Below are 260,503 nucleotides of genomic sequence, written 5' to 3' on the forward strand. Positions count from 1 at the left end.
CTCCAGACATGGGTCCCACGCCTGTTGTTCCAAAAAGACTAGACTATTCTCTCACATGTTGTTCCAAAAATATCATACAGCCAAAAAATCAATTTTTAATACAAAGGACATTTATATCATTTAATAAATATTTATATTTCATTTTCTTCTCACTTTCACTCATACCAAACAACTAAAATATCATTTCACTTTTCACTTACTTTCAACTCACATTCTTTCCTTTCATATTATTTCCTTTCACTTTCTTTTCTCATCCAAACAAACCATTAAAGATGACTACTCCAATAATTTAACTAGATTTCAACAATATTGATTTAAATTTTAAAGAAAATCTAATCTATTGAATAAACAAAAGATTGCATATATGCCTGGAGATTGATAAATTGTCAGCACCATAAAATTAAATATTTTTTAATACTATGATCTATTTATTTACAGAGGGCATACTGTCATAACATAACATGAGTATATGTAATAAAGCGTTTATGAAGATCAGTCATAAGCATCTTTGTATGAAAAAGTGGACCCTATATTATTTGTCACGAAGGTTTTACTAGGATCGGTGATGAGAGACTGAACTGTTATACTAAAGTCATTGCGTGTTGAGGAAAAGAAGGAGAAAGTAAAGAAATCAGACTAAAATGCCTACAGGCCAACTCGGCCACCAGCCAAAAACCTAGGCTTGGCCCACCAAAAGTGTCGGTTTAAACGGTTTGGTTCGACAGGCCTGATCCATTTGTCACCCCTAAATACGACCAAGTGCTTACCACTACACCAAAAACAATTGATTTTAAGGGACTAACATCATTGAATCTTAATGCTGACGCTCTGATTAAATTTGAACATTTTCACACAAAATGTGAACCTTGTGACCTGTTTGGATTTCAATTTCATTTTTAAGCAAAATAACAATAAATTGTAAAAGTATCACTATGCATTGTTGATATTTCAATTTTCAACTATATATTGGTATCCATGAAATGCAACACAACAATCATACTTTTTGAAATTTTTATTGTCAAAAAATAAAATCATATTTTTTGAAAGTACAACAATCATCTGCAGTACTATAAATGTACTATTATTAAAGAATGATGATAAAAAGTATAAACATAACAAAAAAAGTAAAGGACGTTATAAACCAAAGTACCAAACCGTAGTAAAATTCACATGTCTAAAAAATCATCTAAAATAGTATAGTAAAAGGAGGAATCAAATTCCACCAGACAAAATCCTGGATAGAAATGCCATAATTAGTTAAATTGTCAGCACATTCCTTAAAGATGGTGTAGTATAGTAGTATAAGAAACGTACAATATGTTTTGAGTGGGTTCAATGCAGTCCAGGTTCATGTGTATGACAATCCAGAAATTTAAACTATATAATGATGGCTTCCATATAAATATTTTCCATAATTTATAACATCCCAATCTTCCTCTAGAAAAATAGTACTCCATTGGTATCAATTTTTTTTTTTTTAGAGTTTTGCAAATACACATCTGTCCTTAATTATAAGACCATGTTTGACCACTGCACGTACGTCAATGCACAATTTTGATCACTAATATCTTTAGTTATCTATTAGTAAAAATTATAAAAATTTAATATTTTGAAAATACTCATCAAGCATTTACATACACACATATACATAATATATCATATAAGTGTTGAATTATTAAAAATATAATCTTTTAATTAACAAAAAATTAGTTGGTTCAAGTGGTAAGAGTTTTCAGTCTCTTAAGTAAGTGGTCAAAAGTTTGATATTTGACTCTTGCGTATGAACAAAATCCGATTGAGGGGAAGAATTCATTTTTTGTGCTCCGCATATTTCTCGGAGACGATTAGTCATCATGTCACCATTAAACAAGAACTTCGTAAATATAGCACGATAACAAAAAAAAAAATTACATGGACAGTGCAACAGAAAAATCTACATTCATTTTTATTATTTTACTATTTTTCGACCTTCGGTGTGATAAACTTCTGGATCCGTCCCTGATGAGAGGTAAAAAAAAAAGTCTAAACATAAATATATAAAGTACAAAAGGAACAAATTAATGGAAAAAACTATAACGAGTGTGAGAGAGCTACCACAAATTAATTATTGTTTCAAACTTAGTTTGAATCGTGTTACTCAAGGAAAATGACTTAGATGTGATGCCGATAACATAAAAGAGGCTACAGACGACCATGCAGACATGACACGGCTGCGACCAACACAGTGGTGGTTCTGAAGCACAAATTGTTTTGATTAAATGTTCAAATGTCTCTGGAGATGACAAATGAAGTGAATGCTCACATACCATACATGACAAGATGTGCCGCTATATGGTGATGGTGGTATCTCCGGATGGGCATGAGTTATTATATATAAGGAATAAATTTATGCATGGTGTATAAATAAATCTCCACCATTAAATTGAATATAACAAATCTCCAAACACACTATTTCAGAAAGTTGTAATCCAAAACTATTTCACTGTGAAATGATTTTGTGTATTATTTATGCATGGTGCATAAGGAATTTGCTTATACACCATAACCGCTTCCCTCCGGATGCATTTGAGATCGGTGTTGATGTTGTTGGCCACAAGATAGTCAGAATCGAGATCCTATGCATGATCGGGGAGGTGTCACAAGATCGTAAATAGGAGTATATATAGTAGCATAAATGTGACCCATCTTTCAATGATTTACCAAGAGACTACAACAACAAACAATTAAAGATTGCTACACCTAATTTAACTAGATTTCAACAATATTTATTTAAATTTAAAAGAAATCCAATCTATGGAATAAACCAAAAAAAATACAACCAAATTTGTTCAATGCCAAGCTAATTCCAAATTTCATCTAAATTGCATACATTGAACCAAAGCTTAAAAAAATTTCCAAATATCAATTCCACAGAATATTTTGTGCTAGATCATCAGGTGGAGTTATACTAAACGCCGGAGATGGAAATCTCCAAAGATCAAAAGGATCTCTTTCATAACCTTTTGGAATTGAAGTAGAGTCATCTTCAACAATACTTTTTCCTTTATTGAGAGAACTTGGTTCATCAAGTGGCACCCCAATTGATGGATTAGTGGGTTTGAGCACAACAGCCACAAATTTATTTGAGGCTAGTAGTGGGTCAGGCACATGTTCTCCGGGTGAAGGCGGCATCTCAAAGTCTGAACATTCGGAAAGATATTCATCATCTATTTGATATTCTGCCAATTCTGGAGGACTTTCATTTAAGTCAATACCAATACATGTTTTTTTATTTCTTGTGTTTTGGTAAAGACCATTCAGATTATCGACCCCTTCAACTTGTGTAAATATTTCAGGAGAGAAGTAAGCTTTCCCTTGCAAACCAAGATCATTTCCTACTTTTATTGTGAGAAAGTATCCTCCAGGAAATGCTCCGTTAAGAACACCGGTGAATTTCATTCCAGGATACAATACATTGTCTGGTCTTGGGTGTTTATTTCGACGATCACCCAAATTCGTTTTACATGAACCTTTCATCTTTCTTACTTCATCACCTTTTGGAATTGAAGTAGAGTCATCTTCAACAATACTTTTTCCTTTATTGAGAGAACTTGGTTCATCAAGTGGCACCCCAATTGATGGATTAGTGGGTTTAAGCACAACGGCCACAAATTTATTTGAGGCTAGTAATGGGTCAGACACATGTTCTCCGGGTGAAGGCGGCATCTCAAAGTCTGAACAATCGAAAAGATATTCATCATCTATTTGATATTCTGGAGGACTTTCATTTAAGTCAATACCAATACACGGTTTTTTATTTCTCATGTTTTGGTAAAGACCATTCAGATTATCGACCCCTTCAACTTGTGCAAATGTTTCAGGAGAGAAGTAAGCTTTTCCTTGCAAACCAAGATCATTTCCTACTTTTATTGTGAGAAAGTATCCTCCGGGAAATGTTCCATTAAGAACACCGGTAAATTTCATTCCAGGACACAATACATTGTCTGATCTTGGGTGTTTATTTTGACGATCACCCAAATTTGTCTTACTACCCTTTGAAGATGAACCTTTCATCTTTCTTATTTCATCACCTAATTTGTCTTTGCTCATGGTTACTTTACTATCTGCAATAAGATAAAATTGAACGTAAAACAATTATATTATTTATTTATCAAATAATCATAGCATATAAAAGATCATTAAGTATGCATATTGAGGAAATAAGCACAAAATACATATAATTTTTTAATAGAGAAATTGCTAATGTAATGAAAAATTGTTAGTAGCAGAGATCTAGCACTGGATTTTTATTACATATTAATACTCATTAGGTGTCTTAAATCTATAACATAGGAGAAGCATTAATTTATGCAACATGATCCAGCTAATTAGATACTAAGAATATATAATTTTCAATCCTAAAGACACAAAATGCAAGAGAGAATTCAAATCCATGGCAAAGGTAGGAATTTACCCCTCAAACAAATTCAAGAATTTTGTAAAAATTAAACATTTAACTAGCATTTTTGTGTTATTTAATCATACATCAAGAAACATTTAACAAACATTCAAACTCGAGAGACTACTCCTCTCTTAACTCTCTTTGTCTATGCATTTAGAGGTCCACGAATAAATTGATCCAATGTTTGAGAGATCGAAACCCTAATCAATGGATATATATGAATTCCAATTAAAATGAAAAATTATACTTTTTTTTTACTCAATGAAAGATTCTGCTAGACTAATAGGATAATGTGATTTACAAAAAAAAAAAAAATCATAAACACGCAGAGATACGAAATACACAATACATATAATTCATCACATATGTAGTTGACAAAACAAATTGCAATGGAAAATACCATAGATAAATTATCTTCCAACCCCATGATTCTTTTTCACCCATTGGATTTCCATTTTTTCCCTTCGATAAAAAAATCAGTTTTTGTTTACCAAATTTTTTTGTCTTGAAAAAAAAATCGGGTTATGTTTACGAAATTTTCTCGGGATTTGCAGTCGAAAAAAATCGACTTCTGAGTACCGAATTTTTCTGCAAGAACAAAATTAGAATATTATGGGTGAAAAAGAATCATGGAAAGTTGGAAGATAATTTTTCAATATCATACTTAGCACGATTTTCTGCTTCGGTGCAACAACGTTACCAACAATGATCTTTGGGATACATGAGAAAAATAAAAAATAAAAAATACATAAATTACAAGAACACTAGATCTACATGCCAATCAATACAAATATCGTACATAAATTATTCAAACATTGCACCAATAAAAATTAATACTTTTATAAAGTGAACAATAGAGATTAAAAGATGAACGACATACCGATTAGAGTGGTGGGGGGTAAGGAAGGAACTGAAAACAAAAACAAGAAAATAATGTATATGATTTGAGCAATTGAGACAGTATGAGATAGAAGAAGAGATATATTTCTTACCCATCTCTATTTATTTATAGAGAGGTCATACTGTCACAATATGAGTATGTAATAGAGCGTTTTTGAAGAATTATAAGCATCTTCGTATGCAAAAGTGGACCCCACTGTCTGTCACGAAGGTTTTACTAGGGTCGGTGATAAGAGACTAACTGTTATACTGAAGTCATTGCGTGTTGAGGAAAAAAAGGAGAAAGTAAAGAAATAAGACAAACATGCATTTATCATCTCTTTTTCACAAATAAAACACATACTACTGTATATTTTAACTTTTTCAAAGATGATTTTTAGTTTTTTTTTTTAAAAAAAAAAAACTTGTCAAATAACCATTTTCTTTAAATTGTTAATGCAAAGATGTTTTATATTTCTTTTTACAAACAAAAATGAGTATATAATATAATTCATTTACCTTTCTTGTTGGTCAAAAGAATTCACTTTTACATTCATTGAATAGGATGAAAAATATTTTTATGATAATGATTGTATAAAAATTAAAATATTTATTTATGGAAATAATAACAACTCTTTTATTTTTTGAAAAAAAAAATTCTAGTAAATATTAAACTCTTGTTATTTTTTATTCGGTCAACATGGCAAAAAAAGTAATTAATTATAATTGCATTAGAAGAAAGTAATAAATTATTATTTTTTTGAAGGAAATTATAATTAATATATTGACCAAGAAAAAACTATATAACTGTTATATATATATATATATATATATATATATATATATATATATATATATATATATTACTATCGTATTTCACTATTTCTGCAAAAAGAATTAAATTATAATTATCGTATTATATGTGTTTATATGATTATGAAATGATTGTTCGATTCAAAAAAAAAATTATGAAATGATTAACTAATTGTATATTCTTTTTTTAAATAAAAATTAAGTAATTAAGTAATATGTATATTCATTTTGACATAATTAATATATTTATATGATTAAATTATACTTTTGGCCATTTATTTTTTTACATATTTACGATTTTGGTCCTTTAACTTTTAAAATAATATTTTTGACACCCTAATTTTCACAAAATTACAATTTTGACTTCATAGCCAAGTCAATGCATACGTGACAAGTGACACATTTGTCATGTAAACATGTCGTGCCATGTGGCAATGACTCACATGCCACATCAACATATGGGGCACTTCATGTTTTGTGTTTGGTGGTCTCTATCCTCTTGGTTAGTTTATGATATTTCTTTATTAATTAATAAATTTTTTATAAACACCAACTTTATCCAACAAAAAAAAAGTTTTATAGACATTAGACACCAACTTTTTCATACACGCACAATAATTGATTAATCAATAATGTTATATCTCTCGAAAGAAAGTACAACGAACTCGTCACAAATAAGAATTAGCCAATCATAAAACATGGCAGAGAATACATGGACGTGTGTCAGAAAACAAGATAATAAATAATCGATTGATCACTGTTTCGAGAAACATTTGCGAACTAATATTTCGCTAGAAATAGCATTTTCATTGATTAATTACGTGTAAAAATATAGTTAATTTAATCAATTAGAAGATTAGTTCAATTTATCATGGTTAATTATGTACTTTAAATAACCATAATTTTTTTTTGGGTACAAAAATAACCATAATTTTAATGATAAATTGAATTAACTACTCAACTGAATTAATATTTTTTTAAACATGATTAATAGATGTCATACAAGTATTAAAAAAATGTCATTCTTGTTTTTTTATTTGTGTTGGGCTAGGCCATTTTCATTCATTAAAAAACACAACGATGTACCCCCAAGAGCAAAAACGGAAATTCAGGGGGTAGAAAAGAAATAAGGGGGTCGGGAGAGAAACCATCATATAATTATAATTCAGCTCTAACATGGTGTGAGTGGTAGGTACTTGCATCACTTAAATATTTAGTTAGATTTCTTTTATTTTTTTATTATAATACTTTCTCTCCGTTCTAAATCTTTAATCTTTTTAGAGTTTTGCACGGAGATTAAGAAATGATAAAAATTTATAAGATAAGTCATTTTTTTTTATAATAAGATAAGTCATTTTTACCATTACTTCATTAAGAAAGAGAAAATATATTTAATTAATGTTTTAGTTTTAATAAGGGTACAAATGGTAAATGATCACTAATTATGCATCGATTTCTTAAAAAAATAAAGATTTGGGACAAAACTATAAAGCTAAAAGGACTAAAAATTTGGGATGGATGGAGTAATATTTTGTTAGAAGGTTGATTTATAGCCGATACATAAAAAACTATATATATGTTAAAAGAAATCGATAATTCTTGATAACTGCGATTGGATCCTCTCCTTCACTCTCCTCTCCATCTCTCTCAATCCTCTCTATTTCTTTCTTAATTTTAATCTCTCTCTTCAATAAAAAAATTTAAAATAATAATGAGAGAGAGTGATATTCAGAGAGAGATAGAGAGGATTGAGAGAGATGGAGATGAGAGTGAAGGAGAGGATTCAAATCCCTCGAATACTAGTAAAGTGAGAGTTAAGAAAGTCCCCAAAAGTCCGAGTTAAGAAAGTTCCCAATAATAGTAAATTTACAAAAGGACTTATATCTAGGTAGAAACAAACGTTGTGTCAAAAAAAAAGTAGAAACAAACGTTGAAATTAATAAATATATTAAAAAATTTACAAAGGAATTTATAATTAGTAACCGTGTAAATAGTAGTTTTACATATTTGATCCACATAAATTGATTATTTAAGGTGGTGTGAAGTTTGTCGGGAGACAAATAAACTAAATTGTGCATAATTTAGTTAAAGCAGTTTGTTAATTGTTCAGGTGGGTTGCGAGCTCGCCGTTCATTTTTGCAACTTGTGTGATTATGTTGTGTTTTGGTTTTATGGCACGAGCGAGACAATAGAGTTTTTAAGGCAACAAACATAACAATTCAGCAAATGTTAGATAATATTAAATTATACACGTTTTGGTGGCTGAAGGCAAATAATGTTCATCTTGGCACAAACAACCACATGTGGTGGTCGAGCCTGTTTGTATGTTTGGGCATCGACTAAGCTTTCATTTCAATGTACTTCTGAGAACCGTAAAACTTTGTGATTTTGTCTTGCAGATCTTGTGCTAGGCAAGACTCTCTTTGATAGTTAATATATTCCATTTTTGCTCGTTAAAAAAAAATTTGATTGAAATATTTTAGTGTATTGTCCGGATTTTTATTAATGAAATAGTATAAACACGTTTTACTCAAAAAATTGATTATTTAAAAAAAATTGGCCAATAATAACACTGTAACGCGTCAAAAAAAAAAAAAAATGACACTGTGTAACTTACATGGTATGACATGTTTGTGATTGTGGGTTGAGCGAGTGAAGTGGCTATTTTGTCTCTCTGCCATGACAACGTAACCATGCATTGCACTCTCACTTCAACCTTTCTTCATCTTTCTCTTGTTAACCACATCAGGTATCTTCTCGTTCTCTCTTCTTTTTCATTTTTTTTATTGCCTCTAGAACATTTTTTTTTCTACTTTCTAGTTTTTCTTACATATATCATTTCATTACACATTTCATGAAAATGAAGAAAAAAATCAATCACAAAATGGGTTTATCTTAAATTATTGGCTTATTATCCAAGAACGTTTAGATGAGAAGACACATGTCTCTTCTAGCTTAATCAAGGTCCTGGTTCGATCCCTGGTTTGGCCATGCAGCAGCGTTAAAACTCTTAGGGAGAGTTTGCCGCCTATATGGGTCCGACAAGGCTCGAGAGATTAGTCTCTACAGTTGCGCGCAGAGGATACTCGATTTACACCAAATTATTGGTTTATTTATTTAGTTATAATTTTATTTGTGATATTAATGGCAAGTTTTCATTTTGATTTGTTTGTTTCCAACTTTTATGTCTCTTAATAGCTAGGGATGAAGCTTATGATTTTGGGCCAGCTTTGTTGTAGAATTTTGTGAAGGTTTGGAATTTAGGGTTGTTGGTCAAGTATATGTAGAAAGGGGAAATTGGTTTGGTAAAAGGATATAGTGAGTTGAAATGAGTGTAGTAGGGTTTGATATTGGAAATGAGAATTGTGTAATTGCTGCAGTGAAGCAAGGTGGGGTTGATGTTTTGTTGAATGGTGAATCAAACCGTGAAACCCCTGCAATCGTTTGCTTTGGAGAGAAGCAACGGTTTTTTGGGTCTGCTGGGGCTGCTTCTGCAATGATGCACCCGAAATCGACAGTATCTCAAGTCAAGAGACTAATAGGACGGAGATTTGATGACCCTAATGTTCAAAATGACCTAAAAAAGCTCCCTGTTGAAACTTCCGAAGGTCCAGAAGGGGGAATTTTGATCCACTTGGAATACTTAAAGGAGGATCATAAGTTTATGCCAGTTCAAATATTAACAATGCTCTTTGCTCATTTGAAGACTATAGCTGAAAATGATCTGGGGACCTCTGTTTCAGATTGTGTTATCGGAGTTCCATTATACTTCACTGACTTGCAGAGACGAGAATATCTCGATGCGGCAACAATTGTTGGGTTGAATCCTTTGAAGTTGATTCATGATTGCACTGCAATAGGTCTTGGTTATGGTGTTTACAAAACAGATTTTCCTGATGGAGATCCTATTTATGTTGCCTTTATTGACATTGGCCACTGTGATACTCAGGTCGCTATTGCAGAATTTCAAGCCACAAAAATGAAGATTCTTTCACATACTTTCGATAGTAGCTTAGGGGGTAGAGACTTTGATGAGGTTCTATTTAGACATTTCGCAGAAACATTTAAGGAACAGTACGACATTGATGTGTATTCTAACGACAGAGCTTGTAATAGGCTGCTTGCGGCGTGTGAGAAGTTGAAGAAAGTTTTGAGTGCAAATTTAGAGGCACCTCTTAACATCGAGTGTTTGATGGATGAAAAAGATGTTAGTGGATTTATCAAGAGGGAAGAATTCGAGAATTTGGCTTCAGGGTTATTGGAGAGAATTTCTATTCCTTGCAATAGAGCATTGGCTGACGCGGGCTTGAGCGTTGATAAGATTGATTCTGTCGAGTTAGTTGGTTCAGGTTCAAGAATTCCAGCTATAACTAGATTATTAACCTCTCTATTTGAGAAAGAACTCAGCCGAACGCTGAATGCAAGCGAATGTGTAGCTCGCGGTTGTGCTCTTCAATGTGCAATGCTCAATCCTGTTTCCCGTTTCAAAGAATACGAGGTTTGAACTTTGATGCTGAAACAAAGCACTGATCTTATCCTATCTATAATCCATATGTTGGTTTGTATTGTTATACATAAAATTAATGTAATTTCTCTTATTTATTCAGGTCGAGGATTCGACTCCTTTTTCTATTGGACTTTCCTCGGACGAAGGTCCAATTTGTGAAAAATCAAATGGTATACTTTTCCCAAAAGGTGAACCAATTCCAAGTTCTAAAACTATTACGTTACAGGGCAGTAATTTGCTTCGTTTGGAAGCTTTCTATCCTATTCTACATGAATTACCAATGGGGATATCTCCTAAAATTAGTTCCTACACGGTAGGTGTTCTTTAGAACTTGTGAAAGGCATGCAGTGTCGCCTCTGAGTTTTTTTGTCGTCTTAAACTTCACTTTTTAGTACTCAAAGACTCCTATATGATTATGCATTTGTTTGCCACTTCTATTCAGATTGGTCCTATACATGAATCCGATGGAAGTAAGGCAGGAGTTGAAGTTATATTTCAACTAAATCTGAACGGCATTGTCAATATCGAATCATCTACAGTAAGTAAGAAGCCTAATTTTAATCTCTCAATATTACATTATCAGTTTTCTAAGATATCTAGTGATGTACATGAACCTTTAATTTATCTTCAGTTGATCGAGGATCATGTGGAAGATTCTGTTACAACGCGTGATAATCATTCAAATTCTGACGCAATGGATGTTGAGCCCATTTCCGAGACAGATCAAAATGTCAATGAACATAGTATCAATCAGAAGAGTGAACCTCCACATAGTTCTGTAAGTACTTTGTTGATGAACACCTATCTTTAACGCAACATAACGGAATATATCGAATGTTAGAGATTTCTTGCAAATCATCCTTCAAAATGAAAAATCATATAGCTAAACTTTATCTGATCATTTTTAATGTTGAATCTTATGACATGTCTCTCGGTCTATCACGATTGATTTTAAATATCTGTGATAATCGTATATGTATATTTTTATCTTGTTGAGATTGTTTTGATTGCAGATATGATTCATGTTGGTGATTTGAGTAAATAAAGTGTTATGTTACTATCATGCCTTTTTACAGTCTGATGGTACAGGAAAAGATAAAGCTAACAGAAGGCTTAATTTACCAGTGAGTGAGACCATCTTCGGTGGAATGACCGGTGCTGAACTCGTGGAAGCACGAGAAAAAGAACGTCAGTTAATCCAGCAGGATGTAGCAATGGAGTTAACCAAAAACAAGAGGAACACTTTGGAGTCATTCGTCTATGACACGAGGAATAAGGTATAGGGTTCATCAGCTTAATAAGATGCAGACATGGTTTTATCACACACTTCATATCTAGCTTTATGTGTGTATGTTCTATCTTTACCGACTGACCGGCGTTTAATAATTTGTGCATTTGTGAATAGCTCTTAAACGAATACCGTAATTTTGCAAGTGAACAAGAGAAGGATGAAATATCCAGGAACCTCGAAGAGACTGAGAAATGGCTTTATAATGAAGGAAATGAAGAAACATTACATACTTATTTTGAAAAACTCGAAGATCTAAAACAGGTTATATTTTCTTCTCTCATCTTCATGTTTCCTACCCTATACTTCTTGTTAACATTCTCTGCCTTATATAGCTGGTGGATCCAGTCGACAACCGGTACAAAGACGAAGAAGCAAGAGTGCAATCTACAAGAGAATTATTAGGTAGCATCGTTGAGCATCGCATGTTTTTTCCAGATGAGATTCCACCTGAAACTAAAGAGAAGGTACAATAACAAATAGGTGAAATAAAGCTCTTAATATCAGTTTTCAATTAACAACTTTCATGTTTTAGATCATCGAAGAGTGTAACAAAGCAGAAAAATGGCTAAGAGACAAGAGGCAACATCAAGATGCTTTGCCTAAGTGCGCTGATCCAGTATTTTGGTCAAGGGACATCGATAGCAGGACACGAGAATTAAACTTGTATGATTTTACCTTCTTTTTTTCCCCTTTGTCATAAGTGCATAATTGTGAGGTGTTATGATGATAATTCACTTGGTTCTGAAGCAGTGTTCATCTGATGCAATTAGTGTTGTCAAATAGAGGCTATCACGGCGCTATAGCATAGCGCAATTTGAACAAATTGTTGTCAAATAGCCGTGTTATAGCACTGTAACGGACCTGGACTCTATGCAGTCACAAATCAATGGTTGTATGCAGTCAGCAACTTTAGGATCATCTGATCAAGATTAAACAATCGTGATTTGATAATGAAAATATAATATTAAACAAAAAATTAAAAACTGTTTAAATAGGAATCGTCCAATATTAATCGGACAGTCCATCACATGACTGCAGCCGACTGCACGAAGCTGTGACCGCACCGCACTGAATCCAAATCGCACTGTAACGTAGCAGACTTTGAACAAATTGTTATTTTCCACAATCTGTGATTGACAACACTGATTTAATGAACACTTTAATCATTATATCCATGGACTTTATCTCTAGGGCAAGTCTAATGAATGTGTTCTATTTTATTGGTGTTAGAGCATGCCAAAAGATATTGGGAACAAAGGGTTCTACAGTTCCAGCTCCAGCTCCAACTCCAGCTCCAGCTCCAGCTCCAGCTCCAGTTCCAGTTCCAGTTCCAGTTCCAGCTCCAGCTCCAGATCCAGCTCCAGCTCCAGCTCCAGCTCCAGCTCCAGATCCAGCTCCAGCTCCAGTTCCAGAAGACAAAGAGTAAGACAAGCAGAATACTTCTAAGCATCGATGAAGACAATGATGATGTGATGTCATGTGAACTGAACTTTTCATTAGCTGTTAACTTCAGACAAATGTATATTTTCGTTCTTTTGACACTTTTACCCTGTTTGTGGAGTTGAGAAAGATAAATCTTAACATTTTCGTGATCAATATCATTTTCTTGTACATTCTCATCATTACTTATCGAATGAATGTTAATAGAAGCATTGTGATTTTTATCAGAGACAATTGTGTCAACAAAAATTATACAAAGTTTATATCTCAATCGCGTCACCTCCAACTTTTTCATTCTTAATTTCCATGTGATAATACTGTCTTTAAAAATGCAATATACATACAATAGCAACAAATTAGATTAGAAGAATCGAGCAAACAAAATCAAGAATCAGTGAATAATTTTTTCAGAATAAGAAATCAATGTAGAAGAAGAACAAATTCATTTTTAACAACATAGAAGATTAAAAACTTAGTACCAGACAGGAAATCATTAAGTTTGCAATTGCTTGTGCTGCAAGTTTTCTTGCACTATTTGCTTTAGCCTCAAGCATGTTGATAAGTACCAAGTTGTTTTACTGATTGATGTAAATTTTGATACAAAAATGAATCATCTAAAAATTTTGAGGCAGACTGAGAACTTGAAGGGAGATATAATGAGTCACTCCCGTGTGCTAATACATGTTATCCCACTATGGGTATGCTGCCGGTAGATCTATATCAGGAGCATCTTGAACGTTTATTGGTAGACGGTATATGGTTCAACTGCTAAATGACCACCGCGAGACAAATCTATTAGAGGATGTATGTTGGTACTCTAGATGGTCCGATGGATCAAATGGGGTTCTCGGATCATGGTCTCACACATACTAGATTGTGTGCTTTGACAGTTTGATTATGTGCAGACTATCCGCAAGGATCCAACCATATCAACTCCTCCTCTATTGTCTCAGGATGAGGTAGATCTAACTTATACATAGTATCTGAAGCTCTTGTGTGGTTACCACATTGTACACTAGAAGGAAATTCTCCTAGACCAGCTCATGTAGAAGTACAAGGGAGAGGAGGAAGTTGAGGCCAAACTGCAGTTGTTGGAAACATGGTCATGGCGATGATTTTAAGGAGGGATTTATATAGATGTCCATTTTATAAGTTTTCAGATGTGCATTTTAATATTTTATTAGTTTTACAACAAATGGATTGGTCACATCTGAAAAACTTAATAGCATCGGATTTTCTTTTTGAGAATCTTACATAGTCGTAAGTTGTAATTGATATGACCGACTCAACACTAAACAAGGCCTAAACTAATGAGTTTATGGCGTATGAAGGACTTTTTTTTAGTAATAATTTTTAATTTTATCTTTTAGAGTTCTAAATTAAGCTCTTGCTTGAGTTGCCTTACCCTTGAACCGGTCCGGTAACTAATTGAGAAATGCTAATGAATAGACCCAAGACACTTCTTGAAGATCTAGTAAATTTTATTAAAATGTGTGAAATTGAAATTAAAATTTATAATTTTTTAAATAAATAATTTTTGTCTAAATTGTACTTTTAACTCCTAACTTTAACAAACTTACGTTATTTTGTTCCCTAACTTTTATAATTGCACTTTTGGCTCTAACTTTAGCACATTTTGCAAAATGGTGATCCCACTGATTTTGACCTAGCCAACACACACATGAACAATGACTTATATGTTACGTCAATGTGTCTTTGCCACATGTATTTATTAAAACAAAAATTAATTTTTTTAATACTTGCGTGCGTGGAAAGATACATTAACGTGACATATTAATCATTGTTCATATGTGCGTTGACTCGGTAATGGAGACTGTCTTTTTTCAAAAGGGTTTAAAGTAAAAGTTAAGAGGTGAAAATTTGAGGTTTCTAAAAATTAAAGGGGTGTATTGAATTAAGATTTCAAAGGATTTTAAAAGATTTTTTTATGTTAAAAAAGTTTAGTGGTATTTAATCAATACTTTTATAAAAGTCAAATAAATCTTTTGGTATTCAATTAAGACAATCAAGATTTTTTTTTAGGGCAACAAAATCTGTTGGTATTCAATTAAGATTTCTTACCACTTTTAAAATGTCTATTGGTATTCAAAAGTCTATGGATTTTGATAGATTTTTTCATGTAATGGATTTTGATAACTTTTTATTTAAAAATACACGTAAAACATTCATCCAACAATCTCACTCAAATCATTGAGACTTTTTATAATCTTTCAAGACTTTTTTTTCTTCTGCCAGCAAGACTACTATCATGTTCTTTCTCCAAATTATTTTACGGCAATTCTGTCTCTAAATTTTTTGATCATTGTTCATCTATATGCCCAGATTAAAACAAAAGTATCACATAAACGGTAACAAATATTTCATTATAGGACATGATTCGTTAAGAATCATTCATAAGATTGAAATTAAAAAATTGTATGCAACATCTTACTGCAAAAAGAGTTTGTAAACTGATCGATTCATTGTATAAGAGAAATACCGAATTGACATATATTGTTAATGGGTATTTTTCTGTTTATTTATATCACCGGATGATTATGCCTAATTAGGTGATTTTTGTTATGGGTCATGCTAACCGGTGCCCCCGGGGCACTGGTTAAGGAAACCAAAAAAAGAAATTTTAAAATTAAAAATAACATTGTTTACACTTTCGAGACGTTGACTGCACAAACTCCAATGTAGTATTACTATATTTGGTTCCTTAAAGAGTGCCCGGGGGCACTATTTAGCATTTTCCTTTTGTTATTAGGTGATTTTTGTATTGTTTTTTGGTCGAACTATGGTTGTATGTTGGTTTTGGGTTTGTCACTTTTCAACTAATAATTTTCTTTTGGGTGTTAACTTTTGCAATTTTCTTTTGATGTAATGATCTTCTTGTTCTACTTCTTTTTCCAGCATGCTTCCTTATTCTAGCCAATGAATCAAATTTTGTTTTTTTTTACGTTTTTTTATATTCATTCTTTTTTTACCTATAGAAAAAAGTTTATTTTTAGAAACTTTATAAATCTTAGAAATCCTTAAAGTTTTTTGAAATCTTAAAAATTTGTGCAATAAATCCATCAAAATTTAAATTGAAAAATCTAGATTGTAAAAAGTCTTTCAAAAAAGTCTTAAAAGTAATTACAATCCCATAAAATCTTTTAAAATCTTCAAGATTTTTTTATTAAAAAAGTCTTACAAAATCTCAATCCAATATACCCCCTAAAAGTTGATTTTTTTTTTTTTTAATTTAAACCCCGGAAGAGAAAAAGGTCTCTCAAGTCTCCACTCATATTTTTGACCTGACGGTTTCGTTTCGTCTCACGTGATCACGTTTGGCTTCTCGCGGCTCTTATGTGAGTTTCTTTTGGTTCAGCAATTTCTGGTTTTCTGAATTTAACATGAATCAATGCATACTATTTACGTTTTGTATATTTCCGTTTTACCACGAGCACTGTTTTGTTATGCAAAACCTAACATATTGTCACACAATTATTAGCGTGTATACGGTGACCGATCAGAAATTTTTTAACGACATTAAATACCTAAATTTGTAGCATAAAATATATACTGTCAATTTATATTTTTATAGATGGATCCAATTTTATAATTTCATATTCATCAAGTGCTTAAGAATTAGAAGTGAGAGTTTTGTGAATTTTACTTTCTTTTGAGGAAAAAATCTGATCAATTACTTATTATTAGATTTTTTTGATCAACTTAAAAATATGTTCAAATCATACACGTGCACTATATATATATATATAGATCTCGCATCATATGCAATAATCTCAATTAAACACTATCAAATATTCTACAATGGTTCCTCACTCTTTCAAACTTTATTGATATTTGTCTTTTAAAGAGTATGTTATACATAGACTAAATGGATAGTAAATAGATTTTTTCAAATATTAAAGAGTATGTTATAGACTAAATTTAAACTATTTTCAATTAGTAATAGATGAATGTGGAACTAATTAATTAATATATCAACAATCAAAATATACTAATATTAGTATTAAAAAAAATTCTCCAAAGGTTGTGCAGGCCATGTGCCCACACAACCTTGTCCTCCGTCCCTGCGTGTATACCAGAAACAAACAATTTCGTTATTTTCATTCATTCATTCATGGTATGCGATTTCTGGTCTTCATGCACCAAATTTCTCGTTCAATTTGTTTAAAATAATATATCAATCATGATTAGTTCAACCGGTTAAGCTAGTAGAGTTAAGGGTTAAGGAGTTGGAGATCCAAGGTAAGTCCTAGTAAGGAGAAAAACTAACATAACATTGTAATATAGTAACAATTTGCCATTCAAAAAAATAATAAAAATCATGGTATGGTTAGTGATTTGTTCGAATTCTGACAGGCTACCCATTTTGCACGGACACTGTGTTTCGCAGTGTACGAAACTCTAATGACACTCGTACGACACGTGTCGGATAACTCATATAGGTGTCCCCATAGTAGTTAATCCCGAATCCCGGAGCGGAGCGGCCAGCCCCAAAACTGGGATAGCGGCATCCCGGGGAGCGGGATGGCCGGGATGCCGCTATTATTTTTTATTTATTTATAAATTACATAAATAATACTATAAACATATAATTAATGTAAAATTAAACAAACATCTCAAAATCCATAAAACATTCATAAATTAAAAATTAAAAACACAAATCTCAAGTCTACAACACCTTCTTCATCTTTGTCAAAAAAAAAAAAAAACACCTTCTTCATCATAAAGTAACTAAAAATTACCAACAAAAGTCAAGCAAAATAAATAAGCAAAAGTCAAGTCTCCAACACTTAGATTAATAAAGTAACTAAAAATTAAAACTCGAGTTCATCATCAAAGTCTAAGTCTAATCATCCGAGGTTGAAGAAGAAACAACAGATGAAGGTTGAAGAAGAAACAGCAGATGAAGGTTGAAGAAGTTTGGGTCTTGAGAGTGAGAGAAGATAGTACGATAGCGTGAGAGAAAGAATGAATTGCGGCTAGGGTTTAGTTAGGAGTAAGTAACAGTTTTAGAGGTAAAAAACCAATTTTACCCTTACTAAAATGAGTGAGATTTCAAAAATGGCCTTTAAAACCCATGAAAACAAAATCTCAATCCTAACCCGGGATGGCAACCCGGGACCCGCTCTGCTCCGGTCCACCGGGAACCTGCTGGGATCCCACCGAGAAGCTTAGCTGCGCCGCTCCATCCCATCCCGTCCCGGCAGAGCTCCGCTCCGCTCTGCTCCACCGGGATCCCACTGGGATCGCCCGGGATTGACTACCATGTGTCCCAAAAAAATTCCCTTACTCTGACACTCCTGCATGGGTGTCTGTAAGTGTAAGACACTCGTACGACACATATGTCTTTGCTTCTACTTTTCTTAGACATATATGTGGTTCTAAATGTTTTGGACTTAGATCAAATAATCCTGAAATGAATTCATGCCTATAGTCAAATTTATATGTTGATGGCACCATTTAATTTCAGATGCTTCTTTTATGTCAATATCTCAATTGCAGTTGGTTTAAAAGACTATGGACCGCCTCAAATCTAGGATACCTAGGATACCATATGACCAGATGTTCCCTTACTTGATTTACAATCGCCCAGACAAAGCCAGTGAACTTCAAGCATTATTCGACAAATATAAGGTATGTTACCCCCAAACCGGTTTCACTCTCATTTCTTTTTTCCTCTCTTTTGTGTTAAAAACTATTTAAGTTTGTGGTGCAAGGCTTTGCCATATTACCAACTTTTTTGTGTCATTTGTTCTAGAGAGATGAAATACCAGAGTGTGATTTTTTAAGGCTTTTGCTAGAGATTGTGGGGGATAATCAACTAGTTTTATCAGCAGCAATACAGATGAAAAAGGTAGAGTAGATGGTTTATGCAGTGTTGCTTATGATTTTTCTATAAGGCAGTTGAATATTCATTTAATGTTTATTTTAAGAACCGCTTTTTTCCCTTGTAGAAAAGAATTCTACCTGTCACAGTCAATGATCAGTCTAGAACCCAACTCAATTTTACGATGCCTGTGGTGTCATATGACCAGATGTTCCTTTTCTTGTTTCCCAAAATTCACAAAGACAAAGCCGATGAAATTCAAGCTTTATTCAACAAATATAAGGTCTGTTACACCCAAACCGGTTTCACTATCATTTCTTTTCCCTCTCTTCTTTGTTAAAAATTATTTAAGTTTGTGGTGCAAGGCTTTGCCATATTACTAACTTTTTTGTCTCATTTGTTCTAGAGAGGTGAAATACCCGAGTTTGATTTTGTATCGCTTATGAAAGGCATTGCGGGAGAGGAGAAGCTTAGATCAGCAGAAGCAAAACTGAAACAATGGGTAGGTCGAGTAGATGGTTTATTCAGTGTTGCTAATGATTTTTCTATAAGACAGTTGAATATTCATTTCATGTTTATGTTATGAACAACTTTTTTCCCTTGCAGAAAAGATATCTACCAGTCACAGTCAATGAACAGCCTAGAACCCAAATCAATTTTACAATGCCTGTGGTGCCATATGACCAGATGTTCCCTTTCTTGTTTCACGAAATTGACCAAGACAAAGCCGGTGAACTTAAAGATTTATTTGACAAATATAAGGTCTGTTACCCCCAAACCGGTTTCACTATAATGTTTTTTCCCATCTCTTCTGTGTTAAAAATTATTTAAGTTTGCGGTGTAAGGTTTTTCCATATTACTAACTCTTTTGTGTCATTTGTTCTAGAGAAATGAAATACCCAGAAATACTTTTTACTCGCTTATGAAAGACATTGTGGGGGAGGAGCTGCTTTTATCAGCATCAGAAAAACTGCAACAGGTCAATGAACTGTTTAGAACCCAAATCAGTTTTAGTTTGCCTGTGGTGCCATATGACCAGATGTTCCCTTTCTTGTTTCCCGAAATTCACAAAGACGAAGCCAATGAAATTCAAGCTTCATTCGACAAATATAAGGTCTGTTAACTCCAAACTGGTTTTACTATCATTTCCTTTTCCCTCTCTTCTGTGTTAAAAATTATTTAGTGCAAGGCTTTGCCATATTACTAACTCTTTTGTGCCATTTGTTCTAGAGAGGTGAAATACCCAAGTATGATTTTGTATCGCTTATGAAAGGCATTGCAGGAGAGGAGAAGTTTAGATCAGCAGAAGCAAAACTGAAACAACAGGTAGGTCGAGTAGATGGTTTAAGCAGTGTTACCGATGATTTTTCTATAAGGCAATTCAATATTGTTGATAGTGAAGAATTGAAGGATTAGGAAAGTTGCTTGTGCAGCAAGCCAACTGTCAAATTGTGTTAGTTAGTTTCTCAAGTTGTTAGAGGTAGTTACAACTTGTTAGAGTTGGTTAGTAGTTTAACATGCTTGTATATAAACATATCCATAGCCATTGTTGCACAATTTGAGAAACTAACTAACACAATTTGACAGTTGGCTTGTTGCACAAGCAACTGTCCCAATCCTTCAATTCTTCACTATCAACATTAAGAACTATATTTTTCCCTTGTAGAACAGAAATCTGCTGGTCCCAGTCAACGAACAGCCTGAAACCCAAATCAATTCCAGTGAACAGGTGTTGCCATTTGACCAGCTGTTTTGTTTCTTGATTTCCCATATTAACCCAGACAAAGCCATTGGACTTCAAACTTTATTTGATAATTATAAGGTATGCTACCCCCAAACCGGTTTTACCATCATTTCTTTTTCCATCTCTTCTGTGTTAAAAATTATTTAAGTTTGTGGGGCAAGCGTGCAAGGCTTCGCCATAATACTAACTTTTTGTGTCATTTGTTCTAGAGAGGTGAAATAGGCGAGCATACTTTTGTTCCTTTAATGAAAGGCATTTTGGGGGACCAGATGCTTAGATCAGTAACAGCAAAAGTGAAACAAAAGGTAGGTAAATTAGATGATTTATGCGGCGTTGCTGATGATTTTTCTATAAGGCAATTCAATATAGATTTCAAGGTTATGTTAAGAACTATAATTTTTCCCTTGTAGAAAAGAAATCTGCTGGTCCCAGTCAACAAACAGCCTAGAACCGAAATCAATTCCGATGAACTGGTGTTGCCATTTTACCAGCTGTTCCCTTTGTTGATTTCCCATATTGACCCAGACAAAGCCATTGAACTTGAAGCTTTTTTTGACAAATATAAGGTCAGTTACCCCCCCCCCCCAAAAAAAACTAGTTTTACTGTCATTTCTTTTTCCCTCTCTTATGTGCTACAAACTATTTAATTTTGTGGTGCAAGGCTTTGCCATATTACTAACTTTTGTATGTCCTTTGTTCCAGAGAGGTGAAATAGCTGAGCATACTTTTGAAGCGCTTATGAAAGGCATTTTGGGGGAGCAGATGCTTATATTAGCAACAGCAAAACTGAAACAACAGGTAGGTAGAGTAGATGGTTTATGCATTGTTGCTGATGATTTTTCTATACGGCCATTGAATAGTGATTTCAAGGTTATGCTAAGAACTATTATTTTTTTTTCCCCTGTAGAAAATAACCAACGCAGGTTCTTCTGGCACATCTCTCTTAAGTACGAATGCTGCTATAAACCATTCTCATAATACTTGTGTTTGAGCAGGGTGTGTAGGTGTTATTTATTCCACATTAACCTTATTAAAGTGTTGTTGGTATGTGTGTGATTTTAAGATAGCAAGTTGTGAGTTGGCTAAATGTTGATGGATTTTGTCAGCTTCATTTTACCTTGTTCTTTGCTCCTACTTATTATGTGAAAATGTGATTTAGTCATGCAATTTATTAGAATGGATTTCAAAGTTCATGAACCTGATTGGTTTATCTGTCATGAGTTTGTGAACCTGATATTGAAGTTCATGAACCATATATATGTAGTATTCAAATAATCTTTACATAATTGAATTCTAGATCATGCATCCATGTTTACCAGATTCATTAATGTTAAGCATTTGAGTTACTTGTCACAGAGTCAGCAAGAGGACCTTACTAGAATCAATAAATGTTGTAGAAATTCAAAATGGACTATCTATAAACAATAAATCTTTTTGTGATCTTCTTCCTAGCGTATCAAGAATTTCAAAAAGCAACTTTATGTTATGTATTTCTTCTTTTCTTGGACATTAACTTCTCAAAACCTTCATTGCACTTAGAAGGAACAACAACAACAACCTCAACCTCGTGATTCTTTGAATCAAGGATACTTCTATTTTTTCTTGGTTATATTCTTTGAATCATTGTTGCATTCTGAAACAGCAGCATACTCCTGGTTATTTGAACCATCAACTTTGAATTGATTAGCTAAAGACTCAATTAGTAATAACTTTTCAACCATCAAACCATCATAACCATCACGTCCGTTAATATTCTAGACTAGAAACAAAATGGCCATGTGTTTTTTTTGAATTTAATGGTAGTTAGTTTTATTATATTTTGGTTTAATTTAGCAAGTTATTATATTTTGGTTTAATTTAGTAAGTTGTTAGTGTAAAATATTGTGAAAAAGTGTTAAAAAATAAACAAGTTATATAATAAGAGAGAGATATATAATAAGAAGAAAACAATAAACAAGTTGGTTTCACATAGTTGTCCAAGATAGTAGAAGTAGTACAAGCCACAAGTGGAAATTGTAGGAGCAATAGTCCAAGAATCATTGGCTGCATGGCTACAACAACATTACCCTTAGTCACTGAAGAAGTATGATTTCTATTCTCTCTTCGACAGTTAAACACTTATCTCAAAAACTTTATCACTTTTGTAATGTATCTCAGTAGAAGTATGATTTCAATAATATCACTTTCAGCGAATTGCATGCAGACATAGCAGAGACACAAAAGTCACAAACTATGAAGACGGACACTCTTTGGATTATGCGTGTCTCAGTGTCAGACACATGTCTGTATCGGACACTAACACTTATAATTACATCGAATACCATTTTCCCAAATTATTATCGATATCAACATGTCAGTATCCGTGTCGTGTCTGATGTCCGTGTCGTGTTTGTGCTTCATTGTTCACAAACCATGAAACCCCTGCAATCGTTTGCTTCGGAGAGAAGCAACGGTTTTTTGGGTCTGCAGTCTGCTGGTGCTGCTTCTGCTATGATGCACCCGAAATCGACGGTATCTCAAGTCAAGAGACTAATAGGATGGAGATTTGATGACCCTGATGTTCAATATGACCTAAAAATGCTCTCTGTAGAAACTTCCGAAGGTCCAGCTGGCGGCATTTTGATCCACTTGGAATACTTAAAGGAGGATCATAAGTTTATACCGGTTCAAATATTAATAATGCTCTTTGCTCATTTGAAGGCTATAGCTGAAAATGATCTGGGGACCACTGTTTCGGGTTGTGTTATCGGAGTTCCATTATACTTTACTGACTTGCAGAGACGGGAATATCTCGACGCGGCAACAATTGTTGGGTTGAATCTTTTGAAGTTGATTCATGATTGCACTGCAATAGGTCTAGGTTATGGAGTTTACAAAACAGATTTTCCTAATGGAGATCCTATTTATGTTTCCTTTATTGACATAGGCCACTGCGATACTCAGGTCGCTATTGCAGAATTTCAGGCCGTGAAAATGAAGATTCTTTCACATACTTTCGATAGTAGCTTAGGGGGTAGAGACTTTGATGAGGTTCTATTTAGACATTTCGCAGAAACATTTAAGGAACAGTACGACATTGATGTGTATTCTAATGACAGAGCTTGTAATAGACTGCTTGCGGCGTGTGAGAAGTTGAAGAAAGTTTTGAGTGCAAATTTAGAGGCACCTCTTAACATCGAGTGTTTGATAGATGAAAAAGATGCTAGTGGGTTTATCAAGAGGGAAGAATTAGAGAATTTGGCTTTAAGGTTATTGGAGAGAATTTCTATTGCTTGCAATAGAGCATTGGCTGATGCGGGCTTGAGCGTTGATAAGATTGATTCTGTCGATTTAGTTGGCTCAGGTTCAAAAATTCCAGCTATAACTATATTATTAACCTCTCTATTTGAGAAAGAACTCATCCGAACACTGAATTCAAGCGAATGTGTAGCTCGCGGTTGTGCTCTTCAATGTGCAATGCTCAGTCTTGTTTCCCGTTTCAAAGAATACGAGGTTTGAACTTTGATAATGAAACAAAGCACTGATCTTATCCTATCTATAGTCCATATTTTGGTTTGTATTGTTATACATAAAATTAATGTAATTTATCTTATTTATTCAGGTCAAGGATTCGACTTCTTTTTCTATTGGACTTTCCTCGGACGAAGGTCCAATTTGTGAAAAATCAAATGGTATACTTTTCCCAAAAGGTGAACCGATTCCAGGTTCTAAAACTCTTACGTTACATGAATTACCAAAGGGGATATCTCCTAAAATTAGTTGCTTCACGGTAAGTGTTCAGTGTTGCCTCTGAGTTTTTTTGTTGTCTTAAACTACACCTTTTAGTACTCAAAGACTCGTATATATGATTTTACATTTGTTTGCCACTTCTATTAAGATTGGTCATTTACATGAATCCGATGGAAGTAAGGCAGGAGATGAAGTTATATTTCAACTAAATCTGCATGGCATTGTTAATATTGAATCATCTACGATAAGTAAGAAGCCTAATTTTAATCTCTCAATATTACATTATCGGTTTTCTAAGATATCTAGTGATGTACATGAACCTTTAATTTGTCTTCAGTTGATCGAGGATCATGTGGAAGATTTTGTTACAACGCGTGATAATCATTCAAATTCTAACGCAATGGGTGTTGAGCCCATTTCCGAGACAGATCAAAATGTCAATGAACATAGTATCAATCAGAAGAGTGAACCTCCGCATAGTTCTGTAAGTACCTTGTTGATGAACACCTATCTTTAACGCAACATAACGGAATATATCAAATGTTAGAGATTTCTTGCAAATCATCCTTCAAAATGAAAAATCATATAGCTAAACTTTATCTGATCCTTTTTAATGTTGAATCTTATGACATGTCTCTCGGTCTATCACGATTGATTTTAAATATCTGTGATAATCGTTTATGTATATTTTTATCTTGTTGAGATTGTTTTGATTGCAGATATGATTAATATTGGTGATTTCAGTAAATAAAGTGTTATGTTACTATCATGCCTTTTTACAGTCTGATGGTACAGGAAAAGATAAAGCTAACAGAAGGCTTAATTTACCAGTGAGTGAGACCATCTTCGGTGGAATGACCGGTGCTGAACTCGTGGAAGCACGAGAAAAAGAACGTCAGTTAATCCAGCAGGATGTAGCAATGGAGTTAACCAAAAACAAGAGGAACACTTTGGAGTCATTCGTCTATGACACGAGGAATAAGGTATAGGGTTCATTAGCTTAATAAGATGCAGACATGGTTTTATCACACATTTCATATCTAGCTTTATGTGTGTATGTTCTATCTTCCACTAAGCGAGTACTAGCAACATTAGTACAACTTCCACTATCAATAATTAAGGAACATACCTTCCCTTGAACTAGACATCTTGTGTGGAAAAGGTTTTCTCTTTGAGTAGTGTCTTCCTCTTTGACTAAGTTCCCCAACATTCTTTTCACCATGATCAACTCTCCACTCGGCATAACTTTGAAGAATCACAAGCTTCATATTTTGTATTTTTTTTTTCGATTTTTTTTTTGAGTTTTTTTTTTCTAATTCAAACAACACTATGAAAAAAATAAAATTGAAATTTGTGCTAAGAAATGATCCTATACGAACCTTGTTCTGAATACCAAATGATGAAGAATTTTTTGTTATAATTATATCATTATACCTTGTGCATCATGAAAAACATATAAACTATCAATATAATTCGTATTGGTTATAATTATATCTTTATACCTTGTGCATCATGAAAAACATAATCTACTAGTTCATATTAGCCAAAGCCATATATAGTATCCATGGTATTAAAATAATCTTACATAATTGAATTCTAAATCAATGCAACCATGTTTACCAGATTCATTTATTTATGTTAAGCATGTAAGTTACATATCACCGGAGCCGTCTTGCACACATGTGCGAGGTGTGCGATGGCATCGGTAGGGTTGGGAATAGGCCAGGCGGCCTACAGGGGCCTTTGCCCTGGCCTGTATAAGCCTGGCCTGGCCTGGTTATTAAAAATACCAGGCTTAGGCTTTGAAAACGGCCTGTTTACATAAATAGGCCAGGCTTAGACTTCTAAAAAGGCCTACGAAGCCTGATAGGCCGGCCTGTTTATAATAATTATTATTTATATAATATTATTATTTATATCTTATAAAAAAATATTATTTATATAAATATTATTAGCTTTTAATTATTGCGACTTTTCGTAATCGTATTTGTTATTTTATTAGTTTTTAATTATTGTGTTAATCATATTATTAGTTTTTTCTTAATGTTGTAGAAATTATAAAAAATTAAATGTGAACTTTTTAAGGCCTGTTTAGCCTATTTAAAAAAATTATATAGAGAAGTTTTAATGTAACACAGGCTTTTAAACAGGCTACAAGGCCAGACCAGACTTTTAAAAGGCTTAGGCTAGGCCAAAAAAAATAACATTTGATAGGCCACAGGCCAGGCTCAGGCCTGAAAAAAAATCGTAGGCCAGGCTCAGGCCTGTCAAGGCCTGGCCTGGCCTGGCCTGTTCCCAACCCTAGGCATCGGACCTCAAAATTTTGAGGGTCTCAATTCAAAATTTTGAGGTCCTATAATATTACTTATATATTATCTATACCTATAAAATATCAGATGTATATTACTAGATTAATTTTTAGACCCTAAAATAATAGTTATATATTGTTAATGTTCTTAAAATATCATATGAGTATCAATAGATTAGTTATCTATACTCGTAAATATATTTCTAGTCCATTTTAATCTTTTCATACAATTTAATCTTAGATTAGGATGTTCCTTTTTGTGACGTTATATACAAAGATAATTATTTTATATTTCTTGTTCCATTTAATTTAATGCAATTGATTTAATATTGATAATTTATATGTTTACAATAATGATTTGCAATTTAAATCGACAATTTTTTTAAAAAAAAATTATATGGGGTCACTTTTATATTTTGCACAGAGTCTCCTAAAACTCGGAGACGCCCCTGCATATCACACATGCAATAAGAGGACATTACTAGAATCAAATAAATGTTGTAGAAATTCAAAATATTTCTATAATCAATAATCAATAATCAATAAATCTTCAGTGTTCTTTTTTTCTTGGTTGTTATAGTTTTTGAATCATTGTTGCATTCTGAAACAGCTGCATACTCCGGGTTATTGAAACCATCAACTTTGAATTGATTAGCTAAAGACTCAGATTGGAAATATAGTAATAATTTTTCATCCATTAAACAGTCATAACCACCATGTCCCATTAATGTTTTAGACTAGAAACAAAAACACTTTCCTCCATTTCATTAGTTGCAGACATAAAATTGTATGTGGAGGTGTGTTGGGAGGGTGGTGTGAAGAGGAAATTGAGAGATTGAAGAAATTTGGGTTTTATGTTAGGATTATTCAAGGAATGATAAAAAGGGGATTTAAGGAAGATAAAGAAGTTGATGCAGTTAAAACTTTATTGAATATTTAATTAAATCTCAAGATTATATAGGAGTATTATTCATGTCAAGGTGTGTAATGTAAAGGCATTATTATGTGCATATAGTATCTGAAGAAATATTTAGTTCTCAACAAGAAATGACCTGCACATGCATAAGACATTCAGATTCCTCACATGGATATATTCGGTGGTATGTTCGGATGTCACACTAGAAGGAAATTCTCCTGTAGAAGGGCAAGGGAGAGGAGGAAGTTGAGGCCAAAATGTAGTTGGAAACATGGTCATGGCGATGATTGTGAGGAGGGAATGTGCATTTTATTAGTTTTACAACAAATGGATTGGTCACATCTTTGAGAAACTTAGTAGGTTTTAATAGCATCGGATTTTCTTTTTGAAATATTCATAAAATTATATACTTAATTGATAATCTTATATAGTCGGTGAGTTGTAACTACTATCTAATTGAGAAATGCTAATGAGTAGACCCAAGACATTTCTTGAAGACTGCTTTTCTTAAAATGTAGTAATTGATAATCTTATATAGTCGGTGAGTAGTAATTTTTATTAAAATGTATGAAATTTTTTAAATAAATAATTTTTAACTAAATTGCACTTTTAGAGCATAACTTTCACAAATTTGCGATTTTTGTTCCCCTAACTTTTATAATTGCACTTTTGCTCTAACTTCAAAACATTTTGCAAAATGGTGGTTCCCACTGATTTTGACCAAGTTAACACACATGGACATTGACTTATATTCAGATTGGTCCTTTACATGAATCCGATGGAAGTAAGGCAGGCGTTGAAGTTATATTTCAACTAAATCTGCATGACATTGTCAATATTGAATCATCTACAGTAAGTAAGTAAGAAGCCTAATTTTAATCTCTCAATATTACATTATCGGTTTTCTAAGATATCTAGTGATGTACATGAACCTTTAATTTGTCTTCAGTTGATCGAGGATCATGTGGAAGATTTTGTTACAACGCGTGATAATCATTCAAATTCTAACGCAATGGGTGTTGAGCCCATTTCCGAGACAGATCAAAATGTCAATGAACATAGTATCAATCAGAAGAGTGAACCTCCACATAGTTCTGTAAGTACCTTGTTGATGAACACCTTGTTTCCTACACCAAAAGTCAGTCCAAGTCCAAAATTAGGCAATCCATTACTTGCGCGCCCCCCATATACTACCTCTTTACTTGCGCGCCCCCCTTTTGCTTAGCGCACCCCCCAGTTTTTTTTCTTTTTCTCCTAGATTTCTTGTGAGCCCCCCAAAATTTTTTTCCTCCCCTAAATTTCTAGCGCGCCCCCAATTTTTTTCCTCCTCCAAACTTCTAGCGCACCCCCCCCAAATTTCTAGCGCGCCCCTGGTTTCCAATTAAATAATAACTTTTGTTCCTTTGAAGCCCAACATAATAACGAATGGTTCATGTATATATAAAGCATACTTGTCAAACATATAATTTAATTTTAAGTTTTATCAATCATAATCACAATATAAATAAAATCTCATACATTAATTACATATATATATATATATATATATATATATATATATATATATATATATAGAGGATGTATACTATGAGAATGGTAAAGATATGAGAATATGAGAATGAATGACAACCATTAGATTTATGTGTTTAAAATTGATATGAGGGATGCTGTAAAAAAAATTGATGAGGGATGCTTGTTAATATTCCAATAATTATGCAGAGTTTGTTGTTATGATAACTCAATAATCTGTTAAAAAAACAAATTTTAAGTATATTCTATTTCATGAGAGACCTTGCAAGTTGAATGAGATTCATATTGTTAGTAGATTGAACCAGCATCGATTGTTTAGTTTGTTATTGGATAAATCAGATTTGGGTGGAAATTGCAGATGAGAATAAATCGAAGAAGATGAAATGCATTTAAGAGAAATAATTGACTAGTGTTGAGGCGTGTGTGTTGCTTTTAATCTTGACCTTTGAATTTTAATCAAAGGGTTAATAATTATTCTCACCATTCTCATATAACTTTGTCATTCTCATGTGATACATCCTCTATATATGTATATATATATATATATATATATATATATATATATATATATATATATATATCGATTTTTCTTTACAATAAAAAAATGATCGAATCCAATATCTCATGCATACTATCCAATTTTTTTTCAACTAAACTAACTCTAATTGCTTTATATGATTTTTTGCTTTATGTATCATGGTTTTGTAAAATGTTTATGTGATGTTTTACTTAATAACAATGGTTTCAGTGTATAACATCTTGGCACTAATGCCCATATGAAACCATTTAACTAAAATAATGGTTTCAGTGTATAACGCTATGAAACCATTTAACTAGACTAATAGTTTCAGTGTATAACATCTTGAAACCAAATAACAAGACTAATGATTTCAGTGTATAACGCTATGAAACCATTTAACTAGAATAATGGTTTCAGTGTATAACAGTATGAAACCATTTAACTAGATAAATTGTTTCAGTGTATAACATCTTGAAACCAATTAAAAGGACTAATGGTTTCAGTGTATAACATCTTGGCACTACTGCTCATATAAAACCATTTAACTATAATAATGGTTTCGGTGTATAACAGTATCAAACCATTTAACTAGACAAATAGTTTCAGTGTATAACATCTTGAAACCAATTAACAAGACTAATGGTTTCAGTGTATAACATCTTGACACTAATGCTCATATAAAACCATTTAACTATAATAATGGTTTCGGTGTATAACGCCATGAAACCATTTAACTAGACTAATGGTTTCAGTGTATAACGGTATGAAACCATTTTTGCTGTGGAATAGTTTCAAAGAGTTGTTCTCCAAAAACATATTTAACCCTTAATAAAAATTGTGAAATAAATTTAAATTTTTAAGACGATATAAAACCGGAGAGAGTGAGGTATCCCCAACCGTTCCAAATAATATCTGATATTTATAAAATCATATTTACCTCATTTAATTAACTAAAAATAGTTCCAGGTCTCATAAAAATACCTAACTGGTCCCAAAATTCCCAGAAAATTATTTACTATTTTTCTGTAAAAGCAATAAAAAAAATTGGAGTCTCCTTGGCACCGCACGCGCCCCCACGCGCCGCCAGTGAGAGTGGGCGTGGAGGCGCGTCACTGTTCATCATCTTCCTCACCCATTTTCTGCAGAAACGGGTCGCGATGACCCGGTTCGTCGACCCGGTTTGTTCTCCCTCAATAATCAACGAAACTCGACGTTCTTTATACCGTTTTGATCTTCGTTCGATTTTATGAATGTTTCCGGTATTAGTTTTCAAAATCGGTGATCGAATCGCATATAAAATGTGGCCGAAATTGAGCAAGCAAAAATAGAAAGTTCTTCAGTTATGATTATTACACGTGTAAAATCATCTGATGGCTGTGAATGACTTATGCACCATACATAAGAAAAGGCTTATGCATATTAACTATTGCCCACGTTATTATAATTTAACACAAGAGACTAAAACTGCATATATAATAATTTTGAAGAATCAAAATATACCATTTTTTATAGGTAACAAACAAAATTTGATAATTTAATAGTGCTACAAATTTTTTTCCCGAGTAATTTAGTGGTTAAAAAGTCCAGTGAATAAATGAAGTGTCTGAAGTTCCAGACGTGCTAAAAACTAGGGGTGAGCAAACATATTGCAACCGACCGAACTACTCATCCTAACCGATATTAAGTTAGTGTGGTAATAACGGGTAAAAACGGTTAAACATGGTTGGGTGCAGTTTTGAAAATTTAAATATATCGTTAATCGAACGAGGTTGTAAAATCACGAGTCTTTTCTTTTCTTTTTTTTTTAGTGAAGGAGGGCTAACGCCCAAGAAAGAAAAGAACTATAGAGTTACATGAATATTTATAAGCATGCAAATCCCAAAAATGTCATAAAAATAAGACTCGAAACATCAAGTCTTCATAACATGAATGTTAAAAGAATTTGAAGAAAAGTTGAAATTAGCCGGCCAATCAACACTTCTATTTCCTTCTCGTCATGTATGATTAAACTGCACTTGCCAGTTCAACTTTAAAAGCTCTTGTATACGATACCCAAGGTAGACGGATTACCATTTGGATTTAAGTTTCCCCATGATCATGTAAACCAGACTTTTTGAGTCACTCTCCACTTGAAGATGGTAGAAACCTTGTCTTCAAGCAAGTACATTCCCCACATTTTAGCGAAGAGGGCGTCACAAGTTCCTATTTTGCGCGAGTATCCTTTAATCCATCTGTCATCTGATTTTCGAAAGAGTCCACCACAACCAACTAGACCCAAAGAATCCTAAAAAATTAAATATTTTATTCTTAATTCTAAAAAAAGATTAACTTTTTTTTATTTATAGAATAATATTTTCTTTTTTTGATAATATAGAATAATTTTCTAATTTAATATAATGATAAACTTAAATATCGAATAAAAATCAATTGATTCGTGTCTAAACTAATTAATTATTAATAAGATAAGTCAAATGGTGCAATGACTCCCGCCCCCATTTGTTTCGCTAATATAGAATTGCAGTTTTGGTCCCCACGTTTTCTAATTGTGCGATTTTAGTCCCCCTAGTTTCAAACGTGCGATTTTAGTCCCCCTAGTTTCAAACGTGCGATTTTAGTCCATCAGGTTTGCCTCGTTTTGCATTTCTTGGTCTCTTTGACTATTTTGACAAAAAACTGTTTACATGAAATTGCTTTGACACATGTCTTAATGCAAAATGGGGCAAACGTGGGGACTAAAATCGCAAAATTATGAAATGTGAGGGACAAAACTGCAATTTAGTATTGAATTTATTGATTCACCACCACGACACGAGAAGACATGAAGATTGGGCGCACAACAAATAAGAAAATAATTTGAAAATATAAAAGGGATATTAAAAAATTGAATTTGAAATGAAACCCTATGTCGTCGTCGTCTTATTCTTCTTCTAACTGTTTCACTCTATTTCTCTAACTTTCTCTAACATGTGGACTTTCGATGATGACATGCGGTGTTTAGCGTCGATTATTCAACATTTACACTTGCCTGACGCTGAAAGGATGGCTGCTGTAGTACATGATCTACGTGACAGAAGTGCTCCGATTGTTAGGGTTGAATACGATAGACTTATTCGTGTCATTTGGCCACTCTATGCCGACGACCAACCGCCGCCGCCGCCACCGCCACCAGAGCCTCTGTTTAACCCCTTTGAACCGATGTTGGTCATAGTTCTTGGTAACGACGTTGTTGGTCATGATGACTTGGATGCTGGTAATGATTTTTTTGAACCCTTCGCTGCTGATGATTTAGATTTAGTTCTTCATGAGGAGGATTTAGTTGTTGATAATGTTGATTTTGATGTTGACAACATTGTTCATGAGGAGGAGGAGGATATAGTTGTTGATAACATTGACTATGAATCTATCGCTGATAACCTTGATTTAGCTTTTGATAACGTTGATGATGATGTTGTTGAAGGTTCTAACCAAATTAACCCTGTGTTTGTTGATCATGATTTCTATTTTGCTGAACTTGTTGAGGAACTTGATGCTGAAATTGGTAACGTTGATGATGATGTTGTTGAAGGTGCTAACCAAATTAACCCTGTGTTTGTTGATCATGATTTCTATTTTGATGAACTTGTTGAGGAACTTGTTGCTGAAATTGGTAACGTTGATGATGATGTTGTTGAAGGTTCTAACCAAATTAACCCTGTGTTTGTTGATCATGATTTCTATTTTGATGAACTTGTTGAGGAACTTGTTGAGGAACTTGATGCTGAAATTGGTAACGTTGATGATGTTGTTGAAGGTTCTAACCAAATTAACCCTGTGTTTGTTGATCATGATTTCTATTTTGATGAACTTGTTGAGGAACTTGATGCTGAAATTGGTAACGTTGATCCGGTATTAATGATGCAACCATCATCTTTTGAAGACCAGCTAGATTTGTTTGTTTCTCCCGTTACGCCACAGACTCAGGGAGGTGATGCCCTTGACATTGATGAGTTTATTGCAGAAACTGGAGGTACCTTTGTTGCTGAGTTACGCGATCCGGAAAAAGCAGAGGAAGGTATGCCACCGACACCAATGGAACAACCAAAAACATCTGTCGACCCTGAACTTGGTGAAAGCACTCAAGAAGGTATGCCACCGACACCAATGGAACAACAAAAAACATATGCCGACCCTGAACTTGGTGAAAGCACTCAAGAAGGTATCCCACTCGTCATCGCTTTTATTGTTATGTTTTGATTAAAAAAATTGTGTGTTGATATTTAGTGTTGCATGGTTAGTTTTGTGTGGCTGTGTTAGGGGAATGTTAGCTTGAAATAGTAATGTTAGGCCTGTTTCCACACGGTGCCTATGTTTCCTCTCAACAAGTCCATTTTGATGATGAGTATGGGGGCAGGTGACTCTATGTATAACACCAAGTGTTGTGACAAATTTAGTGAAGGGTCTAAATTCACCACCACCATCAGTTTGGACAGTTTTGATTTTACAATTAAATTGTAATTCCACCATATTTTAAAATCAGTAAACTTGGATAAGGTTTCAGATTTTCATTTTAAAGGATAAACCCACACAAACCTAGAGTATGCATCAACACAATTGAGAACGTATGTGAAACCAAAGGAAGATTTGACAGGGGCAGGTCCCCAAAGGTCACAAACCACTAATTCAAAAGGTGTATTATAGGTTGTATTAGACAAAGGAGCATGAAGTCTATGGCTCTTGCCTAAACAACAAGCAGAACATACATCAATTTGTGGTTTAGATGGTATATTGATGTTACATAACTGAAGAGCTAATCTAAGAGTCATGATGGGAATGGCCTAATCTAGCATTCCATAAATTGTAATTAGCATGAGAAATAGGTGTGGAAACAGTATTATTGACATTTATTCCATATTGAGAAGTATTTACAATAGGAGCAGAATTAGCTAAACAATTTGAAACACTGGAGTTTGTACAAGCAGAATCATATTCTCTAGATGACTTATTCATAGAACTAGATTTCAAACAAGTAGAATTACACTTTTTAGGTGTTTTGTTCAAAACAGAAATAGAGTCTAAAGGTGAAGCAAACTTATAGAGTCCATCAGCTCCAACCACGCCATGCAAAAGGACTTCAGAAGAAGCCTGTGATTTGACAAGGCAAAAAGGTTGGGTGAAACTCAAAGAAAACATTATTATCTTGAGCAGATTTAGAGATACTAATAAGATTTTTGGTTATAGATAGAACTAACAGCAAGATTTTAAGAGTAAGTGGAATCTTAGTGTTGAGTTTGGATGGAAAACTCATTGAACCTACAGAGCTAATACACAAACCTGTGATGAGCAATTCCGATCGCCTTTGCTTAGGGTTCGCAATTCTGATCGAAGTTGCCTTGCTTTGGTGATGAGCAAGGTCTGAAAGTGACGATGAATCTCGTCCCAAACCTGTGATGAGTACGTGAAATCGACTACCTTTGCAAGAAGAGATTCTGACATGGTAGAGAGAAGCCATGTGCAGACCAATGCGTCTTGATTCTCCCATGCTTGATAGAGAGGATTCACCATTCCTGCAGTGCGATCTGCATCTGTGAGAAACCGATTTGGAATTTCTGGTTCAGTGATGAATTTCTGAAGTTTGTAGCCACGAATTACACCGGAAACTTGTTGTTTCCATTGCTTGTAGTTTTTCTCATCTAACACTGAAAAAAGAATGAAATCGATAATTACTTGAATCTATTTTGACTAGGGAATTGCTTGCAATATGACATATTGGCTTGAAAATTCCTGTTCTTATATTGTGCATTCTTCCTAAATGTTTTGTATGCAATGTTTGTTTCTTATAGATTCTTCATTGTATATGAGTTTTCATTCTTTGTGGCATGTAGAAATATAACATTTTTCACATATATATCTGATTCTTGTGTTAATTTGCATAATAAATTGATGCAGTTTTATCTTTTATACGTATTTTTTAGGTTTGCTTTGATGTAGTATGTAATATTTATGCTCTTCTGTTTATTTTGCAGATTAGGTGTACAGATTGGGTAAATACTATAGATAGAAAGACTATTCAAATTCCGCCATGAAAGTTGAAATTCACGAAACGATAATGAGAATGGGGCAAGGTGGCAGGGTATCTGCATTACAAGACTATAATGCTTAAGTGAGTAAGTAGATGACAATAGAGAGTAGAACTGATCTTTGTGTCTATGCAGTTGTAGTCTGTTCTATATCCACTTAGTTGTCAAGTTTTGTTTCCAACCTATTGAGAGCACTTTGTTGTTGATTTCTTGTTTACGACATTTTGTCCCATGATGGAATTGTCTAGTTTCCAACATATTCAGAGCACTTTGTTGTTGATTTCTTGAATTTTCAAAGGTATTGAAAGCCAAAGATCACCATTTCTATATAGCAAAGGGTTATATTGATCCATATTCTTGATCCATATCCTCCTATAGAAGATTTTTACAGGATGCATGAAAACATCTCATTTTTACTATTCTTGATCCATTTCTATATAACTATGTGAACACTTCGGCTAAAATAAGTTTGGACATTATTCAATCATTCAATTAGAAGTCTTATTTCTTCTGGCATGTGAATATATCAAATATCATAATAGAAAATTATTACAATTGACAAAATAATAATAGTTGAGAATTTCTCTAATGTTGTATCTTAACAAGTTGAAATATATGCACATCGCAAATACATAATATGAGAATTTTTTTGACTCATTATTGTGAAACTTGATAGAATTCTCTAACATGAACAGTAAATGTCAGTAAGAAAATTTGCATAGTATATATAAATGACATGACCAATAAATCTGTTTTCAAATTTTAGATTAAAATTCGGGTAAGGTATTTGTCCTTACAACTTACAAGGAAAGGATACAGAGGAATCATAGCTGCAAATAAGAAAAGGTAGGTGTAGATAATGGAAAAACTAATATATTTTTTTCTCTTAAATGAGCAAAATCCATGACGAAATAATGCCAAAGCAACCCCCTATTATATTCTGTATTTCAAAAAACGAAATAGTAATATGCACCTTATAATTTAGCCACCTTTGAGCTGTCTAATCAAGATAAAACAATCTAAACTTTAACATCGATTTTTATATTTAATTTTTTAAATTGCATAAAAACTCTTTCACATTGGTATTACTCATATGGTATCAAACAAATACCGTCAATATCTCCATAACATGCTCACAATAAAAACTTATTCTAAACATGACATCTAGTTTTATCACTATCAAATGAACACTTTGACTTGTAAAGTACATGATTGAATCATGATATTACCATCGATGAGTGGCATCCTTGTATCAAGGTGAGATGCCACACACTATAGTAAAAACATAAGAGAAAAGGGTTAGAGTAATTAATTTCAACGTTTTTCTTATATGAAGAAAAGAAAAAGTACAACATTTGTAGATGAAGTATTTTGGTTTATAATGAAAGTGTCCATATGTTAAACACAAATAAAAACTTGTTAGGATAAGCTCATCTCACTCGAAGTAGTGCAATACTCGAGTTGATTGTGTAGGAGAAAGAGTTGGTGGTGAAAGATTAGGATATATGGAAACTATTTCCTGAAAAGAAAATAAAAAAATGTTAACACACCATAAGAGAGAGAAATACTTTTCAACTGGTTGACACTCCAACCCGTCACAATCAAGAAACAAATAATATTACTCCCTCCGATTCTATATATTCATTTTTTAATGTATCTAAAAAGTCAACATATTAAGGACTAAAGGGAGTATTGAGGTACTTTGAGAAACTTTTTTTATTTATTTACAATGAGTAGAAATCAAACTCATGACATATAATATACTACTCAAACCCCTCATCACTAGATCAAACCTAAAGGTGAGAAACTTTAGAATAAACTATTTGGAATAACTTCTAAATTTAATCATATATCATAGTCATATACTTCTAACTCTCCCTCAAAACCATGTCTCTTTTGTTTGAATTTTGAAAAGAAAATATTGTGTTTACATTGAAAAGTAAATGTTTGGAAACGTATAAGCATAAATTGGTGGAAGATTTACGTGGTAGAAGAAAAGAGAGATAAATTCATAATCTAAACAAATATTACAATCAAAGGAAGAAATTTGTAGAAATACTAAAGCAAAGAAAGCCAACTAACAAATAATATATTAGTCTGTATTTAAAGAGTTGTGAGTAATTTATTCAACACTCAATAAAAACTAATCACATAAGTAAATTTATAAGTAAATTTGTAAGTGATATCTATAACTAATTTTTATTAAACCTTACAAGTCAAGTGGTTTGCACAAAACCAACAAGAAACGGACAATAACAAACTACAAGGCTAAAGATATAAAAGCACTACTCAAAGGCAAAAACACCAAAACTACTATCACAGCAACACAAGTAAGTAAAAAACAAAACAGTGCAAGATCACACCACCAAGAAACTATTCAAATATTATCCACCAAACCATCCTTAGACATCATTTTATCTTTAAAATTATGATTATTTTGTTAGAATCAAGTTGTTTCATAAATCTTAGAGTTGATCATGTTAATCATCAAGAAATAGAACATAATCATAAGACGGAAGCTTACCTGAATCTGAGTTTGCCATAGAATTCTAGAATTTCATATGAGCTCCTTGAATCTCCTACGATGGGGATGAAGAGAAAACCCGATGAGCCGCCATTTTTTCACGTTATTTCTACAATTAGGTAGTTTTTCAATATTCTAATTTGACCCCTCATCAAATTAGATATTGATTTATGGTATCTACACAATAAATTACATTTCATGATATTTGTGCTTTTAACCATAGACTTATTATTAATTATTAATTAGATCACTGATATTTTGGCTGATTACATAATGACCCTAACACATGTAATATTATTATTGTGACCCAAAAATCCTAACATATTTTTCTCCTTCCAAATTGTCCAACAAGACATTACCCAAATCAAATGTAAACATTTCGAACTTCCTTACCTAATGATAAATTAACTTTCTCCAAATTGAAGAGAATAATCACCAGCACGGATAGGATCATAGGAGGGACGAAAAAGAAACTCAACAACCTCATCACATCATATTGAATAATAGTCTCATTAAACTTAAAATATTAACTAATTACAAACTTCATCCTCTCCTCCTTCCAAAACAGCACCTCTTCCCGGATCAGGATGCACTACAGTAATAAATCCCACAGTTACACGCTGTAGTGCATCTCAACCATCCATTTCAAATCGGACGATTCTTATTACTTCTTAATAAAATCAGTACAAATCAATCACAACCATCAATATTAGATCGGACGGCCCTGATTAAAAAAAGCGTGAAAACAGCATGAATATCTACAGCAGGATATCAAATTCCCCTCTTCCCCATTACCAACATCCCTACTTATATTATTATGTTAGGAAACTACGAAAAATTTCCCATATTATAAGATTTGTGGAAGAGTAAAATAACGCAGAAGAGCACACTAATATTAATAATAATGAAATGTACTAAGTGTTTATGACAACTGCTTTATCACAGAACCCACAACCCAGTTACACCCAAAGAAATATTTGTCTCTAAATATTTCTCACAAATTCCTATACTGGAATTCTTCTCTTTGTAATTATTCTTGTTGTGTTTCTTGCATTTGTTGTTATGAAATGAAAATAGTGTTGCTTATATAGCCATTTGAAATGCAAAAGAGGTGTGTTATCTAAACATATTTTGGCCGATAAAAATACGGCATCTTATCATAATATGAAAGGAAAATGTTATGCATGCAAATCGATAAACAAAATATATTATTAAAAAATGAAAATCAGTATATTTGTCCAACTTTTATTAAAAAAAATGTGTTTATGTAATATTTCTGAATGAGAAAAGGTAATGCATGGTTAACATGAAAGAGAATTTTTCTCATTCTCTCTCCATGCTTTCCGTCCTTCAATTACTCTGGACCTTCCTTATTCATTTTCTCTTTCTTCTATTTTTGATTTTTGACCAACATATTAAACTTTTTTTAAACTAACTTATTAACTTTATTCCATAAACAAACAAAAAAATTACAACAAATTTACTTAAATAAATGTAATTAAAGCAACATTAAAAATAAAACAAAAATACACTAACAATAGCTATTCTAAAATTTTGAGTTCGATAAGCCACTAGATTTGGTCTAGTAATGAGAGGTTTGAATAGTATGTTATAGGTTCTGGATCGATCATCAGCTCATTGTAAACCAAAAAAAAAAAATTGAGTTCGATGATGCTTTAAAGAGTCAATAACCTATAATTAACTTTATTAAACTGACCAATAATATTTTTCATAAGTCATTTGCAAGGAATTCATTTTCTAATTAATTTTAAATTTTGTTTTAACAATTTTCATTACTAACAAATTTCTCTTTATAGTTGTTTAAAAGATGAAAAATCTCAAAATAATCTAATAAAAGTATTTTAGCCTTTTCAAAAAAACAAAAAAAAAGACAAAATAAATTTATCAAACGCAAGATAATTTTTATTAATGACAACTTTAACAAATAAACTTATTTGTAGTAGCTAATCAAATATATATTATTGAAATAACTAAATACAAAACATACTATTTAAATAAAAAAAAAAAAAAAAATGAAAGTAGTTTTGGCTAACTCATACTAATTTATGGCTTCGCCCTTGCCATCAAGTAAGTGAGTAAAATATAAAATAAAAAATTATTCTAAGAATATGATAATAAGAGGGACATCATTATTTTAATTGGAAGCATCCAAAATCTCGAACCAATCCTAACCACAACATATAATCTCTAGAACTCATCCAAACTCACCACTCTAACAAAAACAGCAAAAGAAAAAGAAATAGTAGTACCACTATACACTTCTTATGTTTTATTAGTTTTCAATTATTTAATTGATTTTATTTTCTTTGTTTTTTTGTTGTTATATTTCATTTTATTGTCTTTGTTATTGGGGACGGAGCCAAAAATTTGACTTGGGGGGCCAAGATTAATAATATAATTTAATAAATTAAAATGCATTGCATAGCATAGACAAAAAATTATAAGATATAAGAATAATGCTAGCAACACACTCTTTAACAAACACACTCCAACACACTCTCTTTTATTGGTTGAAATTCACATGGGTCCCATAAAAAAATGTGGACCCATATAACTTTTATGGGACCCATATAAATTTTAACCAATAAAAGAGAGTGTGTTAGAGTGTGTTTGTTATTGGAGTGTGTTGCTAGCACTCCTCTAAGATATAATATAACCACACTTAATATTGTCAAACAAATATAAAAAGAAATAATCTTTATTCCTAAAAGTGCACTCGTCGAGATTGAATAAACTTGAATTCATCAACTTCAACATTCTTATCTGAGTCTGCTGCTGCTGGCCGCTAACCGCTAACACACAGTTTGTACTTAATCGTCATTTCTCTCTTTTCTCTTAAAAAATGAGTGAATTGTTTTTCTAACCATCGTTCACCTAAAACAATACACGATCTTTTATTTAAATTTAGAGAAAAAATAATATTGCACATAGACTTTTTAATTTATAACAGAACAATGAGCAAATTGCAATTACCTCTCGTAATTTGTATCAGGCGCACAATGCAACATATATATATATATACAATACATCCTAAGGCACTATTGTTAACTAAACCCTAAATATAGATTTGAAATTCTCTAACACTAAAAATAGACGGAGCAAAAAATAAACTTAGGAATCAATTATTTGTTTTATGATGTGGTATCAATAATAAAGAAAGCAAGAAACAAATTCAAATCTAGAATGAAAGTATAGAAAATTACCTTTATTTTGATTGTCGGTGAACTAGAGGGAAAGTGAAGAACTCAATGCAATAGGCAAAATAGTGAAGAAAAGAGAAATTAGGTTTTCAATAAATTAATCATTATATTTGTTTTGTATTTTACTAAAACATCGACCCGTGCGGTGCACGAGTCAGATTAGCTGTAAAATATATAATGATTAAATAAGATATGATAATTCCAATAATGTAAGGTATATGAAAAAAGTTGAGTAACATTAAATGATAGTTCAACAATAATTTTGGATAAATATTCATACAAAGAAAATTATGTTATATTACGGAAGACTTCCTTATAGACCACATTCGAAGTCTTAGTCGTATCTTCACCGTCGTCATCGATGATCAATATTTTTAATCTTTTTCTAGAAGTAACTCTTGAAATTGCAAGATACAACTGACCATGTGAAAACACTGGCGACGAAAGATATATCCCAACATGCTTTAAAGATTGTCCCTAACTCTTATTAATAGTCCTCAAAAGAAATCATTATAGGAAATTGTCTCCGTTGAAATTTAAAAGGAATTCTCACCTCAGATGATGTCAGAGAAAATCTAGGTATGAAAACCTGATCACCAATATTACTTCATGAAATAATTTTTCCTTCAATAGCACGTTTTCCCAATCTCATAATAATAAGTCTTGTTCCATTGCATAATCCTAATTTTTTATTCAAATTCCTTAATAGCATAACTGAAACTCCAACTTTAAGTCTCAACTTGTGATTTGGAAGTCCCGACGTAGAAATCGTGTTCAAAAATTCGGGAGTATGAACATCATCCACTGTTTGACCGTCTACATTTTGTGTGAGTGGAGTATCATAACTCAAATATGTTTTTTCTTCACCAGGAATTAAATCCAACATATAATCATTTATTGTGTCGACTATTGAATTTTTAGGAGCTAGTATAGCTCTATTTTGGAAATATGTTATATCGTTCATGTTTCGTAAAAGTTGGGGATAAGTGCTTTCAACGATAGAAGCAAGAGGATCACCTGAATTTGGAATCAATAAATCTGATGGAATGGCAAGTTCTAAATCATCATCGTTGTCATCTCCAATTTCTCCATCGCCAACACCCAAAACTCATTCAGAAAACAAACGTCTACACTCGAAGCACCACCGTGAAGCATCATGTTTTTACTCAATGTTAAAACTTCACAAAAATTCCAAAGAACCGAAGAATTAATAGTAGCATGAACAAATTCTGGCCTTGTACCTTTGGGTATTACTGGTAGAATTTGTCTAAGATTTCCGCCAAAAACAACAACTTTTCCAACGAAGGGAATGTGTTTATTTTTTTCATCAACAGACTTGAGAATATCTTTTAAAGTTCGATCAACAACTTCGAAACAGTGTTTGTGCATCATTGGTGCTTCGAAACAGTGCTTTTTGTATTAATAGCGCCAAAGGGCTTTTAGGAACTATGGTACATGTTGAAAACTCGTCAACATTTAGAGGAATACAAAACCTTGAATGTGTTGTTCTACCGCCAGGTATAAGCAATGCAGCGATCCCACTTGAGGCAACTGTTAAAACTATCTCACCTTTTAAGCGTAATGCGGCTGACATGGTCCTCCAGATAAATATTTTTCCTGTACCGCCATAACCATAAATACTGGTTTGAGGAAAACCAATATATGAGCATGTGGCGGTCCACGTTTTTGAAACTCAATAGTATATATAACTGTAAAAAAAAAATAGAATTAAAATTAATGTCAAATAGTTCATATACAATTAAAATTTAAAAGTTAATTGGACCAATTATACCAACTATATAAAAGGATGAAAAATAAGATTTGTAAAATTAACTATTTACGTGCACTAATTTCACCAAATAATTTTCCTTTCTTGATCTCCTTTATCAAATGGTCAACTTTGATCTTGAAAATTCGGCTCGATAAATCCAGTCTATCTTCTGGCTTAAGATTGCACGGTTTCAAAAAGTCAACTACTTTAGGCCATTCATAATTACATGTAAATGTGATGAATAAATCAGGATAATCAATCCATCCACAAATTGCCATTGCATCCTGATAATTTTGAATCATGTACCTTGGTCCTCCCGCAAAAGATGATGGCAACACCACTCTTTTTCCCATTGTAGATGAATCAGTCTCTCCTCTAAGAATTGCCTCACGGAGGCCTTATACATATCAGCCCTTACATCCTTTTGGTGATCTGACATATCAGCCCTTACATATCAGCCCTTATACATATCAATTTCAGGAATAAAGATAATAAATCACAAAACAGAATGAAAGTTTATACACACCTCTGAGTAAATTAAGTCGAATTGTGGTGAAGTTGTTAACATGAGACATTGAAATGTGAAAGATGTTTTTTTTTTAATAGATTTCAATATTGTTGCAGGTGTTATAGTATGAAAATATATATATATAACTTTCCAAATCACACGTGATAATAACTTTCCAAATCTCACATGATAATTATTCTCTAAATTTATGATCTGGTAGAAAAAAAATCGTTGATCAGGAAAGACATAAAAATATTTCGTGATGAATAATATAGTCAACAATAATTTTGATATGATATACTTTTAAAATTGATGAAGCATTTTAAATAAAAAAATAATTTCTTTTATCAAATTAGTTGCATCTGACAAAAAAATAAAATAAAGCATCTATTTATACATACCTAAAATTTTTATAGTTTTGCAAAATTGCACAACCAATATGACCAGAGTCAAATTGACAGAATTTGCAAACATGTTATCAAGCTTATTAGCATAATCACCCAAATAGAACAGTGAATATGGTTAGATCTACAAAAAACAATAAGGAATGTTAATAAATATAAAGGAAATTATTGACGGTGCTTATCAATTATTGCACATAATTTTAATCATAATTGGTATACTTGGCATAGTGGATGGAAATATTGCCTTGCATTGAAAGGTTATGGCCTCGAATCCTAGTCACGACAAAATTATATTATTTTTTAATAAAAATTGCAAGATAAAATGGGGGAAAACAGAGAAAACAAATTAGGGTTTAAAGTTTGCTTGTGTAAACAAGCTTATAATATAAAAGATTTCCAAATAAAAGGCTCTTTTCTTTTTGGTAATATACTTTAAAGGCTTTTTAATAGTATAAACTTAAGTGTATAGAGCCCAATATATATATCGAGTAAAAAAAAATGTGTTTAAGTCCACCAAATATACAATATCAATTATAAAATATAAAGAAAAATAAATATATATATATATATATATATATATATATATATATATATATATAATAGCATAGTAGTATTAAAAAAAAATTCAAAAACTTGGGGAACCATGATCTCTGTTGATCTTCCTTCTAGCTCTATCCCTATTTGTTATTATCTTGATGGGTTGGGCTGAAGCCTGTTCAGAATTAGGATTCTACTTACATTAATCTGTTGTTATTTGGTTGAATTGAGAAGTTATTCTATAACTACAAGAGATGAGAAACTACTAGAATAATTGTCGATGGGAAAACAACGTTTTGCCTTCCAGGTACTTCAGAGTAATCTACTAACACACTTCTCTTATATAGACATATCATTTAGTTTGTTTTTTTAACACGTAACAATGTAACATATCATTTTATTAGCATCTTCTATTATATGACATTGTTCAAGACACATAAGAATGTTCATTATCCCCTTTTTAAATGGCTCAATTCATCTAGATTCCAATTATCTTCATTCTTTTTAAAATTTGAAAATAGAACTGGAGATGTACTCCTATTGCTTTGTGTTGGGTCTTGAGGTGTCCGAGGCACATCGGGCCTTGAATAATTACAAAAGTGAGTTGTACATCACACTTTAACCCAAAATCTTAAGGTGTTAGGTTTATGAGTCCTCTCACTTATAAATCATTCAGCATTCACTGTTTCACTCAATGTGAGACTCAACTTACACTTGAAATACCAACATCTCCCCCTCAAGCGGGCATTGAATAACTACACAAGTGAGTTAGACACCACACTTTAACCCAAAACTTTAAGGTGTTAGGTTTATGGGTCCTCTCACTTATAAATCATTCAACATTCAAGGTTAATTAAGCCGTGGCTAAATTTAGCAACGCCAGGATAAGCCACCTTCAATATTTACTTGGCAAAAAATATTAGCCACGGTTAAAACTGTTTTTAGCTACGGTTTTAACCGTGCCTAAATGGTGAATTTTTTGTAGTGGTTAGGTATTTGCTTTGAGAGTGTGGGTGTACTAGGGGCCGTGAATTTCCACGTTATATCCTTGTGTTGTGGTTGTGTTCTTTTATTTTCTCTATGTCTGTTTTTTTTTTCAAAAACTTGCATCAGAGCTTTTGGTTTGATTCAAGGAAGATGGAGTTCCGCTGTAAAGTTTAGGTTAGAGAAAATTGATAGAAGAATCATGTTTGGCTTGTGGAAAATCAAGTCAATGATGTGATTATACAATTAGGATTACACAAGGGATATGGAATGTTTGGACATGTAAAAAGAAATTGTCCAAGTGGAGCAGTATGTGTCCTTATTGTATTTCCGCTATACCAATAAGGTTTTATGCATTAGTATAAACTTTTCAAGGTAGTTTATGAGAAAATAAGTGAAAACTTATAAATTAACATAAAACTTTATTTATTTGCATAAACTATTTTCACAAGATAAAAAATAAGTCGAATCCAAACGGGACAATTAGGTTTTTATGTTTTGTTAGTAGATACAAAACTTCTCTTTATCCAAACACATGAATCATGTGTTAGGAAACTACGCCGAATTTCCCTAAAGTCAGATTAATGAAAAGCGATAAATGCGGAATAATAAAACACAAAGATTGATAACGGAGTTCAATGCCTATGTCTCCGGGCTGTTGCAGACCTTTCTATTGAAAAGGGAAATTTACACAAAGGGTTTACAAACACTCAATATCTCTCACTACCCAAAACCCAATTACACCCAAGAATTTCACTAACTAGAATCTCTCTAATTCTCTTGAAACTCTCTCAAGGTTGTAATGTTTTTCTCCCAATGTTGGAATGAATTTCAATCTTCACCACCACCTCCTATTTATAGACGATAGCCAAACTCATCCTCACCATAACCGATGAAAGTGCATTTCTTAGATTTGGGATCAAGTTTATTTCTACCTTGATCACTAATATGCATGTATGCTACACAACCGAAAACTTGCATCAGAGCTTTTGGTTTGATTCAAGGAGGAGGGAGTTCCGCTGTGAAGTTTAGGCTAGAGAAAATTGATAGAAGAATCATGTTTGACTTGTGGAAAATCAAGTCAATGATGTGCTGATACAATCAAGATTACACAAGGGATATGAAATGTCTGGACATGTAAAAAGAAATTGCCCATGTGGAACAGTATGTGTCCTTATGGTATTTCCGCTATACCAATAAGTTTATGAGAAAACAAGTGAAAACTTATAAATTAACATAAAACTTTATTTGTGTGTATAAACTATTTTCATAAGTTAAAAAATAAGTCGAATCCAAACGGGAGAAATTAATGTTTTATGTTTTGTTAGTAGATACAAAACTTCTCTTTATACACATACATACACAAGAATCATGCAGGGCCCAACCCAACAAGTTACAAAAGTGGGCTCATAGTTTATCATTTCGTCTCATCCATGAATCTCCAACAAGTCACCTAGCTAACACGTGCTGTCCTGTCCTTTCACTCTCACTTTCTCCCTCACAGACGTCTCTCTTCTCTGCCCTATATTTATAAGACTCCTCACAAATTACTCAATGTACTGGTAGGAATAATGTGTGTTGTGGGGCATTGGAAAAGACAAGAGGAAGAATAACAATTTTATTTAGAGTGTGTTTGAATGAGTAAATGTTTTTGAGGTATGTAATTTTTTAGCAAATTCAAATTTTTTTTATGTAATTTTTTTTTTGTTTGTACAATTGCTTTGGAGAATTTTTAAAATGATAAAAATTTAACAAATTTTTTATTCAAAAAAAATTAGAAACTTGAAATCACTTTTTTTCATATGTTTCACAAAATTTGAATTGACCCCAATGAACTTTTAAAAAATTGCAAATTCAGGTTCTAAAATCATAAATTCATAACCTAAAAGAAATATGGCATCAAAGGAAAACATTCAACAAGCAAGAGTTAAAACGGAGATAATCACAAAAACATATCATTTGATTTTTGAAGTTTGAGTGCATGGTTGCTTTATGTGTGTTTTTTTGGTAAGGTTGGCTTTGTGTCTGAGTGTGAGTGATGTATAAATGCTGTGAATTTTTTTTTCTATTTTCTCTGATTAGTTTAATTTTTGTTTTTGCTCATTTCTAATTCCTTTGTTTTTCTATTTTAAAATACATAATTAAAATATTTTTATAAATTAAAAATAATAATTGTGATAAGTATAATCACACATTCGATTAAAATACATTGTTAAACATTTTTTACGAAATGGTTATATTCAATATTATATATGTGTAAAAACAAAAAAAGTTTTTCAGAATTAAAATAATTTTTATTGAAATGATGTATCATATTTTATTTTAATTGTGTCATCGTATAAAATCTTAATTTTCATTATATGAGTTGCAATTTTAGTCACAAATCACTTTGCTTTTTTATTTTTAATGTATCCCTTATTTATTTATTTTCAATAAGAGTTTCAATAAGAGTTGGAGGTCATACATACCTATACTTGGTGAAAATATTGCTCATGAGTAATGTTGAACCAAGAAGTATGGTGGTTTTGACATTTTTTATCATGTGATCTCGTGTTCTGAAAATTACCTATCAAATAGCAACGTTACTGTTTACTCCCTTCTATACAATTTAAGATGTCAAATAACTTATCTACTTACCTCCCTCTCGTTCTCTTGAAGTTTCTTATCAATTATTCACTTGGTGAAATTTTATCCCGATTTTATTAGTCTCAATTTTCAGGAAAATATATCAACCCAAAATTTAATCATGGGCTCGATTAAAATACACATTTAAAATATTTTCATAAATGAAAAATAATAATTATGATAAGTATCATTATATATAATTAAATGATTGATAATATTTTAAAATATAGTTAAATAGATAGGTTTAATATTAATTTATATTAAAAATAAGAGGGTTATTTAGAAATATGAAATTTTGTATTGGTTTATATAATTGATTTTTTATTTTTATATATATTTTTGCACAAAAATATATTTTAAAGACAATTAATATAGTTTTAACGATCTCTTATAATATTCCGTAAAAAAATGATCTCTTATATTATTTATAAGTGTGAAAAGATGTATTATATTGTATCTTAATTGTGTAATTTTAATTTAATTTTTTTATGGGTCTCATTAGTGCACTCGCAAGTTGTTTTGTTTTTTTATTTTGGTATATTTTTTATTCTTTTCAATAAGAATTATAGCAGCAGTCATCTTTGCTAAAAATATTGTTTATAAGAAAGAAAAAATCAAACTCAACTTATAGAATGTGCTTTATATATATATATAGTAGTTTTGTCTTTTTCATCTTTTGCTTATATTCCATGAAATTATGTATAAAATAGCAAAACGACTTATTATCTTCCATCCAATTTATGTTTTCTTATATTTTATGAAAATAAAATTCTTGTGCTGATATATTGACTTCTTTTAAAATTTTACGTCAAACTTTCACTTGGCGGAGTTTATTTTAACTACCAAAGAAATTGAAAATGAATGCATGCAGGTTTGATTAGAACATACTTAAAATATATTATTACAAATGAAAAATAATAATTATGATAAGTATAATTACATATATATTTAAATCATAGTAACATGATTTAGTTGTAATTCTGTTATATTAAAAATAAGAAAGTTGTTTAGGAAAATGAGATTTTATATTGTAGATTAAGGACACAATGAATATAATTTTTAGCGAGTCTCTTATAATATATCATAAGTTTGAAGAGATGTATCATATTTTATTCTAATAGTGTAATCGTATAAAATAAAATTAAAAATTTAAGTGTGTTCGTATAAAATAATAAATAAAAGGAAAAACTAATATATCTCATAAGTTTGAAGAGATGCATCATATTTTCTTTTTATGAATCGTAGTGGAGCAGTCGTAAGTTGCTTTGCTTTTTTACTACGGTGTATTTCTTATTATTTTCAAAAAGAGTTAGAGGCGATTTGCTAACAATATTGCTCGTGAGAAAGATTGAAATAAGTTTCAATTATAGAATACTAGCGGGCCAGGCAGCCGCGTTCCGCGCCTGCCTGTGTCTAACTTATGTACCCAAAAAAAAGATACGCCTTATGTTATGGTGAGTTTGTTAATAAAAGATTTTTGTTGCTACTAAAAAAAAGCAAGGGTAATGTAGGTATTATGAAAATTCTACCCCAAAACTCATGTATTCTTTATATATATATATAGTGGTTGACTTACTTGTTGAGAATATATATAAACATAATTTGCTAAAATATCTATACATAGAAAACATACAAAAAATGAGAGAGCATGACTAAACAAAAAATATGTGATACAGATGAATAGATATTAGTTATATAAGGATCATGGTTACATTGAGAAGCATTCCAACAGTCATAAGATTTAATTCTAATGATTGTTTAGTTATCATTGCATTATATTTTTACAAATTAACTATGCAAAGGTTAATTTATAGCATAAGAAATTAGAACTCTTTATGCAAAAACCACAATAACACATGGAGTTTTTTTTTTTTTTGTTTTAGTGTGCCGTTTCTTTTGCATATAATCAAAAGTCACACTATTAATTGGTGTTTCCAATTATTTGCAATTAAGCATAAAATAAATCTCATAACCGATTTCAATTATTTTTTCTTCTATGGACTAATAATAGACATGTTATTGTTCTCGTATTTATCAATTCTCTTTTATAAAAAGTCTGATATCAAATATAAAATTATATTCATAGTTATACAATAACTTTAGTAAAATTACATATTATTAATTTTTTTTCTAAGGAAGATTTTTTTTTTTTTGTTTATCAAAGAATTTTTTAGTAAAGTTGGACGCAAAAATGTCAATATGGCACAATTCAATTTTTTCTCAATTACATTATATACTATCATTTATCATTATAAGTCCAAATTTAGTAGAAAGCTGAGACAAATAATATAAGAATACATAATTGTTTGTTGATATATCTTCTTGTGAGAATTTCATTTTAGAATTTCAACAATCATGAGAATTTAATAGTCATAGTATCAGTTATGTCTCTCTCTAAACCATAAACGAGATATAAGTTTGTAGGTCTTACAATATTAGTTGGTCACTTTTAATTAAATTTTTCATTTTTTATTATTGATATATTCTTTTGTAAGAAATTCTCTTAGAGGTGTCATATCATCACAAAGAAGACCTAAGAGCAATTCAAACTTCCTTTTAATAGTAAAAGATGTTATATCAATTTTCAAGATATAATTTGGCCGATCAATATAATAGATATCCAACCATAAAAATTATGGATTAACATATATGAAGAATATGAAATACAAAATGGATAAATAATAAAATGGTGAAACTGAATATACAATAGATGATAAAATATTCTTATATGAGTGACCATTTGTTTTACAAATTTCTCGTAAGGATGCATGAAAATCAATAGATACTTTAGTCAATATTCTGCCATAGAAATCAATAAATTAGTGAAGGCATACATGAAAAGTAAGAAAAGAACATAAGACATTAAAAGTTGAAGAATACGTACCCAAGAGTTATATTGGAGAAAGTAAATGATGACTCAAACAAAAAATCTATAAATTAGTAAATACCTTTTTCTTCCTCTGGTTCTATCACATGGATCTGGAGTAAGTAGACTAAAATAATATAACGTTTCTATGTTCTCGATAACAAATGAACAACCAATATCAATAAATAAATGAGAAAAATAAGATTGTATACCTACAATCATTGTTATGATAAAAAAATATTTTAAAGATAACTTTTAAATGAACAATATAATTTGATAAGAGTAATTGAGAATATCGGCCTTTTCATCCATTAACATTCTATTTGTAGTGAAAAATTATTTCTTTCAACCTACAAATGAAGAACAAAAACTAAACATTAATACAAATGAATATTGAGTGAAAATGTCAAATATTAAGATTTAGAAATGAGTAGAAAAAGAATGTGGGGTGGTGGTTATAAAAAGTGAGAGTGAACCTATTAGTCAGTAAACTTTCTCATTTTATAAGTTATATTTGGAGGAATGTAAAAGGATGCATACAATTATGATGATCTTTTTGGTTACTCATACAATTATGATGATGCTAATTTAATTTTTTTTAGATTTAATTTAATAAATTAAAAGAGATAATATTAAGATTTTAACAAAGATTGAAAACATTTTCTTAGAGTGCCACATCATCACAATGAAGGCCTATGAGCAATTCAACCTTCCTTTTACTAGTAAAAGAAAAGATAAAAGATATATACTCTACTTTGAAAATTAATCTCTAATTAAGAAAAAAATGTTAAAAAATAATTAAAAAAAAAGAGAAACAAATATAAGAGAGTAAGAAGACGGGTCAGTGAGAGTGAGAAATGGGGTCGTTGTGTGGTGCCATCACCTGCTTCCAGATTCTTGCGATAAACGGCCGCGGAATAATTTGCAACCGCACTCCATTGACCGCCAGAAGAAGGTGTCTATCAGTTACTCGTGGTACCTCCTTCTCCAACACCCTTTCCTCATCGAAACTCTCTTCATCATTCAACTGCTTGACCATTTCTTCTAATACAAGTGCCTATGAAGCCCTGATACGTGACACGATACCGATACGATACGACACCGATTCGGCGATACGGGAAAATTTTCAAAATTTCCGATTCGATACATCCGAGATACGTTATTTAAAAATTAAATTTAAAATTAAATATATAAACGCATAATATATAAACATAACTAAAATTGATAATGATAAAAATTAACATTCAAATTACTCAAAATAAGAAAACAAGTGACAATTAGAGGTGGGAATAGGCTAGGCCGAGCTAGGCTTTGCCAAGCCTGAGCCTGGCCTGTCAAAAAATCGAAGGTCTGAGCCTGGCCTGTGGCCTATCATAGGCTTAAATTCTAGGCCTGAGCCTGGCCTTTTGAAAATCTGATGTGGCCTGTTAGCCTGTTTAAAAGTTTATTTCATATGAACATATTTAAATAAATAATTATATTTATTTTGAAATATACTTATGAACTAATAAAATAATGTTCCATTTGATATTTTAGAGAATTTGACTATATATGTCATCATATTTCAATTCTAGTTTATAATAATACATTTATATATGTTAAAAACTAATGTAGATTAATAAACTTAAATTACTTAAAAAGTTAATAGATTTATAATTTAATCAAAGTGTAAATTTTAATATATAAATAATAATCGTAATAAAAATATTATTCATGTTAACTTAAATAGGCCGGCCTAGTAGGCCTCAAAGGCTTTTTTAATGGCATGCGGCCTGACCTTTTTAGTTAAATAGGCTTATAAAAAAGCATTGGCCTGCTCTATTTAAAGAAATAGGCTGGCCTGGCCTGAGCCTATGTAGGCTAGGCCTTAAGGCCATGTAGGCCGGCCTGGCCTGTTCCCACCTCTAGTGACAATTACATATATTAACTTAAGTACTGCCTTAAGCTAGTTGAGCTAAGGGTTAAGAAGTTGGAGGTTCAGAGTTCAAGTCATGACAGAGAAAAACTAATAAAGACATAGTTGATAACATCATACTCTAACATTCAATACTTAAGAGAAAATACGAATTGTATCGTCTCCTCTCCTACGTTTCTATCACCAAAGCGCATTAATTGCTCAATACTTTTTCGATCGATACGCGTATCAGAGAAGTATCCGACAAATATTGGTTATATTTTATTTTAAAAATAATATTAATTGCCGATACTTATCTGATACATGTATCGGAAAGTATCGGATGAGTATCGGTATCAAGTACATATCAGACATGATACTTTGTCATTTTTGGAGTATTGAGACTTCACATGCAAGTACCCATAATTTTCTCTTCATCGCCTTTTCCATCAAAACCCCAGAAAGTTACATTTTGTACATAAATAAATAAAATTGCAATATTTGTCAAGAAAAAGAAACCATTGAGTGAGGATTGTGTGAATCACTTATTTGAAAATACAATCCAAATTCATGTGAAAAAATGTGTAACGGGAATATCCGAACTCAATTGACTAAGTTCACGCAATTATCTTGCGGTTACCTTTTTATATATATATATTTTTTTTGAATTAACCGGTAGCATTAAAGGGTATTTTTGGAAAGTGAAATAGGTTGCACCAAAACCAATTCAGGTTCTCCTTTATCGGGAGGGGGCTGAAATCATTGATGCTAGAATTAACCCTTCTAAACTAGATTAAACTGGTAGTGAAAGAAAAAAAAATCAAATTTTCCCTTTATTATTAGTATAGATTATTATTATTTTTTTTTGAAGGATATTGGTATAGATTATGTATAGATATAGATATAAATTATATTTTTGGTGCATCTGATCTGATTAAAAAAAAAAAAGTCTCAATTTGTTGCATGTAGTATTTATTTATTTATCTGAAACGCAAGAAAGATTCGGAAGAAAAGAAAAACCCCAACCCTACTTAAGTCTCAATTTGTTTGAAATTGGAAGATCCAATTTGTATCGCGTTCGGCTTATCAAATTTATGTGAGTGACTTCGTTCTTACCTTCCTATATGTTTTCATGCCTTCAATTTTTTTTTCTTTCCTGGATTTGATATCAATTTTATGTTTTTGTTCTAGGTTTATTGTTTTTCAATGCTCATGTTTATTATTGTATTTTGATTTTGACTATTGATTTCATTTTGGGTGTGTTTTTCGTTTTACCCTAACCCTAAGTGTTACGGAAGAAAAGCTTTTTTTTTTGAACAAGTACGGAAGAAAAGCTTAAATATTCTCACACCATGTTTAACGGATTATTTGTGATCTTTGCTATGAAATTATTTGGATTCTAAATGTTTTAGACTATGAAGCACATACACACTTTGGATTAGGCGTTTCCTGGTGTCCGACATGCGTCAGTGTCCGACACAACACCGACACTTATGATTACATTTAATCATGTTGTTTTTTCAAACTATTATCGGTATCGATGTGTCCATGACCTTGGCGTGTCAGCCTATGTGATTCATAGGTTTTAGACTTGGAACAAATGATCCTGAAATCAATTCATGCCTATAACCAAATGCATATGTTGATGGCACCATTTAACTTTAGATGCTTCCATTTATCTACTATTGCAGTTGGTTTCAAAGACTATGGACCCATCTACAGAGCAGCAGATGAGTAATCTACAAATCACAGACACAGTCAATGAAAGATTTCCTGCTATACCTGTGGTGCCATATGACCGGATGTTCCCTTTCTTGTTTCCCCATATTGACCAAGACAAAGCCGATGAAATTCAAGCTTTGTTCGACAAATATAAGGTCTCTTACCCCCAAACCAGTTTTACCATCATTTCTTTTTCCATCTCTTCTGTGTTAAAAATTATTTAAGTTTGTGGTGGCAAGGCTTTGTGATATTACTAACTGTTTTTTTGTCATTTGTTCTAGAGAGAAGAAATACCCAAGACTAGTTTTTTCCCGCTTATGAGAGACATTGTGGGGATGCAGCTGGTTTATTCAGCAACAATGCAAATGCATGAACAACAGGTAGAGTAGATGGTTTATGCAGTGTTGCTGATGATTTTTCTATAAGGCAGTTGAATATTCATTTCATGTCTATGTTAAAACTATGTTTTTTCCCCTTGTAGAAAATAAATCGGCAGATCCCAGTCAATGAACAACCTAGAACCCAGATCGATTCCAGTGACCTGGAGTTGCCATTTGACGAGTTGTATCCTTTCTTGATTCCCCATATACCTGACCCAGTCAAAGTCATTGAACTTAAAATTTTATTTGACAAATATAGCGTATGTTGCCCCAATATATCTTTTTTCCTCTCTTCAGTGCTAAATACTATCTAAGTTTGTGGTGCAAGGTTTTGCCATATTACTAACTTTTTTGTGTCATTTGTTCTAGAGATGTGAAATACCCAAGGATACTTTTGTACCGGTTATGACAGGCATTTTGGGGGAGCAGATATTTAAATCAGCAACAGCAAAAGTGAAACAACTGGTAGTTAGAGTAGATGGTTTATGCAGCGTTGCTTATGATTTTTTTATAAAGCACTTGGATATTGATTTCATGGTTATGCTAAGAACTGTTTTTTTCTTTCTTTTTCACCCTTTTAGAAAAGCAATCTACAAGCCAATGAACAACCTGGAACCCAAATCAATTCTAGTAACCCGAGGATAACATTTTACCAGCTGTTCAATGTCTTGGCTCCCCAGATTGGCTTAGAGAAAACCATCAACCTTTACTTTTTAGGTGAAAAATGCAAGGTCTGTTACCCTAAACCAGTTTCACCATCATTTCTTTATTCCTCACTTGTGTGCTAAAAACTATTTAAGTTTGTGGGTGCAAAGCGTTGCCATATTACTAACTTTTTTGTGTCATTTGTTCTAGAGAGGTGAGATACCCAAGTCTGATCTTATACCGCTTATGAAAGGCATTGTGGGGAAGCCGGCTTTTAAATTAGCAGTAGAAACACTGCTAGGACAGGTAGGTATATATTGTTTATGTTAAGAACTGGTTGCTGTTTTCCATAAGGCAGTTGACTATTATTGATTTCATGTTTATGTTAAGAACTACTATTTTTAATCGTCAGGTTGCTGTAAATGAACAGCCTAGAACCCAGATCCATTCCAGTGACCTGGAGTTGCCATTTGACCAGCTGTATCCTTTCTTGATTCCTCATATACCTGACCCAGACAAAGTCATTGAACTTAAAGTTTTATTTGACAAATATAGGGTATGTTACCCCAATATATCTTTTTTCCTCTCTTCAGTGCTAAATACTATCTAAGTTTGTGGTGCAAGGCTTTGCCATATTACTAACTTTTTTGTGTCATTTGTTCTAGAGATGTGAAATACCCAAGAATACTTTTGTACCAGTTATGACAGGCATTTTGGGGGAGCAGATATTTAAATCAGCATCAGCAAAAGTTGAACAACTGGTAGTTAGAGTAGATGGTTTATGCAGCGTTGCTCATGATTTTTCTTTAAAGTAGTTGGATATTGATTTCAAGGTAATGCTAAGAACTGTTATTTCTTTTTTCCTTGTAGAAAAGCAATCTACAAGTCACAGTCAATGAACGACCTAGATCCCAAATCAATTCTAGTAAACCGGTGGTGAGATTTAACCAGCTGTTCCGTCTCTTGGCTCCCCAAATTGGCCTAGACAAAACAATTGACCTTTACTTTTTAGGTGAAAAGTACCAGGTCTGTTACCCCAAACCAGTTGCACCATGATTTCTTTTCCCTCACCTAAAATCTATTTAAGTTTGTGGCGCAAGGCTTTGCCATATTACTAACTTTTTGTGGCATTTGTTCTAGAGAGGTGAGATACCCAAGTGCAATATTATACCGCTTATGAAAGGCATTGTAGGGGAGCCAGCTTTTAAATCAGCAGCAGCAACACTGCTAGGACAGGTAGGTATAGATGGTTTATGTTAAGAACTGGTTGCTGTTTCCTATAAGGCAGTTGAATATTGATTTCAAGGTTATGCTAAGAACTGTTTTTTTTTTTTTTTTCCTTGTAGAAAAGCAGTCTACATGTCACAGTCAATGAACAACCTAAAACTCAAATCAATTCTGGTAAACCGGTGCTGACATTTAACCAGATGTACCGTCTCTTGGCTCCCCAAATTGGCCTAGACAAAACCACTGACCTTCACTTTTTGGCTGACAAATACCAGGTCTGTTACCCTAAACCAGTTTCACCATCATTTCTTTTTCTTTCCCTCATTTCTGTGCTAAAAACTATTTAAGTTTGTGCAAAGCGTTGCCATATTACTAACTTTTTTGTGTAATTTGTTCTAGAGAGGTAAGATACCCAAGTCTGATTTTATACCGCTTATGAAAGGCATTGTGGGGGAGCCTGCTTATAGATCAGCAGTACATACACTGCTAAGACAGGTAGTTATAGATGGTTTGTGATAAGAACTGGTTGCTGTTTTTTATAGGGCAGTTGAATAGTATTGATTTCATGGTTATGCTAAGAACTACTATTTTTTCCCTGTAGGTAAGAACCAACATAGGTTCTTCTGGCACATCTCTCTAGAAGTATGAGTGCTGCTACAGACCGTTCTCATAAGGGTAGGGATTGTGTGAGTAGATTAATTTATTCCACATTGCTGGACCCTGATAAAGTGTTGTTGGTAATATAGCGATTAGGATTCTAACATGAATCTGACAGGAATTAAGTATCAATTAATAGTTTATTTTAATTAATAGTTTATTTTATGTCATTTTACATTTTTATCATTTATGGTTGTATTTAAAGGCATTGTGCCTCACTTTGAAAAGTAATCAATCAATGAATGAACAAATATCTTCTTCTCTCAAAAACAACTCTCAATTTAATATTATGCTTGCATAATCTTTCTTAATTGTACCGGATTCTATTCTAAATCCTTACTCTTGAGAGCATCTCCAATGGTGATATCACTTTGGGTATTATACATTACTAACAAGTGGTCCCTACAATGCCATGTAATATTTATCCAACTCATACATATTTTTTTTTTGTTTACAATGAGTGGGAATCGAACCCATGACCTATAACATACTACCCAAACCCCTCACCACTAGACCAAACCAAGTGGCTTTTTTTAACTCATACATATTTTACTCCAATGGTGATACCACTTTTTGAGTATCATACATTAATGACAAATGGTAATATTTTGACATATATGAAAGCTATTAAATTGGATTTATATACCAAAGTAAAAAATAATAACATTAAATTGATGATACATTATCTTATTTTAGGTTCTGATATCTTCAATTTTGATACCCTCTGTGCCACGTCATGGAACTTCAATAATAAAAAAATTAAGGTACCGTATCATTAGTTACCCTTATTGGAGATGTTCTGAGAATTGGATTTTTCGGTTCGTCCATAAAATCCATTTACCCGTTACAATGATCTTCGGCGCCTAGTGACATCTCTACTGCCAGTGGTTAACCGATTTGCTTCTTATAAAAAAAAGTTTTACTGTCTTTGATTCAATTATTTAGTTAGCGCAGAGTTATCATTCTTTTATTTGTATTCAATTTAGTGGATATATATATCTCTATACATGATTGAATATCTTAGATTTTTCTTATGAATAGATTTAATTATATAAATAAATAAGTAATTGAGTTTAATCGGTTAATGAGTTCCTTTAAGAAAAATTATTTGTGAAAACTTGAGTTCGAATCGCTGAGAACTGTTATTTTTTTATGATATAATATGATGAAGAACATTTTTGGTAATTAAATAAAAATAAAGAGAATGCATGGAAATAGACAGAAATTAAGGCAATCACAATTCTAATCCAAGAATAGTGATTAACCAAGTGAAGATCGCCACAAGAAACGTAGTTTCTTGATAAGATAGATAGATGGTTCAATCCATAACCAATGAGCAAAGCTCAAAAAAACACACAAAGTGTTTAATCCAAATTCTACTTATAAAAAGGAATAGGATACCACGTGATTACAAGATAAGGTCATGAAAAAGTCATAAAAATTATCATTAATTCAGCCAATAAACTAACATAATTGCCTAATGCTGAATAAATGCATGAAATGGCTACATAAGGAATGAAAGGTGGCTATCATGATGCATGGAAGATTACACTTTTAATTCCTCATTAAAAATAACTGAATAAATGAATTTTATTTCCTTTGATGATAGGCAGCGCAATTTTCTCTCTCCTTTTGGATGCTCATGATCACTTTTGTAATTCCTTTGCTTCAACACCTTATTTGCACGAAAATTAAAACAAACATATAAAACTACAAAAATCACAATTTCAACCAAAATTAATTGGTTCCTTTTATTCCATGACCAAAATAATTCTTCTTGTTAAGGGATAGAATTTTAGGATCACATCATTCCCTTCCTCTTTAAGAGAATTTGACCTCGAATTTGTAGCTTGAATACCTCCTGGGTCAAAAATAAATCTGAAAAATCCATGACATATAACCACTTCCACTTTAGAAAACTTTTCATTTGCATTTAAAAAATTTGTGTGCTTTTATTTTCTCTGTGTTTCATGGATATAATCATATTTCAAAAAATCATAATTTCTTTCCACTCGTTGAGAAAATTCTTCTTCATTTACTTTGTTCCCTTCATGACATAAACGAGAAATGTTAGAGAAATCAATATGATTAGAAGAATCCCAACACATAACCACACAACCAATTTAAAAGAATGTATTATTGTAGTAGTAGGCCATATCTTAACAGTTTTCTCCCTTTCATTGACCTCAATTTTTTCTTTCTTTCCCTTCTCCTCCGCTTCTACCTCATGACTTTCTTCTTTTTCATTCTTTTCTTTTTCTTTTGTTTCTTGCTCATTTTTTTCTCTCATTTTCTTTTGATCTTCTCTCATCTCACTAGGAGTCAATGGTACAAGAAAAATCTTTCAGCCATGATGCACAAAAGAATATTTGTTGGAATACCCTTCATGACTAACCTTCCTATCAAATTGCCAAAGTCTTCCTAACAACAAATGACTGGCCTCCATAGGTACTACATCACACAACACAACATCCTCATATTTCCCAATTTTGAAACAAACCTCAACTTGTTTATTAACAATCATTTCAACACTTTCATTAAGCCATTGAAGATTATATGGCTTAGGGTGAGATTTTGTTTCCAAATCAAGTTTTGACACTAAGCGAGTACTAGCAACATTAGTACAACTTCCACTATCAATAATTAAGGAACATACCTTCCCTTGAACTAGACATCTTGTGTGGAAAAGGTTTTCTCTTTGAGTAGTGTCTTCCTCTTTGACTAAGTTCCCCAACATTCTTTTCACCATGAGTAACTCTCCACTCGGCATAACTTTGAAGAATCACAAGCTTCATATAATCATAATCTTTTTATTTTGTATTTTTTTTTTCGATTTTTTTTTGAGTTTTTTTTTTCTAATTCAAACAACACTATGAAAAAAATAAAATTGAAATTTGTGCTAAGAAATGATCCTATACGAACCTTGTTCTGAATACCAAATGATGAAGAATTTTTTGTTATAATTATATCATTATACCTTGTGCATCATGAAAAACATATAAACTATCAATATAATTCGTATTGGTTATAATTATATCTTTATACCTTGTGCATCATGAAAAACATAATCTACTAGTTCATATTAGCCAAAGCCATATATAGTATCCATGGTATTAAAATAATCTTACATAATTGAATTCTAAATCAATGCAACCATGTTTACCAGATTCATTTATTTATGTTAAGCATGTAAGTTACATATCACCGGAGCCGTCTTGCACACATGTGCGAGGTGTGCGAGTAGGGTTGGGAATAGGCCAGGCGGCCTACAGGGGCCTTCGCCCTGGCCTGTATAAGCCTGGCCTGGCCTGGCCTGGTTATTAAAAATACCAGGCTTAGGCTTTGAAAACGGCCTGTTTACATAAATAGGCCAGGCTTAGACTTCTAAAAAGGCCGACGAAGCCTGATAGGCCGGCCTGTTTATAATAATTATTATTTATATAATATTATTATTTATATCTTATAAAAAAATATTATTTATATAAATATTATTAGCTTTTAATTATTGCGACTTTTCGTAATCGTATTTGTTATTTTATTAGTTTTTAATTATTGTGTTAATCATATTATTAGTTTTTTCTTAATGTTGTAGAAATTATAAAAAATTAAATGTGAACTTTTTAAGGCCTGTTTAGCCTATTTAAAAAAATTATATAGAGAAGTTTTAATGTAACACAGGCTTTTAAACAGGCTACAAGGCCAGGCCAGACTTTTAAAAGGCTTAGGCCAGGCCAAAAAAAATAACATTTGATAGGCCACAGGCCAGGCTCAGGCCTGAAAAAAAATCGTAGGCCAGGCTCAGGCCTGTCAAGGCCTGGCCTGGCCTGGCCTGTTCCCAACCCTAGGCATCGGACCTCAAAATTTTGAGGGTCTCAATTCAAAATTTTGAGGTCCTATAATATTACTTATATATTATCTATACCTATAAAATATCAGATGTATATTACTAGATTAATTTTTAGACCCTAAAATAATAGTTATATATTGTTAATGTTCTTAAAATATCATATGAGTATCAATAGATTAGTTATCTATACTCGTAAATATATTTCTAGTCCATTTTAATCTTTTCATACAATTTAATCTTAGATTAGGATGTTCCTTTTTGTGACGTTATATACAAAGATAATTATTTTATATTTCTTGTTCCATTTAATTTAATGCAATTGATTTAATATTGATAATTTATATGTTTACAAGAATGATTTGCAATTTAAATCGACAATTTTTTTTTAAAAAAATTATATGGGGTCACTTTTATATTTTGCACAGAGTCTCCTAAAACTCGGAGACGCCCCTGCATATCACACATACAATAAGAGGACATTACTAGAATCAAATAAATGTTGTAGAAATTCAAAATATTTCTATAATCAATAATCAATAATCAATAAATCTTCAGTGTTCTTTTTTTCTTGGTTGTTATAGTTTTTGAATCATTGTTGCATTCTGAAACAGCTGCATACTCCGGGTTATTGAAACCATCAACTTTGAATTGATTAGCTAAAGACTCAGATTGGAAATATAGTAATAATTTTTCATCCATTAAACAGTCATAACCACCATGTCCCATTAATGTTTTAGACTAGAAACAAAAACACTTTCCTCCATTTCATTAGTTGCAGACATAAAATTGTATGTGGAGGTGTGTTGGGAGGGTGGTGTGAAGAGGAAATTGAGAGATTGAAGAAATTTGGGTTTTATGTTAGGATTATTCAAGGAATGATAAAAAGGGGATTTAAGGAAGATAAAGAAGTTGATGCAGTTAAAACTTTATTGAATATTTAATTAAATCTCAAGATTATATAGGAGTATTATTCATGTCAAGGTGTGTAATGTAAAGGCATTATTATGTGCATATAGTATCTGAAGAAATATTTAGTTCTCAACAAGAAATGACCTGCACATGCATAAGACATTCAGATTCCTCACATGGATATATTCGGTGGTATGTTCGGATGTCACACTAGAAGGAAATTCTCCTGTAGAAGGGCAAGGGAGAGGAGGAAGTTGAGGCCAAAATGTAGTTGGAAACATGGTCATGGCGATGATTGTGAGGAGGGAATGTGCATTTTATTAGTTTTACAACAAATGGATTGGTCACATCTTTGAGAAACTTAGTAGATTTTAATAGCATCGGATTTTCTTTTTGAAATATTCATAAAATTATATACTTAATTGATAATCTTATATAGTCGGTGAGTTGTAACTACTATCTAATTGAGAAATGCTAATGAGTAGACCCAAGACATTTCTTGAAGACTGCTTTTCTTAAAATGTAGTAATTGATAATCTTATATAGTCGGTGAGTAGTAATTTTTATTAAAATGTATGAAATTTTTTAAATAAATAATTTTTAACTAAATTGCACTTTTAGAGCATAACTTTCACAAATTTGCGATTTTTGTTCCCCTAACTTTTATAATTGCACTTTTGCTCTAACTTCAAAACATTTTGCAAAATGGTGGTTCCCACTGATTTTGACCAAGTTAACACACATGGACATTGACTTATATTCAGATTGGTCCTTTACATGAATCCGATGGAAGTAAGGCAGGCGTTGAAGTTATATTTCAACTAAATCTGCATGACATTGTCAATATTGAATCATCTACAGTAAGTAAGTAAGAAGCCTAATTTTAATCTCTCAATATTACATTATCGGTTTTCTAAGATATCTAGTGATGTACATGAACCTTTAATTTGTCTTCAGTTGATCGAGGATCATGTGGAAGATTTTGTTACAACGCGTGATAATCATTCAAATTCTAACGCAATGGGTGTTGAGCCCATTTCCGAGACAGATCAAAATGTCAATGAACATAGTATCAATCAGAAGAGTGAACCTCCGCATAGTTCTGTAAGTACCTTGTTGATGAACACCTATCTTTAACGCAACATAACGGAATATATCAAATGTTAGAGATTTCTTGCAAATCATCCTTCAAAATGAAAATTCATATAGCTAAACTTTATCTGATCCTTTTTAATGTTGAATCTTATGACATGTCTCTCGGTCTATCACGATTGATTTTAAATATCTGTGATAATCGTTTATGTATATTTTTATCTTGTTGAGATTGTTTTGATTGCAGATATGATTAATATTGGTGATTTCAGTAAATAAAGTGTTATGTTACTATCATGCCTTTTTACAGTCTGATGGTACAGGAAAAGATAAAGCTAACAGAAGGCTTAATTTACCAGTGAGTGAGACCATCTTCGGAGGAATGACCAGTGCTGAACTCGTGGAAGCACGAGAAAAAGAACGTTAGTTAATCCAGCAGGATGTAGCAATGGAGTTAACCAAAAACAAGAGGAACACTTTGGAGTCATTCGTCTACGACACGAGGAATAAGGTATAGGGTTCATTAGCTTAATAAGATGCAGACACAGTTTTGTCACACATTTCATATCTAGCTTTATGTGTGTATGTTCTATCTTTACTGACTGACCGGCGTTTAATAATTTGTGAATTTGTGAATAGCTCTTAAACGAATAGCGTAATTTTGCAAGTGAACAAGAGAAGGATGAAATATCCACGAGCCTCGAAGAGACTGAGAAATGGCTCTATAATGAAGGCAATGACGAAACAATACATACTTATTTTGAAAAACTCGGAGATCTAAAACAGGTTATATTTTCTTCAATAATCTTCATGTTTCCTACCCTATACTTCTTGTTAACATTCTCCGCCTTATATTAGCCGGTGGATCCAGTCGATAACCGGTACAAAGACAAAGAAGCAAGAGTGCAATCCACAAGAGATTTATTATTAGGTTGCATCGTTGAGCATCGCATGTCTTCAGATGAGATTCCACCCGAAAATAAAGAAAAGGTACAATAACAAATAGGTGAGATAAAGCTCTTAATGTCAGCTTTCAATTAACACCTTTCATGTTTTAGATCATCGGAGACTGTAACAAAGCAGAAAAATGGCTAAGAGGCAAGAGGCAACATCAAGATGCTTTGCCTAACAGCGCTGATCCAGTATTTTGGTTAAGGGACATCGATAGCAGGACACGAGAATTAAACAGTATGATTTTACCCTCTTTTTTTCTTCTTTTCATAAGTGCATAATTGTGAGGTGTTAAGATGATAATTCACTTGGTTCTGAATCATACACATGCTGGTGTGACACATTGTTCATCTGATGCAATTAGTGTTGTCAAATAGTGGCTATCACGGTGCTATAGCATAGCGGAATTTGAACAAATTGCTATTGTTCCACGATATACTGTTTAGTACAAGTGTTGTCAAATAGCCGCGTTATAGCACACTAGCTAGCACTGTAACAGACCTGGACTTTGTGCAATCACAAATCAGTGACTGTATGCAGTCAGCAACTTTAAGTCCGAATGCTGTTATAAACCATTCTTATAATACTTGTGTTTGAGCAGGGTTTTTAGGTGTTATTTATTCCACATTAACCTCGTTAAAGTGTTGTTGGTGCGAGTCTGATTTTAAGATAGCAAGTTGTGAGTAATTGGTTAAATGTTGATGGATTTTATGAGCTTCTTTTTGGAACCTTGTTCTTTGCTCTTGTAAGTAACTACTTCACGCAATTTGTGAATAATTTTTGTTCATAAAATTTGTAACTGCCTCAAGCAGTACCTGTTACCTGCATTTCCTTTTATTATATTTCCTTTTTAGGGTGTCGCAAATCCTCCTGTTTCTTAAAAATAAAGATGTCTAAGACTTAAGAGGCAAAGGTTTTTTTTCTTCTTATTTCTCTTGTGTTCAACCTGATCAAGGGATTAGCTGGCCCTAGTTTTTGTTAGAAATTGATGTTCTTCTTAAGCCCATATCCATTGTGATCCAAGCCCATCCATTGTAGGATCCCTCCATAACATTTTGTATGTGATACACTTGGCGGGATTGGTTATTATACATAAGCTATCCTTATGCACCATGCATAAGTTACTTAGTGCACCCCCCAAATTACTTGTGCACCCCCCAAATTACTAGCACACCCCCAAATTTCTCATGCACCACCAAATTACTTGTGCACCCCCAAATTTCTCATGCACCCCCAAAATTTCTCGCACACCCCCAATATGACTTTTGCCCCCCAATTTTATTTTTTTGGTCCCCTCCACATTTCTAGCCTAAACCATTTTATTGTGGGAATGGTTTCAGAGATATGCACTCCAAAACCATTAAGTGTATAAGATGGTTTTAGAGTACAACCCTATAATTAGAATACAAACAATAATTGTGATTTGAAACCATTTAATCAACATAATGGTTTCCAGAATTTTTAAAACCATATAAACACACATAAAACCATTTTACAATACAAATGGTTTCAGTGTATAACTATCTGAAACCATTTAACCAACATAATGGTTTCCAGAATTTTTAAAACCATAAAAACACACATAAAACCATTTTACAATACAAATGGTTTCAGTGTATAACTATATGAAACCATTTAACCAGCATAATGGTTTCCAGAATTTTTGAAACCATAAAAACACACATAAAACCATTTTACAATACAAATGGTTTTAGTGTATAACTATCTGAAACCATTTAACTGGTTTTAAATAATGATTATAATTGTACAAAAAAAAAACAATTATGATTCTAATTATAGGTTGTACTTCAAAACCATCTTATGCACTTAATGGTTTTGGAGTGTATATTTTTGAAACCATTCCCACAGCAAAATGGTTTAGGCTTGAAATATGGGGGGTTAAAAAAAATTGGGCGCACAATTCATCTGGGGTGGGTGAAAAATTTTGGGGGGTGCGCTAGAAATTTGGGGGGTGCGCGAGAAATTGGGGGTGCATGAGAAATTTGGGGGTGCACGAGAAATTTGGGGGTGCGCAAGTAATTTGGGGGGTACGTGAGAAATTTGGGGGGTGTGAGATTAGGTGTGAGTGTGTGAGTTGAGATTGGCTAGGATTATTACATGTGGATGCTCAATCTAATGGATGTTATTGACTTATGTACCATGCATAAGGATTACACTTATGTATAATAACTTCTCCCCATATAGACACCGTTATAATTTTCCTTATCTCTATCATAATTTTGGTACATCAGAATAAAAAAAAAAATGTGGAGGAGAGGGTCAAAATCGGAAAAGTAGACTTCTTTGTTTGATGCATGTAGTATTTATATTTATTTATTTATTTATTTATCTGAAACGCAAGAAGATTAGGTTGAAGAAAAGAAAAACCCCACCGCTACTAAAGTCTCAATCTGTTTGAAATTCCGTTTCGTGTCGTCGTCTGTTTGAAATTCGAAGGTCCTTATCGCGTTCGGCTTATCAATTTATGTGAGTGACTTCGTTCGTTCGTTCGTTTGTTTGTTCGTTTGTTCGTTCTTTTCCTATATTTTTTCATGCCTTCAATTTCTTCTCTGTTTTTGGATTTGATATCAATTTATGTTTTGGTTCTATACATTTCAATGCTCATGTTTATTATTGTCTTTCGATTTTGACTATTGATTTCATTTTGTGTGTGTTTTTCGTTTTACCCTAACCCTAAGCATCATTATTTGAATTCTATTAATTATTATGTGGACGTTTTAAATGTTTTAGACTACGAAGCGCACGTACACTCCTTGGATTAGGCTTTCCCCGGTGTCAAACATGTGTCTTCGAACACCGACACTTATGATTACATTTAATCATGTCGTTTTTTCAAATTATTAGCGGTATCGATGTGCCAGTGTCTGTCCTTGTCGTGCTTATACGTTTTAGACTTTGAACAAATGATGCTGAGATGAATTCACGCCTTTAACCAAATGCATATATTGATGCCAACATCTAACTCCAGATGCTTCTTTTATGTTAATATCTACGACTGCAGTTGGTTTAAAAGACTATGGACTCATCTACATCGCAGCAGACGACAGACACCGTCAATGAAAGTTTACCTGCTATACCTGTGGTGCCATATGACCGGTTGTTCCCTTTCTTGTTTCCCCATATTGACCAAGACAAAGTCGATGAAATTCAAGCTTTATTCGAGAAATATAAGGTCTCTTACCCCCAAACCGGTTTTTCCATCATTTCTCTTTCCATCTCTTCTGTGTTAAATATTATTTAAGTTTGTAGTGCAAGGTTTTGCCGTATTACATTATTGTATTACTAACTTTTTTTGTGTCATTTGTTCTAGAGAGATGAAATAATACCCAAGTCTAGGTTTTTCGCGCGTGTGACAGACATTGTGGGAATGCAGCTGGTTTATTCAGCAACGATGCAACTGCACGAACAACAGGTAGAGTAGATGTTTTATGCACTGTTGCTGATGATTTTTCTATAGGGCAGTTGAATATTCATTTCATGTTTATGTTGAGAACTTTATTTTTTTTTCCTTGTAGAATAAAAATCGTCAGGTCCCAGTCAATGAACAGTTTACAACACAACAGATGAGTAATCTACAAATCACAGACACAGTCAATGAACTTCAAGTTTTATTCAACATGTTGCCATATGACCAAGACAAAGTCGATGAGATTCAAGCTTTATCCGAGAAACCGGTTTTACCATCATTTCTTTTTCCATCTCTTATGTGTTAAAAATTATTGAAGTTTGTGGTGCAAGGCTTTGCCATATTACTAACTTTTTGTGTCATTTGTTCTAGAGAGATGAACAGGCAGACATTGTGTCTACTTTTTCCCCACTTATGACAGACATTTTGGAGGAGCAGCTGGTTTCACCATCATTGGCACAAATGCAAGAACAGGTAGAGTAGATGGTTTATGCAGCGTTGTGCATGATTTTTCTATAAAGTAGTTGGATATTGATTTCAAGGTTATGCTAAGAACTGTTATTTCCTTTTTACTTGTAGAAAAGCAATCTACAAGTCACAGTCAATGAACAACCTAGAACCCAAATCAATTCTAGTAAAGTGGTGTTGACATTTGATCAGCTGTTCCATCTCCTGGCTCCCCAAATTGGCATAGAGAAAACCATTGACCTTTACTATTTTGGTAAAAAATGCCAGGTCTGTTACCCCAAACCAGTTTCACCATCATTTCTTTTTCCCTCACTGTGGGTGCGAAGCGTTGCCATATTACTAACTTTTTTGTGTCATTTGTTCTAGAGAGGTGAGATACCCAAGTGTAATATTACACCGCTTATGAAAGACATTGTTGGGGAGCCAGCTTTTAGATCAGCAGTAGCAACACTTCTAAGACAGGTAAGTATAGATGATGGTTTATGTTAAGAACTGGTTGCTGTTTTCTATAAAGCTGTTGGATATTGATTTCAAGGTTATGCTAAGAACTGTCCTTTTTTTTTTCCTTGTAGAAAAGCAGTCAACAAGTCACAGTCAATGAACAACCTGGAACCCAAATCAATTCTGGTAAACCGGTGGCGACATTTTACGATATGTACCGTCTCTTGTCTCCCCAAATTGGCCTAGACAAAAACATTGACCTTTACTTTTTAGCTGAATAGTATTGATTTCAAGGTTATGCTAAGAACTACTATTTTTTTTCCCTGTAGATAAGAAACGAACAAATTCTTCGGGCACGTCTCTCTAGAAGTATGAATGCTGCTACAGACTGTTCTCATAATACCTGAGTTTGGACAGGGTGTGTAGGTTAATTTAATTCACATTGCTGGACCCTGATAAAGTGTTGTTGGTATGTGTGTGATATTAATATAGCAAGTTGTGAGTTGGTTAAATGTTGATGGATTTTGTCAGCTTCCTTTTGGAACCTTGTTCTTTGCTCCTACTTATTATATGAAAATGTGGTCTAGTCATTTAATTTATTAGAATGGATTTCAAAGCTCATGAATTTGATTGGTGATTGGTGTATCTGTCATGAGTTTGTGAACCTGATATTGAAGTTAATGAACCATATATGTATTATTCAAATAATCTTACATAATTGAATTCTAAACCATGCATCCATGTTTACCAGATTCATTTATGTCAAGCCTTTGTGTTACATATCACATATGTGGACATTTGTAAAAGAAGAGAAAAAATAAATGGAGAGGATTTATTTCCGCAAAATTGCCAAAGGTTTGTTGGAATAAAATAAATGTGACCATTTTAATTAAGTACTAATTATGTCATAGTTAGTCTCATTAGGTTTGATTGATCAGTTTTATCATTGGAATCAGCCAAACTAAGTATAGTTGGTATGATTATTAGGCTAGATAGAGCATTCAAAAATCAGTTCACCAAGTGTATGTTTGATTTTGTGATGATGAAAATTGATTTTGAATGAATTGGCTTTGTAAAATTATTCAAAAATCATGTTTAGAGTCTGTTGGTAGTGATTTATTTAGGATTTTGATCAGATCCTTAGTGGGTTCTTCGGTTGATAGATTGGTTTGAATTTCTAGAATGTATAGTCTCTTTTTGAGTAATCAATCTAAAATGCTATGACTAGAAAAGTTAAATTGCATTAAAATAAATTGAGTTTCATATATCAATTACCGCCATATGAGAAGTATTTTTTGCATTTTGTATATTAGCGTGCGGATGTGGTTCTATTTTAGGTCGTATGTTTTCTCTGTTGGAAAGGAATTTCCTAAAACAGCTTACTATTAGTGGGTTCTTCGGTTGATAGATTGGTTTGAATTTCTAGAATGTATAGTCTCTTTTTGAGTAATCAATCTAAAATGCTATGACTAGAAAAGTTAAATTGCATTAAAATAAATTGAGTTTCATATATCAATTACCGCCATATGAGAAGTATTTTTTGCATTTTGTATATTAGCGTGCGGATGTGGTTCTATTTTAGGTCGTATGTTTTCTCTCTTGGAAAGGAATTTCCTAAAACAGCTTACTATTAATATACAAAGACTAATATGGTAAGGTGTAAATAATTTGAGATTTAAAACATATAACAATTCACGGTAAGGACGAAAAAATTTAGACCATCCCGAGATGACCGAAGACTAATTCAGTAAATCAAGTTAACTGACGTAATTGTACTATCTTGATTTTATGGTAGTGCCTTTCAATATCTTGATTATGTGTCACATTCCTCGCTTTTGTTTTTGACTTGCGTTGTTAATCACCAATTTATGACTGATAGAAATTATCATTTCAGCATTGGGGAGATTTCCTTTGATATTCATAACTAAATCATTTTTCATAGGGGAAAGTAATTCTAAAAATCATAACACATGAAATTTGAATATTAGTAAAAAATATCTTGTAGCTTATGAGGAATAACCTACACATAAGGCAAACCTACGGTAGAAATCAGAAAATTAACATGTGAGTCATATAAATTGGTAGCAAAAGTATAGAAATCAGAAAATTAACATGTGATTCATATAAATTGGGTGAAAGAGATGCACAAATGATGAAAACTACATCGTGGTCTAATTAAAGGCTCCACCAATTTTTTTTTTGCTCTAGACAATTGTTCCTTATTGGTTAAAATCCATATTTTTAGTGTCAAAATCAACAGCTATTGAATTTGTTTGAATTTTATTATAGATAATAGAAACAAAATTTGATAATTCCATAATAATAAAAACTTTTTTGTTTGTTTCCATAAAAAAAACTTTTTTTTTTCCGAGTAATCCTATGGTTTGAAATTCCACCGAATATATAAAATATTGAAGCTAAGAAAATTGCCTAGTGGAGCTAAGAAAATTGGAGTTAAATGGATATACAAGACTAAGTACAATGAGCACGGCAATGTTGAAAAGTACAAAGCTAGATTAATAGCCAAAGGATATTCTCAAAAACATGGTATTTGCCCCGGTAGTTAGGTGGGATACCATTAGAACTATTTTGGCTATTGCTGCAGTAAGAAACTTGTTTGTGTTCCAACTTGATGTTAAAAGTGTTTTCCTACATGGTTTATAGGTTGAAAAAATCTCTCTATGAATTAAGACAAGTCCCTGGAGTTTTGTATAATAAGATAGAAGCTTCCAATCTATAATCCAAATGTTGGTTTGTATTGTTATACATAAAATTAATGTAATTTCTCTTATTTATTCAGGTCGAAGATTCTACTTCTTTTTCTATTGGACTTTCCCAAAAGGTGAACCGATTCCAAGTTCTAAAGCTCTTACGTTACAGAAGCTTTCTATCCTATTCTACATGAATTACCAAAGGGGATATCTCCTAAAATTAGTTGCTACACGGTATGTGTTCTTTAGAACTTGTGAAAGGCATGTAGTGTCGCCTCTGAGTTTTTTTGTCGTCTTAAACTTCACTTTTTAGTACTCAAAGACTCGTATATATGATTATGCATTTGATTGCCACTTCTATTCAGATTGGTCCTTTACATGATTCCGATGGAAGTAAGGCAGGAGTTGAAGTTATATTTCAACTAAATCTGCACGGCATTGTCAATATCGAATCATCTACGGTAAGTAAGAAGCCTAATTTTAATCTCTCAATATTACATTACCAGTTTTCTAAGATATCTAGTGATGTACATGAACCTTTAATTTGTCTTCAGTTGATCGAGGATCATGTTGAAGATTCTATTACAACGCGTGATAATCATTCAATTTCTGACGCAATGGATGTTGAGCCCATTTCTGAGACAGATCAAAATGTCAATGAACATAGTATCAATCAGAAGAGTGAACCTCCACATAGTTCTGTAAGTACTTTGTTGATGAACACCTATCTTTAATGCAACATAACAGAATATATCGAATGATAGAGATATCTTGCAAATCATCCTTCAAAATGAAAACTTTATCTGATCATTTTTAATGTTGAATCTTATGACATGTCTCTCGGTCTATCACAATATGATTCATGTTGGTGATTCGAGTAAATAAAGTGTTATGTACTATCATGCCTTCTTACAGTCGGATGGTACAGGAAAAGATAAAGCTAAAAGAAAGCTTAATTTACCAGTGAGTGAGACCATATTCGGAGGAATGACCGGTGCTGAACTCGTGGAAGCACGAGAAAAAGAACGCGAGTTAATCCAGCAGGATGTAGCAATGGAGTTAACCAAAAACAAGAGGAACACTTTGGAGCCATTCGTCTACGACACTAGGAATAAGGTATAGGGTTCATTAGCTTAATTTAATAAGATGCAAACATGGTTTTGTCACACATTTCATATCTAGCTTTATGTGTGTATGTTCCATCTTTACTGACTGACCGGCGTTTAATAATTTGTGCATTTGTGAATAGCTCTTAAACGAATACCGTAATTTTGGAAGTGAACAAGAGAAGGATGAAATATCCAGGAGCCTCGAAGTGGCTGAGAAATGGCTTTAGAATGAAGGACATGAAGAAACACTACATACTTATTTTGTCAAATAGCAGCTATCACAGCGCTATAGCATAGCGCAATTTGAACAAAGTGTTGTCAAATAGGTGCATTATAGCACTGTAACGGACCTGGACTCTATGCAGTCACAAATCAGTGACTGTATGCAGTTAGCAACTTTAGGATCATCCGATTAAGATTAAACAATCATGATTTGATAATGAAAATTTAATATTAATGTTTAAATAGGAACCGTCCAGTCCAAATCCCACTGTAATGTAGCAGACTTTGAACAAATTGTTATTTTCCACAATCTGTGATTGACAACACTGATTTAGTGAACACTTTAATCATTATATCCATGGATTTTATCTCTAGGGCAAGTCTAATGAATGTGTTCTATTTTATTGGTTTTAGAGCATGCCAAAAGATATTGGGAACAAAGGGTTCTACAGTTCCAGTTCCAGTTCCTGTTCCACTTCCAGAAGACAAAGAGTAAGACAAGCAGAATAATTCTAAGCATCGATGAAGACAATGATGATGTGATGTCCTGTGAACTGAACTTTTCATTAGCTGTTAACTTCAGACAAATGTATATTTTCGTTCTTTTGACACTTTTACCCTGTTTGTGGAGTTGAGAAAGATAAATCTAACATTTTCGTGATCAATGTCATTTTCTTGTACATTCTCATCATTACATATTGAATGAATGTTAATAGAAGCGTTGTGATTTTTATCAGAGAGACAATTGCGTCAACAAAAATTATACAAAGTTTATCATAATGAGAGTATCCTTTCTTCTTAAATAACATTTGGTTGCCAAATTTGTTAGTTTCTATCTCAATCACGTCATCTCCAACTTTTTCATTCTTAATTTCCATGTGATAAAACTGTCTTTAAAAATGCGATATACATACAATAGCAACAAATTAGATAAGAATCGGGCAAACAAAATTAAGAATCAGTGAATAATTTTTCAGAATCAGAAATCAACGTATAAGAACCAATTCATTTTTAACAACTTAGTACCAAAAACGAAATCATTAAGTTTGCAATTGCTTGTGCTGCAAGTTTTCTTGCACTGTTTGCTTTATAGCCTCGAGCATGTTGTTCAGTACCAAGTTGTTTTACTGATTGATGTAAGTTTGATACAAACATGAATCATCTAACAATTTTGAGGTTGACTGGGAACTTGAAGGAGATATAATGAGTCACTCCTGTGTGCTAATACGTGTTATCCCACTATGAGTATGTCGCAGGTAGATCTATATCGGGAGCATCTTGAAACGTTTATTGGTAGACGACATATGGTTCAACCGCTAAAATAACCACCGCGAGACAAAGCTATTAGAGGATGTATGTTGGTACTCTAGATGGATCAAATGCGATTCTCGGATCATGATCTCACACTTACTAGATCTAGGCAAAATGAGGTACTTTCTTGGTGTGGAAGTAAAGCAGGACAATAATGGAATTTTCTTGCATCAACAAAAATATGCTGTTGAAATATTACAAAGATTTGGGATGTATGATTGCAATAGTGTAACCAAACCAATTGTGCTTGGCAATAGACTATAGAAAGATGAAGCAAGACAAGGAAGCAATGCAACTGTCTATAAACAAATGGTAGGATGTTTGATGTACCTTCTTGCTACTAGACCTGATCTTGCTACTAGTGGCTAGATATGTGGAAAGACCTACTGAGATTCATGTGGTTGCTGTAAAAAGAATACTTAGATACTTGAAAGGGATTATTAGTCATGGTTTATAGTATGAAAGAGGCAAAGGAGATGAAATGGTTGGCTGGTCTGGCTCTGACTATGCATGAGATATTGATGATAGAAGAAGCACATCAGGATATGTGTTCATGATTGGTTCAAAGGCAGTTTCATGGTCATCAAAGAAGCAACCAATTGTGACATTGTCTACCACTGAGGCAGAGTTCATTGCTGCAGCTAGTAGTGTTTGTCAAGGAATCTGGCTATCTAGAATATTGGCTCAAATTGACACAAGGAAGAATAGTTGCATTACCATATAGTGTGATAACAGTTCATCAATCAAACTGTCAAAGAACCCTGTGATGCACGGTAGGAGCAAACATATAGATGCCAGGTTCCATTTCCTGAGAGATTTAACTAAGGAATGAGTTGTTCAACTAGTTCACTGCTCATCCTTTGAACAAGTAGCAGACATCAAGACCAAGACATTGAATTTTGTAGGGTTCAGCAGAAATAAAGACATTGGGCTTGTGCACCTTAGAATCAGTAAAATGATCTTTCAATAATGTTCAATCTTGGGGAGTGTGTGTTAGGTGTTGCAACATCCCACATTTTTAACCAAAATATTAGTTAGAATTTTTCTTAATTATAAAACGTACGGCTATTTTTCTTTCTTTTCATAAAATAAAATAGTTATAAAAGTATTTGAAATGAAATTTATTGAAATATACACTTATTTAAAAATGAATTATAGTTTGAAAATTTCTAGCGGAAGGAAATATAACAACGAATTATTTATTACATAAAATTCTCAATTTACAAAAACCTAATTTTCTTCGTTCGTACGCGCTTCAAGCATCACGTTCAATCATGGATTTATCCTTGAGTACCTAAAATGTTGGTTGTAAGGGTCAATTTCCTTATCCACATTGAATCATACTCACCACAAGAAAATGTTATAAAATAATAACAAAACACTTCACCTTATCGAAAATATTATTATTAGTTTATTATAAAAACTTTTGGGTGATAGAGTACACATATACAAATTGCACGGCAAAATCAAATGAAATAAGAGAAGCAACGATCGCAATTATTTTCTATATGGAATGCAATGTGACTAAGACAACCCTATATGAAATACTAATGATCCGGATAATAAATCTCATAGCAATGAGAAAAACCAGCCACACGGCTAAAAGTAAACCAGTCACACAAGCTAAAAGTGAACCAGCAACACAGGCTAAAAGTGAACCAACCACACAGGTCACAGGCTACCTATACAGACTCGGGTATACACATCATGATGCATGAAACACCACTTCCTTAACAAGACCAATCTAACCTGCGACATAACTATTCCTCCCTACACTTTTATTTATATTTCCCTTATTTTTACCAATGAGCAATAAAGAAGTCTTCCAACCATAATCATCACACGAACTTACACAGCATACTATTCTTATATCGAATGGTGAATTTATATGTAAATAATACAATGAAGAAACCCACACAAAACTTAAGTCCAAAACATGTAGAACAACACAAAGAGCATTTGATCATAATTGAATCCAAGCATAACAACACGACGTATTTATTGCACATAACAAGTATTATCTATTTATTATTATTGTTTCTTTTTATAAGTCGATTCCTTTGGGTTCATTTTAAGCGACAAAAGTTTTACTATCATTCCACAACAAATCCCTATGTAGCATGAATGTACGGGGAAAAAATCCTTATCTTGTGTGCTTTCTTCCAATCACTATACTAGCTTAAATTTGCATCAACATTGCACATACGATAACTCACACTCCAAAGTTCGATTCGACGATCCGACTGTAGACGAATGAGAGAACGTGATTCTATGATTGCAGCTCTAGGAAAATGAAATTAGGTTAATAGTTGGATTTTTCACGAAATAAATAGGATATAGAAAGACTCGTAAAAGAGGACTTACATGAATTGAATTCGGAAAGAATAAGTTAAGAATAAAACTTGATGATAACTTGAAATGATGAAGGAAAATAGGTTTCTATTAAATAAAATAAAACAGGTATCGTCATAATTTTATTAAATTTTTCTTTGTAAAGATTAAACTAAAAATAAGAATATAAATAAAATATTGGATCGTTACAGGTGTCATGTACTTTGTGTGTTTACTTAAGCTTAGTTTTCTTTGTGTAAAGTAGTCTTAGTGTTGCCTAGCCTGCAAGGCAACTGCATGGCAAGCTTGAGGCGCGCGCGTGAGCATAGTCCTAGCATAGTAGTTTGTTGGTTAGTTACTTGCATTGTATGTTGGCCTATATAAGGGGCTTGTATTGTGATCAATAGTTTAATGAAGCATGTTTATGCTTAACATTCTAATGATTCATTTTGCTCTAAAACATATCCTTAATTCAATTCATTATATCTTGATTAATTAAGTTCTTCATTTTGTTGAAAGTATTGATATTCGGTTATATTAATTTTGTTTCGAATGTAATATTCTTGAATGTCACCTGCAATTTGAGTCTCACAGTAAAAATTAGTACTATCTAATAACATATGTCATGCATTATTACCATAAAAATTTTAAAAATCATAGGTGAAAGATGACTTTAAAAGCATGCTTATTGTTCTCTTATTGCCGTCAAATCAATAATACTTACAGTCCGATACGCTCAAAGCGGCACTGTAGATCGACAAATTTGGGATTTCTGCTCCTGTTCACCATTCCAAATCGCGTGCCATGTCGATTCCCTTTTTGCCTTTACGGCCGCCAGGCTTTTGCTCGGCTCCTTTTCACCTTTTGGTCCGGCAGGCTTTTTCGTCTTCCTTTTCCATTTCCTTTGTCGTCGTTCGTCCTCGTTTTGGCTATATATGTGGGTTGGTTTCTGGTGGTTTTCTCATCATCTCACTCTCTCCTCTTTTTGTTTCTTCCTGTATTCGTTTTTGCTATGCAATCGGTGATGGCTTTTAGGTCTGGGTTTGATTGTTTGTCCGATGTTGTCCCTGGGAGAACTGCTTGGGGGTTCAAGATCCGGATTTCTAAGCTTTTGGAGGTTCAAGATCCAGATTTCTAAGCTTTGGGAGGTTGTTTTATTCTACTTCGGTTGAAATGGTTCTTGTTGATACTAAGGTTTGTTTCATTTGGTTTTAGATTTATTTTGATGTTTTGCTTTTTATTTGGAATTGGATTTGTTATTTTGAGTTTGTTTTTGTGTTTTGTGGATTTGTTTTGATGTTTTGTTTTTTGACTATGCTCATTTTTATCTCTCATATTTCTTCATGTTTGCCCTGTTTTTGCAGAGGAGTTTATGTCCGACCTATTTGTGCATACAAGGTGAGTTTTGTTTTATTCTACTTCGGTTGAAATGGTTCTTGTTGATACTAAGGTTTGTTTCATTTGGTTTTAGATTTATTTTGATGTTTTGCTTTTTATTTGGAATTGGATTTGTTATTTTGAGTTTGTTTTTGTGTTTTGTGGATTTGTTTTGATGTTTTGTTTTTTGATTGTGTTTGGGTTTGTTTTGTTTTGAGCTTGTTCTTGTTTTTCCATTGGATTTGGTGTATGGATTTTTGGTTTTCTTGGTGTGTTTTGTGGTTATGATTTGATTTTGTTGATATAGGGCTACAAGGTTCAAGCTACAGTTCGAAGACAGATGCTGTATTTATTTCAGCAGAAGTTGGATGAAGGATTTTGCTACATCTTGTCTTTCTTTACTGTTGCTCCAACACCAGTGACATATAATTTTTTTAATCTGATTTTTGTGTTGTTTTGTTTAGGGTAAAATGACCAACTACCATGTTTTTTGATCTGCTGGTAAGAATGAACAAGTGCTGGTTGTGGCATATGAAACTGCAGAATATCAGGTTAGTAAATTTTTCATCTTCCTTAATCTTCAATGTTTAAAGGAACATATAATTTTTATTATTTATTTGTTTTTAGGGTTTAGGGTAATGATAATATATACTGTATTGTATCATTGGTTGCTTCTATTAATCAAGCTCAAGATTTAGAGAGTACAAATTGGTCCAGTTTACAAGATTATCCTTGAACCGTTAATTTCTTCGCTTTTTCAGGGTTCAAATTTGTTCATGGGAAATATTGGTGATTCAAGAGCAATCATGGGATCTAAGGATAGCAATGACTCGATGGTGGCGATTCAGCTGACCGTTGATTTGAAACCTGATTTGCCAAGTAAGTCTAATGAAATCATCATTGACCCCTTCTGTTCATGTTTTTTAGCTTGTTGTTAACTTTTCAAATTTTGATGTGAATACTCTTATAGGAGAAGCAGAAAGTATTAAGAAGTGCAAAGGTAGGGTATTTGCATTGGAAGATGAACCAGAAGTTCCTAAGGTGTGGTTACCTTATGATGATGCACCAGGATTAGCAATGGCTAGAGCATTCGGAGATTTTTGCTTGAAGGAGTATGGTGTCATTTCTATACCTGAATTTACGCACCGGCTTCTCACAGACAAAGACCAGTTCATTGTTCTTGCCTCGGACGGGGTAAGAAATTTCAATTTCACATCTACTGTTTATTTGATTGTTCAGTTTGTTTGTTTTTTCTATTTCAGAAATTGTTTAAATAATTAAGTCATGTTGTGAAAAGTGAAATAAGACATGTAATTAGCAGAGGCAAATTTTTAGATCAGTAATGAACAATGACACTTTTTAGAAGTTTAATGTTACGTCTCAAACCTTGTATCATCTTTTGGTGTTTGTGCAGATCTGGGATGTTTTGAGCAATGAAGAGGTGGTGGAGATAGTATCATCAGCACCGAATCGATCATCAGCAGCGAGGGTTATAGTGGAATCTGCCGCACGAGAGTGGAAACATAAATATCCGACTTCAAAAATGGACGACTGTGCTGTTTTGTGCCTATTTTTGGATGGGAAAATCAACTCAGAAGAATCTGATTGTGATGAACAATGCTATTCTTCTGCAACCATCCAGAATAACAACGATTTGAGTAATCCAGTTGAGTTGGACGAAGGTCAAAAGTCCGAGCCATCTTTGCGAAGGAACTACACTGTTAGATCCTCAGAAGAAATTGAGAAATGTGTAGGAGGAGAATCTGTTGATGTTGAAGATGGAACATCAACAGCTGAAGATCAAAACTGGTTAGCTCTAGAAGGTGTCACCCGAGTAAACTCACTGGTACAACTTCCTAGATTTTCTGAAGAAAAGCCTAACTCTTGAAATCTGTTTATTCAGTTCGAACTCTTTGTTGTAATGCCTATATCAACACAATGAATTCAAAAAGGATTATTTTTTTATTTGGTTAATTACTTGTAGTAAACGACGATTAATTAGTGTCAACGAAACAATAAATATGTCTGCCGACCGACATTAAGAATGAAGCTAGAAGCAATTCATAGTTTTCTTCAGATAGTTAAACATGACTGAGCCATGTGAAAGCTTCATTTAGTGGCCGCTATAACTATTGGTAACATTCTTCCACAGATAGCATGTAATAAAAGTGAGGCCAAAATGACACTTACCATTTAAAGAATGCAGTGTACTGCAATTCACTGAGTCACAAAATATCAACCAACAAATGAGAGGTTCAATGCCATGTTAGTTCCATTGTGCAAGACACAATTAACTCACCGTAAATTTTGACACCAAATACAACAGAACAAGGAACTATATAATACTCGGCCACTCTCTTATAGTTTCAAACACAAAAAACTATTTCAATATTCAAAAGACCTGTGATAAAATGGCTTACAAAGCTTCCTTTTTCCTTGCACTAATTCTCATCAACAATATGCTGCTTAACACTACTTGCCAAGCACACAATATTATTCTGAAAAACTCAAACACCGATGATAAGAAAGAGCCTCAGTGGTTTTTCCATTTTGATGGGATTCCAGGCTTCGGGCGAATGTTGCCACCTTGGTTTGGTTATACACCTCAAACTCCACCAAATGGCGCCGGCGCAGAATCAGGACCAGGATTAGCACCAGCTGGTGGAAGCTATGTTCCAGGTGGTGACGACACCTTTGTGCCAAATCCTGGTGTCGAGGTTCCAAATCCTGGCAGTGGTGGCGCAGTTCCACTTCCAGCAACAGTTCATCCTTGAATTTGCTCAATTATGAACCATCATACATTATTCATACAATGAGAAGCATTGCTACGAGATAATTGTTTACCCGAAACAATTATGAAACCAAACACACATTACTATTTCTGTAACAAATACAGTATAGAAAATCATATGGTACATGACTGACTTTTAAAGCCTAAACACTAATAAATCCACTGAGCTTTTTCTTCAAGTCATCAATGTCATCGGCGTAGTACATATAGCCCAAGGTTTTTCCTCAAAAGATGCTAACTTCTGTAATGTATCTTTTACTTGGAGATTGAGTTGCTCTTTACGCAACTCCAGTTGCTGCTCATCTTCTTTAATTCTATAGAGTGAGGGATATGAACAAAATTTGGTTTAATCTGAAATGAAAATCACATCAGCTCAATGAGATAGTAGATGCATCTTGCATACACCCAAATGTTTGAGAAGTGTTCGTTCGCTTGTCCCACATCGACCACATTTACGCCTAATTCGGTGTTTATATAGAAGCATAGAACGGTAGTGTTTGTCCCCTTGGGGACATCCGATAAAATTGGAACGATACAGAGAAGATTAGCATGGCCCCTGCGCAAGGATGACACACACAAATCGAGAAATGGTCAAAATTGTATAGTTAAATTGTTGTCCTGATTTGGTTAAAGCTACATACAAAATTTTATTCTATAATTATTATGTACAGTTTCATTTTAGTTTAGTCTTCTCTTCTGTCTATTAAATTGGTTTACTATATAGTTTTCAACTGAATTTTCTGATAGTTAAATTGGTAACATATTTTTGGAACCCTATTTTATAGCCTCCAATGATTTGGTTAATTAATAAATAATATGAGTTTAGCTATTATTCTTATGGTATTGCCTCTGTTGGGAAATTTTTCTGTGTATTTAATTTAGGTATTCATTGTTAGTTAGGAATGTCATTCATTATATAGGCAATGTTTTGTGTTGGTTAAGATTATGGTATACTTGCTCCAATGTTGATTTATTGTTGTAACTATTTGCTGGTAGTTTCAGTTGGTAATTGTATCAACCCTGTACTGTACGTACTATTTTGCTAAAGATCTAATATATTTATTGAACAGGTGTGTGTTGCTAACATAATTTATTTATTATGTAAATACTGTGTTGGATCACCGTGTTCCCCGTTTTGCGGATTTGGATTTTTGTTTACTCAAATGAAATGGTTAACACTTAACATGTTAAGTAGCATTCGAGTCTACACATGTTAAGGAATTTGAACAGTTGTTGTGGTAAATTGCATCAATTCCAAAGGCATATATAATAGCTTCTGTTGAACCAGTAATCCACCTTGGGGATGATCATTTGTATAATTTAAGTTGCATTACATCACCTATCAATACTCTCACATGCATATTCCTGTAATTGTATAAGATGATAGTACTTGAAATAAGCTTCAACAATTAATAATGGGGGAGGGGGTGTTGATAATACTAATTTACAATGAAATGAAATAAAGTTATGATTAGAGATGAAAGAGGGAAGTGCTATTATAGGGGATATAAGATAAGATAACCTTTCAATGATAAAACTGAAATTTCTTCTATATTGTATGCAGCTGGAGATCCTCAAGTAGATATTCGTTCTAGCACTTCTACCATCTTTGCTTTGTATTTTGTGTTTATTGCATGTTTTGATCACAAATAGAAGTTTTACTTTCTCACTTGATGCCAGAACTGACCCTCGAACCAGATTAAACCGATGGTGAAAGCCAACAAAAGTCAAATACGAAATAATTTTTTATAAGAGAAATATATGATGAGAGGATGGTGTCCCAATTCAAGATAGAAAAGACCTTAGTTTCAATGAGCACTTACGAACATATTTACTTCTCTTCAAAATACTAAAGGAGAGGAAGAGTGTTTCCAGATCTGTTGCCGATGAGAAAGAGGCATATGAGTATATTGTTAACTATATAGGAAAAAGTTTTAGTTGGATTAAAAAGTTTTAGTTGGATTAAAAAGTTTTAGTTGGATTGATAAGACATTTTGTGAGAAATTGAACTTGTTGTTGGTCTTGTCTTCATGAATTGGGTTCAAAATATGTAGCAAAGTAATTTGATTTTTCCTATAAGTGTTTGGTCTTGTCGTCTTAATTTCCATAAGTAAACTGATAACGGGCTACTTGTGTCCCACTTGGGAAAATACAATGTTTTCAATGTCTTTTTAATCACTTTAAGTTATCTAACGCGGGTAACGGATACGGGTATGAGGATTTAGGTACCTATAGGGTATGAACACGGGGAGGTTGTTTTATTCTACTTCGGTTGAAATGGTTCTTGTTGATACTAAGGTTTGTTTCATTTGGTTTTAGATTTATTTTGATGTTTTGCTTTTTATTTGGAATTGGATTTGTTATTTTGAGTTTGTTTTTGTGTTTTGTGGATTTGTTTAGTAAGTGTTTTATCCTTGTTAATCTTTGAAGATTTGGCTTTGGATTTTACTGTGATTGTGTAGATAGTTCGCGCGGTAGGAGGTTGTAGTGTATTTTTCATGTAGCTTGGGTAGTCTTTTTGAAGGTTGTAGATGGTGATTAGCACCCTTTTCCCCCCAAAATAGGGGTTTTTCGCGGTTTTCAGGCGAGAAATCGCTGTTTTCACCAACTGACGGTTGGGTTTTGGCTTAGAACAGTGTCGAGCATCACATGCGTTTCGCGCTCGGTTATTTTATGAACTTAGCGCCCGGAGAGATTATTTTATCCCTTTCAGTTTTCACGTAGTCTTTTGTTGAGATCCTCGCCCTTTCACTTGATTTGGCGGTGGAAGGGTGGATTTGAATGTCGAATTCATTTTTCCTTCCTCTGCTTTTTCAGGTTTTCTTTTAGATGGCTGAGGGATCTCAAAGTCAATTCGCGTTTATAGATCAACAGTCGTCCTCATTAATTCGTATCCGAGCCGACCTCTCATGGGTGGCGGATGAACCTCGAGAGACGGAGTCGGTTTATCAGAATTGCGAGAAGTATCCAATTCTCAATCACACTCTCATAGGGTCACACCCCTTCACCAAGATTAATCATTGTTCCTTAATTCTTCTCTCCATTCCATTGAGGGTGCACCCAATGTATAATGTAGCATTAACATAACAATCCTCCAAAATTGAGACCACTAAGAGACCACACTAATCCACATAAGTTGATTAGCTGATGAAGATTTGAGATCTTAAAATGTATTATTTTAAAAGAGTAAAGTTTGAATTCTCTCATTGAGATTTCACATGTTATGTTAGTTAATACAGAGTAAAATTCTAACTTTAAATAGGTTTCCATTAAATGAACGATGTAATTTATTTCTCTTAATTTAGTTAATTGTTGGACTATATATATACCAAGTCTAAAAAGAAAGACCACGCTCTCAAAGTGAAGTCAACTGTACTACTCTATACCCAAACTAAGAAAATGAATTGAGTGCAGTCGATTATGATAAGTCAATGCATCAAAGTCATATGATTAAAATTAGACCGCTCAAATTTATTTTTTTTTGACTAAAAGTAAATATTCATTCATTCAAATTGAAACATACATAGATCATTACAAATTTGATCGTTAAAAACTGAAAAAGGTGAATCTACAGCAGCACCTAGGTTAATAGCAGACAACGGCATCATGAAAGTGCCTAAAAATATGACAAAATAAATGTAACTGAAATCTTCATATTCTCGGATCTGCAACGTAGATGTCCAAGTCTTCATCAGATCTGTAATGAGTTGAGGAGGATATGTCAATTTAAATCAACGAAACATGGTACCAAAACGAAAAACCAACAAACGCCGCACAAAACGACGATAAACCCAACGCCGCACAAGATGACTACAAACACAACGCTGCACAAGACGACCACAAACAGAAAATCACGAAAAAAATTAAATAGATGTGAAAATCACTTATTTGAATAACAAAGAAAGGAAAAAACAATTTGAAGGGATGATTTTGGATAAAAAATTAACCCTAAAACCACCCCTCTTTTGGTGGATGAAGAAGAAGAGAAACTAGGGTTTTTTGAGAAATGGGGCGGCTACACTTTTGTATTGTTTTATGAAGCTGTTTTTGTGTAGACCGCTCAAATTTAAATTCAAGAATGTATCTATATGCCTATATCTATTCCATTACATGAACTAATATACTAAGTGCAATCTTTGTTAAAACAAAATTGCATGTCTATTGTGTAGTGGGGATTTAAAGAACAATCATGCTTCATGAGACACCATTATATGATCATCATTCGGCTGACATGTGGGTAGGTTTCATCTCTCTCACGAATTCTTTGTTCTACATTATCGACTAATTTTCGAGATTCTACAATACTTAAATTTTTGGATTCTCTTACATTTTCTCATTTCAAAACTTGTTTTGCAGAGTTTTTGTTCAGTTCTGGTGTAGCTATATGACAGTGCCCCTTAATGTGATAGTTTCACAGGTTAGCTTAAACTTTCTAAGAAATCCTTACTCTCATATTTTGTAACATTGTTCCAACAACAATGTGACCTAAGTAAATTTATTTGATTATCATATTCATCATTGTTTACTGCAGATGGGATCGCGATGTAAGAAGGCTCTAGTGACAGAGAGTGTTAGAGATTCCTTACACAGTTGGTGTAAGAGAGTAAAACAGAAATCTAAGCATGATCATTCTCTGCATTCACATACCGCTAGATCAATATGTTCCCTGGGATCAACAATCGATGAGAGGGATGAGATAACAGTGGTATCTGGCACTCTAACTCGAACAACTTCCTTAGACTTAGAGTCTTTGAATCAGATGACAGTAACTTCAGTAGACCAGCTGAATTTTCTGACTTCAAACAACCTCGATGATTCAACCGATTTGTCAGAATCCGTACATATTAATTCACATTACAATAATGTTGACAACGGAGAGGAAGCTAAAGTTGAGACTCTTCTTGATTTGTTTCACAAAACATGATCAATATTTTGTTTTATATAAGTCCTACTGCATAACAAGTTGAAATTCTAAAGTATAGTATAGATGTGCAAATCATTCTTAATCGCTATGAAGTATAGATGTACATTATATATATATATATATATATCACTATTAGAAGTAATAAATTTAGCACCAAAATTTGGAATATTTCTCTGTATTTTTCTCGTTGTTTTCTTCCCTCTTTTTTTTTTTTATCTTTAACCCTCTTGTTCTTAGGGGAAAGGGACTCTAATGCTCCGAGCTCAGCCGGAAAATAAGTAATGTTGACCAGCGATTTCTCTAGATGAAATTCAAACGCGATTTCTTCCAAACCGTTGGTAATTAAGTAAAACTCGTTAACCACTTGACGATAGACAATTAGATAGTACATGTCTCAATTTTAAATGATATATTGAATTATTAAAGCCATAGAAAATTGATCCCCCAACATTTTGGAAATCAAATCCTACACATAAACATCATCAAATTCAAAAAGTAAATTATCAGTTTATCCACTCACATACACAATCGGCTGTCACCGGAAGGAAGAGACTCGTCGCTGCCACAACCGTTCATCGGAGGCAAAAGCACAACTCGATCGTCACTGGAAAAAATAAAAAAAGAAACACAAACCAACCAACACAAAATAGAAAGGCTACAGAAAGAACAAATTTGAATCAACTGCACAAACAAGTCATGCAAAAGATGTATGAAAGTAAATAAATATTCCACAAATATGAATACTATGAACAAAATGAAAACATACTGTTAGTTACATTCTATGATTAGGATTTCCTTTTAATCAGAATGAGTCAATAATCAATCTTAATATTAAAGTTAATAAATTGATTTTTTATTTATTTATTTAACTTTGTACTAGGATACAATTCTTAAACTTTTTGAAACCCAAAAAATATTCAGCTTTTATTTTTTAATAGACTGATTAATATTTGTTTATATTTAAACCATTGTATTTGTTGATATTTAAACCATCATATTTTAAGAGACCGATTAGGTTTATGTTGTGATTACAAAAGGGAAAACATATAAAATTCAAATAACAAATATATTTGCAACGAAAATTTTACTTCTCAGATCAACTTCTTGAAAAAAAAAAAGAAATTATAGGGAAAAAAGATATAAGATAATGCATTATCTTATATTCAAAAACTTAAATATTTTTTTTTTTGTTTTATACGAATAACGGGCTACATGTGTCCCATATGGGCTAGCCCGTATTTTAAACTGAATATTATGATCGGGCTAAAAGCCATAAAGAAGAATCGGGCTAATATTTTAAGGTTCAAACTCTATATATATTCGGGTTTGGCAAGACAACCAAACAAGTTAGTCTATTTTAACAGCTCTACATTAAAAAACAAAAATTGTGTATTTTTTTAATAAGAAATTGTGTATTTTCTTTATTATAGTTGCAAAACAAATTATAGTCAATAATTATTAAAAAATATTGTGTATTTTCTTTACTACGTGTCTCTTAAATATGATTAGTCAATAAGGATGAAAATTTGACCCATCCACAGTGGGCACCCGGAAAAAATACCCGCAACGGGTAGAGTAAAACCCACATTTGGATACAGGCATTGGTATGAGTAATTACCCATAAAAATGAGCAGGTATGAGTGCGAGTATGTATATCAATTTATTTTATATCCCACCACATACCCACGTACCCACATAATATATATCTATTTATTTTATTTATATTATTATATAATAATATATGTATATCAATTTTAAAAAATAAAACTCTATTAAACCTTATACTTTTTTAATAAAAATGTTTATTTATAAGATAATGCAAACTCAATGTGAATATATCAACAAATATATGAATTTTAGCATGAGGTTGGTAATGATTTTGTTTATAATTTTCATTAGTCGACATTAAAATCTCTTAATTTTTTTTAATTCTCTTAAAATTATGTGATATTTTATAATTGATCGATAAGTTTTTCGTAAAAATGCGGGTAACGGGTATGATATGGATACTTAGGTACCATATGGTATGGGCACGGGCAGGGACGGATCCATAAATCTATAAAACGGGAGGCCGGAATAACTAAATAATAAATATTAAGTAAATAAAAATTATAATAATATTTAAATATACTCAATAAAAAATACATCACATTGTTTATCTAAATTGTACACGACATTGCTCTATATCATAAAATTCATCTACAACCGAATTTGTATTAAATTTTTTAGCAATTCTTCTCTCGGTGTAAGTAATCACATAATTAGTTTGAAATTCATTTTCTATCTTGTTTCTCAACCTATTTTTCACAATCTTCATAGCAGAAAATAATCTCTCACTTGTAGCAAATAATCAGAACTAACTTAATTAAATTTGGACTTTAGTAATGTATAATATATATTATCAAAATATTTTAAAGTAAATTGTTACAATTACTATGTTGTGGGTACATGTTTTGCACCAAAAGGTAGTTACTAATCTTTAAACACATCTCTCAAATATCAATTTATGTGTATATATGTATCTAGAACAAGTGTATCAAAAAAAAAATACGACAAGAGGGGGAGTCTCAGCCCCTACTTGCCCCCCCTTATGTCCGTCCCTGGACACGGGTACAAAGATTGTTACCCAAACGGGTATGAGAATGGAGACATGTATTTTTTCAACGTGCGGGTATGAGAATATGTATCATAGTACTCTTACCATACCTTACCCATTGTCATCTCTAATAGTCAAAATATTTATCATAAAATAATTATACAAAAATATTTTCAATGATACATCATAATTTTAGTCTAATTTTTAATCTCCCAAAATTCTTATCATTGATATTATAAAAATCTAATTTTAAATTTAATCCACCCGTGCGAAGCACGGGTAAAACCCTAGTTAATAAAACAAGTCAAATGGTCCGATGACTCTCCTATTTTTTGTTTACCTAATGGAGATTAAAAGAATCTAACACTAAATTTTTAGGGATTTTTAAAAATAAATGGAAAATCAAAAAAATTTGGAATATCAAAATTTTCTTTAGGACAAAACTTACATGCATTTCCATACATGCATTTCTTACTTTTTCACTCACAAAGAGGTGGTTATTTGTGTTTTTTCATTTTGAAAAAATAAAAGAAAATTATTTTTTAATAAAAAAAACTACCTCTTTGTGAGAGGAAAAGTAAGAAATGCATGTATGGAAATGCATGTAAGTTTTGTCCTTTTCTTTATTTGTTTTTTTGTAGCGTTATTGAGTCAAGAAAATAAAGATAAAAATTGAATTTCAAAGAAACCCTAAATTGATTTCCAATACCGTTTGAGAACACGACCCATGTCGTCGTCGTCGTCTTCTTCGTGAGAGACTGTTCTGTATTTCTCTCCTCCGACTTCCGCTCACTCTATTTCTTTCTCTCCTCTTCCGCTCACTCACTCTATTTCTATAACATAACAATGTCTGATTCCGATTCTTCCAACTCTTCCAACGGTGACCCAGAATGGTCCGACAATGATGACTTCAGGTTGGTAGTCTCAATCACCATGCATTTACACTTGAATGACAACGAAAGGTTGGCTGCCGTACTGCACGATCTAAGGGACAGAAGCTCGCCGATAGTTAGGCCACAATATACGAGACTGGTTCGGTTACTACTGGCACTCTACGCCGACGAACAACCGCCACCGGTAATTCCTGCAATTCACCCCTTTCAACATATGCAACGTGTTCATGTAATAGTCTTTGATAACAATGCTGGTCGGCAGTTTCATTTTGATGCCTTTCCTTTTAATAACATTGCTGAAGGGAATCTTGAAAATTTTCAACCCTTGCCTCCTGCTTTAGTCGTTGATAATGTTGATCAAGGAATTGGTGCTGATAACATTGGTCATGAGGGATTTGGTGTGGAAGTTGAAGTTGATAATGTTGATCAAGGAATTGGTGCTGATAACATTGGTCATGAGGGATTTGGTGTGGAAGTTGAAGTTGATAATGTTGCTCAAGGAATTGGTGCTGATAACATTGGTCATGAGGGATTTGGTGTGGAAGTTGAAGTTGATAATGTTGCTCAAGGAATTGGTGCTGATAACATTGGTCATGAGGGATCTGGTGTGGAAGTTGAAGTTGATAATGTTGCTCAAGGAATTGGTGCTGATAACATTGGTCATGAGGGACATGGTGTGGAAGTTGAAGTTGATAATGTTGCTCAAGGAATTGGTGCTGATAACATTGCTCAGGGACATGGTGTGGAAGTTGAAGTTGATAATGTTGCTCAAGGAATTGGTGCTGATAACATTGCTCAGGGACATGGTGTGGAAGTTGAAGTTGATAATGTTGCTCAAGGAATTGGTGCTGATAACATTGCTCAGGGATCTGGTGTTGAAGTTGAATTAATGGAGCACCCATCATCTTTTGCAGCCCAAATTGATTCCTTTGCTTCTCCATCACCATAAGGTAAGAGCATTTTCGGAAACTGAAGAACTGCATCCCTATCCATTTTTTACCGAAATCCAATGATGAAATACCCTATTCTGGGAGGGATACAAAATTCCACATATTAATCATGAATTTGTTGACAGCATTCATGGACAGGTCTTCCCCCCTATAGCATACATTTATAAGAACATTTTCCCAAAATTTCTTTTCAGACTTAATTTCTCCATTAACAATAGTTGGTGCTGTATATTCAATTTCAATACCATTATAAGGTAAGCGATTACCTCTGATAATGTCCACCTATGGTCTTGGTTGGTTGTGTTTGTGCAGCATCTGTGCTTGTTTCCTTCCTCTTAGCTATCTTAAATAATCGGTTTCAGTATCTTCTGAGGTTGCACAGGGGGTGGGTTTTGGAGTTGTAACCTGTAACCCATTTTCCATTTGCTTCGTGTCGTTGTATACTAGGTCTTTCTGTGCGAATACTAGATCCCTCCATTCTAATGCTAACAGCCTCCAATCGAGCATTAGACGGTCGAGAAAGCACTCGTACCATCGCCTAAATGAAATCGATAATTACTTGAATCTATTTTAACTAGGGAATTGATTGCAATATGACATATTTGGCTTGAGAATTTCTGTTCTTATATCATGCATTCTTCCTAAAGGTTTTGTATGCAATGTTTGTTTCTGATAGATTCTTCTTTGCACAATATTTTAGAGGATTCATAAATAGATACAAAATGCTATAATCATAATTTTAGAGGTAACAACTAGTGCACAATATTTTAGCGTCCTTGAGAATGAGTTCAGAGGCAGTAGAGTCAATTTTGAACACTTGCTATCTTTTTTCCAATTACCAACAAGTATTGGAATCCAACCACTATATATCCCGTGTATGTCTTTAATTGTTGTGCTGCACACTCTCCAAGTCCCTTTTTTGTTCTGTTTTTGAGTTGATATAAGTTCAATTTAAGAATTACGTTTCAGACATTATTGGAGGTTTTTTATGTCTTTTTAAATCTTTGGTTGAGTTTTCATTCATTGTTATTGATTAGAATTGTACAAAGGGTAATAAAAATTTCAAGAAGTCTGATTGAAATTGAAAAATGGAATTGATACTGAAAAAAGAATGAAAACAGTAATTACTTGAATCTATTTTGACTAGGGAATTGATTGCAATATGACATATTGGCTTGTGAATTTCTGTTCTTATATCATGCATTCTTATGAAAGAAACTTGAATAAGAGAGAAAAGGTTGATTTCATTATTCAATTTGGTACTGAACGTTTCCACACACAGTGACTATATATACAAGTTACAATATGTGTAGGACAGGTGTTAACTAATCCTACCATGTTCTAACTGCATAACAGAAAGCATTTGGCTTGTAAGCTTAGTAATACAAATTAATCACAACATTTTGTCAAAAAAAAAATACAAATTAGTCACAACATAAAGCTAAATCTATCTAAGTCTTCAATAGTCTCCCTCAAGCTAAGGCTTATAGTCTTTACTCAGAGGACTTTATGTGCTGCTTTGTTGTGAGAAGCAGTTGGACAATCCAAAAATTGACTTAACTGTTGCACTGGGTGAGCTATGTCAGGTCTAGTAGTGGTCAGGTACAGCAATTTTCCCACTAATGTTCTATACTCAGATATGTCTGTATTAGGTGCAGTGTCATCGTGATGCATTTTAGTGTTTGGATCCATAGGAATAGTAGATGGCTTGCATCCTAAGTCACCTGCCTCAGAGAGAAGGTCAAAACAGTATTTTCTCTGATTTAGTGCAATTCTTTTTTTTGAATGTGCAACTTCAATAACTAAGAAATATTTAAGAACTCCCAAGTTCTTAATTCCAAAGGTTTCATGATGTTTGCTTTTGACAGTTTCAATTGCTTCTAAATGGTCCCCTACTAATACTATGCCATCCACATATACTAGTAATGCAGTGAAGGATCCTTTAGTCCCTTTAGTAAACAATGTAGGGTCAGCTGGAGCTTGTGCAAAACCAATACTGACAAGAAATTGTGTGAGTCTTTCATACCATTTTCTGCTGGCCTGTTTTAATCCATACAAAGGTTTGACCAATTTACATACTTTAGTATCTGGTACCCCCTCTAACCCTTGTGGGATTTGCATGTAGACATCTTCACAAAGATTACCATGCAAGAAAACCAGTTGTTAATGGAGGCTATAGAAAGGATAGTTCTGATGGAGGTCACTTTGGCAACTGGGGAAAAAGTTTCAAAAAAATCAATGCCCTCTCTTTGGTTGTATCCCTTGGCAGCCAAACGTGCCTTGTATCTCTCTATAGTCCCATCAGAGCGTCTTTTTGATTTTGTAGACCCATTTGCTGCCAATGTGCTTCACACCAGAAGGTAAATCAACAATAATCCATTTTTGACTGAGAGCATGAAGCTCAGTCTACATGGCTTTAATCTAATGTTCACTCTTACAAGCTTCATTGTAAGAGGAAGGTTAAGAATCATTGAGGAGGGAAAGAGTGTAGGTAAGCTGGTGTGAGGACAAGTTGGAATGGCTAGTGTAATTAGATATAGGATTAGGTGTTTTAGAAGTAACATTGTTACAATGATAGTCTAAAAGGTGAATAGGACGAGTTTTGGGTCTAGTGGATTGTCTTTTTGGAGGTGAAAGGTAGTATTAGAGACAGAAGAGGGATGAGAGACAAGGGAAGGTTGTGGAGTAGGAAGAGGTAAAATAGGGTCGAGAGGGGGAGGTGAAACAGCGGTAGGTTGCTGAGAGTGAGGTTCAGCAGAAGCAATATATTCCAATGACTGAATAAGGGGTTTACTTGTGCTGTAAGGAAACACAGTTTCTTCAAATAATACATTTCTAGAAACAGATATCCGACAGTTATGGAGATTTAACACAACATAGCCCTTTATACCTGAATGTAATGTTTGTTTCTGATAGATTCTTCATTGCACATGAGTTTTCATTCTTTGTGGCATGTAGAAATATAACATTTTTGACATATATATCTGACTCTTGTGTTAATTTGCAGTTTTTGATGCAGTTTTATCTTTTATATATATTTTTTAGGATTAGTTTGATGTAGTATATAATATTTATGCTCTTCTGTTTATTTTGCAGATTAGGTGCACAAATTGGGTAGAAAGACTTCAAATTCCGCCAAGAAAATTGAAATTCACGAAATGATAATGAGAATGTGACAAGGTTTTGATTTTAATTTTGTTTAGCTTATGTATATGGTATAGTATATAGTTTAGTGTGGAAAGACTTCAAATTCCGCCATGAAAATTGAAATTCACGAAATGATAATGAGAATGTGACAAGGTTGATTTTAATTTTGTTTAGGTTATGTATATGGTATAGTATATAGTTTAGTGTCGAAAGACTTCCAATTCCGCCATGAAAATTGAAATTCACGAAATGATAATGAGAATGTGACAAGGTTGATTTTAATTTTGTTTAGGTTATTTATATGGTATAGTATATAGTTTAGTGTGGATTTTTAAATTGAACTAGCCGCCGCAGGTTTTATGGAACACCGTATATATTTAAATACAAAAATTAAAAGTTATAGATGTAAACCAAAAAGAATAATCCAAGTGCTTCATTTATCCACTAAGCGCCCTAATCATAATCAGGTGCCCCAGGCATAATCCATCATTGCAAAAAGAGGAGAAATCCTAAAGTGAACCATGGCTCAGTCACATCGAATTTTATAGGGGAGTCATCAAAGACCCGTGATATGTATAAAATTTAATTTTTAGTTGGTGAGTGTGTAGTTGATGATAAACTTTGAAATTTATAGTTCATAATTATCTACATCCATACCTATATTGCATAGGCTTTGTGCTGCATGTGTTTAGATCATATTGCCATATGCAGAATCGGGGCCTAATTAAGTAATCTTGAGATGAACATGAAGAGGACATCCAGTCCAATTCATAAAGATATCTTAGCTTATTGTCCACCATATAGTTAAAATATGTTCAAAAAAATATTTTAGAATATTCAATCATAACTTGGTTGGCTTTAGCTTTCTCATCCATTTTATCCATAAGATTAAGTAATAATTATTTTCTTTAATAACTATCTAATAATTACTTATAAATAAAGTAATGTCTAGCTGCTATGGATTTGCTATACTATCATTGCTTGACTTGTGCTTAGCAATGATAGCCAAATTTTTCGGACAAAGGAGCTTTATATAGCCAAATTTTTATACCAGATTTATGTACTATGTACTTATGCAGGAATGTTGTTATACCAGATTTTTATCTAACTAATATTCAATGATAGGGACAAAAAAGAAATAAGGAATATGACACTCAATGGTGGACAACGAGAGGACAAACGTGTTTGGAAATTCAACAACAAAGGGTCCTATACGGTGAAGTTGGCTTACCGCTATGCAATGGAAACTTTAATTAGATTAATAATGAAGAGTATAGAGTTCCCAGTAATTGGATGTTAATTTGGAATTTAAGGATCCCGCAGAGAGTAAAAAATTTCTTATGGAGAGTGGTTAGAGGGTGTCTCCCTACAAGAGATAGACTTCAAAGAAAAGGTGTTCAATGTACGGATTTATGTCCTCATTGCGAGACAACATTTGAGAATGAATGGCACCTCTTCATTGGTTGTGACAGTGCAAAGAAAGTGTGGATGGAGGATGGACTATGGGATATGATTCAAACACATGCTGAAAATGCCACAAGTTTTGAAGAGCTTTGTATCTCGCTACTTGCAGCAGCTCAAGAGCATTGTCGGAGATATTGTGATGATATTTTGGTGTATATGGAAGAGGAGAAATGAGAAAGTATGGGAAGAAGTTGCAAAGCCTGCAAGTGTATCGATCCAAAGTGCAAGAGAGTTGTTATTTCAATGGCGTGAAGCAAGAAAGAAGGACAATGCAGCTCGGCCAGCTGATGCAACAACATTAAGTCAGTGGCAGCCGCCGGAAGAAGGGAGTGTAAAGTGTAATGTCGATGCAGCTTTGTTCATTGATCATCAACAATTTGGAATTGGCATTTGCATAAGAGGAGAACAGGGAATTTTCATTAAAGCCAAGACCATGCGCATCTTGAAGGATATCCTCCTCCAATGGAAGCGGAAGCACATGCACTAAAAGCGGCCATTCTTTGGCTTGGAGAGCTTGATATATCAAAAGTGGACATAGAACTAGATTGTTTGCTAGTGGTTCAAGCCATAAACGATAGATCAAGTGACCAAACCGAATTTGGTATTATTATTGATGAATGTAAGTTGTTATTAGCAAACTATCCAAACTTTAAGATAAGTTTTATTAGGAGGCGAGCCAATTTTGTCGCTCATACTTTAGCTAGGGCGTCAAGATTTTATGCTAGTCACCACACATTTAATTTGATTTCATCTTGTATTATTACTATGTTGATGAATGAAAGAATATAATTTTGTGTTTGTAAAAAAAAAAATTGGTTAAATAAAGACTTTTATCTAAGATTATAAGACTTTTTTGTTTTTTTCCATAAAAAAACATCTTTTTTTCCGAGTGCTATATATATTATAAAATAAAATAGCACCCGCCTCTTAAGTCTCAACTTCCTCTCACGATTTCGTCATCTCTTTCAAAATTGCATTAAACTCTTATTACATTTCATGTCTTCTGTTTGTTTCAGCACCAATTTCTTCTTAGTTTATTAATTTAACATCGATTTGTGGCTTCTTTTTTTTGGATACATGGCTTTTTTTTTTTGACAAATGGATACATGGCTAATGTTTTTCAATGATCATGTTTATTCAAATTTTCTAAATTTTGGATAGGGACAAAATTACTAGAAAGATGGTAAATTCTAATATGGACCACTTGATCACTTCATCAAGTGGTCCATGGTGGACCAGTTATGAATAACATTATAACGAATACAAATTTTACAAAATCCACCGTTGGATTGAAAGTTTAGATCATATAGATCATCCATAGAAAAATTTAGAAAAATTGAAAATCATTTGATACGTTATTGAGACACATCAAGATTAATAGTTTATTAAATAACGTAAATCTTGATGGGTCTCAATAACTTATCAAATGATTTTCAAAAAATTTTAAAAAATTTATGGATGATCTATACGATATAAATTTTTAATCCGACGTTGAATTTTGTAAAATTCATATTCGGTATATCACTTGTCCACGATGGACTACTAGATGATCTACCGTAGCATTATCCCTAGAAAGATTTGAACCTTCCTCTCTATCCTCAGGTACGTTAAACGCTTCCAAAAAGGTATTCACAACTTTATTAACATTAATAGCAATATTATGGACATTAACATTAGAGTTTAATGCTAATAAATTTTCCCTTTCTGATTCTCTCTCCGGCTCATCCACCACCGCCATCAATCTCCGTTCATCCTCCTCCTCTTCATCCTCCGAACTATCATTATCCATTGATCTTACTTGCTGGTCTTGTTTCTGGGTTGTCATAATCCTCATAGGTCCGTACAAATCTTCGATGACACGGAGGTGAAAAACCTCGCCGTTTATCTTTACATCGATAAATTCATCTACCACAAGTTGACAGGAAGTTCTAATCATGAGTCTCGCTACATCCATAGATAATTTCTTAATCATCATGTCATCTGCGTTTAAAAAAATTCTCCATGGTTTCAAAACTTGAGCATAGAAAAGCTTGTTCCACGCATGAGCAGGTATCCCATAAACTCTTAACCAAATAATACGTTCAAGATAAATATCCTTAGTGCTCCATGGACGAATTTCCCGAAACCATTGATCCAACCATTCTTTCGCATCTTCCATCAAAGCTTGCACCTCTCCGTCCTCCTTTAGAAAATCTTGATAATACTAATAATCTTGATATGTCTCAATAACAATTAACATTTCAAATGATGTTCAATTTTTTCTAAATTTCTTTATGAATGATTCATATAATATAAATTTTCAATTCAACAGTAAATTTTGTAAAATTTAATTTCATTACAGTAATATTAATCATTTATTCTATCTGTTTCGAATTACTTGTCGTTTTAGAAAAAAAATTGTTTCAAATTACTTATCGTTTTGATAATTTAAGGTTATATTTAATCTATTATACCCTCATGTAAATTTCAAATATTTAGGAGTAGTTGTTGAATTAAAACCGTAAAAGATTTAATATATATTTTGAAAACTAAAGTTTTGTTTTATATAACATATTAATTTTTTATTTCTTTTGGTATATAATATATTAAATTTATTGAAAAGAAAAAATATCTGAAAAAAATAAAATTATTGGTGAATTAAATAAAGTGTATAATAGGAAGATAAATTTCTTATTTTTTTTTTAAACGACAAGTAATTAATACAAGAATTTAATCGGAGGCTCCACCAACAATTTTTCTACTATGAACAACAGTTGCTTGAATTCAAATTTTTAGTGTCAAATTCAAAGGTCCTTAGCGCGTTCGGCTTATCAATTTATGTGAGTGACTTCGTTCGTTCATGATGAAGTGGTCCATATTAGAATTTACCTATAGACACACCGTTATAATTTTCCTTATCTCTATCATAATTTTGGTACATCAGAATAATAAAAAAAAAAATATGTGGAGGAGAGGGTCAAAATCGGAAAAGTGGGCTTCTTTGTTTGATGCATCTAGTATTTATATTTATTTATTTATTTATTTATCTGAAACGCAAGAAGATTAGGTTGAAGAAAAGAAAAACCCCACCGCTACTAAAGTCTCAATCTGTTTGAAATTCCGTTTCGTGTCGTCGTCTGTTTGAAATTCGAAGGTCCTTATCGCGTTCGGCTTATCAATTTATGTGAGTGACTTCGTTCGTTTGTTTGTTCGTTTGTTCGTTCTTTTCCTATATTTTTTCATGCCTTCAATTTCTTCTCTGTTTTTGGATTTGATATCAATTTATGTTTTGGTTCTATACATTTCAATGCTCATGTTTATTATTGTCTTTCGATTTTGACTATTGATTTCATTTTGTGTGTGTTTTTCGTTTTACCCTAACCCTAAGCATCATTATTTGAATTCTATTAATTATTATGTGGACGTTTTAAATGTTTTAGACTACGAAGCGCACGTACACTCCTTGGATTAGGCTTTCCCCGGTGTCAAACATGTGTCTTCGAACACCGACACTTATGATTACATTTAATCATGTCGTTTTTTCAAATTATTAGCGGTATCGATGTGCCAGTGTCTGTCCTTGTCGTGCTTATACGTTTTAGACTTTGAACAAATGATGCTGAGATGAATTCACGCCTTTAACCAAATGCATATATTGATGCCAACATCTAACTCCAGATGCTTCTTTTATGTTAATATCTACGACTGCAGTTGGTTTAAAAGACTATGGACTCATCTACATCGCAGCAGACGACAGACACCGTCAATGAAAGTTTACCTGCTATACCTGTGGTGCCATATGACCGGTTGTTCCCTTTCTTGTTTCCCCATATTGACCAAGACAAAGTCGATGAAATTCAAGCTTTATTCGAGAAATATAAGGTCTCTTACCCCCAAACCGGTTTTTCCATCATTTCTCTTTCCATCTCTTCTGTGTTAAATATTATTTAAGTTTGTAGTGCAAGGTTTTGCCGTATTACATTATTGTATTACTAACTTTTTTTGTGTCATTTGTTCTAGAGAGATGAAATAATACCCAAGTCTAGGTTTTTCGCGCGTGTGACAGACATTGTGGGAATGCAGCTGGTTTATTCAGCAACGATGCAACTGCACGAACAACAGGTAGAGTAGATGTTTTATGCATTGTTGCTGATGATTTTTCTATAGGGCAGTTGAATATTCATTTCATGTTTATGTTGAGAACTTTATTTTTTTTTCCTTGTAGAATAAAAATCGTCAGGTCCCAGTCAATGAACAGTTTACAACCCAGATCGATTCCAGTGACCTGGATTTGCCATTTGACCAGCTGTATCCTTTCTTTCTACCATATATGACTGACCCAGACAAAGTCATTGAACTTAAAGTTTTATTCGACCAATATAGGGTCTGTTGCCCCAGTATTTATTTTTTCCTCTCTTCAGTGCTATCTAAGTTTTGTGGTGCAAGACTTTGCCATATTACTAACTTTTTTGTGTAATTTGTTCTAGAGAGGTGAAATACCTAAGGATACTTTTGTACCTGTTATGACAGGCATTTTGGGGGAGCAGATATTTAAATCAGCAGCAGCAAAAGTGAAACAACCGGTAGTTAGAGTAGATGGTTTATGCAGCGTTGCTGCATGATTTTTCTATAAGGCAGTTGAATATTGATTTCATGGTTATGCTAAGAACTGTTTTTTTATTTTTTTTGTTCCTTGTAGAAAAGCAATCTACAAGTCAATGAACAACCTGGAACCCAAATCAATTCTAGTGACACAGGGGTGACATTTTACCAGCTGTTCCATCTCTTGGCTCCCCAAATTGGCATAGAGAAAACCATTGATCTTTACGTTTTAGGTGAAAAATACAAGGTCTGTTGCCCCAAAACAGTTTCACCAATATTTCTTTTTCCCTCACTTCTGTGCTAAAAACTATTTAAGTTTGTGGGTGCAAAGTGTTTCCATATTACTAACTTTTTTGTGTCATTTGTTCTAGAGAGGTGAGATACCCAAGTCTGATGTTATACCGCTTATGAAAGGCATTGTGGGGAAGCCGGCTTTTAAATTAGCAGGAGACATACTGCTAAGACAGGTAGGTATAGATGGTTTATGTTAAGAACTGGTTGCTGTTTTCTATAAGGCAGTTGAATAGTATTGATTTCAAGGTTATGCTAAGAACTACTATTTTTTTTCTTCCTGTAGATAAGAAACAAAACAGGCTCTTCTGCCACATCTCTCTAGAAGTATGAATGCTGCTACAGACTGTTCTCATAATACCTGTGTTTGGGCAGGGTGTGACCTGTTAAAGTGTTGTGAGTTGGTTAAATGTTGATGGATTTTGTCAGCTTCCTTTTGGAACCATGTTCTTTGTTCCTACTTATTTTGTGAAAATGCGGTCTAGTCATGCAATTTATTAGAATGTGGATTTCAAAGCTCATGAATCTGATTGGTGATTGGTGTATCTGTCATGACTTTGTGAACTTGATATTGAAGTTCATTAACCATGTGTAGTATTCAAATAATCTTACATAATTGAATTCTAAATTATGCATCCTTGTTTACCAGATTCATTTATGTTAAGCCTTTGAGTTACATATCACATGTGGACATTTGTAAAAGATGAGAAAAATAAATGGAGAGGATTCATTTCTGCAAAAGTGCCATAGGTTTGTTGGAATAAAATAAACTTGACCATTTTAATTAAGTCCTGATTACAATTGGTTTATTTAGGATTTTGATCATATCCTTAATGGGTTCTTCTGTTGATAGGTTTACTATTGGTTCGAATTTCTAGAATGTTTAGCGTCTTTTTGAGTAAAATCAATCTAAAATGCTATAACTAGAAAAGTTAAATTGCATTAGAAAGAAATTGAGTTTCATACATCAATTACAGCCATATGAGAAGTTTTTTTTTGCATTTTGTATGTTGGTGTGAAAATGTGGTTCTATTTTAGGCGGTATGTTTTCTCTATTGGAAAGGAACTTCCTAAAACAGCCTACGATTATTGTATTTATAAGAAAAATCGAAACTCCAGTAACTGTTTTCGAACTTTGCATGTTTGCCACGTGTAGGACACTTGTCCTGGGAAAATCTTTGAAAATTGTTCCCTCCCATCTTCACTTGCTATTTGAATTTGAATTTTTGGTGGGAAAACTCCTTACTTGGTACACTAGTCCTTTATCTTTCGAATCCCCAATCCCCATTGAAGAGCGCATTTTGAACTCACATTATTGAGCTATCTTGTAGTGTTCAATCAAGATAGAAATATTTTATGACAGGAAGAGTAAAATGCTTAAGAAAATAATTTGAGATTTAAAATTATAACAGTCCTTAACCCCGCAAGCATGAGGACTATAAGAACAAAAAACTTTAAAGACCATCTCGAGATGACCAAAGACTGTGATGGTACATCAAGTTAACGACGTAATTGTACTATCTTCAGCAATGTATGGTTTTAAATTTATGTATGTGAGTTATGTGTCATATTCCCTGCTTTTGTTTTGACTTGAATTTTAATCGCCAATTGATAGAAATCATCATTTCAAGACTTGGGGAATTTCCTTCTCTATTCATAATAACTAAATAATTTTTAAGACCAACATAGGGGAGAGTAATTCTAAAATAAATTTGAATATTAATAAAAAAACCTTGTAGCTTAGGAGGAATAGCCTACACATACGACAAAGTTACAGTAGCAAAAGTATAGAAATGAGAAAATTTACATTTAGCATGTGAGTCAGATAAATTGAATGGAAGAGATGTAAAATAATGACAAATAACTACATTTTAACTAGTTTAATCAAAGGCTCCACCAATAATGTTTTTGCTATGGACAACGGTTCCCTATTGATTAAAATCCATATTTCTAGTGTCAGATTCAACAACTATTGAATTTGCTTGAATTTTTTATAGATAACAAAAACAAAATTTGATAAATCTCATAATGCTGAAACTTTTTTGTTTTTTTCCATAAAAAAACATCTTTTTTTCCGAGTGCTATATATATTATAAAATAAAATAGCACCCGCCTCTTAAGTCTCAACTTCCTCTCACGATTTTGTCATCTCTTTCAAAATTGCATTAAACTCTTATTACATTTCATGTCTTCTGTTTGTTTCAGCACCAATTTCTTCTTAGTTTATTAATTTAACATTGATTTGTGGCTTCTTTTTTTTGGATACATGGCTTTTTTTTTTTGACAAATGGATACATGGCTAATGTTTTTCAATGATCATGTTTATTCAAATTTTCTAAATTTTGGATAGGGACAAAATTACTAGAAAGATGGTAAATTCTAATATGGACCACTTGACCACTTCTTCAAGTGGTCCATGGTGGACCAGTTATGAATAACATTATAACGAATACAAATTTTACAAAATCCACCGTTGGATTGAAAGTTTAGATCATATAGATCATCCATAGAAAAATTTAGAAAAATTGAAAATCATTTGATACGTTATTGAGACACATCAAGATTAATAGTTTATTAAATAACGTAAATCATGATGGGTCTCAATAACTTATCAAATGATTTTCAAAAAATTTAAAAAAATTTATGGATGATCTATACGATATAAATTTTTAATCCGACGTTGAATTTTGTAAAATTCATATTCGGTATATCACTTGTCCACGATGGACTACTAGATGATCTACCGTAGCATTATCCCTAGAAAGATTTGAACCTTCCTCTCTATCCTCAGGTACGTTAAACGCTTCCAAAAAGGTATTCACAACTTTATTAACATTAATAGCAATATTATGGACATTAACATTAGAGTTTAATGCTAATAAATTTTCCCTTTCTGATTCTCTCTCCGGCTCATCCACCACCGCCATCAATCTCCGTTCATCCTCCTCCTCTTCATCCTCCGAACTATCATTATCCATTGATCTTACTTGCTGGTCTTGTTTCTGGGTTGTCATAATCCTCATAGGTCCGTACAAATCTTCGATGACACGGAGGTGAAAAACCTCGCCGTTTATCTTTACATCGATAAATTCATCTACCACAAGTTGACAGGAAGTTCTAATCATGAGTCTCGCTACATCCATAGATAATTTCTTAATCATCATGTCATCTGCGTTTAAAAAAATTCTCCATGGTTTCAAAACTTGAGCATAGAAAAGCTTGTTCCACGCATGAGCAGGTATCCCATAAACTCTTAACCAAATAATACGTTCAAGATCAATATCCTTAGTGCTCCATGGACGAATTTCCCGAAACCATTGATCCAACCATTCTTTCGCATCTTCCATCAAAGCTTGCACCTCTCCGTCCTCCTTTAGAAAATCTTGATAATACTAATAATCTTGATATGTCTCAATAACAATTAACATTTCAAATGATGTTCAATTTTTTCTAAATTTCTTTATGAATGATTCATATAATATAAATTTTCAATTCAACAGTAAATTTTGTAAAATTTAATTTCATTACAGTAATATTAATCATTTATTCTATCTGTTTCGAATTACTTGTCGTTTTAGAAAAAAAAAATTGTTTCAAATTACTTATCGTTTTGATAATTTAAGGTTATATTTAATCTATTATACCCTCATGTAAATTTCAAATATTTAGGAGTAGTTGTTGAATTAAAACCGTAAAAGATTTAATATATATTTTGAAAACTAAAGTTTTTTTTTATATAACATATTAATTTTTTATTTCTTTTGGTATATAATATATTAAATTTATTGAAAAGAAAAAATATCTGAAAAAAAAATAAAATTATTGGTGAATTAAATAAAGTGTATAATAGGAAGATAAATTTCTTATTTTTTTTTAAACGACAACTAATTAATACAAGAATTTAATCGGAGGCTCCACCAACAATTTTTCTACTATGAACAACAGTTGCTTGAATTCAAATTTTTAGTGTCAAATTTAAAGGTCCTTATCGCGTTCGGCTTATCAATTTATGTGAGTGACTTCGTTCGTTCGTTCATGATGAAGTGGTCCATATTAGAATTAACCTATAGACACACCGTTATAATTTTCCTTATCTCTATCATAATTTTGGTACATCAGAATAATAAAAAAAAAAAATATGTGGAGGAGAGGGTCAAAATCGGAAAAGTAGACTTCTTTGTTTGATGCATGTAGTATTTATATTTATTTATTTATTTATCTGTAACGCAAGAAGATTAGGTTGAAGAAAAGAAAAACCCCACCGCTACTAAAGTCTCAATCTGTTTGAAATTCCGTTTCGTGTCGTCGTCTGTTTGAAATTCGAAGGTCCTTATCGCGTTCGGCTTATCAATTTATGTGAGTGACTTCGTTCGTTCGTTCGTTTGTTTGTTCGTTTGTTCGTTCTTTTCCTATATTTTTTCATGCCTTCAATTTCTTCTCTGTTTTTGGATTTGATATCAATTTATGTTTTGGTTCTATACATTTCAATGCTCATGTTTATTATTGTCTTTCGATTTTGACTATTGATTTCATTTTGTGTGTGTTTTTCGTTTTACCCTAACCCTAAGCATCATTATTTGAATTCTATTAATTATTATGTGGACGTTTTAAATGTTTTAGACTACTAAGCGCACGTACACTCCTTGGATTAGGCTTTCCCCGGTGTCAAACATGTGTCTTCGAACACCGACACTTATGATTACATTTAATCATGTCGTTTTTTCAAATTATTATCGGTATCGATGTGCCAGTGTCTGTCCTTGTCGTGCTTATACGTTTTAGACTTTGAACAAATGATGCTGAGATGAATTCATGCCTTTAACCAAATGCATATATTGATGCCAACATCTAACTCCAGATGCTTCTTTTATGTTAATATCTACGACTGCAGTTGGTTTAAAAGACTATGGACTCATCTACAGCGCAGCAGACGACAGACACCGTCAATGAAAGTTTACCTGCTATACCTGTGGTGCCATATGACCGGTTGTTCCCTTTCTTGTTTCCCCATATTGACCAAGACAAAGTCGATGAAATTCAAGCTTTATTCGAGAAATATAAGGTCTCTTACCCCCAAACCGGTTTTTCCATCATTTCTCTTTCCATCTCTTCTGTGTTAAATATTATTTAAGTTTGTAGGGCAAGGTTTTGCCGTATTACATTATTGTATTACTAACTTTTTTTGTGTCATTTGTTCTAGAGAGATGAAATAATACCCAAGTCTAGGTTTTTCGCGCGTGTGACAGACATTGTGGGAATGCAGCTGGTTTATTCAGCAACGATGCAACTGCACGAACAACAGGTAGAGTAGATGTTTTATGCACTGTTGCTGATGATTTTTCTATAAGGCAGTTGAATATTCATTTCATGTTTATGTTAAGAACTTTATTTTTTTTCCTTGTAGAATAAAAATCGTCAGGTCCCAGTCAATGAACAGTTTACAACCCAGATCGATTCCAGTGACCTGGATTTGCCATTTGACCAGCTGTATCCTTTCTTTCTACCATATATGACTGACCCAGACAAAGTCATTGAACTTAAAGTTTTATTCGACCAATATAGGGTCTGTTGCCCCAGTATTTATTTTTTCCTCTCTTCAGTGCTATCTAAGTTTTGTGGTGCAAGACTTTGCCATATTACTAACTTTTTTGTGTAATTTGTTCTAGAGAGGTGAAATACCAAAGGATACTTTTGTACCGGTTATGACAGGCATTTTGGGGGAGCAGATATTTAAATCAGCAGCAGCAAAAGTGAAACAACCGGTAGTTAGAGTAGATGGTTTATGCAGCGTTGCTGCATGATTTTTCTATAAGGCAGTTGAATATTGATTTCATGGTTATGCTAAGAACTGTTTTTTTTTTTCCTTGTAGAAAAGCAATCTACAAGTCAATGAACAACCTGGAACCCAAATCAATTCTAGTGACACAGGGGTGACATTTTACCAGCTGTTCCATCTCTTGGCTCCCCAAATTGGCATAGAGAAAACCATTGATCTTTACGTTTTAGGTGAAAAATACAAGGTCTGTTGCCCCAAAACAGTTTCACCAATATTTCTTTTTCCCTCAATTCTGTGCTAAAAACTATTTAAGTTTGTGGGTGCAAAGCGTTTCCATATTACTAACTTTTTTGTGTCATTTGTTCTAGAGAGGTGAGATACCCAAGTCTGATGTTATACCGCTTATGAAAGGCATTGTGGGGAAGCCGGCTTTTAAATTAGCAGGAGACATACTTCTAAGACAGGTAGGTATAGATGGTTTATGTTAAGAACTGGTTGCTGTTTTCTATAAGGCAGTTGAATAGTATTGATTTCAAGGTTATGCTAAGAACTACTATTTTTTTTCTTCCTGTAGATAAGAAACAAAACAGGCTCTGCCACATCTCTCTAGAAGTATGAATGCTGCTACAGTCTACAGACTGTTCTCATAATACCTGTGTTTGGGCAGGGTGTGACCTGTTAAAGTGTTGGTATGTGTGTGATATTAATATAGCAAGTTGTGAGTTGGTTAAATGTTGATGGATTTTGTCAGCTTCCTTTTGGAACCATGTTCTTTGTTCCTACTTATTTTGTGAAAATGTGGTCTAGTCATGCAATTTATTAGAATGTGGATTTCAAAGCTCATGAATCTGATTGGTGATTGGTGTATCTGTCATGACTTTGTGAACTTGATATTGAAGTTCATTAACCATATGTAGTATTCAAATAATCTTACATAATTGAATTCTAAATTATGCATCCTTGTTTACCAGATTCATTTATGTTAAGGCTTTGAGTTACATATCACATATGGACATTTGTAAAAGATGAGAAAAATAAATGGAGAGGATTCATTTCTGCAAAAGTGCCATAGGTTTGTTGGAATAAAATAAACTTGACCATTTTAATTAAGTCCTGATTACAATTGGTTTATTTAGGATTTTGATCATATCCTTAATGGGTTCTTCTGTTGATAGGTTTACTATTGGTTCGAATTTCTAGAATGTTTAGCGTCTTTTTGAGTAAAATCAATCTAAAATGCTATAACTAGAAAAGTTAAATTGCATTAGAAAGAAATTGAGTTTCATACATCAATTACAGCCATATGAGAAGTTTTTTTTTGCATTTTGTATGTTGGTGTGAAAATGTGGTTCTATTTTAGGCGGTATGTTTTCTCTATTGGAAAGGAACTTCCTAAAACAGCCTACGATTATTGTATTTATAAGAAAAATCGAAACTCCAGTAACTGTTTTCGAACTTTGCATGTTTGCCACGTGTAGGACACTTGTCCTGGGAAAATCTTTGAAAATTGTTCCCTCCCATCTTCACTTGCTATTTGAATTTGAATTTTTGGTGGGAAAACTCCTTACTTGGTACACTAGTCCTTTATCTTTCGAATCCCCAATCCCCATTGAAGAGCGCATTTTGAACTCACATTATTGAGCTATCTTGTAGTGTTCAATCAAGATAGAAATATTTTATGACAGGAAGAGTAAAATGCTTAAGAAAATAATTTGAGATTTAAAATTATAACAGTCCTTAACCCCGCAAGCATGAGGACTATAAGAACAAAAAACTTTAAAGACCATCTCGAGATGACCAAAGACTGTGATGGTACATCAAGTTAACGACGTAATTGTACTATCTTCAGCAATGTATGGTTTTAAATTTATGTATGTGAGTTATGTGTCATATTCCCTGCTTTTGTTTTGACTTGAATTTTAATCGCCAATTGATAGAAATCATCATTTCAAGACTTGGGGAATTTCCTTCTCTATTCATAATAACTAAATAATTTTTAAGACCAACATAGGGGAGAGTAATTCTAAAATAAATTTGAATATTAATAAAAAAACCTTGTAGCTTAGGAGGAATAGCCTACACATACGACAAAGTTACAGTAGCAAATGTATTGAAATGAGAAAATTTACATTTAGCATGTGAGTCAGATAAATTGAATGGAAGAGATGTAAAATGATGACAAATAACTACATTTTAAATAGTTTAATCAAAGGCTCCACCAATAATGTTTTTGCTATGGACAACGGTTCCCTATTGATTAAAATCCATATTTCTAGTGTCAGATTCAACAACTATTGAATTTGCTTGAATTTTGTATAGATAACAAAAACAAAATTTGATAAATCTCATAATGCTGAAACTTTTTTGTTTTTTTCCATAAAAAAACATCTTTTTTTCCGAGTGCTATATATATTATAAAATAAAATAGCACCCGCCTCTTAAGTCTCAACTTCCTCTCACGATTTCGTCATCTCTTTCAAAATTGCATTAAACTCTTATTACATTTCATGTCTTCTGTTTGTTTCAGCACCAATTTCTTCTTAGTTTATTAATTTAACATCGATTTGTGGCTTCTTTTTTTTGGATACAAGGCTTTTTTTTTGACAAATGGATACATGGCTAATGTTTTTCAATGATCATGTTTATTCAAATTTTCTAAATTTTGGATAGGGACAAAATTACTAGAAAGATGGTAAATTCTAATATGGACCACTTGACCACTTCATCAAGTGGTCCATGGTGGACCAGTTATGAATAACATTATAACGAATACAAATTTTACAAAATTCACCGTTGGATTGAAAGTTTAGATCATATAGATCATCCATAGAAAAATTGAAAATCATTTGATACGTTATTGAGACACATCAAGATTAATGGTTTATTAAATAACATAAATCTTGATGGGTCTCAATAACTTATCAAATGATTTTCAAAAAAATTTAAAAAATTTATGGATGATCTATACGATATAAATTTTTAATCCGACGTTGAATTTTGTAAAATTCATATTCGGTATATCACTTGTCCACGGTGGACTACTAGATGATCTACCGTAGCATTATCCCTAGAAAGATTTGAACCTTCCTCTCTATCCTCAGGTACGTTAAACGCTTCCAAAAAGGTATTCACAACTTTATTAGCATTAATAGGAATATTATGGACAATAACATTAGAGTTTAATGCTAATAAATTTTCCCTTTCTGATTCTCTCTCCGGCTCATCCACCACCGCCATCAATCTCCGTTCATCCTCCTCCTCTTCATCCTCCGAACTATCATTATCCATTGATCTTACTTGCTGGTCTTGTTTCTGGGTTGTCATAATCCTCATAGGTCCGTACAAATCTTCGATGACACGGAGGTGAAAAACCTCGCCGTTTATCTTTACATCGATAAATTCATCTATCACAAGTTGACAGGAAGTTCTAATCATGAGTCTCGCTACATCCATAGATAATTTCTTAATCATCATGTCATCTGCGTTTAAAAAAATTCTCCATGGTTTCAAAACTTGAGCATAGAAAAGGTTGTTCCACGCATGAGCAGGTATCCCATAAACTCTTAACCAAATAATACGTTCAAGATCAATATCCTTAGTGCTCCATGGACGAATTTCCCAAAACCATTGATCCAACCATTCTTTCGCATCTTCCATCAAAGCTTGCACCTCTCCGTCCTCCTTTAGAAAATCTTGATAATACTAATAATCTTGATATGTCTCAATAACAAATAACATTTCAAATGATGTTCAATTTTTTCTAAATTTCTTTATGAATGATTCATATAATATAAATTTTCAATTCAACAGTAAATTTTGTAAAATTTAATTTCATTACTGTAATATTAATCATTTATTCTATCTGTTTCGAATTACTTGTCGTTTTAGAAAAAAAAATTGTTTCAAATTACTTATCGTTTTGATAATTTAAGGTTATATTTAATCTATTATACCCTCATGTAAATTTCAAATATTTAGGAGTAGTTGTTGAATTAAAACCGTAAAAGATTTAATATATATTTTGAAAACTAAAGTTTTTTTTTATATAACATATTAATTTTTTATTTCTTTTGGTATATAATATATAAAATTTATTGAAAAGAAAAAATATCTGAAAAAAAATAAAATTATTGGTGAATTAAATAAAGTGTATAATAGGAAGATAAATTTCTTATTTTTTTTTAAACGACAAGTAATTAATACAAGAATTTAATCGGAGGCTCCACCAACAATTTTTCTACTATGAACAACAGTTGCTTGAATTCAAATTTTTAGTGTCAAATTCAAAGGTCCTTATCGCGTTCGGCTTATCAATTTATGTGAGTGACTTCGTTCGTTCATGATGAAGTGGTCCATATTAGAATTTACCTATAGACACACCGTTATAATTTTTCTTATCTCTATCATAATTTTGGTACATCAGAATAATAAAAAAAAAAAATATGTGGAGGAGAGGGTCAAAATCGGAAAAGTGGGCTTCTTTGTTTGATGCATCTAGTATTTATATTTATTTATTTATTTATTTATCTGAAACGCAAGAAGATTAGGTTGAGGAAAAGAAAAACCCCACCGCTACTAAAGTCTCAATCTGTTTGAAATTCCGTTTCGTGTCGTCGTCTGTTTGAAATTCGAAGGTCCTTATCGCGTTCGGCTTATCAATTTATGTGAGTGACTTCGTTCGTTCGTTCGTTTGTTTGTTCGTTTGTTCGTTCTTTTCCTATATTTTTTCATGCCTTCAATTTCTTCTCTGTTTTTGGATTTGATATCAATTTATGTTTTGGTTCTATACATTTCAATGCTCATGTTTATTATTGTCTTTCGATTTTGACTATTGATTTCATTTTGTGTGTGTTTTTCGTTTTTCGTTTTACCCTAACCCTAAGCATCATTATTTGAATTCTATTAATTATTATGTGGACGTTTTAAATGTTTTAGACTACGAAGCGCACGTACACTCCTTGGATTAGGCTTTCCCCGGTGTCAAACATGTGTCTTCGAACACCGACGCTTATGATTACATTTAATCATGTCGTTTTTTCAAATTATTATTGGTATCGATGTGCCAGTGTCTGTCCTTGTCGTGCTTATACGTTTTAGACTTTGAACAAATGATGCTGAGATGAATTCATGCCTTTAACCAAATGCATATATTGATGCCAACATCTAACTCCAGATGCTTCTTTTATGTTAATATCTACGACTGCAGTTGGTTTAAAAGACTATGGACTCATCTACAGCGCAGCAGACGACAGACACCGTCAATGAAAGTTTACCTGCTATACCTGTGGTGCCATATGACCGGTTGTTCCCTTTCTTGTTTCCCCATATTGACCAAGACAAAGTCGATGAAATTCAAGCTTTATTCGAGAAATATAAGGTCTCTTACCCCCAAACCGGTTTTTCCATCATTTCTCTTTCCATCTCTTCTGTGTTAAATATTATTTAAGTTTGTAGTGCAAGGTTTTGCCGTATTACATTATTGTATTACTAACTTTTTTTGTGTCATTTGTTCTAGAGAGATGAAATAATACCCAAGTCTAGGTTTTTCGCGCGTGTGACAGACATTGTGGGAATGCAGCTGGTTTATTCAGCAACGATGCAACTGCACGAACAACAGGTAGAGTAGATGTTTTATGCACTGTTGCTGATGATTTTTCTATAAGGCAGTTGAATATTCATTTCATGTTTATGTTAAGAACTTTATTTTTTTTTCCTTGTAGAATAAAAATCGTCAGGTCCCAATCAATGAACAGTTTACAACCCAGATCAATTCGAGTGACCTGGAATTGCCATTTGACCAGCTGTATCCTTTCTTGATTCCCCATATAACTGATCCAGACAAAGCCATTGAACTTAAAGTTTTATTCGACCAATATAGGGTATGTTGCCTCAATATTTTTTTTTTCCTCTCTTCAGTGCTATCTATGTTTTTGGTGCAAGGCTTTGCCATATTACTAATTTTTTTGTGTCATTTGTTCTAGAGATGTGAAATACCCAAGGATACTTTTGTACCGGTTATGACATGCATTTTGGGGGAGCAGATATTTAAATCAGCAGCAGCAAAAGTGAAACAACTGGTAGTTAGAGTAGATGGTTTATGCAGTGTTGCTCATGATTTTTCTATAAGACAGTTGAATATTGATTTCAAGGTTATGCTACGAACTGTTTTTATTTTTATTTTTTTCCCTTGTAGAAAAGCAATCTACAAGTCAATGAACAACCTGGAATCCAAATCAATTCTAGTGACCCAGGGGTGACATTTAATCAGCTGTTCCATCTATTGGCTCCCCAAATTGGCATAGAGAGAACCATTGACCTTTACTTTTTAGGTGAAAAATACCAGGTCTGTTACCCCAAACCAGTTTCACCATCATTTCTTTTTCCCTCACTTCCGTGTTAAAAATTATTTCAGTTTGTGGGTGCAAAGCATTGCCATATTACTAACTTTTTTTGTGTCATTTGTTCTAGAGAGGTGAGATACCCATGACTGATTTTTTACCGCTTATGAAAGGCATTGTGGGGAAGCCAGCTTTTAAATTAGCTGCAGAAACACTGCTAAGACAGGTAGAACTTGTTGCTGTTTTCTATAAGGCAGTTGAATAGTATTGATTTCAAGGTTATGCTAAGAACTACTATTTTTTTTCCCCTTGTAGATACGAAACAAAACAGGTTCTTCTGGCACATCTCTCTAGAAGTATGAATGCTGCTACAGACCGTTCTCTCATAATACCTGTGTTTGGGCAGGGTGTGTACCTCTTAGCGTTGGTATGTGTGTCATATTAAAATAGCAAGTTGTGAGTTGGTTAAATGTGATGGATTTTGTCAGCTTCCTTTTCAAACCTTGTTCTTTCCTCCTACTTATTATGTGAAAATGTAGTCTAGTCATGCAGTTTATTAGAATTAGAATGGATTTCAAAACTCATGAATCTGATTGGTGATGTTTACTGGATTCGTTTATGTAAGCCTTTGAGTTAAAAAACAAAATATTCATGTCTTTCTTGTCAGTCAAATCTTACTTAAATTGATAGATATAAAGAAGACCATATTTCTTTTTTATCAAGTCCACATCCTTTTAAAAAGAATGGAATTATACTATATCGTATTCTTAATCTATCACTAGCAGAGTAAAATTTGGTTATTATGGAATAATGCAAATAAAACTTTTTTTTTGGAGTATATTACATACTCGGTTGTACAAGTCTTTCCAGACAAATTAGACACTTCAAAAAAAAAAAAAAATTGACCTCCATTTATGTACTCTGAGTTAATTCCAAAATTACTTTTATGTTGAGTCATGTCTTTGCCGTAACATTTTCTCAGATGCCTTATGTCAGATGATTTCATTTTGTAAAAGATTGGCCAAACTCATTGATTCTTCAATTTCATACACTCGATAATAAAAAGCCTTAATGCTTCAATTGCATTTAGAAGAGAGGGTAAAATTTGGACTCCATTGTGCAGTCCTCCGTCATCAATGAAGGTCTTGAATATCCCTAGAGATAAAGCTTGATAGAGAAAATGATAAGCGACCGCTTAGGATCGTCTTGAAAACAGGTAAAAGAGGAACTTGACCCTAACCGCGACCTGCCGGTAGAACCAAAGTTATCAAGATATAGAGGAACTTGACCCTAACCGCGACCTGCCGGTAGAACCAAAGTTATCAAATAAAGTGCGACCCTAACCGCGACCTGCCGGTAGAACCAACACTATAAAGTTCTTATCTCAAGAACAAAGGAAAAGTTCTCACAAGAAAACTCTCAAATTATATTAAACTTCAAGTTGTGCTTTGAGAAGTACATGATAGTCCTATTTATAGCATATCCTTACATAGTAGGATTTATTGTCCACTATCATTCATTCATTATGGACCTTAGAAAATTCCCACTATCTTGCTTATAAATTCCTACTAGCCACTATAATGACTTAGTGCACCACTAGGAAGCATTTAGAAAGGCTAGAAGGAAGCTAAAGGTCATCTAAAAACCTTCTTAATACCAAAAACGAAAATTGCCATAAAAATAAAGAAAATTGGACTTAATTGTTGATTTATTTAGTCCAATATTATTAGACACAAAATAGTCCAATGATGCTTCTCAAGATGTGAAATGGGCTTCAAGTCGGGCTCAAGCATCTTCATCCAATTGTAAGAAATTGAGCCAAGTTGGTTCAGCCTCCGAAGGATATCGATCTTCTTTTTCTTTGATCTTGATGACTAGACTTTGTAAGGCTTGATTCATCCTCATAGTCTTGGACCTAGTCATAGGACCTCCTATCTCATGCAAAGGATCTTTAGATGAGTCGGTTCCATCATTCTCTCCCTCTTCAAAAGGATTCGTCCTCGAATCTGATCCGTTACCTACATCAAACAAAGATAAGTCAGCTACATTAAAGGTGGCACTTATATTTTCATATTCACTTGGCAGATCCAGTTTGTAGGCATTATCATTGATCTTTTCAACAACTTGGAAAGGTCCATCTCCTCTTGGCTGCAATTTGGATTTTCTTTGATTTGGAAACCGTTCCTTCCTCATATGAACCCAAACCCAATCTTCAGGTTCAAAAGTAACTTTCACACGCCCCTTATTTGCTTGTCTTGCATATTGTTCATTCTTTTTCTCAATGTTGGCTCGAACCTGAGCATGTAACTCCCTAACAAAATCGGCCTTCTTCTTACCATCCAAATTAACAAACTCGTTAGTAGGCAAAGGTAAAATATCCAAAGGCGTCATAGGATTAAAACCATATACAATTTCAAAAGGAGAAAAAGAAGTAGTAGAATGGAATGTTCTATTATAAGCAAACTCAACATGTGGCAAACAATTCTCCCAATTTTTCAAATTCTTTTGAATGATAGAACGCAACAAGGCAGTAAGTGTTCTATTTACCACTTCGGTTTGTCCATCCGTTTGAGGATGTGCAACCGTAGAAAACAAGAGTTTTGTTCCTAGCTTATTCCACAAGGTTCTCCAAAAATGACTTAGGAACTTCACATCTCTATCACTTACTATGGTTTTTGGCAACCCATGCAAGCGCACTACTTCTTTAAAGAAGAGATCAGCAATATGTGTTGCATCATTGGTTTTAGAACATGCAATGAAATGTGCCATTTTACTAAACCTATCAACAACAACGAATATACTATCCTTCCCACCTTGAGAACGAGGTAGACCCAACACAAAATCCATTGAAACATCAGTCCAAGGTTGGCTAGGCACATGCAAAGGTGTATACAAACCATGAGGCATGATTTTAGACTTAGCTTGCTTACATGGAACACACTTAACACAAACAGATTGCACATCTTGCATCATTTTAGGCCAATAAAAATGCTCCTGCAAAATTTCTAAAGTCTTTTTAACACCAAAATGTCCCATTAACCCCCCTCCATGACTTTCCCTAACAAGCATTTCACGCAAAGAACAGACAGGCACACACAATTTATTTTTCTTAAACAAGTAACCATCATGCATGTAATAGTCTCCAAATGCATGTTTAGAACAAGACTCACATATATTTCCAAAGTCAGAATCATTAGAGTACAAGTCCTTTACAAATTCAAAACCAAGTAACTTTGTTTGCAAATAAGTAAGTAGTGCATACCTTCTGGACAAAGCATCAGCCACTACATTTTCCTTACCATCCTTGTACTTGATCACATAAGGAAACATCTCAATGAATTCCAACCACTTGGCATGTCTCTTTTGGAGCTTACCTTGAGATTTTAGAAACTTCAAGCTTTGATGGTCAGTGTGTATGACGAATTCCCTTGTCCATAAGTAGTGTTGCCAAATTTGCAAAGCTCTCACTAAAGCATACAATTCTTTGTCATAAGTGGAATAATTCAATGCTGCTCCATTAAGCTTTTCACTAAAGAATGCAATTGGTTTAGAATCCTGCATTAAAACAGCCCCTATTCCAACACCAGAAGCATCACATTGTATTTCAAATGCTTTATCAAAATTAGGTAAACAAAGTAAAGGAGCATTAGTCAACCTATCTTTCAATAAATTAAAAGCTTTTTCATGCACATCAGACCACTTGAACACAACATTCTTTTTGACTAATTCAGTCAAAGGTGCAGCAATAGAACTAAAGTCCTTTACAAACCTTCTATAAAAACCTGCTAAACCATGAAAACTCCTTACCTCACCGGCATTCTTAGGAACAGGCCATTCCCTAATTGCCTTTACCTTCTCCTCATCCACACTTACTCCCTTAGAGCTTATAACAAAACCCAAAAACACAACAGATTCAAGACAAAATGAACACTTTTTAAGATTTGCATACAATTTATTTTCTCTCAAAACCTTAAGAACAGCTTGCAAATGATCAACATGTTCACTCAAGGTTTTGCTATAAATCAAAATGTCATCAAAATACACTACAACAAATTTCCCAATGAAAGAACGAAGAACATGGTTCATTAACCTCATGAAGGTGCTGGGTGCATTAGTTAAGCCGAATGGCATCACTAACCACTCGTATAAACCATATTTAGTTTTAAACGCTGTTTTCCACTCATCACCTTCTTTCATGCGGATTTGGTAATATCCACTTTTCAAATCTATTTTAGAAAATAAACATGAACCATACAACTCATCAAGCATATCATCCAATCTAGGGATAGGATATCTATACTTTACCGTAATTTTGTTTATGGCTCGACAATCAGTACACATTCTCCATGTCCCATCTTTCTTTGGAACCAAGATCACAGGAACTGAACATGGACTGAGACTCTCCTTCACAAATCCCTTTTGTAAGAACTCATCAACTTGTCTTTGGATTTCCTTTGCTTCTTCAGGACTGGATCTATAGGCTGGCCTATTTGGAAGTGAAGCGCCGGGAATGAAATCAATTTGATGCTCGATACCTCTTAATGGAGGTAACCCGTCAGGTACGTCTTTTGGGAAAATATCATCAAACTCCTGTAACAATGAAACAACTTCACAAGGCAAAGAAGGGTTAAGATCATTAGTAAAATAAACATCCTTGTACGTGAGTACAAGTATCATTTTTTTGGATGAAGATGCTTGAGCCTAACCGCGACCTGCCGGTAGAACCAAAGTTATCAAATAGGAACTTGACCCTAACCGCGACCTGCCGGTAGAACCAAAGTTATCAAATAAAGTGCGACCCTAACCGCGACCTGCCGGTAGAACCAACACTATAAAGTTCTTATCTCAAGAACAATGTTCTTATCACAAGACAAAGAAAAAGTTCTCACAAGAGAAACTCTCAAATTAGATTATATTTCCAAGTTGTTTGAAAAGTACATGATAGTCCTATTTATAGCATATCCTTACATAGTAGGATTTATTGTCCACTACCATACATTCACCATAGGACTTAGAAAATTCCCACTAACATGCTTATAAATTCCCACTAGCCACTATAATGACTTAGTGCACCACTAGGAAGCATCTAGAGAGCCTAGGGAGCAACTAAAGGTCATCTAAAAACTCTCCTAATACCAAAAACGAAAATTACAATAAAAATAAAGAAAATTGGACTTAATTGGTTTTTTTTATTTAGTCCAATATTATTAGACCACTATTCAGCCCAAGGATGCTTCTTATCATATGAATTGGGCTTCAAGTTGGGCTCAAGCATCTTCATCCAAATATTTTTTATGCATTTTTTTATAAGTTTCCTTCCACATGTTTAGGGAACTCATGATCGTATCATTCTCTCCCTCTTCAAGAGGATTTGTCCTCAAATCTAAACCTGCATAAATAACTAAAAGATTAGTAACAAAAATTCTCTCTTTTGAATATTTCCTTTCTTTTTGCAAGTTGAATTTTTCTTCTTCAATCTTCTCAAAGTTGACATCCTTTTCAACCTTCTCGTTTATTTTTCTCTCATAAATTTCCTTCGCTTCACATTCATTTTTCTTTTCTTCTTTTCTCTCAATATTTTCTTTCTCCTCCACTTCTATAACATCATTATATTTTCCCTCACAATTTTCCATCTTCTCTACTTTCTTTTCTTTACTTCTCTCAAAAGTAAGATTTCTATCTTCTTCACTAACTTCTCCTTGAGATAAAGACTCTAGAGTACAAGAAGTAAAATAAACATTATTAAAAGGAATGATGACATTTTCGGTAGCCACAAAAACGGTATCAATTTCTTTTTCAATAATCTCTCTTTTTTCTTTCTCACTCTTAGGAATAGTGACATTTTCGATAGCCACAAAAATGTTCTCAATTTCTTTTTCAATAATCTCTTCTCCCTTCACTTCACTTTCAAGTTTCTCCTTGATCTCTTGTTTTCTTTTCTCTCTACCAATCTCCTTATTTTGGAAGTTACCCCAAAATACATCAAAATTTGCAATATGTTTTTTCGTTTGTCCCTCACTTTTCACTCTTCTATCTTCTATCTCCTTTTCTCCGTCTCTTTTTTTATAATTTTTTTTATAATTCCTCTCTATGCGATCAAACTTTTCATGAAGCTTTTGAAATTCTTGAAATAATAGCTTCTCCAAATGTTTCATGGAGACTTGCTTTTCTTCCTCCATATTTTTTTTTTCAACTCTTTTTTTTTTAACAAGATAAAAAAAATGATAGATCAAACCTGATTTCAAGAGCCGAAGCTCTGATACCAACTGATAAGCAACCGCTTAGGATCGTCTTGAAAACAGGTAAAAGAGGAACTTGACCCTAACCGCGACCTGCCGGTAGAACCAAAGTTATCAAGGAAAAGAGGAACTTGACCCTAACCGCGACCTGCCGGTAGAACCAAAGTTATCAAATAAAGTGCGACCCTAACCGCGACCTGCCGGTAGAACCAACACTATAAAGTTCTTATCTCAAGAACAATGTTCTTATCACAAGACAAAGAAAAAGTTCTCACAAGAGAAACTCTCAAATTAGATTATATTTCCAAGTTGTTTGAAAAGTACATGATAGTCCTATTTATAGCATATCCTTACATAGTAGGATTTATTGTCCACTACCATACATTCACCATAGGACTTAGAAAATTCCCACTAACATGCTTATAAATTCCCACTAGCCACTATAATGACTTAGTGCACCACTAGGAAGCATCTAGAGAGCCTAGGGAGCAACTAAAGGTCATCTAAAAACTCTCCTAATACCAAAAACGAAAATTACAATAAAAATAAAGAAAATTGGACTTAATTGGTTTTTTTTATTTAGTCCAATATTATTAGACCACTATTCAGCCCAAGGATGCTTCTTATCATATGAATTGGGCTTCAAGTTGGGCTCAAGCATCTTCATCCAAATATTTTTTATGCATTTTTTTATAAGTTTCCTTCCACATGTTTAGGGAACTCATGATCGTATCATTCTCTCCCTCTTCAAGAGGATTTGTCCTCAAATCTAAACCTGCATAAATAACTAAAAGATTAGTAACAAAAATTCTCTCTTTTGAATATTTCCTTTCTTTTTGCAAGTTGAATTTTTCTTCTTCAATCTTCTCAAAGTTGACATCCTTTTCAACCTTCTCGTTTATTTTTCTCTCATAAATTTCCTTCGCTTCACATTCATTTTTCTTTTCTTCTTTTCTCTCAATATTTTCTTTCTCCTCCACTTCTATAACATCATTATATTTTCCCTCACAATTTTCCATCTTCTCTACTTTCTTTTCTTTACTTCTCTCAAAAGTAAGATTTCTATCTTCTTCACTAACTTCTCCTTGAGATAAAGACTCTAGAGTACAAGAAGTAAAATAAACATTATTAAAAGGAATGATGACATTTTCGGTAGCCACAAAAACGGTATCAATTTCTTTTTCAATAATCTCTCTTTTTTCTTTCTCACTCTTAGGAATAGTGACATTTTCGATAGCCACAAAAATGTTCTCAATTTCTTTTTCAATAATCTCTTCTCCCTTCACTTCACTTTCAAGTTTCTCCTTGATCTCTTGTTTTCTTTTCTCTCTACCAATCTCCTTATTTTGGAAGTTACCCCAAAATACATCAAAATTTGCAATATGTTTTTTCGTTTGTCCCTCACTTTTCACTCTTCTATCTTCTATCTCCTTTTCTCCGTCTCTTTTTTTATAATTTTTTCTATAATTCCTCTCTATGCGATCAAACTTTTCATGAAGCTTTTGAAATTCTTGAAATAATAGCTTCTCCAAATGTTTCATGGAGACTTGCTTTTCTTCCTCCATAATTTTTTTTTTCAACTCTTTTTTTTTTAACAAGATAAAAAAAATGATAGATCAAACCAGGCTCTGATACCAACTGATAAGCGACCGCTTAGGATCGTCTTGAAAACAGGTAAAAGAGGAACTTGACCCTAACCGCGACCTGCCGGTAGAACCAAAGTTATCAAGATATAGAGGAACTTGACCCTAACCGCGACCTGCCGGTAGAACCAAAGTTATCAAATAAAGTGCGACCCTAACCGCGACCTGCCGGTAGAACCAACACTATAAAGTTCTTATCTCAAGAACAAAGGAAAAGTTCTCACAAGAAAACTCTCAAATTATATTAAACTTCAAGTTGTGCTTTGAGAAGTACATGATAGTCCTATTTATAGCATATCCTTACATAGTAGGATTTATTGTCCACTATCATTCATTCATTATGGACCTTAGAAAATTCCCACTATCTTGCTTATAAATTCCTACTAGCCACTATAATGACTTAGTGCACCACTAGGAAGCATTTAGAAAGGCTAGAAGGAAGCTAAAGGTCATCTAAAAACCTTCTTAATACCAAAAACGAAAATTGCCATAAAAATAAAGAAAATTGGACTTAATTGTTGATTTATTTAGTCCAATATTATTAGACACAAAATAGTCCAATGATGCTTCTCAAGATGTGAAATGGGCTTCAAGTCGGGCTCAAGCATCTTCATCCAATTGTAAGAAATTGAGCCAAGTTGGTTCAGCCTCCGAAGGATATCGATCTTCTTTTTCTTTGATCTTGATGACTAGACTTTGTAAGGCTTGATTCATCCTCATAGTCTTGGACCTAGTCATAGGACCTCCTATCTCATGCAAAGGATCTTTAGATGAGTCGGTTCCATCAGAAAACCTGGAAAAGAGAAAACCTCTAAAACTAAGAAATTTTTTTCATTTGGCCATTGAAAGTTTCAGATTATGTAGTGTTGTTTTCCATTCCTCAATTGGTAGATCACACATCTTTAACCGTTCTATATAAGCCTTCACATTGAAAAGCAACTTCACACCCCACATTCAATAGGTCAAATGATGAGTACTCATCACAGTGAATACCTGATTTTTTTTGGAACAAAGTCCAAGATTCATTTGTAGATAAGGGACCAAGTTAAATATCCTTTTGACAGTACATCAAGTCACAATTTTGTCTGCAACATGTGGTCAAAACGATCTCGCAGCGGTTACTATTACAAGGAATGCATACAACCTTTTGGTCGAATTTTGCTCAAACATCTTAAAAATTCATTAGAATTGGATGATTCATACTTTCTATTGTTGAGAATATTCTTCTGGCCCTTCCAACTTCATCAAATTTCATATTCAACGAGTATGCAATTTCATCTTTCATTGTTGTGATATTTGAATTTTGGGTCACCGTGGCAAATAAAACCATTGCTTTTGTAGTTTTACCATATCTGTGCCCACCATACAATCCTATCACATAGCAATTATCATCTTGTGATGCTGCAAAAAGTTGATCCGATGCCTTCTCTCTAGAATTAAAACACACTACGGAGTATTTCTAAAAGAGAAGTGTTCTAAACTTGGAATTGGAGCTGAAAATGAGTAAAATTCACATTTCACATTCAGAGTGCGTTTGATTCGTAAAACAGCAAAGACTGGACAAAACAATACATGACAGAACAAAATAATACATGACATGACAAATTTGTACCAGAGAGATATAAGGCGATAATATTTTATATTCGAAAATAAAAAGAGTATTTTCGTATTTTTTATAGTTGTACTATGGACAAAAAGTTGTATTGTGGTTCAGTGAGGGACAAAAAATTTTGTTTTTGTCCTGTCCCTTGCTACCTAATTTGTCCAGTCTCATAGCCAGTTTCAAATCAAATAGGGTACAACAAAAGTTGTCCAGTCCAATCCCTATTTTTTAGCAGATCAAACGCACTCTCAATGTCGTTATTTTTTCAGCAATTTTCTAAATTCATTTCATTGTCATGTTCTTGCTTATACCAACATATTTCCCACATCTAGTATCTCCGTTTCCTTAAGACTGAAACACGGGCTTAATTTCTTTTGGTACAAGCAACGTGTATCAAATAAGAGTGAGAAAAGAACACACCAAGGTGAAACTGTGGCATTGATGTCCGGTCAGGGGCGGATTTTCTTATGAGCAGGGAGGTGCGCAACACCCCTCATTTTTTTTAATCAATATATGTATTTTTATATAGTATGAATATTAAAGTCTGTATATATATCATTTGCTTCCCCAACGTATCATATCGCGCACAGTAGCCCGGTGGTTGGCATCAACTTCCCTATAATATATGTGATGTTCTTACCTATTGAGCTAAGTTCACGTGAACTTAAATAAAACATTAATAAATATTATTATTTATTTTAAAAAATAGTGCCAGATTTTTAAGCAACTGGAAGGTGCCACAACATTCTCAAATAATAAAGTTTTGCTGTGTATTGGTGCTATACAAACATTTTTTTAAAAAAATAATAAAATATATAAAATTAACATGTTATTAAATGATTGTAGCAAAAGAGAGTCAACAAAAGTTAATGTATCTGGACTAAATTTTACACCAAATACATCAAATTTTGTTAACTAGTTTTTGTTTATATTTTGAGACGGAGGGAGTATATTAGTAATAGTCAACAAACTTCTAGAGTATCAAAATGTTTTTTTTCATAAGTGGTTGGCGACATCAAATTGTCTTCACCTAAAATGGCTGCATTGATCTCATAATAAAGTAACACTGTTTTAACGGACTCACCTACCTCGAATACTGGAAGATGTTGTACATCATCATGCAACATCTTGTTGGCTTGCATTTGATAAACGGTGGAAACTAGCTGCTCAACCAGAGTTTCCACAACTTGAAGAGAAAATTGGACAGACTGTTAATATTGCAAATTACTCTTGGTCACCAGCTTGATAATTTGACCCAATCGAGATTTTGGATATTAGCTTCTAATAATTCATTTTTCTCTACAACATATCATCGATGCCGTTAACGCAGTCTATGACTTGTTAACAAAAAAAGCTTACATCTTCATCTATTATGAGGATACAATCTCATGGAAGTAAATAAAGTCACACGTCCATTTTGTGAATAAATTGTGACTTGCTATTTTTCTATGTCACCTTTCTTCTTTCTTTCCTTTATTTTTTTTCCCTCACACTCTTAATCACGATACGAGCGTATGGTGTATGGAGGAAGGGGTGATGTCACGGTTTCCATGTTCGAATTCATTTATCTCCTTTTTTTATTTTCTTTATTTTGTCAATTTATCTCCATTTTCTTTTTTCTTTTTTTGGGGTCAGGACCTATTTATCTCCCATATTCTATAAAGGAGAAACGCAAATAACCACACATTGAAGCCGACAACATTTAAAAAACAAACATAATTTAAATAATCTTAAATGTCAGTGTTGTATTGGTGTAAAACACCTATGCATGTCCGATATTGATACATGCATAATTCGAGGTGTCTATGCTTCATAGCACATTATGAGCAATGTTTTGCTCCGAGCATTGTTCAATTTCCCACTTTGTCTTTCAAACTTGAGGAAGGACATATAACAAGTTGGGAATCGTGTAGGGATGATAATGAGTAGAGTATGAGTAAGGTACTATAGTCGTCATTCTCGTATGCGCAATTTTAAAAAATAAATAAAAAAAATATTTGGATCTGGTCTCATACCCGCATGGGTAACAACCTTTGTATATGTGCTCGTACCCTCTGGGTACTTAAGCACATATATCCGTTACCCGCATTTTTACTAAGAATAAATCAATCAATTATAAAATATCATATCATTTTAATAGAATTAAAAAAAAATAATGGTGGGTTATGAAAATTATTAATAATCATGTTAAAGCTCATATATTTATTGGTATATTCATATTGAATTAGGTTTTTTCTAATCTATCCATTCATAATTTGAAAGTATTTTCACATCAATCGATTCGCGACCGTCGTCATTCTTTAATCTGGTTTAGTCCTTTGTGATTGAATTCAACCTGATTGGCCAAAAATGGTTGTGAGTTTGTTGTTGTTCTTTATGATAATCTATTGGTGGGTTCAACCTGATGGCTGATCGTCGGCCGTAGTTTTATTTTCTAAGAGAGACTTCATCTTCCCTTCTCTCTAACCTCTCTGCTCCATTCATCCATCTCTGGGGAGCTGGTTTTAGGACATTTTTTGTTGTGAAATCACCCATTTTTTGTTTTGAAATATTGTTATCATGTATGCACTATACACATAATATGATAATTGGTATCCCGATTATATCTTATCACAGATTAAACATTAATTTTTTTTTATTCAGTAATTTAATGGTTAGACTCATAGACTATAAATGTGGAGAATTTACGATTCAAAACTAGCCCTTCAATAATATCTTTAGTATCTACCAATTAAGCTACCCGTACTAAACTATGATATTCTGTTTTCTATCTCTTGTTTATGTTTTTTTTTCTTGCTAATAGGGTTAAATATATTTTTTATCCTTATAAAATTTTATTTTTGCTCCCTATAAACAAAAGTCAGATGGTTTGGTCACTACAGAATTTTTATGCAAGCAATTATAGTCCTTCTATTTTTCAAAATTTTAAAAATTGTTTTCTTATCCTTAAACTCTTAAATTTGTGAATAATTTTTTCAAACATAGAATACTATATAAAAAAATTATTTATAAAATTTTAGAAATTTTTAAATTATAAAAGATATATATAAAAGTAATAAAAAATTGACAAAACTTATATGCATTTATTTAAATGCAATTTTTTCTGTTCCTCTCACAAAAAAGTAGTTATTTATATTTATTAATTAAAAATAAATAAAAATTTGTTTTTAAATAAAAATAATTTTCCCATATATCTAGCACAATAAAAACGCATATGACTGTACTTATGAATTTACCACAAGAATTTAATCGCAGGCTACACCAACAATTTTTCTACTAAGAACAACAGTTGCTTGTGATTAAAATTCAAATTTTTAGTGTCAAATTCTAAGGTCCTTATCGCGTTCGGCTTATCAATTTATGTGAGTGACTTCGTTCGTTCTTTTTCCTATATTTTTTCATGCCTTCAATTTCTTCTCTGTTTTTGGATTTGATATCAATTTATGTATTGGTTCTACACATTTCAATGCTCATGTTTATTATTGTCTTTCGATTTTGACTATTGATTTCATTTTGTGTGTGTTTTTCGTTTTTCGTTTTACCCTAACCCTAACCATCATTATTTGAATTCTATTAATAATTATGTGGACGTTTTAAATGTTTTAGACTACGAAGCGCACTTACACTCTTGGATTAGGCTTTCCCCGATGTCAAACATGTGTCTTCGAACACCGACACTTATGATTACATTTAATCATGTTGTTTTTTCAAATTATTATCGGTATCGATGTGCCAGTGTGTGTCTGTCCTTGTCGTGCTTATAGGTTTTAGACTTTGAACAAATGATGCTGAGATGAATTCATGCCTTTAACCAAATGCATATATTGATGCCAACATTTAACTTCAGATGCTTCTTTTATGTTAATATCTGCGACTGCAGTTGGTTTAGAAGACTATGGACCCATCTACAGCGCAGCAGACGACAGACACCGTCAATGAAAGTTTTCCTGCTATACCTGTGGTGCCATATGACCGGTTGTTCCCTTTCTTGTTTCCCCATATTGACCAAGACAAAGTCGATGAAATTCAAGCTTTATTCGAGAAATATAAGGTCTCTTACCCCCAAACCGCTTTTACCATCATTTCTCTTTCCATCTCTTCTGTGTTAAAAATTATTTAAGTTTGTAGTGCAAGGTTTTGCCATATTACATTATTGTATTACTAACTTTTTTTGTGTCATTTGTTCTAGAGAGAAGAAATAATACCCAAGTCTAGGTTTTTCGCGCGTGTGACAGACATTGTGGGGATGCAGTTGGTTTATTCAGCAACGATGCAACTGCACGAACAACAGGTAGAGTAGATGTTTTATGCACTGTTGCTGATGATTTTTCTATAAGGCAGTTGAATATTCATTTCATGTTTATGTTAAGAACTTTATTTTTTTTCCTTGTAGAATAAAAATCGTCAGGTCCCAGTCAATGAACAGTTTACAACCCAGATCGATTCCAGTGACCTGGATTTGCCATTTGACCAGCTGTATCCTTTCTTGCTACCCTATATGACTGACCCAGACAAAGTCATTGAACTTAAAGTTTTATTCGACCAATATAGGGTCTGTTGCCCCAATATTTCTTTTTTCCTCTCTTCAGTGCTATCTAAGTTTTGTGGTGCAAGACTTTGCCATATTACTAACTTTTTTGTGTAATTTGTTCTAGAGAGGTGAAATACCTAAGGATACTTTTGTACCGGTTATGACAGGCATTTTGGGGGAGCAGATATTTAAATCAGCAGCAGCAAAAGTGAAACAACCGGTAGTTAGAGTAGATGGTTTATGCAGCGTTGCTGCATGATTTTTCTATAAGGCAGTTGAATATTGATTTCATGGTTATGCTAAGAACTGTTTTTTTTTTCCTTGTAGAAAAGCAATCTACAAGTCAATGAACAACCTGGAACCCAAATCAATTCTAGTGACACAGGGGTGACATTTTACCAGCTGTTCCATCTCTTGGCTCCCCAAATTGGCATAGAGAAAACCATTGATCTTTACGTTTTAGGTGAAAAATACAAGGTCTGTTGCCCCAAAACAGTTTCACCAATATTTCTTTTTCCCTCACTTCTGTGCTAAAAACTATTTAAGTTTGTGGGTGCAAAGCGTTTCCATATTACTAACTTTTTTGTGTCATTTGTTCTAGAGAGGTGAGATACCCAAGTCTGATGTTATACCGCTTATGAAAGGCATTGTGGGGAAGCCGGCTTTTAAATTAGCAGGAGACATACTGCTAAGACAGGTAGGTATAGATGGTTTATGTTAAGAACTGGTTGCTGTTTTATATAAGGCAGTTGAATAGTATTGATTTCAAGGTTATGCTAAGAACTACTATTTTTTTTTTCTTCCTGTAGATAAGAAACAAAACAGGCTCTTCTGCCACATCTCTCTAGAAGTATGAATGCTGCTACAGACTGTTCTCATAATACCTATGTTTGGGCAGGGTGTGACCTGTTAAAGTGTTGGTATGTGTGTGATATTAATATAGCAAGTTGTGAGTTGGTTAAATGTTGATGGATTTTGTCAGCTTCCTTTTGGAACCATGTTCTTTGTTCCTACTTATTTTGTGAAAATGTGGTCTAGTCATGCAATTTATTAGAATGTGGATTTCAAAGCTCATGAATCTGATTGGTGATTGGCGTATCTGTCATGACTTTGTGAACTTGATATTGAAGTTCATTAACCATATCTATTATTCAAATAATCTTACATAATTGAATTCTAAATTATGCATCCTTGTTTACCAGATTCATTTATGTTAAAGCCTTTGAGTTACATATCACATGTGGACATTTGTAAAAGATGAGAAAAATAAATGGAGAGGATTCATTTCTGCAAAAGTGCCATAGGTTTGTTGGAATAAAATAAACTTGACCATTTTAATTAAGTCCTGATTACAATTGGTTTATTTAGGATTTTGATCATATCCTTAATGGGTTCTTCAGTTGATAGGTTTACGATTGGTTTGAATTTCTAGAATGTTTAGCGTCTTTTTGAGTAAAATCAATCTAAAATGCTATAACTAGAAAAGTTAAATTGCATTATAAAGAAATTGAGTTTCATACATCAATTACAGCCATATGAGAAGTTTTTTTTGCATTTTGTATGTTAGCGTGAAAATGTGGTTCTATTTTAGGCGGTATGTTTTCTCTATTGGAAAGGAACTTCCTAAAACAGCCTACGATTATTGTATTTATAAGAAAATTCGAAAACTCGAGTAACTGTTTTCGAACTTTGCATGTTTGCCACGTGTAGGACACTTGTCCTGTGAAAATCTTTGAAAATTGTTCCCTCCCATCTTCACTTGCTATTTGAATTTGAATTTTTGGTGGGAAAACTCCTTACTTGGTGCACTAGTCCTTTATCTTCCGAATCCCCAATCCCCATTGAAGAGCGCATTTTGAACTCACATTATTAAGCTATCTTGTAGTGTTCAATCAAGATAGAAATATTTTATGACAGTAAGAGTAAAATGCTTAAGAAAATAATTTGAGATTTAAAATTATAACACTCCTTAACCCCGCAAGCATGAGGACTATAAGAACAAAAAACTTTAAAGAACATCTCGAGATGACCAAAGACTATGATGGTACATCAAGATAACGACATAATTGTACTATCTTCAGCAATGTATGGTTTTAAATTTATGTATGTTAGTTATTTGTCATATTCCCTGTTTTTGTTTTGACTTGCATTTTAATCGCCGATAGAAATCATCATTTCAAGACTTGGGGGATTTCCTTCTCTATTCATAATAACTAAATCATTTTTAAGACCAACATAGGGGGAGAGTAATTCTAAAATAAATTTGAATATTAATAAAAAAAAATCTTGTAGCTTAGGAGGAATAGCCTACACATATGGCAAACTTACAGTAGCTATTGTTTTTCAATGATCATGTTTATTCAAATTTTCTAAATTTTGGATAGGGACAAAATTACTAGAAAGATTTGAACCTTCCTCCCTATCCTCAGGTACGTTAAACGCTTACAAAAAGGTATTCACAACTTTATTAGCATTAATAGGAATATTATGGACATTAACATTAGAGTTTAATGCTAATAAATTTTCACCTTCCGATTCTCTCTCTGGCTCATCCACCACCGCCATCAATCTCCGTTCATCCTCCGAACTATCATTATCCATAGATCTTCCTTGCTGGCCTTGTTTCTGAGTTGTCATAATCCTCATAGGTCCGTACAAATCTTCGATGACACGGAGGTGAAAAACCTCGCCGTTTATCTTTACATCGATAAATTCAGCCACCACAACTTGACAGGAAGTTCTAATCATGAGTCTCGCTACATCCATAGTTAATTTCTTAATCCTCACGTCATCTGCGTTTAATTTCTTCTCTGTTTTTGGATTTGATATCAATTTATGTTTTGGTTCTATACATTTCAATGCTCATGTTTATTATTGTCTTTAGATTTCATTTTGTGTGTGTTTTTCGTTTTACCCTAACCCTAAGCATCATTATTTGAATTCTATTAATTATTATGTGGACGTTTTAAATGTTTTAGACTACGAAGAGCACGTACACTCCTTGGATTAGGCTTTCCCCGGTGTCAAACATGTGTCTTCGAATACCGACACTTATGATTACATTTAATCATGTCATTTTTTCATATTATCGGTATCGATGTACCAGTGTCTGTCCTTGTCGTGCTTATAGGTTTTAGACTTTGAACGAATGATGCTGAGATGAATTCATGCCTTTAACCAAATGCATATGTTGATGCCAACATTTAACTTCTGATGCTTCTTTTATGTTAATATCTACGACTGCAGTTGGTTTAAAAGACTATGGACCCATCTACAGCGCAGCAGACGACAGACACCATCAATGAAAGTTTACCTGCTATACCTGTGGTGCCATATGACCGGTTGTTCCCTTTCTTGTTTCCCCATATTGACCAAGACAAAGTCGATGAAATTCAAGCTTTATTCGAGAAATATAAGGTCTCTTACCCCCAAACTGGTTTTACCATCATTTCTCTTTCCATCTCTTCTGTGTTAAATATTATTTAAGTTTGTAGTGCAAGGTTTTTTGCACATAACTTTTTTTCCCCATATTACATTATTGTATTACTAACTTTTTTTGTGTCATTTGTTCTAGAGAGATGAAATAATACCCAAGTCTAGGTTTTTTGCGCGTGTGACAGACATTGTGGGAATGCAGCTGGTTTATTCAGCAACGATGCAACTGCACGAACAACAGGTAGAGTAGATGTTTTATGCACTGTTGCTGATGATTTTTCTATAAGGCAGTTGAATATTCATTTCATGTTTATGTTGAGAACTTTATTTTTTTTTCCTTGCAGAATAAAAATCGTCAGGTCCCAGTCAATGAACAGTTTACAACACAACAGATGAGTAATCTACAAATCACAGACACAGTCAATGAACTTCAAGTTTTATTCAACATGTTGCCATATGACCAAGACAAAGTCGATGAGATTCAACCTTTATCCGAGAAACCGGTTTTACCATCATTTCTTTTTCCATCTCTTATGTGTTAAAAATTATTGAAGTTTGTGGTGCAAGGCTTTGCCATATTACTAACTTTTTGTGTCATTTGTTCTAGAGAGATGAACAGGCAGACATTGTGTCTACTTTTTCCCCACTTATGACAGACATTTTGGAGGATCAGCTGGTTTCACCATCATTGGCACAAATGCAAGAACAGGTAGAGTAGATGGTTTATGCAGCGTTGTGCATGATTTTTCTATAAAGCAGTTGGATATTGATTTCAAGGTTATGCTAAGCACTGTTATTTCCTTTTTACTTGTAGAAAAGCAATCTACAAGTCACAGTCAATGAACAACCTAGAACCCAAATCAATTCTAGTAAAGTGGTGTTGACATTTGATCAGCTGTTCCATCTCCTGGCTCCCCAAATTGGCATAGAGAAAACCATTGACCTTTACTATTTTGGTAAAAAATGCCAGGTCTGTTACCCCAAACCAGTTTCACCATCATTTCTTTTTCCCTCACTGTGGGTGCGAAGCGTTGCCATATTACTAACTTTTTTGTGTCATTTGTTCTAGAGAGGTGAGATACCCAAGTGTAATATTACACCGCTTATGAAAGACATTGTTGGGGAGCCAGCTTTTAGATCAGCAGTAGCAACACTTCTAAGACAGGTAAGTATAGATGATGGTTTATGTTAAGAACTGGTTGCTGTTTTCTATAAAGCTGTTGGATATTGATTTCAAGGTTATGCTAAGAACTGTCCTTTTTTTTTTCCTTGTAGAAAAGCAGTCAACAAGTCACAGTCAATGAACAACCTGGAACCCAAATCAATTCTGGTAAACCGGTGGCGACATTTTACGATATGTACCGTCTCTTGTCTCCCCAAATTGGCCTAGACAAAAACATTGACCTTTACTTTTTAGCTGATAAATACCAGGTCTGTCACCCTAAACCAGTTTCACCGTCATTTCTTTTGCCCTCACTTCTGTGCTAAGTTTGTGGGTGCAAAGCGTTGCCATATTACTAACTTTTTTGTGTCATTAATTCTAGAGGGGTGAGATACCGGCGTCTAGTTTTCTACCGCTTGTGCAAGGCATTGTGGGGGAGCCGGTTTTTAGATCAGCAGCACATACACTGCTAAGACAGGTAGTTATAGATGGTTCATGTTAACTACTGGTTGCTGTTTTCTACAAGGCAGTTGAATAGTATTGATTTCAAGGTTATGCTGAGAACTACTATTTTTTTCCCTGTAGATAAGAAACGAACAAATTCTTCGGGCACATCTCTCTAGAAGTATGAATGCTTCTACAGACTGTTCTCATAATACCTGAGTTTGGACAGGGTGTGTAGGTTAATTTAATTCACATTGCTGGACCCTGATAAAGTGTTGTTGGTATGTGTGTGATATTAGTATAGCAAGTTGTGAGTTGGTTAAATGTTGATGGATTTTGTCAGCTTCCTTTCGGAACCTTCTTCTTTGCTCCTACTTATTATGTGAAAATGTGGTCTAGTCATTTAATTTATTAGAATGGATTTCAAAGCTCATGAATCTGATTGGTGATTGGTTTATCTGTCATGAGTTTGTGAACCTGATATTTATGTTCATGAACCATATATGTAGTATTCAAATAATCTTACATAATTGAATTCTAAACCATCCATCCATGTTTACCAGATTCATTTATGTCAAGCCTTTGAGTTACATATCACATATGTGGACATTTGTAAAAGAAGAGAAAAAATAAATGGAGAGGATTTATTTCCGCAAAATTGCCAAAGGTTTGTTGGAATAAAATAAACGTGACCATTTTAATTAAGTACTAATTAAGTCATAGTTAGTCTCATTAGGTTTGATTGATCAGTTTTATCATTGGAATCAGCCAAACTAAGTATAGTTGTTATGATTATTAGGTTAGATAGAACATTCAAAAATCAGTTCACTAAGTGTATGTTTGATTTTGTGATGATGAAAATTGATTTTGAATGAATTGGCTTTGTAAAATTATTCAAAAATCATGTTTAGAGTCTGTTGGTAGTGATTTATTTAGGATTTTGATCAGATCCTTAGTGGGTTCTTCAGTTGATATATAGGTTTACAATTGGTTTGAATTTCTAGAATGTTTAGTCTCTTTTTGAGTAATCAATCTAAAATCCTATAAATTGCATTAAAATAAATTGAGTTTCATATATCGATTACCGCCATATGAGATGTATTTTTTTCATTTTGTATATTAGCGTGCGGATGTGGTTCTATTTTAGGCCGTATATTTTCTCTCTTGAAAAGGAATTTCCTAAAATAGCCTATGATTATTCTATTTTTTATACTATCTTCATAACTAAAGACTAATATGGTAAGTTGAAAATAATTTGAGATTTCATATAACAATTCACTGTAGAACGAAAAAATTTAAAGACCATCCCGAGATGATTTGTTTGAATTTTATTATAGATAACAGAAACAAAATTTGATAGTTCCATAATACTAAAAGCTTTTTGGTTTGTTTCCATAAAAAAAAAGCTTTTTTTTTTCCGAGTAATCCTATAGTTTGAAATTCCACCGAATATATAAAATATTGAAGCTAAGAAAATTGCCTAGTGGAGCTAAGAAAATTGGAGTTAAATGGATATACAAGACTAAGTACAATGAGCACGGCAATGTCGAAAAGTACAAAGCTAGATTAATAGCCAAAGGATATTCTCAAAAACATGGTATTTGCCCCGGTAGTTAGGTGGGATACCATTAGAACTATTTTGGCTATTGCTGCAGTAAGAAACTTGTTTGTGTTCCAACTATTTTGTCGTCTTAAACTTCACTTTTTAGTACTCAAAGACTCCTATATGATTATGCATTTGTTTGCCACTTCTATTCAGATTGGTCCTTTACATGAATCCGATGGAAGTAAGGCATGAGTTGAAGTTATATTTCAACTAAATCTGCACAGCATTGTCAATATCGAATCATCTACAGTAAGTAAGAAGCCTAATTTTAATCTCTCAATATTACATTATCAGTTTTCTAAGATATCTAGTGATGTACATGAACCTTTAATTTGTCTTCAGTTGATCGAGGATCATGTGGAAGATTTTGTTACAACGCGTGATAATCATTCAAATTCTGACACAATGGATGTCGAGCCCATTTCTGAGACAGATCAAAATGTCAATGAACATAGTATCAATCAGAAGAGTGAACCTCCACATAGTTCTGTAAGTACTTTGTTGATGAACACCTATCTTTAATGCAACATAATAGAATATATCGAATGATAGAGATATCTTGCAAATCATCCTTCAAAATGAAAAATCATATAGCTAAACTTTATCTGATCATTTTTAATGTTGAATCTTATGACATGTCTCTCGGTCTATCACGATTGATTTTAAATATCCGTGATAATCGTATAAGTATATTTTTATCTTGTTGAGATTGTTTTGATTGCAGATATGATTCATGTTGGTGATTTGAGTAAATAAAGTGTTATGTTACTATCATAGAAAAGATAAAGCTAACAGAAGGCTTAATTTACCAGTGAGTGAGAACATCTTCGGAGGAATGACCGGTGCTGAATTCGTGGAAGCACGAGAAAAAGAACGTCAGTTAATCCAGCAGGCTGTAGCAATGGAGTTAACCAAAAACAAGGGGAACACTTTGGAGTCATTCGTCTACGACACGAGGAATAAGGTATAGGGTTCATTAGCTTAATAAGATGCAGACATGGTTTTATCACACATTTCATATCTAGCTTTATGTGTGTATGTTCTATCTTTACCGACTGACTGGCGTTTAATAATTTGTGCATTTGTGAATAGCTCTTAAACGAATACCGTAATTTTGCAAGTGAACAAGAGAAGGATGAAATATCCAGGAGCCTCGAAGAGGCTAAGAAATGGCATTATAATGAAGGACATGAAGAAATACTACATACTTATTTTGTCAAATAGCGGCTATCACAGCGCTATAGCATAGCGCAATTTGAACAAATTGCTATTGTTCCAAAAGATACTATTTAGTACAAAGTGTTGTCAAATAGCCGCATTATAGCACTGTAACAGACCTGAACTCTATGCAGTCACAAATCAGTGACTGTATGCACTCAGACAAATGATGATGTGATGTCCCGTGAACTGAACTTTTCATTAGCTGTTAACTTCAGACAAATGTATATTTTCATTCTTTTGACACTTTTACCAAATTTGGGAGTTGAGAAAGAGAAATCTAACATTTTCTTGTACATTCTAATCATTTTCTTGTACCAAATTTTCTTGTACAATTGCGTCAACAAAAATTATACAAAGTTTATCATAATGAGAGTATCCTTTCTTCTTAAATAACATTTGGTTGCCAAATTTGTTAGTTTCTATCTCAATCACATCATCTCCAACTTTTTCATTCTTAATTTCCATGTGATAAAACTATCTTTAAAAATGCGATATATATACATACAATAGCAACAAATTAGATAAGAATCGGGCAAACAATATCAAGAATCAGTGAATAATTTTTCAGAATCAGAAATCAACATAGAAGAACAAATTCATTTTTAACAACTTAGTACCAGAAACGAAATCATTAAGTTTGCAATTGCTTGTGCTGCAAGTTTTCTTGCACTATTTGCTTTAGCCTCGAGCATGTTGTTCAGTACCAAGTTGTTTTACTGATTGATGTAAATTTGATACAAACATGAATCATCTAACAATTTTGAGGCTGACTGGGAACTTGAAGGGGATATAACGAGTCACTCCTGTGTGCTAATACGTGTTATCCCACTATGAGGTAGACGGCATATGGTTTCAAATTACTTATCGTTTCAACTTACTCATTTTGATAATTTAAAGTTATATTTTGTCTGTTATACCCGTCATATAAATTTCAAATAGTTAGGAGTAGTAGTTGTTGAAACCGTAAAAGATTTAATATATATTTTAAAAACTAAAGTTTTTTTTTTTTTTTTTACATAACATATTAATTTTTTATTTTTTTGGTACATAATATATTAAATTTATGGAAAGAGAAAGTGTCCGCAGAAAAAATAAAAATAAAATTATTGGTGAATTAAATAAAGTGTATAATAGAAAAATAAAGTGTAAAAATATAGTACTTTCTTAAATTTTTTAATTTTTTTTAAACGATAAGTAATTTAAAACGGATGAAATATTACTGTATTATTATTATATTTTATTTATTTATTTATTTATCTGAAGCGCGAGAAGAATAGGTTGAACAAAAGGCAGAAAATAAAAAACCCCAACGCTACTAAAGTCTCCATCTGTTTGAAATTCCGTTTCGTCTGTTTGAAATTCGAACTCGCGTTCGGCTTATCAATTTATGTGAGTGACTTCGTTCGTTCGTTTGTTCGTTCTTTTCCTATATTTTTTCATGCCTTCAATTTCTTCTCTGTTTTTGGATTTGATATCAATTTATGTTTTGGTTCTATACATTTCAATGCTCATGTTTATTATTGTCTTTCGATTTTGACTATTGATTTCATTTTGTGTGTGTTTTTCGTTTTACCCTAACCCTAAGTGTTACGGAAGAAAAACTTAAATATTCTCACACCATGTTTAACGGATTATTTGTGATCTTTGCTATGAAATCATTTGGATTCTAAATGTTTTAGACTATGAAGCACATACACACTTTGGATTAGGCGTTTCCTGGTGTCCGACATGCGTCAGTGTCCGACACAACACCGACACTTATGATTACATTTAATCATGTTGTTTTTTCAAACTATTATCGGTATCGATGTGTCCATGTCCTCGGCGTGTCAGCCTATGTGATTCATAGGTTTTAGACTATGGACCCTGAAACCAAATGCATATGTTGATGGCACCATTTAACTTCCTATATGTTTTCATGCCTTCAATTTCTTTTGTTTTTTTTCTTTCTGGATTTGATATCAATTTTATGTTTTGGTTCTAGGTTTATTGTTTTTAAATGCTCATGTTTATTATTTTCTTTTGATTTTGACTATTGATTTCATTTTGTGTGTGTTTTTCGTTTTACCCTAACCCTAGTTATGTGATTTGTGGTTTCCATGCACCAAACTTCTCATTCAACCGTGGTTTATAGATTAACAGATGTTTTGGTCATAAAGCTAAAATATTTTTAGATGCTATAAATAATTTGAATTCTATTAGTCAAGTGGTTCTAGATGTTTTAGACTTGGAACAAATGATCCTGAAATGAATTCATACCTATAACCAAATGCATATACTTAAGATGCTTCTTTTATGTTAATGTCTCAATTGCAGTTGGTTTAAAATACTATGGACCGCCTCAAATCTAGGATACCCACGGTGCCATATGACCTGATGTTCCCTTACTTGATTTATGATCACCCAGACAAAGCCAAAGAACTTCAAGCTTTATTCGACAAATATAAGGTCCGTTACGCCCAAACTGGTTTCACTCTAATTTCTTTTTCCCTCTCTTCTGTGTTAAAAATTATTTAAGGCTTTGCCATATTATATTACCAACTCTTTTGTGTCATTTGTTCTAGAGAGATGAAATACCCAAGTATGTTTTTGTAAGGCTTTTGGTTGAGATTGTGGGGGATGATCAACAAGTTTTATCAGCATTAATACAAATGCGAAAGGTAGAGTACATGGTTTATGCAGTGTTGCTGATGATTTTTCTAGAAGACAGTTGAATATTCATTTCATGTTTATGTTAAGAACTGATTTTTTCCCTTGTAGAAAAGAATTCTACCGCTCACAGTCAATGAACAGTCTAAAACCCAAATCAGTTCTAGGTTACCTGTGCTGCCATATGACCAGATGTTCCCTTTCTTGTTTCCCGAAATTCACAACGACAAAGCCAAAGAAATTCAAGCTTTATTTGACAAATATAAGGTCTGTTACCCCTAAGCCGGTTTCACTATCATTTCTTTTTCTCTCTCTTCTGTGTTAGAAATTATTTGAGTTTGCCATATTACTAACTTTTTTGTCTCATTTGTTCTAGAGAGGTGAAATACCCAAGTATGATTTTGTATCGCTTATGAAAGACATTGCGGGAGAGGAGAAGCTTAGATCAGCAGAAGCAAAACTGAAACAACAGGTAGGTCAAGTAGATGGTGTATGCAGTGTTGCTAATGATTTTTCTATTAGACAGTTGAATATTCATTTCATGTTTATGTTAAGAACCACTTTTTCCCTTTGCAGAAAAGATATCTACCAGTCACAGTCAATGAACAGCCTAGAACCCAAATCAATTTTACAATGCCTGTGATGCCATATGACCAGATGTTCCCTTTCTTGTTTCCCGAAATTCACAACGACGAAGCCAAAGAAATTCAAGCTTTATTTGACAAATATAAGGTTTGTTACAGTCAAACCGGTTTCACTATCATTTCTTTTTCTCTCTCTTCTGTGTTAAAAATTATTTGAGTTTGCCATATTACTAACTTTTTTGTCTCATTTGTTCTAGAGAGGTGAAATACCCAAGTATGATTTTGTATCGCTAATGAAAGGCATTGCGGGAGAGGAGAAGCTTAGATCAGCAGAAGCCAAACTGAAACAACAGGTAGGTCAAGTAGATGGTGTATGCAGTGTTGCTAATGATTTTTCTATTAGACAGTTGAATATTCATTTCATGTTTATGTTAAGAACCACTTTTTCCCTTTGCAGAAAAGATATCTACCAGTCACAGTCAATGAACAGCCTAGAACCCAAATCAATTTTACAATGCCTGTGGTGCCATATGACCAGATGTTCCCTTTCTTGTTTCACGAAATTGACCAAGACAAAGCCGGTGAACTTAAAGATTTATTTGACAAATATAAGGTCTGTTACCCCGAAACCGGTTTCACTATAATGTCTTTTCCCCTCTCTTTTATGTTAAAAATTATTTAAGTTTGTGGTGCGAGGCTTTGCCATATTACTAACTCTTTTGTGTCATTTGTTATAGAGAGATGAAATACCCAGAAATACTTTTTACTCGCTTATGAAAGACATTGTGGGGGAGGAGCTGCTTTTATCAGCATCAGAAAAACTGCAACAGGTCAATGAACTGTTTAGAACCCAAATCAGTTTTAGTTTGCCTGTGGTGCCATTTGACCAGATGTTCCCTTTCTTGTTTCCCGAAATTCACAAAGACAAAGCCAATGAAATTCAAGCTTCATTCGACAAATATAAGGTCTGTTAACTCCAAACCGGTTTCACTATCATTTCCCTTTCCCTCTCTTCCGTGTTAAAAATTATTTGAGTTTGTGGTGCAAGGCTTTGGCATATTACTAACTCTTTTGTCTCATTTGTTCTAGAGAGGTGAAATACCCAAGTATGATTTTGTATCGTTTATGAAAGGCATTGTGGGGGAGGAGAAGCTTAGATCAGTAGAAGCAATACTGAAACAACAGGTAGGTATAGTAGATGGTTTATGCAGCGTTACTGGTGATTTTTCTATAAGCCAATTCAATATTGATTTCAAGGTTATCTTAATATGTTAAGAACAATATTTTTTCCCTTGTAGAAAACAAATCTGCTGGTCCCAGTCAACGAACACCCTAGAGTCCAAATCAATTCCAGTGAACGGGTATTGCGATTTGACCAGCTGTTTCCTTTCTTGATTTCCCATATTGACCCAGACAAAGCCATTGGACTTCAAACTTTATTCGACAAATATAAGGTCTGTTACCCCCCAAACCAGTTTCACTGTCATTTTGTTTTCCCTATCTTCTATGCTAAAAACTATTTAAGTTTGTGGTTCAAGGCTTTGCCATAAGAGTAATGCTAGGAACACACTCCTTTTAACACTCTCTTAACTATTGGACCACGTCACCTATTTTTTAAACCCCCAAACTTGGTTACCGGTTCAGCAGGTTCACTACTAAAAAAAAGCAAAAATCTTTTTCCAAAAGGGTAAGGAAGCGTTGATGTTGTTGCTGTCTTCAACTTTGAAGACGATGACGATGAGCTTTGCATAAAATGTTCAGATGCAAACAGAGGGCGACGACAAATCCAAGGAAGACACTATCAGATCTGGGGTGACGAATGTCCTCGTAGTGACAGAGACTCGGCGGTTGTCGATCTCGCATAGAGGCGGGTGTGGTTGAAATTGATCATTTTCATCAATTAAAATCTAAAACCATATTTTTTTCACCCAATGGACCAACAATCTTTTTCTAAGAGGGTTGTGTGATTAAGTTTTTGTACTCGATTGAAATCTAAAACAACCCACATAAATTTACCCAGATCAATCTTTCATAGAAAAAGGTCATCTATCTTTAAGAACACAAAACAATCCAATTCCGAATAGAATAAAACGATTAAAACCCAGAATCATTTAAAGGGTAAGAACAAATAAAGAGAATTGGAAAAAAAAATACACTCTTTTTTCTCAAATCTGTGAGCGTAAACAAGAAATGAAAGGGGTAAGAGGAAGGTGACCGAGTTAATGGAGCACAAGAAGGTGACTGAATTAATGGAGTACAAATTGGTTGGATCTATAGAGTTTTTAGAGATTGGAGAACACTACGATATCATGGTGTTTTTTTTTTTCATAGTTATGTTAAAAAAAAATCATGTTATCAACTTGGAAAACCAGTTTTCCGGTAAAGAAACATAAAGAGGAAATGACGTGGCTTTAGAAGATTGGGGTGTGTTTAAAGAGTGTGCTAGAGGGTGTGACCCTAGCATTACTCTTGCCATAATACTAACTTTTTTGTGTCATTTGTTCTAGAGAGGTCAAATAGGCGAGCATACTTTTGTTCCTTTTATGAAAGGCATTTTGGGGGAGCAGATGCTTAGATCAGCAAAAGTGAAACAACGGGTAGGTAGATTGGATGGTTTATGCAGCGTTGCTGATGATTTTTCTATAAGGCAATTCATTATTGATTTCAAGGTTATGTTAAGAACTATATTTTTTCTCTTGTAGAAAAGAAGTCAGCTGTTCCCAGTCAACAAACAGCCTAGAACCCAAATCAATTCCAGTGAACTGGTGTTGCCATTTGACCAGCTGATCCCTTTATTGATTTCCCAAATTGACCCAGACAAAGCCATTGAACTTGAAGTTTTTTTTGACAAATACAAGGTCAGTTAGCCCCCCTCCCCCTCTCTGTCATTTCTTTTTCCCTCTCTTATGTGCTAAAAACTATTTAAGTTTGTGGTGCAAAGCTTTGCCATATTATTAACTTTTTTGTGTCATTTGTTATAGAGAGGTGAAATACCCGAGCATACTTTTGTGTCGGTCATGAAAGGCATTTTGGGGGAGCAGATGCTTAGAATAGTCACAGAAAAAGTGAAACGACAGGTACTGTAGATTTTTCTACAGCAGTTGATTAGTGATTTCAAGGTTATGCTGAGAACTATTCTTTTTTTTTCCTGTAGAATATAACCAACACAGGTTCTTATGGCACATCTCTCTAGAAGTCTGAATGCTGCTACCTAGCTAACACTGCTGGACCTTGTTAAAGTGTTGTAGGTACTTGTGTGATATTAAGATAGCAAGTTGCAAGTAGTACTTGTCTGAATCCTGCCTATTCTGTGAAAATGTGGTTTAGTCATTTAATTTAGGAAAATGCTAGATTGTGCTCTTGCAATGTGTAGCACCACAAGCCAAAGTGAGAGTGGTATCACATTTTAACTTGTTCCACTGTCGCAAAGGGCATTTTTCTATCTTAACCGTACCTACTATGCTTGGGATGATGATGCTACCGGGATCTTCTAATTTTCTAGGCGAAAAAAAAATTTATTGGTGTTCTTTATTGGTTTAGAATCATTGTTTCATAGAGCGGGATGGGATCGCTCTTTCTCATACCAATAGGTAAGGTAGAAAGGTATTCTTTGTTATTTTCATTTCTCTTCATAAATAATTCCAAGTGGGAGAATCCCTTGAGCAAACTTCAACGGCGCCAAAAACATGGCATGCTCGCAAGTGCACAAATATGTCGTCGTAATAAAAAGAGTATCGAATTCATAGGGACTAATGAGTAACAGTGTATAATTTGATTCAAGGAAATTTATATGAGAAGTTTAGAGAAGTGGTGATGATTATGACGATTGTTTTTAGGTTTTTAGTGATCAAAACAAGCTAGCATCGGTGATTGATTGATTTTTCTCATGTGTTTCCTTCCCTCATGTGTTTATGTTATGTGAAAACCTATATTCTTAAAAGCAAGTAAAAAAGGTACTTTAGCATTGTGAAACATCTGTCATTGTCACCGCGGTTGTCAAGCACAAGCTAGCATCGGTGATTGATTGATTTTTCTCATGTGTTTCCTTCCCTCATGTGTTTATGTTATGTGAAAACCTATATTCTTAAAAGCAAGTAAAAAAGGTACTTTAGCATTGTGAAACATCTGTCATTGTCACCGCGGTTGTCAAGCACGCCAGTCCGTCGTAGCCAAACACCTTAGCACCCCAACACCTCCATGCTTGCAAAGCTTACGTCCTTGTCACCAAACTGGAGAGCCCAAGTGTGCCAAACAGTCCCTCCACAAAGACATACGAAGACATCGATCACAAATTGCAGAGAATCAAAGTACCAGCTTCACCTTTCGATACTTTACCAAATACTTCGAGATTTATAATGAAGAACAGCTGCAAAGTGTGATAATTATTGCTAGTAAACCATCAGCAACATTCACACATATGAAAAGGTTTAAGAGGTTATGTTATAAAATGATCTCCATAACCTCAAGGTGTGGTTGGGCTATTCACACCTTGACATGGTGACACTATGCTATGAATATATGAATATGAACAATAACAAGAACAAACTGAAAATAAACAAAAGACTTTATTTGATACTTTGCAATGTTACAAGTTGTGAAATCTGAGTTATAAAAAGCCAATGAGACTATATATATATGTGGCCTCCCAATGATCAGAAAACGTAGACAATAATGATAAGGTCACAATAACTACACATTAGTGCCACAGAAGTGGGAATACAAAGAGCCAAAACTGACGGATGAGGATTCCTTGCTGTTAAATTTTGGTGCAGTTTCCTGCATTTAGCACACAAAGTCACTCCATTTTATTAATTTTGTTGAAATCACTTTTCTCTCTCCTGTCCAAAAAAAAGCATCTCTCACAATTACTTTAAATCCACCAAACTGCACTGCAGCAAATCCTATTCCAAACCTGACATCTGATGAGTTCAAAGACTGTCATGGCCGTGACAATTGCTTCAGAGTAACATCTCTCATTTTCTTGGTCTGTTACGACCGTTTAAGGCTGTCACGCCCGAGATAGGTCTCTAATGCTTGATTTGGTTTTTCACTCATTTAATCAAAGTGTAATGGCTAAAAATGTCATTATGCACAAAATTAACACATTTGGCTTCCCTTTCGGCTATCCCTTCATAAAGGAAGTGTCCCTTTAGAGCACATATGATGTCATGCTTGAATATTTGTCAAATTGAGCCTAAAAAATGCTCATTTCCACTTGTTCATGTGTTTAGACCTATAAGTTGCAAAACAAGAAAATTGTAGTAAGATAGTTCCAATAACTTGCACAATAAGCAAAATTTATTAAGTAGAAATTGTAGGAGATATCATCCATTTCAAAGGTTGCTAGCGATATCGGGTGAGGTCGAAGGTTTAAATTGTTAATGTTGCTAGCGAATTCTCGTGTTGGCAGCGTTATGATTTTGGGCCTTCTGAGCATTCCTCGGATGTAGAAGAACCAGAAGCAGCATCTGTTGGGTGGGGAGCTGGTGAGGATGGTGCTGCAATATCATCTTCTCATGGGGGTAATCTTGGCTGGCAATGGTTTAAAGATCCTAGATTGGCCTGTCTTGGTTTCAGAGGGATCTTCCCATCAAATATCATTTGTTAGTATCCACCCCTTTGCTGGCTAATTAGATTTTTTGGCTGTAATCGTTTATAAATAATTTGGTCTTACTAATTCCTTTGTGTTTCAGCACCTCTAATTAAGGCTGACAAAGAGACTGATGAACAGAATTACCTTATGTGGAGAATAGAGAAGGGAGTAGCAGAAGGATCAACTGAGATTCCAAAAGGTTCATAATCTTGTTGGCCTTAATGCAATCAGCGTTGACAAAGGTTGCTATGTGGGCCAAGAACTGGTAGCACATACGCACCACACAGGGGTGATTCGGAAGCGATTAGTTCCTCTAAGGTTTCAAGATAATGATGGGAAAGGTAATTAGTAGTTGTCTTCTTTAGTATTATGATGATATCTATTGCCCGATTTTATATTATGATGAATGAATTCTGAGCCTTTTGTTTCTGCTATTCCAGAAATCATAAACAGGGTCATTCCTGGCTCCGAAGTAGTAAACACAGGATCTGGGAAAAAGGCTGGTTTAGTGACTACTGCCCTGGGATGTCGTGGGTTGGTACTCTTGCGGCTGGTGGAAGCCTTAAAGCGTTCCACTGCCTTCTCCATTCAAGGACAAAAGGATGTGAAGGTTGTCGCTAGTAAACCAGATTGGTGGCCTTCTGATTGGCTTCAAGATCTTCAACAGCACACTGCTTTTGCATAGGATGATGCTCAATGTCATTCAAAAGACAAGTATCTTTTAACAATTAAGTGGATAAGGAAACTTTGACGGCAACGATTGTGGATTTTCTTGCGGAGTGAGTTATGGAAACCGCAGTTGGCCATATTCCCTTCTTAGAAACCTTAATGTAGAACAATTTTGTTTTTGTTAGAAAAGAATCATTATGTATTTTATTATAAATTTGTACAAAGCCCTCAGCATTTCTGTCAAAGTCATTTTGCTTGATGAGTAGTATAAGCTGGAAAAATATAATCAGTATAAACTTCATAAACTTAATGACACGGAGACCATTTGTACTTAGATGATAACATCATGAATAATGAAATGCTAGAAAGTTTGGATATATCTATGTTCCTAATTATCCTTAGTGACTTTAAGAACGAAGTGTAAAAACAACTGCATTGTCTAGATGGAAATATCGTGTATAATAATATCATTGGAGTAGCTCAGTTAATTACAAGGCATCTTTTCCGTTGTAATTAACTTAACCGTCTGAATAGTTGGATTGTAGTTCAATTGGTCAGAGCACCGCCCAGTCAAGGCGGAAGCTGCGGCTTCTATAGTTTTGTTACATCAGTTCTATCAGTTGTGGCTTCCTATCTAAAGAGGCATCTTATATCATTGTAATAATTCATTCTGACTCGATATAAATGGAGAGTTTCTTTCTCTTGATGTATTTTCACATATCAAACATGGCATCTAGTGCTGAAACTTCTTGGGACTTTTATCTTCCTCCTTTTTGTTTTGGCTCTGCAAACTCTGCATTACGGCAGGTTCCTTCACTATACCAGAAGAATATCAGGCAAATATGAAATGCTACAGGCATATCTATCGGAGGTAGCAATCAAAATTCACTGTTTTTTTTTTTTGTTGAATTTTAGGTTTTCTTCTTAATTTGTTGTTAATTATCAAATTGAGAATAATGGGTTGCTTCATATTGAATTGTTGGAGAAAGATGTTAAATAAAGTTTATATTTTTATATAGATTAATAGTTCATTTGAATTTTGAACCATGATTGTGTTTGTGATTGATTTTCAGGTTACTAGTTATCATCATGGAAGGTGTTGTTGTGAGAAGGGTTATTCCTTCTGAATGAAGTTGGGTGAGTATCTTTATAGCATCAGCTTTGTATAAACTATGAAGCATCGGTGTAGAGATGCAAACCGGACACAACACTGACATGGACACTTAGACATCGATATCGAGGATAATTTAAGAATATGATAGTGATTAAATGTAACCTGTGTGCCAGTGTTGTGTTGGTGTCGTACATTGACATTTGTTAGGACAGATGCTGCACAGAATGTTAGTACATTATGTACTACGGGTTGTTAGGACTGATGCAGGGTCTGATGTCTGGTTCATAGTGTACATAGGTCCTTAGCCAAGTGTGTTTATAAGTGCTTGTGTAACAAGCTAGTACGTGTAAAGTCTATATAAGGCATTTGCCTATCATGAATAATATACGGATCACACCTTTTACCCAACAACATTTTTGTTATGTTTGCTTAATTTAAGCATCGATATAGACATGCACACCGGACACAACATTGACACGGGCACTTGGATATCAATATCAATAATAATTTAAGAGAATGATAGTGATTAAATGTAACCTATGTGCATGTCTTGTGTTGGTGTCGTACATTGACATGTGTTAGGGCAACACTTTCAACCTAAAGTGTAAATAGTGCACAAATAGTTTCTCTTGTAATATTCTTTTATTCATTTTTGTTATGTTTGCTATTTGTAGATATGTTATGGATTGGGACCAAACCAAAGCTGCTGAGTTGAGACAGGTAGTTTATTTTGTCTATGTTTTTTGTATTTAATTTGCGATGAATATGCAAAGAGTGAATACCAGATACAGGTTTATGTGAATGATTCATTTCAATGCATGTTGTGTCAATTAGGTTCTCTAGTAGAAAACCAGATATAGGGTAATCATTATGTAAACTTTGATTCTGGCTTGTTAAGTTTGTTAGAAAACTAGAAATACACTGACATGTATGTTTGGCTGGACTATAAAACCCATGAAGTATATTTAGTTTTTAGTCATGTATAATACGCGCAGAATTTTAAGAAGAATCCTTAATAAATAAATGAATGTACATTTGAATGATTTTCTTTTGCAAAAACTCAACTTTGAAGTACCATAGAAGCCTTAGGAAATAGTTATTAATATTTGTTTTGCAAGTTGAAACTGCTACTTTCGATGTTCTAGTATGATATGGGCCTCAAATTTAGGTTGTTTTAGATTCTATAATCCTTACATTTTGGCTTTTGATAAACTTTGCCAACATAAATATATACCAAGTACTAACGAGTGCATTAGATTCTTTTTCTCAAATCTTAAGATGTATAAAGAATAAATTAGGAATTCCATATCTGAACATCTGGATAAACTAGACAATGTTCTGCAATAATCGTAATTAAACTTCAGTTGTTTTTGTTCTAGCAATGAAGTACTAATTTTTTGAATAAGGCAATGGAGTACTAATAGTTTTGTCGGTCTGGATTTTGTGGTTGATGATCGTAAAATGAGTTTCAAAGGGCATTTTAAACTCTTCAGTCAGAAAATTTAGCAGTAAAATACTATTAGTTTTTGCATTAGTTTTGACTTTGAACATTGATGTGCTAATGAAGCTATATTCCATTGTGAAGGTGCAATTGAACTTTCAATATTAGCAGATTATTATGGACGCGAGATTGCAGCATATGATATTCAGACAACGCGGTGTGATTTGTATGGTCAGGTTAGACACTTTGATGCAGTTCTATATGTTCTCAAGTTTTGTTAAGCTCTTGTAACTGAACTTTTCCGTCTTCTTTTTTTGCCAAATACTTTTGACAGGAAGGTAACTATTCTGAAAGAGTGATGCTGATTTATGATGGTCTCCACTACGATGCTTTAGCTGTATGTAATTTCATATACCATAAATTATACTCCTTGATTGGTTCTCTTGCTTCACACATTTTTATCCTGGCTTGAAAAGTGAATTACTGCTATTTCATTTTGTTTCGTGTAAGTGTTTGGTTGTGTTGCATGGTGTTCTTTTTTTGAAAGTTTCTACTCAACTTAGTTTGGTTATCATCATGTTAAGTTGCCTCTCCGAATTATTTATGCTTTCGGTATCCCTTACCAGTGCTAATATTATGGATTCTCATTCTCAGGAAACAGAGATTCACCGACACAACCAACTTCACTCTGCGCTGTGGCGTATGCCAAATTGGAGTTATTGGTCAGAAGGTCATTCCTCATTACCTGATTTTTTGCTTTATGTGTTATATAAGAGTGAATCATCAATTCAGTCCTGAAATTTTACTTGCTACTTTATTTAGTCCCTAGAAACGAATTTAACGAAGTTTCAAAATACTCTCTAAAACTGAATATTCTTCAGTCAAATTACTATTGCGGTAACTAAACCGATGATTCACTCATTATATGATTCTGACTTGAGTACTGATTTTTCCGTGAATATATTCAGGAAGCAGCGGAGCATGCTCAAGCAACCGGTCATGTTAACTTTCAAGAATTTAGATGATACACTGTGAAGCAATAACTTATTTGTGGAATCTTTGTTGAGTTGAATGAGTGTTATTGTTGTTGAAAGCTTTTTGCAACCTTCCATTTTACTATCACAAGTGATTATTATGCATTTAAACTGAATAATCTGCATGCCTTGGAATTGTTGTGGCAAGTTGTTGTGTTGTAACTTGTTGTAATAATATAGTTCCTTTCCTTGTTCTCAATCTCAATAGATAATCGAAATTTTTTATTCACTACAAGATTATCATCATAATTTTGGAATGTTTCTCAATGTAAAAATAAATTATCCCATATCTACTCAAGGTTTTATTTCTTATATAAAGTTTGAATGAGGTTAAGGACACCAAAACAAATATTAGGTAGATTATGGCACTAGCTTTTATAGTTTAGTGCTGAGATGGTGTTGAATTCCCTGCCTAAGATATGTATGGTCCTAGTTATTTAGTTAGTTTCCACGTCCCTTTCTTTTACATCCCTTTCATTGAGAAAACAACCAACTTGCATCCAAAATTCCAACTTCCAAACCAAGCTTTTTCCAACATTATGGACATACATACTGACACGTAATGTTCTTGTACATTTTAAAGTCTCGCATTATTTAATAATTGAGATTAAGAATAGTTTTTATGCAATATACAGTCTTCAACTTAACGTGGCGTCTTAAAGGACAAAATTATTAAAGACTTGCGCCTTAAGCGATGTGATAGTTGATCATTTTCCCCGTCTTTTTGGCATAATGTAAACGACAAAGTAGGATCAGAAGGCTTATGTACCCGGCCTGCTTGGATATACGACGATATGAGTTTTTGCTTCGCACCTTGCCCAACTTTTAGAAAAGATCCAATGCAGCTATCGAGAGATATAAGCTCGCCATCCTGGAGTGGAGGGAGAGAGTAGCTCCTTGGCAGCAGCCGAAAATTCAACAGTGGTTCGGCCTGATTCTTTCATCCGAAAGAAAGGATTGAATGACATATTTAAGGGTGAAACAAAACATATACAATCACACTGTCAATACATATACATATTTCAAATTGTGTAGCCTAATACACTCTTTAAATTGACCACATACATGCTAACCAAATCGAAAAAGACATTACACTCACGTATAACCTACCACCAACATGACAATAAAAAACAAGTAATTGAATATTTTTGTGATTAGATGTTTTGTAGATGATAAATACTTAGCATATGTTCTATGAATGAATGAACAATATTTGACAACGTGTCACCCTTAAATGCAACATGTTTTAAGATGATGACATTACATTTTTTTAGGCAGACGTTACATTACTTTGCTCCATATCTAATTGAACATCCAACTACCTCCATATCATAATTCAATTAGATAACTACAAGTAAATAATAAAAACATTAAGTGTGAATGCAATGTTAAAAAATGGAGTGGAGGTAAAACTAGTGAAACATTTGATTGATAGTTTAATGGATTCAATATGTTCAACCACAGTTGAACTAATGATATATAAATAAGAATTAATTTATGTGTTAACGGTGTAAAATTATATATACAGGCATCCAATTAAACTATAGTACTACTCTTATAGGTTAAGTCATAAAATAGTGGTATTTGTTATTAAAAAGGTTAAAAATGGCCCATGCAGGTCTCGAACGTGCGATCTTCGCGTTATTAGCACGACGCTCTAACCAACTGAGCTAATGGGCCGATAATGATACTAAATTTGTTGTTTCGCTTTTTATCGTGTATTTTATAAATGAAATGTATGAAAGTATAGTATACAATAATTTAATAAACCCAAAAATAGGAGAATAATTTAATAAGCATATGGACGGTTATTATTTGGTAAAATAAAAATATATATACCCAACAAACAACATATTCAAATAAAACAATTATTTTTACACAAGCAAATTTATATTATTTCATTCATACTAAAACTAACAATATAGCATATGTCTCGAGAGGTCACTTGATTGAGGGTTGTTTCTTCAATTTCATGGTATTCGGTTGAGATTCGACACTAAGAAAAAAGTAACAATATAAGTAGAAATAACACCAAATAAATAAATAATTCAAACTATCACGAGAAGTATTAGATAAAACTGCATAAGCACTACTATTTGTTTGACGCTTAACAAAATAAACTAAAATGTAATTGTAGGAATGAAGGTTCAACAATAAGTGATTAATTCTAAAATTGTTCGCATCCTCAACAAAAACTTTGCAATCCATCTTAAAAATAACTTTGTGGTATCCAATACTTGCAATTGTAAACCTTGATGCAAACTCTATGCTTCCGTCTCTGGTGATGTCATCATCGGCTAATTATATATTGTCATAGCTAAGATAAAATTGTAGCTTTTGTTGTCGGTGAGGCATGCTCCCATACATTCTTTTTGTTTCGTCATAAAAATTGTTGTACATTCCAACATTTGTTTAACCTGTTCAATTTGTTCACACAGAGTTGGAGAGATTTCGTTTGCGCCATATGCTCCACGAAGTCATTGCAAAATCTACAAGCTATTGTGTGATAAGCCGATTCTTAGAAATGAGTAGTGTGTCTAACTCATCCTTACAAAACTGACTTGTAAGATGATGATTGCCTCTAGTTTATAAACACTTAGTCAGATCATCTTTCAACCGATGTGAGACTTTTAACACCGATGCCAAAGAATCATCAATTATTCTCGGTATATCTAAGATACACAACAAAATTTGATAATTCCTTCCAAGACTCATATAAAATGTTTGACCTGAAAAAAAAGAAGATAAATCACATAGTTGACTCCGACCACACTCCATTTTCTACTCATCTCGATTAATCATCACATAAACACAAATTTGATATGCGTCTCACTATATATATTTTTTATTTACAAACCAAACAAACTATCTCACCTCTTTTGTCAAGGCACACAAGTGAAATTTTTAAAATTTCATTTGACATCTAGCACAAAATTCAATTTTAAAATTAAAATAACACAAGTTGTTGTAATTGACATTCCTATCCTTTACTTATAAAACTTTATCAAAACTAGAGCTGTCAAAGGGGTCGGCCCGGTCCAGCCCGACCCGGCCCAAGGGGGCCCGTTCATATAAAGGGCCTGGCCCGGCCTGGCCCGTTAACTTCGTGGCCCAGCCCGCCTAGCCCGGCCCAATAAGTAAAAGCCTATATGGCCCGATGGACCGGCCCACTAATTTTCAGTTTTTTTTTTTGAAAAAAAAACAGATTCTAGTACTAAATTTATTTTATATCTAAATATCCCTATATTTTCTCACATAATCTCCCAAACAATAATATCATCCTCTTTATCCTCATCAAACAAACAAACAAATCTCTAACAAATAATCTCATCATAATCCAAAAAGTTTTTTGTCATATTATTATTATTATTATTATTAGCGGCCAGTGTCAGTTTGTGTGATCCACATTTTCTATTTTGCCTTATGTTTTGGTGAGTTTGTTAATAAAAGATTTTTACAGCTAAAAAAAAAGACGCGTCTTATGTTATGGTGAGTTTGTTAATAAAAGTTTTTTGCTGCCCAAAAAAAAAATTAAGGGTATTGTTGTTATTATGAAAAGTTCACACCAAATTTTTTTGTATCCTCTTTATACATAGGTATTGATTTCCACCTCGTATCTCAGTATTTTATATCTACTTCTAATATAATCAAATTAATTACTACCAAAGTTACTAATTTATCCTTAGTAGTTTTAACTATATTCCAAGTTTTATATCCTTCATTGTAATTTCACAACAAAAAAATATAGAAAGAATATAAGATAAATACAATAAAAACATGATATGCTTAGAAATATGAATAAAACAGATTATAGATAGGAACAAAACACAAATAATAACAATAAAACGATAATTTGTTTTAAAAAAAACAATAAAACGACAAAACTAATAAAAAAGATTATATATAATTTATGCGTAAAAATAGGATCAAAATATAACAATAAAAAAATTATAGAATTTTTTAAAATATTTTTTAAATTTTGTAAGGGGCCGGCCCAGAAGCCCGTGGGCCGGCCCATGACGGCCCATGAAAAAGTCTGGCCCGATAAGGTCTGGCCCGATAAGGCCCAGCCCGCTAAAGTCTGGCCCGATAAGGTCTGGCCCGATAGGCCTAGTAGGCCGGCCCAATAGCCCGACCCATTTTGACAGCTCTAATCAAAACTTTATGATGGGCTTTTTAGTCTTTCATGCTTGAGAAAAACGTCATCGTTTTTACAAGTCACAACCAAAGATTGGTTCTTTTTGCTGTGACCGAATCCTCATCTCTTTGTTCATTCATTCATTCATTCACTACCACTCTCACTTGGGTACGTATCTTCTTCTTCTTCTTTCCCTTTTCCAATTACACTTTCTTTCTTATTTCCCAATTCAATTTTACCCCTTTCCCTTTTGTGGGTTCTGTTCAAATTTCTTTCTTTTTTATTATGAATTTATCTTTATCAATTTTTGTATGGACATTGATTCATGTAATTTATTGAAGGGTTCAAGATGAGAATTTGTGGAGCAGGTATGGTGTTCATATTTTGGATTTCTTTTATGTCTCTACAGTGTTTTATTAACAATTCAGTATTATCTTGTAAGCTTGTTCTTAGTTTTTAGTGTATGCAACTGATTCTGTTTCAATTTTCAGTATATGTTGCAAATTATGCCTACTATCTGTATGATAAAATGTCATTTTATTAGTATAATTTTAATAGAGTTTAATTGGCATGCACCGACAGTGTAAAGTAGTTTTACACAGTCGTTCAGTAAAAAACCATCATTCTGCTATGTCATAATGAGAAAATAAAATATGCATGAGTTATTTTAAAATTAGTTGTATGGCATGGCAGAATGATGGTTTCTAATTGGATGACCGTGTAAAACTATATTACATTACATCATTAGTGCATGCCCATTAAACTCTTACAAAATATCTTTGTGATTTGGCGGTATACAAGATGTTTATTGGATGTCATGGTGTATCTTCTATTTTTCTCATTTTAATACTATCCATTTAGCTGGCCTGACAGGAAAATCTATGAAATGAGAAGCTTTATAATATGCATATGTTTCCCCAAATGAGTCCTAAATTCTAATAGCTAAACCATATATTACTTTTATATTGGTAATAACAGAGGCTCCTTTTTTTTGTCTGCTTGATTGTATATACATGTATAGAAGAAAAGACACATTTTTTATCAAAAAAAAGTTGTAGCATTGTCAAGCTTTAAATTAATGTTTAATGATACTGGTGGTATGTGATTTTGCAACTCATAGTCCATATTTAGGAGGATAAGCTCTCACTTGATATGACATATGATTCATCGTTCATGTTAGACTGCATACTAGATCAGTTTTTTCAAAGGTTTGATTCTTTTAAGAGTTTGAATGATCCTTGATTAGTGTTAAACTTTTTTCTCTACCAATAAACAAGTGCCATATACTTATATTAATTGACTCCTAAGCCCTTTCAAGGTCTTACCATTTCTTTTAAATGTAGCACCGTGTTGTTTGTTGATACCGTAAAACTCTTTTGTACTGATAATAATAGGTTCATATTTTTTTTTTGACAAAAAACATAATATTAAATGTAACTCTTATCATTCAGTTTTGTTGACATCCTGTTTTGATGGCTTTTATGTTTTTGAATGGTATTTTGAAAATGGCTCTTATATTTTTGAAGATGATTATAATTTCTAGATAAGGATTCTCATGTTACTCAAACTCTTAGCAGCAACCAGCAGTGCCTTTAGTACCACGTCCAGCTCATTGCAAGTGTTCATTTCTTCTTCCTTCTCTACTCCTGCCAAAACCAAGTTTCTACCCTCAATTTCTAGATTTTCTCTCAAGCGTTCCTGCTCCTTTTCACCAACCCGTCCCCATTTTACTGTGACCAAACCCTTCATGAACCTTTTCAACAAACTTGGATTTGGCAGCGGAAGGGCATCGGAGAGCCTGGATTCAACCATTCCTCAGGGACCAGATGACGATATCCCAGCACCTGGCCAGCAGTTTGCTCAGTTTGGGGCTGGCTGCTTTTGGGGTGTTGAATTGGTCTTCCAGAGGGTGCCTGGTGTGTCTAAGACAGAGGTTGGTTACACCCAAGGGCTTGTGCACAATCCTACTTATGAAGATGTGTGTTCGGGGACCACAAACCACTCAGAGGTTGTAAGGGTCCAATATGATCCCAAACAATGTGCCTTTGAAAATCTGCTTGATACGTTCTGGTCTAAACACGATCCTACTACACCAAATCGACAGGTATATTATAAAGAGCTGTTGATTTATGTTGAAAACTTTATCATGTTAAGTTGAGTTAGTCTTGTTTGTAAATTATAAGTTCTTTTTTGTCTCAACAAGTGCACATCCAGACTTTCCTGATCTGAATAATAATTATAGACTTGTGGATTGTCAACGTTAGTGATTTTTTATTTGTTACTTTGTGTTTCTAACATTTTTTTAACGATGTATTGCTGCTAAAGTTGATCATTTCACGAACAATTTTCTGATTGCATGATTACTTTGTCTAAGGCAGTATTGATTCTCTCTGCTGCCAGTATCTAACTGATGCATTCATGTTTTTATATAGAAAAGTTATTGTGTTGCACTGAGTATGTAATTAACCTCTCAGAAAGAATAACTCACGAGTCATGACCATATAGAAAAGTAGAAAACAATTTCAACATGTAGTAATCTATTTTCCTTACCTAACATTTTGTCACGTCCCTTTGTTTCTTTTCTGGGAAATTCCGTGCTTCCTTTTGTTCTTCCCTTTTCTTATGCATGATTTTGTTTCCGTAATTCTCTCTTTCATTCAATCTATATGCATGCATGAACTTTTAAATATATAAGATAGTGAGTTGTGATGCTTCCATGCATGAATGATAAGAGCTTAGTAATAGTGACAACTGAATTTTCCTATGTGACAGGGGAATGACGTTGGAACGCAGTACAGATCTGGAATATACTACTACACCCCTGAACAAGAGAAAGTAGCTAAAGATTCTTTGGAACAACAAGAGAAAGTATTCGGCAGGAAGATTGTTACAGAAATCCTTCCTGCCAAGAAATTCTACAGGGCTGAGGAGTACCATCAACAGTACCTTGAGAAAGGCGGTCGATTTGGTTTCAAGCAATCTGCTGCTAAGGGATGCAATGACCCGATTCGATGCTATGGTTAATAGTTAATAAAAAAAAAACCGAGTTTACTGTCAAGGACCAATATATAAAGTTCTTAAAATGTTTGGAAGTCGATAGTTTTATCTGTTAATACATTATCATATCAACAAAACTTGTGTTTACTGTATTGGAGCTTGAAAATGGGCATAGGCTTGAATTAGAGTTGTATATTGTCCTCTATTATATGTATAATTTTGTTGTAAAGTACTATGGAGCAAATGATGCAGATCATGTTTGTTTTGCTTTATAGCATTTGACATTACAGTGTATTTGTGGAAATTACGGTAACTCGCCGTAAATCTACAAATGCTACACTTTAGCTTTTGCAAAATTACCATGGTAAAGTTTAATTTGCAGAAAAGTGTATTGAAAAACACAGACATGAAAAGGTTCTTGGCATTGTTTTATGGGGAAATCAAATTCTGTCGTGTTTAGACTTTAGATCTCTTTTAAAATGTGTATATCTCTTGCAATATCCATGCAAGTTACAATCAATATTATATTATAAGATTCATTTGGTCTCTAATTATTATAATTGTTTGTAAGGAAATGAACATGGTCAGCAATACAGCAGCAGCATGGTCTATAAGTCATTTTTTTAATCAATTATGGACATGAAGTCCCAGCTGCACGTGTGCTCTTGTCATCTTCTTCCGTGCATAAAATAAAATACACCCTTCTTCAGTATATTTTATAAAGAATTATGTTATTTAAATATTTTGAATCTAATATGGTATTCCAAAACCCTATAAAATATAGTAATTATTTATAAGTTTTTTTTTTGAAGACAATTATTTATAAGTTATAACTATTGATGTATTGATGTGTCTTGAAAGAGAAAAAAACTAATTAAAAACAAAATCACATAGACGGTGTTGAATACAAAAAATGGTATCTAACATTTCTCTTTTATTCTTCTTCAAAAAAAACATTTCTCTTTTATTTGTCTTATTTAAAATGTTTTTGCATGTCTCAAGTTATTTGTTATTTCATAATAATATTTATTACCTATTGTCAATATTGTTCTTAATAATAAATAAAATACAAGCTATTTTAGCCTAAATATATTATTATTATTTTGTATGGAAAATTGGTATAAACAGTGTACACATTAAAATGAGACACATACTCCTCTGTTCTTAAATATAAGATCATTTTAAAATATTTTTTGTCCATTTTTACAACACACTTGTCAAATTTTTAATTGAGTTAATTACTTATTTATCAACGTATAAGCACGTTGGTTGAACAGTTTTATGGTATTTCTATTTATCGTAAGGATATCACAAGATATTAGTTATTAATATTATGGTGTGATTTGGTTGTCTTGTGTTTGATGCCTCTAGTCTGTAGAAGAAAGAAATTGTTGCTTTTTCGGTTGCAGGGAATCTTCAAAGAAGCATATTATTGATAGGGTTAAAGTTCAAGTGTGGTGGTGAAATGTTTTTAAGTTTTCCCTTTAATTTGAATTAGTTGTGACTCAGTCCTTTAAGTTTCTTGGTTTTGTTAGCTCTTGAATGTTATGGTTGGTCATCGTGCATGTGTTTTATAACTTCTATTATATGCACATTTTGTGCTAGAATATCATTTATACTAATGTAAGTTTCTTTACTTCTTATGTTCTAATCTAGAACATGAGCCTAGCGCCTAGGGTTTGTCCTTTGTAAAGGGGTAGTTGCCTAAAGTTTTTGGGTTTGTACAAGTAGTGAAACCCTAAACCCTAAATTTTTAAACTTTTCCCTTGTATAGTGGTTTACTCGGGTTTGTCTTCATATGATTCTAATCATTGTCATACCCAAATTTATAAGAGGTGGAACCCGTAGACGTCCTGCAAAATATTTCTATCCTACAAGATAATAATTGGGTATGATTCTAAATTTAATTAGGTCGCACTCAGGATCATCATATTCTTCAATGATGAAGTACCGACATAATAGATATTCGATTTATTTCTTCTGATTTTTATGAATGATTTATTTATTTCCTTTCCTAAAAGGATATATATAATTGATTACTACTATTTATTTTCTCTAAAAAAGACATCATATTCATATACCAATTGGGATTGAGTATAAAATCTGAACTAAAATAAATGTAACATTAAAGAGGAAACTTGTGAATTGGAGAAAAACAGAAAAAACGACATCGTATAACAATATTCCCGCGCGTGAAATCACCATTCACCGTAAAACATACGTAATAAACCGTATAAAGTAACATCAATTAATACATACATACACTACACTACACACCTCGTGTATGGTATCTTTACTTTTCGTACAGTATATCTCTTCGTCGTTTTCTCCTCAAAATCAAAAACACTCTCTTCTGTACTTTTTCTCGTATTCTTCAACACTTCACAAACTCCGTCACACAGATTCTATCTCTTTCTATTTCAATAATCACTTATTTCAATAATCACTTTAATGGCTTATACTACTCGCCGGAGACGATGATGAATTGTTCGACCAAATTCCAATACCCGCCACTCGGCATTTCATCTAAAAACCTAATTCCTCATCACGATTCAGATCTTCAACCGTTAAAACAATCTCAACGCCGGAAACCTAAAACTCCGAGAACTCGTTTGAAGAAATATGGAACTTTCAGTGGTGGTGGTAAACGGAGTAGACCTGAAACTCCGTTATTGAAATGGAAGATCCATGATAAAAGTGAGGATCTTGTTGATGCGGAGCAGAAGTCCTCGTCGTCGGTGAAGGTGAGTCGGAGAGTAAGCCGGAATGTGAAGAAGAAGCAGATGGAAGTGACTGTTTCAGTACGGAGACTTGCTGCTGGTCTTTGGCGGTTGCATCAGCCGGAGATGGTGCTTGATGATAGCCAGAGGCGGTTTCAGGTAAAGTAAAAACAAAATTTGTTTTTTTTTTCTTTTCTTTTTTTTCAATTTTGTTTTACTATCTTGTTTGAGATCCATTGTTTTCTTCGTTTTCATGTGCGCGTGTTGTTTCTGATTTCAAAATTTGATTTTTGAAGCTGTGTGCTACTAATGTATTGTAGGACCCTCCATTTGGGATATAAAATATTCTAATGTGTTATATGTTAGCTTATTGTTGAAGTTTAATCTTCTATATGTTGTTTTTGTTGTTGCTTAATTTTGAAGTATGGCTTTTGAGATTCTATTCTATTCTATTCTTGATTCATTTATCATCATTTTACAAAGTTCAGTTTGAGTTTTTGGAGTTTTAAGTTTTACACTATGAAAGGAAAAAAAACTACTACTATCATTTGAAGTTTGAATATTTGATTTTGTTGGTTTTCTTGTGACTGATGAAGTTATGAGTTATCTACATGAAACATGGTAATTACTGTATTGTTCTGTGTAATGATTGGAGAAATGAGAGTTGGGTTTGTGTGAGTAGATAAATGACATTTTTTTTATATATTTGTTGATTGTCACATATTGGAAATACTTGGTTCATTTTCAGATATTAAATGACGTGTCGTTCTCAGCTAGTTGGACAATTGCTAATTTGTTTAATTGTAGACAATATACATGAGGTGGTCCTTTAGTTTGTTTGATTGCACTACCTTAGTCCTTTAAGTAGTTTTGTCACAAAGCTTCCATGTGTGTTAAATGACATGTCGTTCTCTTCATTTTCGGATATTGGTAGTTGGTTTGTGTTATGAAATTTTGTTAGGTTTTGTAGATTTAGCTTATTACTGACGTCACTTGTCTGCAGAATGGAAGTGCCCATGTAGGCCTCCCGTTTCTTGGTCGTCCAAATGGCATGACTCATGATGCTGATCTGAAGAATCAATCTCAGAGTCCTCGTTCTGTCTTTGGGACAAAGAGTGGACACAACTGTGAGGTATGGTTCTTCTTATTACTTCAATAAAACCAATAAAAGTGTTGCAGCTCCTCATTGCTGATGATTATTGAGTTTAGGTCTAGTTCATGTAAATGACCTGAGTTAAAATTATATCCTTTTACTGCATGGTTTTCTTGGTGGTTGTTGCCTGCTTACTCTTGCAGTTATATTTTTTAATCGTCTTTTTATATAATTGTATGGTTTTATAAAGTGAGCTGTAGATAGTGATAGATTATCATCATAGCAATATGTTGTTGGTGGTTTAGTGTTGTGGAAATATTTATTAATATATCAAAGCCATGCCCATGCTCGCTATAAATATACATATGCTATATAGGTTGACATCACCACCACCTCCCCGAGGGTGACTTAATTTAACTTTGAAACAAGTAAATAGAAATGATATATTGGATGTCATGCCTTGGTAGTTTATGAATTATAATGATTGTTGCGTAGACCCATGGCCATGCTGTTATTGATATGTATGAACATAAAGATTTATGTACAATACTTCTTATTTTTCATGCAAACCCACTTGTTGAAAACAGCGTTTAAATTTTCTAGCTTGGCAAAGGGTTTAAACTTTAAAGAGAGAGAATAAACAATTGAAGTGCTAATTTTGTGTACTGTGTTCTTCAGCTCAAACCTTTCCAGTTGCTCAACACTGAAATGGAGGGTGCAACTAAGTGGGATCCTGTATGCCTAAAAACATCCAATGAGGCACAGCATATATACGCGAAAATTGTCAACCAAAAGGTAAGTACCGTGTCTGTTGTATCTGCTCTTGAAGCTGAACTAGAGCAGGCACGTGCACGTATTCAGGAGCTTGAGACTGAACACCACTCCTCCAAAAAGAAACTTGATCATTTTTTGAAGAAAATCGGTGAGGAAAAAGCTCAATGGCGAAGCAGAGAGCATGAGAAAATCCGTCTATACATTGACGACATTAAAACAGAGTTGAATCGAGAGAGGAAAAATCGCCAGAGGATTGAAGTTGTCAATTCGAGATTGGTAAATGAGTTGGCAGATGTGAAACTATCAGCAAAACGCTACATGCAGGATTATGATAAGGAGAGGAAGGGAAGAGAACTGATTGAGGAAGTGTGTGATGAGCTTGCTAAGGAAATTGGAGAAGACAAGGCTGAAGTTGAAGCATTGAAGAGGGAATCTATGAAACTTAGGGAAGAACTGGAAGAGGAGAGAAAGATGTTACAGATGGCTGAAGTATGGCGTGAAGAACGTGTTCAAATGAAGTTGATAGATGCAAAAGTTGCTCTTGAAGAGAAGTATTCACAGATGAATAAACTTGTTGCAGATTTAGAAACTTTTCTCCAGTCAACAAATGTGAATCTAAACACGAAGGAGATGAAAGAAGCACAGTCACTTCAACAGGCTGCAGCTGCAATGAACATTGAAGACATTAAGGGATTTTCATATGAACCCCCTAAATCAGATGACATCTATGCCATTTTTGAAGATTTAAATTTTGGCGATCACAACGAGAGGGAGATTGAACCGTGTGTTTCTCACAGTCCTCCTAGTCATGCCTCCAAGATTCACACAGTGAGTCCCGAAGCAAATGTAATGAGTAAGGATGGCATTCCAAGGCATTCTGATGTATATATGGATGATAATGGTGATATAGATGGTGATGAAAGCGGATGGGAAACTGTGAGCCATGCTGAGGATCAAGGCTCAAGTTATTCTCCTGAGGAGAGTGTCCAATCTTTAAACAAGAACCATCGAGAGAGTAATGTTTCACGGAGGAGTGTACTTGAATGGGAGGAAAATGCAGGTGAGGAGATACCAATAACAGAAATTAATGAAGTGTGCTCTATACCAACTAAGCAATCAAAAAAGGCCTCATCCATTACAAGACTTTGGAGGTCAGGCATGAACAATGAAGATAATTACAAGATAATCTCTTTGGAGGGAGTGAATGGTAAACTTTCAAATGGTAGGTTATCCAACGGGAGCATCGTGTCTCCTGACCGTGGACCAGGTAAAGGGGGATTGAGCCCTCATGACCTTCAATACCAGTTTAGTCCCTCTGAGTCCACAAGTCCACATACACAACGAGGTATGAAAGGATGCATTCCTCGTGGTGCCCAGAAGCATAGCTTGAAAGCTAAACTTTTGGAGGCCAGAATGGAGAGCCAGAAGGTTCAGTTGCGCCATGTTCTTAAACAGAAGATTTAGATGTGAGCAACAGAGGCATTGCATGGATTGTTTTCCTGGAATGGCTTAAGGGAAGCAGTTCATAGGTACTAAATGTGCTGGTTATGTATAAAAAAACTGCTCAGAATATATGAGAGGCCATGAATAGATTGCACATATCATTAAACAGGATATTTTCCTTCTCTTGTGCTATAATTATAATAACTTAAACAGTGGTGTATGTTGGGAAAATACTTGCTTTGTAATATGTTGTAATTGGCCTTACTTCATTGCATAGGGTGTCTTTAGAAAAAGTATGAGAAACATGTATCTTGTGCTGTATCAGTTCTAGTCATAGGGTAAATGTCAATGAAAAACAGATTGTCATAAAATATAAATGATAGCTTTCTAGATTTTGATTTTCTGTCATTGGTGATGTTTGTTGTTTATTGCTTAGGATTTTGTTGTAGATTATCAAAAGGGTGATGTGGTCCTGGCATAGAAAAAAATAAACTTTATACTTGAATACTGGGACCTTTCTCTCTATGTTCATTTTGATAATATCTAATGAAATTGTGATTAACACTTGTTTTTGCCTTTGTTTATCATTTTAATTGTTGAATGAAGCTCTGGCTATGGTACAAAGACGAGCTTTTTCATTTTAAAACGGTTGTTTTTATCAATATTTTACCTTGAGACATTTTTTTTTTCTCACTAAAAATATGTATTCATTCATTCAAATTGCAAATACATGGATCATTATAAATTCAAGATTTTTTATGTCAAAAAAAAAAAAAAAATAAATTCAAGATTTTTAAAAACTGAAAAAGGTGAACCTACAAACAATCTTGCAGCACCTATGTTAACAACATACAACGGCATATGAAAGTGTCTACAAATATGACAAATACAGAAAACCAATTCAGAATAGTTAGAAAAACCATTTCATAAAGTAGCTTGAAAACCTTGTTCAGTTTGATAATGAGAATTTAAGCATTGCCTACATTACTTGGATATAACATAATATAGCTACTCCTTTGTGCATAAATCATTGATTACCATTCATGGAACAATGTTTCAAGCAATTTATGTGAACACACATTGTCTTAAAAACATTCATAGTTCGTTAGAAAAACATCAGAGAAACATAAAACTAGTAAATCCATAAGAAATAACATTTTAGCAATGCTTTCAAGTTTGAAGAATTTTTTTTTTCCAAATAATTATCATATAAGCCTTTGAAGTAAAAACTCAACTCTAAACTTTGGAGTACCATATAAGCCTTCGCATGTATGTTTATCATCTTCTCTGGCTGTTTTCTGTTGTTAAGGTATTACATACTTAGGTAGATCACCATATTTTGCCACCAATCCATCATTAATTCCCATTAAGTGTTGTTAGAAAATTACTAAAAACTACAAGAGTGTCATCATGAAACATGTATTTCATTTTGGTATATGAATTTACATTTTATCAGTGAAGCAGAACTTTTGTACCCTTGTACTGCCTAGTATATTTTCACGATGGTGTTATCGGGATCATTTATTCACTTATTTTGACTTAACATTTTTTTATATTTGACATGCTAAAGGTTATAGCTGCAACAGTAGCAAGTGATCCCAAGAAATATTCTGAAGCATTTCTTGGGAAGCCAAATCCAGAGTATTGTAACTGGATTCTTGACCCAGAGAAGTGGGGAGGTTAGTCGCCCTATGTCTTCCTTATCATGGCTGTTTTAAAGTATCAAAATATTTATTAGAATTAGTTTTTAATTTTGTTTCGCAAGTTGGAATTGCTACTGTCAGTGTCCTATAAATTTCGTCAACATGAATATATACCAAGTACTGATGAGTGCATTAGACTATTTCACTGAAATTTTGAGATGTATAAAGATAAAATTAGGAAAGTTGTATTTGAACATCTGGATAACTAGAAAATGTTCTGCAACAATCGTTATTAAACTTCAGTTGTTTTGGTTCTAGCAATGAAGTACTATTTTTTTTAATAAGGCAATGGAGTAATAGTAGTTTGTAGGTCTTGATTTTGTGGTCGATGATCGTAAAGTGAGTTTCAAAGTGCATTTTAAACTCTTCAGTTAGCAAATTTAGCAGTAAACTACTGTTAGTTTTTGCATTAGTTTGGACTTTGATGTGCTAATGGAGCTATATACCGTTGTGAAGGTGCAATTGAACATTCAATATTAGCGGATTATTATGGACGCGAGATTGCAGCATATGATATTCAGACAACGCGGTGCAATTTGTATGGTCAGGTTAGACACTTTGATGCAGTTCTATATGTTATCAAGTTTTGTCATGCCCTTGTAACTGAACATTTCCGTCCTCTTTTTTTGTCAATTGCCTTTGACAGGAAGGTAACTATTCTGAAAGGGTGATGCTGATTTATGATGGTCTCCACTATGATGCTTTAGCTGTATGTAATTTCATATTGCCAGAAACTATACTTGTTGATTGGTTCTCTTTCATGCTTCACGCACTTTTATCCTTGCTTTAGATGTGAACTACTGCTGCGATTGGAACATACGAAACTAAGTTTCATATGTATTTTCCGTTTTATGTTGCCTAATGATTACACTTTGTATTTAACAGATGTCTCCTGTTGAAGTAGCTCTGAGGATTTTGATCAGACCATATTTGCGATACAAAAAAACAGAAGCATTGGACCTGTCGAGGAGATTGCTCTTAGGTAGTTTTCAATACTTATTGAAACTTCATATGAATTTAATTTTATAGAGTTTTGTTGTGTATTTCTATATGTAAGGTTTCTCTTATTTTTTGGTTGTGTTGCATGGTGTTTTTTGTTAAAAGAAATTCTACTCAAATTAGTTTTGTTATCATCATGAGGCAATAACTTGTATGTGTAATCTTTGTTGAGTCGAATGAGTGTCATTGTTGTTGAAAGCTTTATTGCATATCTTCCATTTTACTATCAAGTGATTATTATGCATTTAAGCTGAATAATCTACATGCCTTGGAATCGTTCCTTTCCTTGTTCTCATCTCAATAGATAATCGATTTTTTTTTATTCACTAGTTTAGTGCTGTTATGGTGTTGAATCATGCGGTGACACATGTAATTTGTCATATCTATTACTAACAGTAATAATATATTAAAATCGATTACCAACTAATTTATCCTTATTACTTTTAACCACATTGCAAGTTTTATATCCTTCATTGTAATTTTACTAAAAAAAAAATATTTAAAAAATATAATTTTTTTTTTTACAAGAAAAAAAAATAGAAAGATGACATGCTTAAAAATATGAACAAACATATTATAGATAAGAACAAAACACAACAATTTATACATAAAAATAGGAAAAAAAAACAATAAAAAAATTATAGAAAGTTTAGTAAACAAAAAAAATATAAAAGGAATATAGAAAAAATAAGAAGAAACCCCATAAAAATAGAAATATATAGAAATAAAAAAATAATACTCTATGAAAAAAAGAAATATAAACAATATTTTTCATCAAAAAAAAAAAGAAACATAAACAATATTCATAGAAAGTTTACTACTAATCATTAATAATAATATAATAAAGTTTGTTAATATCAAACTTACTAAATTATCCTAAATTTCTAATTTTTGATTAAAAATATACACTGGACTATTATTTGTCACTGAGAAAAAAAAATTGAATAAATAAGTTTACAAAAAAATAATCAACACAATAATTCGACTTATATTTTAACAATATTATATATATAAAAAATTAAATATTTAATTTTAAATAAATTGTTTACATTAATATAGTGACAAACTCAAATATTGAATAAAATTCAATGAACCCGTGCGAATGCACGAGTCTTTAAACTAGTTTATTTTAAAATGATAATTTTTTTTGTGTTTTCTGCCGATTTTAAGGTTTATAGTCGATTTTAGGGTTTTTGACCATTTTAAGTTTTTCGGTCGATTTTTTGAGTTTTCGGTCGATTTTAGGTTTTATAGTCAATTTTGGTTTTTCTGCCGATTTTTTTTGTTCTCGGTCGATTTTAGGTTTTTCGGGCGATTTTTTGGGTTTTCGGGTGATTTTAGGGTTTATTGTCGATTTTTGGTTTTTTTGCCGATTTTTTGGGTTTTCGGCCGATATTAGGGTTTATAGTTGATTTTTGGCCGATTTTAGGTTTTTCTGGCGAATTTTTGGATTTTCGGCCGATTTTAGCGTTTATCGTCGATTTTAGATTTTTCGGCTAATTTTAGGTTTTTCTATCAATTATTAATTTTTAAAACTTTAGTTTCATGTGTCATTTTGAAATTCTCTGAATTTAACTTGAACAAAATGCTTTTAAAATTTTCATAATTTTGAAAATTCTTCAAATTATTATCCAAATAATAAAATTTATCTCAAATCATTTGAATCGCTCAAAACATTAGTTTATTTAAAAAAAAATCCTAAATGCACTCTAAATAAATAAAAACAGAAATCGAATGAAAGAGAGTTTACTTTATAACTCATGTTCTTCTTCAACGTGAAATCACCATAACATAGCAAAAGCATGTTCTTCAACCATTTCATTTTCATCAACAACAACTAACTTCGTCTTCTTCAGCAACCCCACCACCACCACCACCATCATATAGAAGTAATATAACAACAAAAGCAATTTTTAAACGCGAAACCAGTTACCAAAATCAAAAACCCAACTTCAAACACAAACACACACGCTCAAACACAGAAAATGACAGATTCTTCTAGAAACTTCGACATGAATCAGCTTATTTCAATAAGCAACGACCTCGTTAACGTTTTGCAAGACCCTAACGATCGTGACCTCAACATCCTCTCCCAATGTCTCCAACACACACTCTCACTTTCTTCAACCTGCCAATCCGACCTCAACCAGGTTTCCTCTTTGTTCCAAGGTTAATTACTCTTTTGCCCCTTTTATCTTCCTTGCTTCTCTTCAAATGCTGCAACAAATAAATTAAATTTATGGGGTTTTGCTTGTTTTGTTAAAGTTATCATTTTTATGATTTTTTTTTATTGGATTTATGTTTTTTGGTTTTGCCCATTATTGTTTATTTGCTTGGGTTTGTGCTTGATTTGTGAAAATTGAGAGTTGAAGTTTGCCATAAGGTTTTTCAATGTTTGCATTTTCCTTCTATATAGCTGTCTTTGATGTTATGTGTTATGTTACATATTTAAGGAATGATAATAGAAAATAAGAAATTTTGTTCGATTTGATAGAAAGTTCACTTGTAATTCAGCTGAAAGTAGGTTATGTGTTGTATTGCAACTTTTCATTCTAGAGCAGTGCCATAGAAAGTGGAAATGGCGGTGCTGCTATTGTTCTATAGTGTAGGTGGATTTGATGAATTTGATATGAAAACCATAACACTATCCCATCTCTGCTATAAGTAGAATAAATCATTTGGTTAGTTGGGACATAGTGTGTACTGTGTAGAGAGATAGCGAAGGGTGGGACTGGGTATAAAAATCTGAGAGCATTTAATTTAGCTCTTCTTGGAAAATGGGTGTGGAGACTCAAAGTAGGAGAACATTTGTGGACGATGGTTATCATGACTAAATATGGAAGGCAAGATGGAATGCAATGTGTTGGTAATGAATCCATTTGGCGGGAGGACAGTAAAGCGAATATGGGAATCTCAAAATGATTGGTGATCAGATAGAATGAGAAAGGTTGAGGGAAATGGTAGCGAGTCGTTATTTTTGTTGGACAAATGGATAGGACATTGCACCTTGAAATATAGTGTAGCAAACAACAAGGAGGCTAAGGTGAATGAAGTTTGTAATTTTGTCGAATGAACACGAGAATGAACATGGAGTTGGGGAATGAGGTTGTTTCAATGGGAAGAGGAGTTAATTGACGATTTTGCTTGCAGACTTTATTAAATAGTTTTTACTTACAGGAAGGAGTGGATGATCAATAAAGATGAGAGGGTTGCTCTTTAGGTACTTACAAGGTTAGATCTGCTTATAAAGTGGTAGAAAAGGATATAACGGAGGCTCCAAGTAATAGTAACGGGAAAGCATGGCATAATGATGTTCCCCTCAAGATAAAGGTGTTTGTTTAGAGACGGGTGGTAGTGACGTATTTTGTAGTATCATTTATGCAGAAGTGTTGTGGTAGTTGTGTGTCTCTTTCTGAGTGTCCTGGGAGTCTCTATTTGGAAGTTATGCATGGTGATTTGAGATTACCTTGGCATTGTGTTCTGGTGTGGTTTTATTGCGAGGAGCTATGTTATTTGGTTGCAGGGTGGCAGTGTTGAGAACCCCCGAGGCTGTCTTTGGATGGAATCTATGAATTATGGGAGGTGAATTTCATTGCAGGCTGGGTGTTCAGTTTAAAATAGGTTGCTGACGCCTGACAGTGAAGGATATTAGGGGTTCGTGGCGAGAAGCTAATTTTTGTTAACACAGAGTGGGCTGTGTGCTGTGTTTCAGTGTGGTGTTCGTATTGTATTAGTTGGATCACAAGGTACAATGTGTCATTTTCTTTCTGACCTGAGTTGTGTTTGTAATATCACCTTTCAAAAAATGGCAGTAGCGTATACTGTAGCATTTTCAGTCATAGTTGACATATCGGAATAACATATAATTTTTGTGTTTTTGTTTAGTAATAAAGAAAAGTAACCCCCTGTGCGCTGCACACCCCTCCACTCATGTATAATAAAACTATAACCCTTTCGAAGTGATCGAGCTCTTCCTTCGTTCCTTTTCAACACCGCCTCCAAACTCATACGAGTCTCAGTATTTCTCCGACGAGTTTCCGATGGGCAAAACCAAAAATCAATGAGAATTAGAATAAATTGATTTTAAGGATTCTGAAGTAGAAGTTGAAAGATATGCCTATGTGACAATAAGAGAATAAAACTTCTATCTTATATGCTCAATCATTTTTTACTGTTTTCAGTAATCACTAGTCAGGGGTTATGAACTATTGGGCATTTTGAGTTAATTTTATGTCACTTATTTATACTACTGATTTGTATCTGTATGCATCTTATTTTTATTTGTATATGGTGTACTTTTTACTTTTACTATTGATTTATTCCAACTGAACCAGTATGTGGCTTCTTCTGATCGGTATTTCACATAGTGGCTTTTTTGCGTTTTGTTCTTTTTCTTTTCTTTTCTGGTACTGCTATTAATAACACTGATTGAAATGAATTCCTTTAGATAGTAACCTTTATCTCAATTAATGTTACTGTGAGTAGATCTTGATTGAATTATGAACTTGGACATTTGTTTATATGAATCAGATTATCAGAACAAAATAGATTCTCACAACCAGAAAATAAAGGATGCAAGATCGGAAACTGCTGCCGATGCAGAACTAGAGCTTTTACAGAGAGAACTTGATGAAGAACTCGAAAAAGAACGCTTGTTGAAAGAGGAGTTTAGATAAGTCTCTATTTGTTTTCTGTTTTTCAACTACATGCCCTTTTTAGATTTTAATTTTCTCGAACTGATGTATCTTATATTCTTATTATCCATCTTGCGTCAACACAGCCATCGGCAACGAGTTTAATGATCTAGAACAACAACAGATTTCTGTCCGAGAGCAGAAAAAGAAATTACTGAAAATTGTGCAAGAAAAGCAGAGGACACGGTATGTGCATTGCAAAACTTGAACTAAAATTGTAAACCGGTCTCATATATGTATTGTTATTTGTTTTTCATGTTCGCTTCAATATGATGATCTTAATTAGATGGATTTGCCTTCTCAATTTTAAAAAGTCAATTAATTGTTCTAAACTGAAACCGGCCTCTTATTTTGTTTCAGGATGCTACTTTCGATGTACGCTTCTGTGACAAATATTGTTCCAAACTTGGATGATCAATCAAAAATTTCAGGCTGTATCCTTTTGTTCAGTTTGCCGTTATCTTTCCCTCTATGTTTCTCCTTCATTTGTTCTGCAAATGATATTATTTGTTCTTTCAAAAGCCAAGAATTGTTTGCTCCTTAAACTTTAATTGCAGATATTGTTGAAAAGGAAAAACATGCAGTTGAGAAATTTGAATTCGACACATTGCAGATGACAACCCTTGACGTATGCAATGACATGTGGAAAACAATAAGTAATTGATGCATGTCAAACATGTAATTTCTCAAATTCAGTGCCATGTTAGGAATGAAAATCTTACAATGTTGATTGAAGAGTTCAATGTCTCAATTTATTATGAATGAATGAAAATCTTGCAATGTTATTGAGATGTTGATTAGTAAGTTTCATAGGTGTGTATTTCATGTCAAGAATTGGATACTGATTTGAATATTCGCATACGATGTGCAGTATACTTGGAAACTTATCGCTGATTTATATTTGATTTTTGTCGAAGCAACATGGGGCTGATTCAACGTGTATGTACATCAATGAAAGTACGAGAGCTAATTTGTAGATGACTTGTAAGACATACGTAAACCGTATAAAGTAACATCAATCAATACATACACGATACATACACTACACACCTCATGTATGCTATCTCCACTTTTCCTACAGTATATCTCTTCGTCGTTTTCTCCTCAAAATCAAAAACACTCTCTTCTGTACTTTTTCTCGTATTCTTCAACCTATTCTTCAAAAACACTCTCAACCTATTCTTGTTCTGCGAGTTTGCTGCTTTTATTTGGTACGAGATTTTCAGGTGGTTGGGTTTGGTTATTATTCTGCCATCAAATCTTTTTCAGTTGTTTGATTGTTTTATCGGAGCTGCTGTTGGTAAGAAATGTCGGAAGAATTTTCGAATGATTTGGCATACTGCAATTTGGCTGATTTGGAAGGCCTGAAACGATGAGATTTTCTCAAACTGTGTTAAGCAAGCGAAGGAGGTTGTCAAGGATATCAAACAGCTGTCGTGGCGATGGAGTCTTAGCAGATCAAATATCAATCCGTTTATGTTTTATGAATGGTGTAGGGAACCACTAATCTGTTTTCGCTTGTGCCCGAATTTTCTGTTTTTTGTTGCTTTCGATGGGTTTTGGTTGTTCTGTGGAATTTTGCTGTTTGAGTGTTTTGGGTTGTTGGGGTAATCTTGTTGTGTTGGTGTGTGGCCTTCCCTATAGTTTTGCTTTGGTCTTTTTGTTGGCCTGCTGTGCTGGTTTTTCTTTTCTGTACCTGCTTAGCAGGAGTGTAACTTGTTGTGCTCCCCTATGTGTTTCTTGTACATAGGTGTTGAGCTTCTTAATATATATATATATATTTTGCTGTTTCAAATAAAAATAAGAACATGATTTTTTTTTTGTCTCATTCGAATGGATAATTCCACTATATATGAGCAACTTTTTAAAGAATTATGTAGTGAGGAAAAAAACTCCCTCCCAAGTCGGACAAATCCAAATGAAGGAATTATGATTACTAACTCAAACAGAGGCATCATTCATGTGTTCATTTGAAATTATTGATAGAAGTTCAAACTTCAATACAACTTTAATATGATCGATATAAAGTATTTTCATAAACAATCATATTATTTTAAAATTCAAAAGTAAAATAAAATTAAAAGAGACTTTTTTATATATCAAGCACATACTCCAACACAAACATTTATACGCATCGACACTGCTAATATAAAAAACAAAAGATGTCGATACCACTCCACTATATATTTATAAAAAAATTAAATTTGAGAATCAAAATATATACATGTGCATCTAAGTTGAACAAGATACTTCATTAAAAAAATAATTTGAATTTGAACAATATATTTCATTAAAATAATAATTATAACACAAGATAAAATAATATTTGACATTTTTCATCCATCTACTATGGAAAAACTTAAAAATATTGCGATCAAAATGTAATGTCTTTAATATCATATTGATCAATATTGTTATTTCGGTACATCTGTAACCACCTGTAGATATGTCTGATACGTGTCATACAATTATCTTACGAGTGTCAAACATCAATTCAAAGAGTGTTGAAATAAAAGAAAAAATGATTTCTTTTGGACACGCTATTCGACAACACGTGTTATACGAGTGTCAGACATTAACGCGCGTCAAATACCGCGAGGTAAGTACACCTAAAAAAACACCACCCGCGCCAAAAATCAGTGTCGGATAGAGAAATACATCATGGAGAATGTTAACTTGTGCCCTTAAGGCACATGTTAAGGAAGTAAAAATAGAAATTATTAAATGCTAATTTGTGCATTTTGACTTTTGAAGCATTAAATTTTTTGTATCATTAAATGATGAATTTCTATTTTGGTATATCTTAACATGTGCCCTTAGGGCACATGTTAACAAGACCCCTAAAATTCACTCGCTTCTCCGTCACTCTCAATTCTCAAAAACCACCACCCCCGCCAAAAATCTGCACACTTTCAATTCCCTCCACTTTACACCAAATTCAATTTAATTTAAAAATCAACACTATAACCTAAACAAAAATAAATTCAAAACCTTATCACATTATCATTCTTTGAATTTCAATTTCTATGGCGGAATTTGAAGCTCCATCATTCTCTTTAGGTCTCGATCTCGACAGCACACCTCCACATTCTCCACTCAACCACGGCCCGATTCCTCAAGTTCCCGACTCCGATCCAGAATCCCAACCCGATCCCCCAATCCGTATCCTCAAACGACTCCGTCGTGGTCCTCCTTCCTCCTCCTCCGTTCACCACCAAACGGAACTGCCGCCTCCGTGCATCAATGCCGACGATGATATCGAGGAGTTCTCATCGGAAGATGAACCCGTTCAAGGTTAAATTATTTATTTTTATCTTTTTTACTATTAAAAATACCAAATTTATAAAATGAATGATGAATTAATTAGGGTTTAATAGAGTTAGAATTGAATCTTATAGAAATAGGATATGCTTATTGTCAATTTTTGATTTTTTAATTAAAAAAAAATATTATTTCATGCTAAAAAATTATAAGAAATAGATTGGTTGATTGATTGATTCTGAAGTGTATTCATTTTGTGATATTACTAGTATTTAGAAATTCCTCGGTTGGGAATCGTTCTGTATGTGGCAGCTCAAAAGTCTCATTGAAAGGTGTTGGAGTTTTGACTCCTCATTCATGTAGCAATTCTAGGGAGAGAAAAAGAAAGCAGGATTCGGATATTCCAGCTTCGGTTGGGTTGGAGATGGGTCAGAGTGGGTTTGTGTTTCCCAAGTTAGCGGCTAGTCCTGTTCGTAGGTTTCAATTGCTCGATTCTGACGACGACGATGATCTGTTTAGTGAGGATGTTAATTTTAGTGGTGTTGATAAAGTTGGGCCTTCCTTGTCAGCGGGGCCAATGTGTAACCGAAGCACTCCTTTGGAACACGATAGAAAGACTCAATTTGGTGTGAACCAAAATCAGGATTTATGGAAAGATCTTTCTCCGGTGAAGAATTTTTCCATTCCTACACCTGCCTTCAATGAGGTGTGTGAAGAGTACTTTTGTTCTGCCAAGAACATGGAAGTGCCGAAATCAGGGATTGGTATATCTGAAAATCACAATGAGACATATCGCGGGGTTAATTCTGGATGCCAACAGGATGAACAGGTATGGGAAGCGGCAGGTCCTCTTCCTCCTGCTCATTGTTATTATTTCCATGAGGATCCAAGAATTCAGCAGTTGGTTCGCAGTCGCTTGTGTAATTTTTCTCCATTAGGTGTCAACAGCATGAATCAGCAACAAAATGTCTCGCATATCGATTACATGTAAGATTTAACCTACTAGTATATTTTTTCCTTTACCAATTTTAGTTTTGGATAACAGTTAAGAACTCTAACCAACCTATGTTTTTCTTTGTTTTTTGTTTTGATTTCAGGGGACAATTCGACAATGGAGGAGCTTCTAGAATGCCGGGAGTTCAGAAAGAACGTGTTAATGGCACAACAAGCAGAAGAAGCAAATCAAATACTTTGAATGTTGAGGAAACCTTTAATGCTTCAGAAGGTTGGGTGGATCCCAAAAGCATTTCTCCTTTCGGCAGTGGAACATCTAGTAGAAAGAAAGCAACAAGGAGAAACAGCACTAAAAGCAGTGTGTCAAGAAGTAAAAATCAACAATCCAAATTAAACCCTTCAAATGTTTCGGGAAATTGGGTGGAACCCAAGAGTTGCACCAGTATGCCGAAAGATGCAGGGAGAAGGCGTGTACAAGCAAGTAGTCAACCTGCTGGTCATTGGTATACAGGTTCTGATGGAAGAAAGGTATGTGAAAATTTCTGAAGAATGTTTAATGTTATTAGCTGGTTGAATTTATTTACTCTTATAGCTAGATGTCGGTCATAAAAAGTTGAGAACTGATGTGTTATATTGTTAACAAAAGATTACCGAAAACACCCAGGTAGTATATTATTTAAGTGTTATCAGATGCAGATGAAATTTAAATTATCACCAATTTTGTATTGCCATTTTTCTTCTGAAGAAATATGAAAATGTTTGGTAGACACCCCACATGGGTGTATACACCTTGAGAGAGAAAGAGATATAGAGACTGATGTGAATCGTGTGATAGGTTGGTGATGTGATAGTGTGAAAGATAGAGATAAAATGAGGTGTTGAATGGGTTTTGGGGAATATGGGGTGTCCAAATATCATTGCTGGAAGAAATATTGTTGTATTATTCGATCCCCAAGTTTTCATCTTTCTAACGTGTCGCCTGATACTTATTATTTTTATTTCAAAATGAACATCGCAAGCCATCAAGATGATTAGTTAAGGTACTTATCTGATATCAGTCATAGTACAAACATCTGTCATACTCTCAAACTATTGTATTATGTCATTGTATTCCATATTATTCTAGAATCTAGACACTGCAACAAATTCAATGCAGAAATTATTGTTTTACATCTCATGGTAGAAATCAAGGATTTAAAGCTGTTATTGGTATGCCTGGATGTGTTTTTGTTTTGTAGTGAACTTTCTCATAACCTAAATGTGAAGTTTTTGGTTTTAATTGATCCAGCAAATGACAATTCATTCCCAAAATCTTCTTATCTTTTGTTAACAATATAACACATCAGTTCTGCATAATGTGTTTTTTGTTAACAATATAACACATCAAGACAATATACTACATGGGTCTCTTGGCATAATGTGTTTTTTGTTAACAATATAACACATCAGTTCTCATCTTTTGTTAACAATATAACACATCATATATTGCAATGTGTTTTTTAAAACTATGATTGTCTTGAACCTAATGTTAGTTGGCAAAAACACATTTCTGCATATTGTATCAATTGATCATAATCTCAATCTTTATCTTCACATTGTAGGTTTATGTCAGCAAAAATGGACAGGAGTTGACTGGCCGAAATGCTTATAGACATTATCGGAAGGTGCATACCTTTGCAAATTGTTTTGATATTTTATGGTCTTTCTAGATGGGATATGACACTGAATTCCTTTGATGCTTACAGGAGAGTGGATCAGGTTTCAAGAAATCCAAAAAGAAGACTAGTGCTAAGAAGGCAAATGCCAAGAGAAATTAAACATTTGGTGCAACATATTGTTCCCTGCCATGTCCACATTAAATTACTTTTGGACAGACAGCATCATGTAAATTACTTGTTGGTCTTATGACTAGTATTACCCAGTAGGTTTGATTTGTGTTCAATTGACAAACTTAAAAATTGCATAATTTATTTGCATAAGCTCAAAAATAAGCTATTTTTTAACTTTAAGCTAAAAGTAATTTACAGGTTAAATAAAAGTCAAGTCAAACGCAACCTTACTCTATTATTCAAAAAGTGTAGTAAAATGTAAATACAGATATTAAACACAAGACTTGAACCGCGACCTTCTCAAAATGTCAAATACAAGACTTGAAGAAAGTTTGTATACATAATTATTAATGGAAAGTGGCTATTATTTTATATAAATTCTTTTTTTTTAAACAACAAAAAGGGGAATATTATCTTTATTATTGTTTAGTGACACGGCTAGGGGTGTTCGCGGTGCAGTTTGATTCGGTTTTGAGCATAAAAGTCATCCTAACCGTGAGATAAAAATGCATGCGATTCGGTTTGGTTTGGTTGGTTTTTAAAAAGTCATCCAAGCCAAACCAAACCAATGCACTTAGGGTTGGTTCGGTTGTGTGGTTTATCACAATATAAAAAATATGACAATATTTTCAACTTGTTATAAAATAAACATAGGAAATTTTAATTTATTTTACTACTTACTTGATACAATATGCATATATAGAAATTGCATATACATAATAACATATTTTTAATACCAATAGTATAGTTCTAGATCGCGTGAAATGATATGTTTTGACAACCTATTTTCTTATGAACTCAATTTGGGTTGATTGCTAATAGTTGATAGAGCTAAATTAAGTATTGCGGTTTGGTTTGGTTCGGTTTTCTAAAATGAAAATCACAAACCAAACCAAACCGTGCGATTTGGAAGAAAAATGATCCGTGCGGTTAAAACTAAGTGCGATTTTTGCGGTTTCGGTTGGATTGGTTCGGTTTGTGATTTTACTTTTGGATTGGTTCGGATACGATCACCCCTAGACACGGTCGTCTCCGATTATTTAAAGGTCCTAAGTAAATAATAAAAATGGGCCCCCTTATAAAAACATAATTTTTAAAATAAAAATAAGGAATGTTTAAATTGTTAACAATTTCAATAAAATCAAAATAATCATTCATTCTTGTTAAGTAGCGCTCCTGATGTTCATGTTTGCACCCAAAACTTTAAAAAATACTCCCTCATTGCTTAAGTAGCGAAATTAGAATGCATTCTCGGATGCGAACCTTATAAAATCTAATATTTTTGTATTTCTCGCCCATTATTTGCCCCTATTTTATAAGGTTTGCATCCTACGTTGCGAGGGGGGTAGAATTGGAATTTGCGAACTGTTTTTTTTCCTTCCAATTATTGTTATTTACACACTCGAATCCTACATTGCAATGGGGATAGAAGGAATGAAAGACCCGGGGACGCGAAAAGAAGAATGCTACTATTTTGCTTCGGTAATTTGATGCATTAATATTCTAGTTGCATCATGTATAATTGAGGAATCTGAATGTCTTATGCATGTGCAGGTCATGGCTTGTTCTGTTTCATAGATGTTTTGTCCTTGAGAACTAAATAGTTCTTCAGATACTATGCACATAATGCCTTTACAAATGTGGCACAACACTGAAAATTACATTACACACCTTGACATGAATAATGCTCCTATATAATCTAGAGATTTATTTAAATATTCAATAAAGTTTCAATTGCATCAACCTCTTTGTCCTTAAAAAACTGCAATTCTTGTAGTGCCAAATTTCTTGCCTCATTCACTTCTTTATCTTCCTTAAATCCCCTTTTAATCATTCCTTGATAATCCCAATATAAAACCCAAAATTCCTCAATCTCTCAATTTCCTCTTAACACCCCCTCCCAACACACCTTCACATACAATACAACTTTATGTCTCCAGCTAATAAAATGGAGGAAAGTGTTTTTGTTTCTAGTCTAAAACATTAATGGGACATGGTGGTTATGACTGTTTAATGGTTGAAAAATTATTACTATATTTCCAATCTGAGTCTTTAGCTAATCAAATCAAAGATTATTTGAATACTACATATATGGTTCATGAACTTCAATATCATGTTCACAAACTCATCATGACAGGTTCATGAGCTTTGAAATCCATCCTAATAAATTGCATGACTAAACCACATTTTCATCAGATTCATGAGCTTTGAAATCCATCCTAATAAATTGCATGACTAAACCACATTTTCACATAATAAATAGGAGCAGAGAACAAGGTTCCATCAACATTTAACCAACTCACAACTTGCTATATTAATATCACACACATACAAACAACACTTCATCAGGGTCCAGCAATGTGGAATAAATTAACCTACACACCCTGTCCAAACTCAGAACGGTCTGTAGCAGCATTAATACTTCTAGAGAGTTGTGCCCGAAGAATTTGTTTGTTTCTTATCTACAGGGAAAAAATAGTAGTTCTTAGCATAATCTTGAAATCAATACTATTCAACTGCCTTGTAGAAAACAGCAACCAGTTCAAAACATAAACCATCTATAACTACCTGTTTAGCAGTGTATGTGCTGCTGATCTAAAAACCGGCTCCCCCACAATGCCTTGCATAAGCGGTAGAAAACTTGACGCCGGTATCTCACCTCTCTAGAATAAATGACACAAAAAAGTTAGTAATATGGCAACGCATTGCACCCACAAACTTAGCACAGAAGTGAGTGAAAATGAAATGATGGTGAAACCAGTTAAGGGTAACAGACCTGGTATTTATCACCTAAAAAGTAAAGGTCAATGCTTTCGTCTAGGCCAATTTGGGGAGCCAAGATACGGTACATATCGTAAAATGTCGCCACCGGTTTACCAGAATTGATTTGGGTTCCAGGTTGTTCATTGACTGTGACTTGTAGATTGCTTTTCTACAAGCAAAAAAGAAATAAATAACAGTTCTTAGCATAACCTTGAAATAAATATTCAACTGCCTTATAGAAAAATCATCAGCAACACTGCATAAACCATCTACTCTACCTGTTGTTCTTGCATTTGTGCCAATGCTGATGAAACCAGCTGCACGCCCACAATGTCTATCATAAGCAGGAAAAAAGTAGCCTTGGGTATTTCATCTCTCTAGAACAAATGACACAAAAAAAGTTAGTAATATCGCAAAGCCTTGCACCACAAACTTAAATAATTTTTAACACAGAAGAGATGGAAAAAGAAATGATAGTGAAACCGGTTTGGGGGTAAAGAGACCTTATATTTGTCGAACAAAGTGTGAAGTTCATTTGCTTTGTCTGGGTGAATATGGGGAATCAAGAAAGGGAACATCCGGTCATATGGCACCACAGGTATACTAGGAAAATTGATTTGGGTTCTAGGCTGTTCATTGACTGTGTCTGTGATTTGTAGATCACTCATCTGTTGCACTGTAGATGGGTCCATAGTCTTTTCAACCAACTGCACTTCAGATATTAACATAAAAAAAGCATCTGAAGTTAAATGTTGCCATCAATATATGCATTTGGTAATTGGCATGAATTCATTTCAGGATCATTTGTTCCAAGTCTAAAACCCTATGAAGCACAGACACAGACAGGGACACCGATACGTCGATACCGATTATAATTTGAAAAAATGATATATGATATAATTCAATGTAATCGCAAGTGTGAGTGTCATGTCGGTGACGTACACCGATGCATGTTTGACACCTGGACACGCATAATCCAAGGAGTGTCAGTGCTTCATAGTCTAAAACATTTAGAACATCCACATAATTAATAGAATTCAAATAATTTCATAGCAAAGATGAGGATTCCATAAATCAAATTAGGATGGTGAACAAGTCTGCTTAATGACCAAGCCATTGGTTAATCTATAAACCATGACATTAAACAAATTGAATGAGAAAATAATGCTTAGGGTTAGGGTAAAACGAAAAAAACAGAGAAAATGAAATGATAATAATAAACATGAGCATTGAAAAACATTAAACATAAATTGATATTAAATTCATTCATAAACCAGAAGAAATTGCTGCTGAAACAAACAGAATGCATGAAAATTGAAAACATATAGGAAAGTAACAACGAAACTAGAGCTACCAGCGATGAGGATAATAATAATGCGATTTTGAAAGAGATGACGAGACAAAACCGCCAGAGGTCGAAAGTATGAGAGGAAGTTGAGACTCTAAAGGCAGGTGCAGTTTTTCATACCATATGATCATACCAAAACATAATATTCAAATGCTTAAATAAGTTGTTAGAGTAACCGACTTTGCTCAGTTGGTAGGGACATTGCATTATATATACAGAAGGATGAGGTTCGAACCCAGTCATCTACTTCTCCACATAATCTAGTCATTAAACTACTGAATAAAAAAATTAATGTTTAATATGCGATAAGATATAATTAGGATAATAATTATCATATCATGTGTATAGTGCACACATGATAACAATATTTCGAAATAAAAAATGGGTGATTTCATAATAAAAATGACCTAAAACATCTCTAGATAGATGAATGGAAAAGAGAGACCAGAGAGATGCGAAGATGAAGTTTCTCTCACAAAAAAACTATGGCCGGCTAATCGCATGATTAGGTTGAACACAAGAGAAAGAAGGGAAAAATAATATTTTCCTCTTAAGTCTTAATCAACTTCTTTATTTTTAAGCAAATGTTGTGCAGAAGGATCTGCAACACCCTAAATAGAATTATAATAAATAGGAAAGAAAGAAGAAAGCGACATAGATAATAGCAAGTCACAATTTATTCACAAATGGACGTGTGATCTTATTTGCTTCCATGAGATTGTATCCTCATAAGAGATGAAGATGTAAGCTTTTTTTGTTAACAAAGTCACAGACTGCGTTAACGGTGGGGGTTAAGCGACTAAGAGAGGTCATTGATCAATTAAAAATTAGAAGGGAGGTATATTGGATTTAACTAAGACTCAAGGGAGAGGTGAATGTAGTTTTTCTACTGCATGAGACAGTTACAACAGAGTGGTTCTACATTTTCTTGAGCACTTTATTAATACAATAGAACTGTGGCGCAGCACAAATAATGTTTAGGCACTTGTATTTAGTAACTATTGGCTAGACTCGCACAATATAAATGTAGATAAGTGAAGAAACTAAAATTTGAATCACGACCCCTGTAATAATATCCCTAGTAACTAATTCTTATGGGACATGATTAATTAAACACACTTTGAGAAATTAATATCCAAGAAAAGAATAAATACGCTAGGAAGATCACAAAAAGATTATTTTAACACTACATACTAGTATATGGTTCATGAACTTGAATATCAGGTTCACAAACTTATAGATAGTCCATTCTAATACATCACATAAAGTTGCTTTTGAAATTCTGGATACGTTAGGAAGATCACAAAAAGATTTATTGTTTATAGATAGTCCATTTAGAATTTCTACAACATTTATTGATTCTAGTAAGGTCCTCTTATTGACTCTGTGACAAGTAACTCAAACGCTTAACATTAATGAATCTGGTAAACATGGATGCATGATTTAGAATTCAATTATGTAAAGATTATTTGAATACTAAATATATATGGTTCATGAACTTCAATATCAGGTTCACAAACTCATGACATATAAACGAATCAGGTTCATGAACTTTGAAATCCATTCTAATAAATTGCATGACTAAATCACATTTTAACATAATAGAGAATGGTTTATAGCAGCATTTGGACTTAAGAGAGATGTGCCAGAAGAACCTGCATTGATTATTTTCTACAAGGGAAAAAAAATACCAGTTCTTAGCATATAAACCATCTACTTTACCAACCTGTTGTTTCAGTTTTGCTGTTGCTAATATAAGCATCTGCTCCCCCAAAATGCCTTTCATAAGCGATTCAAAAGTATGCTCAGCTATTTCACCTGTCTAGAACAAAGGACATAAAAAAGTTATTAATATGGCAAAGCCTTGCACCACAAACTTAAATAGTTTTTAGCATATAAGAGAGGGAAAAATGACAGTGAAACTGGTTTGGGGGGGGGGGGGGGGGGGGGGGGGGGGTGGGTGGGTGGGTGTAACTGACCTTATATTTGTCAAAAAAACCTTCAAGTTCAATGGCTTTGTCTGGGTCAATATAGGAAATCAAGAAAGGGAACAGCTGGTAAAATGGCAACACCAGTTCACTGGAATTGATTTCGGTTCTAGGCTGTTTGTTGACTGGGACCAGCAGATTTCTTTTCTACAAGGGAAAAATTATAGTTCTTAACATAACCTTGAAATCTATATTGAATTGCCTTATAGAAAAATCATCAGCAACGCTGCATAAACCATCCAATCTACCTACCGGTTGTTTCACTTTTGCTGTTGCTGATCTAAGCATCTGGTCCCCCAAAATGCCTTTCATTAAAGGAACAAAAGTGTGCTCGCTTATTTCACCTCTCTAGAACAAATGACACAAAAAGTTAGTATTATGGCAAAGCCTTGCACCACAAACTTAAATAGTTTTTAGCATAGAAGATAGGGAAAACAAAATGACAGTGAAACTGGTTTGGGGGGTAACAGACCTTATATTTGTCAAATAAAGTTTGAAGTCCAATGGCTTTGTCCGGGTCAATATGGGAAATCAAGAAAGGAAACAGCTGGTCAAATGGCAACACCCGTTCACTGGAATCGATTTGGACTCTAGGCTGTTCGTTGACTGGGACCAGCAGATTTGTTTTCTACAAGGGAAAAAATATAATTCTTAACATATTAACATAACCTTGAAATCAATATTGAATTTCCTTATAGAAAAATCACCAGTAACGAGGCATAAACCATCTACTCTACCTACCTGTTGTTTCAGTTTTGCTTCTACTGATCTAAGCTTCTCCTCCCCCACAATGCCTTTCATAAACGATACAAAATCATACTTGGGTATTTCACCTCTCTAGAACAAATGACACAAAAGAATTAGTAATATGGCAAAGCCTTGCTCCACAAACTCATATAATTTTTAACACAGAAGAGAGGGAAAGCGAAATGATAGTGAAACCGGTTTGCAGGTAACAGACCTTATATTTTTCGAATAAAGCTTGAATTTCATTGGCTTTGTCTTTGTGAATTTCGGGAAACAAGAAAGGGAACATCTGGTCAAATGGCACCACAGGTAACCTAAAACTGATTTGCGTTCTAAAAAGTTCATTGACCTGTTGCAGTTTTTCTGATGCTGATAAAAGCAGCTCCTCCCCCACAATGTCTTTCATAAGCGAGTAAAAAGTATTTCTGGGTATTTCATCTCTCTAGAACAAATGACACAAAAGAGTTAGTAATATGGCAAAGCCTTGCACCACAAACTTAAATAATTTTTAACACAGAAAAGTGGGGAAAACACATTATAGTGAAACCGATTTGGGGGTAACATACCTTATATTTTTCAAATAAATCGTTAAGTTCACCGGCTTTGTCTTGGTCAATTTCGTGAAACAAGAAAGGGAACAACTGATCATATGGCACCACAGGCATCGTAAAATTGATTCGGGTTCTAGGCTGTTCATTGTCTGTGACTAGTAGATATCTTTTCTGCAAAGGGAAAAAGTGGTTCTTAACATAAACATGAAATATATATTCAACTGTCTTATAGAAAAATCATTAGCAACACTGCATAAACCATCTACTCGACCGACCTTTTGTTTCAGTTTTGCTTCTGCTGATCTAAGCTTCTCCTCTCCCGCAATGCCTTTCATAAGCGATACAAAATCAGACTCGGGTATTTCACCTCTCTAGAACAAATGAGACAAAAAAGTTAGTAATATGGCAAAGCCTTGCACCACAAACTTAAAATGATTTTTAACAAAGAAGAGAGGGGAAAGAAATGATAGTGAAACCGGTTTGGGGGTAACAGACCTTATATTTGTTGAATAAAGCTTGAATTTCATCGGCTTTGTCTTTGTGAATTTTGGGAAACAAGAAAGGGAACATCTGGTCATATGACACCACAGGCATCGTAAAATTGAGTTGGGTTCTAGACTGTTCAATGACTGTGACCGGTAGAATTCTTTTCTACAAGGGAAAAAAGCGGTTCTTAACATAAACATGAAATGAATATTTAACTGCCTTATAGAAAAATCATCAGCAACACTGCTTAAACCATGTACTCAGTACTCTACCTTTTGCATTTGTATTGCTGCAGATAAAACTAGTTGATAATCGCCCACAATCTCTTGCAAAAGCCTAAACAAATCATTGGGTATTTCATCTCTCTGGAACAAATGACACAAAAAAGTTGGTAATATGGCAAAGCCTTGCACCACAAACTTAAATAGTTTTCAACACAAAAGAGAGGAAAAAAGAAATGAGAGTGAAACCGGTTTGGGGGTAACAGACCTTATATTTGTCGAATAAAGCTTGAAGTTCACTGGCTTTGTCTGGGCGATTGTAAATCAAGTAAGGGAACATCTGGTCATATGGCACCCTAGGTATCCTAGATTTGAGGCGGTCCATAGTCTTTTAAACCAACTGCAATTGAGATATTAAATGGTGCCATCAACATATGCATTTGGCTATAGGCATGAATTCATTTCAGTATTATTCGATCCAAGTCTAAAACATTTAGAACCACATATATGTCTAAGAAAAGTAGAAGCAAAGACATATGTGTGTCATACGAGTGTCTTACACTTACGGGTGTTGGACACTGCAGGAGTGTCAGAGTAAGGGAATTTTTTTTGGGACACCTATATGAGTTGTCCAACATGTGTGGTACGAGTGTCATCAGAGTTTCGGACACTGCGACACACAGTGTCTGTGCAAAATAGGTTGCGTGTCAGAATTCGAACAAATAGCTAACCATACCATGATTTTTATTATTTTTTTGAATGGCAAATTGCTACTATATTACAATATTATGTTAGTTTTTCTCCTTGCTAGGACTTGAACCATTTGAGCTAATCATACCATGATATGATTGATATTGAATGAGAAATTTGGTGCATGAAGACCAGAAATCACATGCCATGAATGAATGAATGAAAATAACAAATTGTTTGTTTCTGGTATACACGCTAATAATTCTGTGACAATAATTTAGCTTTTTGCATAACAAAACCAATGCTTAGGGTAAAATTAAATGGAAATATACAAAACGTAAATAGAAATTCAGAAAATAGAAATTGCTGAAGAATCAAACGAAACTCACATAAGAACCGCGAGAAGCCAAACGTGATCACTGAGACGAAACGAAACCGTCAGGTCGAAAATATTAGAGGAGACTTGCGATTGCGAAACCTTGTCTTCTTCCGGATTTAAATTTAAAAAATTAACTTTTAATTTTTATAAACTTTGGATTTTGAACTTTAACTTTTATAATATTTTTTATTTTAGTCCCTAAAAGAAAAAAGTTTGATTTTAGTCCTGCAAAATACCAAAATTTTTAAAAAAGGTCGTTGAGATGAATTTTTGGTTGACATGTCAAGTAGTTGATGATTTGACAGATACTGACGAGAATTTTTTATGACGTGAAATTAACAGTTAATTTTTATTTAAAATTTAAAAAATGGAAAATAACATGATTTAAAAATAACAAAATAAAGTGAAAAATAGAAATAGAAAATTACAATACACTTACAAAAAAAAAGTTAATATATTATTAGATTTAAAAATATATTAGATTTTTGGTTCAAAAAAAATATATATATATATATTAGATTTTAATATCAAAATAGAAGAAAGAAATCATGCAAAGAAGAAAAACACGGTTTCTGTTCATCTTCTTCAAACCGATAGGGGCTAATTTTTTTTTTACGGTGAGGTTAATTGAAATTGAAAGTTAGGATAAGAAATAGTTTTTGTTCATCCCCTTAAAGTTGTAGGAGGAGTGCTAGCAACACACTCTTTAACAAACACATTTCAACACACTCTCTTTTATTGGTTGAAATTCACATAGGTCCCATAAAATTTATATGGGTCCACATTTTTTTATGGGACCCATGTGAATTTCAACCAATAAAAGAGAGTATGTTGGAGTGTGTTTGTTAAAGAGTGTGTTGCTAGCATTATTCAAGTTGTAGAGTTCTTCTTCGTGAGTTCTTCTACTGTTTGTTGTTGTTCATCTTCCTCAATTTTGTTTTTGTAATTTTGTTTTCTACTATTGGTTTTATACATCATCATGGGTAATTGACACCCACACATAGGAAGTTTTTCTACTGAAGAAGATGAACCACCTTTGCTACTCCACATCTTTCTTGTTTGCGTGATTTATCCTTCAATAGCATCTTTGATTCACGAACCCTAATTTTTGCCCCTTCTTTGTGTGATTTCTTTCTTCTATTTTGATAATTTATTTACTGTCAAAAAAAAATTGATAATTTTTTTTTAAATATAATATATTTTTGAATCTAATATATTAACTTTTTTTTGTAAGTATATTAATTTTCTATTTTTATTTTTCAATGTATTTTTTTTTATTCTGACATGTTATTTTTTATTTTTTAATTTTTAAATAAAAATGATATGTTAATTCCACGTCATCAAAAATCCTAGTCAGCATCTGCCAAATCATCAACTACTTGACATGTCAGCTAAAAATTCACCTCAAGGACCTTTTTAAAAGTTTTGTTATTTTGCAGGGACTAAAATCAAAACAGGCCGTAATTGCAGGGACCATTTTCATATTTAAGCCTATTTTTAATTTCTAATTTTAGCCCTTTTGAAAAAAGATCGTCTTCAATGATTTGGACCGAGTCAATGCACATGTGGCATGTGACAACTGGCAAGACACTCTGATGTAACATATAAGTCAATGTCCATGTGTGTTAACTTGGTCAAAATCAGTGGGAACCACCATTTTGCAAAATGTTTTGAAGTTAGAGCAAAAGTGCAATTATAAAAGTTAGGGGAACAAAAATCGCAAATTTGTGAAAGTTATGCTCTAAAAGTGCAATTTAGTTAAAAATTATTTATTTAAAAAATTTCATACATTTTAATAAAAATTACTACTCACCGACTATATAAGATTATCAATTACTACATTTTAAGAAAAGCAGTCTTCAAGAAATGTCTTGGGTCTACTCATTAGCATTTCTCAATTAGATAGTAGTTACAACTCACCGACTATATAAGATTATCAATTAAGTATATAATTTTATGAATATTTCAAAAAGAAAATCCGATGCTATTAAAACCTACTAAGTTTCTCAAAGATGTGACCAATCCATTTGTTGTAAAACTAATAAAATGCACATTCCCTCCTCACAATCATCGCCATGACCATGTTTCCAACTACATTTTGGCCTCAACTTCCTCCTCTCCCTTGCCCTTCTACAGGAGAATTTCCTTCTAGTGTGACATCCGAACATACCACCGAATATATCCATGTGAGGAATCTGAATGTCTTATGCATGTGCAGGTCATTTCTTGTTGAGAACTAAATATTTCTTCAGATACTATATGCACATAATAATGCCTTTACATTACACACCTTGACATGAATAATACTCCTATATAATCTTGAGATTTAATTAAATATTCAATAAAGTTTTAACTGCATCAACTTCTTTATCTTCCTTAAATCCCCTTTTTATCATTCCTTGAATAATCCTAACATAAAACCCAAATTTCTTCAATCTCTCAATTTCCTCTTCACACCACCCTCCCAACACACCTCCACATACAATTTTATGTCTGCAACTAATGAAATGGAGGAAAGTGTTTTTGTTTCTAGTCTAAAACATTAATGGGACATGGTGGTTATGACTGTTTAATGGATGAAAAATTATTACTATATTTCCAATCTGAGTCTTTAGCTAATCAATTCAAAGTTGATGGTTTCAATAACCCGGAGTATGCAGCTGTTTCAGAATGCAACAATGATTCAAAAACTATAACAACCAAGAAAAAAAGAACACTGAAGATTTATTGATTATTGATTATTGATTATAGAAATATTTTGAATTTCTACAACATTTATTTGATTCTAGTAATGTCCTCTTATTGCATGTGTGATATGCAGGGGCGTCTCCGAGTTTTAGGAGACTCTGTGCAAAATATAAAAGTGACCCCATATAATTTTTTTTTAAAAAAATTGTCGATTTAAATTGCAAATCATTATTGTAAACATATAAATTATCAATATTAAATCAATTGCATTAAATTAAATGGAACAAGAAATATAAAATAATTATCTTTGTATATAACGTCACAAAAAGGAACATCCTAATCTAAGATTAAATTGTATGAAAAGATTAAAATGGACTAGAAATATATTTACGAGTATAGATAACTAATCTATTGATACTCATATGATATTTTAAGAACATTAACAATATATAACTATTATTTTAGGGTCTAAAAATTAATCTAGTAATATACATCTGATATTTTATAGGTATAGATAATATATAAGTAATATTATAGGACCTCAAAATTTTGAGGTCCGATGCTATCGCACACCTCGCACATGTGTGCAAGACGGCTCCGATGATATGTAACTTACATGCTTAACATAAATAAATGAATCTTGTAAACATGGTTGCATTGATTTAGAATTCAATTATGTAAGATTATTTTAATACTATGTATAACTATATATGGCTTTGGCTAATATGAACAAGTAGATTATGCTTTTCATGATGCACGTATAATGATATAATTATAACCAATAAGAATTATATTGATAGTTTATATGTTTTTAATGATGCACAAGGTATAATGATATAATTATAACCAAAAATGTTCTTCATAAGGTTCGTATAGGACCATCTCTTAGCACGAATTTCAATTTTATTTTTTTCGTAGTGCTGTTTGAATTAGAAAAAAAAATTCGAAAAAAAAATATACAAACTAAAAAGATTATGATTATATGAAGCTTGTGATTCTTCAAAGTTATACCGAGTGGAGAGTTACTCATGGTGAAAAGAATGTTGGGAAACTTAGTCAAAGAGGAAGAAACTACTCAAAGAGAAAGCTTTTTCCACACAAGATGTCTAGTTCAAGGGAAGGTATGTTCCTTAATTATTGATAGTGGGAGTTGTACTGATGTTGCTAGTTGCTTAGTGTCAAAACTTGATTTGGAAACAAAACCTCACCCTAAGCCATATAATCACTAGTCAGAAAGGAGTTTTAACTACTGGCGAAATTGACTTTCCACGTCGGTTGGTGACCCGTCGTAAACACCATCGTCGTTGTAAATCTGGGGATTCCACGTCGGGTCGTTTAATACCCGACGTGGTATCCTGATTTTTGCAGTAACTTTTATTAAAAATCATGGGGATTCCACGTCGGGTTTTCCAATTACTCGTAGTGGTATGTATGGTTTTCACGTCGGTTATAATGAATATCAGTAGTGGTATGTATGGCTTCAAATTTTTTAATTTAAATCATGGGGATTCCACGTCGGTTTTACTGAAAACCAGTAGTGGTATGTATGGTTTTCACGACTGTTAAACTGAATATCAGTAGTGGTATGTTTGATTTTTTTTTCATTTTTTGCTTCCAGTTGCATTTTTAGGCATCACAAACAGACCATATGTATTGGTACCTCTTTTTATGCTTCTTGTAATAACTAGACTTTGGCACTCAAAGTAACCAAATTGAGAAGATCTATTAACACTAAAAACATTATACACTAACATGATTCAAGACAATGTGTGTCTACACAGAAATGAATACTTTGTTCATATGGCTAAAATTGCAACAGTCTTATACAAAAATCTACCATCGGAAGGGCTATCATTAACACTGTATATTGCCCCCTGGAACAAAAAAAAACAATTAATACCTCAATTAGTGGTAAAAGTAATGTGATTTCTTGCTCGCTGATCATACAGATTTTAGCTCAATTTGATGGCAAAGCACGCCAACTATCAGCTAGAAGCATGGCATGATTGCGTGAAGCAGCAGAAAGCCGGTGAACAATTACATTCTTAACATGAGGAGCACCCTTTTCACCAGCACGACTAGCAAGTTCCAAGTAAACCAAAGCCTTGATCATGTCTCCCTCCTGTGCAGATATAATTTAATACCTCAATTAGAAAGACATTATAATCTAACATTAAATAGTGAAGTCTCAGTTATTGTCCACCAGATCAAACTTGTTATTAGAACCTTTTAGTTATTAATAATCATTGTCAATTTACCATAACTTTTAGTTATTGCTGACAGCTATTCCATTAGTATAAACGAATTCCGGATAAGATAGTCAGAATATATTCAACCCAACAGCAAATGTGAGGCAACTGATCGCAAAACTTTGAAGGACAAATGTCAGAATACAACCTCAAATAAATATGCAATACAGGTGAAAATTGCATTATGCACGAGTTGGCGTGTATGCCTATAGCAATTGAAAACTACCTTAACAGAGGTCTGGAACATAGAGATCAATGTAACCAAGAAACATTGAGTAGAACCAGAGCAGATGTGATGCAAAAGTCATACAAAAAATGACTAGAATAAGACCTCAATTTTGAATTAACAAGCTTCAAAACAACAAGTGTGGCAAGAATATTGATTAAAAAGAAGTGCAATGATGACCAGTTTTCATAAAGGGATAAACACTTACAGAATAAAGAGCAAGTCCATGCTCAAATTGAGTTTTACTATGACCACGATCTGCAGCCCGCTTCATCCACTTTCTTGCTACTTGATGATTGCGTGACAGTCCTTCCCCAAATGAGTAGCATAAGGATATATTGTACATAGCACGCACATACCCGCCTTCTGCTGCTTTCATATATTGTACTTGAGCAATTGCTTAAAAAAAAGTACTTGGAACAGAACCAATATCCAGATACCATCCTCTACAACATGATTTTATATAAGCAAAAACGTAAAAGAATAAAATAAGCTGCAAAAAAAATGAAAATTTGAGGAGGAAAAAACCTTGAAGATACGAAATTCCCAAATTACACAGAGCAGAAGAATTTCCAAGTTGAGCAGCCATAAGATACAAATCAAGAGCCTTAACCTTCTCACCTCTCTCCCAATAAATAAGCCCAGCATCCACCATAGCAAGAGTAGAACCACGAGCAGCAGCTTTGGTAAACATATCAAGCACTTTCTCTATATTCTGACGAACACCTCGTTTATCGTGCTTGAACCGTTTCCCCCACATAAGCATCATCATCGCTTCCCTTAATGGTCGTAACGCCTCCGACCATGACCGACATACCAGAGAAGCTGATTGGAGATTCGGCTGGTCGAAGGAGGATGCGATTTTGTTGAGAACGTCGTAAGGGAGGGAGGAGAAATCGGTTTGTTCGGGAGGTTTAGAAGACTCTAAATTGACTTACAGTGAAAGACGATTTAGGGATTTAGGGTTTCAAAGAGAAGAATTTTATGTGTTTGCTGTGATTTGGGATTTAGGGATTTGGTATTTAGGGATTTCAAAGAGTTTTATGCTATGATTTGGGATTTCGAAGTCTAACGATTTGGGATTTGTGGGACGAAGAAGACACACTGCGTTTGGGAGAATTGAATGAACACTGCCTATGGGAATGAATTGAATGAACAAAAGAACACACTAGCGTATAATTCTAAGTTAAGGGATTTAACTACCGTGGAAATCACATATCAGTAGTGAAATCCAATTAAAACAAATTTCAACGTAATTACAACATTGCCATCGTGTCTACCTTTCACTACTGATTTAAGAAAATCAGTAGTGAAATCCCTTATCTATGAACTTTTCACTACTGGTATTCAAATATCCGTAGTGGAATCCTTTGGTCAATTGTGTTTCACTACTGGTATTCACATATCAGTAGTGGAATCCCTTAACCAAAAGCCTTTTTTCTACTAGTAATCTTCAATAGCTTAATGAAAGTGTTGAAATGATTGTTAATAGACAAGTTGAGGTTTGTCTTAAAATTGAGAAATATGAGGATGTTGTGTTGTGTGATGTAGTACCTATGGAGGCTAGTCATTTGTTGTTAGGAAGACCTTGGCAATTTGATAGGAAGGTTAGTCATGAAGGGTATTCCAACAAATACTCTTTTGTGCATCATGGCCTATTGTTCTTGTACCATTGAGTCTTAGTGAGGTGAGAAAAGATCAAAAGAAAATGAGAGAAAAAAATGAGCAAGAAACAAAAGAAAAAGAAAAGAATGAAAAAGAAGAAAGTCATGAGGTAGAAGCGGAGGAGAAGGGAAAGAAAGAGACAATTGAGGTCAATGAAAGGGAGAAAACTGTTACGAAGATATGGCCTACTACTACTACAAGAATACCTTCTTTTAAATTGGTTTGTGTGGTTATGTGTTGGGATTCTTCTAATCATATTGATTTCTCTAAAATTTCTCGTTTATGTCATGAAGGGAACAAAGTAAATGAAAAAGCATTTTCTCAACGAGTGGAAAGAAATTATGATTTTTTGAAATATGATTATATCCATGAATCACAAAGAAAAGAAAAGAAAAGCACACAAATTTTTTAAATGCAAATGAAAAGTTTTCAAAAGTGGAAGTGTGGTTATATGTCATGGATTTTTCAAATTTATTTTTGATCCAGAAGGTATTCAAGCTACAAATTCGAGGTCAAATTCTCTTGAAGAGGGAGGGAATAATGTGATCCTAAAATTCTATCCCTTAACAAGAAGAATTATTTTGTTCATGGAATAAAATGAACTAATTAATTTTGGTTGAAATTGTGATTTTTGTAGTTTTATATATGTTTGTTTTAATTTTCGTGCAAATAAGGTGTTGAAGCAAAGGAATTACAAAAGTGATCATGAGCATCCAAAAGGAGAGAGAAAATTGCGCTGCCTATCATCAAAGGAAATAAAATTCATTTATTCAGCTATTTTCAATGAGGAATTAATAGTGTAATCTTCCATGCATCAGCCACCTTTCATTCTTTATGTAACCATTTCATGCATTTATTCAGCATTAGGCAATTATGTTAGTTTATTGGCTGAATTTATGATTTTTTTTTTTTACAAGAGAAAACTTAATTCATTTCATTTAACAAAAGATTATCAATACAACGAGGAATCAACTCGAAAATTTTTATGACTTTTTCATGGCCTAATCTTGTAATCACGTGATATCCTATTCCTTTTTATAAGTAGAATTTGGATTAAGTATACACTTTGTGTGTTTTTTTGAGCTTTGCTCATTGGTTATGGATTGAATCATCTATCCATCTTATCAAGAAACTACGTTTCTTGTGGCGATCTTCACTTGGTTAATCACTATTCTTGGATTAGAATTGTGATTGCCTTCATTTCTGTCTATTTCCATCCATTCTCTTTATTTTTATTTAATTACCAAAAATGTTCTTCATCATTTTATATCATAAAAAAAAATAACAGTTCTCAGCAATTCGAACTCGAGTTCTCACAAATAATTTTTCTTAAAGGAACTCATTAACAGATTAAACTCAATTACTTATTTATTTATATAATTAAATCTATTCATAAGAAAAATCTAAGATATTCAATCATGTATAGAGATATATATCCACTAAATCTATATATATAATTCCTAAATAGTTCTCCTAACCCTAATTCACTTAGACCAATCAAATTGTTTCATTTAGCCACATCATCTATATTATTATTATTATTATTATGATTATTATTATTATTAGTTATTATTATAATTATTATTGTCATCTTTATACTTTTCATATTCTACATTTATATACTTATGCCTTTTTAATATACACTCACTCAAGCTTTTACTTAGCCTTTACTTTTTTTTGGTGAATATAATAATTTTTGCTTACTATATTATAATAAGGAGAATACAAAAATACACACTAATTAACTTTGTAACTCTCGATAATATATTTTTCATCTCTTAAGTCACAATTCAATTTTCATCCCTTGGACTCTTCTACCAATATTTTAATATATAGCTTACAACTGTTTTAATTTGTATCCTATTCATATTTTCCTAACTAACCATTACGAATGTTAGAAACAAATATTTTCATCCCCTGGTGCTCAATCATGTGCTTCATAAGATTACCATTTGTTTTTCCGGTTGAATGTGAGAATAGATTTTTTCATATCTTATAATGTGCAATTTCTCTTTCCATTATTTTGCCTCTTCATCTTTTGTGCATCAGGTATAAATACTTATGTTATTTTCTAAAACCATGATTTGTTGTAGTTATTTTATTTTTTGCAAAAATTAACTTTTTGCATAACAAATAAAATTAAGAGAATTTGACATTTTTTGTTTCTTGCAGATCATACATTCAACTTTTGTGTTGCACATCATTTATAGGTTTAGTTAATTGTTACTGTATATGTGTATTTATATTCTATTATGATACAAATTAAATAATATATACTTTATTTTTAATTGAATTATGTAATAGTTGTTTTACTTTCCTTTTCTTTACTTTTTTATTTATTCATTTTTTTCATTGATATACTTATTTTTATAATTTTTGATTTTAGGCTTTGGGTCATCATCTCTTACTCAAACGAACTGAACTGTGAGGTTGATGCTCTTCACATATGTCCCTTTGGAATATTTTTAAAAGGTATGTACCCTTTAATTTTATTTGTTTTATTTGAGTTTTTCTAATTCTGTCACTATTTATATGTCAATTGTGTGACTTAGATTTTGTCACATATCTTTTTCATCCAATCCTTTGTGTGTTTTGAAATAGATTTATATGTTGTGCGGAGATATATCATATTACTCCTGTATATATAAATTTTAGATAGTCATTATGTTACTCATGTAAAGTAAACCATAATCCTTAAACCAATAATATTTCTTCATTTAACCACTCACTTACAATGCCACGCCACTTCTCCTTAGAAAATAAATCTTTTGAATTTCGGATTCTATATTTTATTATTATTATTATTTTGATAATATGTAATGTTTCAGTTTTATGCAATTGTAAAATAAAAATAATTACATCACACCCGTGCATCGCACGGGTAAGGGTCTAGTTGAATACAAATAAAAGAATGATAACTCTGCGCCAACTAAATAATTGAATCAAAGACAGTAAATTTTCTTTTTTTTTATATAATAAGAAGCAAATCCAACGGTTAATCACTGGCAGTAGAGATGTCACTAGGCATAGATGCCGCTGAAGATCATTGTAACGGTTAAATGGATTTTATGGACGTACCGAAAAATCCAATTCTCAAGAGTAGGGATTCTAAGGATTTAGAATAGAATCCAATACAATCAAGAAAGATTATGCAAGCATAATATTAAATTGGGAGTTGTTTTTGAGAGAAGAAGATATTTGTTCATTCATTGATTGATTACTTTTCAAAGTGAGGCACAATACCTTTAAATACAACCATAAAGGATAACAATGTAAAATGACATAAAATAAAATATTATTTAAAATAAACTATTAATTGATACTTAATTCCTGTCACAATCCTAATCGCTATATTAATATCACACACATACCAACAACACTTTATCAGGGTCCAGCAATGTGGAATAAATTAATCTATTCACACAATCCCTACCCTTATGAGAACGGTCTGTAGCAGCACTCATACTTCGAGAGATATTTTTTGAACAAGTACTTCTAGAGAGATGTGCCAGAAGAACCTATGTTGGTTCTTACCTACAGGGAAAAAATAGTAGTTCTTAGCATAACCATGAAATCAATACGATTCAACTGCCCTATAAAAAACAGCAACCAGTTCTTATCACAAACCATCTATAACTACCTGTCTTAGCAGTGTATGTACTGCTGATCTATAAGCAGGCTCCCGCACAATGCCTTTCATAAGCGGTATAAAATCAGACTTGGGTATCTTACCTCTCTAGAACAAATTACACAAAAAAGTTAGTAATATGGCAACGCTTTGCACAAACTTAAATAGTTTTTAGCACAGAAATGAGGGAAAGAAAAAGAAATGATGGTGAAACTGGTTTAGGGTAACAGACCTGGTATTTGTCAACCAAAAAGTGAAGGTCAGTGGTTTTGTCTAGGCCAATTTGGGGAGCCAAGAGACGGTACATCTGGTTAAATGTCAGCACCGGTTTACCAGAATTGATTTGAGTTTTAGGTTGTTCATTGACTGTGACATGTAGACTGCTTTTCTACAAGGAAAAAAAAAATAACAATTCTTAGCATAACCTTGAAATCAATATTCAACTGCCTTATAGGAAACAGCAGCCAGTTCTTAACATAAACCATCTATACCTACCTGTCCTAGCAGTGTTGCTGCTGCTGATTTAAAAGCTGGCTCCCCTACAATGCCTTTCATAAGCGGTATAATATTGCACTTGGGTATCTCGCCTCTCTAGAACAAATGCCACAAAAAAGTTAGTAATATGGCAAAGCCTTGCGCCACAAACTTAAATAGATTTTAGAAGTGAGGGAAAAGAAATCATGGTGAAACTGGTTTGGGATAACAGACCTGGTACTTTTCACCTAAAAAGTAAAGGTCAATTGTTTTGTCTAGGCCAATTTGGGGAGCCAAGAGACGGAACAGCTGGTTAAATCTCACCACCGGTTTACTAGAATTGATTTGGGATCTAGGTCGTTCATTGACTGTGACTTGTAGATTGCTTTTCTTCAAGGAAAAAAGAAATAACAGTTCTTAGCATTACCTTGAAATCAATATCCAACTACTTTAAAGAAAAATTATGAGCAACGCTGCATAAACCATCTACTCTAACTACCAGTTGTTTCACTTTTGCTGATGCTGATTTAAATATCTGCTCCCCCAAAATGCCTGTCATAACTGGTACAAAAGTATTCTTGGGTATTTCACATCTCTAGAACAAATGACACAAAAAAGTTAGTAATATGGCAAAGCCTTGCACCACAAACTTAGATAGTATTTAGCACTGAAGAGAGGAAAAAAGATATATTGGGGTAACATACCCTATATTTGTCAAATAAAACTTTAAGTTCAATGACTTTGTCTGGGTCAGGTATATGAGGAATCAAGAAAGGATACAGCAGGTCAAATGGCAACTCCAGGTCACTGGAATGGATCTGGGTTATAGGCTGTTCATTTACAGCAACCTGACGATTAAAAATAGTAGTTCTTAACATAAACATGAAATCAATACTAGTCAACTGCCTTATGGAAAACAACAACCAGTTCTTAACATAAACCATCTATACCTACCTGTCCTAGCAGTGTTTCTACTGCTAATTTAAAAGCCGGCATCCCCACAATGCCTTTCATAAGCGGTATAAGATCAGACTTGGGTATCTCACCTCTCTAGAACAAATGACACAAAAAAGTTAGTAATATGGCAACGCTTTGCACCCACAAACTTAAATAGTTTTTAGCACACAAGTGAGGAATAAAGAAATGATGGTGAAACTGGTTTAGGGTAACAGACCTTGCATTTTTCACCTAAAAAGTAAAGGTTGATGGTTTTCTCTAAGCCAATTTGGGGAGCCAAGACATTGAACAGCTGGTAAAATGTTATCCTCGGGTTACTAGAATTGATTTGGGTTCCAGGTTGTTCATTGGCTTGTAGATTGCTTTTCTAAAAGGGTGAAAAAGAAAGAAAAAAACAGTTCTTAGCATAACCTTGAAATCAATATCCAAGTGCTTTATAAAAAAATCATAAGTAACGCTGCATAAACCATCTACTCTAACTACCAGTTGTTTCACTTTTGCTGATGCTGATTTAAATATCTGCTCCCCCAAAATGCCTGTCATAACCGGTACAAAAGTATCCTTGGGTATTTCACATCTCTAGAACAAATGACACAAAAAAGTTAGTAATATGGCAAAGCCTTGCACCACAAACTTAGATAGTATTTAGCACTGAAGAGAGGAAAAAAGATATATTGGGGCAACATACGCTATATTTGTCAAATAAAATTTTAAGTTCAATGACTTTGACTGGGTCAGGTATATGGGGAATCAAGAAAGGATACAACTCGTCAAATGGCAACTCCATGTCACTGGAATCGATCCGGGTTCTAGGTTGTTCATTGACTGGGATCTGCCGATTTATTTTCTACAAGGGGAAAAAACATAGTTTTAACATAAACATGAAATGAATATTCAACTGCCTTATAGAAAAATCATCAGCAACACTGCATAAACCATCTACTCTACCTGTTGTTCATGCATTTGCATTGTTGCTGAATAAACCAGCTGCATCCCCACAATGTCTCTCATAAGCGGGAAAAAACTAGTCTTGGGTATTTCTTCTCTCTAGAACAAATGACAAAAAAACAGTTAGTAATATCACAAAGCCTTGCCACCACAAACTTAAATAATTTTTAACACAGAAGAGATGGAAAAAGAAATGATGGTAAAACTGGTTTGGGGGTAAGAGACCTTATATTTGTCGAACAAAGCTTGAATTTCATCGGCTTTGTCTTGGTCAATATGGGGAAACAAGAAAGGGAACATCCGGTCATATGGCACCACAGGTATAGCAGGAAATCTTTCATTGACTGTGTCTGTGATTTGTAGATTACTCATCTGCTGCTCTGTAGATGGGTCCATAGTCTTTGAAACCAACTGCAATAGTAGATAAATGGAAGCATCTAAAGTTAAATGGTGCCATCAACATATGCATTTGGTTATAGGCATGAATTGATTTCAGGATCATTTGTTCCAAGTCTAAAACCTATGAATCACATAGGCTGACACGCCAAGGTCATGGACACATCGATACCGATAATAGTTTGAAAAAACAACATGATTAAATGTAATCATAAGTGTCGGTGTTGTGTCGGACACTGACGCATGTCGGACACCAGGAAACGCCTAATCCAAAGTGTGTATGTGCTTCATAGTCTAAAACATTTAGAATCCAAATAATTTCATAGCAAAGATCACAAATAATCCGTTAAACATGGTGTGAGAATATTTAAGCTTTTCTTCCGTAACACTTAGGGTTAGGGTAAAACGAAAAACACACCCAAAATGAAATCAATAGTCAAAATCAAAATACAATAATAAACATGAGCATTGAAAAACAATAAACCTAGAACAAAAACATAAAATTGATATCAAATCCAGGAAAAAAAAATTGAAGGCATGAAAACATATAGGAAGGTAAGAACGAAGTCACTCACATAAATTTGATAAACCGAACGCGATACAAATTGGATCTTCCAATTTCAAACAAATTGAGACTTAAGTAGGGTTGGGGTTGCTTATCAAAAAAAAAAAAAAAAAGTAGGGTTGGGGTTTTTCTTTTCTTCCGAATCTTTCTTGCGTTTCAGATAAATAAATAAATACTATGCAACACAACAATAGACACGAGACTTTTTTTTTTTAATCAGATCAGATGCACCAAAAATATAATTTATACCTATATGATATCTATACATAATCTATACCAATATCCTTAAAAAAAAAAAAAAAAAATTATATTAATAAGAAAGGGAAAATTTTTTTTTTTTTTTCTTTCACTACCAGTTTAATCTAGTTTAGATGGGTTAATTCTGACATCAATGATTTCAGCCCCCTCCCGATAAGGGAGAACCTGAATTGGTTTTGGTGCAGCCTATTTCACTTTCCAAAAATACCCTTTAATGCTATCGGTTAATTCAAAATAAATAAAAAAAATATGGAGGCTTGGAATCGTATTACTTTGTTGAAGCTTCTTTGGAACCTTAGTGGCAAATCAGATAGTCTTTGGGTGAAATGGGCCCATACATACTACATTAAAAATCAGCATATTATGGAGGCTTGTATCCCGGATAATGCATCCTGGATTATGAAGGCTATTATGCAGCATCGCGATGGTATCCATCAGAATCTTGTGTGGATAGAGATGTTGAATGCCTCGAAATTTAGCATGAAAAAGATGTACATGGCAGTTCATGATAGAGCTCAAAGTGTTCTGTGGAGAACCTTGTTCTATGGAAATGTGGCCCGGCCTAGAGCTCTTGTTAACCTTTGGCTTGCTTGTAATGAGAGGTTGGCTACTCGCGACAGATTACACAAACATGGAGCAATTGATACAACCCGATGTTGCTTCTGCAATGCTGATGAAACACAACAACACCTGATGTTTAATTGCAGTGATATTTGGAGAAAAGTCCTGCAGTGGATACAAGTTGATCACAATCCTTTGGGTTGGCGTCACGAAGTGGATTGGATTATTCAACAAAAAAAGGGAAAGGGTGGTCGTGTTAAGATCCTAGAACTTGCGTTTATTGAATGTGTTTATGAAATTTGGAGGTATAGGAATGCTGTCAGCTTTGGCAACAATGGTCTGAACCAGCTTACTGATGAAAAAATAATTGATAATATAGTGTATAGAGGTTGGACAAATAGGAAGCTAAGGACACACATAGCTAAACTAATGATGTAAATAGGCTAGTTTTTGGTTGTTTTGTCCGTTTTTGATATTTTGGGCTAAATCCTTGAGATTGTGTACTTGATGTTTTTTTGTTTAATCAAAGTTTTCCTTGATTCAAAAAAATAAAAATAAAAAAAATAAAAAATAAAAAGGTAACTGCAAGGTAATTGCGTGAACTTAGTCAATTGAGTTCGGATATTCCCATTACACATTTTTTCACATGAATTTGGATTGTATTTTCAAATAAGTGATTCACACAATCCTCACTCAATGGTTTCTTTTTCTTGACAAATATTGCAATTTTATTTATTTATGTACAAAATGTAACTTTCTGGGTTTTGATGGAAAAGGCGATGAAGAGAAAATTATGGGTACTTGCCTGTGAAGTCTCAATACTCCAAAAATGGCAAAGTATCGTGTCTGATACGTACTCGATATCGATACTCATCCGATACTTTCCGATTATATGTATCGAATAAGTATCGGCAATTAATATTATTTTTAAAATAAAATATAACCAATATTTGTCGGATACTTCTCTAATACGCGTATTGATCGAAAAAGTATTGGGCAATTAATGCGCTTTGGTGATAGAAACGTAGGAGAGGAGACAATACAATTCGTATTTTCTCTTACGTATTGAATGTTAGAGTACGATGTTACCAACTATGTCTTTATTAGTTTTTCTCTTTGTCATGACTTGAACTCTGGACATCCAACTCCTTAACCCTTAGCTCAACTAGCTTAAGGTAGTACTTAAGTTAATATATGTAATTGTCACTTGTTTTCTTATTTTGAGTAATTTGAATGTTAATTTTTATCACTATCAATTTTAGTTATGTTTATATATTGTGCATTTATATATTTAATTTTAAATTTAATTTTTAAATAACGTATCTCTGACGTATCGAATCGGAAATTTTGAAATTTTTCCCGTATCGCCGAATCGGTGTCGTATCGTATCGGTATCGTGTCACGTATCAGAGCTTTATAGGTACTTGCATTAGAAGAAATGGTCAAGCAGTTGAATGATGAAGAGAGTTTCGATGAGGAAAGGGTGTTGCAGAAGGAGGTACCACGAGTAACTGACAGACACCTTCTTCTGGTGGTCAATGGAGTGCGGTTGCAAATTATTCCGCGGCCGTTTATCGCAGGAATCTGGAAGCAGGTGATGGCACCACACAACGACCCCATTTCTCACTCTCACTGACCCGTCTTCTTTCTCTCTTATATTTGTTTTTTTTTTTTTAAATTATTTTTTAACATTTTTTTCTTAATTAGAGATTAATTTTCAAAGTAGAGTTTATATTATTGTAACTAGTGGCCCATGCCCATCTGCCTGATATGTTTTTTATTATGCTAATTTGCATAAAAGATTATATTCTAAATTTTTCATATATCTCTTTAATTTTACATGTGTTGGTTCAGACGGAAATCAACACCTTATTATTATCAATTACTTAATAAGTTAACATGTGTACTTTCATTAAAAAAATACATCCAAAAGATCCTATTAGAGATGTAGTAGAACATGATAATAAAATAATACACGAGGAACTAAAATTTATTAATGGCACATCAAGATGTCAATGAATAAAAAACCTTGAATAAAAAGTGAAAATCCACCTTGACCAAAAAAAAAAATCCACCATCAACATAACACTCCAATCAAGATAAATATAAAGCATAGAGAGATATACATCCACAAAAAACAATAAGATCTTTAATGATGTTGCTTAACAGAAAGGTCAGACATGAAATCTGAACTATAAGTATTTTTCATTTCACAGCATATATATTTCATTGAAATAATTTTTATCGGTCGTTATAAAAAATACGAAGTTGGATAAAAAAGAATATATATTTTACTAGTAAAAGGAATGTTGAGTTGCTCATAAGCAAGTATTGTGATGATGTGGCATGTTTTAGAGAGCTTCTCATATCTATTTAAAATTTGTCCCACAATTTATTTTGTGTGTCCATTCATCCTCCAAAGTAATTATCTATATGTTACAATAATAATGACTCCCAATAATAATGAAAGAAAGAAAAGAAAAAAAAGATCAAATTACAAAAGAACAATGAATATATATATATGCTCTTTCATATTTTACACTCTACCAAACATAAAATATAAATCATGCATGCGTAAATATGATTTGCAATTTGCAAAATTTTACTTTAAATAAATAAACCAAATAAAAAAATTACTCCTCAAAAAAATTTCATGCTTGACAAAATAAATAAATAAATTTTATGAACAAAAATACTTTAGTTATATTGTTTATTAATTAATTACTATTGTGCTATTATTTTTTTAAAAAAAATTAACTTTGTCACACCAACTTTTAAACTACCATTCTTCTATATTCCTTAACTCTTATTCCTTAACTATGACAAATAAATTTATCATACAATCCTTTAAACCTTCATCTTTCCCATCCCTAACCATTGTGTATATAAATATATGATTTTGTGCACAAATGCTAAATGTTAATTTCTAGTGCAAATTTGAGTTTTTATCATCACTTTTCCCTAATCAACTATTGGATGACAGCTCTTTAATAGATTCTTCATCTCTTCACAATTTATTAGTTTCTATATATATAACAACTTATTAATTATGTTACTCTTACATATTGTGTGAAAATTTTAGACATCCTTATTTTTATTGATATAATGTTTGTTTTCTAACTTTTTTCTTATTTTTTATTTTTTTTTATTTCTTAACGTAGATATGACAATTTTTTCATGTGAATTAGGATAAAAGAATAAAAGAGAAACTTCTATTTTTGTCTTTGTTGCATCTTTGATGCTCAAGAAAGTCGTCGAAAAGCGACAATTTATGTGAGTATATATATCTTTGAGTGCATTTCCACTATGTTATGTTATTATTCATAATACCATTTTTTTGGTACATTTCATAATACCATATTTATATGTACTAAATTTTTTTTTTACAAACTAATTTTTTTTTGTTATTCATCTGTAGTAGAGTATCAAACAAGTTTGAATACAATTTTTACTTACTACCCTACAACAATATCACTTATTTTTTCAAGGAAAATATCACTAAAATTATTAAAACAACAAAATCATCATTTTAATTGTAACAGAAAAAAAAAAAAACCATTATAATTTTGATATTACCTACTCTTTGTGATAGAGCAATTATTCATTTATATTCAATTAAATTTGTCTTTTGAAGTACCGTGAAAATAAAACCACAAATCCACCTTAATTCATTTGTAAATTAGTTACAATAAGAAAAATGAATGTATGAGAAGATCAAGTTTCTTATAAAGATAATAAATCATTAAAAAATTTGTGGTAAAAATTACTCTATAAGTATAAATTAGTCTACCAACTCTTAACATTTTATACTAATTATATATGTATTTCTTTTTATTTTGTGTGCTCATTCTCCATTGTTAAATATAAGGATTTATATATTAGTAATTGATGGTTATTATTGATTTGCACTAACAATGGTGAGGTTGATTGATGAAATATATATATTCCTTGGTAATTTGATGATTATTATTGAATTACACTAACAAATTTCTTCGTAATTATTTAAACAATCCACACTTCAATTACATAAACAAAATTGGACAGAGGTAAACCTCACAAAGAAAAAAAAAACTAAAGAAAAAAAGAATTAAACAATTAAAAAAAGGTAAACTGGACAATAAACTAAAAAATCCTCACAAATAAAAGTTGAGATAAAATTTCACCAAGTAAAAGTTTGAGAGGAAAAAAAGTTAATATATCAACACAAAAATTATATTATTGTTAAATATAAGTTATGTTTAATTACATACAGTAGAATAAGTGCGCGGCTATGTTATTTGGTACATACTTTCAAAGAATGTGATCAAATGATGAAAAAGGAAAAACTAATATCTATGAATCACATTATATTCTATAATTGAAACTTATTTCAATCTTTCTCACGAGCAATATTGTTAGCAAACCGCCTCTAACTCTTTTTGAAAATAATAAGAAATACACCGTAGTAAAAAAGTAAAGCAACTTACGACTGCTCCACTACGATCCATAAAAAGAAAATATGAGGCATCTCTTCAAACTTATGAGATATATTAGTTTTTCTTTTTATTTATTATTTTATACGAACACACTTAAATTTTTAATTTTATTTTATACGATTACACTATTAGAATAAAATATGATACATCTCTTCAAACTTATGAGATATTATAAGAGACTCGCTAAAAATTATATTCATTGTGTCCTTAATCTACAATATAAAATCTCATTTTCCTAAACAACTTTCTTATTTTTAATATAACAAAATGACAACTAAATCATGTTACTATGATTTAAATATATATGTCATTATACTTATCATAATTATTATTTTTCATTTGTAATAATATATTTTAAGTATGTTCTAATCAAACCTGCATGCATTCATTTACAATTTCTTTGGTAGTTAAAATAAACTCCGCCAAGTGAAAGTTTGACGTAAAATTTTAAAAGAAGTCAATATATCAGCATAAGAATTTTATTTTCATAAAATATAAGAAAACATAAATTGGATGGAATATAATAAGTCGTTTTGCTATTTTATATATAATAATTTCATGGAATATGAGCAAAAGATGAAAAAGACAAAACTAGCTACTATATATATATATATATATATATATATATATATATATATATATATATATATATATATATATATATATATATATATATAAAGCACATTCTATAAGTTGAGTTTGGTTTTTTCTTTCTCATAAACAATATTTTTAGCAAGGATGACTGCAGCTGTAATTCTTATTGAAAAGAATAAAAAATATAACAAAATAAAAAAACAAAACAACTTGTGAGTGCACTAATGAGACCCATAAAAAAATTAAATTAAAATTACACAATTAATATACAATATAATACATCTTTTCACACTTATAAATAATATAAGAGATCATTTTTTTTACGGAATATTATAAGAGATCGTTAAAACTATATTAATTATCTTTAAAATATATTTTTGAGCAAAAATATATATAAAAATAAAAAATCAATTATATAAACCAATACAAAATTTCATATTTCTAAATAACCCTCTTATTTTTAATATAAATTAATATTAAACCTATCTATTTCACTATATTTTAAAATATTATCAATCATTTAATTATATATAATGATACTTATCATAATTATTATTTTTCATTTATGAAAATATTTTAAATGTGTATTTTAATCGAGCCCATGATTAAATTGTGGGTTGATATATTTTCCTGAAAATCGAGACTAATAAAATCGGGATAAAATTTCACCAAGTGAATAATTGATAAGAAACTTCAAGAGAACGAGAGGGAGGTAAGTAGATAAGTTATTTGACATATTAAATTGTATAGAAGGGAGTAAGCAGTAATGTTGTTATTTGATAGGTAATTTTCAGAACACGAGATTACGTGATAAAAAATGTCAAAACCACCATACTTCTTAGTTCAACATTACTCATGAGCAATATTTTCACCAAGTATAGGTATGTATGACCTCCAACTCTTATTGAAAATAAATAAATAAGGGATACATTAAAAATAAAAAAGCAAAGTGATTAGTGACTAAAATTGCAATTTGCAACTCATATAATGAAAACTAAGATTTTATACGATGACACAATTAAAATAAAATATGATACATCATTTCAATAAAAATTATTTTAATTCTGAACAACTTTTTTTGTTTTTACACATATAAAATATTGAATATAACCATATCGTAAAAAGTGTTTAACAATGTATTTTAATCGAATGTGTGATTATACTTATCACAATTATTATTTTTAATTTATAAAAATATTTTAATTATGTATTTTAAAATAGAAAAACAAAGGAATTAGAAATGAGCAAAAACAAAAATTAAACTAATCAGAGAAAATAGAAAAAAAAAATCACAGCATTTATACATCACTCACACTCAGACACAAAGCCAACCTTACCAAAAAAACACACATAAAGCAACCATGCACTCAAACTTCAAAAATCAAATGATATGTTTTTGTGATTATCTCCGTTTTAACTCTTGCTTGTTGAATGTTTTCCTTTGATGCCATATTTCTTTTAGGTTATGAATTTATGATTTTAGAACCTGAATTTGCAATTTTTTAAAAGTTCATTGGGGTCAATTCAAATTTTGTGAAACATATGAAAAAAAGTGATTTCAAGTTTCTAATTTTTTTTGAATAAAAAATTTGTTAAATTTTCATCATTTTAAAAATTCTCCAAAGCAATTGTACAAACAAAAAAAAAAAAATTGAATTTGCTAAAAAATTACATACCTCAAAAACATTTACTCATTCAAACACACTCTAGATAAAATTGTAATTCTTCCTCTTGTCTTTTCCAATGCCCCACAACACACATTATTCCTACCAGCACATTGACGTGTTAGCCCACTTTTTTAACTTGTTGGGTTGGGCCCTGCATGATTCTTGTGTGGTGTTTTCTCTTCGGGCCCCCCGTGTTTCTTTTATACCCCTCAATATTCCAATTTTGCCCTTGCAGAAAAATTCGGTTCGCAGAAACCGAATTTTTACTAGTGCAAATTCAGAGTAAATTTCGGTTTTTAGAAACCGAAATTTGTTTTCAAGGCAAAAAAAACTTCGGTTTCTACGAACCGAAGTTTTTTCAAGGGCAAAATTGGAAATTCAGGGGGGATAAAAGATTCATGGGGGGTGGGGAGAGAAAACATCTTCTTGTGTGTGTATGTGTATAAAGAGAAGTTTTGTATCTACTAACAAAACATAAAACCTTAATTTCTCCCGGGATTCGACTTATTTTTTAGCTTATGAAAATAGTTTATGCACATAAATAAAGTTTTATGTTAATTTATAAGTTTTTACTTGTTTTCTCATAAACTTATTGGTATAGCGGAAATACCATAAGGACATATACTGTTCCACCTGGGCAATTTCTTTTTACATGTCCAGACATTTCATATCTCTTGTCTAATCCTTATTGTATCAGCACACCATTGACTTGATTTTCCACAAGTCAAACATGATTCTTCTATCAATTTTCTCTAGCATAAACTTCATAGCGGAACTCCCTCCTCCTTGAATCAAACCAAAAGCTCCAATGCAAGTTTTCGGTCGTGTAGCATACATGCATATTAGTGATCAAGGTAGAAATAAACTTGATCCCAAATCTAAGAAATGCACTTTCATCGGTTATGGTGAGGATGAGTTTGGCTATCGTCTATAAATAGGAGGTGGTGGTGAAGATTGAAATTCATTCCAACATTGGGAGAAAAACATTACAACCTTGAGAGAGTTTCAAGAGAATTAGAGAGATTTCTAGTTAGTGAAATTCTTGGGTGTAATTGGGCTTTGGGTAGTGAGAGATATTGAGTGTTTGTAAACACTTTGTGTAAATTTCCCTTTTCAATAGAAAGGTCTGCAACAGCCCGGAGACATAGGCATTGAACTCCGTTATCAATCTTTGTGTTTTATTATTCAGCATTTATCGCTTTTCATTAATCTGACTTTAGGGAAATTCGACGTAGTTTCCTAACACATGATTCATGTGTTTGGATAAAGAGAAGTTCTGTATCTGCTAACAAAACATCAAAACCTAATTGTCTCGTTTGGATTCGACTTATTTTTTATCTTGTGAAAATAGTTTATGCAAATAAATAAAGTTTTATGTTAATTTATAAGTTTTCACTTGTTTTCTCAAAACTACCTTGAAAAGTTTATGAAATCTGGCACGCAGTGAACACAATGCTGCACAAGATGCTATAGCATACGTTGCAGCAAGACAGTCGCAGAACACAGGAAATAAATAAATAAATTGCAGAATAATAAATAAGACAGATAGTTGTTAACCCAGTTCAGTGCAACGTCACCTACTCTGGGGGATACCAATCCAGGAATGAATCCACTATAATAGCTCTAGTTCAAAGCCCTCGACCAACACCCGGTACTTGACTTATCACCTAGACACTACCCGTGCAATCCTACCTAAGAACCTCTTAGATAATGAGACCCCGTCCCAAATTCCTTCTAACAACACATACCATGTTGCTGTCAATAATAATAATCAGAATGGAGACACTCTCCTAGAAACTAGACCACACTCTTGCTTAAAAGCTTATGAGTGAATCACACACACTAACTCCGTGCTTCAAAGCTTAGGAGCAGCTTACAATAAACAACACAAACCCAGTCCTAAACCTGCATCAAAACGATACAAGAAAGGCTCACAAAAGACACAAACTCTAAACCCTAAAAACTCACACTTTGTAAAGAACACGGTTTAGAATACATAAGAATAATAGCTTGAGGCTTCACATATTTATAGTCTTCAATTGTCTTGATGTCCAAGTTAGGTCTTCAGACAAATACAGCTGTAGGAATTGTGGCAAACCCTAAATTATTTTCAGAAATATAATTCATGTTGTACCAAACAAAAAAAAAACGCAAAAATATAATATAATTATATTTTTGTTTTAAATAACATTCCTTCAGCCGACTTTAATAAAACTTGCTGAGCAAGACTCGTTTTTCCCAGACGCACGTGCCTGAATATATAATTGAAGCAAATCTTGACTCATATTTGAAATAAAAATTCTGCACGAAAAACAGAGTATCAGGATGCTGTACTATAATGCTACAGCACCTCAGACCAGCATCTGGCTGGTTGGCTTTTGCAAAATGTAGCCAATCAAAACACCAACAATCTCCCCCTTTGGCAAATTTTGGCTAAAACAACCTTAGGCCAGTGCATAGAGAGATACAATCTAAACTTTCCTTCGAGTCAACATAAGCACACAACTAGGAAAGAAAGTAGAACGATGCTAAGCTATTTAGACTTTCCTTCGAGTCAACATAAGCACACAACTAAGAAAGAAAGTAAGAAATTCATCGGATGAAAAGATAGCTAGCACGTAAGCATCAGAGGCATGCAACAGCGGAACATAACACATCTTAGCCTCAAAGTACAGATAGAGAGAAATAAACTCTCACATAGTGGATTCAAGATCGGAGAAATAAACTCCTTAAAATTTAAGCAGCGCCACAGAGGATAGGAAAAATAAATTCCTATATAAGCATGCATATTAAAAGTAGTAGAAAAATAAATTCTACCTACTCCCCCTCAATATATGCATAAACTTCACTCCCCCTCAAAACATGCATGTAGACCAACATGCTATACTAGATGCTATATCATTTTTCATCACATCATGCACACAGATATTACTCCCCCTTTTTAGCCATAAATTCTGACAAATAAAGTCAGTATCACACAGTAGGAGCAGAACTTCCACAGAGTTATCAGATCATAGAGAAACATAGAGTGCAGAGAGAATCAGAGCATAAGAACTCATAAAGTGCACATTACAGACCATAAGGGCATAGAAAACCTGGAGTATCGGAGCCAACAGACATGGATTGTGCATGTTACAATCCAGAGAGCATCAGGGCGTAGCCCACAAAATTAAAATCCAAAAGGACATGCAAATAAAGCATAAGCAGGTCACATAGAAGGACTTGCGTCAGAGTCCTCCTCCTCTACCTCAGTATCACCACCTGCATTACCATCAAGAACACCGGGACTGACATTGGAGAACACCTTGAGGTCAACAATCATTTGCTTTATAGGCAAAACATCAGTTGACTGATTGACAGATGATGCAGCACAGTCTGCAGCATGTGTTACTCAAACAGTCTAAAATCAAAAGACAAATCACAACCTCTCTTATCAGTCTCAGTACAGATGCCAGGATGTTGTGTCAGAACAATATCACCCATCAGTGTAGGGAAGGCTATAGGCATCTTCACAGTACATGACTTACCATGCAGAACAGTTTTATCAAGAATATAAGAACCAAAAGCAAAAGGTGATATGGTCCCTACAACATATATAAACCTAGCCAAACCTGTAGCCACAGTATTGGAATGAGTAGTTGGAGCGCAGTTGCAGTTTTCATCAATCCAGCTGCATTAATCAAATCAACAAGCTTTTGGCATTCAATAAAAAACTTCACTTAAATTCCTTTCCACAGCAAGCTCCTCAAAAGCTTCTTCTTTGGCTCAGAGGGCCCAGTAATCTTACTCCACTGTCTTTTAAGACCATAGATTTTCTTTTCTTTGGCAGTCTTGACAGGAACATTAGAAACAGCTACACCTTTACCAGCATCGCTCCTTAACCTCCTAGTACTAGAAGCAGGAGTCCTCTCAGTAAGGTTGAGATTGTACACATAAATAACATTTGAATCTTTCTCAGCAGATTCATCAACATTCAAAGGAACAAACATAGTTTTACCACTATCATCAACATAAGGGATCACATAGATATCATGAACAAAAACATTATCAGTAGTAGTTGCTTCAGCACCCTTTTCTTTGTCAGGAACAATAACATCATCTGGAGACTCGGGTATCACGATGTTATCCAAATTTTCCCGTGCTGCAGATGTTGTAGCATCATGTGCAGCATCTTTCTCAGGAACACTCTTCTTGACATGTTCCAACACAGAGTCATTTTTGACCTCAGTTGGAGCGCTAATATCATTACCAACAAATGTTAAACACAACAGGGGAGAACACCACATAACTTTCTCTGACAAATACTTTCTCACCACAAGAAACATCCTTATCATCAACAAACACACAATTCTTACCAAATCTTCAGATGTTTCAACATTACCCATAACAGCGTGCATTACTAAATAAGTTGAATAGAAAACTGCACGCCACACTTGCAATAATTGCTATAACTCTTCAGATAGGCAAATCCCAAGTTTGCCTCGCAATTTTTCAAATTGGACCGCATCTAGAGCCTTAGTAAAAATATCAGCCAATTGTTCTTCAGTTGAAATATGCTCAAGAGTCACAATACCTTCTTCAACTAGGTCTCTAATAAAGTGGTGCCTAATATCAATATGCTTCGTCCTACTATGTTGGATAGGATTCTTTGAAATATTGATGGCACTAAGATTGTCACAGTACAATGCCATAGCATCTTGTACCACATTGTACTCCAGCAACATTTGTTTCATCCATAATAGCTGGGAGCAGCTACTACCAGCAGCTATGTACTCAGCTTCAACTGTAGATAAAGATACACAGTTCTGTTTCTTGCTGAACCAAGATATAAGATTGTTGCCTAAAAAGAAACAAGCTCCTGAGGTGCCTTTTCTATCATCTGCACAACCTGCCCAATCAACATCACAATACCCCTCTAGCATAGACTTGTTCTTGTAGACCCACTTGGTACCAATCACATTAGTATTTTCTGGTCTAGGAACTAAGTCCCAAACTTCATTCTTCTTGAACTGATTTAGCTCTTCTTGCATAGCATTTATCCAAAACTCATCAGTGAGGGCTTCCATCACATTTTTGGGTTCAAACTTAGAAACAAAACAAGCATTAGGAACTAAGTCAAGTGTCCTTCTAGTAGTAATTCCATGATTAGGATTACCAATAATCAGATCTGTAGGATGATTCTTTTGAGTACGAATGGATGACCCTTTCTTTGAAGTAGCAAAGATTGGTTCAGGTGTAGTAATCTTTGTATCATTCTTGAATTCCTCAATAGTTTCAGAATCTATGCTACCTGGGATAGATGCTGTAGCATCTTCTGTATCATCTTTCACAACTTCACTTGAAATATCATCTATTACTACATTTATAGATTCCATCATGGTTTTGGTTCTGTAGTTATATACTCTGAAGGTTCTGCTATTTGTTGAGTATCCCAAGAATATGCCTTCATCACTTTTAGGATCCATTTTAGTTCTTGGTTCTCTATCAGACAAGATATAACATTTACTTCCAAACACATGAAAGTACTTAACAGTAGGTTTTCTACCTTTCCACAATTCATACAGAGTAGATGTAGTTCCAGATCTCAAGGTGACACGATTATGAATATAACAAGCAGTGTTCATAGCTTCTGCCCAAAAACCATGAGAGAGTTTCTTTACATATAACATTACTCTTGCAGACTCTTGTATAATTCTATTCTTTCTTTCTACTACACCATTTTGTTGTGGTGTAATGAGAGATGAAAATTCATGGATGATACCTTCAGAGGCACAAAAGTCAGAGAATCTAGAGTTTTCAAACTCATTTCCATGATCACTTCTAATCCTTAACACAACATTGTTTTTCTCTCTTTGAAGTAGAATACATAGATCTTTGAATACGTCAAAGGTCTCTGATTTCTTTCCAATAAAATTTATCCAGGTATATCTAGAGATATCATTTACAACAACATAGGCATACCTTTTTCCTCCTAAGTTTTCAGTTTGCATAGGTTCCATCAAATCCATTTGTAGAAGCTCAAGAACACTGGTAGTGGTAAGATGCTGCAGCTTTGGATGTGGCTTCTTAGTTTGTTTTCCAATTTGATATTCACCACAAATGCTTCCTTCTTCGATCTGGAGATTTGGCAAGCCCTTGATGGCTTCTTCAGGTATAGCTTTCTTCATGCTTCTTAGGTTGAGATGACCAAGTTTTTGGTGCCACAATTTTATTTCATCTTTTTTCGTGATTAAGCATGTCGACACATTTGCCTCTTCTTGAGGAACCCATAAGTAGCAGTTGTCTTTTGATCTGACACCCCTCATCAAAATTTCACCCTCATCATTTGTAACCAAACATTCAGACTTGGTGAAGTTTACCTTCATCCCTTGGTCGCATAATTGACTTATGCTTATTAAATTTGCAGTCAATCCTTTTACTAACAACACATTGCTTAGTTTAGGCAAGCTATTACTGTTGAGCTCCCCTATACCAACAATTTCTCCTTTAGTACCATTACCACAAGTTACAAAACTAGTTGAGTAAGACTTTAAATCAACAAGAAATTTTCTAATTCCGGTCATGTGTCTTGAACAACCACTATCAAAATACCAGTCTTCCCTTGATGAAGCTCTAAGTGATGTGTGAGCAATCAGAGCAGTAATCTTCTTCTCAAGTTGAGTATCATCACTGGTCTTCACATTCTTACCTTTAGGTTTCCATTCTTGTTGAGTGGAGGCAGTTGTGGAAACTGGTTTAGGCTGATGATGCCTGTTAGGGTATCCAAACAATTTGTAACAAAAAGGTCTTATATGCCCTTTTCTGCCACAGTAGTGACATATCCAAGAGTGATGTTTTCTTTTGTTCTTTGACAAGGGATGCTGCTTATGATGTTGTAGCATCTGTTGAGGCATCTTTCGCTTATGAGTTTCTTTTGGATGCATGTACGTGAGATCTGGGCTGTAACCTTTGTGTTTGTTGACATTCTCATAACTAAGCCCAATATGTTTAGGCTTTAGAACATTTTTCTCTAAGATTTCTTCTAGTTGACCATCAGCTTTATGAAGTTTATCAAGATGATCATCATCTTTATACAGCATGTCAGAGAATTTTCTCAAACGCCAAATGTCAGCATTTAATTTTTCAATGACTTCCTTAGCTTCATCAAGATCAGAGGATAGATAATTTACCTTCTTCTGGAGCTCATCCATCTTTGATATATTTTCAAATTTTTCTTCCTTCAATTGATTGATGGTTACCTTTTGTTTCTCAATGACTCTGCATATTTCTCCACTCTTGAGGCAGAGTTCTCTGTAAGAATCAGCAAGTTCTTCGTAGGTTACCTCTCCATCACAAGATTCTGTATCAGATGTAATAGTACCTGTTAAGACTGAGATATGTTTGGCAGTCACAGATGCTGTATCATCTTCTGAGTCATCATCATCAGACCAACTGACAGTTAGTCCTTTCTTCGTTCTTTTCTGATATGTTGGACATTCAGGTCTGATGTGACCATATCCTTCGCATTCATGACATTGAATATTCTTGTTTAAGCTTGACTTTTCATCACTCTTAGATTTTCCTTGATTCACAATGTTGCGCATAGTGCCTGGAGCATCATTCTTAGAATTTGGTCTGGGTCTTTTGTTCATTTGTTTTAGAACTTTGTTGAACTGTTTTCCCAGCAACTCCATAGCCTCAGAAATACTCTCATTAGATTCTTCTTCATCCTCCAGTTCTTCTTCATTATTTTTAGATGAGAAGGCAATGCTCTTATTTTTCTTTTCACTTCTTCCATTTGCAACACTTTCATAAGTTTGGAGTGATCCAACCAGTTCATCCAGCTTCATCTGAGATATGTTTTTGGCTTCTTCCATAGCTGTGACTTTCATATCAAATTTCTTTGGAAGTGATCTAAGCATTTTTCTTACTAACTTTTCTTCGAGAATTTTCTCCCCCAAAGCATCAAATTGATTATCATAGTCTAGAATAATCATATGAAAATCTTGAATTGTTTCCTCATCCTTCATACGTAAATTTTCAAACTGAGTAGTAAGAATCTGTAATTTAGACATTTTTACCTGAGGAGTACCTTCATGAACAGTTTCAAGAATCCTCCAAGCTTCCTTTGCTGAGACACATTTTTTGATCAGTTTGAAGATGTGTTTGTCTACCCCATTGTATAATGCATATAATGCTTTTGAGTTTCCCAAAGCAAGCTCATCCTCTTCTTTAGACCAGTCCTCCTCAGCTTTTAGTTCAAGTGTTGGCTTTCCATCCTTGTCCATGACCACAGGGGGGTCCCATCCTTTCAGAACAGCCTTCCAAGTTTTGCTATCCATAGATTTTAGGAAAGCAATCATGCGTGATTTCCAATAATCATAGTTGGAGACACCAACGAGAAGCGGTGGTCTGCTTACAAGCCCTCCTTCTTTGTCCATGTTGCCAGACATTCTCCCTGGAGCTCACCCTATAACCAGAAAGGGTGCCTGCTCTGATGCCAATTGAAATCTGGCACGCAGTGAACACAATGCTGCACAAGATGCTATAGCATACGTTGCAGCAAGACAGTCGCAGAACACAGGAAATAAATAAATAAATTGCAGAATAATAAATAAGACAGATAGTTGTTAACCCAGTTCAGTGCAACGTCACCTACTCTGGGGGATACCAATCCAGGAATGAATCCACTATAATAGCTCTAGTTCAAAGCCCTCGACCAACACCCGGTACTTGACTTATCACCTAGACACTACCCGTGCAATCCTACCTAAGAACCTCTTAGATAATGAGACCCCGTCCCAAATTCCTTCTAACAACACATACCATGTTGCTGTCAATAATAATAATCAGAATGGAGACACTCTCCTAGAAACTAGACCACACTCTTGCTTAAAAGCTTATGAGTGAATCACACACACTAACTCCGTGCTTCAAAGCTTAGGAGCAGCTTACAATAAACAACACAAACCCAGTCCTAAACCTGCATCAAAACGATACAAGAAAGGCTCACAAAAGACACAAACTCTAAACCCTAAAAACTCACACTTTGTAAAGAACACGGTTTAGAATACATAAGAATAATAGCTTGAGGCTTCACATATTTATAGTCTTCAATTGTCTTGATGTCCAAGTTAGGTCTTCAGACAAATACAGCTGTAGGAATTGTGGCAAACCCTAAATTATTTTCAGAAATATAATTCATGTTGTACCAAACAAAAAAAAACGCAAAAATATAATATAATTATATTTTTGTTTTAAATAACATTCCTTCAGCCGACTTTAATAAAACTTGCTGAGCAAGTCTCGTTTTGCCCAGACGCACGTGCCTGAATATATAATTGAAGCAAATCTTGACTCAGATTTGAAATAAAAATTCTGCACGAAAAACAGAGTATCAGGATGCTGTACTATAATGCTACAGCACCTCAGACCAGCATCTGGCTGGTTGGCTTTTGCAAAATGTAGCCAATCAAAACACCAACAGTTTATACTAATGCATAAAACCTTATTGGTATAACGGAAATACAATAAGGACACATACTACTCCACTTGGACAATTTCTTTTTACATGTCCGGACATTCCACATCCCTTGTGTAATCCTGATTGTATAAGCACATCATTGACTTGATTTTCCACAAGCTAAACATGATTCTTCTATCAATTTTCTCTAGCCTAAACTTCACAGCAGAACTCCATCATCCTTGAATCAAACCAAAAGCTCTGATGCAAGTTTTTGAAAAAAAAAACAGGCATAGAGAAAATAAAAGAACACAATCACAACACAAGAATATAATGTGAAAATTCACGCCCCTAGTACACCCACACTCTCAAAGCAAATACCTAACCACTAAAAATAAGTTATTCAATAGGTTAAAAACCATAGTGAGAGGACCTTGGACAATTAAGAATAAGTTATTCAATAAGTTACCTGGCCACGGCTAAATTAACCTTGAATGTTGAATGATTTATAAGTAAGAGGACTCATAAACCTAACACCTTAAGGTTTTGGGTTAAAGTATGGTGTCCAACTCACTTGTGTAGTTATTCAAGGCCCGCTTGAGGGGGAGATGTTGGTATTTCAAGTGTGAGTTGAGTCTCATATCGGATGAAACAGTGAATGCTGAATGATTTATAAGTGAGAGGACCCATAAACCTAACACCTTAAGATTTTGAGTTAAAGTGTAGTGTCAAACTCACTTTTGTAGTTATTCAAGGCCCGATGTGCCGGGGACACCTCAAGACCCAACACAAAGCAATAGGAGTACATCTCCATTCTATTTTCAAATTTTAAAAAGAATGAAGATAATTGGAATCTAGATGAATTGAGCCATTTAAAAAGGGGACAATGAACATTCTTATGTGTCTTGAACAATATCATATAATAGAAGATGCTAATAAAATGATATGTTACATTGTTACGTGTTAAAAAAACAAACTAAATGATATGTCTATATAAGAGAAGTGTGTTAGTAGATTACTCTGAAGTACCTGGAAGGCAAAACGTTGTTTTCCCATCGACAATTATTCTAGTAGTTTCTCGTAGTTATAGAATAACTTCTCAATTCAACCAAATAACAACATATTAATGGGGAATGGATTCTCTCCCATGAAATTTTTTTCTAGTGAAATCTCAACCCTTTATTGTTTTCACCACTTACAATTTTAATTATTAAAAAAATTAAATTATTGGTTGGATGAGCACACTTGAGAGTATTATGTGAAAAGTACACTGGAGACAACCCTCTCCCATATTAATGTAAGAAGAATCCTAATTCTGAACAGGCTTCGGCCCAACCCATCAAAATAATAACAAATAGGGATAGAGCTAGAAGGAAGATCAACAGAGACCACGGTTCCCCAAGTTTTTGAATTTTTTTTTATACTACTATGCTACTATATATATATTTTTCTTTATATTTTATAATTGATATTGTATATTTGGTGGACTTAAACACATTTTTTTTTACTCGATATATATATTGGGCTCTAAAGACTTAAGTTTATACTATTAAAAAGCCTTTAAATATATTACCAAAAAGAAAAGAGCTTTTATTTAGGAAATAAAATACAAAACAAATATAATGATTAATTTATTGAAAACCTAATTTCTCTTTTCTTCACTATTTTGCCTATTGCATTGAGTTCTTCACTTTCCCTCTAGTTCACCGACAATCAAAATAAAGGTAATTTTCTATACTTTCATTCTAGATTTGAATTTGTTTCTTGCTTTCTTTATTATTGATACCACATCATAAAACAAATAATTGATTCCTAAGTTTATTTTTTGCTCCGTCTATTTTTAGTGTTAGAGAATTTCAAATCTATATTTAGGGTTTAGTTAACAATAGTGCCTTAGGATGTATTGTATATATATATATATGTTGCATTGTGCGCCTGATACAAATTACGAGAGGTAATTGCAATTTGCTCATTGTTCTGTTATAAATTAAAAAGTCTATGTGCAATATTATTTTTTCTCTAAATTTAAATAAAAGATCGTGTATTGTTTTAGGTGAACGATGGTTAGAAAAACAATTCACTCATTTTTTAAGAGAAAAGAGAGAAATGATGATTAAGTACAAACTGTGTGTTAGCGGTTAGCGGCCAGCAGCAGCAGACTCAGATAAGAATGTTGAAGTTGATGAATTCAAGTTTATTCAATCTCGACGAGTGCACTTTTAGGAATAAAGGTTATTTCTTTTTATATTTGTTTGACAATATTAAGTGTGGTTATATTATATCTTATAATTTTTTGTCTATGCAATGCAATGCATTTTAATTTATTAAATTATATTATTAATCTTGGCCCCCCAAGTCAAATTTTTGGCTCCGTCCCCAATAACAAAGACAATAAAATGAAATATAACAACAAAAAAAACAAAGAAAATAAAATCAATTAAATAATTGAAAACTAATAAAACATAAGAAGTGTATAGTGTATAGTGGTACTACTAGCCATCCTTGGAAATGACTTATGAAAAATATTATTGGTCAGTTTAATAAAGTTAATTATAGGTTATTGACTCTTTAAAGCATCATCGAACTCAAATATTTTTTTTTGGTTTACAATGAGCTGAGAATCGATCACAGAACTTATAACATACTACTCAAATCCCTCACCACGAGACAAAACCTAGTGGCTTATCGAACTCAAAAATTTAGAATAGCTATTGTTAGTGTATTTTTGTTTTATTTTTAATGTTGCTTTAATTACATTTATATAAGTAAATTTGTTGTAATTTTTTTGTTTGTTTATGAAATAAAGTTAATAAGTTAGTTTAAAAAAAAGTTTAATATGTTGGTCAAAAATCAAAAGTAGAAGAAAGAGAAATTGAATAAGGAAGGTCCAGAGTAATTGAAGGACGGAAAGCATGGAGAGAGAATGAGAAAAATTCTCTTTCATGTAATCATGTTAACCATGCATTACCTTTTTTTTCATTCAGAAATGTTACGGAAACACATTTTTTTTTAACAAAAGTTGGACAAATATCCTGATTTTTATTTTTTAATAATATATTTTGTTTATCGATTTGCGTGCATAACATTTTCCTTTCATATTATGATAAGATGTCGTATTTTTATCGGCCAAAATATGTTTAGATAACACAGCTCTTTTGCATTTCAAATGGCTATAAAAGCAACACTATTTTCATTTCATAACAGCAAATAGTAAGATGCCGTATTACTATTTCGTTTTTTGAAATACAGAATATAATAGGGGGTTGCTTTGGCATTATTTCGTCATGGATTTTGCTCATTTAAGAGAAAAAAAATATATTAGTTTTTCCATTATCTACACCTACCTTTTCTTATTTGCAGCTATGATTCCTCTGTATCCTTTCCTTGTAAGTTGTAAGGACAAATACCTTACCCGAATTTTAATCTAAAATTTGAAAACAGATTTATTGGTCATGTCATTTATATATACTATGCAAATTTTCTTACTGACATTTACTGTTCATGTTAGAGAATTCTATCAAGTTTCACAATAATGAGTCAAAAAAATTCTCATATTATGTATTTGCGATGTGCATATATTTCAACTTGTTAAGATACAACATTAGAGAAATTCTCAACTATTATTATTTTGTCAATTGTAATAATTTTCTATTATGATATTTGATATATTCACATGCCAGAAGAAATAAGACTTCTAATTGAATGATTGAATAATGTCCAAACTTATTTTAGCCGAAGTGTTCACATAGTTATATAGAAATGGATCAAGAATAGTAAAAATGAGATGTTTTCATGCATCCTGTAAAAATCTTCTATAGGAGGATATGGATCAAGAATATGGATCAATATAACCCTTTGCTATATAGAAATGGTGATCTTTGGCTTTCAATACCTTTGAAAATTCAAGAAATCAACAACAAAGTGCTCTGAATATGTTGGAAACTAGACAATTCCATCATGGGACAAAATGTCGTAAACAAGAAATCAACAACAAAGTGCTCTCAATAGGTTGGAAACAAAACTTGACAACTAAGTGGATATAGAACAGACTACAACTGCATAGACACAAAGATCAGTTCTACTCTCTATTGTCATCTACTTACTCACTTAAGCATTATAGTCTTGTAATGCAGATACCCTGCCACCTTGCCCCATTCTCATTATCGTTTCGTGAATTTCAACTTTCATGGCGGAATTTGAATAGTCTTTCTATCTATAGTATTTACCCAATCTGTACACCTAATCTGCAAAATAAACAGAAGAGCATAAATATTACATACTACATCAAAGCAAACCTAAAAAATACGTATAAAAGATAAAACTGCATCAATTTATTATGCAAATTAACACAAGAATCAGATATATATGTGAAAAATGTTATATTTCTACATGCCACAAAGAATGAAAACTCATATACAATGAAGAATCTATAAGAAACAAACATTGCATACAAAACATTTAGGAAGAATGCACAATATAAGAACAGGAATTTTCAAGCCAATATGTCATATTGCAAGCAATTCCCTAGTCAAAATAGATTCAAGTAATTATCGATTTCATTCTTTTTTCAGTGTTAGATGAGAAAAACTACAAGCAATGGAAACAACAAGTTTCCGGTGTAATTCGTGGCTACAAACTTCAGAAATTCATCACTGAACCAGAAATTCCAAATCGGTTTCTCACAGATGCAGATCGCACTGCAGGAATGGTGAATCCTCTCTATCAAGCATGGGAGAATCAAGACGCATTGGTCTGCACATGGCTTCTCTCTACCATGTCAGAATCTCTTCTTGCAAAGGTAGTCGATTTCACGTACTCATCACAGGTTTGGGACGAGATTCATCGTCACTTTCAGACCTTGCTCATCACCAAAGCAAGGCAACTTCGATCAGAATTGCGAACCCTAAGCAAAGGCGATCGGAATTGCTCATCACAGGTTTGTGTATTAGCTATGTAGGTTCAATGAGTTTTCCATCCAAACTCAACACTAAGATTCCACTTACTCTTAAAATCTTGCTGTTAGTTCTATCTATAACCAAAAATCTTATTAGTATCTCTAAATCTGCTCAAGATAATAATGTTTTCTTTGAGTTTCACCCAACCTTTTTGCCTTGTCAAATCACAGGCTTCTTCTGAAGTCCTTTTGCATGGCGTGGTTGGAGCTGATGGACTCTATAAGTTTGCTTCACCTTTAGACTCTATTTCTGTTTTGAACAAAACACCTAAAAAGTGTAATTCTACTTGTTTGAAATCTAGTTCTATGAATAAGTCATCTAGAGAATATGATTCTGCTTGTACAAACTCCAGTGTTTCAAATTGTTTAGCTAATTCTGCTCCTATTGTAAATACTTCTCAATATGGAATAAATGTCAATAATACTGTTTCCACACCTATTTCTCATGCTAATTACAATTTATGGAATGCTAGATTAGGCCATTCCCATCATGACTCTTAGATTAGCTCTTCAGTTATGTAACATCAATATACCATCTAAACCACAAATTGATGTATGTTCTGCTTGTTGTTTAGGCAAGAGCCATAGACTTCATGCTCCTTTGTCTAATACAACCTATAATACACCTTTTGAATTAGTGGTTTGTGACCTTTGGGGACCTGCCCCTGTCAAATCTTCCTCTGGTTTCACATACGTTCTCAATTGTGTTGATGCATACTCTAGGTTTGTGTGGGTTTATCCTTTAAAATGAAAATCTGAAACCTTATCCAAGTTTACTGATTTTAAAATATGGTGGAATTACAATTTAATTGTAAAATCAAAACTGTCCAAACTGATGGTGGTGGTGAATTTAGACCCTTCACTAAATTTGTCACAACACTTGGTGTTATACATAGACTCACCTGCCCCCATACTCATCATCAAAATGGACTTGTTGAGAGGAAACATAGGCACCGTGTGGAAACAGGCCTAACATTACTATTTCAAGCTAACATTCCCCTAACACAGCCACACAAAACTAACCATGCAACACTAAATATCAACACACAATTTTTTTAATCAAAACATAACAATAAAAGCGATGACGAGTGGGATACCTTCTTGAGTGCTTTCACCAAGTTCAGGGTCGGCATATGTTTTTTGTTGTTCCATTGGTGTCGGTGGCATACCTTCTTGAGTGCTTTCACCAAGTTCAGGGTCGACAGATGTTTTTGGTTGTTCCATTGGTGTCGGTGGCATACCTTCCTCTGCTTTTTCCGGATCGCGTAACTCAGCAACAAAGGTACCTCCAGTTTCTGCAATAAACTCATCAATGTCAAGGGCATCACCTCCCTGAGTCTGTGGCGTAACGGGAGAAACAAACAAATCTAGCTGGTCTTCAAAAGATGATGGTTGCATCATTAATACCGGATCAACGTTACCAATTTCAGCATCAAGTTCCTCAACAAGTTCATCAAAATAGAAATCATGATCAACAAACACAGGGTTAATTTGGTTAGAACCTTCAACAACATCATCAACGTTACCAATTTCAGCATCAAGTTCCTCAACAAGTTCCTCAACAAGTTCATCAAAATAGAAATCATGATCAACAAACACAGGGTTAATTTGGTTAGAACCTTCAACAACATCATCATCAACGTTACCAATTTCAGCAACAAGTTCCTCAACAAGTTCATCAAAATAGAAATCATGATCAACAAACACAGGGTTAATTTGGTTAGCACCTTCAACAACATCATCATCAACGTTACCAATTTCAGCATCAAGTTCCTCAACAAGTTCATCAAAATAGAAATCATGATCAACAAACACAGGGTTAATTTGGTTAGAACCTTCAACAACATCATCATCAACGTTATCAAAAGCTAAATCAAGGTTATCAGCGATAGATTCATAGTCAATGTTATCAACAACTATATCCTCCTCCTCCTCATGAACAATGTTGTCAACATCTAAATCAACATTATCAACAACTAAATCCTCCTCATGAAGAACTAAATCTAAATCATCAGCAGCGAAGGGTTCAAAAAAATCATTACCAGCATCCAAGTCAATCTGACCAACAACGTCGTTATCAAGAACTATGACCAACATCGGTTCAAAGGGGTTAAACAGAGGCTCTGGTGGCGGTGGCGGCGGCGGCGGTTGGTCGTCGGCATAGAGTGGCCAAATGACACGAATAAGTCTATCGTATTCAACCCTAACAATCCGAGCACTTCTGTCACGTAGATCATGTACTACAGCAGCCATCCTTTCAGCGTCAGGCAAGTGTAAATGTTGAATAATCGACGCTAAACACCGCATGTCATCATCGAAAGTCCACATGTTAGAGAAAGTTAGAGAAATAGAGTGAAACAGTTAGAAGAAGAATAAGACGACGACGACATAGGGTTTCATTTCAAATTCAATTTTTTAATATCCCTTTTATATTTTCAAATTATTTTCTTATTTGTTGTGCGCCCAATCTTCATGTCTTCTCGTGTCGTGGTGGTGAATCAATAAATTCAATACTAAATTACAGTTTTGTCCCTCACATTTCATAATTTTGCATTAAGACATGTGTCAAAGCAATTTCATGTAAACAGTTTTTTGTCAAAATAGTCAAAGAGACCAAGAAATGCAAAACGAGGCAAACCTGATGGACTAAAATCGCACGTTTGAAACTAGGGGGACTAAAATCGCACGTTTGAAACTAGGGGGACTAAAATCGCACAATTAGAAAACGTGGGGACCAAAACTGCAATTCTATATTAGCGAAACAAATGGGGGCGGGAGTCATTGCACCATTTGACTTATCTTATTAATAATTAATTAGTTTAGACACGAATCAATTGATTTTTATTCGATATTTAAGTTTATCATTATATTAAATTAGAAAATTATTCTATATTATCAAAAAAAGAAAATATTATTCTATAAATAAAAAAAAGTTAATCTTTTTTTAGAATTAAGAATAAAATATTTAATTTTTTAGGATTCTTTGGGTCTAGTTGGTTGTGGTGGACTCTTTCAAAAATCAGATGACAGATGGATTAAAGGATACTCGCGCAAAATAGGAACTTGTGACGCCCTCTTCGCTAAAATGTGGGGAATGTATTTGCTTGAAGACAAGGTTTCTACCATCTTCAAGTGGAGAGTGACTCAAAAAGTCTGGTTTACATGATCATGGGGAAACTTAAATCCAAATGGTAATCCGTCTACCTTGGGTATCGTATACAAGAGCTTTTAAAGTTGAACTGGCAAGTGCAGTTTAATCATACATGACGAGAAGGAAATAGAAGTGTTGATTGGCCGGCTAATTTCAACTTTTCTTCAAATTCTTTTAACATTCATGTTATGAAGACTTGATGTTTCGAGTCTTATTTTTATGACATTTTTGGGATTTGCATGCTTATAAATATTCATGTAACTCTATAGTTCTTTTCTTTCTTGGGCGTTAGCCCTCCTTCACTACAAAAAAAAAACAAAAACAAGAAAAGACTCGTGATTTTACAACCTCGTTCGATTAACGATATATTTCAATTTTCAAAACTGCACCCGACCATGTTTAACCGTTTTTACCCGTTATTACCACACTAACTTAATATCGGTTAGGATGAGTAGTTCGGTCGGTTACAATATGTTTGCTCACCCCTAGTTTTTAGCACGTCTGGAACTTCAGACACTTCATTTATTCACTGGACTTTTTAACCACTAAATTACTCAGGAAAAAAATTTGTAGCACTATTAAATTATCAAATTTTGTTTGTTACCTATAAAAAATGGTATATTTTGATTCTTCAAAATTATTATATATGCAGTTTTAGTCTCTTGTGTTAAATTATAATAACGTGTAGTCTTGAATGATAATTTTGCAAACATGTTTAGTTACATTTATGTAATTAGTAAAAGAGTGTGTTAATGGGTGTGACCATAGCATTACTCTATCATGTATATAGTGCACACATGATAACAATATTTTGAAACAAAAAATACCTAAAACCACCTCTCCCTAGGGATGAATGGAGAAGAGAGGTTACAGAGAAGTGAAGATGAAGTTTCCCTCACTAAAAAAACTGTAAGAAAAAACAAAGGCTATTGTAAAGTGGTGGAGAAGAAGGTTAGAGAAACTAGAAAACTAGAAAAATAATTAAGTTTTGGAGGATGTTATGTTGCTAATTGTTGGATGATACAAGGTACATTGTGAACTCCTATTTATAGTAGAAGGAGCAACTACATAGCTTACATGCATGAAGACAAGTGTTAAGAGAAATACATGCAACATGACAAGTGGTAAAGGAAATACATGCATCTATACAAGTGGTAAGGGAAACTACATGCAATAATACAAGTGTGATACTTGCAACAAGCCAAGTGTATCACATACAAAATGTTATGGAGGGATCCTACAATGGATGGGTTTGGATCACAATGGATATGGGCTTAAGAAGAACATCAATTTCTAACACTCCTCCTTGATGTTTTTCTTGAATACTCCAAGCATTGACCTCAACTCTTCAAACTTTCCCTTGGAAAGAGCTTTAGTCATTATATCTGCAATTTGATTTTCTGAATTGCAATGCTCCAAACTGATTTCCTTTGACTTTTCAGCTTCTCTAATAGCATGATATTTAACCTTGATGTGTTTGGTTCTTTCATGTTGGACTGGATTCTTTGTTATGGCAATAGCAGATTTGTTATCCACCCATATGACAGTAGCTTTGCTTTAAAATTGTCCCACATCTGATAAAATCTTCCTTAGCCAACTAGTTTGATTTGTTGCTGCAGCAGCAGAAATATATTCAGCTTCAGCTGATGATTGGGCGACCACTTCTTGCTTCTTTGAATTCCATGAGAACACAGCACTGCCAAATGAGAAAACATAACCAGAGGTACTTTTCGCATCATCTACACTTCCAGCCCAGTCACTATCTATATATCCTTGGAGGTCTCCACTTTCATTTTTCAAGAAATGCAAACCATAATCAGTTGTACCCTTTATATACCTCAAAACTCTCTTAGCTGCACCAAGATGAACTTGACTTGGAGAATGCATGAACCTGGAAAGTAAGCTAGCAGCAAACATTATATCAGGTCTGGTTGCTGAAAGATACAACAAACTTTCATCATCCTTTGATAATTTTTCATTCACAACCAGAGGTGTGGAAACAGGCTTGCACTTATCCATATGAAACTTCTTTAATACCTCCAAAGCATATTTCTTTTGTGAAATGAAGATTCCAACACTTAACTGAAAAATCTCCATTCCAAGAAAATATTTCATTTCACCCAAATCTGTCAGCTCAAATTCATTCTCCATAGCTTGCTTGAATTGACTTAGAGAATTTGATTCATTCCCTATAACCAACAAATCATCAACATACAGGGACACTATTAGCTTCACTTCATTCTTCGACCACTTAACATACAAAGTAGCTTCATTTTCACTTCTTTTAAAACCACTTTGTAGGAGATAGCCATCAATTCTGCTATACCATGTTCTTGGTGCTTGTTTTAAGCCATAGAGGGCTTTGTGAAGCTTGTAAACTTTATTTTCACTTCCTGCAACCTTAAAACCTTCAGGTTGGTCGACATAAATGTCTTCATCAAGCAACCCATTTAAAAAAGCTGATTTAACATCAAAATGATAAATTTTCCAGCCCAATTTTGCTGCTAAGGCAACCAACAGCCTAATTGTATCATGTCTTGCAACAGGTGCAAAAGTGTTTGAAAAATCAACACCATGTTGTTGAAAATAACCTTTTACCACCAATCTGGCCTTAAGTTTATTTATAGAACCATCAGGATTGAGTTTGGTTCTATAAACCCACTTAACACCAATAATCTTTTGATTTTTTGGTTTGTCTACAAGCTGCCAAGTTTGATTTTTCTCTATCATCTTCATTTCCTCCTGTATGGCAACTTTCCATCCTTCAACATTAGCAGCTTCAACATACCGTGTAGGCTCTAATGTAGCTATATTGCACCTTGCATAAATATCATCCAAGGTTCTAGTACCTCGGATTGGAAAATCATCATCACTATCATAATTTGAATTTTCATCTTCCAAACTATCTTCAGCAGGCAATACCTTACTTGAACCTTCTGCTTGACTTTTCTCCCAATTCCATTTAGAGTACTCATCAAACTTCACATCTCTGCTAACCAGAATTTTATTGGTCTCCAAATTATAAATTCGATACCCTTTGGAGTTACTGTTGTACCCCAAAAAGATACCAACCACAGATTTGGTTTCCAATTTATCTCTTTTCACACTTGGAACGTGAACATAACACACGCATCCAAATATTCTTAAATGTTCAACAGATGGCTTTCTTTCATACCATGCTTCAAACGGTGTTTTTCCCTTCAAGGCTTTGGTAGGCAACAAATTCAGCAAGTAAACTGAGGTGTTTACAGCCTCAGCCCAAAAAGTTTAGGAATACCTTTCTCAAAGAGCAAACACCGGCCATCTCCATGATGGTCCTGTTCTTCCTTTCGCTCACTCCATTTTGTTGAGGAGTGTAAGGAACAGTTAATTGATGTTGAATTCCAGCTTGCTCACAAAAGGTTTTAAATTCCCCTGCTGTATACTCAGTTCCATTATCAGATCTGAGCTTTTTAATCTGACAATCAATCTCTCTTTCAACCATAAGTTTGAAACTCTGAAATGCAGGAAACACATCTGACTCCTGCTTAAGAAAAAGTACCCAACTCATCCTTGTAAAATCATCTATCAATAGCAGAAAATACTTGTTGCCATTTAAAGATGTCGTTGGCATCGAACCACACACATCAGTGTGTATCAGCTGTAACTTTTCAGAAGCTCTCCAGGTTGACGCAGCGGGAAATGGCAATCTACTTTGTTTTCCATATTGACATACATCACACACGTCAACAACATCTTCGATGATTGGTAAATTTTCAACCAAATCATGAGAACTCATTTGTTTTAAGGTTGAATAACTAAAGTGACCCAACCTTTTATGCCACAAGGAAGAATCATTAACACTACTTGGAAAAGCATGCATGGTTGTTTGTTTCCACTCTATTGGAAAACTTTTACCCCTCATTTCAACAGTCATTAACTTAGATCCAGAAGGATCTAGAATAGTGCATCTCTGAAGTAACAATGTTTGTCACAAGAAAGGGGGGTTTGAATTGTGACCCTTTAAAATTTTAACTGCAAAACAATTTCAGCACAATACACACTATGACAGTAAATGGTTAGACTAACTGGAGAACGTTCTCCTGGAATATAAGTGCAGTAAAATGAGTTAGTGTTTGCACAAATAAAAAGAGTAAGGGAAGAGAGAATCACACAAAGAATTTATCCTGGTTCACCCCTTAATAGTATGGGCTACTCCAGTCCCCACTTGCGTGAGATTATCCACTATAATCTAGACCAAGATTACAGAAACTTCCCTTTGATCTAAGCCCAGATCAAAGACCCTTTATGATCTAAACCAAGATCACAAAGTACCCAGCTATAACCAGCTGCTCTACCTTTACAAGGTAACCTCAATCAATTATACCCAATTGACTTGAGAGAATCCTAAGGATTTTTCAATGATTTCTTTTGGATCTAAGCTTATACACCTAACCGGTTGTGAAGCTTACAAATTGATACACTCAAAGTACTCTACTAAAATATAATCCTAGATTTCTAAAGAGCTTTAGAGTAAGAGTGAAAAGGAGAGCTTGATTGCTTGAGATTGAATGTATTAGATTGCTTTGTGTGCTTCAAGTTCTTGCTCTTCCAATTAAACCAACGTGCTATTTATAGATGGAGATGCTCTTTTGTTGCTTGGACATCACACATATACGTTGTGAGTGAAAACTAGCCGTTGTGAGAGAAACAAAACAGCCCATGCGATTTTGTCTTTGAGATGCTCCAGGAGATCATTCTTCTAATGGTCTCTGACTGTCACATTGTACTTGTTGGTCAGAAATATTCTTTAATCAACTGTCAATGAGTTGTCTCTGAGTGTATATCCTTTGCAAATGTATTTCCCATGTGAGAAAATAAGATTTGAATTTCTTTGGATAAGATTGCCACCTAAGTGCAGAAACCTGGGAGATCATTCTCCAGGACGTTGGAGACCATTCTCTGAAATGGTGTGGATAAGGTCCAACGAAAATAGAGCTGTTGCAAGTTGTTGCAAGTTGTCAAACAGCTGTAAACTCTTCATCAAAGACATAGAGTAGCAACTGTTCACTTGTCCTTCAAAGGACACATGAATAGTGAAATGAGTACTCTTTTATGGGAGAGTGTAGCCACCCATGTCATAAACTTGTACTTGGATCAGATGTGAAGCTTCCTTGCAAGCTGTTAGTACTTGTTGTTGAGTTCTCATTGGTCTAGATTAACTTCTTTAATGATGTTCTTGGAGAACATAAAGCCTTGTAGCAAGATGTGAAGTTATTATTCCTTAAAGAAGCTTATTCGAGTAAGCTCAAGAACCAAAATCAATTCCTTGCCTTAAATGACTTATTTGCACTGTTATGATCATTTAATAAGTCCAACTTAAAAGTTCATTCTTGTCTTGTACCAAGTTGACTTGAATAAGTGTTTATGCTTTTGAACACGTGAGTCTGGAGACCAATCTGAGATAAGTCTCTGAGGCAGATTTGTCTAAAACGTGTTTGATTCTTTTCTTATGAGTGAAACAAGGTTAATTTAATCCATTGCATCTGTTCTTAAATTAAATCACTCAAGAGCACTTGTTAGATCACAAAATGATCAGAATCAAATTAAAATTTAATTAAGGGTTGTTATCTTTAAAACATCAAAATAGGATTTTGTCTCAACAATCTCTTGTCTTTGAAATGCAATGAATAGTTCTTCTCCATCATTTGCCCCACACTTAAAAGACTTTGATTTATTTCAGGTACAAATAAAACATCGGAGATATATTTGATACCTGAGGGAGTTTCAACAGCTACAACACTTTTTCCTTTGACATCAACATGTTCTCCATTGCCAATAGTAACTTTAGAGAAGAAGGACTAATCAAGTTCCTTAAAAATGCCAACATTATGAGTCATGTGATTGGTGCACCCACTATCTATTAGCCATGTTTCTTTGCTACTTCCGGATGAATAACAAGAAGCCATGAATAATTGCTCCTCTTGTTGGTGGTGTTCGACAACTTGGGCTTGTTGTCTCTGCTGGTTTGCTTTGTTTTTGCAAACCTTCTCCACATGACCAAGTTGATTGCAGGCTCTGCATTTAACATCTGGTATATACCAACAATGCTTCTCTAAATGAGTATCTTTTTTGCAATGTTGACAAGTTGGAAACTTCTTTTTCCAACTCTCTCCTTTGTTGTTGACATTCTCCTTTTTTCCTTTCCCTTTCTTCTCACCAAAAGGTTTTTTTTCCCAAAACTATTGTAGCTTTGGTTTTTGCCTTTGGTGTTTGCCACAAAAGCACCTTCAACACTTTCTTCCAACCTTAAAGATCTTCTCTGCTCAGTATCTTGCAAAGCATTAACAAGCTCTGCAAGTGTGATTTGAGAAAAGTCCTTAGTTTCTTCGAGAGAAGATATTTTTGCTTCAAAGCTCTCTGGAAGACACACTAAAATTTTTTCCACAACTCTTTGATCACTGAGATCCTCTCCCAGCAATCTGATTTGTGAAACCACCTTCGAAATTCTGTCAGAAAATTCTCTAACAGTTTCGGTTTCTTTCATTTTTAGTGCTTCAAACTCTCTTCTCAAGTTCAACACTTGCATCTTCTTTGTTCTTTCACTCCCTTGGAACTCTTCCTTCAGCTTGTCCCAAGCTTCTTTTGCAGTCTCAAGATTCAAGATCTTGATAAATATATCATCATGTAGAGCTGCATGTATTATGGCAAGTGATCTTCCTTCTTTTGCCACTTCCTCATTGTGATTTCTTATTTGAGCTATTGTTGGGTTGTTTGGAACGGGATTGGTTATTATACATAAGTTATCCTTATGCACCATGCATAAGTTACTTAGTGCACCCCCCAAATTACTTATGCACCCCCCAAATTACTAGCACACCCCTAAATTTCTCATGCACCCCCAAAATTTCTCGCACACCCCCAATATGACTTTTGCCCCCCAGTTTTATTTTTTTGGTCCCCTCCACATTTCTAGCCTAAACCATTTTGTTGTGGGAATGATTTCAGAGATATGCACTCCAAAACCATTAAGTGTATAAGATGGTTTTAGAGTACAACCCTATAATTAGAATACAAACAATAATTGTGATTTGAAACCATTTAATCAACATAATGGTTTCCAGAATTTTTAAAACCATATAAACACACATAAAACCATTTTACAATACAAATGGTTTCAGTGTATAACTATCTGAAACCATTTAACCAACATAATGGTTTCCAGAATTTTTAAAACCATAAAAACACACATAAAACCATTTTACAATACAAATGGTTTCAGTGTATAACTATATGAAACCATTTAACCAGCATAATGGTTTCCAGAATTTTTGAAACCATAAAAACACACATAAAACCATTTTACAATACAAATGGTTTTAGTGTATAACTATCTGAAACCATTTAACTGGTTTTAAATAATGATTATAATTGTACCAAAAAAAAACAATTATGATTCTAATTATAGGTTGTACTTCAAAACCATCTTATGCACTTAATGGTTTTGGAGTGTATATTTTTGAAACCATTCCCACAGCAAAATGGTTTAGGCTTGAAATATGGGGGGTTAAAAAAAATTGGGCGCACAAGTCATCTGGGGGGTGGGTGAAAAATTTTAGGGGGTGCGCTAGAAATTTGGGGGTGCGCGAGAAATTGGGGGTGCATGAGAAATTTGGGGGGTGCACGAGAAATTTGGGGGTGCGCAAGTAATTTGGGGGGTACGTGAGAAATTTGGGGGGTGTGAGATTAGGTGTGAGTGTGTGAGTTGAGATTGGCTAGGATTATTACATGTGGATGCTCAATCTAATGGATGTTATTGACTTATGTACCATGCATAAGGATTACACTTATGTATAATAACTTCTCCCGTTTGGAAGAACCGGTGGGGTGCTTCCATTTTCCACAACATCCCATAAACTTTGAGCTCTCAAATAAGTTTTCATTTTTGCAACCCACAAATGATAGTTTTCTCCTACAAACATAGGAGGTGGAGGTAAAAAACTATTGTTGGAAGCCATTTATGGTGTATAAAGGTTTTTTTTGTGAATGTTTTCTTGCTGGTTTTGTTTCCTCACAGACCCGTTAAGATCAATAGAAAAAACAAAGGCTATTGTAAAGTGGTGGAGAAGAAGGTTAGAGAAACTAGAAAACTTGAAAGACAATTAAGTTTTGGAGGAAGATGTTATGTTGCTAATTGTTGGATGATACAAGGTACATTGTGAACTCCTATTTATAGTAGAAGGAGCAACTACATAGCTTACATGCATGAAGACAAGTGTTAAGAGAAATACATGCAACATGACAAGTGGTAAAGGAAAGGGAGAAGTTATTATACATAAGTGTAATCCTTATGCATGGTACATAAGTCAATAACATCCATTAGATTGAGCATCCACATGTAATAATCCTAGCCAATCTCAACTCACACACTCACACTTAATCTCACACCCCCCAAATTTCTCACGTACCCCCCAAATTACTTGCGCACCCCCAAATTTCTCGTGCACCCCCCCCCCCAAATTTCTCATGCACCCCAATTTCTCGCGCACCCCCAAATTTCCAGCGCACCCCCCAAAATTTTTCACCCACCCCCCAGATGACTTGTGCGCCCAATTTTTTTTAACCCCCCATATTTCAAGCCTAAACCATTTTGCTGTGGGAATGGTTTCAAAAATATACACTCCAAAACCATTAAGTGCATAAGATGGTTTTGAAGTACAACCTATAATTAGAATCATAATTGTTTTTTTTTGGTACAATTATAATCATTATTTAAAATCAGTTAAATGGTTTCATATAGTTATACACTAAAACCATTTGTATTGTAAAATGGTTTTATGTGTGTTTTTATGGTTTCAAAAATTCTGGAAACCATTATGCTGGTTAAATGGTTTCATATAGTTATACACTGAAACCATTTGTATTGTAAAATGGTTTTATGTGTGTTTTTATGGTTTTAAAAATTCTGGAAACCATTATGTTGGTTAAATGGTTTCAGATAGTTATACACTGAAACCATTTGTATTGTAAAATGGTTTTATGTGTGTTTATATGGTTTTAAAAATTCTGGAAACCATTATGTTGATTAAATGGTTTCAAATCACAATTATTGTTTGTATTCTAATTATAGGGTTGTACTCTAAAACCATCTTATACACTTAATGGTTTTGGAGTGCATATCTCTGAAACCATTCCCACAACAAAATGGTTTAGGCTAGAAATGTGGAGGGGACCAAAAAAATAAAATTGGGGGGCAAAAGTCATATTGGGGGTGTGCGAGAAATTTTGGGGGTGCATGAGAAATTTGGGGGTGCATGAGAAATTTGGGGGTGCACAAGTAATTTGGGGGGTGCATGAGAAATTTGGGGGTGTGCTAGTAATTTGGGGGGTGCACAAGTAATTTGGGGGGTGCACTAAGTAACTTATGCATGGTGCATAAGGATAGCTTATGTATAATAACCAATCCCGTCTATAGGTACATTCTAATATGGACCACTTCATCATGAAAGAACGAAGTCACTCACATAAATTGATAAGCCGAACGCGATAAGGACCTTTGAATTTGACACTAAAAATTTGAATTCAAGCAACTGTTGTTCATAGTAGAAAAATTGTTGGTGGAGCCTCCGATTAAATTCTTGTATTAATTACTTGTCGTTTAAAAAAAAAAAAAAGAAATTTATCTTCCTATTATACACTTTATTTAATTCACCAATAATTTTATTTTTTTCAGATATTTTCTCTTTTCAATAAATTTAATATATTATATACCAAAAGAAATAAAAAATTAATATGTTATATAAAAAAAAACTTTAGTTTTCAAAATATATATTAAATCTTTTACGGTTTTAATTCAACAACTACTCCTAAATATTTGAAATTTACATGAGGGTATAATAGATTAAATATAGGATTTAATTGATATGCACTGACGGTGTAAAATAATTTTACACTGTCAAAATAATGGTTGTTTATTGGACGATTGTGCAAAACTATTTTACACCGTCGGTGCATATTAATTAAACTCTTAAATATAACCTTAAATTATCAAAACGATAAGTAATTTGAAACAATTTTTTTTTCTAAAACGACAAGTAATTCGAAACAGATGGAATAAATGATGGTGAATAAATGATTAATATTACTATAATGAAAATAAATTTTACAAAATTTATATTATATGAATCATTCATAAAGAAATTTAGAAAAAATTGAACATCATTTGAAATGTTAATTGTTATCGAGACCTATCAAGATTATCAGTATTTGATAAAAAGCATAAACCGTTAATCTTAATAGGTTTCAATAACATATGAGAGACCGTTTGTTACGGATTAAAAAAATAGTGATTTTGATCTAAAATAAATATTAGTTTTTAGAGATTTTTAGAAAAGTTAAATTTACTTTGTGTTTGTTTATTATAGTAAAAATCACTTTTTTTAAATAAAATAATCTTTAGTTTGTTTTGATAGAACTTATAAAATTGATTTTTTTAATTATAAATAACCTTCTTTTTTTAACATTTCTTTTCTCTCTCCTCTAAAAAAATCTATTATTTTATAAGCTACTTTTAGTAGCTTATCATTTTTAGTTGTTTTCTGATTATTTCTAGCCGCTGATTATTTTAAAAATCTGTAACAAACAGATGCAAAACAATTAAAAGTGATTATTTTTATAAAAAAGGTGATTTTTTTCTAAAAATAAGTTATAACAAAGGGCCTCTGAAATGATTTTTAATTTCTCTACAAAAATTTATTGATTTATGGATGATCTATCTGATATAAATTTTCAATCCAATGGTGGATTTTTTAAAATTCATTTTCGTTATAATATTATTGATCACTTGTCCACCATGGACCACTTAGAATTTTCCATAGTAATAAGAAATAAATTTCCACAAATCCTAGGTGAACTCAACTGATAGAAATACCGAAATTATTAGTGTCGAACGTCATGATCGGGGTTCGAATTTTGGTCTCTCCACTTTGTGGGTGTGAATTTTCAATGACTTTGTTATTTCATCTATCAACATAAATAATTAAAGGGGTTTTCTAACTTAGACCCTAGTTAGGTCTAAGTTAGCAAGGTGCACCTTTTGAGTTGGACAAAAATACCCATTTTTTTTTTTTTGAAACAATAGAGCAACTGGGGCATGTATGTAATTTGCATCATAAAAATACCCTTTTTTTTTTTTTGAAACAATAGAACAACTATTACATTTTTTAAATTTCTTCCAAATTTCGACCTCATTTTACGTGCGAATCGAACGCCGATTTCAAAAACTAATACCGGAAACCTTTGTAAAATTGAAAAACGATCAAAATCCATATAAGGAACGTCGAGTTTCGTTGAGTATTGAGGGAGATAGAACCGGGTCAAAAACCGGGTCGCACGACCCGTTTCTGCATAAAACGGGTGGGAGGGACGATGAACAGTGCGCGTCGCCCACGCCCACTCTCACTGGCGGCGCGTGGGGGCGCGTGCGGCCTCAGGGAGGCTCTATTGTTTTTTTATTTTTTCATAATTAAATAGTAGATAATATTCTGGAAATTTTGGTATATTGTATGAAATTTTTGGAGACCCGAAACTATTTTTAGTTAATTAAATGAGTAAAAAGGTAATTAAAAATATTATAATTCCATAAAAAATTTCCAAAATTTTATGTAAAGTACTATGAATTATTTAGAACCCTCTTGTGTACCTCACTCTCCCTAGTTCAAGTCATGAAATTATTTTCACAAATTCCGCTGATTATTTAAAACCATTTAACAAATAATAATAATAATTTCATAGATTTGTACTCTGAAACCAATTGTTTTTTTATTTGTTTCTAATAAAATATTAGATAATATTCTGGAACTTTTGGTATATTTTATGAAATTTTTTGAGACCTGAAACTATTTTTCGTTAATTAAATGAGATAAAACGGTAATTAAAAACTATTGTTTGCTTCTGAAACCATTTAGCTGGAAGAATGGTTTCAGAGAGTTATACTGTGAAACCATTCTAGCAGTAAAATGGTTTCAGAAGCAAACAATTAAAAATCAACTCCCCTGAAACCATTCTATCAGTGAAATGGTTTCAAAGTACAACGCTCTGAAACCATTGTACCAGCTAAATGGTTTCAGAATGGTTTCAGAAGCAAACAATTAAGAAATTACTCACTGAAACCATTCTACCAGTAAAATGGTTTCAGAGAGTTATACTGTGAAACCATTCTACCAGCTAAATGGTTTCACAGTATTATATAAAGATAATTAAAGGTAGTGAAAAATTGAGTTTTTTTTTGTGTCCAAATCAAACGAACCAAGTCTCTATTTGTAGACAAAAAAAAATTATGAATTTTGGTATAAAAATAAAAAAATAAAAAATTAATTTACAACGAAATAATTGAGTTTAAAGTATTAAATGAAAAAAAAAACACGCCAACCACCCAGCAGTTGACACGTGTCCTGCTTTTTTAAAATGAAATTTTCTCTCTCCAGGCGCAGATCTAGTGTGGTGCACGCGCTGGCTTATCATGGAGATGGATGATCTGGACTGTCTGATTGATCCGACAGCCATGATGAGATCATCTCTTGGCCGTCTGATGGAAATCAACGGTCTGTAACGGTGGTCCTGCGGTAGGCGCGCGACACTGGATCAGCGCCAATATGTTTTTTTTTTTTTTTTTAGAAAAAAAGAAAGGGTATTTTTGTCCAACTCAAAAGGTGCACCTTGCTAATTTAGACCCAACTGGGTCTAAATTAGCAGCCCCCATAATTAAATATACGGCAGACAGTGAAGCTCACTTTTTTTTTTTTTTCTTTCTGATTTTGACCCTCTACACATTGAAAATTGAAATGTTCTTAACCTCCGACAAGTAACTAACTAGACTGTTTTTTTTGTTCTATAGAACAAGTGGTGAATAGTGAGTACCACTAAAACTCACACTGATTTGGTAAAAATCACCTAAACCAAGTAGAAATGCAAATTAAAATTAAAATCATCATGAAATGATACAGAACAAATAAATAAAAAAAGCTGAATGAAAAGAAGCAGTGACACTCAATCACTTGGTAAACGTTGCCAACAATTCATCCAAAACAGAAGCATCAACATCAGCAAACAATTCAAAGGGTTCATTTGATTTGGAAGCATCAGGGTTTTGTTGGCATAAAGTTGGACATGGCCAAAGCATAACATAGAATTGAATGGAATTTTCTAGAAACTACCCTTCTCAGTTGGTAAACAACATCATGGCTTGTCCATTGCCAGAAATGCCCCTCCTATAACTCATTTATTTTTTGCTCAAGACGAAGCTCAGAATGTGAAGGATATACATATACTAGATGAATATCAAAGGATTTCGGGCCAGAAGATCAACATGGATAAGTCTGAAATGGTTTTTAGTCCAAATACTCTAAGACAATACAAGGGCCAGTATACCACATCACTGATAGTATCACCAACACCAAGTATCTAGGACTGCCTACTCAAATAGGCAGGTCTAAAAATCGAAGTTTTTCAATTTTTAATTTATAGAATATGTGAAAAGCTTAAGGGTTGGAAGGAAAATAAGTTATCTTTTGCTGGCAGGGGTGTGCTCATTAGAGCTGTAGCTCAGGCTATTCCTACATATGTTATGAGTTTCTTTCAAATTCCTCAGAATATATGGCACCAGTAGTATAACTTGTCGGCTGTTGATGACTGATGCGAAATGCTTTATTTATTTATTTATGTTTTTAAGCTTCTTTGGAATCAGCTTAACACTCAACTACATGTAGACTTCGCAAAGACATCATGGGGCATATGGCGCAAACAAAATCTCCAACTTTGTTGGAATGTGCTCAAAGTGTCCTCCATTCATGGCAGCAAGTTCACAACCATAGTAGCATGTGTACAAGGAATGAAGGATGTAATCTCTGAACAAAATATTGAATTACTTGTTTTTTTATTGTCATGTTGGTGGTAGGTTATGCGTGAGTGTAATGTCTTTTTTTAATCGAACTTGTATTTAAACTAGCAAATATTGGAAATAGAACATGAAAGAATGATTTGATAGGGTGAAAGAGCAACAATGATTGGCAATTTTGAATCGAATTGTATATGTTTTGTTTCACCCTCGGATATATCACATCATATTCAGATGTATTATTCGGACCCGGATTGCTTAGAGTCATGCAGTTAGGGAACAATCTGGCCGTCCGTTTAAGATTTGACGGTTCAGATATAAAGATTTAATCAAACTATATAACTGTTTTATATCTAGACCCGCCTGATTAAAATCAGACGGTCAGATTTTCCATTCTGTCAAAAAATCCATGTTATTCGCTTTAGACACAAGTCTTTCATGATTTTGTCCTTTATAAAAGACATATGTTAAATTGAAGATTGTATATTGCATATAAACTATTCTTAATCTTGACTATTAAACAATGTGAGACTTTAAAATGTACATTATTGTATGCAGTATGTATGTCCATAATGTTGGAAAAAGCTTGGTTTGGAATTTTGGATGCCAGTTGGTTGTTTTCTCAATGAAAGGAATGTAAAAGAAAGGGATGTGGAAAATAACTAAATAATTAGGACCATTATATATTTTAGGCAGGGAATTCAACACCATAACAGCACTAAACTACAATAGCTAGTGCCATAACCTACCTAATATTTGTTTTGGTGTTCTTAACCTCATTCAAACTTTATAAGAACTAACAGTATGATTAGAAATAGGCAAGAATATGATGATAATCTTGTAGTGAATAAAAAATTTCGATTATCTATTGAGATTGAGAACAATGAAAGGAACTATTATTACAAGTTACAACACAACAACTTGCCACAACAATTCCAAGGCATGCAGATTATTCAGTTTAAATGCATAATAATCACTTGTGATAGTAAAATGGAAGGTTGCAAAAAGCTTTCAACAACAATAACACTCATTCAACTCAACAAAGATTCCACATATAAGTTATTGCTTCACAGTGTATCATCTAAATTCTTGAAAGTTAACATGACCGGTTGCTTGAGCGTGCTCCGCTGCTTCCTGAATATATTCACGGAAAAATCAGTACTCAAGTCAAGAATCATATAATGAGTGAATCGCTGATTTTGTTACCGAAATAGTAATGTGACCGAAGAATATTCAGTTTTAAAGTGTTTTGAAATTTCGTTAAATTCGTTTTTAGGGACTCAATAAAAAAGCAAAGTAAAATTTCAGGACTGAATTGATGATTCACGCTCTTATATAACACATAAAGCAAAGAATCAGGTACTGAGGAATGACCTTCTGACCAATAACTCCAATTTGGCATACGCCACAGCGCAGAGTGAAGTTGGCAGTGTCGGTGAATCTCCGTTTCCTGAGAATGAGCATCCATAATATTAGCACTGGTAAGGGATACCGAAAGCAGAAATAATTTGGAGAGGCAACTTAAAATGATGATAACCAAACTAAGTTGAGTAGAAAATTTCAAAAAAAGAACACCATGCAACACAACCAAACACTTACACGAAACAAAATGAACATAATTGCACCTGTGTGGTTTGTCAACATACTGAGAAAATTTTATGTTTGGCAAATGTTACGTTTTTTACAGCTTCGTTTTGGTTTTAAATTGAAAAAGAAATTAATCTAAAACCTTAATACGCACAACCAAAAAATAAGAGAAACCTTATATATAGAAATACACAACAAAACTCTACAAAACTAAATTCATATGAAGATTCAATAAGAAATGAAGACTACCTATGTTGGTCTTTAATAAAATTTAGAGCAATCTCCTCGACAGGTCCAATGCTTCTATTTTTTTGTATCGCAAATATGGTCTGATCAAAATCCTCAGGAGCTTCTTCGACAGGAGACATCTGATACATACACGGTGTAATCATTAGGTAACATAAAAACGGAAAATGCATATGAAAAGTAATTTCGTACGTTTCAATCGTAGCAGTAATTCACTTCTCAAGCAAGGATAAAAATGTGTGAAGCAAGAGAACCAATCAAGGAGTATAATTTATGGTATATGAAATTACATACAGCTAAAGCATCGTAGTGGAGACCATCATAAATCAGCATCACCCTTTCAGAATAGTTACCTTCCTGTCAAAAGTATTCGACAAAAAAAGAAGACGAAAATGTTCAGTTACAACTTACAAGGGCTTGACAAAACTTGAGAAGATATAGAACCGCATCAAATTGTCTAACCTGACCATACAAATCGCACCGCGTTGTCTGAATATCATATGCCGCAATCTCACGTCCATAATAATCTGCTAATATTGAAAGTTCAATTGCACCTTCACAACAAATATATAGCTTCATTAGCAGATCAAAGTCCAAACTAATGCAAAAACTAATAGTACTTTACTGCTAAATTTGCTAACTGAAGAGTTTAAAATGCCCTTTGAAACTCATTTTACGATCACCGACCACAAAACCCAGACCGACAAAACTAATAGTACTCACTACCTTTTATTAAAAAAAAAAGAAAAATAGTACTTCATTGCTAGAACCAAAACAACTGATGTTCAAATACAACTTTCCTAATGCACTCATCTGTACTTGGTATATATTTATGTTGACGAAGACTTATTAAAAGCCAAAATGTAGGGATAAAGGACACTGAAAGTAGCAATTCCAACTTGAGAAACAAAAATTAATAACTAATTCTAATAAATAGTTTTATACTTTAAAACAGCCATGATTAGGAAAAGATAGCGCAACTAACCTCCCCACTTCTCTGGGTCAAGAATCCAGTTACAATACTCTGGATTTGGCTTCCCAAGAAATGCTTCAGAATATTTCTCGGGATCACTTGCTACTGTTGCAGCTATAACCTTTAGAATGTCAAATATAACAAAATGTTAAGTCAAAATATGTGAATAAATGATTCCAATAACACCGAAGTGAAAATATACTAGGCAGTACAAGGGTACAAAAGTTCCGCTTCACTAATAAGTCCAAAATGATAGACAACGTAACTTCAAATACCAAAATGAAATACATGTTTCATGATGACACTCTTGTAGTTTTAAGTAATTTTCTAACAACACTTCGTGGAATATCATGGAGCATGGTGGATGGTAGTAAGGAATTTATAATGGACTGGTGAAAAAATATGGTGATCTACCTAAGTATGTAATATACCTTAATAACAGAAAACAACCAGAGAAGATGATAATCATACATGCAAAGGGTTATATGGTACTTCAAAGTTTAAAGTTGAGTTTTTGCAAAAGAAAAACATTCAAATGTGCATTCATTTATTTACTAAGGATGCTTTATAAAATTCTGCGTGTATTATACATGACTAAAAACTAAATATACTTCATGGGTTTTATAGTCCAGCCAAACATACATGTCAGTGTATTTCTGGTTTTCTAACAAACTTAACAAGCTAGAATCAAAGGTTACATAATGATTACCCTATATCTTGTTTTCTACTAGATAACCTAATTGACACAATATGCATTAAAATGAAGCATTCACATAAACCTGTATCTGGCATGCACTCTTAGCATATTCATAGCAAATTAAAACAAAAACAAAGAAAAATTACCTGTCTCAATTCAGCAGCTTTGGTTTGATCACGATCCATAACATATCTGAATTGAGCAAACATAACAAAAATGAATAAAAGGATATTGTAGTCTGTACATTATTTACACTTAAACGCGGTGTCCTAACACATGTCAATGTACGGCACCAACACAACACTGACACATAGGTTACATTTAATCACTATCATTCTCTTAAATTATTATCGATATCGATATCTAAGTGCCCGTGTCAGTGTTGTGTCTAGTGTACATGTCTATATCAATGCTTAAATTACGCAAACATAACAAAAATGTCAATGTACGACACCAACACAACACTGGCACACAGGTTACATTTAATCACTATCATATTCTTAAATTATCATCGATATTGATGTGTCCGGTTTGCATGTCTACACCGATGCTTCATAGTTTATACAAAGCTAAAGCTATAAAGATACTCACCCAACTGCATTAAATAGACAACTGTTATCAGAAGGAATAACCCTTCTCACAACAAAACCTTCCATGATGATAACTATTAACCTGAAAATCAATCACAAACACAATCATGGTTCAAAATTCAAATGAGCTATTAATCTATATAAAAACATAAACTTTATTTAACATCTTCCTCCAACAATTCAATATGAAACAACCCATTATTCTCAAATTGGTAATTAACAACAGATTAAGAAGATAACCTAAAATTCAACAAAAAAAAAAATCAAGTTTTGAATTCTTACTTGAACACGAGTTGAGCAAAAATTGAAGAATAGGAAGAATGAAATATGCAGATCTAATTGGAAGAGGAATTGGGTTTGGAATAAATAAAAGGATGAATAGGAAGCAGAAGTAAAAAGATGTTCTTGGCGTGGATGAATAAAATATAATGAGAATCTATAATCTTTAAATTTTGGGTATTTTTTGGATTTGAAAATAAAAAGGTTTTGTGTGTGACAGAATTATTAATATTAATAAATAATAATGAATGTGGATTTTTAAGGTTACTTTACTTGTTTGTGACTTACCGTTTTGAGATTGAGATCCCACTTTGTTCTTTGGACAAATCCCCATATATCTCGGTTATCAAAGATTTCAGTAAAAAAAAAAAAACAAGAAACTAGTAGTACAATATAACCAAATTCAATATACATAATTATTTTTTTAATAGATTATGCTAAATATTCTTCCGGGATACAGTATTTATTAAATATGTAAAAAAATACTAGTCACATCTAACTTTTAAGATATTAAATATATATTATTTTTTATATATATTTAGTGCACAAAATATTATTTTATATTTTAGACAACTTATATTTAAAATAAAAAGTTGTTAGGTGATTTATTGAAAGACAAATTTTCTAGGTTTTGTTAATATCTTGCCCCCCAATACGTTAAGTTAAGTATTAGAAACAATTTTTAAATCAAATACATTATAATTAGGGTCCGTTTGGTCCAGTTTTTTTTTTTAGTTTATGCAATATAAATTAGGTTTTATGTAATTTTATAAGTTCACACTAGTAAAAATTATAATTTTATAAGCTATTTTATCTTAAACTACCTTGACAAACTTATAATTATAAAAATTGCATATTGCATAAGCTCTAAAAAAAAGCTGGGCCAAACGAGCCCTTAAAACTGATCAATCTCTGTTCCCGTGAGTTTGACTTTGTTGATAGGAACATTGCATTATATATACATAAATTGAAATTTGAACCCTAAATACTTCACTTTTAGCCACAAAATTACTTGAAAAAAAAGGAGTTATTCAATCTCTTATTTTTTAAGATATCAGCCACATCATTATGATTTAAGGTTCCTGAAGACACTTAGCATAACCCTTAAGTTTTCATCTTAAAACAATTTTACAAGTGAAAACATTTTTTGTGTCACATAATCAATTTCAAAACAACTATACAAAAGTGGAGAAATATGACGAAGTAGTAGGTATTAATTGAATATTAGTAACAATGTGTTTTCATTAATTCCTATATATATTTTATGTATAAAATGAAGGAAAAAATTATCAAAAAATAAAATGAAAAAAAAAATATAAAGACAATGTTCAATTATCATCAAATTCTATATAAAAAATATATTTATCACTGATTTGTTTATCAACAATTTATATTACCCACATTTTCCATTTACTTGACCATTTTATTTTATAGAAATTAAAAAAGTGTACAAACCAGAAAAGAGACAATAGCACTTTCGCTATGTTACTCTTTTCAAATATTTGCATATTTTCCATTATAAAAAAATACAGTGTGAAAAATATTGAATCACATATTTAATAGCATTTTAGCGAAGGATGTGTTAAATGTGCAGTTAGCATGTTTTCAATCATATGTTGTTCAAACTTCACGCACGCGACATCAGGGACTCGCGTGCGCAAAAGTAGCATTTTAGCCTTTAGAATCATCACATCCTCACTATCAATATATACACTCTCCACATGTAATCTCTCCCTCAAAATTGACCTTTCTCAAAACATGTCCTAATTAAGGTGAAAATTTCTACTACCATTTCCTAATAGTAATACTACAATATTATAAAAACTGCAGAGAACATAGTGTTTTTAATGGGAACATAATCTTGAGAGGTAATAGGAAGATTAGAGGATTCACTAGGATAGCAAAGTAAATGTAATGCCGTCGACAAGAGCACCATTCTCTAAGGGGAACATACAAAAGTAAACTACAAACCTCAAATACTAAATTACATGTTCCTTATGCATATTATTGACCTGTGTTTGTTGAAGGAACTAAATAGATATACTACCGAAATTGGTGGTTATAATGTTGCAATGCACTCGATTTCAATCTTGGCGTCCAATGGCAAGGCAGCTACTTGATAAGTCGAGCGAGCTGGGAAAGGTGAAGGGAAATCTGAAACCATTGAAATAACAGATAAATAAAAAATGCGCAGAAGTTTAGGACATTAAAAATAAGTCTTTTCACTATAAACCGGCGATTGTTAGCTTCATCTGCTACAAAGAATGTAAATTGTGTCGAGAAAACATTAAAGTCGCTACTACAGAACTTACATTTAGCATAAATCTCATTGACTTTCTTAAAGTCCTTCAAATCAGCCAACCTGCAAAAATGTTTAAAAACTAGTTATCTTGCATTCTCGCCAGTACTCAATAACTATGGAAGGGAGGGGAATCCATACATAATTGTTGTCTTTACAACTGATGAGTAGCTGGCACCACCGGCTTTAAGGATTTCACCCATGTTCTTGAGAAGCTGCAACATGAAAAATTAATAAAATAAAATCAAAGATATGCATTAGTTTATCATACTCGGCATGATGGTTTTTCAATGACGAGTTAAATTCAATCGAAAACCTAAGACTAGGCACCATCATTTTATTGAAAATTGCCAAAGTTAATTCTTAATACAGTTACGTTTCAATTCAAGCCTCCACCCTAGAAACTAGTTAAGGTTCACCAACATCTCCTAACCATTCAAGAGTATCTTTTATTTTTCCATTCAATAACTGTAGACCAAGTTACAAAACTAACCAATGAATCAGTCCTAATCAATGATACCGAGACAAACACACATTCAGCATCATCAACGGGTAAAGGAAGCAAGAGATAATCAAGCACAATACTAATACAAGCAATCAAATGTTAAAATGTACCACCAAACCATGTGAAAGGCAATAAAGTACAATTACAAATCGCCTACGAAGCGCTGACACAGACATGTCACTAACACATCAACAACGATAGAAATTTAAGAAAATGAATTAATTGAATATAATCACATGTGTCTGTGTTTGACACTAGCACCTGACCTGCCTTCTATCATAAGTGTCAGTGCTACAGAGCAAATTACAACGAAATACGTAGAATGTCAAGCTCTTATATATCATAAAAATGAAACTTTGCAATGCAAGGGTAAAGCTATGATTTTGTTGTACCTGTTCAGTTTGATCTTCAACATTATCAGAGATGAACTTCCCTGTCTGCATTGAAGAGCAAAAACACATTAATATTATCACAACACAACACAACCTATTCAAGCAGACACCAACTATGAAGCACAAACACTCATCGGATTAGGCATGTCCCGGTGTCAGACACACATCTGTGTTCGACACTGACACATATGATTACATCGAATTATGTCATTTTATCAAATTATTATGGGTGCGACATGTTAGTGTCTATGTCGTGTCTGATATCCATGTGTGTCCGTGCTTCATAGGACACCAACACGCACACACACAAACAGACACAATGTATGTACAATCATTATAGTTCTAGATGGCAAACCTGAGGAACAAGACCAAGAACACCAGAGACAAAAAGAATGTTGTTGACTTTGTTTGCTTGAGAATATGGTCCTAAAGCTGCAGGAGCTTTTTCTGTTTCAACAGCTTCCTTAATTACTATTCCTATAATCAATCAAAACAAACACTAAATCATTGATTCACACATTCCTCACTCAATGACAAATATTGCAATTTTATTTATTTATTTATTTATGTAAAAAATGTAACTTTCTGGGTTTTGATGGAAAAAGCAATGAAGAGAAAATGATTGATGGGTACTTACGGGAATCAGAAGAAATGGCCAAGCATTTGAATGATGAAGAGAGTTTCGATGAGGAAAGGGTAACACACCCTCTTCTGGTGTTCAATGGAGTGTGGTTGCACAGTATGCCGCCGCCGTTTATGGCCGGAATCTGGAAGCAGGCGGTGCCACCACATAACGACGCCATTTCTCAGTCTCACTCACCAGTCTAACTCTCACTCTCTTTGTATTTTTTTGTTTTTGTTTTTTCACTGTCAGTTAAATCTGGTTCGGGGTCAGCTTTGACATCAAGTGTTCCAGCTCTCTTCTGATCGTAGTTACGAGATCGAACCACGTTCATCCTACCAAGTTCAGCGTCAATCACCACCCAAACAACTTATACAAAGTGTGTTAATTCATAAGTTTTCACTAGCAAAAATTATATTTTGATAAGTTGATTTTTTACAAACTACATTGAAAAGCTAATAATACATAAAAACTTATTTATTTGCATAAACTCAAAAATAAGTCGATCAAAACAAACCCTTATAGCGTTTTTTGATAAATACTCCCTCCAATCCTTTTTATAAGGAACAATTTGAAAAAATCACACAGACCAAGGAAGCATATTTAACATAGTTATTTTTATTTAATACTCTTATAAATTTAAATTTATTCCATATATACCCTTATTTAATTACTCTTTATTCAACTAACTTACTTATTTTTAAATTCTCTCCCATAATAAATAAGGACATAAGTGAAATCGAACAATTAAAACATTTAAAAATTGATCAAAATTTCTTATAAAAAAGACCAAATTTTTTGCCCTAAGTGTTCCTTATAAAAAGGACCGGAGGGAGTAGCTTATAACTTTTTTTTTAGAATAAGCAGCTTATAACTTATATTTGTTTTTTTTTTCCTCTTAATTTTGAAAAATAAAGATTAATTAAACAATGATATTTCTAAGGTTTAATTACTTAATTGGTCCCTTAAAGACATTTATGGTTTCAAATTGGTCCCTTAAAGAAAAAAAGGGCCAAATTGGTCCCTTAAAGACCTTGCCGTTAAACATTTTGGTCCTTTCCGTCCAGAAACTGTTAATTTTTACAGGTGGCGAACTGAATGCTTACGTGGCTGCTATGTGGCTGCTATGACTAGACAAAAAAATTGGGTGATTGTGTATTTAACTTTGTTTGTTGATTTTAATCAAAAAAAATTAGGGTTCTTTCATATTCATCTTCATCATTCTCTTCTTCTTCTTCTTTTGAGTAGCAATAGCGACGGGTGGTGGTGTTGGGTAACGACAATAATGGCGGAAACAACCACTGTGATGGGTGTTAGGTGGAAGGTGAGATCTGAAACAAAAGGTGGTGGCTAGCTCGTGGAACCGCGACCACATCAGATCTACGACAGACAGAAGTTTTCCGGCGAAGCTTACCCTTTGTCTATTTGTTTTCTAAGCAGCGATGTTGATTTTAGGCATAAAATAATTCATAAAAGATGGGTGTGAAGAAAACATGGAAGAATTCATAATCTCGATGTTGAATGTGTGAAAGAACAAAAAAGAATTGATAGAAAGATGAATATGAAGTTAAAGGATGTAATTGCTAAGCTTATAACACTTCTTCTGGGAAATTTAATTTTGTTAGGCCACAATAGTTGGCTTTTATTTGCTTAGTTTGATTCTATGGTTGTTGTCAAATTTATTTCAATTTGTTGTGGTTTGCCCCAATTCAAGTGAAACAGAGAACAATACCATCATACAGGCGGCGCTGGGATGGACGGCGCAAGCTCTTTCTTTTTTTTCCTTTCTGAGTTTTCTGTTTTATCTCTTTTGTTTTTTAATTTGCCATTTTTTTTTATTTTAAATTTTAACTTTAAGTTTTTATTTTAAAATTAAATGATTTACCTAGTAAGCAGCCATGTAAGCACCCATGTGAGCAGCCACGTAAGCATCCAGTTCGCCACCTGTAAAAATTAACAGTTTCTGGACGGAAATGACCAAAATGTTTAACGGCAAGGTCTTTAAGGGACCAATTTGGCCCTTTTTTTCTTTAAGGGACCAATTTGAAACCATAAATGTCTTTAAGGGACCAATTAAGTAATTAAGCCTATTTCTAATGTTGGTGAGTGGCTATGCATGTGAAGATGGTGCTGACTGCTGTGAGGTAGAATTTGAAAGAGGACACAAGCACGGACCAAATCTAGTGTTGGTGGTGTGCAATTGAAATGTAGAAGTAACTCTCTAATAGGTTGACATATATTTTGGGACAAATTAGTGTCCTTAGTACCTAGAAAAATACTCCCCAAATAAATACTTCCGTCATTCCAAAATCCAAAATGTAAGTCACTCTGAAAAAAAAAATTGTATCAAAATGTAAGTCGTATTACAATATCAATGTATAATTATTGTTGATTTTCCTACATTACTCTTTTTTATTATCTTTTTTTAATGAGAGAGAAAGGAGAAGTTATTAATTCTTTTTTCTTTTACAAAGCTTTAAATGTCATGTGAAGGGTAAAAGAGGAAAAAACAATATAATTTTTGTCAATATTCACAAAAGTTAGCAATTCCTTAATATGCATAAAAATGTTAAAGTGACTTACATTTTGGAACGAATAAAGTATTTCTTAGGCACACTCACATGAAGATAAAAAAATTAAATAGAAAATGATTAAAGTAATATACATTGATGTGACTATTTTATTTTATATTTACTTTTTTTAATTTGTGTATCTGTGCCTAAATCTTATGTCCAAATTTTTGCGGCTAGGTAAGGCTATATCTCTGCTGACCTAAATAAAGTGCTTATGATTATGAGTAGAGTGGAGTCAATTGGTGCATACTAGTTCCTCACCGCTTCAAGGTACATGGAAGGGGTTGTAAGGGATATTCACCTTGGCAAATTTGAGAGCTACTTCAATACAATATCGAAGTATATCTCTTAGAAATCAGAGTTTTGGATAAATTATAAGTTATTTAATACGAAGTTACCATAAAAAAAGTTATATATCAACTTTTTTGAAACGAAGTCATATACAAAGTTAATGCTAGCTCGTAATTGCTTAGCGCATGTTTGCTTCACCGATGATTCAACGCCATCGTGTAGCAAAGTAGAAGCTTGCAATTATAGCTTCTCCGAGAAAATGGGATTTCACCGCAGAACTAAACATACACTTAACCTATTTTTACAAAAAAGAAAAACTAAACTATTCATGAATGTGGTCATGCACATAAGTTCTACAAATAGGACATGATCCTTGTTGGACAAACCACTTGTCAATGCATTCTAAATGAAAAATGTGGCAACATTTTGGAAGTATTCTAACCAATTCTCCATCCTCAAAATCCTGCAAAACAAAATGTAAAGATGTTAGAGTCAGTTTAGTTTCTTTAACAAAAAACCAAGAATTAGTTTAGTAAACATAATTAAAATTATTGTTGCATTAGACTCTCAAGTTTTATTAAAATTAGTATAGAGAACATTTTTCAAGTTTGTAACAAAGTGAAAATTTATTTAAGTTTTCCAATATGCATGATATCACAATTTCTCTTATACAGTTATGTACCTCATGGTCACATCAAATTTAATATGACAATCTTATCTTGTCAAAAATTTATTAATGTGACAGTCATTCCTCATGGACATACATGGTTGCATTAATAATATTAGAGGATGCTATTTCAACATCAAATTTAAGAATAAAAATTTGACATCAACTTTTCATCACTTACAAGCATGGAACCCAATATATACAAATAATATTTAAAAAATAAAAAAAAATGTATATTTGTTATATTTTTATTAAAAAATTGTATTGGAATAACATTATTCACATTCATACTTAACATATTAACAGTTAATTAATTAACATACTAGTTTAGAGGCTAATGTCAATGAAAAAAGTTGAATATTTTAGAGCTTATAAATCAATGGCTAATATTAAAAATTTTGAAGAATTAAAGAGGTGTTTGGTTATTACCTGGAAGCAAATTGAGCAGCAAGATTCATTGTATAATTTCATCATTTTGTTGGAGCTAAATTGTTGAAATGGAAGCTTCATAATACAACTTTGGGACATACCCTTAACTCCCATGTTGTCATAAATATCTGAAAACAGTCCTCCATAAGTTGTTTCTAGTGAATTGATCTGAAAACACAAAATTTCACAAAATGTTAGTAACTAAAATTTTGATTGCAATAAGTTAATTTAACATTTAGTTGGATTTTTATTAATTTATAGTACTTACATAAAATAGATAAGCTTGTGCAACAATTGGACATATGCAATCCATAAACACTTTCCCATTTAATAAACTTCTCAACAAAGCAACCTGCAATTTCACACCAAAATTTTTAGGTGAGAAGAAAATTAAGATTCACACAAACATGAATTCCAAACACGATACTGACATCAGCCTCTAGACAACAATAATATTTTAAAAAAATAAAAGTGATTATGTGTGTCAACGTCTCTTAAGCACGAACAGATATAAGGATATTAGATATGACACCGACACATCAACACTAGAAATATATTAAATAAATTAATTAATTGAACATAATCACATGTTCAGTGTCACGTTGGTGTCAGGGCACCTAACACTTTTGTGATCAGATGTGTCAATGCTACAGAAATCGGTGTCATGTTAATGTCGGACACAAACACACCTTCAATAGTAACCAATTACTAGAGAGACACAAGAAACATTACCTTGGAAAATGGCTCAAGAGAATCAAAACTCATCAATTCTATGGCTGCAATAGCTCCTGCAATTGCTCCTTTTCCAGCTCCATCAAGAAAACCAGATTCTCTTGTCTGTCCTTTGATAGCTCCTGCTATTGTTCCTATTATTGACCCTCCTAAGGTTCATAACCCATTATTTTCAGTAACATATAAATATGATATACCAATAACATATAAATATATAAAAGAAAAACAAAATGTAACATACCTAATGCTAGAATACAAGTAAATGCAGCAAAAAGAATTCTCTCCATAACTTTCATGAATTTCTCAAATGCAGAACAACCAATGACACTCAACACCCTTAAACAAAGGGCTCCCTTACAATTATTTATTGCTTCTATTGTTCCACAAAACCACTTAGTCATAGTTGGTGAAGTGATGGTATTAGCCATATTCTGAGAAGATTTTTAAGAATGATGTAGGTGTAGGTGTAGATGTATTAGATAAGCATTTATATATATAAATTTGTATAAGCATATATTTATAACTATTGAATCTAAGTGCTATATATAGTCTTTGAGTCATGATTTTTTTTAATATAAATATAATTTCCCCACCTATACACCTCATTTTATTATTTTATGAAGGATAGACACTCTTCAGATTAGACGTGTTTCGGTGTCAAACACCAACAGAACACGACACTTATAATTATACTGAATTATGTTATTTTCTTAAATTATCATAGTGAGTTGTTAGGTGTCTCTTTTTGTGTCTGTGTCTCCACCTTATAATTTATTTATGATAAGATACATATTTCAAGTTTTCAACACATTTTTTTTAACTTTTTTCTGTCTCAATAAATAAGTAGTGTAAATAGTGATGTCAACATTTTGCTGTGGAAAAGATATTTTTTACATAACTAACATTGTAGTGATGAGTAATTGAATACGTGTATCAATTTTGTTGCTTCTGAAAACTGAAAACTGAAAATTTTGAAAAGATAAAAAAATTCACTTAGCTCCAAAATCTTATAAACTGTACCATTAAATGGTTACATAGAATAGGGCAAAATATTGGAACCGCCCTGTAATATGGACATGAGAAATAAAAGCTCTGAACAGTACAGTTCCTTAGATTTATATTGAAATATATTTATAGCGTCGACAAATTCTAACTCAACTGATAAAATATTGGAATTGTTATGTTCGATGTTGTGATCACAAAGTTCGGACTTCAGACTTTAATTTCTTCACTTATGTATGAGAGTTTTCGATAACTACTATTATTTCGTCTATTTACCAAAATAAATATACGTAGGTATATAAAAACAGAACACATCCCTAAGAAAAAGGTAGAAACATAAGACATCACATGTTAGTTCAATTACCACCAAATTATTATCATTGATTTTGTTTTTTTCAATCTGTCTTTTAGGGGTCACTTTGTTGGTTACCTAACTAAAAGGAACTGTGACCAATTACTATTTTTCACTGTTGTCATGAAGTGAGTGTGAGTATGTGTAGATGAATCATTCATTTTAGAATAACAAGTTGCAAATGGGTCACAAGAGTAACAGTCCTAAAATAAATGACTACATTGAAATAAAAATTTGTTTTAAAATAGTTGACCTATTTAAATTTTAAAACAATATTTTTTAATTTACAAGAAGTTATATTTTTTGTGTCAAAAAAAAAAGAATTTTTTTTTTTTTTTTGCGTAAATCAACTACACACAATTGCAGAGATTAACTCATCAAGCAAGGTAAAATTATCTTTCAATTTTTTTTTAATGCTAATGCATTCTCATTCTCATAACTAATTTGAATCCAAAATCTCTGAATAAACTTAAAAAAGAACTAATCATTTCATCCAAATGATATTTAAGATGAAAATTAAATAATCTAACTATATATATATATATGTTGTACAAAAAAAGAAACTACAGCATGTATATTAAATTTGTCAATAACTTGTATTGACTTTGTAAAATAATGCTTCAATTATTAGGATTCATACATTTTCATTTAATTAATAATTGTTTTGAATTTTTAAATATTAAATTCACTTATATGGTTGTTCAATGTCCAATGTGTTGATCCAATCTAGTGATCTTCACTATCCACTAGTGGTATCAGAGCCCGGTTGGGGGAGCAATAAGTGATTAGTGATGGATCGTGAGCATGGAGAGACTCACATTTGAAGGAAGATGTTGTGATCCATCAAGTGTGAGTTAAAGTCTCACATTGGTTGAAAAAATTAAGGTTGAACATTTTATAAGTAATAAGAAGACCCATAAACCTAATGTCTTAAAATTTTAAATTAAAACGTAGTATCAAAATCACTTATATTATTGTTTAATGTCTAATGTGTCGATCCAACTCAATAATACTCTTCTGCTACAACACAACACTTACAAAATAACTTATTGTCTTTAAATACATCCAACTTATTTAGCTAAATGATGACTCTGATATCACTTAAATCAAACTAATAGGACCACACAAAAAAAACTAATAACCAAGACCACAAAAATACTAATCAAGGGATTATAACTAAAGCCAAAATCTTAATTCATTTTAGGTGTATAAATCATTCAATCTTAACTAATGTGAAACCAACTAGCCATACTTTTGAGTTGATGAGCCAAATCCAAATATTTGATGGCCTCACAATTTGAACACAAATAAAATGAAAAATAACTAAAACAAGGTGCTGGAAAAGTGGTTCCATGATGTTACATTACTTCAGTTCTGTGGGCTGAAATAGTGATTTAATTGCATTAACTCATTGGTAGATATAGTTTTGATATTTTAGTCCTTAGAATACGTCATTCCATTTTTCTAAAATTAATACTCGAAATGGCCGACAATAAATATGTATTTGATTTGCAAAAATATCAAGCATGACAAATATTTGGTAAGATATCAAGGAAAAATACAAGATTCTTTGTTTATTTATTATATAACAAAGAAATTTAAAGAAGTTGAAAAGGAGAAATATTTTTGACTTGACATATTTGTATCCTACAAGTTAAGTCATAAAATTGAATTTGCAACATTATTTTGATACAATCCAAGATATAGTTGTACTTAGTGCAATGAAAATTAATTGTAAAATTACTACATGCATGATATGGTTATGTATAAGGTAACGTGCTTAAAAAAAAAAGATTATTTTGTTTAATTAAGTGCAAAAATCTAGCCTTAAATACTTTATCAATATTTCATAATTTTTTTTATCCATCCATCAATTACTAGTTCAATTATTTGGCATTGGATGCCCACCGATTTGTTTTATATGCGAGAATGGTAATTTTTGTCCTGTGTTTAAAATTGTCTTGATGCACAATTACGGTTAAATGAATCCATAACAAATTAATACTCATGTAATTCATAATTCAAAAGTCAAAAGAAATCATGTTTGCGGAAACTTGTATCTAAGAGTGTGTTTGGTTTCATAATGCAAACATAAGCATAAAGAACTCTAGAAATACTTCTCGAGTCTAAACAAATTATCAATTTGAAATTTTTTCCGGCATATTTAAAAAGTCTCACATCATTTGAGAATCGAGATTAAGAGTAGTTTATGTATAATATCCACACATCTTAACTCACTGATGCGTCTTTTACAAAAGATAAAACCATGAAGACTCACATGCATCCCAAAATGGACAATACTTCAGAATATGGGTGACACACTTGAAACTGAAACGGAACATAAATTTATACTAATTAAACATACACATCATGTAATTTGTGGGTAATTTACTAATTTGAATTTGAAATTGTTGGGTCACGGGGATTTTAGAGTTCATCACCACAATTTAATATAAGCGAGTTTAACATTATATCTTAACTCAAAATTTTAATACATTAGGTACAAGGGCATGTTTTCCCCCTCAAAGGAATTTTTTTATCTTTATATATATATATATTTGCATCGTCATTGCTTTTTCTCAATGAGACAGTCGTTTGAACACTTGGGCTAGGAAGACTTTTAATATAAGAAGTCAGTGAAACATTAACTCTATTAACTCTAATACATTCGATCATGAGAGAATCTAAATGATCATCATATTAATAAATTAGGTACAAGGGCATGTTCTCCCCCTCAAAAAGGAATTTTTTATTTTTTTCTTCATTGTTGTTGCTTGCTCTCAATGAGACATGTTAGAAGTCCCACATTGGCTAGAGATATGACAAAGATAGCCTTTATAAGTGTAGTGCAAACCTCAACTCTCAAGCTAGCTTTTGTGGTTGAGTATATGCCTCTAAAATTCTAATAAGACAAGTCGTATGAACACTTGGGTTAGTAAAATTTTCGATACAAGAAGTCGGTCAAACTATTAACTCTAATATGTTAGGCTAAGAACTTGAACCTTGAACAATCATATAAATGAGTTGAACGATCATATTATAAACAAAAACTTTATATATAAGACATTAAATATACATGTTTTTTTTTTTTGACAAATAAATATACATGTCTTATATATCATTTAAATAGTGTTCAACATTTATTTTTTCACTAAATGTAACTATGTAAGTCGCTTATTGAACTACCAACAAGAAAATTTGAACCATTTTTGGTAAACTCAAAGCACAATTTATTGTATGAAGAGTTTATAACACATACTCCCTCCGTCCCAAATTATAAGGGAAAAAAACCCTTTTTTTGTCCCAAATTATAAGGGAAAAAATTATTTTCAAGAATGTTTTTCCCTTATTCTCATAAAATTAAATGCAAATTGCATTTAATTTTTTTTTCTCTCTCTCTCCCCTTTTTTCAATAAACAACAATCAATAAAAATTGATTTTACATCTTCCTATGCAACTTATTCCAAGAAAAACCCACGAAAACATATTTCAAATTATCATATTTTACTTTTTATTAATAAATGTGATTTTTTTATTTTCCCTTATAATTTGGGACGGAGATAGTTCATATCACGTTGATATGACAAGGAGTTTGATTTTCTAATTTCTTCAACTTAATTATGGAAAACTTATATATACACCAAACTCGAAAGAAATCTTTTCCTAGAAACTTGGATGCATATGCATGCCTAACCACTTTCAATTTATTTGGATATTAATAATACATAGATGATTTTATCTTTGACATGCATGGTATCACAAATCACACGTGTACTAATTAATCTGATCATATAAGTGTGGTTATCCAAATTATTCGAGTATTATCCAAATCATGCCATGCATTTTTACGACAAGGTCTTGATTCATAGTATAATTAAACAATAGATGGTCTTGGTTCATAGTATAAACAATATTCTTTAATTAGATGTTACTTATCTCTCCATCAAATTCTAAATTAGGTAGAGTCTCTTGTTTTAATTAGAGGTTACTTATCTCTCCATCAAATTCTAAATTAGGTAGAGTCTCTTGTTCTTAAAATTGGAACTTCAAGAAAATAAAAACCATACATGCATGCACATAACTCAATCTATTATATAGGCCAATTTTTTCTTTAAAATTAACTAAAAGGCCAATGAATTTAACATGAAACTTTAGAAAATTTAATTTTATATGCATGATTTTCTAATTTTATTTTATTTTAATAATTAAGTATTTAAATATGTTAAAAACTATTGTAGACAAATATATTTAAATTATTGAAAAAATTATCAAATTTATAATGTAACATAAAGTTCAAAATCTAATATAATGATAAAAATAATAGATATTAACTATATTTATTTAAATAAACCCACTTCATAAGACTAAAAAGATATATATATAATTTTTTGTGGTACATTAATTAACCTAACATATTTAACCAAATAGATTTCTAAAAATATTTTAATTTTGTTTATATTTAAAAAAAGTTTTAGGTTGGCCTAAACCTACTACTTGTATGTATCCCTTAGATCAGCTGCACAATTTCCACGATTATTGTACCGTATATATGTCGTAGGAGGGACCTAAACTCTGGCCGACCGATTAAGATCGGACGGTCTAGAAATATAAATTTCTTTTTAGGTTATCATGATATTGATACGAAGTTTCCACCGCCGTTAGCGATGACTAATCTCCGTCGGGGAACCTGTGGGACACACAAGGTGGGTTCTTCCATCCCAATTGTATTTTTTTCATACGCATGAGCCAGAAGTCGAACCCTTGACCACATCTTAAGAAGACCGAGACCTCACTTGGACCAATTCATTGTTGATATATATATATATATTTCAAATCAAACTGTATAATTGTTTTATATATGAACCGTCTGATTAATATAAGATGGACATATCTTCCCTAACTGCATATGACTACATGCAAATTTGACTGTATGCGATCCAAATCTGTCATATGCAATCCAAATTTGACTAGATTGTACTAATTAAGTTGTTATTGTTGCAGTCTAACCTATTTTCACTTGGTTTATAATGTTAATTAATTTACACAATATTCATTTTTTTTTTCACCGCCAGTTTTGACATACTAGATCGCTAATTTAATTTAGGGGATGAATTATGACACAAAGTAGTTTCAACATCATTTCGATCGCAGTTGCTGAGAATTTACACAATAAGTTAAGTGTCTTAAAAAAAAAGAAAAGAAGTTAAGTGTCATTTTATCCTATAAAAGAAAAAGAAAGTTAAATGTTACTGTATTAAATTATTTGGCAGAGATGTAACAAGCTAGCTAGCCTACAATTTCGTTCAATCCTATGGAGCAAATGCTATGGTCTGGACAATATCAATTATCTTTGGAGCTAGCTAGTTGCATCGCATGTAATAATTAATTAAGGTGTGATGTTTACGGAGAATGGTGTGTGGTCCTAATTAGTAAATCCTTTGACATTGACACATATAAGTGGTGGTGGGGCTTAGATGTTCCATTTGAGCATGGAGCTCTATATGGGAGTTAATTAAGAAGAGATCATTGCTCCATATACATGAGATACTTTATCAGAATCGCAATAGCCAAATCAAACACTTTATCGGAGATTTTTTTTCATTCCTAGTACGCCAAAAAGTCCAAACGAAATTCTTACCTCGTTTAAGAGAAGACAAGAATCCTTCAAAATGAGACCAAATATTTTTTAGCACCACTTCAATTACACCGAACTATCTATACATATCCAACCAAATTGACCTAGCAAAGGGACACGATATGAATAGATGATCCTCCAAACCTAGCGCCCCTCGACATAAAGAGCACACCGTGGAACCTCCCATTAGGATTACACCTCTAGCCGCCAAGTTCACCAACTTAGTAGGAATTCTTGATGAAAAGTTTGCCATGAAAAGACAATGACTATTGATGGAACCCCAACTACACCACATCCTTTGTAATATCTCACATTAACCTTCACCGAGAATCGGCCACCACCACTATCGGTACTATAGATCCAAGACAATTTTCTCAATAGTGATCAGGACAACTTGAAAGGACATATTGAAGGGGTAAATAGGGGCTGTCCAACTAACATATACATATATACTACTCCCTCTCGAAAAGTCTCGGATTCGAGTCTCGCTAGTGTCTTTGAAGGGAAGTAAATGTAATTAACTTTGTATGCGTTCTTTAAACCATAAAGTCTTCTCTGCCTTGAATTACGGCACAATCTTATCACCCTAAAATTTAAGATTTTTGTAACCAAAAAAAGTGTGTGTCTCGTGTAAGGAAAAGAAAAGATGGAGTGTTTTAGTCGTTTTGTTTTCATGTGTATACTTACTAGCGGTGCAAAGAGATGGGCCTTTAATGACTAGAGGTTGCTAATGACACCTCCATATTAACTCAATCCAGTTCTTTTTATTCAATGTCTAAATCATATTTAATGTAAGTAGAATCCTAATTCTTAACGGGCTTCAGCCCAAACCATCAAGATAATAACAAAAAACAAAGAAAATAAAATTAATTAAATAATTAAAAACTAATAAAAGAGCTAAATTCTTTGTGGCAAGGGCGAAGCCATGAGTTAAAGATAGATTTCCTAAATTGTTTGGGTTATGATTAGGTAAGAATGTTTCAGTGGCTGGGATGTGGAGGCTAGCATGGAGAGTGGGGGGGTGTGTGGAGATGGCCTGGACAATCTTTTGTGTGGAAATTAAAGAAAATTTGGTGTAGGAGTGTAGGCTTTTGATTTTTAACATTGTTTTGCAAGTTAATTAGGCTGATAAATGGAGGTGGAAAGTGAATCCTATTGGTGACTATTCGGTCAGTGGCGCATATTATTGGTTGACGTGTCAGGTTCATATGAAACCTATATAGTTCATAAGGATGTTATTTGGAATAATCATAAAAATTTCTCTTTTCCTTTGGCGTATGCTCAACAATCGGTTGCCTCGTAAACATAACTTAATTCGTTGTGGTATTTTAAATGCAGATTTGATTACTTGTACATGTGCTTGTGGTAAAGAAGAATTCGTTAATCACTTGTTCTTCAATTGTAAATTCAATGAGACTGTTTGGTATGATGTGATGAGGTGGTTGAGTTTTTTTTTGGTCCTCCTAACTATGCTAGTGATTATTCTCTTCAATTTGGAGAATGTTTATCATTAGGTGATTATTCTCTTATGACACATTTTGATTTGGGTATATAATCGTATTTTTAAAGACAATATGATATGATGTCTATAAGGAACATTTGGTGGATAATATTTGAATAGTTTCTTGGTGGTGGCTAAAGACTGAATGAAATTTTTTGACTTTGATTTAAATAAGTGTTGCTTTGATAGTAGTTTTGGTGTTTTTGCCTTTGAGTAGTGCTTTTATCGTTAGCCTTGTAGTTTTTTATTGTCCTTTTCTTTTTGTTGGTTTTGTGCAAACCACTTGACTTTGTAACCTTTGTTTGGCCATGTCTTATGCCTTGTGATGGTAAGTTAATTTATTTCTCTGGCTTATTTAAAAAGCCGTTTTTTTTATATATATAATCCTTGTAAAAAAATTGCTAGCTTTAGTACTGGTTAGTGGATTTTTTTTCTTATATATATATATATATATATATAATCATTGTAAAAATATTGTTCGCTTTAGTACTCCCTCCGTCCTAAAATAATTGTCACAATTTGACTGAATGCATTATTCATACAAACTACTTTGATCATATTTTTTTACTAATGTATAAAGATAAATATTAGCATATGCGATATTGTTAGTTTTGTCTCGATGAATACTTTCAAAATATAAAATTTTGATAATTTTTTAACAATACACAACTTAAAATATTAATGATCAAAATTGTGCATCAACAAATATGCAGTAGTAAAATGTGACAATTATTTTGGGACGGAGGGAGCACCGTTTTAGCAGCGTTAAATTTTCAATTTGGGTTGGTCTTAAAGACTTTGCTCATCCAAACTTTTTTTTTTTAAACATCTAAACTTTTATTATTATTCATAAAAGAAAGTGAATTTTTTCATACAAAAAAGTTGGAGAAGTGGAAATTTTTATAGGCCGAATGTTTCATAAGCCCTTTTAAGTATACGTTTTAAATTTTTAATAAGTTAGTCCTTTAATTTTTTGTGTGTAATAAATTAGTCCTTTTAAGTTTTAAGTCATAAAGTATTTGTACTATTTTCCTTTTTTCATCCAACTACGCTACAAGGAGATTATGTGACTGTTTAATGCTAAAGTGACATCAGGGCCGTCTCCCACAATTTGGAGGCCCCAGACTAATAATAAAAATGGACCCCAAATAAAAAAATATATAATTTTTTATAAAAAGAACAATATATATTTAAATTGTAAATAACATTAAAAAATAATCATTATAAGATGGGATGAGTAGCTAAACTGATTGTAATATATTTTTTTTGTTACAAGAGAGAACAACTCATTGTAATATACTAACAACTAACGATTTCATATTAAGAAAAATAGTCATTGACCTCAAATAAAATTTAAAAAAATGACAAAATAAAAAAATATTGTCACGGGTGGGAATTGAAGCCACCACCTCCTCCAACTTTGAAACATTTGGAGAGTTGCTGACCACTAGGCCAACAGGCAATTCATGATTTTTAGTGTCCGAAAAACTACTTAAGGCAATAATTTAAATTATGGGTTTGAAAAAAAAATTTTGAGGCCCCATTTTTTTGGAGGCCCTGGGCTGTAGGCCTGCTTGCCTAGGCCCAAAACCGGGCCTGAGTGACATGTTCAAATTTACCCTTATCTAAACTGAGATTCATTCGTAAAAAAAAAAAAAAACTGAGATTCATATGTGCGTTATTCAGTCTCGTTTTAAAATAAAATCAATCCGTTATTTCTTTTTAACTAAACAAACTTAATTGATATCATTAACTAATAAATGTTCAATACATAAGAGAATAATCTCACATTTATGGAAACTAGCCCAAACATTGGTCATCCTAGAAAGAGTATGAGCAACCAAATTCGCTTGTTTCGTAACAAACTTAACCTCAAAGTTTACGTAAGAAGATGACATAAAAAGAATAATGTCATTAACAATTAAACTAAATTCCGAATTGTCCCGTCTTTTCGAAAGGATAGCATCAACCAACAACTTTGAGTCACTTTCAAATTGAACTCACTCAAATCAATTGATTACTTAATGTATGATGTTGATGATATTTTGATTTGTCAAATTAAGTTTGAAATCCCAAGGAAGAATAAAACGGGTGTAAGTAATCATATCATAGTTGGTGTCATAAGCACTTTTTAAAATTTCACCAAGTAACAAATAAAAATTCAAATTTAAAGATGTATCTATATTTAGCCTCTATTTTAAGATTACTTCCATGAAGGAACAAAACAAACTATCGAAAGAAAAAAAAAGGAAAAAAATTTAAACCATGTTATTTAGTGATGGTCGTCGTGGCACATAGTAAGTAGTAACATAGGGCCGGCCTAACATATAGTGACGCGAAAAGCAAAATTAAAAATGAATTTTTAAATGTACCCAAAAAAAAAAAAGAATTTTTAAAGTTCATAATAGACTTTGGTAAAATTACAAACAAATGTTAATTTTAGTTTTGAAAATAGTAGAATATCTGTTTTTTTTACCAAAAAAAAAATATGAAGCCTTTTAATTAAATATCTTTTTTAAGGCACGTTTGAATTAACTTATTTTTGAGCTTATGCAAATAATTTATGCACTTTTTATGTATTATTATAAGTTTGTCAAAATAGTTTATGATAAAATAGCTTATAAAAATACTATTTTCATTAGTGTAAACTTATAAAATAGAATAAAATCTAATTTATATTGCATAAGTTATTTTCATAAACTAAAAAAATAAGCTAATTAAACTCTTTTGTTTGACCTAACTTTTTTTCATCTTCTTTTTACTTAAAAGTAAGAAGCTAAGCCAAACAACAATTTCTAAAAGCTATAGTGAAAAAAAAATCAGTTTCTATATATATATATATTATAATAAAAGACAACAACTTTTAACTTTTTTTTTTATAACAAAATTAAAATTTACCAAAAAAATTTAACTTTAATTAAAAATATATTATTTCTAACTTTATGATTAAAAGAGTTACTGCACCTAAAAGAAGTTGGCCAGATTTGGAAGCCTAAATCCAGATTCGGAATCCTCTCCATGATGAATGATACGCGTTTTTCACTTTTTCTTGCTTGATCTCCAATCCAACAAGCAAAGCAACAACTACCAAAACGTTGTTTAATGTTACGTGTCCTACTTTATTTGATTATTCATGTTTTTCATGAGTATGAGTACACTCACTCATCATTCAATCATTAATGCCATCATCATTCATCACGTACTCCTCATTTTATATGAAATAAATACGTCACGTGATTTGAAGAGGAGAGGAGTCTTTTTTTTTTAAGATAACAAAAATGTTACTTGCTTACAGATAAAAAAATGTTTGATTTTTCTAGCCAATAGATTACTTGACAAAAACAAAAGTTTGATTTAGAAATTTTTATGTATTCGCTTGTCCTTAATATTAATATAAGGCATGTGCGGGTTCTCTTAAAAGTTAAATTCATGAGTTTGTTAACGGTACTTGGGCACCTCTTGCTACCAGTTCTACCGCCATCAAAGATGGCCGATCTGTAGCTTGATTTCGAACAGAGAAATTGTTTCTTTCTATCAAAGGATAGACGAGCACACGTACGCGAAAGAAATTTATATATATATATATATATATATATATATATATATATATATATATATATATATATATATTAGTTTTCTAATAAACATAACTTTTTTTTTAACAGTGACCGCAGTGAATAATA

The 260,503-nt window shown here is 33.1% G+C and overlaps 23 protein-coding genes, 2 long non-coding RNA genes, 2 other non-coding genes and 3 pseudogenes across 47 annotated transcripts; 24 read left to right on the forward strand and 6 right to left on the reverse strand.

The window, feature by feature from the left end:
* The first annotated feature begins 9,461 nt into the window (after positions 1-9,461).
* Positions 9,462-13,440, forward strand: LOC123920525 (heat shock 70 kDa protein 16-like). The gene is made up of 9 exons (XM_045972789.1): positions 9,462-10,631; positions 10,741-10,953; positions 11,083-11,418; positions 11,717-11,917; positions 12,046-12,192; positions 12,264-12,395; positions 12,464-12,594; positions 13,162-13,203; positions 13,339-13,440. Exons 1-9 carry the CDS (start codon positions 9,462-9,464, stop codon positions 13,355-13,357), a joined length of 2,391 nt encoding a protein of 796 aa, XP_045828745.1. The 3' UTR covers positions 13,358-13,440.
* A 5,383-nt stretch (positions 13,441-18,823) lies between these two features.
* On the forward strand, positions 18,824-19,802 carry LOC123920487. The gene is made up of 4 exons (XM_045972751.1): positions 18,824-19,023; positions 19,148-19,243; positions 19,344-19,499; positions 19,623-19,802. Exons 1-4 carry the CDS (start codon positions 18,907-18,909, stop codon positions 19,800-19,802), a joined length of 549 nt encoding a protein of 182 aa, XP_045828707.1. The 5' UTR covers positions 18,824-18,906.
* A 23-nt stretch (positions 19,803-19,825) lies between these two features.
* On the forward strand, positions 19,826-22,284 carry LOC123920532. The gene is made up of 8 exons (XM_045972805.1): positions 19,826-19,978; positions 20,103-20,330; positions 20,447-20,542; positions 20,883-21,038; positions 21,170-21,265; positions 21,371-21,526; positions 21,663-21,758; positions 21,868-22,284. The coding sequence occupies exons 1-8, from the start codon at positions 19,880-19,882 to the stop codon at positions 21,949-21,951; spliced, it is 1,011 nt and encodes a 336-aa protein (XP_045828761.1). The 5' UTR covers positions 19,826-19,879; the 3' UTR covers positions 21,952-22,284.
* Positions 22,285-23,350: 1,066 nt separating this feature from the next.
* LOC123920488 lies at positions 23,351-65,470 on the forward strand (annotated as a pseudogene).
* LOC123920530 lies at positions 32,831-36,371 on the forward strand. The gene is made up of 2 exons (XM_045972797.1): positions 32,831-34,158; positions 35,966-36,371. Exons 1-2 carry the CDS (start codon positions 32,928-32,930, stop codon positions 35,968-35,970), a joined length of 1,236 nt encoding a protein of 411 aa, XP_045828753.1. The 5' UTR covers positions 32,831-32,927; the 3' UTR covers positions 35,971-36,371.
* LOC123920529 lies at positions 54,221-58,292 on the forward strand. The gene is made up of 14 exons (XM_045972796.1): positions 54,221-54,449; positions 55,045-55,230; positions 55,357-55,455; positions 55,557-55,715; positions 55,825-55,920; positions 56,037-56,186; positions 56,311-56,406; positions 56,513-56,656; positions 56,766-56,861; positions 56,971-57,126; positions 57,241-57,336; positions 57,447-57,602; positions 57,727-57,822; positions 57,929-58,292. Exons 2-14 carry the CDS (start codon positions 55,060-55,062, stop codon positions 57,965-57,967), a joined length of 1,554 nt encoding a protein of 517 aa, XP_045828752.1. The 5' UTR covers positions 54,221-54,449; positions 55,045-55,059; the 3' UTR covers positions 57,968-58,292.
* Positions 65,471-67,096: 1,626 nt separating the features above from the next.
* Positions 67,097-69,871, forward strand: LOC123920534. 2 transcript variants are annotated; one of them, XM_045972814.1, is made up of 9 exons: positions 67,097-67,270; positions 67,806-67,976; positions 68,115-68,216; positions 68,320-68,478; positions 68,583-68,684; positions 68,790-68,945; positions 69,045-69,140; positions 69,251-69,333; positions 69,449-69,871. In XM_045972814.1, the coding sequence occupies exons 2-9, from the start codon at positions 67,821-67,823 to the stop codon at positions 69,450-69,452; spliced, it is 858 nt and encodes a 285-aa protein (XP_045828770.1). In that variant the 5' UTR covers positions 67,097-67,270; positions 67,806-67,820; the 3' UTR covers positions 69,453-69,871. The 2 variants fall into 2 exon arrangements, with proteins under 2 accessions (XP_045828770.1, XP_045828769.1); XM_045972813.1 differs by having other exon boundaries at positions 67,134-67,270; positions 69,251-69,305.
* A 3,648-nt stretch (positions 69,872-73,519) lies between these two features.
* On the forward strand, positions 73,520-80,256 carry LOC123920490 (probable protein phosphatase 2C 52). Its single transcript, XM_045972752.1, has 7 exons — positions 73,520-73,653; positions 78,168-78,201; positions 78,488-78,598; positions 78,687-78,731; positions 78,942-79,059; positions 79,151-79,374; positions 79,595-80,256. The coding sequence occupies exons 1-7, from the start codon at positions 73,520-73,522 to the stop codon at positions 80,066-80,068; spliced, it is 1,140 nt and encodes a 379-aa protein (XP_045828708.1). The 3' UTR covers positions 80,069-80,256.
* Positions 80,257-80,535: 279 nt separating this feature from the next.
* LOC123920540 (putative cell wall protein) lies at positions 80,536-81,036 on the forward strand. The gene has a single exon (XM_045972821.1). It carries the CDS (start codon positions 80,592-80,594, stop codon positions 80,952-80,954), a length of 363 nt encoding a protein of 120 aa, XP_045828777.1. The 5' UTR covers positions 80,536-80,591; the 3' UTR covers positions 80,955-81,036.
* Positions 81,037-81,470: 434 nt separating this feature from the next.
* Positions 81,471-81,573, forward strand: LOC123882642. Its single transcript, XR_006799953.1, has one exon. It is a non-coding gene; the product is annotated as a U6 spliceosomal RNA (small nuclear RNA).
* A 3,500-nt stretch (positions 81,574-85,073) lies between these two features.
* On the forward strand, positions 85,074-85,933 carry LOC123920539 (MLO-like protein 4). Its single transcript, XM_045972820.1, has 3 exons — positions 85,074-85,208; positions 85,328-85,388; positions 85,503-85,933. The coding sequence occupies exons 1-3, from the start codon at positions 85,168-85,170 to the stop codon at positions 85,893-85,895; spliced, it is 495 nt and encodes a 164-aa protein (XP_045828776.1). The 5' UTR covers positions 85,074-85,167; the 3' UTR covers positions 85,896-85,933.
* Positions 85,934-97,742: 11,809 nt separating this feature from the next.
* LOC123920536 lies at positions 97,743-106,550 on the forward strand. 3 transcript variants are annotated; one of them, XR_006813718.1, is made up of 9 exons: positions 97,955-98,108; positions 98,636-98,806; positions 98,945-99,046; positions 99,150-99,308; positions 99,412-99,507; positions 99,624-99,773; positions 99,898-99,993; positions 100,104-100,193; positions 106,262-106,550. XR_006813718.1 is itself a non-coding variant. In XM_045972817.1 (8 exons), exons 2-8 carry the CDS (start codon positions 98,651-98,653, stop codon positions 100,140-100,142), a joined length of 798 nt encoding a protein of 265 aa, XP_045828773.1. In that variant the 5' UTR covers positions 97,743-97,764; positions 98,636-98,650; the 3' UTR covers positions 100,143-100,454. The 3 variants fall into 3 exon arrangements, 2 of the variants coding, with proteins under 2 accessions (XP_045828773.1, XP_045828772.1); XM_045972817.1 differs by lacking the exons at positions 97,955-98,108; positions 106,262-106,550 and adding an exon at positions 97,743-97,764 and having other exon boundaries at positions 100,104-100,454; XM_045972816.1 differs by lacking the exon at positions 106,262-106,550 and having other exon boundaries at positions 97,862-98,108; positions 100,104-100,454.
* LOC123920538 lies at positions 103,798-106,550 on the forward strand. Of its 2 annotated transcripts, none has more exons than XM_045972819.1 (8): positions 103,798-103,828; positions 104,709-104,879; positions 105,018-105,119; positions 105,222-105,380; positions 105,484-105,579; positions 105,688-105,837; positions 105,962-106,057; positions 106,168-106,550. In XM_045972819.1, the coding sequence occupies exons 2-8, from the start codon at positions 104,724-104,726 to the stop codon at positions 106,201-106,203; spliced, it is 795 nt and encodes a 264-aa protein (XP_045828775.1). In that variant the 5' UTR covers positions 103,798-103,828; positions 104,709-104,723; the 3' UTR covers positions 106,204-106,550. The 2 variants fall into 2 exon arrangements, with proteins under 2 accessions (XP_045828775.1, XP_045828774.1); XM_045972818.1 differs by lacking the exon at positions 103,798-103,828 and adding an exon at positions 104,022-104,173.
* Positions 106,551-110,141: 3,591 nt separating this feature from the next.
* On the forward strand, positions 110,142-131,538 carry LOC123920531. Of its 6 annotated transcripts, none has more exons than XM_045972800.1 (10): positions 110,142-110,257; positions 129,194-129,364; positions 129,522-129,623; positions 129,727-129,885; positions 129,990-130,091; positions 130,197-130,352; positions 130,452-130,547; positions 130,658-130,813; positions 130,927-131,022; positions 131,130-131,538. In XM_045972800.1, the coding sequence occupies exons 2-10, from the start codon at positions 129,209-129,211 to the stop codon at positions 131,205-131,207; spliced, it is 1,101 nt and encodes a 366-aa protein (XP_045828756.1). In that variant the 5' UTR covers positions 110,142-110,257; positions 129,194-129,208; the 3' UTR covers positions 131,208-131,538. The 6 variants fall into 6 exon arrangements, with proteins under 6 accessions (XP_045828756.1, XP_045828757.1, XP_045828760.1 ...); XM_045972801.1 differs by lacking the exon at positions 110,142-110,257 and adding an exon at positions 126,778-126,867; XM_045972798.1 differs by lacking the exon at positions 110,142-110,257 and adding an exon at positions 128,428-128,714.
* Positions 124,642-127,148, forward strand: LOC123920535. The gene is made up of 8 exons (XM_045972815.1): positions 124,642-124,778; positions 125,297-125,467; positions 125,606-125,707; positions 125,810-125,968; positions 126,072-126,167; positions 126,275-126,424; positions 126,549-126,644; positions 126,757-127,148. The coding sequence occupies exons 2-8, from the start codon at positions 125,312-125,314 to the stop codon at positions 126,793-126,795; spliced, it is 798 nt and encodes a 265-aa protein (XP_045828771.1). The 5' UTR covers positions 124,642-124,778; positions 125,297-125,311; the 3' UTR covers positions 126,796-127,148.
* Positions 131,539-132,753: 1,215 nt separating the features above from the next.
* On the forward strand, positions 132,754-134,136 carry LOC123920542. 2 transcript variants are annotated; one of them, XR_006813721.1, is made up of 4 exons: positions 132,754-132,843; positions 132,937-133,083; positions 133,319-133,558; positions 133,687-134,136. It is a non-coding gene; the product is annotated as an uncharacterized LOC123920542 (long non-coding RNA). The 2 variants fall into 2 exon arrangements; XR_006813722.1 differs by lacking the exon at positions 132,754-132,843 and having other exon boundaries at positions 132,853-133,083; positions 133,407-133,558.
* A 934-nt stretch (positions 134,137-135,070) lies between these two features.
* Positions 135,071-140,520, forward strand: LOC123920527. 5 transcript variants are annotated; one of them, XM_045972793.1, is made up of 15 exons: positions 135,071-135,204; positions 136,132-136,263; positions 136,380-136,475; positions 136,576-136,731; positions 136,841-136,936; positions 137,041-137,196; positions 137,306-137,401; positions 137,506-137,661; positions 137,786-138,013; positions 138,138-138,233; positions 138,347-138,502; positions 139,556-139,645; positions 139,751-139,906; positions 140,030-140,125; positions 140,203-140,520. In XM_045972793.1, the coding sequence occupies exons 2-15, from the start codon at positions 136,147-136,149 to the stop codon at positions 140,239-140,241; spliced, it is 1,734 nt and encodes a 577-aa protein (XP_045828749.1). In that variant the 5' UTR covers positions 135,071-135,204; positions 136,132-136,146; the 3' UTR covers positions 140,242-140,520. The 5 variants fall into 5 exon arrangements, with proteins under 5 accessions (XP_045828749.1, XP_045828748.1, XP_045828747.1 ...); XM_045972792.1 differs by having other exon boundaries at positions 135,084-135,167; positions 136,126-136,263; XM_045972791.1 differs by lacking the exon at positions 135,071-135,204 and having other exon boundaries at positions 135,659-136,263.
* A 1,597-nt stretch (positions 140,521-142,117) lies between these two features.
* On the forward strand, positions 142,118-143,687 carry LOC123920504 (annotated as a pseudogene).
* Positions 143,688-145,029: 1,342 nt separating this feature from the next.
* Positions 145,030-147,153, forward strand: LOC123920541. Its single transcript, XR_006813720.1, has 5 exons — positions 145,030-145,144; positions 146,010-146,101; positions 146,200-146,262; positions 146,520-146,595; positions 146,834-147,153. It is a non-coding gene; the product is annotated as an uncharacterized LOC123920541 (long non-coding RNA).
* A 1,352-nt stretch (positions 147,154-148,505) lies between these two features.
* TRNAI-AAU lies at positions 148,506-148,579 on the reverse strand. The gene has a single exon. It is a non-coding gene; the product is annotated as a tRNA-Ile (tRNA).
* A 2,513-nt stretch (positions 148,580-151,092) lies between these two features.
* Positions 151,093-154,306, forward strand: LOC123920533 (peptide methionine sulfoxide reductase A1-like). 6 transcript variants are annotated; one of them, XM_045972811.1, is made up of 4 exons: positions 151,093-151,205; positions 151,379-151,405; positions 152,615-153,141; positions 153,810-154,306. In XM_045972811.1, the coding sequence occupies exons 2-4, from the start codon at positions 151,387-151,389 to the stop codon at positions 154,059-154,061; spliced, it is 798 nt and encodes a 265-aa protein (XP_045828767.1). In that variant the 5' UTR covers positions 151,093-151,205; positions 151,379-151,386; the 3' UTR covers positions 154,062-154,306. The 6 variants fall into 6 exon arrangements, with proteins under 6 accessions (XP_045828767.1, XP_045828768.1, XP_045828766.1 ...); XM_045972812.1 differs by having other exon boundaries at positions 151,128-151,205; positions 151,387-151,405; XM_045972810.1 differs by having other exon boundaries at positions 151,131-151,205; positions 152,581-153,141.
* A 1,875-nt stretch (positions 154,307-156,181) lies between these two features.
* On the forward strand, positions 156,182-160,472 carry LOC123920526 (uncharacterized protein At5g41620-like). Its single transcript, XM_045972790.1, has 3 exons — positions 156,182-156,913; positions 157,758-157,886; positions 158,526-160,472. The coding sequence occupies exons 1-3, from the start codon at positions 156,512-156,514 to the stop codon at positions 160,083-160,085; spliced, it is 2,091 nt and encodes a 696-aa protein (XP_045828746.1). The 5' UTR covers positions 156,182-156,511; the 3' UTR covers positions 160,086-160,472.
* Positions 160,473-161,625: 1,153 nt separating this feature from the next.
* On the forward strand, positions 161,626-162,753 carry LOC123920505 (annotated as a pseudogene).
* A 1,757-nt stretch (positions 162,754-164,510) lies between these two features.
* On the forward strand, positions 164,511-168,358 carry LOC123920543 (kinetochore protein SPC24 homolog). Its single transcript, XM_045972822.1, has 5 exons — positions 164,511-164,935; positions 167,297-167,438; positions 167,545-167,646; positions 167,821-167,894; positions 168,018-168,358. The coding sequence occupies exons 1-5, from the start codon at positions 164,752-164,754 to the stop codon at positions 168,122-168,124; spliced, it is 609 nt and encodes a 202-aa protein (XP_045828778.1). The 5' UTR covers positions 164,511-164,751; the 3' UTR covers positions 168,125-168,358.
* A 1,953-nt stretch (positions 168,359-170,311) lies between these two features.
* LOC123920544 lies at positions 170,312-173,617 on the forward strand. The gene is made up of 5 exons (XM_045972823.1): positions 170,312-170,754; positions 170,991-171,708; positions 171,819-172,203; positions 173,277-173,339; positions 173,421-173,617. Exons 1-5 carry the CDS (start codon positions 170,487-170,489, stop codon positions 173,490-173,492), a joined length of 1,506 nt encoding a protein of 501 aa, XP_045828779.1. The 5' UTR covers positions 170,312-170,486; the 3' UTR covers positions 173,493-173,617.
* Positions 173,618-175,651: 2,034 nt separating this feature from the next.
* On the reverse strand, positions 175,652-196,622 carry LOC123920546. Of its 2 annotated transcripts, none has more exons than XM_045972824.1 (17): positions 196,484-196,622; positions 195,738-195,923; positions 181,660-181,752; positions 181,397-181,552; positions 181,177-181,272; positions 180,917-181,072; positions 180,565-180,792; positions 180,345-180,440; positions 180,076-180,231; positions 179,856-179,951; positions 179,595-179,750; positions 179,342-179,437; positions 176,771-176,974; positions 176,546-176,644; positions 176,281-176,436; positions 176,073-176,167; positions 175,652-175,966 (listed from the first exon to the last, which is right to left on the reverse strand). In XM_045972824.1, exons 2-17 carry the CDS (start codon positions 195,906-195,908, stop codon positions 175,963-175,965), a joined length of 2,058 nt encoding a protein of 685 aa, XP_045828780.1. In that variant the 5' UTR covers positions 195,909-195,923; positions 196,484-196,622; the 3' UTR covers positions 175,652-175,962. The 2 variants fall into 2 exon arrangements, with proteins under 2 accessions (XP_045828780.1, XP_045828781.1); XM_045972825.1 differs by lacking the exons at positions 195,738-195,923; positions 196,484-196,622 and adding exons at positions 181,877-182,008; positions 182,688-182,809.
* A 20,686-nt stretch (positions 196,623-217,308) lies between these two features.
* LOC123920547 lies at positions 217,309-220,844 on the reverse strand. Its single transcript, XM_045972826.1, has 2 exons — positions 219,522-220,844; positions 217,309-217,714 (listed from the first exon to the last, which is right to left on the reverse strand). The coding sequence occupies exons 1-2, from the start codon at positions 220,750-220,752 to the stop codon at positions 217,710-217,712; spliced, it is 1,236 nt and encodes a 411-aa protein (XP_045828782.1). The 5' UTR covers positions 220,753-220,844; the 3' UTR covers positions 217,309-217,709.
* A 15,445-nt stretch (positions 220,845-236,289) lies between these two features.
* LOC123920548 (OVARIAN TUMOR DOMAIN-containing deubiquitinating enzyme 2) lies at positions 236,290-240,013 on the reverse strand. The gene is made up of 9 exons (XM_045972828.1): positions 239,824-240,013; positions 239,543-239,623; positions 239,098-239,143; positions 238,267-238,375; positions 237,744-237,835; positions 237,576-237,638; positions 237,285-237,403; positions 236,823-236,898; positions 236,290-236,582 (listed from the first exon to the last, which is right to left on the reverse strand). Exons 2-9 carry the CDS (start codon positions 239,605-239,607, stop codon positions 236,526-236,528), a joined length of 627 nt encoding a protein of 208 aa, XP_045828784.1. The 5' UTR covers positions 239,608-239,623; positions 239,824-240,013; the 3' UTR covers positions 236,290-236,525.
* A 1,574-nt stretch (positions 240,014-241,587) lies between these two features.
* On the reverse strand, positions 241,588-243,875 carry LOC123920549 (reactive Intermediate Deaminase A, chloroplastic-like). Its single transcript, XM_045972829.1, has 6 exons — positions 243,654-243,875; positions 243,372-243,493; positions 243,017-243,061; positions 242,261-242,334; positions 242,133-242,182; positions 241,588-241,974 (listed from the first exon to the last, which is right to left on the reverse strand). The coding sequence occupies exons 1-6, from the start codon at positions 243,817-243,819 to the stop codon at positions 241,880-241,882; spliced, it is 552 nt and encodes a 183-aa protein (XP_045828785.1). The 5' UTR covers positions 243,820-243,875; the 3' UTR covers positions 241,588-241,879.
* A 2,752-nt stretch (positions 243,876-246,627) lies between these two features.
* LOC123920550 (NEP1-interacting protein 1-like) lies at positions 246,628-248,847 on the reverse strand. The gene is made up of 5 exons (XM_045972830.1): positions 248,572-248,847; positions 248,331-248,479; positions 247,867-247,950; positions 247,599-247,766; positions 246,628-246,965 (listed from the first exon to the last, which is right to left on the reverse strand). The coding sequence occupies exons 1-5, from the start codon at positions 248,756-248,758 to the stop codon at positions 246,825-246,827; spliced, it is 729 nt and encodes a 242-aa protein (XP_045828786.1). The 5' UTR covers positions 248,759-248,847; the 3' UTR covers positions 246,628-246,824.
* Between the last annotated feature and the right edge of the window lie 11,656 nt (positions 248,848-260,503).

Source organism: Trifolium pratense, linkage group LG4 (genome assembly GCF_020283565.1).
Source record: "Trifolium pratense cultivar HEN17-A07 linkage group LG4, ARS_RC_1.1, whole genome shotgun sequence".
Classification (NCBI taxonomy): domain Eukaryota; kingdom Viridiplantae; phylum Streptophyta; class Magnoliopsida; order Fabales; family Fabaceae; genus Trifolium; species Trifolium pratense.

What these genes read in the sequence shown, in the direction of transcription:
- LOC123920533 (XM_045972806.1), top strand. Translation starts at nt 151,387, where the DNA reads ATGAGAATTTGTGGAGCAGGTATGGTGTTCATATTTTGGATTTCTTTT. An exon ending in TAACAATTCAGTATTATCTT is followed by an intron (nt 151,475 to 152,614) that starts GTAAGCTTGTTC and finishes AACTCTTAGCAG; the next exon opens with CAACCAGCAGTGCCTTTAGT. An exon ending in CTACTACACCAAATCGACAG is followed by an intron (nt 153,142 to 153,809) that starts GTATATTATAAA and finishes CCTATGTGACAG; the next exon opens with GGGAATGACGTTGGAACGCA.
- LOC123920549 (XM_045972829.1), bottom strand. Translation starts at nt 243,819, where the DNA reads ATGGCGTCGTTATGTGGTGGCACCGCCTGCTTCCAGATTCCGGCCATA. An exon ending in TTCTTGGTCTTGTTCCTCAG is followed by an intron (nt 243,062 to 243,371) that starts GTTTGCCATCTA and finishes TCTTCAATGCAG; the next exon opens with ACAGGGAAGTTCATCTCTGA. An exon ending in CAATGAGATTTATGCTAAAT is followed by an intron (nt 241,975 to 242,132) that starts GTAAGTTCTGTA and finishes CAATGGTTTCAG; the next exon opens with ATTTCCCTTCACCTTTCCCA.
- LOC123920547 (XM_045972826.1), bottom strand. Translation starts at nt 220,752, where the DNA reads ATGTGGACTTTCGATGATGACATGCGGTGTTTAGCGTCGATTATTCAA.
- LOC123920532 (XM_045972805.1), top strand. Translation starts at nt 19,880, where the DNA reads ATGCCTGTGGTGCCATATGACCAGATGTTCCCTTTCTTGTTTCACGAA. An exon ending in AAGCAAAACTGAAACAACAG is followed by an intron (nt 20,543 to 20,882) that starts GTAGGTCGAGTA and finishes TTTCCCTTGTAG; the next exon opens with AACAGAAATCTGCTGGTCCC. An exon ending in CAGCAAAAGTGAAACAAAAG is followed by an intron (nt 21,266 to 21,370) that starts GTAGGTAAATTA and finishes TTTCCCTTGTAG; the next exon opens with AAAAGAAATCTGCTGGTCCC.
- LOC123920527 (XM_045972793.1), top strand. Translation starts at nt 136,147, where the DNA reads ATGGACCGCCTCAAATCTAGGATACCCACGGTGCCATATGACCTGATG. An exon ending in AAGCCAAACTGAAACAACAG is followed by an intron (nt 137,402 to 137,505) that starts GTAGGTCAAGTA and finishes TTCCCTTTGCAG; the next exon opens with AAAAGATATCTACCAGTCAC. An exon ending in CAGAAAAAGTGAAACGACAG is followed by an intron (nt 140,126 to 140,202) that starts GTACTGTAGATT and finishes TTTTTCCTGTAG; the next exon opens with AATATAACCAACACAGGTTC.
- LOC123920548 (XM_045972828.1), bottom strand. Translation starts at nt 239,607, where the DNA reads ATGGAAGGTTTTGTTGTGAGAAGGGTTATTCCTTCTGATAACAGTTGT. An exon ending in TGACCCAGAGAAGTGGGGAG is followed by an intron (nt 237,836 to 238,266) that starts GTTAGTTGCGCT and finishes TTTGTTGTGAAG; the next exon opens with GTGCAATTGAACTTTCAATA. An exon ending in TTGGAGTTATTGGTCAGAAG is followed by an intron (nt 236,583 to 236,822) that starts GTCATTCCTCAG and finishes GAATATATTCAG; the next exon opens with GAAGCAGCGGAGCACGCTCA.
- LOC123920546 (XM_045972824.1), bottom strand. Translation starts at nt 195,908, where the DNA reads ATGGACCCATCTACAGAGCAGCAGATGAGTAATCTACAAATCACAGAC. An exon ending in ATTTATTTGAAAAATATAAG is followed by an intron (nt 180,793 to 180,916) that starts GTATGTTACCCC and finishes CATTTGTTCTAG; the next exon opens with AGAGATGAAATACCCAGAAA. An exon ending in TTTTAGGTGATAAATACCAG is followed by an intron (nt 176,168 to 176,280) that starts GTCTGTTACCCT and finishes CATTTATTCTAG; the next exon opens with AGAGGTGAGATACCGGCGTC.
- LOC123920536 (XM_045972817.1), top strand. Translation starts at nt 98,651, where the DNA reads ATGGACTCATCTACATCGCAGCAGACGACAGACACCGTCAATGAAAGT. An exon ending in TGCAACTGCACGAACAACAG is followed by an intron (nt 99,047 to 99,149) that starts GTAGAGTAGATG and finishes TTTTCCTTGTAG; the next exon opens with AATAAAAATCGTCAGGTCCC. An exon ending in TTTTAGGTGAAAAATACAAG is followed by an intron (nt 99,774 to 99,897) that starts GTCTGTTGCCCC and finishes CATTTGTTCTAG; the next exon opens with AGAGGTGAGATACCCAAGTC.
- LOC123920525 (XM_045972789.1), top strand. Translation starts at nt 9,462, where the DNA reads ATGAGTGTAGTAGGGTTTGATATTGGAAATGAGAATTGTGTAATTGCT. An exon ending in CTAAAATTAGTTCCTACACG is followed by an intron (nt 10,954 to 11,082) that starts GTAGGTGTTCTT and finishes ACTTCTATTCAG; the next exon opens with ATTGGTCCTATACATGAATC. An exon ending in CACCTGAAACTAAAGAGAAG is followed by an intron (nt 12,396 to 12,463) that starts GTACAATAACAA and finishes TTCATGTTTTAG; the next exon opens with ATCATCGAAGAGTGTAACAA.
- LOC123920490 (XM_045972752.1), top strand. Translation starts at nt 73,520, where the DNA reads ATGGATTTTATCTCTAGGGCAAGTCTAATGAATGTGTTCTATTTTATT. An exon ending in GACCTATTTGTGCATACAAG is followed by an intron (nt 78,202 to 78,487) that starts GTGAGTTTTGTT and finishes TTGTTGATATAG; the next exon opens with GGCTACAAGGTTCAAGCTAC. An exon ending in TTGTTCTTGCCTCGGACGGG is followed by an intron (nt 79,375 to 79,594) that starts GTAAGAAATTTC and finishes GTGTTTGTGCAG; the next exon opens with ATCTGGGATGTTTTGAGCAA.
- LOC123920534 (XM_045972813.1), top strand. Translation starts at nt 67,821, where the DNA reads ATGGACTCATCTACATCGCAGCAGACGACAGACACCGTCAATGAAAGT. An exon ending in TGCAACTGCACGAACAACAG is followed by an intron (nt 68,217 to 68,319) that starts GTAGAGTAGATG and finishes TTTTCCTTGTAG; the next exon opens with AATAAAAATCGTCAGGTCCC. An exon ending in TGGAACCCAAATCAATTCTG is followed by an intron (nt 69,306 to 69,448) that starts GTAAACCGGTGG and finishes TTTTCCCTGTAG; the next exon opens with ATAAGAAACGAACAAATTCT.
- LOC123920529 (XM_045972796.1), top strand. Translation starts at nt 55,060, where the DNA reads ATGGACCCATCTACAGAGCAGCAGATGAGTAATCTACAAATCACAGAC. An exon ending in CTTTGTTCGACAAATATAAG is followed by an intron (nt 55,231 to 55,356) that starts GTCTCTTACCCC and finishes CATTTGTTCTAG; the next exon opens with AGAGAAGAAATACCCAAGAC. An exon ending in TACATACACTGCTAAGACAG is followed by an intron (nt 57,823 to 57,928) that starts GTAGTTATAGAT and finishes TTTTCCCTGTAG; the next exon opens with GTAAGAACCAACATAGGTTC.
- LOC123920535 (XM_045972815.1), top strand. Translation starts at nt 125,312, where the DNA reads ATGGACCCATCTACAGCGCAGCAGACGACAGACACCGTCAATGAAAGT. An exon ending in TTTTATTCGACCAATATAGG is followed by an intron (nt 125,969 to 126,071) that starts GTCTGTTGCCCC and finishes AATTTGTTCTAG; the next exon opens with AGAGGTGAAATACCTAAGGA. An exon ending in GAGACATACTGCTAAGACAG is followed by an intron (nt 126,645 to 126,756) that starts GTAGGTATAGAT and finishes TTCTTCCTGTAG; the next exon opens with ATAAGAAACAAAACAGGCTC.
- LOC123920538 (XM_045972819.1), top strand. Translation starts at nt 104,724, where the DNA reads ATGGACTCATCTACAGCGCAGCAGACGACAGACACCGTCAATGAAAGT. An exon ending in CAGCAAAAGTGAAACAACCG is followed by an intron (nt 105,580 to 105,687) that starts GTAGTTAGAGTA and finishes TTTTCCTTGTAG; the next exon opens with AAAAGCAATCTACAAGTCAA. An exon ending in TTTTAGGTGAAAAATACAAG is followed by an intron (nt 105,838 to 105,961) that starts GTCTGTTGCCCC and finishes CATTTGTTCTAG; the next exon opens with AGAGGTGAGATACCCAAGTC.
- LOC123920544 (XM_045972823.1), top strand. Translation starts at nt 170,487, where the DNA reads ATGGCGGAATTTGAAGCTCCATCATTCTCTTTAGGTCTCGATCTCGAC. An exon ending in GTCTCGCATATCGATTACAT is followed by an intron (nt 171,709 to 171,818) that starts GTAAGATTTAAC and finishes TTTTGATTTCAG; the next exon opens with GGGACAATTCGACAATGGAG. An exon ending in CAGGTTCTGATGGAAGAAAG is followed by an intron (nt 172,204 to 173,276) that starts GTATGTGAAAAT and finishes TTCACATTGTAG; the next exon opens with GTTTATGTCAGCAAAAATGG.
- LOC123920526 (XM_045972790.1), top strand. Translation starts at nt 156,512, where the DNA reads ATGATGAATTGTTCGACCAAATTCCAATACCCGCCACTCGGCATTTCA. An exon ending in ATAGCCAGAGGCGGTTTCAG is followed by an intron (nt 156,914 to 157,757) that starts GTAAAGTAAAAA and finishes ACTTGTCTGCAG; the next exon opens with AATGGAAGTGCCCATGTAGG. An exon ending in AGAGTGGACACAACTGTGAG is followed by an intron (nt 157,887 to 158,525) that starts GTATGGTTCTTC and finishes TGTGTTCTTCAG; the next exon opens with CTCAAACCTTTCCAGTTGCT.
- LOC123920530 (XM_045972797.1), top strand. Translation starts at nt 32,928, where the DNA reads ATGTGGACTTTCGATGATGACATGCGGTGTTTAGCGTCGATTATTCAA.
- LOC123920531 (XM_045972800.1), top strand. Translation starts at nt 129,209, where the DNA reads ATGGACCCATCTACAGCGCAGCAGACGACAGACACCATCAATGAAAGT. An exon ending in TAGCAACACTTCTAAGACAG is followed by an intron (nt 130,548 to 130,657) that starts GTAAGTATAGAT and finishes TTTTCCTTGTAG; the next exon opens with AAAAGCAGTCAACAAGTCAC. An exon ending in CACATACACTGCTAAGACAG is followed by an intron (nt 131,023 to 131,129) that starts GTAGTTATAGAT and finishes TTTTCCCTGTAG; the next exon opens with ATAAGAAACGAACAAATTCT.
- LOC123920539 (XM_045972820.1), top strand. Translation starts at nt 85,168, where the DNA reads ATGAGACACCATTATATGATCATCATTCGGCTGACATGTGG. An exon ending in ATCATTCGGCTGACATGTGG is followed by an intron (nt 85,209 to 85,327) that starts GTAGGTTTCATC and finishes CTTGTTTTGCAG; the next exon opens with AGTTTTTGTTCAGTTCTGGT. An exon ending in TTAATGTGATAGTTTCACAG is followed by an intron (nt 85,389 to 85,502) that starts GTTAGCTTAAAC and finishes TGTTTACTGCAG; the next exon opens with ATGGGATCGCGATGTAAGAA.
- LOC123920540 (XM_045972821.1), top strand. Translation starts at nt 80,592, where the DNA reads ATGGCTTACAAAGCTTCCTTTTTCCTTGCACTAATTCTCATCAACAAT.
- LOC123920487 (XM_045972751.1), top strand. Translation starts at nt 18,907, where the DNA reads ATGGACCGCCTCAAATCTAGGATACCTAGGATACCATATGACCAGATG. An exon ending in CATTATTCGACAAATATAAG is followed by an intron (nt 19,024 to 19,147) that starts GTATGTTACCCC and finishes CATTTGTTCTAG; the next exon opens with AGAGATGAAATACCAGAGTG. An exon ending in CTTTATTCAACAAATATAAG is followed by an intron (nt 19,500 to 19,622) that starts GTCTGTTACACC and finishes CATTTGTTCTAG; the next exon opens with AGAGGTGAAATACCCGAGTT.
- LOC123920543 (XM_045972822.1), top strand. Translation starts at nt 164,752, where the DNA reads ATGACAGATTCTTCTAGAAACTTCGACATGAATCAGCTTATTTCAATA. An exon ending in CAAGAAAAGCAGAGGACACG is followed by an intron (nt 167,647 to 167,820) that starts GTATGTGCATTG and finishes ATTTTGTTTCAG; the next exon opens with GATGCTACTTTCGATGTACG. An exon ending in TCAATCAAAAATTTCAGGCT is followed by an intron (nt 167,895 to 168,017) that starts GTATCCTTTTGT and finishes CTTTAATTGCAG; the next exon opens with ATATTGTTGAAAAGGAAAAA.
- LOC123920550 (XM_045972830.1), bottom strand. Translation starts at nt 248,758, where the DNA reads ATGGCTAATACCATCACTTCACCAACTATGACTAAGTGGTTTTGTGGA. An exon ending in CTCTTGAGCCATTTTCCAAG is followed by an intron (nt 247,951 to 248,330) that starts GTAATGTTTCTT and finishes GTGAAATTGCAG; the next exon opens with GTTGCTTTGTTGAGAAGTTT. An exon ending in GCTGCTCAATTTGCTTCCAG is followed by an intron (nt 246,966 to 247,598) that starts GTAATAACCAAA and finishes TTTGTTTTGCAG; the next exon opens with GATTTTGAGGATGGAGAATT.